Here is a 288,358-nt window from a genome sequence, read left to right as displayed (position 1 = left end):
GGAAGGGATTCCTCCCAGTGCTCAAGAAGCTGCCATGAGGGGGTGGGTGAGGGGGAAAAAGACGAGATGATCCCGCCGGACTTTTTCAGGGAGATTCAGAAGCGTCTCCCTCCATCGCCTCAACGAGGAGAAAGAGGAATGTGTCAGTGGCCCGGGGAGGAGAAACCGCCGCCGCCGCCGCGCCTCCTCCTCCTCCTGCCGCCGCCACCACCCGTCTCTTGTTAGGCTAATTGCACTGGCTCGTCATCTTCCTCTTCCTCTTCTCCCAAGCCCGAGACTCAGGGAGAAGGGAAGCGCCGGCCACCACCTCCTCCTCAGTCACACTCGTGTCACAGGAAAACCAGGCGAGGGGAAAGTTAGCCGGAGAGGAAAGGGAAGCAGGCAATTTAAAAACCGAAAACTCTCCGCTCCCTTTCGCCGAGATTTTCTGTTCAGACACCGGAAGAGAGGCAGGCTCTAGTCCAGGTTGGTCGAGGGGACCGGAATCTCACCGGATGATCCCTTAGGGCAGACTCAGGAATTTGCAAACTTTTTTTTTCCTGCCCGGTCCTACGACGCATGTGACGCGGAAGTCTGCGGGGAAGGCGGTTTTGCAGGCTTTTTTTTTTTTTTTTTTTTTTGGAGCGCAAAGAAGAAGCACCTCGAGCAGATCTGGGTTTGCTAAGTCGCTGAAAAGTCTTCCGTAGCAGCGTCCGGACGCAAATAAAAAGGGACAGGGAGCTAGCTAGCTGCCTTTCCGCGCACAAGCCGCCCTTTTTTATAACTCGCTTCTCACTCTTTTTTTTTTCCTCACACAGAGACGCTGTGTGTTTGACTTCTCAGAAGGGTTGTGTTTGCGTTGGGTTTCCACGGAGGACCAAGAGTGGCTGTGACAGAGGAGAACGCTTTGCTTCCAAAATCGAAATCCTTTCAAGAAAATTATATTTAAGATATAAGTGGCCTCTCCGCTTCCAGAACCTGCTCCTCCTATTCCTTACCTCAGCGAGGCACCCAGAGCACCTAACAACAACTACTCCTGCCCCTTTTTCCGCGCTGCACGAGGTGGCAGCCCATTGTGTGGACCCCCAGCCTATTTTTTTTTAAAGGGAGACAATTACAGAGTCCCACTGCCTTGGGCAATCGCAGTGCCGCCAGCTGCACCCATGTCTCTGGATCTGGCTGCCAGCTGGGGCTTTATATTCCCTAGATACCTTGGGGGAGAAGTGTGGAGAAAAAAAATATTAGGACGATTTGTATAAATCCGCTGGCGGCGCAACGCATAATTTTCACAAGCGGCGGCGTCCTTTCCTAAAATGGAAAGGGGAGGCGGGGGGGGGGGCTGGAAGGTACGAATCGCACACCCTTCCATTGTTTGCTTACGCACTACCCCCTCTCTCACACACACAACACCGCTTTGTCAGTCTGTTCCCAGGCAAGCAAGCCGGGAGCTACTCCTTATGCAAACTCCCTCGTATTAAACGAGCCGAGAGGACCCCACCCAATTTGACAACAAAGCAGAAAGGGGGGGGGGAACCGCGGCGAAGGACGACTGACGTTCACGGATCTTGCCCACTTGCCCTACCCCTCCTCAGAAGAATCCCCCCGTCTCAGTGCTAGAAAAAAAAACAAGAGAGATGGTCTCCTGGAACGTTCCCGCTCAAAATCTCGAGGGACAACAACTAGCAAAAAACATTGCCTCACATTCGCCTCCCAGTTAACCACCGAGCGACAAAAAAACAATATTCAGATCATCTTTAAAGTTACACTGAAAATATTAAAACTTTCTCGACCGGGGGGGGGGGGGGTAGCGCCAGATTTTAAATAATATTACCCCCACCATCCTTTCATTCTGGGTTCGTGAATCCAGAGTTTATACAAGCCAGCTTCAGTCGAACAAACCTATACAACACTTTTGTCTAGTCCACTTTCTCGGGGCTAGTTGACATAATCCCCATCTGAGAAATGTTGTAGGACAGCAAGCCTGTGAGGTATGTCAGCAGGCTTCAGCTGATACGAAGAGAGCAGTACAGTTTGGATTTCCATATGCTGGTTTGCTACTTTTTTCAAAAGTGGGGAAAGCTTTAAAAAGCATCAGTAGAAACAACAAAGCCTCCCAGCACCTGACAAATAACCATTTGGGGCATAAGGTGCTGTGCACTGGACTCCATTTCATTTGGGTCCAATATGTAGCCTGCATAATTAAATTGTAAACTGCCCAGAGAGCTTTAAGCACTGAGGCGATATATAAGCAGCACACTTTGTTTTCTCTCTCTCTCTCTCTCTCTCTCTCTCTCTCTCTTTTTTTTTTTTTTGCTTTGAATCTCCCCAGCAGAAGAAAAAACTTGATGAAAGTCAAGGTTAAACAACAATGCAAAGAAAAAGAATATACCGACAATTCAATTACAGATTAAATGTATGTGACCGTTCAGAACCTAACAACTCATACCAGCTGTAAATGGTGATGACACAAACTTAGTATCATGTCAGCCAAGCAAATTACCACCTGTTTTCTAACCAGAAACCATTGTCTCTATTTGGACAGACTTTATTCGGCTCAGTTCAGTGCTCTGAGAATACAATATACCTTTTTAATTCTTCTGTTGGAGAATGGCAACTTTCAGGTCAGCATATAAACACTCATGTGGTGTATTAATCTTGCCTGTTCTAATGTCAGGTTTGTGTTCATTTATGTTATTTCCGCAAACAGATCAACCTTTTGGCTTGTACAAAAAGCAAGAGGGCATTTCTAACAGATGGTGACATATATTATACCAGAAGATGAGCAGTTGAATAAGGCTTTAGTATTACAGCTGATACTTGATCTTGTGATAGTGTTACCAGGTAGATACAGGAATAGAATTTGCATCTGAACTGGGGGTGGGGGGCAGTCTGTGTGTATTTTTTTATGGGCACTGTTGCTGAGGCATAGCTGTTTTAAGTCATCAGAAAGAATATCAGCATTTAGAAACATGCAGGGAAACATTTCCATTTCCTTGGACATTCTTATGCTAATCTGAAAGTTGATATTCTCCAGGAGAAGACTTTCAGACAGAAACTCCAGGTTGTGATAAGTCATTAGAACTAGAGATGGGCATGAACCTTAGTGTGTATGAACCAGCATGAACTCCGAACCAAGGTTCGTTCCCATCTCTAATTAGAACTAATAACACAATTTGATTCTATATGTTTGGGAATGAACATACACAATGGTTTTCTGCCCTACTAAAAGCAGTTATTGTGAGCTAACTCTAAATCCAACATTTTGTACCTGTCTGACAGAAAATACCCCAGTCCAGTCCATTTTAGTTCCCCAACAGTAAGTACTGCCGTATTTATATGTTGCATTCCTTGCTTCGTGATTTCCAATTTTCCTGGATTCCTACACCTCACATTCCGTTGTTTGCATTTTGCTGCATCAGACCTTCCTTTCACTTCCGTGTATGTTAGCCACTATACATCCTTTCAGCTTTAATCCAGTTGAATCATTAGCAACAACATTATTCATACTTGTTCTTTTCCTTTCCCCAATAGCTGATTAACCTGGGAGTCTCATCTTCTAGCACAATCTCTTGTTGCATCTTGAACTGTCTCATCATAGTTTTTTCATGTTAGAAAAGTTCAGTAGTGGTTTGCCATTGCAACCTTATGCACATTACTAACAAAAGTCAGAATGAGTGTCAACACTGTTGTCTCCTCTGACAATGTCACCTCCACCTACTGCTAGTACCCAGTAGCTACCACCTCAATCACCTTTGGAACTATCCATTCTCTTCTGCTGATTCAGCATTACTCTTGAAGAGGGTGGATGCATTTTAGTCTCGAGTCTTAGCTGTGACCATTCCTCTTTGGTTGACCCTGCTAGGAGTCCAGGCTCATAATGTACGCTTAGGGTGCTAAATTAAATCTTCATATTGTATAGTACAGGGTGGTGAGAAAATAATAGTCTCCCGAAAGCTACTTTGTTTCCTACCATCACCAACAACAACTGGAGTAGGTGTGTAAAATAGCTGAATTAGGGAATTGTGTGTGTTGAGGCCAGTTATCAGATCAGCATAATCCCAACCTCACGCTCTCCAAACTTCTATGTTATGTGCTTTTAAGTCACATCTGAGTTACAGCAACCATAACAGGCTTTCCAAAGTTTGTGGGAATGGTTTCACTGGTATTGCAGCCTTGTTGAGTTTACATGATTAAGTGGTTATTTGAACCTCTTTCTCCTGAGTCTTTGTTTTCCACTATGGTCATCTTGCAGTGAATAATAGAAAGTATTTGGTTAAATAGGCTTAGAGGGAACCAGGTTGGGGAAAGCTGGCTTAGATCAAGAATCTACATTCAGCAGTGTAACTAACCTCACAGTCCTTTCGCCCAAAAATCATTTATATATTCCCTCCAATATTTCTTTATTTTATGGATGGAGCAGCACCTTTTGCAAATCATCAGTGGACTACAGCAGATGCTAATCTACTTTCTTCTCGTCCTTGGTAGAGCCTGCTGAATTTACATTAGTTAAAGGAAATTTCACCTCTTGCTGGAATTTCTAATCTGGCTCAAATCTGCCTATAGCAGAAATGAATTAAATCTCTAGTTCTACAAAACAGATTAAAGGAAGTCAGATTTTCCTTTCCACTCACTGCCTGATAATCAATTTGAAACTCTGCTGAAAATCAGAAACTCCTCAGGCCAGGGGGAGAAAGATTAACTCAAACATCCTCCTTCACCCCTCCTCTTTCTCTCACAGCAGCATCAAAAGCCAATTTACCTCACACAGCACAGCTGCCACGCTCCTCAGATGTTCTTTCTCTCTTCAGACCACAGTTGACTATGAGACATATCTGTCCTTCATATAACTCACCTTACAATGACCCAGAGCCCCCAGTTCTCAATTTTTTGCAACCTCAGTCCTCCCTAGCATTTCTGCTTGCTATCTCCCTAATACCGGGGAGGGCAGGATTTATTTCTGAATTAATAGTCATATCTTTGTGCTGTCTGAAGTATATCAGCAAGGATTTCTGACACCTTAAATATGAACAATGGGAACAACAAGACAACTCCTGTGCAGAATGTGTGAATTGATTGTACATATTCAAAAACAAAATCATGGTCTCAAAATCATTTAGAGGAACAAGTTCTGACCACAGAAAACAGGACCCAGTTGCTGAAAACAAAATATATCTCAGTAGTCTACTGTAAAGTATATGCACCAAAGTTTAGAAAAGTTACTGCTTTGGCCTACAGGTTCCAGAATCCCTCAGTCATGCTGCCAAGAATATTCTGTAACTTAAATGACAGTAAAATAAGTTCTGCCAAGCTCTGCACACTCCTACTCTGGATGATCAGGAGCAAGGAAGTATTCTCCCTAATATCCTATTGCTCCTGATGCTACTACAGTGGCTAGGATCCAGAAACCAAATTGTAAATATCACAAACCACAACAGGAATAGAGAAAACATCCAAGTTCAAGTTTTATGTATTAGCTAAAAGCTGTCACAATTGTTTAAAATACAAATCTGATCAAATAAAATCATGATAAAATCACTAACATATAAAATAATAAAAGACACTTCATATCTAGGAGTCCCCTGCACAATTGATCGCGATGTCTTTCAGGAAATTAGCTCAAATATTTCTGGCTGCTTTTGCAAACAGCGCTGTTCTGTATGAAACATAAGTGTCACAGTCCAAAAGTAACCTGACCACCTTTATCTGAGGGCTTTCCTCCTGTAGAGTAGCCAAAATGTTACCCAGGAACTTTTCTCTGGGGTTTTGATAGAGTTGACAGTATAGTAAATAGTGGACAACATCCTCTATCTCACCTGCTTCGCAGTAGAGGAAACGTGCTCCAGCTGTCTGGCACAATCACACTTCTGCTTGAGGTACATTAACCTTTTAAAGAAATTTATTGTGCTTCCCTTCTCTTAACATTTAATTGCATAGCACTATAGTGGACATTTTTAGGGATGGATATAGTGGGATTTTTTCTGGGCCTCATACATGCAGGGATCCACATTTGGATTTTTAAAAGTCTTGTCCTATAGTCTGAAATATTGGTGTAAGGAGACGTCTTCCATCTCAACCTACAATAAGCCCAGTTCAGTTTTCCCCATAGACTGTATCTTTCTAAAGGGATCAACTGCAAAGGAGGCTAACATACTGAAAAGTACATGTTGTCATACAAGAGTTTTTGAAAAGCTGCATCAATTAAAAACTCTCTTTCTGCACAAGAATCAAAGCACTCCATCTTTGGGAGGGGATCAAAGTTACCAGTGCACAGGCTTTGACTCCAAGTCTCAGGTGTGGGTATTCATTTTGTGGGTCTTGGGTTTTGATCCTGAAATCTCAGACAATGGGAGGCTGCTGGCTTGAAAGATCTTGATCTGGTTTGGGTGTTTATTGCACCATTCTGCAGATCACCCAAAGATCCACCAGTAGATCCAAATTTACTCTTGTTCTACCTTTGGTTTAGAAAAGAGTGTCCTTTGTCCTTTCAGCAATGCACTTGCTTCAAACTATGTATTGTAGCCTGCAGATCGCAGATCTATCCCAAGAGATTCAGGGAGGCAGACCTTTGGCAGCCTACTTTATTGGTCTTCCAATTCATCACTGTGTCTCCACTTTATGTATCCATCACACATGCTGTTTTGCAGTGGTGAAGGGTCCGTCTCCTAGGTCATCATGACAATGGCACACCCCTATGTCTCAGACTTGAGCCCTGAAATCTCAGGGAATGGCACATGGCTGATCTGACAAACCCCATGGGAGTGGGGATGTTCAATGAAAGTGCTCTCTGATGTGTCCCTTCCTCCATCTTTTTGTTATGGCAGCACAACTCAAGGCAGTAGTAGGCAGCAGGGTCTAACTGCTGCTCAACTTTTGCACTGTGATAACCTACCTCAATTTTCTGTCAGAAGCACTGTGGGGAACTGAAACTGAAATGGCTGTAGAATCAGTTACTCAGCAATACTCATAACAGAGCCAGATTAAGACATATCTACCGTAGGTCATAAGATGCATCATGACCTGGCATAACAACAGCAACAAAAATGTGAACCTAACAGTTATGTAAACCTTTTAAATTTAGTACCTTTCTAATATTTAGAGGGTCTTCATCATCTGAGTGCCTAAGTTTTAGTTTACTTAGCTTTTGTATGAATGCAGCCTTGCCCTGATCATCAAAGTAGCATTTGTTTTAAAGAGGGGTTCAGAACCGGTGGATCCTTCCACCATCCTGAGTCAGCTGCCTGTCCAGCATATAGCTTCTGATGCTGCCCTGAGAAGAACTGAAGACAATAACCAATTTATTCACTCCTTCCCTTTCTTCTTCTTCTTCTTCATCATCATAAAACATTGGATTGGGGTACCATCATTGTAGTAGCATCCATTTTAGGTTGTGGCATGGCTGATTTGTAGGGCCCAGTCCACCAGATGGAAATCAAAACTACAATTAGCACAGAACAACATCAACCATGTATTATGTATTTGCATACAACAATACAAATAAAAGCTTTATGTAAGAAGCCTTTGAGTCACATATTTATACAGGAATTGTCTCATATCTGGAAACTCAGCCTGGTCAAAATTTTAATTTCTGATTTCATAGAACTCTTGGGGATATTTCTAACTTCTCTGCTTTATTGTCCAAATTAAAACAAAAGAAAGAAAGAAAAATAAGTAAAGTTTAAGTCAAGCTCAAATATGCCATTTTTTTCTGTTCTTATGAGGCCCATTTTCCAGGAAAATGGAAAACGTACGTATCAAAAGCCTTGATCCTTTTATTTATCCATATCAAAACAAATAAATCTGACTGACCAAATCATTTATTTCTTTCCTTTTGGTATGGCTACCTAGGTAGACTGGAAAAAAGTATTGTGGTGTGCTTAAAGTGGAAACAGTAGCTAGTTTAGGTTATACAAGCAAAGGTAAAGTTATTTTTTGTAATATACTTTAGAATATGCCATCTAAGAATAAGGAGAAAATGTATTCCACTTGAGTGGCCTTATTGCTGCCTTTCGCTTGCTGCCAGTATTATTTGTACCTATTGCTTCTATGCACCTGACATAGGGAGGGTTTGATTGCATTTGAACTTTGATCCTGTAAAAAGTATACCGATTGCACACTGGACTCACCCACCCAAGTACTGTATATAAGAAATCTTTCCTAGATCAACCTGTTATGTCCATTCTACCAAAACATCTGCAGCTTTAACAGCCACCACAATAGGAAGAAATTCAGCACAGGCAGCTGTCTCTTCTTCACAGCACACCTGGAGTTCTTTTTGGCACAAGAAATGAAGACAAAATTGGAAGGAAGAAATAGGCAAAAAAAGGGGGGGTGCAAGAGAGGTTTACTGAAACAGCAGCTACCTAAGCAGCAATTTTAAATGAACAGAGCAAGTTTACATACTCTAGTCTCCCACTGCTACCTGTTATCATTTATGGGTTTTACCTTTATCTTTGTGAATAGTAGTATTCTCTCTTTTTTTGGAAGTCTTTCTTTGCTAGTAGATCGTCATATAAAAATAGAAATAAGTTTGGGGATGAGAGTGAGGCAGCAGCAAAATTATCCAGGAAGTCTGAGTGACCCAAGCGATTGAATGATTGTAGTATGAAATCTGTCTGCCGGAGAAGAAATGTTTGCATGGAGGCCCAGCTGGTTGGATTAGTGTATTTAATGAACAGAAATGGGCCTTCATGTCCAGCTTAGCTCCCCATATTCACAGTGGCATTGTCTGGCTATGCAGATTGTAATGTACAAAGATAAAATGTGCCTTTTAATCGACACAGATTAAAGCACTGGGCATAATGTGTGGCATTCATAAAAGGAATATATTAATGATTAATTACCACTCTGCACCAGCTCTATGTCAATATGCTACAGGCGTCGAATTAAAAAGCTACAAGCTGTGCACCGGAAATGCAATCAGCAGTCACATAAGGACAGAAGCTTTCAAAATGAAAAGAGTGGATGTGAGGCAAGTTAATAAAACGTTTTCATTGTAATTATTACCTACCTATTAAAACAAGACACATTCAGACGTTTTCAGATTGATAAATTATTGGCACACTATGCTGAGTATTTTCTAAAGGCTGTAATTCTTAACTCACCTACTCAGGTCAATAGCCAGAAATAATGATCTGGTGTGGCCTAGGCAGAATAAGGAAGGCTCTGAGAGTTAAATGAAAAGTACAGTACATGTACTGTAAATGTATTATTAAATGGCTGTAACAGCTTTAGTTTGGGGGAAAAAGATGTGTTTGTGCAAAGTGTAGTGAACACCACTCAGAATCTAAAGAACCTCAATTAGGATTTTCCCCACTGCACAACTAACAAACCTATATGGCCATGTATGCTAAGAAATAATAGTACAGATCCAAGATTGTAGTTAGAGTGAGAACTAGGACTAGGGTTAGGGAAAATATGTTATTCACTGGTGACTGTGAAGGGCTCCATATTATTACCAAGCCATTTTTGCATTGCTTGTAGCAGAGCTTGGCATAATTGCATTTTTGTACTACAACTCCTAAAATTTTTTAGCAATGGCAGGAGAAATTTGGAACTGTAGTCCAAAGAGGTATGTTTTCCAAGTTCTGGACTGAAGCAACTGGGATCAGAACTCTATCCATTAAGGTGTAAAAGAATGCCATCTTTTTTTTTTTTTTAGCTCTCAGAAACTCCAGCCAATAATGCCAGTTGAAATACTGTGTTCCATACCCTGTTGACCAGGAGAAAAACAGATTAGGAGGAATGTTATAATGTTTTCTCCTTGTTTTGCAAGTGGTTGCTTGCTTTCATGATCAGAATATCCACTTTGGCCCTATAGATATTTTGGCCTACAATTCCCATGATCTACAGCCATGCATAAAGAACTCTGGGAGTTGTAGTCCAAGACATGTGAAAGAACAAATGTTTTCCACTCCTATCTAACTCATACATTCAGGTGGGCAAGCAGGCATTTGTGTATATTATTATTATTATTATTATTATTATTATTATTATTATTATTATTATTATTATTATTATTATTATTATTATTATTATTATTATTATTATTATTATTATTATTATTATTATTATTATTATTTGGTAAATTGCCTGTGCCTTTCTGCCAATATACTCACATTTATATATTTTTGGATTGGTATTCATCAATTTCTGAGTTTTTTTAGTTTTTTAATTAATCAATTCTTCTTTGGTTTTCATCATTGATAGTAACATCAGAATACCAATAGAGACAATACCAAATATTGTGTCCATTTTGAAGACATGCTTTTGGACTTATTTACCTTCTGCTATTTCAGTGGATCTGTTTCATGTGCTTGCTGAAGCTGAAAATGTAGATTCACATGCATGCTAAAAGTTAACAGAACTGGTCCTGCTTTCCTGAAGTATACTTTTACAATGTTTCTCCATAGCCACATAAGAGATATATTGCTTTTATTAACCAAAGACAGTACACCTTGGTGTACCCATGGCGTGAGCAGGAAGGTGCTGTTCCATACCTATCCTGCTTGCCAGAAACCTAGAGGCATCTGACTTGCCACCATGTGAACAGAATGCAGTACAGTACAATACTAGATAGTCTATAGTCTGGTCCACCTGTATGATTTTTCTCATTCTTAGGTTTATGCAAGACTTTTATTTAAAAACGCATGTGTATTAAATAAGATGGTTTGTGGCTCCACAGATTTGTAAGGCTAGAATCCTAATGTGGAATGTAGCAAATCATGCCTATCCACTGAATTCTTTTTGAATTTGCTGAAGATGTCTTTGTTGTTACAGCTCCCCGTTTATTTCTCTTTCTTTTCTCTCTTGCCAGGACAGCAAGAAACTTGCTTTCACTTCAAAACAAAAGCATGGGATTTTTGCAGTGCTAACAGAGAAGTGCCTTCAGGACACTATGACCTCTGACTTACACACCTCTGTGTTCTTGTGTTGTTTATTAATGCAGACTGCTAACTTTGTACTGCACTCTGCCATCTGCAGGAACAGAAGGGATTCATTCTGATTTCCTTTGAATTCTTTGGCGGTCACCACTTCCTTTCTGCAGTCAGGAGATCAAAAATATGTAGGGCAAAATTCTTGATAAAAGCCAGGGAACAAATTCTTAAAGAGTGGTGTCGTTAGCCATCATTTGTTATACTTTTTCTATCAGCATGATGGTTTTACTTGATGGGAAATATCTATTTATTTGCTTGTTTAAAAGAAGTAAAAGTTTTGCCAATGCACATAATTACAAAACATGCTGAAAAGCAGTCCATGTTGATTTTCAGGGCTTGGTTCTGATAATTGGTTGAATGCAGTATATAATTATATATATAAAGTTAAGTGAATTCCTCCCCAGAAAAGCTTCAAAGGAGCAAAATACAGTATAAGATAGAGCAAACAGATCACAGAGCATCTTTGTCACTGAAATACATTTTAAAACCAGACAGAACCTTGTGGGGAGATCTTAAGAGACTAGTTAAGTTACATCAATAAGTGGATTTTATTGCTCCAGTGTAGCTTCTTGAGCTTTGCTGGCCCTTAACATTCTCAGCCATAATCTCTAATCTTCAAAGAATCTTTTGTTGTCTACTTATGCTACATTTGGAGGGCAACATGTGGCTTTCCAAATGTTGCTCAACCACAATTCACATGATCCCTCACTCTACGCTGTGAGTTACAGTCCAACTACATCTGAAGGACATTCAGATTCAGTGATTTAGAACTTTGGCTCTAATCTGTCCCAAGATAGCCCAGTGGAGGCGTTCCTACCACCCTTTCCTTTTGTGTAGGTCTCCCATCTTCTCAGTTCTATATTTGTTTCACTCATCCTTCCATGACATTTCTTCCTGCTCTTCCCACCTGTCAACCTGCTTGCCTGCCCTTGGAATAGTTCCTCCCACAAAATCAATTTGTTGCCTCTTTCCCTTTCCCTACTATAATGATAGTACAAGGCCCCTTCTGTCTCTAGAGACACCCCAAGATCTGTCATGGGTTTATGCACAATCTAAGTAAATCGCAATTTGGGACTTCACAGTATTAGTGACCTCTAAGCATATGAACAAACAAGCAAAACAAAGGGATAGAAAAATATATGAAAATAGTATATGTCTTGGGGAACAGTGCCTTGGGATACCTTAAACCTAATGTAGGTTAGAGCCCTATGTCTTAAACTGGCTCTGTCAAAAATATTTTCTTGTTTGAGGCAAAGGAGACCCCACACCAGAATTCTATACTTGTACATGTGTGTATGTGGAAGCAGTGGAGGTCAGCAGTACTATGATTTTGTGGTGCAGTGAATCACTTACAGATTTTAGTCTGAACTTTATGGGAGTTATTCAGTGTGCTAAACCCTATTTCTCCAGATAGGTTCAGTACCTTGGATAGTTCCTGTAGCATTCAGGCTAAATCCAGGTGCAGATTCACCAGCTCCACAAAATAGGAGTCATCAGGTCCTCTACTGCGCTGGTTCTTAACCTTTTTTACTCAGATGTTTTTGGACTGCAACTCCCAGAAGCCTTCACCATCAGGTCTGCTGGCTGGGGTTTCTGGGAGTTGCAGTTCAAAAACACCTGAGTAACAAAGGTTAAGAACCACTGCTCTACTGCAGTGGTCCACAAACTTGGGTCTCTAGATGTTCTTGAACTACAGCTCCCAGAAGCCTTCACCACCACTTCTGCTGGCCAGGATTTCTGGGAGCTGATGTCTAAGAATATCTGGAGGCCCAAGATTGGGGACCATTGCTCTATCACGACTCAGGACAACAGGCTAATTCATAGTGTTCAAAACAGACTGTGAGACATGTACAGTTCTGTCCCATATTAGAGGGTCATGGATAGGGGTAAAATTTCTGTAAAGCTGCCATTGCTGCTCACTATCATCTCCTACTTCCAGCAGTTGCCTGATTCTTGCTAGTGGCAGGGCTAGCTCTGCTGCCAATTCTGATTCTTTAGGCACTGAATCAAGATTTTCCTTTGGGTCTGTCCTTGGTTCTTTTTTCTTCCAGACTTCTGCCATAGAGTATGATCCTAACTTAACCAAGGCTAGCTGAAACGGTACTGAGTTCAAACTATTCCCAGCTTAGAAAAGCAGTAAATTCCTTAAGGCAATCCTTACCTCACCCTGTCTTTGTGGTGACATTGTAGCTGTGACCCTAAAATGAAGGAGGTTTGGATCTGGGATGACTGGACTCCTCCTTTGTTCTTTTTTTTCTGGTAGATCTTAGGCAACACTGCACTTCTGCTGGCAGATCCCTCTGCTTGTGGATTTCTGAGATTGAACAACACAAAGTGGTTCTGCCAGCAGAAGAGGGCTTCTACCTAGAATAAGTGAAGGGGGCCAATTGATTACAGAACTCTAAATGATTTTAATGGAACTAAGTTCACATAGCAGCGTTATCTAATTGTTTCTTATGTTTAGAAGGGGCAATCAACTGAAAATCATTATAAGTGCATCGGGAGTGTTCAGAAGGGCTCATCAGACAGCTGCTCTTCATACAGTATGTACCACAACAGGCAATTTAGCATTGGGATGAATGATGTAGTGTAGACAATAAATGTTCTTTCTGTCTGAAGTATTGAAGAAACATTTGTTTGCGCAGTCCTGGTAGCTGTAAGTAAGATTTTCCTTTTCTCCAGCCTCCATTGCAGTCAGGTACAAGCTGTTGCCATTTAAGCCAGTTGCAGGTTAAGCCAACTGATTTATGGGTGCTGCTTTTTTAGGGCTTTAGCTTAGAAAAAAGCACACACTGCTTGAAACTTCATGTTCTTGATACATCTCCACCCTTCCATTCATCTCAAAAGCAGAAATGTTCACTACATTCCCTAAGCAATTGGTTTGGTTATCAAATGGCATTTCCTCGATTTGCTTTCAGAAACTGGGCACCTAAAATTTCAGCAAATGATCTAAACTAAAGGGTTGTACATTGCTTCTTTTTTAAAAGGATTATATATAAAATGGATGGGGAGGTTGTTTCCAATTGTGTTTGACAGGTACAGAGGTGCCAGGGGGTGGCCATAGCTTAATGGCAGAGCATGTGCAGAAAGCTCCAGAGTAAATTGCTCCTCTGGGTAAGGCTGGGAAAGAATCCAAGCTGTGACTTTGGAAAGCCACTGCCTGTCCAAGTTGGCAATACTGGGCTACCTGGGCCAATAGCCTGACAGTATAAGGCAATCAGTGTCTAGTGTCAGTAATGGATTGAATGAGGGTGAATAAACTGAAGCTTAATCCAGACAAGACAGAAGTGCTCCTGGCCAGTCAAAAGGCAGAACAAGGAACAGAGATGCAGCCTGTGCTGGATGGGATTGCACTCCCTATGAAAACCCAGGTGTGCAGCTTGGGGATGCTCCTGGATTCGTCTCTGAACCTGGATGACCAAGTTTGGGTGGTTGCCAGGAGTGCATCTGTGTAATTAAAACTAGTGCACCAGTTGTACCCATTAAGTTACATCAGTCACATTTACTAAGTTAAAATCATCACCATAAATTGAACAATACTAACAAAAAGATGTTATGTTTTTAAAAAGAAGTGTCTCCACGTGTTTCTTAAAAGCAGAGAGAGTAGAAGCTGGTGGCAGCTCAAGATAGTTTTCACGTGCCTTTGGAATTTGCGATGCAGTGTGGTGTTAGAATTCCTGGATTCACAGCTGAATTGTGTCATCCCTTTTACATTGCTTTAAAGTCACATGTATAATTCCACACAACACAACATGTGATTGTCATTGCTGTTGCTGGAAAAACACACAAATGCACACTTTCATATCAGAAAAGGACCCCGGGGGAAATGACAGTAAATTGCAAAACAGATTATTTCCAAGGAGCAAAAAGCATGGGACAGAGGCTGCCTGCCACCAGACTACTGACTACGTGTGTGAAAACCAGAGGGAACAAACATTTCTAATCTGGTAGCAAGGCAACATAAAACTACTGTGTGAAAATTCCCAAGGGGCGTGCACATGTGTATGCATTCCACAGTCTGGGAGCCGCACAAGAAAAAAGAGCCAAAAATTCTAATGTTATATATTAAATGTGAACCTTATGGAAACAGCAGTGACCCAAGACATTCTTATGCCTGAGGCAGGACAACAAACGGTTCCTCCTCGACATCCAAGTCAAGAACAAAGAGCCAAAGCCAATCACGTTATCCTGGTCTCATGTTAGAAAAATTCACAAGTGCCTCTCCGTATCACTGGCAGTAAAAATACAAGAACAACAAATGCAGTAGCAAACATTTTGCAGCATGTTCGTAACAGACAAAATGTGCTACTTAAGGCACCCGCCTGACCCTGTCTAGTGATAGGACTGACCTCGAATGGGTAACAAGTTCTATTGAGTACAGAGCACAACTTCCTAGGCTTTTTATACCCAGGTCAGTTTTGTTCTGAATTATAGATAGAGGTGTTTTACAATCTTGCATTTTAAAAATATGTCCTTTTCAGACACCAGCACTTCGTACTCATATTAGATATGAAGCGTGACACTGCAGGATTCCATTCCCCCACCCCATCCCTGGCTGGCTGGGCCACGAACTGGATTTTGCACATTGCTGGGGTCCTTTTTTGGTGGTGGTGCACCAGTCCAAGCAAGAGTGCGCCCTGCCTTGCTTGCCCAGTCATCTGACCACTCCAGTGAGATTCAAGGACAATACTGTCCTTTGGGGGTAGCAATAATACTTTGGTCTATTCCAACTCCCATGCCTGTCAGCTTATCATTGTACTAAAGAGGGGGATCCTTCTTAATCCTTAACCCAGAGGTGGGCAATTAATTTCTATAGGGGGGCCACATGAAAAATCTGAACTGTGTTCGGGGGCCAAACCAACTTTATTTAAAAATAAAATGAAACAGTGATGTTACGATTGTTTTTATTTTAAACTTGTTCATCTTCACAAATACTAAAGAGGTTTCTTGCGGAATGTTAAAGAATAAACAACCAATCAACTTTGGTCAAAAAGCTATAAATGGTTTTGATGTTCAAAACTGTCCGCAGGCCGGACAGGAGCGGCTCGCGGGCCGTATGTGGCCCTCGGGCCGCATTTTGCCCAGGTCTGCCTTAACCTGTACTCCAGATGAGATTACTGCCTATGTATAGGCAGAGGAAGTTTAGTGGAGCCTTCCAAAACTGATGGAATTCACCACGTTAGCTTCCTAAATCTCCAATCCTTCTTTTTGTGGCACATAATTCAGGAATGATGAGCCTGGAAAAGATCGCTAGAAGATAAATCAAAGCTTTTAAGATGTGCATGACTATTTTAAGGGAGCTATCTTTCACTGTTCTGGCTGAGAATGCTATTGTTTCTGTTGCCAAAACAGCATCATCTTCACTAGGGGTGGGCAACTTGTGGCCCTCCAGATGCTGTTAGGCTGCAGTTCTCATCAGACATAGCCAGCTCATTCAGTGGTGATGGACGTAGGTGTTGTGATCCGGTCGCATCTGTGGGACTGCAGATTATTCATTCCTGCTCTGCTCACAGGAAGGAGGTCTCCACTGCAGTGGAGATAGCATGAGATATTCCCCATGAAAGGTAGAAAAATACCCACAGCCCAGAGGACTACACATGAGTAACCTTTTTAGACTCTGTATTTTTGGTGAAGGTAGGTTTCTACACATGGGACCTGCAACAACATGTTGTGTGGCGGTCTCCATGTTCAGAATCCCATCTGCTTCATTCCATTTTCTGTTTCTCCATTACCTCCCTCTGCTCAGGCAAGGCTCAGCAGCCACTGAACCTGCTCAGCCCTCCGGGCTCTGAATAGCATTCTACCATTCCCAGGAGTGGAGAATTCCCAATCTAAATTTATTCCGGAACTCTTGAGAACCTCCAGCAAAGTACTTAACTTGGGTAGAAAGTAGCATGTAGAATAGATGGTAGAAATGTTTGCAGATGGTGCCATGTTTCTTTCTCAAGCTGTGTTGTGTTGGTGGTGTTAGCTCTGTTGCTGACCACCGTTTCTAGTGCTGGCTGGCAGCATCAGATCCTGAGCCCCTGCAGTCTTCTGCTAACTCTCTGTTAACTGTGATGTGTCCATAGGAGAGAAAGGCCTTCATCCTCTCATCATGGAAAGATGGGTGTCTTCTTACCACTGTGTGTCTCAGATGCATTTTGTGCAGTCGTGTTTTTTTTGAATACAACTCCTGGTATCTCCAAGCCAGCATGGCCATGGGAATTGTAGTCCAAAAATAACTTTTTCAAGCTGTGGTGCCCTTCGGTTAAGTGAGCTGTGAATGAAACTGGAGGCCCAGCCTGGACTGAAATGCTCCTTCTTAGCACAACCAACACAACCACCTCTCTCCCTCCCAGGGATAAACTGTATGCTACATACAATCCATTACCGAAGACGGAGAGCCTTAGCTGCTGTCTGATTGTCACGGCAGGAACTTCCCTCACTCTTCTTGTAATTTACAAATTACAAGCATCTTTAGTTTACGACTCTGGTTTCTGAGATAGTCCACCATCCCTCCTGCAGCCACTCCTATGAAAGAGGCACTCCGTATCCTTTCCTCATAACTCCGTCTGGCCACACTGATGCTTTTGTGTATACAGTGATGATTGATATGCTAGGATTGTATCCCTCTTTAATGCCACTGGACTCAGGAGGCTGGAAAAGACAAAATGGGGATTTGTAAACTGAAGGCTCAAATTATGGTTCTGCTTCTACTGAAGCGTGAAACATAAAGTCCTATCACAGGAGGCAAATGGGTGGAAAAGTACATCGTCTTCTTGCATTGACTGAATATAATTCTGTACTCCAGAAAGTGAAAAGGCCTCCTACTCACTCTTGCCTGCCAAAATCTACAACTGCCTACTCTTTTCCTATTAAAGCCACTTGTTTCCTATGACAACGCCAGCAATTACATTTTGTGAATATAAAAACACATTACAATACTATATATTGATATTTTGGACGAGTGTTAAACCAAGTATTTGCATTTAATAGGTAAAAATACTACATACACACTGTACAACCTCATACCCTAACTTAGTTTGAGATTTTTCCTTTTCCTCTAACTAGTATGATTTCTTCTACCTGTGGGCAGCTATTCACTGCTCTATGTTATCGATTGTGCTTAATGCTGACATAAATATTCAGTTGGATTCTGGATAGCAACTGAAGGTGAGTGAATCCCTAATAACTCTTATGAATAATCTCCCACCAAGATTAGTTCTGTGTTTCGTTACTGTCTCACTGGTTGAGAACCATTGATCTAGAGAAATACACAAGAACTTTATTCAGCCAGAACACTCAGAGCAACACATTTTCCAGACATCTCTGCTTTGGAGTAACAGTGAAAGCTGTTTCTAAAAATGCCTCAGATGTCACTTGGAAACAGGTTGCAGTGGGAAACATTTGCAATCCTGACCAGTGCCATGAATTTTAGTAGATTGCTGATGAGATGCAGCTGCAGGGTGGAGGCCCTTTTAGAAGTTCCAGATTTGATTGCCAAATGTAATGAAAGGGAAGATGACTTCCATCTGATTGTTGATATTAATGTGACAAGAGATTTTGCAATGTGAATACTTCGGAGACCTTAAAAATGGGCTGTGGGGAAGAAGGAGAAAATGGACAACAGAGATAGTGAGGAGGAAACAACTTGAGAAGACAACCTGATGGATATCAGAGATATAACAAACTATAATCCACAAAATGCTGAGAGATGATGCAAAAGAATGGATATAATAAAAACATGAGAAAAAGAGGATTGGAGAACCTGAACCTCAAGGATACATTTCAGTAACCCTTGCAAAAAGCCATTATTTGGATAGCCTATGATGATCAAGAAATGGCTGATGATGATCATATTTTTTTTAAAAAAAGGTATTTATTTTTCAAAATTCAAGGCCCTATGTATTACAAGTAAGCACGTGCCATTTGCTTGATTGGTTTTTCTGGACACCAAATCTCAGAATTCTCCATTGTGGGAGTTCCATCTCCCAAACCCATACATAAATTATGTTCACCTGAAGAATGGCCTGAGACAGACTTGAGACAGGCTGGGGTCTGGCCTAGCTGCCCATTAGAAGAGGAGGTTGCTTCAATGCTTGCCAGAAAATCCAGGTGAGCCCCTCAGATATAGAGCTGCCCTTTAGCCAGCCCGGCCTCTACCCTTTTATGCATGAGGAGTAAATACAGATACTTTGGAACATTGGGGTTCCCTTGGGAGCTGCCTTTCTCAAAATGTGGTGTTCAAGGTAATACACAAATATAAATATAGTGAATAATTATTATCTATTGTCAAGTCAATTCTGACGTACAGTGCCCCTTTCCAGGGTTTTCTAGATACATTCAGAGGTGGTTTACCATTCCCTTCTTACTTGGTATAGTCTGGGACTTTGCAGTTTGCCCAAGGTTAAACAGGTTGGCTTTTCTCCTGGAAAGTACAATGGCGAATCAAACTGTATCCCAAGGAGCCATCCAGGTCATTGACTGCCAACTGTACTATAGAACAGTGGTTCCCAACCTTGAGGAACACAGGTGTTCTTGGGCTGCAACACCCAGAAACCCTAGCCAGCATAGCTGGTGGTGAAATCTTCTGAGAATTTCAATCCAAGTACACCAGGGTTATCCAAGGTTGGAACCCCTGCCATAGAAGAAGACAAAACACAAAGGACCACTTTTCTTCCTTTTTTGTTCCTCCTTGACCTCTGCAAGGATTCTGGCTTAGTCAATCAGGCTTGGAGCTGTTGGAACTTGTGTTCAGGTAACATCTTCCCTTTGTACACATTCAAGGCAGGGTAACAAAAATCAGAAACAAACACTCCCAACAACTCAGGAAGGGAATCTCAGCCTAAGAGTTATTATATGAATTAGCTCAAATTTCTCCTTTCAGTAGTAATAACACCTAACTGGTTTCTAAATGTGTTCTATGTACGTAACTGTACCTCAATCCTTGGTTTGTAAATGCTTTTCCATCCACAGTTTCAGATTTCTGTTTGCCAGTCAACTACAGATCAGGGTTTGCCTGTTTGGACATTGCAACGAATCATGTTTGGCCTCTGGCATTAAGTCTGAACAATGTCTGTTTCCAGTCCATTTTGGAAGTTTTTTTTAATTGTAGAGAGGCAGTTTTTAAAAGAAGATCCGAGATTGGCACATTTCTTCTCCGATCTCTGCAGCCAAATTTTATTCAGTAACCCAAAAGCGTTTCCTCCTCAAATGCACTTTAAAAAAAGAACTGAGCAAAGCTGGCTCTTAGCTATTTTACACTATTCAGGAGGAGCAATTTTCTGATTTTTTTTGCTTTTGGCATTTATGATTGCCATTTGGGAGGTGGCAGCATGTGTTTGGGGAAGTTTTCCTCCTTTTGCCTCCAATCCCAGGTGCACGGCATGCTGTGCCCCACAGCATGCTCTGAAAAGACGAGACAATCTCTCAATTCCTTTCACGGGTTCAGGTCATTTCCACGGAGCTGCTATCAATCAGCATGAAGCGGCTCTTATTCCAGAACACACAATACCCGGGCTCCATCAGTAAGCATCATATTAGCATTTCAACCTGTCCCTGGGGGGGGGGGGGAATGAGCCCTTTGCAGCTGCAGGTTTGGCAGCCGGTTTCTGAACTGGCCCTGAAGAAAGCATATAAATTCACGAGAACAAAAAAATAAGACAAAACAAACAAGGAACTGAAAGGAGCATTTACAGCATCTTGGAGCTCCTGGGCTTGTGTTCTGACCCAGATCTAGGCCTTCCAAAACTGCTCTCTCCATTCTCTCTTCTCTTGCACTTTTACTCTTCTCGTTGAATTGTGTCAAGCTATGGATTCCCTCCTACGTCCCCTTGGGAAATTAGTTCACAGTCTAGTAGTCCCTTCCTGTCAGGAATCTTCTTTCCAGATATTCAGCCTCCACTTCATTTTCCTTTGTTCATATTCACCTCATTATGCCTGCCGAATCCTCTTGGTACCATATCCCAAGCAATTCATCTCTCTTCCTCCCCCCCGCAACCACTTTATACCTTTGTTTGCTTGCTCTCAATGAAACCTGGTTGTTTTGGTGTTGATCAGTTACATTTTATGTGGGGAAGGGACATAAGGGACAAATAAACAGGTGCGGCAGATCCATCATTACGGGAGATTTGCCACTAGAAAGAACCATGGCAGGGAAAGATTTGTTTTCTATTGTTCAGCTGTGGGATCTGAGATTTTGCAGACATGAGCAAACATCCAGGTTACTTATTGTGGCTGGCCCAAGAGATGTTGCCGTCTGAGCTGAAGCCTTGCCATGTATCAATGTGATTGGACAGGTAGAGGAATCGGTCTTCAGCACTGGATAGCCAGTGCTTGCCTCTGCACTGGAAGGCAGCATGCTCCCCCCCCCCGGGTCAGGGATGGGCCAACGGTGGCTCAGGGGCTGCATCTAGTCCCCTAGGCTGGTTTTGCTGGCCCAAGGCCCCCCATAGTATTTCAGTGGGTCTAGTCTAGAGAGGACTAATGTTAGACTTAGCCCAGTTGAGAGCAACGTGCAACCCTCCATTTGTTTTTAGATTAAAACTCCCATCGGCATAGCCATCATAAGTTAACATGGGGGTTGTAGTCCAACATGACAAGAGGGCCATATTCTTAGCCAGTTGGAAGGAGAAGAGAAGTGGTGGCCTCTCTAACTTTCACCCACATCCAACTCTGAAGCATAAAGTGATGACTTGCATATGGGATTTTAATGTGTTGAACGTTCAAAACTAGAGACAGATTCTCTCAAAGCTCTAGGCTCCTGAACAGAGGTAATTCACCACCACTCCTGAACAGAGGTAATTCACATCAACAGTACAGCGACCAGACACAGATATACTTGCAAATCTTAACCATTGCAGGCTCTTTATTGGAAAGAGATAAAAGTTGAATCTGTCTGTGTATACAGACAGATGGGTGAGGTGGAGCAGTGGCGACGGGAGAGGGAAAGATGCTTAGCCAAGGATTCTGAAAGCACTACAGACCTTCCTTCTTCTACAGTTCCCCTGTCACGATGCCTCTGTGTGTCACATATATAAGACGCCTGGCGGGGCTTTGTTGCGGTGCTGCCAGCAACTCCAGAGAGGAGCTCTCTCTGGAAAAAACTGGAACCCTCCGGTCCGGGATCCCCCTTTTGAAATGGGGATCAAAGGAGAGTCTAGAAGAAGTCTCTCTGAAGCAGATGGTGAGCAGCAGAAGGAGAAGAAAGGGAGGCAGACCCGGACTTTTTTCTTCTGAAGAAATCACCGTGCACGGATTGGAGCGGGCGCCATTTTTTGGCACTGAGCCGCGAGGAACCCTTTACCGGGGGAGAGGAGAGCAATCAATATAAACTAAAAATATATAACAAGTAAGTAAGCCGAAGCCTCTGATCTATGAAACAGCCTCATTAAGCTGAAATAAGAATGAAAATATTTGGCGGAAAGAATAAATGCAGCGGCGGGTTTATCTTATCAGTCTGACTCAAAAGCGAAACTAAACTTCTCCAAGTGAAATATTAAAACGCCAGGCTGATTCTAAAGCCGAGAGTCTGAGATGGAAAAATAAATCTTATGTTTCTGGAGAAGAATCCCAGACAGCAACACCGTCTGACTGGATTTAAGAGACTTCGGTGGATGCAGTGTGGCTGGGATACGTTACTCTTTGCCTTCTCTGGACTTTGTGAACTATAAATAATAGAATCTGGTGGTTTTCGGGAGAAGGAGCTGACGTGGCCAACTGGACTAAGGAGCATTAAGGGGTTAATGAAGATCACAAGACGAGCTCCAAGGACAATCTACTGGACAGTTTGAGACTCTGTGACTGTTGTTTTGTGTGTGACCACGTGTGAGTTTAATAATAGAAGCTTGCTGAACTCAGGAGAAGAAGAAATAACTGCATCACGGTTCTAATTGATATTGTATTTGCTGGGTTAAAAGTTGATTTTTATACTACAATATTTGGACAAAGATTGGAGGGAGATCTAAGGGGAGGTTTATGATGAGGGGTTTGAATTGTTGATGATTATTGTGGTATTTATACACACCCCAAAGCCTGAGATGGACCCCAAAAACTCAAAAGAACAAATGGAGACTTGGTCTGTTCAATCCCAAAGTTCTGGAATAGTGGTGCAAGAAATAGAAAAGGAATGGCAGATTAATATACAAAGGCTAATATTAACAGGGTTTCAGCAAGTGAATGCAGGTCTTAGCAAAATAGAAAATTTGATGAAAGGGACGAAAGAGGGGACAGTAGATGCCAAACAAAACTTAAATGAAGTTGTACAGACTTTAGAATCGTCTGTATTAGACATGACACCAGGTAATATGAATGCAGTAGAGAGTTATCCAGTGACCCATGCAGCTTCCAAAATTAAAAAGCATTATGACAAAAATCTTAAGGAGGCAGAGACACTGAAACCAGACAATCTTATGGTGAAAATATGGGAAGTGAAAAAAATGGATATTCTGTCAGATGGGCTGAAAGACTGTTCAATTCAAAAAGAAACTGAACGATGGGATGTATTGTATAAATGGCAGCAGCTACCAGACAATGTTGGAATAACATAGAATAAAATTAAAATTAAATGATAAGATAAAAGCAGGAGGGTAATCAAACTGTGAAAAAGCAAAAAGTTGATATGTATTAGTAATATGAATTGATTGGATGATGTTATACTTTATGCTCTCCTATCCCCCAAAACCATTTTTCCTTTCCTATCCCCTCTTTCTTTCTGTACCCTCTATCCCTGTTCCTAAATAAAATTAAATTATTAAAAAAAAAATAAAAAAAAACATATATAAGACGCCTCTCTAAACTGGCCTCCGATGCCTTCATAATTTTCCAGCCACTCTCTCAGTTTAAAGACTCTTCTTGCACGATTGCCTAATTACTTAATGTCTTCCACCCACCCCTCCATTTTAGGGTTACGCATGCTTTCCCAATCAATTCACAGATTGCCTGTTAGAGACAGTTTTCATGTTTAAATCACTGATACATGCAGAAAGAAAACAGGGAAAATTAGGGTGTAACTACATGGTCAAATACCATTGGATTTTCTCTGCTTATAAAATGGGTGAATTTGAAGTGTTTTTTACTGACTGTAGGATGCAAAGGCTGATTCAGAACTGTCTAGCCCTTCCTTGCTCCCAAAGTGATTAATTTTCTCTGCTGCTGTTGTGGGGGCTTCTACTTTTTCAAGTCAGAAAAAATCTGAATGGCCTTTTTCCTGTTTTGTTAGTTGGAATACATTAATGTAAAGACGGGGGGGGGGGGGGAGATTTCTGTAGGTAGTGTTTTGATGATGTCAGCAGTTGGGGGGCATGATATTCAAGACTGGGGTACATTCTTTTCCCTGATCATCCTCTGAATTTAAAATATTACATATACGAGATTAGTGCTAGATCACTCTATTATCACCGGGTGCCTGTTATTATTAGTTTGTGTATTTATGCTTCCATAAGTTCCCTGTCAGATCGGTAGAGGTAAGACCAGAGGAAGGAAGGAAAGAAAGGAGGAGGGACTGTGGGCTGGAATGCAAACCGCATCACATCCAGTATGAACAGTGAATTCCGGAATCAATCTACAGCCTCTATAGAAGCACTGACTGCAATTTCAAGCCTAACACAGGCTGTGAATCAGTGTAGCACCTCTTGTACTGGCCCAGATGCTTAGCAGCCTGATACAAATGGTGCATGCATACGTACACTCACCATCACTTGCAGAAGCAACTCGTATTGGTAATTGAATTTTACACTGGCAGTAGTCAGGGTTCTTACTCACACCAGAAAGTGGTCTAATGGATTTAAATATGATTTTTAAACTCATAAGTCCATTGACCAGAGCTATATTTTTCACTTACAGTGCAATCCTACATATGTCTGCACAGAAACTCCACTGAGTTCAGTGCTGTAGATTGACTCCAGTGGAATGGGTGTAAGGTTAGCCAGTGAAGGAGTCTGGAAACAGTTGTCTGGGACCCTACCCAGCAGAATGAACAGGAGGGCCCCAATAGTGGGGCTGCCTTATCATAAACTTGAAATACGTGAAGCCATACATACTCATATTTAAAGGGAGGAGGGCAGTCTGTAAAACCATTAAGCCCAGAGCTTAAAGTTATCTAGCTGTATAAAATTGCACCACCACCCCCCGTGTTCCACCACTCCACCTCACCCCATCTGGAATGAGGTCAGCGAAATTCTCCAAAGTGTTGGGATGACTGATTATCTTGAGTTATTGCACAACCCCTCAGAAATTTCTTTATGCTTTACACTGGGTAGAAATTGGAAGTGTATTGTCTTTTGTCGCGAACTACAATGCCAAAAAATGCCCTAGTTAGCAAGGCCCCAGAAAGAGCAGCTCTTTCTGGCAACCTTCTTAGGGCCATTCTGAAGGCATTTTCCTCTGGCCCTATCACCCCTCACAACCTGTCTTTGACAGGTCACAGCAGGCACCATTTTCTAGACACAATTTGCCCAGCTCTTCCCATCTGTAACGTTCATTGCCAGCAACAGTGACTTCATCTTGCCTCAGGATGAGTCTGGACAGCTTCCATGTGAGCTTGGTCAGTGTGACAGATGGTATGAGCTGACATTTATACATTTCTCTGGAATGAGTTACCTGTAACTGTTCTGTAACAATACCATGAGGTGCTTTAGACTTCCATCAACTTTTTTTGTTCAGGAAACATGTTCTTAATGTTTCACTTCTTTCAGAGAAAATAGAGCCAAAGCAAAAAACAAACAAAAACAAACAAAAAAAATCCCTATGATTTTGAAAGCACTCTGGAACCAGAATTATTTTTTATCTATTGAGGCTGGATAGTATTCCAGGCCTAGAGATCCCAAGTAAACAGTGTCTCTAACATTCAGTCAGCCACCACCTCTTGTAATAAAGAAAATAAAGTGTGCTATTTATATACTGTCCCACTGCACTTCAAGCACTTTCTGGGTGGTTTACAATTTAATTATGCAGGCTATATATTGCTCCACACTGGGTTATCAATTTACCAACCTCAGAAGGATGGAAGGCTGAGTCATCCTTGAGCTGGCTACCTGAGACTGTCATGATCGAACTCAGGCAGTGAGCAGAATCTTGACTGCAGTACTGCAATTTACCCACTGTGCCACGAGGCTCCTTTAACCAGGGTGCTTCGTGCTGGTTTCAAGGGAGGTTCATCCGAGAAGCCATAACCAGACACATTTTTCCAGATAAAGCTCTATTTCAGAGTTCATCTCCCTGCTAGGTAATGGAGGCTGGTTCATGATGACAGGTGGGCCCCCTGTTCCAACAGAAGCTCAAGCTATCCCTGGCCAACCCAGTCCTGCCTGCTTCCTGACCAGGAAATAGAGGCTAGGGTCTGAGCCTGCACCCCCCCCCATCTTATAAAATTCCTAGCTTCATCCTATTTGGTTGAATAGAAGAAGGGGAAAAAATTAAAGAATCAATGTGAACAGATAAACCAACTATCCAGGTTTGAAAGGAGAGGGAGCAGCAGGAGGAGGACTATTTTCTAATTCAGTAACAAGTTATTTTTCCTGCTTCTCAGCTGAATTGTAGACAACATGGATGGGGTTGGGGCGAGGCAGCCTTAGTGATTTGCTTGCCCGCCTGCCTGCAGCTGTGTGGTTATGCATGTTTGTGTCATGTCTCAAGTGAAGACCCAGAGCCCCCTGTAGTTGCTGCCTTTGGCTTTAGCCACTTGGTTTCATCAATTGCACTTTATGTGAAGAAGTGGCATGCAGAGAAATAAACAGGCAAAGCTGGTCTTTGGAATCAGGCCAGCTTGCCTGCTTATTTTCCCCTCCCCTCTCTTTGTGAATATCAATTTTGGTCCCCAATTCTGCCCACCAGAACTGCTATGTGTTCTGCCCCTCCAACCACAATGGGAACCGTCTACGACTAGGCATGGGAGTTTCGTCTTTTTTGCACTGCAACCTCCCAAATTCAGTGGAAATCTCCCCAGCTGGAGAGCTACGGGCAGGAAAGCAAAGTCCTCAGAGGTATTGTCTATCACTCACTGGTGGAGGCATCGGAAAACCTCCTTAGCACCTTCCATTTTGGCTGCAAAGAAAAAGTAGTGGGGAAAGGTTAAGTTGCAGGAGCACCCCAAGAGGATATGGGACTAGTAGTCTCTCTACCTATTCAGCTCTCTGTAAAGGGTGCTTCTCAAAAAACTATCGATCTTGCAGTGCAAAAACCTCAGAAGTCCCCTGCCTATCTGCCACTAGGTACAGGTGAGACAACCATTTCAGACCCCAGGTGCGGCAAGACCTGTCTCTTAGCTGTTCCTCCTAAGCCCCTCACAGTCACCGTCAATGAAGGCTGGTAGTTGCCAATTTCATGGGAGCAGTGAATCCACTCCATGTTTTTATCTGAACTTTAAAGGAGATATCCAAGGGGTTGAACCTGTTTGAGGGATAGGGCTCCACACCTTGGATAGTTTCTGTCAAGTTCAAGCTAATCTGGGGCCATATTCACCACGCTGTGAAATTGGGTCACTGGTTTTTGTTGCCTTCATCAGGGTAAAGAACGTAGCCTGAGTTTCCTAACGCTGTCCCGCCACCCTTAGGTGAGATGAAAGATGTTGTTCTGCTGCCCACGTTCAATGGGCAGTCCAGTCAGCTTCTGCATGTGGAATACGGTTCAAAATGTCACAGAGTCTGTTGCCTCAGGTGGCAAAGTCCTGCTGTATTTCGTAGCAGATCTGTTGCCTCAGCTTTTGGGAACGAAACCTTTCAGCTTGTTGGTGGGTACAGGGAGTTCTTTCCTGTGCGTTGAGCAAGCCAGCAAACCTCTCTGCTCTGATCAGTCTGGAACCAAACCAGAACTCTCATTTATAAGAATTAGTAAAAACCCTGCATTTCCATCTCTTTTCTCTCCTTTCAGTCTGTTTCACTGGCAAGAGAATTGATGACTCTTTTAATTTAGGCTTGTGGAATGAGATGGGTGGAATGGACTGGCACTTCCTTCATCCCACTTTCCATTACTGGGAAGACACGTCCACACATTGCCAGTCTCAAGATCTTCCTCTGCTGGGTGGCCACTTTTCTCCTCCAAGGTATCAGACATGGTCGTGTTTCTCTTTGCCATTTATCTTCAAAATAGCCCTGGATTAGAGAAAGAGCAACAAACTCAAGGACATTGAAATGACTCCCTGCTAGAACACTTGAGGGCAAGGGTGAGCAGATGGCAGATAAAGCTTCTTTAGTAGATCTCTCAACGATTTACCATAAATCAGCAAAGACTTCTAATGTTTTAACCACAGTATCCATCCTATGGCTGCCACCAATGCATGGGAAAACTACAGTACCCAGAATCCTAGAGCTAGCATTACATGCTGTCCAGGGAAGAATAACAGATGAAACAGTAATGTTTTCAAAGTCGGGGAAGCACTATAAACTGCTTCCAGTTCTGGCATTTCAAACACATTCCTTCAGCCAGAATCCATTTATTCTATATGTATTTGGCTTTTGCATTTGGCTTTGATTGGTATTCTCAGGTTCTAGTGAAAACAAATTAGATCCCATTAGCCAGAATTTGCTCAGCCCTGGTCTACCAAGGCACTGATTGGTGGAGAGGTGGCTGCAAGCAGAAGCAAAAATAACTCAATAGATGTGGTGTTATATTGTGTAGCAACACACTTCCTTTTGATTACAGTCATTCCGCAATGTTTGCTTTAAGTTCATTCAGTAAGGATCACCTATAAAGTTAATTAAAAGCTTCCTGTCTGCAGATTCTAACTTTCCTGTCTGTAGTTTCTGCCTGGAGCAGGGAAGTTACTTGAGAAGTGGAATTAAGTAATGAATTCAAAGTGCTTTAACCACAGTACAAGAGTACAGAATTGCAGGCTTAATTCTCACCTCAGTTTCTCTTGTTTGAGAAGCTGAAATTACCAGTTTCTCTTCTTTAAAAGGAATCTAATGTGTATATAGAATATTTCTCAATATAACAAAGAAAAAAAGGAGAGAAATTGTAAGAAGAAATCTGGAACAATAGCCAGTGGATGCTCCCTCCCTTTTTTTGAAGGAATAGACAATAGCAGCAAATAGTATTTATTTTAGCAGGAGCAGCCTGTTCAGTGGTTGTCCTGCTGCCCGGCCCAACAGAAAGCAATAAAAGGGTAACTTTAAAGGAAGTAACTTTGAAACATACAGAGGAGAGCCATGGGAAGGCTCCATTCTTGTTTGGACAAGCTGGTGCACATTCTTATTCTTTGTGTTCAAAAAAAGTAGCTGCAAATAAAACACTAGAATTTTTCCATTGGATAATCTGGATTTCCCTTAAGCAGTATGCACTCATGGTGTTTATATAAATCAGTAACAGGGCGACCCCTATCATTAGGAAATTCACTATTTTTAGTTTTAATATTATGGTTTTAAGGCCTTATGTCCTTTCTTAGGAGAAAGGCAGGGTAAAAATGTTTTAAATAATATAAAGTTAAATTTAAACAATAGCCAGAGAGTTACTACAGTCTGAATTTCAGGCAGCAGACACAGAGGACAGTAAAATGAGAGCCGTGCATTTATTTATTTTTCTATGGTTATAGTTTTATTGTCCATTTTGAACCAAAATGCTTGTAGGATTTTCTACATCATAAGGTGATTGGATGCTCTGCACTGTACTGGGTAGGGGGAACACCATTTGCTGCTGTTCCTCAAGCAGCAAAGTATTTTGGGCCTGCCTTGATCAATAAGGGAGTAAACAAATTTGCCTATGGAGCCATACTGTGTACTCCAAAGTACACAGGCAAGTAAGAGCAGCTTGAACTCCAAGGGTGCCTCTTGGAACCCTCTCTATATGTGCCATATGCTCTGGTGTTCTGAAATCACAAACTGGAAATTGCTACAATTTCTTGAGTTGAAGCATCTGTGTGTGGGCCATCGATGACTGTTATTGCCATCATTTCCCCTTCTCTGCAGACGCCTCCACACCAGGATGTAACACAGGGAAGGAGGAGGCAGCGGGAGGGGACATAGCTGAAGGGGACTGCTTCCACTTGCCAAATTCATCATTCTTGTTTTCTCGTTTTGGTACCAGTCCATCCTCTGTCACTGCAGAGCAGGCTCCATCACGCCGCCTTCTTTAATGTACTGGATCCAAGTTTAGCCACAGTCAGAACAGGGTAGTGGAAATCGGTAGGTCTTGTGATTAACAAAGGTGCTGTTGATTTCAGTGGGTCTACTCTGAGTGCAGCTGAAACTGGAGCTTAAAACTAAAACCTTATTGGTTCTGCTGGCTGGGGATAATGGAATACATAATCTGCCACATCTGGAGGGCACCGGGTTAGGGAAGGCTGCTTTTATCCCTACAACTCTTTCAGCCTCAGGAAACAAGCAGCTACAGTATGTGCAAAGCTGCAGCATGTGGTGTCAAGTAATTAATCAAACCATCTCCCTTCTCCCCAAGAAGCAGATAAGATAGGCTATAAACCCCGTTATCTCCTGCCAGCACTTGTTGTGCTATGGGTGACGGGATTTATACTTTTCCCAGATTGGGGGAGACTGGATGAGATTTTTTGAATGGAAACTCCAGGGAACAGGACCCCCCCAGCCATGAAGGTGATCCTGCGCGAATCTCTATCTCTCAGCCAACCTCTGCACTCCTTAGAGGAAGAACTGAATGCAATAGAAATGATAATGTTAAAAATCACATTCTCTGGGTAGGTTGGCAGTAGAATGATGCAAGCTGGTTTTATGTCAGAATTACAAGAAAGCATCAAGTAGAAAGGGGTATTCAGAAGAATATAAACTTAAAGCAGGAAAGATGAGGAGTCCCCTTCAGTTCTGTAGTATGAGCATTCCAGTTAAATATACAGTTGTTAACCTGGTTTTATATATCTATCTATCTGTTTGGGATGGTAATTACTTTGTCATCATCAGGCAGTCAGTTCCAGATAGTTTTGGAATTGGGCCAATAATGAACGAGCTGAATTAATTGCAGAAAGCGACCACTTCAAGATGTTTATGTCACCTTGGTACACACACAACTATTCTACTTTTATCTTTTGGGGGCAGGGTGCGGAAGGATGCCAGCAACAGAGAGCAAAAGTGGAAGAACAGAGGAAAATGGATGCCTGCCAAGTAGAGAGAAACATGTTGTCCATAATGGTTTATAAAGAGGATCTTCTCGCCTTATATAATCTACCAGATGTTGCTGAATTGAATTTTTCTTTTTAAGCTTCCCCAGCAACTAGTTTGTTAGTCATGGGGTAGAACCACAACAGAAAAAGAGCTAGTGGCTGTAGTAATTGAAGTATTTGGTGGGTCACAGGATAAAAGTTACTCAAATATATGAAGAAGAGCAAAAGGTAGAAACAATCATGGTCTAAATGCCTTCTCTTTGAATTTAATTTTTTTTTTATTCCTTCAAGTTTCTACAATATTTTCCAAAACATATTTTAATGATGTGCCAACCAAAGATACTAAAACAAAAATGTAAGATACTTTTCTGTATCAGTAATGTCATAATTACTATATAAAAAAGCTATGTCAGGGACATGGTGGCGTTGCGGGCTAAACCGCAGAAGCCTGTGCTGCAGGGTCAGAAGACCAAGCAGTCGTAAGATCAAATCCACGCGACAGAGTGAGCGCCCGTCACTTGTCCCAGCTCCCGCCAACCTAGCGGTTCGAAAGCATGCAAACGCAAGTAGATAAATAGGGACCACCTCGGTGGGAAGGTAACAGCGTTCCGTGTCTAAGTCACACTGGCCATGTGACCACGGAAGATTGTCTTCGGACAAAACGCTGGCTCTGTGGCTTGGAAATGGGGATGAGCACCACCCCCTAGAGTTGAACACGACTGGACAAAAATTGTCAAGGGGAACCTTTACCTTTACCTATGTCAGCTAACTTGATGGTAAGGAGAAGACTGAATTAGGATTCAGTCAATTTAAGGGGAAAAATGAGAGGAATAAAAGGAAAAAAAAGTCACGAATTAACTCAGTGATTTAGGTCTCTGGCTCTAGAGCCAGAGGCTTGGAGTTCGATTCTCCGTTGTGCGTCCCTGACAGGGGCTGGACTCGGTGATCCATACGGTCCCTTCCAGCTCTGCAGTTCTAAGATTATAAAATTAAAGGGTAGTCTATATATGTAAATTTCCATTTATTGTTCTCAGAGACGGGAACCAAAAATTGCAAATGTTTTCCATTTTAAATGTACCACCTTATAATGTGTCATTGAAGATCTCATAGTGGGGAACCTGTAGCCCTCCAGATGTTGTTCGACTCTAGTCCCCATCCGTCTCAGCCAGTGTGAGAAATTAGTCTTTAATCTGTTTATTGAGGGATACAGAAGGCTGATGAGGGACCTGAAACAGAGGGAATGAAGTACCCTTTCACCAAGTATAAGATACATGATAATTTAGCAGCTTTACTACCTGCAGTGCTGCAAATTAAAACCAAACAAGGTTTATCATGTCCTAATCCTGCTGAAACCAGTGCTGGTTATGCCTACCAGTCCCTTTGATTTCAATGGGTTCAAAAGTATGACTGGCTTCTTCTTCTAGACCCAAGCCACTATCACCTGTGTCGTAAAAAAAGAAAGCCAGTTTTCCACAAGTGCTTCTAGCTCCATAATTGGTGCTACTAAACAGGGAACCACATTTCTTGGACCTCTCTTTCCTATCCCATTCTCTAGTCAACAGAGCTAAGTAGACCATAACCTTTGAAGGTTTATGTTATAATAGACATGATTGTCCTCAAAGCACTGCTCTTTCTTCTTCTTGAAATAAGGCTGTGATTCCTGGCAGCCCCTGTTGGGTTGGTTGAGTTCCTTTCATCCATTACCAGTTCCATAAGTGAGGACAAAAAGGTTTGCAACAAAACAAGATTTATTAAAACAGGAAAGGGTTCATATCAACATCAACAACACTGAACAGTCCTGAACTAGTTTCCAACACTGCTCGGGCTTAAAGTTTTGAGTCCTTCACTTCTGAGTCTTTTAGCCCCCATGGTTACAACCAACAAAAGGGTTCTCAGTCTCAACCTTTCCAGTAGGCTTGTCTCAATTGGCCTGCACAAGGGGATGTGCAACAGGGATGCCTTATAAGCACATGCTGCAAAAGTGTCTCTCTGATTCTTCTCTGGGTATCCAAAGCTGGAATTCTCCATATACATACAGTATATATCCGCAGTTCTCTGGTGGATCATGGCTGTCTTGGATCGCAATGTACAAATGGTAGGATTCTTCCTTGGGGTCTTCCACAGCATCACTCCAGATATCCTCTTCTCTTCACTCCTCTTCTCCTCCCCTTGCCCAAAGTTCCCAGTTTGCACAGATTGGTCTCTACCTTACCTTTATCCTCACTTCTTCCTTCTTCCTCCTATGTTGTCTCTAAACCCTCTTTTATAGTCTTCCTCCCCCAAGGGGTCTCCTCCTCTAGTGGTCACTCTCTTATTCCCAGATTTTCTCCTTTTCCCAAGCTTTTTCTTTTTCTTTCCACATCACTGCTGGATCCTTCTTTGCTATCCCATTCTCTAGTCAACAGAGTTAAGCCCTTGTTGAGCTTCTGGATGTAGTCCCTCTTTTTTATCACCAAGACCTTCTTGGCTTTCTGGTTCTCCTGGTGTGTGTGTGTGTGTCATACTTCAGCATAGTTTCTTCCAAGTCAACAAGAGCGCTCGTAGTGGAGAACTCAGTGCAACAAAGTTGAGACATCCCACTGACAGGGGCCTCTGTGTCACTGTTTCCATCCTTACACGGATTAACTCCAGTACATGATGAGAAATAAGCAGAAGATTGAAGAATTACGCTGCAGTATTTTTTCTCCCGCCTTTTAACTGTTCTGCCGTTTTGCAAGATTAAGAGCAACACCAACCTGTTCAAAGGGCTGCATCACCATCTACTGCTCTGGTCTGGTTATCCAACTCCTGTGAAAATGCTCCTCTCTTTAACACAAATTATAAAATGGAAGAATCTAAAGAGATCATAGTATGATACAGCTCTCTGTTTCCAGTTTATTTGCTGATTTAATTCCTTATTCAAGAAAGAATAACTGCAGAAAAATCTTTTGTGAATTTAAAATTTTTTTTAAATGCAACTATGTTTTAATGTTTTTGATTTTATTATTTATTTATATTTTATTATTTTTATTTTCCGTTCTTTTAAACTGTATCTTAATTATGTTGTTCATGTTTGTTGTAAACCACCCAGAGTAGTTTTTGACCAGATGGATAGTATAAAAATGAAATAAAATGAATAAATAAAATTTGTCCTATTCAGTAAAAATGCATTATATGGATAATTCATAACCGTACTAGTTCATTTTATTAATATAAAAGCAGGACACAAGCCATAGCACTGGCAACACAGGAAATGTTTAGATTATCCCACAGGAAATGTTTACATTGTGTTCTTCCCAAAAGCACTTGTTTACACTGCAAACGACCTCTACAGTGTGTTTAAATATATACTGAAATGGAAGGACGGTAAACCCTATGCAATCTTTAATATAGCAAAGTGTCCTTACTGTTTATTAGTGTAAAGGAAACTGCAGTATAACAACAATAGACCTCATGCTGTTCAGAACAAAGTTACTTGTTTTAGATTTTTAATTTTGTTTTTTTGCATCAGCTTCCTTCAGGAAGTCATTCAGAGCAGTTTGTATATAGCAGACAATGACCTTATTCAAATCAGTGCAACAGGTAAATGGAGAAAAATTATTTTGCAGATGGTGACAAGGAAAACAGGAAACTTCCCAAATCAGCAACATTTAAGCTACTCTCGACACTATTTTGCTATAAAATGTTTCCTATATTCAGAACAGCATACAGCTTATAGAAGAATTTCCAGCTAGAATGGCCACTGGCTATGTTGAAAGTCTGGAATTTGAAATAATAAAATAGTAGTTTTCACAACATCTGATTTTCTATATTGTCTTTCCTATGTTTATTAGACTTGTTGCTTATGAAAAACGAGATCATTAAGAAAAAATGCTTGAGAAAGAAACACCGTCTCAGCAAACCATTGCACATTATTCATTTTACTTATGGAAATGAGCATTTAATATAAGGTTTTGTTTTTGTCTGTATGTGTCAAATCTATGACTTTCCCATGTTGTACACAAATTAAAGGATGCCAAGGGAACAACAGTTTGCTATTATTCTTTTCTTCCAAATAAAATTCAGCATATTAAATACGGTTGAGTACATCCATGCATTCATGACACACCATCATTTCCCCTTGAAATCCAAAATGCCTTGAAAAAAATTATTAACATGCATAACAATTATAACGGCGTTCCATATGGTTTTGGATGAATGGATGACAATGGCTTGTCAAAAATACACCAACACAGGCATTCACTAGAAATCTCCCACCTCTGTATAATCAACATTCACACACTTTGTTTACCTTGTTGGTTTGGAAATTAATATGAGTTAAAACTTCATGTAATCCTTCAATTTCACACAATTTCTATGCAACCTTTAGGGTGAGCAGAACATAGAAAAGCCCCCTTTTTTGCTCTATAACTTCCAGAATATCCCAGCTAGCATGGCCAGTGGCTGAAAGATTCTCAGAATTACAGTTTATGTTAAAAGGTCAAGTTGCAAAGAAAATCACAATTGCAATATGTGAGGAACAATGCATGGCTTAAACCCACCTTCAGTCAAAAGGAAGTTCCATGTTCAACGGGATTTACTCCCTTTAATGTGCAGTAGAATTGGAGCTCTTGAATGAGGAACACAAGGAAAAAGACCACTCACAATGAATAAGCCCAAAGGAAAACAAGTGATTTACCAAGTGGCAGAATCCTGCAAATTTCAGGGTCCAAAAAGTTTTGTATTCGTATAAAAAAAAAATATCCTGGATCCAGGTAGCTGAAAAGCCCAGTTCCACCTCCCCAAACTGAACCATCCACTTATGGGTCACTGCGCAGCACGCACGGCTGGCATCCTGCTCATTGTGGATGTAGCCAGCTAGCACTTCTCCGCCTCCTTGTGCTGCTGGCCACTCCAGCCAGAGGGTGGGATGATGAATCTCCCCACTCAGATGATGATTGACAGAAGCACAGGGAAGCAGAGAAGTGCCAGCCAGGCTATGTCCAAGATTAGTGTGATGAGCAGGATGATGGCTATGAGTGCTGCACAGCAATCCAGGTGTGGATGGCTTGGTTTGGGGACTGGGCATCATGGCCACCTGGGTCCAGGATAATTGTATCCCATCTCTATTTGCAAAATATTTAAAAATACACTCTCTAGCTCAACAATAAACAACATGGTGCCTGCAAGTTGAGGTCTGTCATTTTAATACTCACTCCAGCTGCCACCACTGAAGTGATCCTAGTCCCAGAGCTGACACTCACAGTATGAAAATGAATGCATTTTGCTTTAAGATGGATTGGGGAACCTTAGGCTATAGGGCTGTGACCAAAGCTAAGCAATCAGGTTTGCACCTCAAGGGAGGCAAAGAGACAGCAAAAACATTTATCTGTGATGAACTCTTGCCATTCAAATGAAGATTTAAAATTTGGTAGTGAAAGTTGATGCATCTTCGCCAAATTGTTTTTTTTTTTTTTTTTTTTTTTTTTTTTTTTTTTTAGCTTTATGCTTATTTCCAGTTGCCTCCATGGACAGCATGTGGACATCAAGAGGATTTGGCTGTGTGAGCTAACAAAAAGATGCTCTACTAGACCAAACTGTGGCTACAGGCCACATTTAACCATTCCAGAGGCATTTCCTAGTTAGGAATTTCATCGTCACCTTATTTTCTCACAGACATAAGGACCGTGTCTCCTGTTTTCACAGAGAAGAGAACATCTAGTGTTTTTTTTAAAACTGCAACTTCCAAAATATCCCAGCCAGGCGGCCCATGTTGGTTGGGGGATTCTGGGAATCATAATCATAAAAAAGTAACTTTACAGCTTCCCATTCTGCAATAGGCTTGTTCAATACTGTATCCACTCTATACTTACTTAATGACTATTTAATAATACATTTAGCAGGGCTCACAGCTATACACTGTCAGGTAGGACTCTCTATCATGGTAATGCTATAGGAGAATCAAAGCACCTAAATAAAAAAGAAGAACAGAAGTGGCTTGGAGCAGTGGTTAGAGCAAGGGTAGGGAATCTTTTTCAGCCTAGGACTAGCTCCAGTTTCCTAGACATTCCCAGGGTGGCTTTGTTTTTGTAGAGGGCAGGACCAACCAGTATATTGTAGCTTACAGCTCATCCTATCAGTAATTAAGGACTTCACTAGATGAAATGCCAGTTCCATATCTGAAAAGCATTAAGGCTTAAGCTGTTTTGTAACTAGTTGTTTTGAAGATAGCATGGCTTCATTTGCACATCTGATAACTCAGACATGTAATACAGAAAGATTTGCATACCTGTAGACATAACTAATATTATAAGAAGAAATGCATGCCTGTCCTATATATGTGACCTGACCCTAAGCTTTATGAGGAGGAATTTCAATCTTTCAGAATGAAGAAAAAAAATAAAAATTGTGAAACTGCAATATGATAATGTTATGGGGGTAATGCAGAAGGGCAAGAATAGACCCTATAGCCTAAGGTTCCCCAATCAAGATTAAAGCGAACAACTCAAACTGGGAATACCTGGGTTCAAATCCACAGTCAACAATGAAATCTTCAAGAATTGAAGGAGCTGGGGAACAATGCACTGCTGATATAGTTGACTTCTATTTTTCTGCTGTTTGCACGTCGTTTGCTTTCATAATTCATCCTTTCCTTCAGTAATCCCGTGAAGACAGTCCAATTGAGAGGCGGGAAAATCCTCAGTGGAGGGAAAAACCGAAGCACCACTTAAAAAACAGAAAAGGCAACTACTTGCGCAAGGTTTTTGAGCTGATTCTTCTCCATTTGTAGAGGCAGGAGGAAAGAAATCGTTCCACTGATTCAAGGGATGTTCATGTGCTGAGAATCTGGAGGGGGGGGGCCTACTTCCTGAGACCACACAGGTCTTGCCCAAATGAAAATAAAAATAACGCCCCTCTACTTCTGGATTTGGAGGAAAGGCAAAAAAAGGTTTTAAAGGCTCAAAAAGGTCCAGAGTGGCCTGAAACTCGTTTAGGAAGTGGATCACCATTTCTGGAGACTTCCAGGAGTTACAATTCACTGTTTTTTATCCAACATGTGTACATGTAAGTGAGCGTGCCCATGTGTACGTGTACGTGTGTGTGTGTGTGTGTGTGTGTGTGTGTGTGTGTGTGTGTGTGTGTACACACAGTAAGTAGTGGGCCCACACAAAAACTACATTGCGCTCAGCAGTGACACTTTCTGGGTGTCTTGTGCTGGTCAGTCTCTCTCTCTCTCCCGCACTCCTTCTCTCCCTCTCTCTCTGCTTAAATCTACTTCACAGGATTGCTAAGAAGGGCTCAAATGAAGGTCCAAACATGTTATTTGAAAGAGACGGAGGCAATAACTGGTACCACCAGAATTCACCAAATCCTATGGCAGCCCTACAACACCACATATGGTTATGAGATGATTTTGTATATAATGTATTTGTACTCACTGGTTGTTCACATATGGGGATCATGGTATTAAAAAGAACTTCAGCTCACTTTGTATGTGAAACATTATTGTTAGAAGAAAGGTTTGGACTTCTCTGGCTTCATCATCTTCTGATTACCTTTAGAAAGGCTCAAGGGAATGAGGGAAGCAATCTATGACAAGAGTCCAAGGAGGTCCACATTGGAATGTTGTCACTTGTTAGTCCCGTCCGAAGGAGGTGGTTGTTATTTGAATCAGATGTCAGGGAATGTTTCCAGAGGAATGTCAGTCTTCCACTTCAGTTATAGGTTAGATTCTGTATTTGGCTTTCCCATGATTATTGATCACACATATGTGCTGAAGACAATAGAAATTCATTATAACCATTTGTAACAGGCAACCAATAGTGTTTATAAAAGCAAATGATGACATTTCACAACCACATTATGTGCTGAAATCACAACATGTCTATTGGCTGAACAATTCATAAAGGGCGTCAAATAGCACTGCCAGCCTGATGTCCAAGCCTGAGGAAGGAAGGACACCCCTCTTTGTACGGAACACAGAGCAACTCTGCAAAACAGTGGTGGAGCATTTACACATCTGCATTTTGCAAACGAGTTGCCAAAAGTGTGTTGGCTGAATGCTATTCAGTACTCTGTATTGGAAAAATACTATGGGTCCAAGGAGACTACAGACTATGGTCCCAGGAGAGGGAGAAGTTTATCCTGCCACTATAAGATGAGATGCCTCCTCTAGTTTGGAACAGGGGCAGCCCCTAAACATAATTCACAAAATATAAGAAACACAAAGTAGCTTTATACTGATTGGGATCCACTGATCCATCTAGCTCAGAACTGACTAACCAGTGGTTCTCAAACTGGGATCTCCAGGTGTTCTTGGATTATAATTCACAGAAGCCTTCACCACTTGCTGTGCTGGCAGGATTTCTGGGAGTTGCAGTCCAAGAACATCTGGAGACCCAAGTTTGAGAACCACTGGTGTAGACCAACTGGCAGTGGCTCTACAGTGGGGTGAGCAACATGCAACCTGCAGCCACATGTGGACCATAAAAGCCAAAGCATAGCCTTCCAGCAACGCCATACCTCTTCAAGTTGAGGGGGGGAAAGAGGGCTCAGAAAAGTCCTTGTGCACCCTTTAAGAGAAATGGGGCATTTTGCCACGTACAGTACTGACGCCCTCCCTGCATCTCTGAGACTTCCCACACAAAAAATTGGCCACTAAATGTTGAAAGAGGTCTTTTTTTCTAGATGAAAATGTTTCTAAAAGAAAAATCCTGGGTGTGGCCCTAGGGATGAACACAGAGTTTCTAGACTTGCAGGGGCGGTCCACTCCTCTTCTACTGGGTTTTACATTGGAATCTTTCCCAGCCCCACCTGGACATACCAGGGGTTTAACCCGAGAGCTTCTGGATGCAGTGTACATCCTCTGCCACTGAGCTATAACCCCAAAGATCACCTTTGAGAAAGTCACCAGTGACAGACTACAACAGCTCAGGTAGTTGTATAAAACAGAATTGATTGGGATGTCAGAATTCAAATTTCAAGCAACGATGGATTCTGTGTGTGTGTGTGTGTGTGTGTGTGTGTGTGTGTGTGTGTGTGTGTGTGTGTGTGTGTGTGTGTGTGTAAGAGAGAGAGAGAGAGAGAGAACAGGATTCAGAAAGACATAACAGTAATTACTGCCATTACAAACATAAAATGAAAACAAGATCCAAATTGGTTGGATTTCCAAGCCACATACTATGAGCACAAACTCATCAGGGCCCAAATTCTTTGGAGATACTTACATTCAGATCTCTGAAGTATTCATTGTAGTCTAAGGCATAGCCCACCACAAATAAATCTGGAATTTCAAATCCATAATCTAGAAAGGCAGAAACAAAAAGAAAGGCAATATTGTTAAAATCATACACTGTGGTATTTTCTTTTCGTAATGGTTCATTGACCTGGAAAACACATACAATAGTGAAAGCCCAGCCATTGCTGGTTTCAAGTTCTTAGATGGGAACATTTCATTAGGGCTGAAGCACAGTGTCTGATCTCTGAAATTGGAGCTGATTAGATGTACCTAATTAGGTCATATAATGGATCACCATTTGGGTACAAAGAAATTATGTTGGTCTTTTGACATACTGAAAGGGAGGAAATGTAGACCTTGCTAACTGTAGCCCAGAGCTCAGAAATAGTGGTGTTCTTGAAGTCACAGCTCAAGAAAGTAACTTATGTATGGCTTGCTTCATTCATAGACTTGTCCTCAGAGTTGTCTGCCCTCAAGAAGTTTTCAACAGCTTTAAGAAGGTACTATACTGTGCCGGAGATCTGCATTTAATATACAGCTAATTTCTGAAGCTGGTGCAGACTGTAATGACCCACAGCTGTTAAGCAAAATGCTAAGAACATTTTTGTAGCCAATGCTGAAAAAAACCATTTAAAATGTATTTACCATATAACTATGTCAATTTGAAGTTGGTTTAAGTGGTTTAACCCGACAGCCTTAGAAGCAGAACACAGCTGTGTTTTCAACACAAACAACTCAGAATCTAAGGTTTGGGATTATAAGGGACAAAACCATTTTGAAACTGTTACACAAACTTGTAGTGTGAAATTTCTCAAATAGTCCAAAATACTTCATTTAAACCTGCTGCTACTGCAATTGTGCCAGCAAGGGAGGGGCCATTTTTTTAGGCTGAGCATTCTTATCAGGGTGGCACTTTCATTGTTCAAATGCCATTCCAAGCATCATTTCTGAACAACACCCTAGTGGCTGGACCTGTTGTGTCTTGCCTGTTGAATAAAAACAGGACAATAAAACATTTGAGTTACTTCACAATAAAAAAACCGAAGAGAATCGGAAGGAGAGCACTTACAGTCAGGTCTGTACCCAACAGGTTGAGATGTTCTTTTCAGCAGCAAACTATCAGTAAACAAAGAACAAAGTGCTTTTAGGTATGCTTTTTCAAGCTAAAAAAAATAACAATCTTGTGCTTAACTAACACGTATGTATTTTCTCTTTCTTCCATTGTCTAGAAGTTTGTATAATCTGTGTCCTTACAAGTTTAACCCAGGTTTAGTGAAAGTTACTGTTTTTGGACTCCCAAAATGTCAATGGCTCCATTGGTTGGGGGACTTTAGAAACTGTAGCCCAAATAGTAACTTTTCTGCATTCTGGCTGAACCACACCCACCAGCCATTTATTGTTGTCCAATATATTCAGGAATACAGAAAATTGCCTTCAGATTGTTTCTCCTTCTCAGCTCAGTTGGCCTGGTTCTTCAGGGTCTAAGACTGAGAAAGATCTTTCTCACCGCCTACTATCGGAAATTGGAGATGCTGAAGTTCATAGCTGGAAATGTCTCCATGCAAATTCTGTACCTTGTGTCACTAAAGTATGGATGTTGCTTAAGAACCAGTCCTCCTTCCTTTAATATTCTCAGACAGATAATAAAAACAGGAGGTGTGCACAGAGCAGCAAACTATCAGTGTGTCACTATGCAAGATGGGTGCTGAGATACAGCCACCTGAAACCTCGTTGCCTGCCCACTTTCTTTTTAACTATCCCACCTCTTGCCCACTGTTTTCAGCAGAAGGTTTAATGGGGCTGCTATCCTTCCATCTGCCATTTGAGAGGTCTGAAGGGTCATCGGGGGGAAACCTCAGAAGGAGGTTTCTTTCTGCTTTCCCCCTTCTGTTCTTAGAGTCAACTGCCTCTGCAGCATGCCCATACAGAAAGCAGAAAACGTAGCACAGCTCAAAAGCAGTCTCTGCAGGGAAATACACATCAGCAATACATCCTAGTAAATATTCACAGGTTTGTACTAATGTCTCCCCTCCCATTCCAATCCCATTTACTCTTCTGGTTTCTCTCTGTTGACAGAGGGGATGTAATTTCAGTTATACTAAAGTAATTATTATTTATCACATTCTAATCCACTCGTTCAGCCAGTGAGCTCAAGATGGCATTAATGGATTCTTCCTCACTTCTTTATCCTCACAACCAAAACACATGCGAAGTAGGTGAGGCTGAAAAACAGTGAATGATCTAAGACCACCCAGAAAATGTTACGGCTGAGAAGGAAGTTGAACATGGATCTCCTAGTCCATAACATTTTAATCACTGCATCACACTGGCTAGAATGGTGAGGACTTATATTGAGTCAGAACAATGTTTCACCTAATCTGTCTTGAGTCTTACAATAGACCTCCAACATCTTTGGCAAAAAGCTGCCCCAGCAAAACCTCCTGAGCAGTTGTTGTTTAGTCGTTTAATCGTGTCCTACTCTTTGTGACCTCATGGACCAAAGCATGCCAGTCCCTCCTGTCTTCCACTGCTTCCCATTTGAGTTTGGTCAAATTCATGTTGGTAGCTTCAATGACACTGTCCATCCATCTCATCCTCTGTTGTCCCCTTCTCCTCTTGCCTTCACACTTTCCCAACATCAGGGTCTTTTCCAGGGAGCCTTCTCTTCTCATGAGAAGAGCAGAGTTTGGACCAATTGCCTTTCGGGACTACAGTTTCCCAGATTCTTCTAACCAGCCTGACTGCAGCTGGGAGATTTGGGGAGATATGGTCTCAAAAAGTTTAAAATCTGCTCCTGGAATCCTTACAGCTGAAAGGTCCAGGGACTGAACCTCTGATCCTTTGTACACAAGCCATAAACTTGAACCCTGACTTGTCATAGCTTCCCAGGTGGTACACTGACCTTGCCACCTTAACCATTCTGGGCTTGCATTTTTCAATGTAGTCAAGGAGAGCTCTCATTGTCCGACCAGTTCCAATGATATCCTTTGCAAAGTGTGAGAAGTAAAAGAAAAAGTTAACAAACAATTGGAAAAACCATGTAAGATTAGCACCATTCCATTGTTCTAATGTCTTGGAGAAAGGATTATGTTTTGTTCCTTTTGCACTGCCAGCATAAACAAAACAACAACAACAATAAAAACAATACAAATAAAAACAGCAGTATGTCTATGTATGCAGAAGTATTCTCTGAAAAACTACAACAAACATTTCTCTCACTTGAAATTAATTCAAGTACAGCTAAAAAAGCATCAATATTTGAGTGTCAAACTGAAGCAACTTTAAAAACACATTTTGGGGGTTTCTGCTGACTTCACAAGATTCTTTGCATACCTGCACCTACATATATAACATAATACAAGATATCTGTATGAACTAGCCCTCTCTTTTATAGGATATGCAAAAATATGAACTTACCTCCACAATTAATACATTCTGAAATAAAATGTAAAAAGGGAGAAAGACAGTAAATTAAATAGAAAGTAAAGAATCAGTAATAAAGCAACAGTGAACTGCAAACTTTTGCGTACTCTCCACCTTTCTGACAGATCAGGGGAAGGGCAGGGACATGGACATCAGGTCAAGAGATAGCTTATAATGGTTACATTTTTGAACTACAGCTCCCAAAATACCCCAGCCAGCATGGAATTCTCAGCATTGAAACACAAAACATCTTGGAGGATAAAAGATTAAAACTACAGTACTAAGTAACCCTGCCCCCCCCCCCAAATTGCTACTGTGAAGTTGATTTAGATCCTGTCTTGTTTTGAAGATGGTAACCATTTCTCGCTAATTCCCAAACTGAGAAGCTTAGGATAAATGAAGCTGCCCACTTGAAAAAACTGCTTTTTGGACAAAACCTCACAGAATCCCCCATCAGTATGAAGGCTGTTGCAAAACTAATTTCTTGGGCTATAATTCCCAGCATCTTGGCCAGCATGGGCAGTCTATTTCATATTTTATAGAAATATATTTTTTAAAAAATCTTTTCCACAGTATGCTGGGGTGATGATGATGAAAAATTACCCGGCACAGTCAATCAAGAATATAAAAACACTGACTAGTGTTATACAACAGTTACCAGTTTTAATCAAAACCAAAGTACAGGTATCTGTTATATATTGACGTAGTATTCTTTTCTTAATATTGCCATTTTTCCAGCTCTGGTGATGTTATTTCTGAAATCTGCAACTGATGATGATTTCCAAGCTTTGGCAACTCTTACAATCAGTTCATTACAGGAACAAAGATGGCTTGACTCAGGTGTAACAATAAATAGTGGTTTATCATTACCAGAGCAAGCAAGCTTAAGGGAAGAAAACTGAAAGCCTGTCATAATTGACTAGCATTTGTACTATTAGCATTTTCAGTTATCTCCTAAACAAAGGGTGATTTCAAACCAGTACCAAACTTTTATTCTGGTTCAGATTCAGATACAATGGGAAGTTGTGATTAATGGAGTTTTTTTAAAACATATTTATCCTGCTCTGCCATTTAATAAAAGTGCAAGACAGCCAACAACAAATAACGCAATCCACAACAGAAAATTGTAAAGAATAAGCAGTCAACTCCATAAAATCCTTTGAAAAACCAGATAAGAACAGATAAAAAGTTTTAAACAGCAGCCAGAGAATAACATAATTATTATTTTAAAAATCCAGAATAAAAAGGAACAGCGGCAGAGAACAACAAATCAACTACGTAGGCTAAATGCTTGTTAAAACAAAAATAAATTTGCCTGCTAACAAATCTCAAATAAAGCTTGGGCACAGCTACTAAAAAGGACATTTCTTCAAGTTCTATGTTTCTGCCAAATACTTGTGAGATGTTGGTGGAGGAGAAGAGGTCTTTTGACCTCGACAGAGGATTTTAGCCATCAGGGAGCCCAGTCTCCTTTAGGTAATCTTGATGCCAAGCTGCGCGGTTCTTTACAGGGCATAACCAATACTCTGAATTATGCCTTGACAAGGAATGGTAGCCAGGGTAGCTGTTAACCAGGGAGTAAAGTGCTCCCTTTAAGTGGCCCCAGTCAATAGCCTGACTACAGCATTCTGAACAGTGGACTTCCTGCATTGGCAAGAGGTTGAGCTACAGCTACGCTTGGGAAATTTTCCTACTCTTCCATTCTATAATTCTACTGTAATTATTTTTAGAAATGCTTTTAAGTGTTTATGTTAGAAGGATTGTTCTTTTTTAATTGCAGTATTAAAATGCCATGTCACCTCCTCTTTGCCAGCTCATGTTAGCACTGTGGTTCTAAGGGGAAGCTAAAATGAGTCAGCAAATGAATATTATAATTCTATTCCATTACAATACTAATTCAAGACATTGACATTTGGTAGCTTCTCCTACACAGCCAAACACATAAAGCTATACTGGACATGGCTAGTTATAGAAGTCAAGAGATTTCATTAGATCATATCATGATAAACTTTTCTGAAAATTTTAAATTTAGGTTCATTATTTGGGAGGGATTCATCACTGAAGATACAGCAGAGTCCTGTAGCATCTTAAAGGTTCCCCTTGACAATTTTTGTCCAGTCGTGTTCGACTCTAGGGGGCGGTGCTCATCCCCGTTTCCAAGCCACAGAGCCAGCGTTTTGTCCAAAGACAATCTTCCATGGTCACATGGCCAGTGCGACTTAGACACAGAACGCTGTTACCTTCCCACTGAGGTGGTCCCTATTTATCTACTTGCATTTGCATGCTTTCGAACCGCTAGGTTAGCAGGAGACCTGTAGCATCTTAAAGAGCAACAAATTCATTATAGCATAAAGTTTCAAGAATTATGTCCCTCTTCATTGGGGGATGAAGCATAGTAGGACTGTATAGTAGGACAGGGGATTGGTTCCAAGCCCCTCTCCATGAATGCTGAAAAACATGGAAGTATCAAATGCTACATGTTGCATGGTCTCAGGCTTTCCCTAGTGGCCAGTTCTGGTATACCCACCCTATTTAAATGGGTATTTCTGGGTTTTTTAAATTTAGTATTTCAGCTAGCATGTAAGTGAATCAGCAGATACTGATCTCACGGATGGGGTGGGGGGTCCTACTGTAATGAAGTGTTACTTCAAGTATTTGCAAAAGCAGATGATATTTTTATTAGAACCCTAAATCAAACAGCTTTCAACGTTTATCTGTCTTCCTCTGGCTGTACATTAAGATTTTGTGGATAGTGCAGAAAAAAGATATATAAGCATCTCCGAGTCCCAAAAAAATCCATGACAGATGAATGTGCCAGACGTGCTTCTCAAGGTGAGGTCAAACACAAGCTGCAAATGCCATTGAGGGTTGCACTTTCAAACTCCATCCCAGATAGCATTTGGCTTCATTTCTTCTTCCAACTCTTCAAACCAAAAATCTACTAAATGATATGCATTTAACCCCTGTCCCCCTTGCCTTCTTATGAAACTCAAGGTTCCTATTTGGCCATGGAAAAGGTAGAATGTGGTTACACCATGAAAACAAATCAGTAACTGGATCGGAGTCTTTGAAATTGGGTGCATAGCTTCTTAAAATATTCTGGCCCTCTTTAACTCTGAAGAGCACCAACTCCGGATAGGCTGTGGATGTTTGCAAAGAGTCAAGGAATCAACCTTGCAAGATTTGATCTGCCTCAAACCACTGTCAAATTATAGGTCCCATTTGTATCCACACACTCGACTCCATAGGAATCATGCATGCATGGCTTTGCAATGGTGCAAAAACACTGATACAAGGTATGGATCCTTATGGTTCCATATGATTTTTATGTTGGGCCATCCATCCCCAAGCCACTGTCCAATTTGTGGGCATAGATAGTGCCTAGGACTGGAGACTGGATAGGGGGATGGGATGATCCTACATAAAATCATCTGGACCATGAGGATCCATGCCTGAGATCCATGTTTTTATCCCACTGCAAAGACAGCTCTTCGCTCCTTACTTAGGCTACACATCTCACCCATCTTTGCCTCCAAACCTGCACCTTAGGCGTTCTCACTTGCCTCCCTCACATACTTTGCTAATTTACGAGGCATTCTCACATATCCCAAAATGACTGACTTCACAAACAAGTTAAATTAAATGACCCTCTTGCCTCCCAGTAAAATACCTCACTTTCCAACAAACAAACAAACAAACAAACAAAAAAAAACCACGCTTCCAGGGTGGGGGATGGGTAATCCAACCTTCCACATGCATCATGCAGTCACCCTTAAAAATTATTTAAAACATGCTAAACCTAATTCCAGGGACATGGTGGTGCTGCGGGTTAAACCGCAGAAGCCTCTGTGCTGCAAGGTCAGAAAACCTGCAGTCATAGGATCGAATCCACGCGACTGAGTGAGCCCCCATCGCTTGTCCCAGCTCCCGCCAACCTAGCGGTTCGAAAGCATGCAAAATATAAAAATGCGAGTAGGTACCACCTCGGTGAGAAGGTAAACGGTGTTCCATGTCTAGTCACACTGGCCACGTGACCACGGAGGATTGTCTGCAGACAAACGCTAGCTCTATGGGTTGGAAACGGAGATGAGCACCGCTGCCTAGAGTCGGACACGACTGGACAAATTGTCAAGGGGAACCTTTACCTTTACTAAACCTAATTCCAACATGTTTTTCTTACTGAAAGGTAAAGGTAAAGGTTCCCCTTGACAATTTTTGTCCAGTTGTGTTCGACTCTGGGGGGTGGTGCTCATCCCCGTTTCCAAGCCATAGAGCCAGCCTTTTGTCCGAAGACAGTTTCCGTGGTCACATGGCCAGTGCGACTTAGACACGGAACGCTGTTACCTTCCCACCAAGGTGGTCCCTATTTATCTACTTGCATTTGCATGCTTTCAAACTGCTAGGTTGACGGGAGCTGGGACAAGCGGCAGGCGCTCACTCCGTCACGTGGATTCGATCTTACAGCTGAAGATCTACAGACCTTAAAGCACAGAGGCTTCTGCGGTTTAACCTGCAGCACCACCACATCCCTTTTTCTTACTGTAACCATGCTCATAATAGAGAACAGTGACAAGCCTCCATCAGAGAACTGGGACTACTCACTAGGAGAAGCCATCTGAAGCCAAATCAATAGTACTGCCTAGTGGATGTAAGCAAATATTTTCTTCAGTTTGCAGACCTGTCTGGCTAATGTTAAAATTAATTTCTTCTACCTAGGTTCTTTTCTTCCATGGTTTTAAGTGGGGCAAGCCAATAGCTTGCAACCAGGCCAAGAGCTGGAAGGAAGAAGGAACTAGGAGAGTTCCAGATGGAACCCAAGCCATTAACTAGCTTCTAGAATGTGATTATATAAAAGAGATGGCTGCACATATAGCCAACTTGGACTTCCTACCTGTTATCACCTTGGCTATGAAGATTACAACTGATGGAACAGTAAGTGTAACAATATTTAAAACACCATAGTTTGCCCACGCCTCTTTTTTTCCTTAGGAAGATTAATTGGAACCTAAATTAGATCCTGGATGGAATAAAAGCTAATAGTGGTAAGAAAAATAATAATAATAATAATAATAATTTATTGTCATTGTAAGTATATACACATACAACGAAATTCACAACGAAAAGAACCAATGTGGGCATAGTTTGCAGCACAGCAGATTTATACAGCCCCCATCCTGACCACCAGAATTTTCCATCTTTCCCTCTCCTCCCCCACCCCCAGTCAAGCCATCCGTGAGGGGTGTAAAAAGTTAGGGCAGCTTTAAATTAGGCTATAGGCTGTATGAGATTAGATCCAGGATAACACATCCTTTACTGAATTGAAGGTCCTCATCCCATTGATTTCTCATTTCTACATGGCTAATTAGGCAAAGTTGGGGGGGGGGGAGGACTTGAGTAAGACTAATATCCATGTCAAACTACCTTGCATTAAAAGCATGTTTCAACTACTGCACTTACAAAGGGCATGTCCTTTCTCCACCACAAGAGGTCATGGGGGGAAATACCAAGGAAACAGCAGTTATGGGGCAAACAATCAGTGGTGAAAGATTATTGGAGCTGTAGTTGAACTAAAAAGCTGAAGGCTCATAACTTCCGCATCCCTGCTCTGCAGAACGCTAACGGTTGAGCTAATAAAAGCTAAGATTCTGATTAATTTGAAGACCAGCAGGTTTTTCCACATGAAGTTAAACTCCCAAATTAGCTTTTCAAGAACAAAAAAAGATAATATGTTTGGTTAATATTTAGCTGCATACAGCTTTCAGTTTCCTAATATATCTCAAAATGTGGCTTTAAGCCTCTTTTAGATTGAATGTGAAAAGGCTCTTCCCCACTAAAAAATATCTAGATTTACCTAATCCTGTCAACTGGGATTATACAAGTCATCTTTAAGCAAAGATGAAAATAAACACATACGGTTTATAAATGCAGTTCTGTTTGAGACAATTTTTTAAAAAGGTTGCTATGTTTAACACCGCGGGTATTTATAATAAAATTGGTAAATTTACATAACCTTTGTGAGGACACCCATAATGCCGTTAGTTACAAAGAAGGCACATAATCAGAGCTTGGAAAAAAAATTACAGGCTGTCTTTCAGCTTGCATAATATGTTCATTTTTGTCCCTGCGCCCATCATGATAACACAGAGTTGCTCTTTTCTCTCCTTCACTATTTCAAAAAGGTAAATAAATCTTGTATGCAATATTGTGTGCTTACTTGGGAGTAAACTCGAATGAGCACAGATTGTACTTGCAGTTCTGTGCATTTACTTAGTGGTAAGCCCTATGGAATTAAGAGGAAGGTACTGTACATCCAAACAGACATGCCTAGAGATGCACTTTAAGCCTGTAGTTGTAACCTCTATGAACTATTTGGTTCAGCCCAATGACTAGGGAAATCTTAGGCAGATGCTGTGATACAAGATTTGAGCTGAGAATGTGAAGGAGCTGCCGGTTCCCTGGAGAAGGATAAGGCCCTTGCCACCTTGGTGGAGGTAGTAGAATTTCAATATGTTGTGCAGGAGGGGCACAGGAAGGGTGAATCCAGGTAGTGATCTCATATATTTACATTTGCAATTTATTTTAGGGTTTCTGGATAGCTCCTTTGGTTGAGAGATCTGGCTGCAGAGCCAGTGGTTGGAGTTTGATTTCCCATTGTGTCTCCTGAGAAAAGAGCCAGATGCCGGTGTGGCCCTGGGCAAACTGCACAATCCTAGGATGCCCCCAGAAGAAGGGAATGGTAAACTACTTATCTACCCAGAAAACTCCAGAAAGAGTCACAATAACTTGAAATTGATTTGACGGCATGCCCTTATGATGATTAATGACTACTGTATTTGGAGCTGATTTGTTTATACTGTGGACATCCTACCTCTGTCAATAAATACATTTAGCACTTTGTTCTTATACAGTGGACCCTTGACTTACAGACGGCTTGACTTACAGACTTTTTGAGTTACAGACTTCTCTGGCCGCAAAATTTAGGTTTGACTTGCAGCCTGAGATTTGACTTACAGACCAGAAAAAAACCAAAATGGAACAAAAACGGCCTGTTACGGGATTAATCGGTTTTCAATGCACTGTAGGTCAATGGAGACTTGACCTACAGACTTTTTGACTTGAGAACCGCCTTCCAATACGGATTAAGTTCTCAAGTCAAGACCCCACTGTATGGCTTCAAAGAGATATCTGTAGCCTTCCTTGTTTCTACAAGCAAGTCCTGCTCTGGTGCTGGTGCCGTAGTTCCCAACCTTGGGATCCCAGGTGTTCTTGGACTACAACTCTCAGAAATCCTGGCCACCACAACTAGTGGTGAAGGCATCGGTGAGTTTTAGTCCAAGAACATATGGTGACCAAGGGTTGGGAACCACTGTGCTGGTGAAAATAACTTGCGAATGTAGAAACTGTAGCATTCCGTTTGGGTATGAGTTGATATCACTGTTGTTATTATTTGTTTTATATATATATATAAAGAAAAACATTTTTGTAAATGTGTTTGCAGTACCCATTTAAAAATATGCACAGCCATGTATACACTTCTATCCAGAAGAACGGTCAATGTATCTATGTGCCTTATTTCCAGTTAAAAGTTGCACAGATTTGTGCTTTATGCCAGAATTCCTCCACGTTATAATCCAGAATCAATCTGTCAAAGAACCTGGGTCCCAATACAACAGAATGAATAAACAATTTTTTTTTAGTTTTTATGGGAAGGACACTTACTTGTTTAAAACCATTTTGTTGTTATAGTTATTTGCTTTAATGGCTAAGGACATAAATATTGCAGTAGTACTGTATTGTTAGAAAGAAACACTAATGAATAAAAGCAGTAATTCCCATTGAAAGTTAGAACTGTGAAATATAAATGTTGTTTCCATGGTAATTATAAGATATGAAATTAAGTTTAATAGAGTGGAGTTGCGTTATTGGGAATATTATTGCTATAACTATCTCTGTTGATCCAAAAATAGTAATGTTATTTTTGCATGGTATGGAAACCCTATATTCCACTAGACTACTATTGCCAGTGGTACAGGTATCACTAGTTGAAAACTATTGGTTTCACTAATAAAAACTTTAATTTTAATCAGTAATAACACATTTACTTAGCTATTTTAGGGACCAGTTTGTTGAAAGAAATATGTAAAACATGAACAAAAAATAAACCCCTAAGGGGATTTTTAATTTGTTCTTGCTGTGGTGGCTTTCTAGAGAATGGGCAAAAAATTGCTGATTTCCCTTCTGAAAGAGTAGCCCAAATTTCTCTTACTTAGCTATGCTGGCATGGCACAAACAGCATGATATTTGAAGGCAAATTGCCCCAAGTTAAGAAACCACCAGAGACATTATGAGTTGCATAATGGTTGTATGGTGCAGCGTGTAACTGATAATGTCTATGGTTATTTCTTCATTTGGGGCAATTTGTTAAACATCTGCAGATTTGAGTTTTTGGACTGCAACTCCCAGAATTCTGCCTGAGGAGTTCTTGGGGATTCTGGGAGCTGTGGTCCAATTAAGGGAGGTGCTATCTGGAGAATTCAGGCACTGCAGTGCAAAAACATAAGTCTATATACATTTGCAACCTGTCTCCAAAAGTTACACTATTTGAGTCTCTAAGCAAGAGGCAGCTTCTTAAAAAATAAAACTTTATTTTCATTTTCAGTCTGAAGAAGTGGATTTATACAAGGAAGTTCACATTAAAATATAGCAGCTAATATTTAAGATACCACATGTTTTTTTACTTTTTTCCCTTTCTTTTGGTTTTGCCTAACATTACAAAAAATTGTGATATTACCTTTCCTTCTCCCAGTAATTTGTTGAGATTTTGGTAATTTTATTTAAAAGGAAGTTAATAATTAAGGAAAGAGAACATGATTAATTAACTAAAAAAACCTTTAATGAGTTAACAGCTCTATTTCTAATGTAAAATAATTACACAAGAAGTGAAAATAGATCTTAATGCTGTCTTCCCCAAATGCATCCCAAGGCTTGCTATTGTGAATATTTTGTCCCCACACACCATCTGCCCTCTTTACTCTTCAAGTAATGCTTTGCATGGTAATGTTTGGATTAAAAGAATCTCGTCCCTGAACAAAAAAAATCTCTATTTGTTGCAAAATGAGTAGTATATTCAAGCAGAACTTAGGGAATTGGGGGGGGAGAGAGATACTCATCAGCTTTTCAGCTTTATAAATACTTGAAATAAAATATTTATTGTTAAGTATTCAAACATCTTTTATAAATTCATCATTGTCAATATTGGTGTAATAATAAACAGTTAGGTCTAAAAGAGATCAAGGCTGCATTCAGCCACCACAAAAAAAAAACATCGTTTATAATGACAGGAACAAGATTGTATGAGCCCTGAGTTCCCAAGTTCCCATTTCTCTTTATCTGCCAGGGCTACAAAGAAGAGTTTGGAAAAATTCATTTCCAATTGTTATTAAGTGCGTCTTGTTTAGCTTGAAACCAACAAACTGTGGTTAACCTTAACTATGATTTGTCTGAAAACAGAACTTGGACTGGCCTTTCAAAAATTGAACTTGTCACACTGCTCATTCCTTTGCTGAAATCATTTTGGTTGTTCCATGTGCTAAACTAATCTGCTGTGTGGTGTGCTTTTAGCATGTTGTGTTACCATTAGAGATGGGGGTATTCATATACAAATACGAATATCCCCCCACAGGTGCAGATAATGAAGATCCAGCCCCCTGGGGTCAGACTGACCACTGCTGCTGCAAGCCCCGCGGTGCCTTCCTATTTCTCCATTGCTCGTGATGGATTAGCCACTCTTCAACCTGGCAAAGAGGCTCGTTCGTCATCCCACCTTCTGCCAGGAGTGGTTAATCTATCGCGAGGAATACCCCCATCTCTAGTTACCATTACCAGCAGCCTGATGAGTAGGCTTTTTTGAGAGAGATCCACTGCAACAGATACTGCATGGCAACCTTGGATTTCTGATGTCCCTTTAACAGCACTTTATTTTAACAATTTACAAACCTTTCCAGCCAGCTTTGAAAAATCATCTCCACCTATGATCTGGGTGTCTTGTGTGGATTGGTCATTCTGAAAAAGAAAAACATGCAACATTTTATTTACTTTTTCATTATGGAAAAGGGGGAAATGGGTTTTGGTCTTTCACAGAAGTATATGTTATCCTTTTCTGGGATTGACAACTTATTTTTTGGAGGAAACAGGACAATTTTGGTCTTTTTTATGTCTCTGAAACAAACTCTCTTCCAACAACATATATAGCTTTCAGTTTTATAAATTTACCATATTTTTTCCACAAAGAAACATCTGTCAGCATGTCCTGGAAAATGCCACTGTTACATGATGACAACCATTTTCTGTGACTACTGTGGCACTGCTACTTTTTTCTCTAATACCATAGTATTTGAATGCATACGGCACTGTGACACCGTAGTATCTAATTATAATTCACAGTGAAAAAAAAACTTCATGGTAAAGTCCATATAAAAGTGTGATATGTAGGCAAACTTTCAGAACTGATAATACAACAAAAAGAAAAAAGGAAGAAAAGACGAAAAGAAAGATCTCCTTAAGATGGGAAAAGTAACAGAACACTAGGGGATAACTGGCTGAGAAAACCATGTAGGTTTTTCTTATCCTTCCAAAATGGGGGGAAAAATAAAGTTTTCTTGATAAAAAGAGAAATATAAAACTCTCCTTTTGAGACAAGAGTCTTCCTGACCTAGAGGGTTAAAAGAAGAATAATTAACACAGGGAAATTTGTGAAAAGATCTTTGTTCATCTCTTCAAGATGAAGAGATGAACAAAGCCAGATCCCATTCAAAGACTTTGAAGTACATTTGCTTTGCATTTCAACATTGTTGGCTACAGCAACAACTCTGCTGCTGGCAAAGAAATGGGAAAGTGATTCCAAGAGTCTTTTAAAGGACAGGATTATACTAGCCATTAAGAGATACTAAGGACTGTATTGTTGTGCACTGCCTGCTACTGGGGAAACGGCTATGCAATTCCCTGTATAGATATTTGCAAACTGGAGCCAAAGAAGAATATTTCCTTGCAATGGAATGAGCAGATGTGCAAATGAAAATAAAGTACCCTCATGTACACGGTATTAACTATCTTCACATAAAGCTTTATGCCATGAAATATGTATCTAGAATACTGTATATTGATGTTTATTACATTTTACGTACCTCAGATTTTTTCGTGTTTTGCTCCCCTACCCCTATGTCAAAATATTAAATACTTAGTAATGTAGAAATCATATATTTAACCCAAACTTGGAAAAATTCCTCCTTGGGAGATGAAAATCCCAATATGATGCAGCCAGCACGGCTGCTGCCCAACATATAGCTTTTCCAAGCTCTGTTTTCCAACTTCTCCATAAATGCCAGCTTAGAAAGACAAATCTTCTTAAGCCGGACCGGCGATCCACGTAACTTTCTCGAGCATTACAGAAGCTAAATAAGCAGCTCCTTTTGTTGACTTCCTATCTCAGCTAAACGCTCTATGTTGCTGTTTCTCATTATACATTGTTTATTGTCTTCTGGCCAGGTTTCAAGCCATTTAGCAGGGTTTTGATCCAAGACTCGTCACAATTCTATGATGCAAATGGAAGAAATTGCTGTCAAGAAACATCTCATGTTTCGAGTATTCTCAGAACTCCAGAAAGCAGGCAGCTAATAACTGCAGAAATACAAAAGTCTGACCCACTAGGTCAGTTGGGACCTTGACCTCTGGGCTTCAGTTCTACCTTAGATATTGTCAGCTAACCCTATGGGTCAATCAGGAACCCCCTAAGCCTATATTAAAATCTGATATTTAAAGAACTGTCTCAAACCAGCTGGGAGAAGCTACTGAGTATACCTGTCCCAATATTTCTGCCATGTGACAAACTATCTGGCCACATAGTCTATTGTCTACCTTCTGCATCTGAACCTCATACTCTGTCAGAAATATCTCTCCCCATTTCATGCAGTATGTGCTTCTGAGCTTAGCTGAGATTTTACAGATATTCTGCTGCAACCCAACGATGGGTAGCCAGGGTTGATATTCCATTTCCTCAGCGTTTATAATGACAGAACCTCTGTACAAATAATTATCTGCTTGTGGGGCTCCTGTGCCTTTAATACTAGATGACAAATCCAAACCCAATAGGTAAAGTGGCCCTTTCCCCGAATCTCCATGGTGTTGGAAAGTTGCAGAGGCTACAGGTCTATATAGTTGAGAAGCATTTAGCACGACCCTGACTGCTACCAAAAAGGCAATACTAATTCTGGTAGAAGCTGGTGCATATAGGGCAGGATATACAGAACAGCCTAGCAAGATCTGCCCTACTAATTCCACTACATAGTATATTTTGTCAAACCTACAGTTCAATGCATTCCAATGGGGCGGGGGAAAATTCACCAAAAATTAACAAAGACTCAGAACAAAGCCAAATTAAGTTTGCAAAGGTTTTACAAGGTGCACTAACGATTCCAAGCATTTTAAACAGTTTTTGAACATTTTAAGACACACTTAAAATAGCGAAAATGGACATCGCTAAGCGAAACAGGGGGGACCTAAACTGTCATCGCTAAGCAAAGCAAGGTCCCGAACATCGCTATGCGAAATTTCCCCATAGGAAACATCGCTAAACAGAGCGTAAGATTGCTCCAAAAACCTCATCGCTAAGTGAATACATCGTTAAATGAGGCAATCACTAAGCGAGGCACCACTGTACCTGGAAGGACTTCCTACACCCATGCAAAGCTACTTATCCATTGCACGTGTCATTTGAGGGCTTCTACCACAGTATTCGAAGAGGAACGTGGTGGTGCTGCGGTCTAAACCGCAGAAGCCCTTGCTGCAGGGTCAGAAGACCAGCAGTCGCAAGATCAAATCCACGTGACGGAGTGAGCGTTCGTCGCTTGTCCCAGCTCCTCCCAACCTAGCGGTTCGAAAGCATGCAAATGCGAGTAGATAAATAGGGACCACCTCAGTGGCCACGTGACCACGGAAGATTGTCTTTAGACAAATGCTGGCTCTATGGCTTGGAAACGGGGATGAGCACCGCCTTCTAGAGTCAAACACGACTGGACAAAAATTGTCAAGGGGAACCTTTACCTTTACCTTACCACATTCTTCTGCCTTCAAACATACTGTTGGCTGGCTGGCTGGGATGGATATAGGATATAGGGCTACCGACCTTTTCAGCTATGGCAAATGGGCTACACAACTCTGCCCCTTAAGAAGTTCAGGGGCTCCCATCTCATGTCTTTCGAAATAGCTTTTTAAAAAATACTAGGTTCCTGCTTGCATTGTGGTCTTTCTCTCTCTCACTCACTCTCAATCTCTCTCTCTTTTTTTTTTTTACAATTCTATTTTGAAAAATACCTGCTTTCTGTTGCCTTCATTTTTTTTAATGGTTGTAGGCCAAAGGTAAAATGGGGGAATGATACAGAAATGATTTGATAAAATAAACAGGAAGAAACCTAAAGACTCTTCCCTTTGCCCCCTTTCCCTCTTGGATCCGCCATTACTTCAAAAGGACCAGCTTCAGATATGACAAAACTTATTGCCTTCCACTATTTCTTACAATAATAGTGCTTCTCAAATGCAACCATTGGAAGAACAGTCCTTACTGAAGAGTTCCTCTCTCAGTCTTCTCCAGAAAAAGTGCCTACTTATTTCTGTATTCCAGCTTTCTGCTCGGCCTAATGAAATTTTCCTGATCAGCAGCATACAAAACAGTCTCCAATCATGTAATTAGACACTGTAGGCAAATCAAGTTAGTCACATCAAAAAAATTAAGCAGGAGCTGCGGAAAGTAGCTTTTTGGGTGAGCTACAGTACATCAACAATCATTTCTAACTCTATTTAATAATAACAACATAGTACCCTAAACGATATCACTGAAATAAAGTAAGCTCGGGATAACCAGGGGTGTATTTTTACATGCAAAGCACTGGTATTCAAAACATATTCCTAGGTTAAAATGCTTTAATTCTAGGCTTATATTTGATGTGTCAAATTTGGCTTGGCAGAAATTGACGGTCGGGCCAAAAACAAAGAAGACCCAATAAGCCCGAATTCTGTGTTTTCCTGTAATAGATACTACAGATAAATCTGCAGAGGAGGATTAGAAAACATGCATAAGTGAAAACAGGTTAAAAACTCAGAACCAGAAAACAGGGATACTACTATAATTATTGCAAAAAAAAAATATATTCCTCACCTCATTGTGATTGCTCAAGGTCACAAATGTGCTACAAGTCTATTTTGGTGGGCTCTTCAAGTTTGTATTGTTTACAGTGCATTTGCCATGGATAATCTGTACTTTCCCCTTCCAACATATTTCATTGTGTTCCTTCCTCCAATATCTGCATTTCACAGAAATTTGACAAAGGGGAGAGAGTTTGTTTGCATGTCCGTTACTTCTTAAAAGAGTAGCTCTTCCCATCTAAGCCCCTCTTCAGAATTTTAGATCACCCAATAATGAGCAAGGAATTGTGAACTATCAAGCAGGCTGCCTGTTATATGCCGTCAATTCAGAACTCATTTATTGCAACTCTAATAGGGTTTTCAAGGAAAACGAGCTATTTAAGGAGTGGTTTTATTCCCCCCCCCCGGAGAGTTTTCATGACAGAACTAGGGAATCCAACCCAGTTCTCCTGAGTCCTAGTCCATTGCTCTACCCACTAAACCCACCATTCTCAATAGGGGCCATATGGCCCTCTGGGGTGCCACACACTAAAAACAATTCTTCTCATGCTACCTTATAAGGTTCATTATACAATCCAGATTCAGCCTATCTTTCATACTGTGTTTATGGCCATGGCCAAAAAAAGTGCACTACATCACACTGGTTCCTCCAGCAGAATGCTACTACTAAAAGAGAAGATTCATCAGAGGATGATGAACACTTCTTGGATCAAGAGCAATAATCAGGGAAGAAGTACTAAGTCAAATAAATAATGCTCAATGAAAAGTATAGATTGATACAGCCAAGTGTTCCATATAAAATAAATGGTAAAAGAATTACAGGAAGGAAAATACTTTTTTGGCTTGGTGGGGGGGAACAACCTCTAAAGCCTCATTTGGATGTAACTAGAGATGGGCATGAAATGAACCAAAAACCCAGCAAACCAGGCTGGTTCATAGTTCACAGTTCATGATCCAGGTCAGGGATCCTGTTTTGCTGAAGCAAAATGAAATGGCAAATGTTTTTTCCTTTGGAGTTTTGTATGCTTCAGCAAAAAGGGAGTGCTTGTTCATCCCCTTCCCACTGCTCCTGTCGCCTCCACCTACCTGCTTCCACCGCAGCAGATGTCATCCTCAGAGGCAGTGAGCCAGCTTCCCTGCTGGGAGCTGGCCTGCCTCTGAGCATGCATCTGTGGGGGAAGCAGTGGCAGAAGCAGAAACCCACCCATCCCAGACATGAACCAGAGAAATGAACTGTGAACCATTTCGTTTTTCCAGGGAGTTGTGGTTAGCCATGGCTTATCTGGTACCTGCCCATCTCTAGATGCAACACATGGTTATTAAGACTTGCTGCATCCAAAGACAGAGAAATCCCAATAGCCAACCTCTAACAGGAGAGAAACCACAATAAAAATGAAGCTGTGCTCCAGTTCCAACTGTGGATACTAGATGGCCCTCAACTAGTGGTGTTCCTGTGGTGGCCTCTGCTTTCTAAATATCATCCCACTCAAATATCATCTCCCCTCTCCTTTCTAGAGGGGAAATAAAAGCTTAACCTCTTTGCTGAACACGTGATTTTTTTTTTTTAAATGTCATTTCTCTTATTCTGCTGCTTTATATAGACTGTCAATTGGTTACTCTTATAAGATTTCTGTAAGTTTTAACCGTAACTTGTTTTAATGAGCATTTATTCGGAAAGCATGATGCTGAGAATAATTATGCTGAAAGGCAAGACACACAAGAAAAAAAATATTATCTGACAAACCAAAATAATGGTAACCCACTGTAAACTGATTTCATTTCCTTTGCAAATGGTCAAAGCTGAATACCAAGCATGTGCCAGAATCATTTTAACACTCTGAACCTACACATATTTACTCTTATGTCCTGTTGAACTGGGTGAAACATAGCTCTAAAAAGCATTGTAGCCTAATGCTTTCTGATTAAAGCAAAGTAAAAATTACAGATGGCTGTTTGATGGTTCTATAATGTTGTCACTTACTTGTCCTCATTTAGTGTGCAATCCTCTGGCCACATATTCATGTTTTAGCTCTCATATGTGAATGAGGCTTGGGTTGACATCACTCGCAATGTGTTGTAGCCTTAAGATGCTACAGTTTTGCTGGCGGGTTTGAATGGATCGTATCTATTGTTCCAGATATATAGGACCTCCACTTCCAACGTCATAAACATATTTTTATAAACTTAGAAGTGCAGAGCTGGAAGGGACCCTACGGATCATTGAGTCCAGCCCCATGAAGGAGGCACAGCGGGGAATTGAACTCTCAACCTCTGTCTCTGCAACCAGATACCTAAACCACTGAACTATCCTACAGTTTTTTTTAGCTTAAACCAGGGATGGGAAATGACCCCCCCAGATGTCTATGATTTCTGACATCGATCACTACTGGATATGCAAGATAGGGCTGGCAAGAATTCCAGTTCAACATCTGCAAGGCCACATATTTCTCAGTTTTGACTTGCATTAACCTCTTGTGACATATACTTTTAAGTGTTACAGAGAACAACCCTATGTAGTATTCCAAAATCCACAGTTGGGCAATAACTTTATTAGGACCAATCAAAATATTATCAATATTCTCCAAGATCTAGATTTTGGATTTTTCCCCCCTTAAATAATATTCTTTTACTTTTTATCTATGTAACATGTTTCTAGAGCCACCTTGCCAAACCTTCCATAACAGCAGAACCTTTTAGGTTGCCAATTCTTTTAGTATTAGATCATATCTTTAGAAATGGTTGGGGCAGCCCATTAGTATATTCTTCCTCCTTCCCTTCCTTTTGGAGCAGAGAGGCTTGAATTCATCTTAAGCTACATGTGCAATGAACTGGGTGGTCTCAAGAAAGAAAGAAGCCCCATAAACAGGAGCATGGCTGATGTGAAAGTTGCACAGAGCAGTGCACATCTGTCAGTCTGTGGTAGCTAAGCACAAAATGGAATCTTTTAACATTGTTCTTGCAGAACAAAGGTTATCTTGATCATGGCAGAAACACAAGTGCAATAAATTTCCAAATCTACCTTGTTAAAGTGTTAACCAAGGCCTTGCCTGCATACCTTTGTCTACCATCCAAACTTTTATAGTCATTTTCTGAACGGGACTGCTAAATCGGTGTGCACAGAAAGAGCAGAGAGGGAAGCAAAGAATGGATAGCAGGTTTCTGGGTACTTGGCAACATGACTTATATTTTACAGTCTCGGATCATTCAGCCTTGCTGCGATCCTGTAAACACTAACTTCAGGATGGAGCTACCTGAGAGACAAGCCGTGGTTTCTATGATTCCTTCTGAGTATGCATAAAAACCCAATAGGATTCTGCCCATTAGTTGCCGGAACAACAATAGTAATAATAGTACTGAACATTTGTTCTTCTTACTGATAACCTCACGGAAGTGCAAAAGTATGAAGTGAACACAGAAACACAGGGCATTATATTAGGTCAGACCTCTTGTCCATCTCGTCTGGTAATGCTTCCCTTGGCTGGTAGCAGTTCTCTAGGGCAGTGGTCCCCAACCATGAGCCTCCAGATGTTCTTTGGCTACAACTCCCAGAAGCCTTCACCACCATCTCTGCTGGCCAGGATTTCTGGGAGTTGAAGTCCGAAAACATCTGGAGACCCAAGGTTGGGGACCACTACTCTAGGATGTCTAAGATTACATCTTTTCCATCACTCGATGCATCCTCCTTGTACCTAGAGATGTTCGGCACGGAATACAGGACTCCTTGAGTTATCCCCACTACAGTCTTTATTACGTATATTCTAATCTTATTTTTAAAAAGATTGTAAGAGTACATATTCTCCATGTGAATATGTGTGACTCACATTTTATCTTCTAATCAGTGACGGAAGAATGACAGCCACGTCCTCAGCCTCATGTTTGCTCTTTGTGGAAAAGCAGCAAAACTATTCAATATAGTCATCTTAGAAGTGTTGACTTAAGTGCATACACACCTTTATTTTTAGTCTGTTGGGAAGCATTTACCGTAAATTCCAGATGTATTCTTTAGAAACATGGAATTTGTATACTCATCATGCTTAAAACAGGAAGCCTCTTTTCCTTGTATTAGCTTCTAAGAAAAGAAAAGATCTGACGTAATGGACAATGAGCTGTAATTAATAGGTGTTTCCAAAGGATGTAGCCTTCTTTATTTGGAATGTTTTGCTGGCAGATTTGAGAGTGTAACAATGAAAGTGCAATTTTCAGGATACCCAAAATTTTAATAGAACCATCTGTTCCCTGGACACTTTGAATTATCAAGTCATTGAACAGCAGGGTGCATTCCAGTCTTGTTTGTTCTGCTGATTTTATGATTGCACTAAGATTTAGATTAAAAAGGTAAAGGTTCCCCTTGACAATTTTTTTTTTTGTCCAGTCGTTTCCGACTCTAGGGGGCGGCGCTCATCCCGCTCTTCAAGCCATAGAGCCAGCGTTTTGTCCGAAGACAATCTTTCCGTGGTCACATGGCCAGTGTGATTTAGACACGGAATGCTGTTACCTTCCCACCGAGGTGGTCCCTATTTATCTACTTGCATTTGCATGCTTTTGAACCGCTAGGTTGGCGAGAGCTGGGACAAGTGACGGGCGCTCACTCCGTCGCGTGTATTCGATCTTACGACTGCTGGTCTTCTGACCCTGCAGCACAGGCTTCTGCGGTTTAGCCTGCAGCACCACCACGTCCCCGGCTAAGATTTAGATTACATATGATTAAATTAGTTTTTAACATGGTTTCTCTTGCTCTTTCCAGACACTTACCTTGAACCACTTATCAAAGAACTGTAAAGCAATAGCCAGTGAGGATACAGAAATCAATAACTCATGAAATGGCCAAAAGATGGGTGAGTAGTAAAACAACTTTAGGCTTCTCTGGACTTCTCTTTGTTTATACTCATTATCATTACCATCATCATATGCCGTCATATGAGGCCCTTTTCATGGTTTTCTAGGTAGAAAGTACCCAGAAGTGGTTTACCATTTCTTCTGGAGGTGCTCACACACTGCGCAACTTGCCCAAGGCCACATAGGCTGGTTCTTCTGGAATGCACAGTGGGGGAATTGAGCTCCTAACCTCTGGCTCTGTAGCCAGATACTATCCAACTCTCTCTCTCTCTCACACACACACACACACACATATACACACACAGAGAGACACACACAGACACAGACACACACAAAATATCAAATACTGTTAAAAAGGAATCATCTTACTAGCATTAAAAGTGCTGGTGTCAGCTTACAGGTTATCAATAACATTGCCATCCAGCAGCTGTTCCAACAGGCTGAGGGATCTCATGACATGAGCAACCTGAATTTGAGTTTTCTTGGTTTCCCTCTCCATCCTCTTTTCCTTTTGTGTGGTGTAATTTTGCCTAAGAAGAGGAACTGTCCTATCTTTATCATTTTCGGTGTGTGTGTGTGTGTGTGTGTTTGTGTGTGTGTGTTTGTTTAAAATATTTTCACTCTGCCTTTCTTAAACAGGACACAATGTGGCTTGCATCATTAAAACACAATTTTAAAGCTAACAATAGTGAGTATACAAATACTAAAAAGGATCAAACAAATACCATACAAAAAAAACATAAGCGACACCAAAACACAATCAAAGCAGTTAGATAGAACAATCCATTAAAAAGCCGGACTCAGGCAGCCAATCATTCCAAGGAAACTTGCCTGAAGAGAAAGGTCTTTGCCTGCTTGCAGAAGGACAGTAAAGACGGGGACAATCTAGCCTCCTGTGTGAGGGAGTTCCAAAGTCTGGGAACAGGAGCAGAGAAGTCCCTCTCCTTTCTACTCACCTGTGAAGGTGGCAGGACTAAAAGAAAGGCCTCTCCTGGTGATCTTAACGCTCGAGCAGGCTCATAAAGGATGATGTACTCCTTGAGATACCTGGTGCCCAAGCACTTAGGACTTTATACGTCAAAAACAGCACTCTGAATTGTGTCCAGAAATGGATTGGAAGCCAGTGGAGATAATGGTGTGTGTGTGTTACTGTGACCCTTGTAACCAGCCCCAATTAGCAATCTGACTGTTGCGTTTTCAATCTGTTGAAGTTTATCATCATCTTAGAACTACAGAGCTGGAAGGGATCATTTGAGTCCAGTTCCTATCAAGAAGGCACAGTGGGGAATCGAACTTCCAACCTCTGGCTCTGCAACCAGATACGTAAACCACTGAGCTATCCAGCAGTCCGGACACTCTCCACAGGCAGCCTTATATAGAGTGCATTGCAGTAATACAGCCAGGACGTTACTAAGGCATGAGTCATCATGATCGTATCAGACCTCTTCAGGAAAGGGTGCAACTGGCACATTAGTTTTAATTGTGCAAATACACTGCTGGCCACAGTTGGAACCTGTGCATCCGCCCAGAGACCTTTGGGTAGTGTGGGTGGCATATAAATTAAATAAATAAATAAATAAATCCAGGAGCACCCACAAGCTAAGCACGTGTGTTTTCAGAGTAATTGCCACCCCATCCTGTACAAGCTGCGTTCCTATTCCCCGATCTGCCTTTCAACCAACCAGGAGCACCTCTGTCTTGTCTAGTTTAAGTTTCGGTTTATTAACTCTCATCCAGTCCATTACTGACATCAGACACTAATCTAGAGCTGAAACAGTCTTCTCAGATTTAGATGGCAAGGAGAGATAAGAGTTAGGCATCATCCTCATACTTGTGACACTGAACCTCAAAACTCTGGACAACTTCTCCCAGTGGTTTAGTGCAGACGTTAAAAAAATGGCATGTAAATTACTCTAAGAGCCTTTCTACCTGTAGAGTGAAGTAAACATTCTTCAAATCCATGCATGCATACCTTTAAAAACACACACACAAAAAAACACTCTTCTGAAAATGCTTCCTCTCGTGGTGTTGGCGTCTATGGCCAAGATAGAAATACACAGAGAGCAAGTAATAGCTCATTTGGAATGTGAAGGGACCGACTGGGCTGTGGCTTTTCAATTATAAGCAGAAGCTATTTCCATATCTGATTCTGGGTGAGTACAGTTCAATGGCCCTTACAGATGGTCCCTGCGTTATGCTGTACAAGGCTTTGGGCAACGCAACTGGAACAGTGAGATGTTTTCTAATGATGAGTCCTTTCAGAATGCAGAAACAATGCGTTATATTGTGTTTCTCCACTCTGCTGTAGATTAACCTTCCACCCGTGGCGTCACTGTTTGAGCAGTTTGAGCCGGGAGGAGGGCAGAAGAAAGGCCTCTCTGAATGCTGTTCGACCACTAGCAGGGAAGATTTACCCTCCAAATTTAATTACATGAATGAAAAAGGAGGATGAGCAGGATTATCTGCTGGCTAGAGCAGCTCAGTAACCCTGTGCTGTGAACCATAGATATCTAATAAATCTAAACTCCCCGCAAAATAAGAGCTTTCTCAAATTTCTACCAATAAAAACATCTGTCTAGACGAGAGAAAATATTTAAGACAGTCTGACTTCTTAATCTGTGTTTCTGAACATATTTTTTTCACTCGATAATAATTCTACACACAGCATAATGTGCTTCTGTTTATACCAGTCAATGTTTTGCTTACGTATTTCTGTTGTATCAGAGATCTTGGTGCAAAACAACTTTTGATCCAGCATAACTGCGGGGATGGGGGCAGATGGCACGAGTCCTATTTAGTTCAATGTCCCTTGCTATTGGTTTATGGGACTAGGTGGCAGATATTCAAATCCAGAGTGTTTGCCTTCCAGGGCAAAACATAAGCAGGTTTCTGCTAGGATCAACAGTTCTTGTTTAGCAACAGGGATGTGAAGAACGCTCAAAACTGTTCATGCTCAACAAGACAGGCTGTCTTAACATGTAGAAATAACCTTTTGAGAAACAGCTGATAGCCACAATATTTCTCTGCTCCAGCACAAGAGTAAGACACAGACTGATCCTCCCCACTAGGTTTCTGCATTTTGCTCAGATGGTCACTGTGCAAATTTAGTGTCTTTTGCCCTTGTGCTGCAGGCAAATGAAGGAAAGGACCTGATTGACTGAAAAGATACAAATAAGCCATCCAAGGCTTCACATTTGTAAAAACCCAGGCAACAAGCCAGTTTCATAGTTCTTGTACAATTGGAAAATAGTGTTATCGCAAACATTAGAATTATTTTCAGTAGTGACAGAAAATATTTCATTGTCACACAAAGTGAAGATGAAATAAATATTATGGAAAAGCAAGTATTTGCATCCCTAATAACTAAATATGTAAATCTAGATGACTGCAGAAAGCAACAATGATACCTTTGTTACAACCAGAGCTGGAAAACTGTCTTTTTGGACTACAACCCTCTGAATCTGCCAGTCCAAAAACAAAACAAAACAAAATATGTTTATGTGTGTGAGTGTGTGTGTGTGTGAGAGAGATTGAGAGAGAGAGAAGGGAGAGCAATGCTTCCAAGCTCAGGTTATAGAAGTCAATAAAAGATTTCTATCATTAATAACCATATACATAAGAAATAATATGTGGATTCTGTACTTACAGTGATCAGCCTTTCTATCCAGCCATCTATATAAGATGATACTTGGTGCACTTATGTTAGTATTGTTTAAGATAAAATTTGTCAGAGGGACTTTAAAATGAAATTGTGTCTTGGGATGTATCCACTTTCCAGGAATGTTTATCTAGCAGACAACAAGCCCAATGTTATTTTAACCCCACAAATATGTTTTGGAAGTAATAAAAAGATTGGAAAAACAAAGCAAGCACACAACTACACTCTTGAGCATACACACATATCTCCAATGATGTGATGACCCATGAAGAGGGTCAACACTTAGGAGTTTGAACTTGGATTCCCTCTGTACAGATCCAATTCTTATATACAGAGCTTGAAACGGTTATTTTATTGAATTACAAAATATTCTCATATTGACTGGGAATTTCTGGGACTCGTAGTCCAAAATGTTTTCCAAGTTCTGCATATATTACTAAAATGAAATAAGCCTTTTAGAATTCTGTGAGTCTCACCCTCAAGTAAGTCTGCACAGGGTTGCAACCTTCATGTTATATATAGCACAGAATGTGCAGCATAAGGAATGCTTGTGCATAATGTACACAAACCATCAAAAAAAGCTTGTGGGTTTTCCACCAACATCCTATTGGCTAATGTAAGGACAGAATGTTGAACTAGAAAATCAATTGGTCCAGAAGAGTTATTTTGTTCTTATGAATGAGTCCTGCTGTACCAAACATCATCCCTGAATAATCAAGCAGTAGAGAATTGTTGATCCTCCAGAGGTTTTGGACTTCATCTCAGTTAGCATTTGTCATCCTGGCTGGGGTTTCTGGGAGCTAAAGTCTAATATATCTGGCAAGCCAAAAGTTCTCTGTCCCTAATACAAAGGAAAGACATTTCTCCAGTGGCATTCAGTGGTACACTGCTTCTGTGTTATAGACTAATGAACACACAGCACTTGGGACTTATTTGTACTTATATTTTTTCAATCATTTTGAACTACAACAAAGAGTTGTATTTAACCTTTTAAGCTACAACTCCAGGATTCCCTAGCCAGCATGGGAGATTCTAGGTATTTTAGCCCAAAAGGTTCAGTGAATATGCATGCATATGCATATTCACATATTTAGTCATTAGGGATAGAAAATACATAATTTCCCAAAGACTCACAGGGCTAGCTCATATTTAGTCATTAGGGATAGAAAATACATATGTTCCCAAAGTCTCACAGGGCTAGCCCATGAGCTAGCCCTGTGAGTCTTTGGGAACATATGTATTTTCTATCTGAACAATTCACAAATCTGCATTATGGAGGAATGAATTGGGTTGAGATGTGGAGTTTAATGCTATGATAATCTGCCTCCTGGGGATTGCAACAGCAGCATCCAGAAATGCCACAGTTGAGCAGAAAGAGCTTTCAGTTCATCAAAGGTCAATTGCCCAAGAGAACTATGCTGAGAAAGAGCTCAGGAGATGCCCACTAAATTCATACATGTGATCACAAGTATCTAATAATAAGAAAAAGCCAAAACTAGTACAGAAATTGTGCAGATTCCCAGACATTAACATCATTTTGAACAGTCTGAACAAGTAGCAACACTGAGTTTAAAAGTATAAGCAACGCTTGAGGTTATGGCAGTAAGATGTGAGCCATTCACTGGAAGGGACCATAAACATCAAGGGAATCCCAAACTGTCCAACATAGAAACAAACACTGTCAAGATAGGCAGTATGGTGCAGTGGCTAGAATGTAGGGCTGGGACTTGTGAGACCCAAGTTCTAGTCTCATGGATCCTTGTGGGTGACACTCCCACTAAGCCTGACCTGTATATCAAGATTATTAAGATGAATTGTGAAGGGGAGGCTTGTACGTCGTCCTGAGCTCCTTAGAGCAGTGATGGCAAACCTTTTTGAGCCCGTGTGCCGAAACTGAAACACAAAACCAACTTATTTATTTCAAAGTGCCAATCATCCAATTGAAACTGAATACTCAGGTTTTAGTTGAGGGGGGGAAAAAACTGCACTGCAAGGGTTAAATGCTTCTCCCTCCAGGGGCGGTATTAACAAGAAATACTTACCGGTCCTCCAATCCCCCATTAGGCTAGACTGGTAATGGCCACCATTGCACTCCTCCACTGGACCACTGCACCAATGGCAACTTATGGCACATGTGACCACAGAGAGGGCTCTGCATGCCAGCTGCACCACATGTGCCATAGGTTCGCCATTGCTGCCTTAGAGGAATAAAAGAAATAGAAAATGAAAAGAAATAAAAGGTTATGAATAAAAACAGAAATAACTGTGCAGGCACACAACAAATTTTGGAATCCATACTTATCAATTTATTAAGCCAGTGAACCATACTTTAGTTTTTGTACCTTGTTTGGCTGGCCTAATTATTTTATGGTCTGAATATGGATTCAGGACATGAAACTCTGGCTTCTGACCTGTGGCCCTGCTAGGCGGAGAGACTGGGAGCTATGGCCCAAAGAAGTCACCGCTTTCTGATCAATCCTCAAGGTCCTTCGCGAACTATGAAATGTTGGCAAACTCCACCATCCCCACCCAAAGAAGCCCTATGCTCGGTTGCAAGAGCAGCTTGAGGACGTGGCACCTGAAAGGACAAGGAATTAGGATGTGTCGTGCTAAGAGATTCCACTTCAGTGTTGCCACCACATTCCTGAACAACAGTCGTCTCTTTCTTGCTGATGCCTTGCAAGGCGGGGGCACCCACTCTGGTCTATTTTAAGTAACAAGGCTTAAAAGATGCCAGAGAAGGATATCATCAGATTCCTTGGATAAACTACAAAGTTCCTGGGTTTGCTCCAATTAATGATATCTCTTTTCCAGAACTAAATGAAAGGAAATGCTCTCAAGGCACTGTTGTTAGTGTAGGAACAAGAAAATAATATTTATGGCAGCATATTGATACAATTGGAACCGTCTGCTGGCTTCTGTATTAACAATGGGATGCCAGCTACAGTATTCACCCAGCAGAATGGATAAAAGGTATAGGTAGCAGTGGGTGTACTTAAAAAGGAAATACAATAAAAACTGTACATGATGGGAATTTATACTGCAAAGAAAGTTGGGTTTTGTGCCCTGTATGAAGGCAATATTTATTCTGTTTCTGCTAAGCATGGAAAAGGAACCTTAACCCTCTCCCCAGTGAAATTCTCAGGGACTTCATAAGCTATGTCTGGGCTTACCTCTAAACATTCAAGTACTGTATGTTCTTTCAGCCATTATAAACTTAGCAACTTCTTCTGCATCCTCAAATAAAAAGTTAAGATCAGGCGCAAATCCTGCCATTATGCTAAAGGAGATGGAAGTATAAAGTCACACTCCCTCTCATTTTGCATAAAGAACCCACACTAGAGCAGTGGTGGGCAATCTTTGGTCCTCCAGATGTTTTGGACACCATTCCCAGCAGATCCAGCTGGCATGGCCAATGGTATAGGAAGATGGGAGTGGTAGACCAATGAGCTAGTACCCCGTGTGGTGTAGTGGATACAGTGACAGAGTGGGACTTAAGATACCTGGATTCAATTCCCCACTCAGCCAAATAAATTTACTGAGCATTTCTGTAACCGGTAAAACCACTCCCTTACCTTGAAACCCTATTTAGCGCCCTATAAGTCAGTTTCGAATTGATGGTACATAACAACAAGCGCCAATGAACTAAAGTCCAAGAGGATCTTGTATTTGCAGGAAAGCATCTGATTCTTGTGAGAGTTTGTGCAAAAGATAGTGAAAAAAAGTCACATTGAGGATTTGCACAATCCTCCAATCCGCATGGTCAAGGATTGGGGACAGTCTGGGAGATGTAGTTCCTCAAAATAATGCTTCCTAGCTCTGGTACACGTACATAAACACACACATCTTTGCACATCTGACAACTCTGTGGCACCAGATTTCCCTTTGGCCATCTAAAAACAAACGAACCCCTGCTCTATACATACATGTACTGTACTCGTTTCTTCATCTTGTTTCAGACACAGAAAGAAAAATTATAAGCTGCAAGTCCATACAGTAAGGTAACACACTCTGTAAATTAAATACACGATTTTTTGAGATTTGGAATTAAAATTCAAAAAGGACTATTTCAAAATTCCCCAGCTGATTTTGAAATGGCACTATTTAGCTTTTCTTCTGATGTTCAGTCAGTTCCTAACAAAAAAAGAAAGGAGGAAGATTTATTTGCCATGGACAGCCTGCCAAAATATCTAGTACAAGGCCAAATTCTGAGCAACTGGCTTCCATACCAGGTCCTCCCACCCATTTTAAAAACTCATCTTAAATTAGTGCAAACATTGACTTCGAGGGTTACAGGAATTCATTCCACCAGGCAGGCGCCAATCTGTAATTAATCCATGACCACATGCTGTGAAAGAAGACAACACAAATCACCACTTCAACCGCAGATATGTAAGGACACAGAACAAAATGCTCAACCTAAGTTTCTTCCAAAGAAATGGCTTTACCATTTGAACTAATGGAGACCTCCTTTCAACCTGGGGAGCAGAAGAAATGCATGTGTGCATGCACGTTACAAGCAAGTGGAGTGGGGGTGTCTTAAATCTTCATTTCAACATCGAACAGGTAACAATAATTGGCAAAAGGAAATAAGCATGCCATCTGGATGCAGAATACTGCTGTCAGGCTAGGATCATCTTTGAGACAATTTCAAATGCTATTCAAAGTTGTTCTGGCTCCTGCTATATTTTTAACGGATCAACAGAACTATGCATACAATTGTGCAAGGAGAAATTGTACCGGGAAATTACAAAATCTCTCAATTAGCACAGCCAGGAATTGTGGGTAGTCTGGGAGATGTAGGCTCCTGAATAGCTTTTCCTAGCTTTTGTACATACACACTAACTCACACAGACCCCTGCACATCTGGCATCTTTGTGCCACAAAGGTCACAGACAAAAGGGTAGGAACATATCAGCTGGATGCTGTAAGAGCAGCAAGAGGAACAAGCACTTATTTTTCTCCACCACAGCAAATTAAGGGAAGTGAGCTTTCATGGACTGTGTTCACATAGGACTCCTATGTGTCGGATTTTAGTACAGCCATTTAGCCTCGAAAATCTTCTCGGGGCCCAGGAGCATTCACGTGCCCCGTTATACATGCACAATGAAAATTTCATAAATTATCCATTGAATATTCAATAGTAATCAAGTGTCCCCTTGGAGCACTTCCATACCTGGCAAGCACAACAGATGGTCCTGCTATAGGAAGCCATTAGTTCATTCATTTCCAACTATGGCCTCCATTTCCACATAAGTAAATGAGATGAAAACAAATCCTTAGCAGACTAGGTCTATCCATCACTCTCCCCCAATGCAGTGTGTAAGACTACAATTCCCATCATTCCCAGTCTGGGAGCAACAGAGCTTTGGGGAAGACAGCTACAAATGTCTACTTTGAAATTAACTGGGTGAGGCAAGGATCAAGAGACAGAGCACTTGAAAGAAGGGACAGTGTTATGAACTATGGTGCTAAGCTGAAATGCTGACAATGGAAAATATGTTTTTTTGGGGGGGGGGAACCTCCCAGAGCTGACTAGCTAGCATAGCCATTGTCCATGCCAGGGTGATTCTGGATGTTAAAGTCTAAAAAAGGGAGGAGAGAGAGAGAAAGAGAAGCAATCATAGTTTGTGACTACACTGCTATTTACTGCACACTCCTGCGCAGCTAAATTCTATTTTCAATCAACTACATGATATACAGCAAACTGCAAGTAAGACTGGTCTTTTTCATAGGCATTTGTTGCTTCCTGTTCAACCAGCAATGTTTACTTTTTTGGGGGTTTTTTGGGTTTTTTGGAAGAGATTCCACTTGCATCAAGTTTTTTTTAGTTTCCGGCACATGTGACTGCCTATATTGGTCCAAAGGGGCAGTGAAAGGTATGTCCTAGGAGAAGTGACATAGCATTGAATTGATACAAGAACTTATCAAACTGCAGTGCTTATCTGACGTAATTAGCTATTCTGGAAAAGCACAATTTTAAAAAGTGTTTTAAGGAGATACAAGTGAAATCACTTCAGGGAGATGTTGCCACTGAACTGGCATCTTGTGCCCTCTGAAGGGTAATCAAGAAGTAGAAATCTGCAGATTTCTTGAACATGGCACATTTATTAGCACTTGAGATTACACTAGTCACAACTAACAGATAGCTTGCGATTGGTTTCTTTCTCCAATAAGCATAACAAGAATAACTACAGTCCACTTTGTCTAGATCTTAACGAGGAAAAACTTTGCTCCTTTGCAGCAACATTCTGAGCTGCTTGAACTATCACGTGATTCATGTGCTAGATTAGGCTGTACCTCATTCTTCTCTATTTGGATGTTTAAAGTAACTGTGTCAAAACTGTATTGCTTGGTATGCCATACACAAAACTGAGGGGACATTTTGGGAGCATGTGCAAAAAGCTATTCCATACCTTCTTGCAGAAGTATAAGCCTCGTCAGTGTCCAGCTTGCAGAATAGGAAGCCAAAATCGGTGGGCGCTCTGCATGCAAAATCTTACAGTCTGCCTGCACTGAACAAGATATTTGTCTAACTAACTAACTAAAAAAAAAATTACTCCACTTAGGTTTGAGAAACAAGGAAGAACAAATAGTTGCTTTTCAAAACAGCACTTAAAACAGTATCTAACAACTTTGGTGAGGATTTAGAAATACAACCATATACTGTAATTTCTTTTTTTAAGTAATGTATAATGCTCTGGTAAGAACTATAAAACTACAGCATATCTTACAAAAACTGACAATATGTGGATTGACCAGAGCCTGAACTATTTGCTGAATGGCACCAAATTGCTTCAAAGGGTCAGCTTCACAACAAACACAAGGCCTGCATTGTTGTATATTTGTAATGTTCTGAGGCACTACATCTTCTGTTTGTGACAACACCACTGAGACCCAAGGACTGGAAAATAAATTTTAAATAAGGGGATGCAGAAAAAAACAAACATGTAATGTCAATGTATTTGCTTGTGGATACATATCAATGCAACTATTGTGTGACTCAGTTATTTGGAATGGGGGGAGTGGGGTCACATTTTTAAAATTAGTTATGTTCTAGATACCATAAATAATTTTGATGAATTTCAAAGGATTATGAAATCTCTAACTCAAACCGCATAATCTTCGACACTTTGCATCACATGATATAGACCTTACCAAAACAAGTTTCCTTTGATAATTTCTCGTAACAGAAGAATAAAGAGTTGTTTTCTGGATAACAGAAGCTGAAAATGTCATTTTAAAGCCTGAGATTTAGATATTCATCAGCCATTGCTAAGAGATATTCTAGAAGCCTATGAAAAGGAGGCTATACACAATACTTCAAATAAAACAGCTTCTCTTAAAGAAAAATACATTGAACAGCTTTCTCAACTATCAGACACACTTAGAAACTTTTAAACAAAAGGTTCTCTCTGATCTTGAAGATTTGGTAGCAGTCTCGTGCCTTAATACCCTGCCTTGAAGTGATGGCAGACAATGGCTATCTTTGCACAATCATACCTTGACTTAATAAGTCAAGATCTGAACTTGGTAAAGTTCTTTTTGGATTACAGATCCATTGATCTCTAGCTATACCCATGCTGGGTGGGGGATTCTGGGAGTTGTAGTTCAAAAGGGTAACATCCCCAAGCTTTGGGTGAGCTGTGTATAAGACTTTGGCTTGCGTGTACAACTTATTTTTTTAATGAAACAGAGAAATCTTCAATTAAACACAGTTTTCTGTTTCAATAAGCCAGATTTTTAAACTTAATTCCAAACATATCATTTAGGTTTTCTTCATAAAAGTTAAGTCGAAGTTCTTCAGGTTAGATGTAAAACAGAACTTCAGATTAATGTAAGTCAAGAATGAAGACTTATAATGACAAGATGGGTAGTGGGACAAAGGAAAACTCAACATTTGTTCCCAGTTTCATACACTAGGTTTATGGAGCAAAGAAATATGGTACAAACTAGACCTTTGAGCAGCTTCTCTTAAAGAGAATTCCATCCCATAAAATAATTTGGTATGCAAAGGTTTGCATTTCTTATTGGAGACCTCAAATTTTTATCAAAATTGGCAGAGTCAAATAAAACACAATGGTTGAAATCCTGTTGCTTAGTATAAGAAAAATCTTAACTTCCAGTCCATTCCTAACTAGGAAATAAAAAGTTCCCACTGTGATTCTTGCGGGTGGTGCACTGCCTTGGTGTACATACATGTACAGTACAGTACTCCTGAGAATTACGGCAGAAACTTTTTATTTGTCAATCAAGAATGAACTGAAAGTTATGATTTTCTTATGCTAAGCAACAGGATTTCAGCTCTTATTCCAACTTTAGAATGCCCTCCCTATAGAGATCCGCCTGGCTCCAACACTCTTGGTTTTTCGGTGCCAGGCAAAGACCTTTCTGTTTAGCCAGCATTTTAATTAAACAGTATTCCCTAGATGGCCACATGAGCAACAGGACTTATTAATTTTAATATTTTAAGAATTATTTTAATATATGACATTTTATATTGTCTTTTAAAATGTTTTTAATGTTTTTAAGTTTTAATGTTGTACGCCGCCCAGAAGCCACTGGTAATGGTGCGGCTAAAAATATTGTAAATAAATAAATAAATAAATAAATTTACATTGTACATGTCAGTGACAAACTCAGGAACAAACATGGGCCTGGGCCATATTTAAGTTTGATCAAATAGGCCAGGATCATAAATTAACAACAAATCCTGGTTTAAGGTTAGCTTGTGATCTGGTTTGCTTTGGCATATATTTAACCATAATAATGGCTTCCAATGCAGCAATAAGTGGGTTGTTAAGCTGTAACAGGAGGACCAGAGAAGCTACATGTCAACATACAATGTATTATCGACATAATAATTTAAGAAGCATCGTTTTGGTCAAAACTGATTAGCTCATCTAATCCAGCATTTTGTTAACACCATATCCGATGAGCTCCCTACAGTAAGTATACAAGCAGAACAGCACTATCTCACTGAAATGTATGCTCCCTAGCATCTAACAGACTGAAGTGCATTGCTTCCAATAGTGGAGAGAACATATGTTGGTTATGACTAACAGCCATTAATTTGTCCATTGTCCACTATTTAGTTATGCACTGTGTGAAGAAGCATTTCTGTTAACCTGTTCTGAATCTCTATCATAGCTTATTAAGCCAGACATGTAAACAACCTTCCTGTCATGATACCCTGTATTGTGAACACATCAAGCTTTTGAGCCACCAAAAATAAGTCTTCTTCAGACAGGTGTAAGAACTGTACATATACAGATGTGTCCAAAGTAAGTTTGGTGCAAATATTCTAAGCAATTAAATCTAGATCCTTTCTTCTTCCTTCCATTTACATTGTCGACAGTAAACTAACCTTTTAGCCATGAATGCTGAACATGGAGCAAGAAAAGGCATCAGAATCCCACCAGTGTTAACAAGAGTTGGACATGGTTCTTGGAGACAAACAGTTGGAGAGAGAAAATAGCACAGCTGTGTAAAGTGAACAGAAAGCAGCAGGACTCCCTTAAGGAAGAGAGAAACAGGAAACAGTTAGTAAAGAGAAGCTGAAAGGGTGAAAAATAAAAGTGCATGGGAAAAATCACTCTCTGAGGGGGGAAAGCAGGTTAGAGAGAAAGAACAGAGAAGGCAAGATTAAATCTGTACAGAAAAACATAGTAAAGAAAGCAAGAAGGTTCACAGCATATAAAATGTGTATGCCTGAACACAACTAAAAGATTTTTTTTAAGAAAAAACAGACTACTACTAGAATCAGATCAGGTTCACATAAATGTGAGTGTAACAACAGTGGCACAAAAGCTGCAAACAAATGATTGTGATCAAATCCCTGCATGACAATGTATCATTCTATAACAGACATAAATCATGCATGTCGATGATGTGAAATGGGATACAAATGTAAGGAAAAAAGGTTATCTAAAGGCAGAACCAAGGGAGGGGCTATCAAAGCAGCTCTTTGGGTCAGTCCTTCAAGAAGAGAAATCACCAGGGCTATATTTGACCATAGATCCTTTACCTTCCTATCCCAGCTACTATATGTACTCATAACATCTAATGAGGAATAGTCCACTGTAAACCATGGCAAAGATTCAAAAAAGCTGTTTAAGTTCACTCGAGGGGCTTGTGTGAGCATAATGGAATTTTTCACATTTTTTCTTTGAACAGCTGTGAAACCAAATCCCGTGTTGCAAACTACTTTTGGAAGTCCCCTCCATTTCCATGGTCATATGCTATGAAAAGGGTGGAGCAGAGATGCTATTTGAGAAAAACAAGTCTTGGATCTTAACAGCAGCTTACAAAGCTACTTTCACAGATCTTGGGACGATGGTTATTTAGCCTCGCTTCCACTCTGGGGCTCGTCTGCACCACCAGCTTCAGTAGATTTTTAAAGGGTCAAACTCCAAGCAACTTTAGGAATCTATTTTTCCTGGCACTCACAAAAGCATTAATAAGAAGTCTGTGATGACTGCTTTTGTTAAGCTATCTAATGGTGTAAAAAAGAAGTCCAAATTATGTGATAAACATGCAACAAGAGAAAGACGTTAGGTACGTTCCTAATCAAATCAATTCCCAAAATCATATTGTACTCATGAAACTCAATCTGTTAGACTATAAGTTTATTCACTGATTTTTATAATGGCAAAGGCTTAAAAGACATACCTACATTTTTAAAAAATCTGGTTAGCTCTGAATTTTACATACTTAAAAGATGCTTCATTTAAACCAACAGACCTACTACCCATCACTAATATATATTCTACTGACTTCATTGTGTCCACTCTAGGAGGACAGTTGCATGTCAGGATAAACAATGACTTCTATTAAAATCAGTTTGCTATATCAACAATGAATTCCACAACAAACAAACAGTGCCATTTTGTATCTGTTTTTCTTCTGCCCTTTTTGCCAGCTCCTGTTTCAGGACACGTGCTTTCAGAAATAAAACCAGGGATGATTCATGATTTGGAGTCTGGATATAATAACAAACCATGGCTTAGATAAGCTAGAGTTCATAAGACAACAACAAATCTACAGTTAGATCATGGTCTATGGCTGATTAACAAATTATGTCTTATTTAGCAAAGATAGGTTTACATAGCTGAATCAAACCATTTCAATAAACTCCAACATAGGTTGTTATGACCTGTAAATGTGGTCTAAAGCATGGCTAAGTTTGATTTATTTCCATCTGTATAATCTTTACGTATTAAAGCACGCTTTAATACAGTACGAGGCAAATTCAGTTTTTTTTTTTAAAAAAATAAGGAAATTCATTACTTACACAATAACTTTTCAGTCTGACAAAATCAACTTTCATGGAGATGAACTTTTCTGAATTTCTACTGAGGTTCTTAATATGTTCCACAAGATCAGCACAGAATTTGTAGCCACCTTTAAGTACACAGAGAACCACAATGTCATTGTATCCAATGTCTTGCATGATATCTTTGGCCAAACGTTCTATCCTAAAGTGAAAATTAAGCATAAATACATGATAAGACGTATTTTTCACTGCAAGCATATTTTTGCAGTGCAACAACAACAATAATATTACATGTAATAATATAAGGTTTATATAAGGTAATAAAAGGTTTGATTTTAAAAGAATACTAATCTCTAGCACACCCAAATGATATTTATACATGACTAAAATGTGATTGGATGTTCACAGCTCAATCCATATACCATCTAGATTTTGGTGTAACTGGTCACACATAAATCTCATTTTACATACAAATACCTAAGCTACATAGTTCAGCATACATTAGAAAAGTTCAGTTTCACACACTGGTGACAAGATTGCCACAAACTAGCCATGTATGACACAAAGATCTTAAACAGTAATCTAACCCCTTTTACTCATATTCCAGCTTTAGAAAGGTGGGGTGTGCAGCAATATTTTGGCAACTCTCTTAGATATTTTCAACTGAGTTTGGAAATACTGTATTTCAATTAACAATATTTTTTTTCATGTAAGAAGAATACAATGCCATTATTTTTACAAAGTAATGTAACAATCTGTAAGCTTCTTATAATTTGCAGGGCAAATGCAGTACAGTGGTGCCCAGCAAGACAGGCACTCCGTTTAACGACAAAGCCGCTTGACATCAATGTTTTTGCAATCGCAAAAGCGATCGCAAAATGATGTTCCCTATGGGGGAATTTCGCTTTGCGATGATCGGTTCCCTGCTTGGGGAACTGATTCTCGCAAAGCGATGATTTTTTAACAGCTGATTGGCAGTTTCAAAATGGCCACCGGGTAAACAAAATGGCCACCCGCTGTTTTCTGGGATGGATTCTTTGCTGCACAGGCAGCGAAAATGGCCGCGCTATGGAGGATCTTCACTGGACGGTGAGTTTCCAGCCCACAGGAATGCATTAACCGGGTTTTAATGTGTTTCTATGGGCTTTTTAAAATTGCTTTACGATGTTTTCATTCTACAGAGATTTCGCTGGAACGAATTAACGTCATAATGTGAGGCACCACTGTACCATGTTGTGATTGATGTCATTTGTTTTAGGGGAGTTCTGAACTTTTTTTAATTTTTAAGTATACTTTCATTAAAATTGTGCCTAGAGATGGGCACACACCGCTGCCTTGATGGTTCATGCCGGTTTGTTTATCAGCCAAACTGGTGTTCAGCACTTCAAAGCCCCTCATCCTCCAACAGAGGCTCACTTGGAGGCAGCAGCCTGGCTTCCCTGCCCCGCCTCCTCTGGACACTGCCTCTGAGGGGTACCTGCCAGAGGAGGCAGACCTCTGAAGTGCCCAACACCTGTTTGACCAATAAACAAACCAGCAACCGGCATGAAACGCCAAACCAGCAGTTTGTGTCCATCTCTAATTGTGGATATTATTGTAGTTAATCCCAAAGGGGGTTGTTAGTGGACGCTTAAAACCAAATTTTATCTGGCATACTTTTCCAAGCATTGTAGTCCATTATAGGTCTGTAGACTAGAATGTACAATGCCAGACAAAACATATTCATCTTTAAGCTGCCATGAGAGTCTTTCTTAACAGCAGTAACACTGAAAAGCAAAAACAAGCTACTTTTTAAAAAATAGCAGCAAACACCAACACATTCCTTTATAAAAATAATTTAGAAGTTATTTTTCCAGGGAAGAATGGTCATTAGGCAACATAATTTAAAATTTCTCTTTCAACATGAAGCTCACTGTTTTAGCCTGAAATTTCAAATATTCAAAATATGTTGATTATCCAGCAAGGAGGAGCAGCAGCCCAGGTAATCTCTGCTTTCATGTGAAGGAGGTATTGAGTGGTCTTTAAGATCTCTTCTCTCTGTGTGCCTCATTTTTAGCCAGTTCACTATTGTGAGCACTGCAAAGAGCATTCTGGGGCATTTTGTGTGACATTTCTACATTCACGTTCAGAGACCAAATATTTAAACTTTATTCGATGTGACAGCTCATACATTCTCTGCACTCAGCAATAATAAAGGTACACTTTGTTACAACCTCACTTGTTACCTTCCTTTAGTAATATTTAAATAAAATAAAATAAAATATGAAATAGATACATTGTCCTTTAGCCTGCATTTTATTTAAAGACAGTGAATGTAGTGCAGGGGCTGCAGCAGGGATGTGACCGTACAGCTCCCTAGACATTGTTGGACTGCAATTTCTATCAGCCCCAGCCTGGACAATCATGATGGCATAGATGAGAGCTGCCATCTAACAGCATCCAAAGGGCCAATTCCCTCCCATATTTTGGGTGAGCTGTTAGGATTCCACATGTTGGAAATGGTGTTTTAGGAATCTCATAACCTTTCTAAGTAGCTCATGAAATAGAGCTGTTGTAAGGACAGAAGAGCTGCATTATTTTATATCAATGAAGAATGAGACTGAAATTAAACAACAGTCACAAAAAGGCATTTATCTGTTGTTTTATTCCTTTGTATTTGGCCTTTCCTAAAAGGAACTCAAAGGTACGTACATGGTCCAACCCTCCACTCCCATATCTTATCCTTACGATAACTCTGAGATGGGTTAGGCTGGTTATATAGGCTAAGGAATTAATACAACAGAATTAATTCAGGAGGTGATATAGGTTGCAAAGATACTATTCAGCAAGTAGGCCTTTATTTCAGTGATGAATAGATTAATCCTTGCTGTTAATTCAATGAGTAATTCATGTACTAGAGCAGTGATCCTCAACCTTGGGCCTCCAGATGTTCTTGGACTACAGCTCCCAGAAGCCTTCACCACCACCTCTGCTGGTCAGGATTTCTGGGAGTTGAAGTCCAAGAACATCTGGAGGCCCTAGGTTGGTGACCACTGTACTAGAGAACTGAACATTTGGCTGTCATACATGTCACACTCACATAGTCTCACCTGTCAACAATGATGCCATGTGGTATGAGCACATAGTCGAGATCCCCACAGTAATGCTGTGGATAAGAAAACAAATCCAAACTATAGCCTGGCCAATCATCTGAAATCTGTAAAATAAATACAGCTTCATTAAAATAATTATCACATGCATCCAAGTCGATATACTAATGGCAACCCTTTCCAGGATTTTCTAGATGTCGAGTACACTGAAGTGGTTTGCCATTCCGTCTTTCTGGAGGTGCTCTGGAACTCTGCAGCTTACCCAAGGCCATATAGGTTGGCTCTTCTCCCAGAAGGCACAGTGGAGAAATAACCACTGTGGGAAATTCCCAACCTCCGGCTCTACAGTCAGGCAACCAACTCATGGAGCTATCTGGCCAGCCAAAGGTTCATTAGAACTGGTCACTAATAAATACTGAGTGCTAGCAAAATTACATGTTCTAAAGCTTCATTGGAACATATAATTTTGTGAGCACTCAATATTTCTTAATGATCTGTAATTTCAAAAAGGCAGCCATATTATTGTGTTGTAACAAAGGGGGAAAAAGCTCTATGGCACTTTAAGTACTAACATAAACTTGTGCCGAATTGTAGGGAACTAGCCCCCTAGTCTACGAGGGCAGAAATAATTGGCAATTGGGGGCACCTTAAAAGCTAACATATTTGATTTGTAAAATAAATTCATGGACTGTAGTTTGCATCTAAAGAAATGCCTGGAATGATTTCCCTTTGTTCCTATTTGATCAATAACTGATTAATAAACTGAGAGTCAAATGATTAGCAATCCAGTTCTTTGTACATTTGCACACAAGCATGTGCAGATGAACAGAGCAGTTTTCGCTTCTCCATAAAGATGTCAAGAACTGTAGATACATTTAGGGAACAGACAAACCTGTGCATTTTCAGTATAATTTAATTGGAAGTTCCTTGAATAAAAACTAGCATATTATAAGATTATTTAACTATATCTTAACATGCTTCTAAACACTCCGTGGTCAACTCCCTAATCTAAGTGACTGCAAACTGAAAAAAAAGCTTCTACATACCTGATGGTGGGCAGAGAGAGATAAACATATTCTATACTGTCAGTGGGTGATACCTTTATTAGAACACTAAAAAGTCAAGCAAACAGCTAGCTTTCAATGATAATTCATCTTCCTCAGGCTGTGCATCAAGATCTTGTGGATAGTTAAGAAAAATAATATATTAGAATCCCAAAGTTTCATGGCAGTTTTCTATGCCAGGCAAGGTTCTTAAAGTGAGTTCAGAGGCGGTCTGCAAATGGCCTGTGGGTGTTGGTTTCAAATTGTTTGCTTGGTTTCTTAAGTGGTCTAATAAATATGCCACCTGCTCTTGCATTTGTATTGTTTTTGGGGAACCAAACAACCTTTTCTGGTTTTTGCATGAAAAAGAAGACAAGAGTCCTGCACAGTGTTTAGAAGGAACGATACATTCATAAATAACATAGCTGCTTATAACCAGAAACATTTCCGGGCAACTACATTACATTAAGCAAGGTAGCAAATAGTTACAAAGTTACTTTTGTGGTGTAACTGGTATGGAATTGGTTCAAGTTTCATGCCATTCCTTTGTTACGCTAAAAAGCAAAGAAAATATGGTTGGATTCTAGAAAGAACCACAGAGTATCTCCCAATGTAACACAGCTATAGCTTTTCCAGATAAGACAAGGATAACCTGCCTGTCTAAAGTAATGAGCAACACAACAGTGTCTTTTAAAAAAATAATGTTCCAAGCTCTCTTCCTATATCTTTAATGGCTTTATATAGGAGAAAATGTGTGCACTTGTAGCTTCTATGAGAAACACCTATTGAATCTCCGTCTTCACATAGTTTAAAAACGGCACAGGATTCCATCCTTTTTTACACTAGGCCATCCTAGGGTGCTTTTCAGTGTTTGACATAGTACGGATAGTACCTAGTAAGGGAAATGAGACTTCAGCTACAAAACTGTAGCAGGCACAACTTACTCATTCTACAAGCAGAATTTGCTTGTAGACATGCTGTATTTCTATCTATTTGAGACACTCTATAAAAGCAACAACTCTCCAATGAGATGAAAATTATAGGAGAGTGCCCAGAGAAAAGCACTATGCAGTTATGCATGAGAAAACAGTCCCTAAGAGTGAATTTCTAGGGATTACAATCCCTCACGCAGGTGAGCGCACTCTGAAAAAAAAAGTCTCGTCAGTCTTTATGATGCCACAATACTTCGGTTTTCATTTTTGTTCTTCCTGCTGAAACAGACTAACATGGCCACATCTTTGAAAACAATAGGGCTATTTGAAAATAGAAAAAGAACCTCTCCTTCACCAGCTCCAGAGTTCTGAGAGCCCTTCGGTGAGAGATGTCCTCAGTAATTCCCCGTCCCTTAGAAAATGCAGTTTCTCAGGGTGGTCATCACACCCTGCTGTTGCTCTTCCTCCTCTTTACCGCTTGGTTGCTTCACAGTAAGAGACATCAGGCAGTGACTTCTAATCCTCCTTTCTCACCATCACCACCATGTGGACCAGAGCAATAGATGTATGAACAGGTTGCAATGGTGAAGAGGAGAAGGAGAAGGGGAGGGCCATCAGGAGACAGGGATCTAGTTGTCTGTGTGCTCCCAGAAGCATCTGGTGAGGCCACGGTGAGAGACAGGGAGCCGGACTAGATGGGCCCTTGGCCTGATCCAGCGGGGCTCTTCTTACATTGTTATGAAATACACAGAGCTGTTGCCAGAGGTTCTTGGTGAGGTGTGGGCCCTTGGGAGGTGCCTGATGGGGACTACCTTTATTGTTGGTCCCCCTTCCTCCTTGCAATATTATATATGCACCTGAAACATGTGGCTGTTTAATCTCCTATACAGATACATTCCAGGTCCAAACAACACTTAACAGGGTCCAAATCCTTTTGAAAAGCAAGAACAGGGATAAGCCAGTGTGGTCCTCAAGATCACAGAAATGTAAAAGTGGGTGATATCTTTTATTGGACCACTATAACATCATACAAATTGTTGCATAGCCGAGGATTGCACTGTAGATGGGACTATACAATCATGTAGCCCAGTTCTTGCCCATGCTTAATCCGAAGTAAGTCCCACAGAGTTTACTTCCAGGTAACGAGAATAATACCATTGCATAACACTGGTTCCAAGGGATGACGGCTCAGTCCTAGACATATCTAAGCAGAGGGGCAGCCCTAATGCCTGCAAAGAAAGTTCCTCCCAAGTTTTGACAAGGGATCGCAGCCCGCCTAACAACTCAATGAACTCAAATGTCCTTTTTGCTTCAAGAACGGGGTGAGGGAGCCAAGGGGGGGGGGGGTTTAACTGAACACAACGTGGCCGGGCAAGATGCCTCAGCTCCGGAAGGGGTGAGAAAGGGAGCCAGGCTTTTCGGCTCGTCCGGGTAACACCACCATCAGGGGCTGATGCTGAGTACGGCGGGGAACGCGGGTGGGTAGGTGGGTGAGGAGGGAGGAGGAGGATTTTTATTTAATTGATTTATTTATTTTTGCATTTACCACGACCCCTCGGCCGCTGCGTCCCGGCGTCTCGGCTGCGCTAGTCTTGCTGTTGAGCCCGGCCATCTTCTGCTGGGAGCGGGCCAGACACCCTTGAGGAGAGCAAAAGAAAGGAACGGCGGGTGGGTGGGGGACAAATTAAAAAAAACAAGCGAGGAAATTTGGAAGGAACGCGTGAAGAGCCAGCCTCGGCCTTCTTCGTCTTCTTCGTCTCCGTGGCGGGCAGGCTAAGGCGCAAAACGCGAGGCTCCGAGTGAAGGGGAGGAGGAAGGAACGGAGGGCGGTCCCTGGCCCGGGCCTTGAAGGGCGAAGGAGGGGCTCCGAGGGGGTGGAAGACGGCGCTCCGAGCGTCGAGGCGCTCCGAGGGCTGAGGCGCGCCGCCGCCGCGCGTCTGGGCTCCCGCGCTTGCTCTCCTCCTCCCGGACTCCCGCGGTCCCCTTGGAGTCGCTTAGGCTTGGCTTCTGCCTTCTTTCCCTTCGTCCAGCTCCCAGCGAGAGGCTTCCTTCCCCTCCGAGAAATCCCGGGAGCGGGAAATATTTGGCACGGCTTGAGCGACAGCAGCGAAAAAGCTCTCATTGGCGTCATTTGGGAAATTAGCCCCTTTAATTAGGAAAAAAAAAAAAAAACAACCTTGAAAGCATTTATTTATTTATTTATTTGATCTGATCTGATCTGATTTGATCTGATTTGTATCCCGTCCAAGCATTGATTGACTGATTGACTGATTGATTGATTGATTGATTTGTATCCCGTCCATCTGGTCTATGCGACCACTCTGAGCAGCGCTTTCCATGTACAGTATTTGTCCTTTCCTTTCAAGATCCCTAGGACGCCGTTTGGGTCGATAGATAAGAGAGATTGGACCGAAGGCCTCCTAGTAAGATGGGTTGCTGACGGAGAGAATTTGGACCAACCTAGGTCTTCTCAGGCCTAAGGGGATGTAACCTTAGGTGATGTAACCGCTACACCACACTGCCCTTCTTAGTTACTCAGGCTTCTGGATCTATTCAGAGGACCAGTTGGGCTCTAAGACTGCACAACCGTGGATGAAGCTGGTGTTGAAATCCGTGGGTTTCATAAATTACAAATGGGGGTGAACATTGGACTCTCTTGGTTCTGGAGATCACACCAGGGCTGTAATGTGTCATGGAGCAAACACAGAGATATTGTGGTATATAACCTTACCTTCGGCTAGAGAGCATTTCATCAGCTGTTTTGCTAGCCACTGAGGATGACTCTTGATGCAGGGATCTCACGTTCTCAAAAGCTGCTTTCTGTGATCCCACTTACTTGGGAATTAATCCTATGAAATCCCACAGAAGGACTAACGTCCGGTTTAATATGCTGTCAGGTAGGGTATGAAGGAGTCTTTTTTGCTTAATCCAGAGCTCAAACCTTCCTGGTCTGTACTATTCAAGCTGCAGGCTGGGGGGGGGGGGGTAATATATGCATGTAGACATAAACCTCCTGTATTGGGGGGGGGGGACCTGCTTTGACTTTAGCATGTGGTGAGAGTCATTGCCATCAATGAGAGAGCAAAACACCATCATTGCAGTCTTGATTAGCCTCTTGCCTTTTTTTCCCTTTTGTAAAACCAAAACCAAGGATATATCTTGTGGCACCTCTCTAAGTATTTCTAGAGGGCCACTGCCAGTCAAATAATAGATTTTTTCAATGGAGGTGCATTTTTGGCTGCCTGTAATAATAATCCTCATTAAAAGCTACATCATTTTATCTGATATGTACTGATTTATACCATATTCTACTGTGATGCAGCACAGGGACAAAGCTGTTCTTATTGTTGGTGGGTGGGCACCGCAGTCTGACCCAGCAGCAACTTTCTGTTTGGTGTTTAGATGTTTTTTGTAGTTCAGGGTTTGATCCAAAGTGATACCCAAATACTTTGGGATAGGACAGTGTTCCAAAATCTTGCTTTCCTAGCTGAGTTTCCTTTTTGATTCTCTGTACTTTAAATTAGTGGTTCCCAACCTTGGGCCTCCAGATGTTCTTGGACTTCAACTCCCAGAAATCCTGGCCATTAGAGGTAGTGGTGAAGGCTTCTGGGAGTTGCAGTCCAAGAACATCTGGAGGCCCAAGGTTGGGGACCACTGCTTTAAATGGAAGGTACAGACCTGTGTTTTTCAAGGGTTTCAATTTCAGCTGTTTGTTTTTTATAATATAAAGAAAGATCTAATGCAGAGGTTAGGTTGTGCTGCATGGCCTCAAAGGTTTTCCTCTGGACTGTCAAGACAAGATCACTAGCATAGATGAAATTTCTGGAGTATGGGAATGTTGGTTGATAATTTTTATAAATGTATTTGCGAAGGCCAAGAAGACCGAAAAACCCACAACAACCAATTTTTATAAATGTTTAAAAAAGGTCAATAGGATGGGTATGAGTCAACATATGTCACACAGCAATGCATATCAAATTGTCCTATAAAAATGACTTGGTGCTTGGCTTGGTTTTTTCTTCCTGCAGTAAAAGTGAAAATTCTAATAAAGTCTCAATTGCGTTTATTCACCTTTCTTCCTTTTCCTATTCTGGTTCTACAAGTCAGTTCAAAAATACTGCAGCCCCAAGAGCTGGCAATTCTTTTACATGCAAATATAGATACAGCAACATTCTTAGGATTCCTTAAGTGTATTTTGTCAAACTTCCTGGAGAGAACAAATTGAATAAGAATGTTTTCATTGTGTCTGCAGCTCAAATGGTTCTCATTATACTATTTTTCCCTTCTATAATCAGCACCATTGATGATCTTCATGAAAAAGTACACATCTGTTTCAAATGGAAAGAGATAGGTCTGCTCCATGTGTTGGTTTGATAGACGCTTCCATATGCATCAAGTAAAGAGCATTCTCCTCCACTGTGTACCTTGATGACTGGCTTCCCATATCCATATAACAAAAACAGGTCTAGTTGAACAGCCAGCTAAGAGTTGAAGGCACTTTCAACTTCAGAAAATTACTAGTCTACCTTTCATCTGAAAGTGATGCCCCCCACTTATGTTGGACTATAACTCCCATCATCCCCAAGCAGCAGGATCATTGGGAGATAGAAGCATGATTGATTTTAGATCAAATTCACAATGCAGGTAAAGAATACAGCACAGTTTACGTGTGCATTACTGTCTTATTGATAATGCCTGTTTGCCAGGAGTATAATCCCGGAGTATAAAATAGCTTTTCTTAGGGCACTCCCTACCCAACAAAATACTTCTAATTCATAGAGGTACTTTGGTGACCAAAAGGACCATCTTACAATATTGGAAGTTCTATATTGTCCCCATGATGAAACTTGAGCTTAGAGCAAGATTGGTATGGTGGTCTAATTGCCTAAAATCCAACTACTGTACAAACATCTTCACATGTACTGTATATAGCAATATTCTCTTTATCTCTTTTGAATAGTAATTCCACGGGCTTCAAGTGTCCTCCTGCAATACTTCCCATTTAACCCATCTGTGTCTCATTAAAAAAAACACCCTCCTATATCCCACTTTGTGGTTTCTTGTTCTCATCACTTTCATTGGGGTGGGCTAAGGACTTCCTAGGCAGGATCATATAATAAGGCAAAAAAAAATATATTATGTTCTGGATATATTTTATCTCATTAGCATAGGTCATGAAACAGGACATCTAGAAACGAGGATAAAGTAAGCACTCTATTGTTGGCAAAGTCAGACAGCCACTGCAGGCAGCAAATTGTAAGTTATTCTTTTTATTAATATTGCATTTCAAGTGATACTGTGATTTTTTTTAAACGTTATGTAAATTGACAGTGTTTGGGTGCAATGTGCCTACATGGGGGAGGGAAAGTTTGCTGTTTTGCCACATGTGGCCAAATGCCAGCCTTGGCTATACATCACAATTCTATGCATGTTACTCAAACATAACTTCCACTTAGTTTACAACCTTAGACTGCAGTCCTATACACAATTATCTGGTACCGGGTCCAACCAAACTTCATGAACAAACGTCCATTCAATGTGAGACAGTCTAAAACAGACTCAAAAAGTCTTATGCTTTCTTAGATTTATCCAGAAATTGTATGTCAATCCACATCTAAAAGAAACAGAGTGGAAATTATGAGAAATGCCACAAATTTTTAAAAATAATTTTAAATTAAAATTTAAAAACTACAAGATATACCAAGATATAAGTTTTACTTTGGATAACACCACATTTTTGTGGTTGTATATTCTTGATTTTATGTGAAATATGAGTAATTGTGCAAAATACGAACGATAGAGCTCAGAAAAGTTACTTGGACTACAACTTCCAGAATCTCTCACTGGTTGTGCTTTCTGTGAATCCTGGAATTGCACTCAAAAAGACCAACTTTTCCAAGTTCTGAGTGTACATCATTCCTGTGTTAATTTTATTATGTATTTACTGCCTTCCATTTTTAATTATTTGCAGGAAGCTATATCTCTTTCCTAGCTACCATGTACATTTTGTACAGAGAAACTAAGAGAAATAATATAAAAAATAAATAATAACATGCTATCAAGTCAATTCTAACTTATGGTGACACTCTCCAGGGTTTTCTAGATACAGAGTACTCAGAAGTGATTTATCATTTCCCTCTTCTGGGGTTTCCTTGGGACTGTGTAGCTTGCCCAAAGCTAAACAGGCTGGCTCTTCTTCCAGGAGTTAAAATGGGTAATCAACCCAGCCTTTGGTTCTTCAGCCAGATACCTAACTCACTGAGCTATGTACAAAAACAAAACCCAACCTATAAACAGAGAAAACTTTGAGCTTTTAGGTATGTTCTAACACTGTTTAAGTATCTGCTACTCTGTAGCCACACTCTCCTTATTTACAAAATTATTTGAATTATTACCATATATGACATTAAATGTTTGAAAGACAACTGAAACCTTTAGATGTCTTTATAATATACAGCTAATTGAACAATCAGGAGAAAAATAATTTTTATTTATTACAAAATATAGGCAAGACTATCTATAAAACTTTTAAAATGTAAAATAAAGTAAGGTCCTAAGATACTTGCTAAAATAGAAATACTTTCCCTAAATTTTTATATATAGATGTTTCCTGTTTCTCTACTGAAAACAAACTTTGTTCCCATCCATTTTTCCCCTAATGAGGTCGTCATTTGTTTGCAATATAAATCACTTTGTGTTTCTCAATTGTCTGAATGTCATGTTCAAAATGTTTCATCTGTGTCTCCAGCCTTTCTTTGTGAAGCTTCTTTGGTATCGTATCAATTTCTACTGAAAGGCTTTGGAAGGCCTGATGCAACTCTTCCCAGTTCTTCTTCAGGTCCTATTTTAAGTACAGGAAAACAAGAATTAGTAGGCAGCCTCATTATACCCAAAACCCATGACATCTACAATCCTTCACCTGGACCCTAAACCAAAGTGTATAATCCTTAACTGAAAGTATGCTCCACTGAACTCAATTAATTTTAAGTTAACATGTAAATAACCTTTGAACTGCAAAACTGGAAGGGACCCTATGGATCATCAAGTCCAGCCTGTCAAGGAGGCAGTGTGGGGAATTGAACTCCCAACCTCTGGCTCCACAGCCAGATATGTAAACCACTAAGCTATCCAACAGGCCTGCATTTGAATAGCACAATCTCTCATACATTTTTCTTAGAGTAAAAGCCATTAAACAAATTGTCATATATTTCAGAGTACACATGCATAGGATTTCAGTGTCTATGCAATGGGCAGCATTTCCCAGGCTCTAACATAAGATAAACTTAGATACAGAAGGCTGCATCTAGAGTGGACCAAAAATGTCTGAAATGCACCCACTTTTTATTATGTTCTGTAGCATGCTGTTTCTGCAAGGAATGCAATGGAGGATGAAATTACGAGGAATGTAACTTTCAAAATGGCCTTTAACACTCTTCACTGTTCCAGACTTCTGTCACATCCAATGACTTGCTTAGTCCTACATATAAACTATTCTAGAGCTCCATCTAGTGAAAAACTACTTATCTGAATTATAAAGCTTTTAATAAATCCTTTCTACTTTGCCTGCAGAGATGTCCAATTTATCTTTTATTCCTGGGACAATAGCTATTGAAGCCAACACAATACCTCAAGAAGATTTTCCCTCTCTTCATCAGACAGCCTTTTCATGGCTTTTTGTCTGAGAGTCTCCTTGACGTAAGCATCATATTCTTCTTGAGCTCTCCTTGCTTCTTCGTTTCGCTTTGTTACATATTTAGGAGTGAGACCATAATCCTACAAGAGGAATGTGCCTTACAAATATCAATCAAACAAAGAAAAGATCTATGTGCGATATAAATGTTTAATGAAATCTTTAATGAAAAAACAACTTTGATCTGTCTCTAATTACTTCTAAATTTAAAAACAGAATTCATTATCTGAGTGTAGATCATTATGTAGTGCCTTTTACATAAAAAGGGGGAGGTAAGCTGACATCAGGGAAGGATCTAAAGGGGCAAACCGCCATGCCTGGGGAACATCCTTCCCCCTGTGAATATTCTCAGTTGCCATAGAATGTTGATTAAATATGGGGAAAGAGATGGGGGACAGAAAGAAGACCCAGGAACATTCCAGACTGGAACAATTTGTTGCAAATTCCACTACTATGAACACTGTTCCCACCATACCACAATATTTAAGGAATGGCCGATGTTCCCCGATGTGCTGGGGAACATGTGGCCCACAGGGGCCTATATGTGGCACCTCAGAATCCCTAAGGGCTCTGAGCCTTCTCAGCACCTTCATACCCCCTCCAAATTTAAAATAATAAGAAAGTTCAGAAAGAACCCTTGTGAACTTCTAGGAGGTATAAGGGTCAATTTTGTCATCTTTTGAACTCCCTGCAGCTCTCATGCACTCCCACCAATTTTTTTTTAAATTACACTATAGGCTGCAACTTGGCTTTTTCCATTAAAAATATTTTTTGTGTGTGAAAAAACAAATCCCAACATATTTTGAGGTGGGGGCATGGGGCCAGGCACAACCCTCCAAACCCGTGAAACTCTCTAGACATTTTGAGGCCCATCCATTGCCTAAATGAATATTGCATGAAAATACTGTGATTTACTTTATGATTATTTTATTTATGTAATCTTTAGGCATACGGGAAGCCTAATTAAAATCTGTGCAAGGCTGACAGAAGACTGAGGGTCAAATGAAACATTATACTATTAGTATATATAGATGCTGTCCACTCTCATGTGGTGGGGACAACAAAATATGGGCCTTTCGTCCCCCTTGGAATCTTGTATTTATCATGCTTTGTTGTGCAACTGGTTACTGAAAGGTAAACACAAGCTTAACACAAAAATAGTCTTACCAATTAGTGCATTTTTGCTAAAAAGCATTCTGGAAGGATTCATAGTAAAGATGTTTAGAAACAGGAACTAGTAATTTAAAAGTTTCCTGAGTTGGATTTCATATATTCAAGTCAGCTATGCTTTAAGTCCAATTAATTTAGATGGAAAGTCCTATTGATTTCAATATAGGTGCAAGTAACACACAGCACAATCCTATGCAAGCTCACCTGGAGGAAAAATTCCATTGATTTCAATGAGACTTACCACCTATTGAATGCTTCTGAGTACACATGTACATGATTTCACTATTGCTGGGTATATAAATATACCAGTATATTCATCAGCTCATATTCAGAGCACATTACCATAGTCTCTCGAGACTGAAGGATGCCTACAAGAGTCATTAGTGCCATCCTTGTTAAGCCATTCATGAACATACCTTTTTCTTGAGATATCTTGGAACAAGTCCTGAAGTTTCTAGGAGAAATTTATCCCCTTGTCGCCGGTCAACACAAGCTTGCTGAGGTTTCTTAGCTACTCCCATGATCACGTTAGCTGCATTTGTGCTTATGAAATTCCTGGTACACTGAACTCCCATAACTGGATGATCTGTTACTTTAGGAACTGTTGTTTCTACCATTTTTTTCCTTTCTTTATCTTTTTTCCCTGTTTTTTAAAGTAAAACAGTACAGAAAGTATTACAGGTTTTCCAATGTTTGAAATTCAGACAAATCAAAATAAAACTGCTCTTCAACCGATGACGCAAGCTCTAACACAAGGACTTTGTGTATCTCCTAGCTTCACTTTTGGCCCTTTACTCCTCCCTGCTTGTTCATCTTCCAGCCTTAGATACTTTGTCTCCTTATGACACTGTGCATCATAAAGAGGACTGTTATTCTCAGTGGTAGATGTAATGCATGACACACAAGATAGATCAGTGGTCCCCAACCTTGGGCCTCCAGATGTTCTTGGACTGCAACTCCCAGAAGCTTTCACCACCACCTCTGCTGGCCAGGATTTCTGGGAGTTGAAGTCTAAGAACATCTGGAGGCCCAAGGTTGGGGACCACTGAGATAGACGACATGTCTGGGCTTTCTGATTAAAGCTGATCCTACTACAGTCTGCCCTGTAAATAAATCAGATATGGCTGCTGTGGATAGTTCAATGAATCAGAATTTGGGAGTTCGATTCCCCAAGGTGCTCCCATGGCAAGAATCAGCCCTGTGTAGCCTTGGGCAAACTGCACAGTCCCAGACCATGCCCCAGAAGAAGAGTTTGGTAAACCACTTCTAAGTATGCTATACTTAGAAAATGCTGGAAAGGGTCACCATGCGCCAGAACTTATTTGATGGCATGTAATAATTATTAGCTGTGGCACTGCCCAAGATATGAACAACAAAAATTTCAGGATGTCATAGTTTGGAAGATAATCTAAGCAGTGTAAAGGCCACCTGCCTCAAAGGCTAAAATAAACAAAATTTTAAAAATGAAATATTTATGATGCAGCGAGCTGTTTCATAATTTTGAAGAAATGACTCAATATCATAAGCACCTGGAGTAAGCAGTACGGTGGTGCCTTGACTTACGAACTTAATCTGTATTGGAACGGTGGTCGTAAGTCAAAACATTCATAAGTCAAAGAAGCATTTCCCATAGGAATGCACTGAAAACCAATTAATCCATTCTGGCTGGTTTTTGTCCTTTTGTCAAGGCATGGTTCATAAGTCAAAGCATTAGTTCTCATAGGAACTAATGCAAAGCCGGTTAATCCATACTCTACCACTAGGGGCAGAATTGTTTCTTTTTTCTTCTTTTGACTAAGATGAACTTAGGTCAAAAAAAGTGCAGGAAAGGTTTTTTTCATTCATAAGTCAAAGCACCGTAACTCAAAGCAATATTTAGCATCCAGAGCTTTTCATAACTTAAAACATTCGTAGGTCAGGGCATTTGTAAGTTAAGGCACCACTGTACTGAGAACATTTATGCTGGATAAATAGGCATGGACTTGTCATACTTCTCAAATCCACAGGGGGCACTCTTGTGACAATGAAATTCCACTATTGGTATAACCAATCTTTTCATCATTATATACATTTGGAAGTGCCTCCAAATATTGTTAGCAGAAAACATACTTTTTGGTAACTTTGGTTCCTTTGAATGCTTCAGAAGGAAATCTTTTGGAGAAGGCACCTCAACCTTTGCTGGTCCAATGGTTTTCCACTGCGCTTTACTTTGCTGTAATGCACGTTTCACATATGGTCTAAACGATGACACATATCTTTAGGAAAGAGAAAAAAAGACAAAGAATAATTAGTGTAAGAGGAGGTGACTTTTTCCCACAGGTTACTGTATTCCAAATATCTATATTATATCAAATTAAAATAATAACTTTCAGTTATGAGTATCAATTCAAACTTGTATTCGAAAACAACATCACTGTGTCTTTTTACTCTGCACACCTATCTAGAGCCTAATCAGCAGAGGAATAAAAGTAGCCAGAAAGAATATACGTATTGCTGTTCAACAATTTGTTATCTGTGATTAAGCAGTTTCTTTTTTTCCCCACCAATTTATACTGAATTTATTTTACATAAGAAGAGCCTTGCTGGATCAGGCTAAGGGCCCATCTAGTCTAGCTTCTGTATCTCGCAGTGGCCCCACCAGATGCCTCTGGGAGCACATGAGACAACTAGATACCTGTCTCCTGATATCCCTCCCCTGCATCTGCCATTTGTGGTGAATTTCTTCTTCAGCTCACAATAACTTTATGCAATCCTACTTAGAGGGCTAAGAAAGGTGTAGCATTTATGAGACAGTTAAATTAAATTTCAGTATTGATTTGCCATTCATTGAAAATGAAGTTTCTGCTTCTCTTATGTGATTGTGCTATTAGTGGTTCAGCAAAAAATGTCCCAGCCGTATCAACATCCCTGCAAGTGTTGCATCTAAGTGCACTTCGTAACTTATAGCTCAGTGACTCCCTGATTGTATACCAGCCACATTACTGTATCTGTGAGAAAATATGAAACGTACCTTGAAAAATTAAGATGACATCAACTTGAAATCATACATTAAGAAACCCAAACCCATAAACTGTATTGAAACATACAAGATAGTAAAATGTCCTTATTTTTTTTTTTTTAAACATGTATTTTGACATTACCTTTTGGTAAGACTCTCTTTGGTGGTATCTATGATAAAAACTTTGTTCTTTTGCTAACCAGCTTAGTGGTTGAACATATGCTTTGGCCACAGACTATTGATGGACAACAGATCCGCCTCAATATAAGGTAGCTTCTTATGTTTTATTGGCAACAGATGATTAAACACCATTCAGCAGCACCTAGTTTTCTCTTGAACACTGGCTACTCCCAGCTGCCCTCTCTACCTATTTAACTATCTATTTACAGTGGTGCCTCAACTTACGAACTTAATTAGTTCCAAAACTCCAGTCATAACTCGAAATGGTTGTAAGTCGAAGCACCATTTCCCATTAAAATGCATTGAAATGCAATTAATTCATTCCGGCCAAAGGGAAAAAAATCACACACAAAGAATATCACTGCAAGACCCATCGGAAACATGATTAATCCCTTCTGGCTGAAGGGGGTGGGAGAAAAGCAATCAAGAGTGCAAAAAAGACCCACTGCAAATGCAAAGAAAACAAAGCAAAAAGCTATCAAGAGTACAAGAAAGACCCATTGCAAATGCAAAGAAAACAAAGCAAAAAGCAATCAAGCGTGCAAGAAAGACCCATTGCAAATGCAAAGAAAACAAAGCAAAAAGCAAACAACCCCCCAATACTCATCAGAAATGGGAAAAAAACAAAAAAGCAAACAAACCCCCCCAAGACCCACTGGAAATGGGGAAAAAAACCAAAAAGCACCAGAGACTGGTGAAACGTTAGGAAAAACCACCTTCAGAACATGGCCAAGAAGCCCGAAAAACCCACAACAATCAACCCCCCCCAAGACCCATTGGAAATGGGGGGAAAAACTCCAAATGGGTGAAACCCCCCAAAAGCAACCAACACCCCCAAGACCCACTGGAAATGGGGAAAAAAACCAAAAAGCAACCAAACCCCCAAGACCCACTGGAAATGGGGGAAAAACCCAAAAAACAAACAAACCACCGAAGACTCATCACAGCATAGAAACATAACCCCCCAGCCCAAAACCACGCTGCAAAACCCACCCAGAACCATTTTTAAAAAGCAGAAAGCAGCACCTTACCTTACCAGGCAGTCTGAAGCCTCCTTCGATCACGCTCACTCTAACCATTGGGGTGAATGAGCTACAAAGAAGCAGCCTCTTCACCACCAACAGTTAGCAATTTGAATTTCCCGCCTTTCCCCCCCTGCCTTTTTCTGTTCATAACTGGAAGCTCCGACCGCAAGTCAAAGCAAAATTTTGCGGCCGGGGCTGGTCGTAACTCGAAATGGTCATAAGCCGGGACGTTCGTAAGTCGAGGCACCACTGTATTTATCTCTTGGGCAACTGGTCTGCAGTGGTGGAAGAAACAGCTGTTGTCACCTATAAGGGGACAAGTCAGTAGAGATGCTTCAGTTCCTTCTGTTGGTGGCAACTGATCATCTGGCCACCGGAATGACCCATTAAGCAGTGACAGCAGCTAGAAGACATCACCTCCCCTCTGGGAGGGCAAAGAAGATGGGTAGGGAAAGCAAAAGATTTTGCAAGTACTTTCACTAACAGCAAAAGCTTGTATGAAGTTCAGAGCTTTCCCAAGCCTGGATATTGCCCTTCCAAGCACAATGAGGGTCAGGTCACATACGTTACGGTGAAAGGTTATTTCCTTCTCTTACACAATTGGTCCTCCTGCCAACACAGATCTTTCAGCAGTACTGTGCCTGAGACATCAGACACACATACACAAAAACTCTTATCTCCCAAATGACCAAATACAACACAAAAGCAAATTAATTTCCCAAATGCAGACTGAAGAAAGTTTATGTTAGAATAAACAGAGAATCTTCTCATCTTAATGATGCACTCCTTTTACATCTGGAATGAACAACTCACCTATTGAGGTTCTGACAGAACGATCTAGGAGGAGGAGAACACTTTAAATATCATTGAATTTAAAATTAAAATATGGTTTCACAGAGCAACAATATATAGTTTTCAAAGTTGTTTTTGAGCTTGAGTTTCCATTTAGCGCCACTTATATGAAGAAAGTGTGCACAGATTACAGTCTTTTTCTTTATTTTGTTCCATTGATGAACACAAAACACTAATTGCCAAAGAGCACTAAAATACTGTACATTTAAATGTTACTGTAAAACAAAAACAAATCCGTGACTGAAGTGTTTGGCAAATTAACTACAGTATTTGGTATGTTCTGTGAGGCAAAGACTTGGAAATGCTGAGTTAATTAAAATCACTGGCAACCCACTTGCATCAAAAGCTACTACGTAAGATGATAAACTCATTTCCTTTTAATTAAGAAATTATTGCTAATACGTTTGGAAGAAAATGACTAACACATATAAAGCTTGACCAGCAAGTGGACAGCTTTGTCAGAAAGGTTCCCAAGAGACAAGTTCTTACCCCCTTACCTAGGTGGTTTCATAGGCTTGTCCACAATTCGTGGTAGAAGATTGTAAATGCTCTCCTCCATGCACAGTGCTGTCATCTTCACACTGATACGGTCTGCAGATAATTTAGTTTAGATTGTTCAGGCTACGAGGTGGAATCTAGTCCCATTTTCTCCCTCATACAGGCAACATTCCATTTCCATTCTCCATGTGTGTGAATGCAGGTCCTGTCTGCTTTCCCTTCATTTAACTTCTCCCACACTTTTTCTTTTCCCCTTCTCATGCACCTTGTCCCACTCTCTGCCCTAAAGTCACTTATTGTTGCTCCCAGCTTCTTCTGTGGATCCATACAGTTGAACTTTACCAAGTAATAACTTATCAAGTAATCACCACAATTTTTTACTCTATGAACCTGTAAGTGCTTATAACCACCAGATAAGATGATAATCTGTATTGGCCTGTTAAGCAATGCAGAAAATAGAGCTGCTGGATACGCTCAATGGTTTAGGCATCAGAGGTTGGGAGTTTGATTCCCCACTGTGCCTCTTTTGACAGGGGTGGACTCGATGATCCATAGGGTCCCTTCTAGCTCTGCAGTTCTAAGGTATTATTTGCAAACACTTGCATCCGGCTGGGGTTGTCTATGTAAAACACCCATGCACACTAAAGGGGCTCCACATTGGCTTGGTTGTCTTTTGCATCTTGGTAAATGGCCAGGGACCCATTGGCACACATCAGGCACAAATATGCACATAAGGTGTGGATATTATCCAAAACTGTGGGGATCATAACTCTTGTGACAAAATCACACACTTTCTGTGCAGGTCCAAAGTGCTATCTCAAAGTAAAAAAAAGACTCCCTTTGCATCCGGGCAAAGGGAAGAATCCCTCTTTGATCGGATACATTTGCAGAACCGCTCTCTGCCAAAACGGGACACCACCAGGCAACCAACCTCACAGGGCTGTCGGGAAGATAAAATGGTTGACAAAGAGAATAAAGAAAAAAAAGGGTCTTGAGCTTTCCACGGAAGGTGGGGAATCAACACCACAATAAATCCACAGGAGCAGTGTGTTCATTCTCCCTACTGCTGGGCACAAGGCAATTCAGACCACCTGCTTGCTTCGCAACTACACGGTAGGAAACTACCCTTCCCCAAGAGGGCTGCTTCCTTCTCAATTCCGTTCCCTTTTTCTCTCCCTTCCCCTTCGCCGCCTCACCTTCCCCGTCCCTCGCCTCGTTCCTCCTGGCAGCCCCTTTCCGCGCTCATTCGAACCCAGACTAAGGCTTACAATAAGCGAAACTATCTGCCCACTGTTTGGTTGCCTTTGGATACAATTGCTTAGTAACGTGTGGGTGGGTGGAACGCAGGAAGACCTTTGCCGTTCCATTTCCGGAACGCTACCAAACAATGAACAGAGGAAGGTGGGGGGGGGGAAGAAGAGGAAGAAATGGCGCGCAGGCGCAGTGGCAGGTGACGCCACGCTTGCATAGGACGAGAGGAGGGGTTTTTGGAGGGCGGCGGGGCGACGTCGGCGTGGGATGTTGCGCATGCGCTGAGCTCGTATGTACGTGTGCGGGTTTGGCTGCATAATGGCGGGAGGTGTTTTACTGGGACAGAGAAGTTTATCCTTTCTGCGGCTGGCTTTGTCGTTCATCATGGGTCCTTAGAGGCCTGCTCTGGGAAATCTCCTGGATTGCTCGTGAGGAAAAAAGCTTTCCTGTCTCTGAAAAGCACCTTTTGGTGAAAGATGGGAAGCCCCTGATGGATGGTCAGAGCCAGCTCTGAAATACAACACAAGGGGAGAGGCAGCCCTGTCGCGGACCTTAATTGAAGAACTCTGGAGGGATAATCTTGTTAGTATGCTTGTCGTTTCCTAATCTGGTGCCCTCCCGATGTTCTAGGCTAAGAATCCATCAACCTAATGAAGCTAACATGATCCACTGTAAGGGATTGTGGGAGTTGTAGTCCTAAATATCAGGAGGGACCCTGATTGAGGAAGGATGAGCTACTGCAACAAAGCTTTATTGGGGGGGAAAAGGCAAAAAAAATTGTGCCACCTTAAAAGCTAATAGAGATTTTGTGCCTTAAGTTCCATTTTCACAGACACAAGACGATTCTCAAAGGCTCACAAAAACAAAGCTCTTAGTGTTTAAAGTGCTATACCTATTTTGTGCTCCCCTTGTCCTTTTTTATTACTATTTTTTTGACTCTGGAAAAATTTGCAGATTAATGTGGCTACTTTTTTTGGAAATAACTTTATGACACTTCAAAGCCTAAAGCAGGTAGGAGCCAGTGCTGATCCAGGTGCTGATGGATTCCACACCCATGAGTACAGCCAACATTGTCTGTGGTCAGGGATGATTGGAATTGTTGTCCAGTAGCCCATGGAGTGCCACAGTTCCACATCCTTGACCTAAAAGGTCTGTTGTGGCATTAACCTTTGTGAACTATGAACCTGTGAAGAATATATACCAAGATACACTGATAGTGTCACCTAGTGTTTCCGTTTTTTTCCTTTTGTTTGTTTTCTTAACCAGAGGAAATCTGTTGAGGAAAAATCATGGAATAGCTGCACCATATATTTAATACTGATCAATAGGAACCCTGAGTATGTATGTTTCTGTATCTGATAGTTTGGTCTTCAGCTTAAGGCAGCATCCTTGTTCTGTGTTCCATCCCATGTGATTTTTTCTTCAGAGTCAATGATTTTTTTAGAGAATCATTCTACAGAAAAAAAGATAGCTTCAAGAAAATGACTTTTGAATATTGATAAGACAGTCTAACAGAAAGCTTCCATAGTTTGCTAGCTTCTCTTCCCTTTATACAGCTGTTATATCTCTAAACATATGGAGATAATTAATATCAAAGCTATGGCAAATGGGAATAGCCAAACAAACAATCAAAACCAAAAAGGATGTAACAAGGTATATAAGAAAATATAAAACTAAAAATTTAATTTTTATATAGTATGGAATGATTTTATTTTATATGCAGTTGAGGGGTATGCAATATAATAATCTTTCCTCAGATTATGAGGAAGATGTTAAACATAAAGGCGGTAACCAGCCATGTAAAGCATCTCCCAAGTGCCAACAATTTCATTTGCACTTGTATTTAAAAAGCAAGGGAAATCAGTACAGTGTATAAAATAATCAGTTTTAATCATGATGCAACTGTTTTGTAACATGTATTATGCTTTTATCATGAGTTTAAATGTGCACCCAGGAACACAAACAGCAACTTGTTCATCAGTGGCAACTTGCCACCAAGTCTTAATCCAGTTTCAGTTGTTGTGTGCCATCAAGCCACCTTTCTCACACATTCGTAAATTGACAAAAAGGTTTTGCCCATTAAGATGTAAAAACAGTTCAACAAAATCAGTATCCTCTGAATTGATCTTTAATGAGAATAGCTTGGAGCCACACTAATTTGTACTGTACTTGGATCTCACTGAAGATGCTGTAGTTAAACTTAAACCCCATGGCCTTGTAGTGGGAATTATGCAACTTATATTGTTTTTGCAATATTCACTGTGGGCACAGTGATTGTTCATAGATCTGATCTATTCCAGGGATGCCGAATATGTGGGATGATTGGACAACAATCGTCCCTCATTATTGGCTATTCTTGCTTACTCTGAATGGGAATTGCAGTTCAATAAAGTCTGTAGGGTTACACTGCTAATATAGACAATAGTGCATAGCTAATCATTTGTGTATAGTTGATAGCTTCCAATTAGACAATTGTAATATACTCATTCCTGCTTTTATAAGAAAAAAAATGCTGAGATAGATGATCCAGATTTAATTAAAGTGGGCCTTCTGAAATCAATGAGAATTAAGTTAGCCACAACCTTAAATCCTATTGATGTCAGGAGTCCTACTATGACTGTCTGGGTCAACCCATTGTTTCTTTTTCATCTCTGTTAACTAAAGCAGCAAACCTGTCCTCTATGCAATGTTACATTGTTTCTGAGCTAAATTGTTTTACTTTTTAAAAGGAAAAGAAAATACGCAAAGTTTTTCTAGTCCTCTGACTCTTGCTTAATATTGTGGGCTATTTGTTTTGCAATTCATGTTGATGCTGCCCTTGATTTCCCAGAGCAAACAAAGTGGATCTACAACCTTAGCAACACATGTGCCTTGATCAGTGCAGGAGAGAGCTCTTTGCCCTGTGATAGTTCACCCATTTTCTCTGGAGAGCAGTTGCTTGTGTAGCGGTTACCTCATTCTGATCTTTCTTTCTTTTATTCTGTTCAGTCTAAATTAAGTTTCAAATAGCCAAACGTGGTTCTTGAGCAAGAGCACCTCACATCTGGAATTTTTTTAAAACTGTCCACTTTGAAGGTACTAGACAGGCATATCCTTGTAACAGTAAGTTGTGAGTTAACATATTAAGTTGAACATTATTATTGGGAGGTTTATGTTTAAAGGTCCCAAATGTATCGGGATTCAAGTAAGGACTCTGTGTAAGAGCATTCCTCTATCTAGTGTCTTCCAGATGCATGAAACTACAAATACTATCAACTCCAGCCATCATGGCCACACAATCAGTTTACATTTCTATTCTAGGAAAGGTATGAAAACAGCTCTATTCAAACTGGCCTTTTAAACAATTTTGCCAATTATTGTGATGCTTTCCATTGCTTTGATTACTATTATTTTCATGGTTTTAGGATTTTCATGTCTAATTTGTTTTTAATTGTGTTTGTTAGCCAACTTGATAACTGTTTTATAGTGGACAGCCTGAACAAAAATGACATAAATAGTCTGGAGGGCACCAAGATGGGAGAGCTTGTTTGTACAAATATATTACTCTGCACTCTGGCATAATTAAAATTGTTGGGAAGTTTACCATTTGACAAACAAGTGAAAGGGGAATTGTATTTGTAGGTATCTGTTTTTATAGTAAAGGTTGTGATAGAATCATGACTCCATTGTAAGCAGTGACCACATTCTACATGTATGTTATTGTGCAGTGGTTAGTTTTAATGTGTCCTTTATCTATTTTTATATAAAAATGTTTATATTATCATTATATATTATCATATATTATCATTTCTAGCCATTCTTTTGGGGAACTTGTTTATAGGCCATTGAGAATTTTTTAAAATTGATTTTGAGAATGTTATCAGTAGAGTCAGTGATATTGAGTATTCATCATAGCCTTTCAATTTTAGAACTTGTTATGTTCTAATCTGTTTGCAGTTGGCCACAGTAATGCCACGTATGGTTAAAAAATACTGTTAAAGCTTTATGTAATACACAGTGAACAGATGCACATTTTAAAGGTAAAACAATGAAGAGCTGTGTGATACCCTAAAAACTAGTGAATTAATCAATCTTCTAAAGATCCACATGAGCCTTACTTTGCTGAAGAATAACAACATTGCTATACTTTTGGATACTGTTTGGTTCACTTTGAAGGTGAACCAGTTTCTGAGAAAATGCCATAGAAGGTGAAATACGAACTTCATTTATTGCGGAAAGTGATGTGTTGTGATCAGGTCTCAGAAGGGTGAAACATCTTATTAAAAACATGCCTCTCTCAAGATAGGAGAGTCAAAAATGTCTTGTAATGTGTTGTAATAATTGTTTTAAACGTTGAGTTTAAAAGTATTTTCCTTAGCTAATTCTCCCCTTCTTCTTTATAGTATTTCCATTCCTTGTGAAATTGATGTGAGGAAAGAAAAGATGTTTCATGCAACTTGGAACTGGCATTTGAAGCTACTGACTCACAATGTGGTTTCTAATATGAATTTCAAGTTTTTCCGCCCAAGACCTGTCATAATTGCTTGGAAGCCAGGGATGTTGCTGCATTCTCTTGCTGGGGACAAGAATATTGTCTTGATGGGACCTCCTGGTGCTGGGAAGACGACAGTTGGAAAAATAATAGGGCAGAAATTGGACTGTCGTTTCATAGATGTGGATGACGATGTTCTTGAAACAACCTGGAACATGAGTGTGGCAGAAAAACTGAAGGAAGTTGGTAACAAGCAATTTTTAGAAGAGGAAGGAAAAGCCCTGTTAAATCTTTCAGTCTCTGGAAGTGTAATTTCCCTTTCTGGATCTAACCCAATGAATGCTGCTGGCATGGAGCACATGAAGAAAAATGGGATTGTTGTATATCTGGATGTTCCTTCTCAACACATAATAGAGCGGCTGAAATTAATGAAAGTGGATCGTATTGTTGGCCAGGCTCCTGGAACTTCTATGAGAAACATACTTGAGTTTAGGAAGCAGTTTTACAGAAAGTGGCACCACGTCCGTGTCCTTTGTGAGAATGGGATTTCAGCAGAGGCTGTCGCTGACAAAGTGCTTCATGCAGTTAAGTGGTATCAAGACTCTGAGTCAGAAGGCTTCATTTCAACCAGGAGTCTCAAGGGCAGTAGGAAAGATGGGCGGAAGGGCTCTGTCAAATATTTCAGCGATGCTGTTGTTGAGGGCCTAGCAACGGATGGCGGACTGTTTGTTCCTGAGAAAGGGCTTCCGAAATTCACTCCTGGAGAATGGCAAACTTTATTAGAGGCAACCTATGCCGAAAGAGCTCAGATTATATTGGAAAGGTGTATACATCCTGCTGATGTACCTGCTTCCGAATTGTGGGAAATGGTTAAGACTGCATATGGACAGAATTTTACGTGCCCTAAAGTTGCCCCAGTTAGGCATTTGATGGGCAATCAGTTTCTTCTGGAACTATTTCATGGACCAACAGCCTCCTTCAAGGATTTGGCATTACAGTTCATGCCTCATCTGTTTGCCTACTGCATTCCTAAAACATGCAATTATTTGATTTTGGTAGCTACATCTGGTGACACTGGAAGTGCAGTCCTAGATGGTTTTAGTCATCTTAAGGAGACTGATAAGCAAAGGATTGCAGTGATCACTTTTTTCCCTCAAGATGGGGTTAGCCAGATACAGAAACTGCAGATGATTGGCTACCAGGAAGCAAATACAAAAGTGCTAGGTGTAAAATCAGATTTTGATTTCTGCCAATCTGCCATCAAGCAAATATTTACCAATCCCGATTACACTGGCTTTCTGGCAGTGGAGTATGGAACAACCTTAAGTGCAGCAAACTCTATAAACTGGGCGCGATTACTTCCCCAAGTGGTTTATCATGCCTCTGCATACCTGAACCTTGTTGAGCAAGGTACAATTTCATTTGGAACTCCTGTGGACATCTGTGTTCCCACAGGAAACTTTGGAAACATATTAGCCGCAATGTATGCAAAAACAATGGGAATTCCCATACGAAAATTTATCTGTGCTTCCAATCAAAATAATGTCTTGACTGAGTTTATAAGAACAGGCCTGTATAATTTGAAGGGAAGGCAATTAATGCAAAGTTTATCCCCAGCCATAGACATTCTGAAGTCTTCCAACCTTGAACGGCATTTGCACTGGCTTGCTAATGGAGACGGACAGCTGGTGACACAACTATTTAGCAGTCTGGAAAATCAGGGCTGCTTCCAGTTGCAGAAAAGTCTCCTTGAAGAACTTCAGGAGGACTTGATGGCCGATTGGTGTTCTGAGGAGGACTGTTTGGCTGCTATTCACTCTGTGTTCAGTACCACTGGGTACCTAATGGACACCCACACAGCCATTGCAAAAGTAGTTGCAGATAGACTGCAGGATAAAACATGCCCAGTGATCATTTCCTCCACGGCTCACTATTCTAAGTTTGCACCTGCTATCCTGCAGGCACTTAGGGTTGATAAACTAAAAGAGACTCCATTAAGTCAACTTCACTTGTTGAATTCTTATAACCCTCTGCCACCAGTCCATAAAAGTCTCTTGGAGGCCTTGAAAAAGAATGAAAAGCAGACCAATGAGGCCTGCAGTGCAGATATGACTGTCCTTATGGAACATGTGGAAGCCTTAATACAAAGCCACTTCATGAAGGTTTTCTAACTGGGGGCCTACTTGATATTTGCTGTCTGTGTTGCTGTGATTATTTTTCTCCCACCTAGAAGTGGGATAACTTGATAATGTTTACTAAACATTTGTTAAAATACATCTAGAAGTGTATTTTAACAAATGTTTAGTAAACATTATCAAGTTTTGTAAATAGTGTTCTATCAAATACAGTGGACCCTTGACTTACAGACGGCTCGACTTACAGACTTTTCGAGTTACAGACTTCACTGGCTGCAAAATTTAGATTCGACTTGCAGCCAGAGAATCGACTTACAGACCAGAAAAAAAACCAAAATGGAATAAAAATAGAATAAAAACCACTGGTTATGGGATTAATCGGTTTTCAGTGCATTGTAGGTCAATGGAGATTCAACTTACAGACTTTTCGACTTGCAGCCACCATTCCAATACAGATTAATTCCTTAAGTAGAGGGTCCACTGTAGTTAGATTTTTAAAAGTAACTTAAATCCAAGTAGTTTGTGGTAGGGTTGCGTTTTCACACACACCCGTGTATCATCCCTGTCCAGCACCAAAAACAAACTGGGTGTCTTCAAGCCCTCTGAAACTGGTTTGTAGGGCCTGTAGGGTGCAAGGACAGTGTTGGATATACTGGGGCAAGTACCAGGTTCAAGGTTCATTCTAGTTAGGGCCAGGTTAAGCCTTCAGCAGTGCCATGACCCTGGTCCAAGGCATGTACAGCCTCATGGCTGCTGTTCAGTGATGTAAAATGAGAGCTCTAATCTGTAGATTTCTGCTACCATGCCTAATTGCAACTGGAGTACACATTGAACAAATAGCACGAGGCAAGGAAAAGAGGTGGTGCAATTTAGGCGTGAAAAGCTGGCTGAATTTTTGCCATTTTGAAAACTAAGACAAGGAAATCTATGAAAAATCTAAAGCGTCATATATAGAGGTATTCTGGCTTTGCTTTGGCTACCTACAAAGATTGAAATACATGGGAGTGTTGTAAAGCTAGTACTGTAAATTATCTGAAGGGCAAAATAAGGTGAACAAATATAAAGGTATTTCACACTGCTGGCACAATGACTGCAGTAGGAGTTGATGGGTTGGGCTCAAAGTTGGTTATCATTAACTGAAGTCTCATTGATTTTACTGAGTCCACTCTAAATCACTTTAGCTGTTGAAATGGGGAAGATATGTCTGTTTTTCCTGCTAACATAACATCTTTATTATAAAGCAAACATAATATGTGTTACAAGTGTGCAAAAACCTTTACCAGGTCAGACTACATCTCTATCTCACCAACTTTGGGTGCTACTCTAGTTAACAGCACCTCTCCAGAGTTTCAAGTAGATATTTTCGCTTGCTACTTGATCTGTTTTCTTTAAAATGTAAAATCTTTGAATCAGGCTGGAATGCTTCAGTGACATTAATAAAATCAGTTACATATATTTTACTTAATATCTCAGGTGGCGAGATATTATGGCATGTTCTTGTATCTCTTTCTGCCTTTAAAAATAATGGCATTACATTTCAGAAAGGCAATTGTGTTTTAGTAATAATAAAAAAGTTACCTGTGACACCCTTAAAGGCTACCAAATGTATTGTGGAATGGGTTTTTGCAGGCCACTGTCTACCCCATGAAATGTATCTGGCTCACCAATAAAGGAATAGCAAGATGTTTTATTTAAGAAATAACTTTCTGTCTATAGATCAAAACAAGTTTTAATAGAAACATTGTTACATTCAGCTTCTAACCACAAGATGGCATTCCAAACAGTTTGATAAAAATAGTTTTCTTCTCAAAATCAGGAACTGCATTAAGGGATTCCTCCAAGCTATTTATATTTTTAATGTATAATAAGCTAGTGGAGGGAATTAATCCCAATTTATGTTAGTAAATAGGTTTTGTAGAAAGGCAGAGAAACACTTCATGGTCCAAATATGTTGAGAGAGTTCTGTTATCTTCATCATTGGCTAGTGAAGGTTTCTCATGGCCGAGATCTTCTGCCAAGCTTAGGAAAGGTCAATCTGGGTGACCTCCTACAGCAATCCAGCTTTGCACTGAGTGGGAGTAGTTGTGGTTACAGAGGCAAATCAGGAGGTTCATATGTCTTTGTATTTCCTCCCTAACTTATGTGAGCAAAACTATGGTTGCCTTTGAGTTGTGTATGTCTATTATGCTTTATGAAATCCTGGCCAGCACAGCTAGTGGGGAAGGCTTCTTGGAGTTTTAGTCCAAAAACATCTGGGGACCCAAGAATGAGAGCCACTGCAAGGTTGCTATGCTTCTGGTTTAATCCCATCGACGGGCAGCATGTGTGCAGAGACTTTTTGTTTTAATCAGATCTGCTCCATATGAATCTGTTTGGGTGTCCAGTATGGTTAAGTCCTTTAAAACGGCTCTCACCTATCATTCCAGAGCAAATACAAAAGCAAGACTGATTGAATACCAGTGGGCCCCACCATTCCCTGACAAGCAGTGCCTTCCCTACTATTAGGCATAATGAGGCTGTACTCACAGATAGGATGTTATTCATTTATATTGTATCTCTAAACAAAAAGTATTTTGTCTGAAGATGCCTTTGGCAGAGCAGTTTTGGCCACCCTCTCCGATCCTGTTGCAGTTTACACACCCACCCCATGCTGCCACCAAATTTTAGCAGAGTGATGGGAATCATAAGTATCCTTTTTCTTCCACAGTTGTGTATTGTCCAGCCCTAGCGTAGAACTTAAAGGACACAGTATGTTTAGGGAAGATTGAAATGGAAGACAAAGGGATGTCATCATTAGAAGGGGTGACACCATTGCTGGTGTCACTGCACAGAGCATCTGGTACTAGTCCTTCCTGCACAGCTGATGTGAGTAGGAGGGGTGTACCATGGAGCAGTTTCTTGGAGCCAAGGAAATCTTTTCCAAACGCTTGCATTATTGTCATGGTCCTAAAAGGCTTTTCCAAGTATTAAGACAGCACTTTAAAGATAAACTTTTAAGAATCACGGTTGTGTGCTTTTTTTCCCAGTCAAATAACTAGGTAGCAGATATGCCACTGTCCTGTTCTTCCTGCTCCACTTGTGTCTGTGCTTAAGAGTCCAGGGAGTAATGAAACTGATGGGGTTTCTGTTCGTCTTGCTTCAGAGAACAGGAGTCCTGTCAGCTCCAGTTCCTCCCCGGCTTCTGAGAGCGAAGGTGACAGCAGGATTAGAAGGATGTGTTGACATGCATATGCCACTGCAGAGCTGTGATCTTGGAACAGCCAAGCTCAGGCTTGATTTTTAAACTTTGGCAATCACTTTTTGTTAGTACGAGTGGGATTAAAAAAAAAGTGAAAGGGAGGTTTTTAGATAACTACTTTAAATTGAAGTTTGATGGATGAATGGTAAAAAGGGGCAACCCAGTTATTGAGTATCATATTTTGGGCAGTCTGCTTTTTTTGGTGATGTTTTCCAGATGCAGTAAAGCAAAGGTGATCAACATGTTCACAGATTGCATGTAACTGCAAGGGCCAGTTTTACTGCCCATCTCCCTACCTTCAAATTTTAAAAATCAAATAGTCCCATTACACCATCTAGTGGTGGGTGGCAATAATGCCATGTTTGAGGACTCCCATGTGCCCTATAATACTTTGTTTTTTTAATTAACCACTAGAGGTGAGGAGCTTTTTGGTTTTGTTGTTTTTAAACTCCTTTAAGTGCACTTCAAAAAACTGTTTTAGCAACCTTTGCAGTACACAACCACTGCATTCATTTACTGTATTTAAAAAGCATGTATGTACATTTGTCTCTAGCCACGTATTGGGGAGTGGGGCATTTGGGTTCCTGGGCAGCTGCATGCAATCCGTGGGCTGTGTCTTTTTCATCCCAGTGTAAAATGACGTGGTGGAAAACTGCAGTTGTGACTTGAGTGTTATACTATCCAAATGAGCTAGTGCCATAAGACGGCTGATGCTGTGTACATTAATTCTCAATAATGGTTTAATGTTATTAACGCAGGCAAATAGCTTGAAACATTTATTACACATACTCCTAACTACTGGTAGTTATTCCCTTTGATTTTCACTTCTATGAAAATTCCTGTATTCTGATACCCCTTTGTAGCTTCAGGATTTTTTAAATTGCTCCTCTTTTTTCCTTAAAATATTTTATATCACTTCAAATTTCCTTTCTATTCAAAGTACCTTGGACAAGATCTAAAGTTTAGAGATTTTTATAATTGTATATATGCACTTCACTAAGTGGAGAGATAAGTATTATAAAGAAATTACTCATGTGACTGTTAAATGCTTAGATTGTCATTGAAACCACCTTGATAATTTTTGTTTGCAAAGCAGCTGTATGGAAATCTTTCACTGTCACTTATTACCATAAAGTCATTTTAGCAGAACCGTTTTTAATTTTCTTAGTCTGTTCTTCCTACAGAAGTTATAAAACCATTCTTTGTAGAGCAAATTTAGTGCTACATGAAAGAGCTAGAATCATTAACTTGTTAAAAATGGAAGTTAATAAGAGCTTTGGGGTTAATAAATCCAGATCCTATCAGGCTTATTTTGTGGACTAGAATTCAGAAATATTACTGGCTTAAGATGGCAAAACATTAACTATCCATATTTTATTGGGGAGATGAAAATTTAACACTGATGGGTTTGTGAATTTTGCCATTTAAAACAGTCCCATATATTTTAGCGGGTTGGAATGTCTGGCTGCAGAATCAGGGGCTTGGGGTTCAAATCCCCATTGCCCCTTCCCAGAGCAGGGCCAGCTGAGATCACCTAGCAGGTGTGGGGTTGATATGGTAACATGTCCTGCCCCTGTGTAGCTTTGGGCAAACTGCAAAATCTCAGAATGCAACCAGAGGTTGGTGTTTATTTATCTAATTATTGATTTATTTGATTGATATACAGTACCGCCCATCTGGCAGCCAGGCCCACTCTGTGATTCAAGATATTCTATGCTTATTCCCGCTTCCCCTTTCCCTGTGTTTTAAGAAAAAAAATTATTTAAGGAGACAACATGGAGAAAAACACCAGCCATGCAGTATCCTTCTGCTTGAGCTCCATTAAAGCAAACCTGCTCCCAATGGTTGAGTACTTGGCACTCAAACCTCTTGAGAATCATTTGGTGTTTCCACTAATTGTGTAAGAAATGTGGCTGAATATTGCACAAGCACACATGGAGGCTGTACAGTAAAAACTGCAGCTGAAGAAGGGGTGCTGCCTGAATATGCCTTCCCATTGATCTTTATTTCCCACTGTTCTTGCTAACAGAGGGCCCAAACAATTCTTGCTTGCAATGCTAGTGTGCGAACTACAATTCCCATTGTTCATGAAGACTGGCTAGGGCTGATGGGCATTGGAATCCAACATCTGGGGAGACAAACATCCACTATCCCTGCATTAAAGCATCATTATTTCACTAGATTTTTCTCTTCATCTTCTTATAAGAAAGACTTAATCCTTAGAAAACCAACTTCACCGATTTTTCTTGGGGCTGCGTTGTGTCAGAATTCCTTTGCTACCTGCTCACACAGCCTTTACTGCGTGGCCTCTGTGTGCCCTTGTGGAATATTCTGCTTCTTTTTCTATGTAATTGGAGGAAACAGCAGACAAAAGTTTACAGTGTACTGTCATCCTGGGAATAATATCCCTTGTCCGATTGTTGAGTCTCAGCAAGGGAGCTCAGTGGCAAAGCTGCTTTTGACCCTAGAGATTGCAACGCAGCAGCTTGTCAATTGAATTGGAGAGATCTGTCGAGAGAGAGCGCTAACAGCCAGTCACTATATTTGCTCCATTAACTCGCTGAATTGCTTGTGAAAAGTAGATATTCTGTTCCATGAGAAGTATATGTTATTTCTACTTTCTATCACACAGATGGGTGTTCCAGTTTGATTCAGGCAGTACAACATGGCCATCATTCAAGTCTATGTTCCAACTACTGAGGTTGAAGAAGATGAAATTGAAAGCTCTTATGAAAGCATCTAGTAGGAAATAGATCACATACCAAAACAGTACCACTGGATAGTTCAGTGGCTTAGGTACCGCGTTAGGACCCCGAAAATTAGACAGGGTCTTATATTAATTTTTGCTCCAAAAAACACATTAGGGCTTATTTTCAGGGGATGTTTATATTTTTTCATGTACAACAATTACTTTTATTCAAACACTGTACAGTCATGTCATCTTCTTCTGGTTGCTGCACAATGGTGGAGGGCAGGGTTTCACTTAAATGGGGCTTACTGTATTTTTGGGGTAGGGCTTATATTACAAGTATCCAGAGACCTTTGGGTAGTGTGGGCGGCATATAAATTAAATAAATAAATAAAATAAATAAATAAAATAAAAATCAGACTAGGGCTTATTTTCAGGTTAGGCCTTATTTTCAGGGAAACGGTATCTGGCTGCAATTAAGAAATCATCAGAAGACTGAAATGTGGCAGGGCCATAATGAAGAAATTAGAAAAGATAGTGAAGTGAAAGGATGTGTCACTGCAGTCCAAGACCATCTACAATATTGTCTTCCTGATCCTACAGATGTGATAGCTGGACAGTAAAGAATCTGGCAGGAAAAAAATTGATTCATTTGAAATGTGATGCTGGAGGAGACCTTTGTGGATACCCTGGACTGCCAGAAAGATGAGAAAGGGGGTCCTAAAGCAAATCAAGCCTGAATTATCTCTGGAGGCAAAAATCTTGAAACTGAGGCTGTCCTACTTTGGACACATCGTGAGAACGAAAGAGTCTCTGGAACAGACAATAATGCTGGGAAAGGCTAAAGGCAACAGGAAAAGAGGAAGACCAAATGTAAGATGGCTTGACTCTCTAAAGCAGGGGTCTCCAAACTACGGCTTGCAGGCCACATCCGTCCTGCCTTGCTGTTTTATCTAGCTCGTTCCCTCAACCCCAAGCATGCACAGGGGCATGGAGTACATGTATACAAGGGTGTGTTTGTGCTTGTGTGGGGAGTGGGCAGGTGGGCGTCTGCATATGTGTGTGTGTGTGTGTGTGTGTGTGTGTGTGTGTGTGTGTGTGTGTGTGTGCAGGCAATCGGGTGCAGGTGCAGGGGGTGCCTGTGGGCATGCTTGCGTATGTGCGTACGGACATGCACATATTCCTGTTCCTTTGGCCCTCTTAAGATCTTGAAACTATCCGGTGTGGCCCTCAGGATCCAAAGTTTGGAGACCTCTGCCTTAAAGGAATCCACAGGCTTGAGTTTAGAAGAGCTGAGCAGGGCATTTGAGGACAGGACATTTTGGAGATCCCTCCATAAGCTGGAGATGACTGGAGGCATGTAATAACAAAAACAGTGGATTGGACAAAATGGATCCAAAAAAGGAGGAAAAATAAAGGGAAGGGAAGTGAAATACTGTACTGAAAAGAACCTTTGCAAAAGGTCTTGTTGAGATAAACTAGAGCTATTTTCAAAGCTCTAGTCTAAACTTCCTCAGCTGCTAGAGAGACCTAAACAGCTAAAAACCAAGAGTTAGCAAGTTTTCTCTTTGACTGAAAAACCCAAAAACACATTTTGGAAATATGCTATCTATGTTTACACACACATACGGATAAACATAGCTAGCATATTTCAAAAATATGTTTTGTGGGTTTTCAGTGTGTATATATATATTCAAAATGTTCAGTTCATTGGGTATTTCTCTTGTCTTAACATAGCCAATGCCCTCTTCCAACAATATGCTACAGTAATAATCTCTGTGCATTGGCCTGAACAATATTAAAAAGCAGACCTATGAATAACAAAGAGGCTTTACATTCTCTGAGAAAAGAGAGCTATTATGTGCTTTAGCAGGTATTTCATTATCTCCAAATGTGCACCATATGGTGCATGCAGGCCTCCGCCTTATAATAAATTTGTTGGGCATTCTTAGAATATACAGAGATGTGTTTTTTAAAAGCTGGTTTGGATATAATGGAAATGACCAACTTGCTAAGTAAAAGCTTGATTGGACAGGTATTTATCCCATAGTATGGTGCGCTGTTGGGGTGGACTGGTTCACTTTTTTCCCCCCTGGCAATCACGCAACATAATCACTAAAGGAGACGAATCTACCCCTAGAAAGTCCCAGTAATGATCATTGTGTGCTGTCAAATAAATTCTGATTTATGGCAACCCTTTCCAGCATTTTCTAGGTAAAGAATACACAGAAATGGTTTACCATCCGCTTCTTCTGGGGGTGCCATAGGACTGCACAGCTTACCCAAAGCCACGCAGGCTGGCTCTACTCACTGGAGGCACAGTGGAGAATCAAACTCCCAATTTTTGGCTCCATAACCAGATACCTAAACCATTGAGCTATCCAGTCAGTCAGAACTGACTTGCTCAGTCAGCCACCTTTTTGAGCCCCTGTCAGTGGCTTCTACTTTTGGGGGGTGAGTTGCGTGGTCTAATTTGGTCTGTTCCCAGCATGTTTAATTGCTGGGATTGGACCAAAATTGAGCCTTGCAGCTGACAAAACTGCCAAGGCTCCTTTTGAAGTAAATGTCTGTTATTGTGAAGTGACACCAGTAAATGAGCTAGTTCAGGATATCAGGAAATTAAACACTTCCCTTGTCCTCTGCAGAGAGGCAGGGGAACTGAATATTTTTGTTTGTGCTAGATCATTGCTGATGTGCTGAAATTACTTAGATTATATTAAAAATATTTCTCTTTGCATTTGTGTGAAGTTCCAGTTGAAACAGCAGCTACAGGCAGTTTCTTGATCAGCATTATGCACAAAACTAAGAAAAATATTTTTGAAAATGTAATCTAAGTGACTGACACAGCACTGGTGGTCTAGCAGAGAGAAAAAAATCACTTCCCATGCTCCTGTGCATTTACTTAATTTGTTATTAGTGTGCTTTCACTTTCTGGGGGAGGGGGGATTGCTTCTGGTGTTTTTGACAAACTAAGTTCCTTGACTTTGGGTATGGGAGACTGCTAGAGAAAAAAATGCCAGGATGATGCACTTCAGTTGGCCTAATCAGAAGCAGGAAAACAACCCAAGACCTCAGCTAGGAACCAGAAGTGCAAGATCCTGGCCCTTCCAGTGAGGACCTCACATCAACATGACCGAGGCTGTATCCTGACCTCACTTCTGGCTACTGAATTGTCAATCTGCTAAGGCATTGATTTGCGGCAGTACCTCGGTTTACAAACACCTTGGTTCACGTAATTTTCGGTTTATGAACCAAAATCCAAAGAAAATAATGCCCCGGTTTACATTTCCCCCCCCTTTCCCCCATGCTATACGAAAGGGTTTCCCCAGGACGCATTGGGCCTGGAGGTTTCTAGCGCCACCCCCATTACTAGTGCAATCCGCGTTTCAGTTTACAGAATTTCTGCATTATGTAATGTCCCAGAAGACGCATTAATTTTGTAAACTGAAATACGCCTGTATTCTCTGACCTGGGCATGGGCTCTTTTTTCACTTGCTGTCAGAATTCCTCTTAATGTCTCCTCTGTATGTCAACTTTGCTTGGCTTTGATCTCACTTTTTACTTCTGCAGAAATTGCCCCTTTGCTAAGCATGTCTTCTAGATTGCTGGACACTGGTGGCCTGAAAGCAGGACACCACAATCAGCCAAACATCTGTATAGGTCAGTGTTTCCCAGTCTTTTTCAAGTTGCAGCCTCCTTTTATAACAGCTAAGTAACCTGTGACCTCCACCACCACATTTGCCTCTAAAAAGATATTTTAATGGGCTAGTCATCCCTGATCAGTGTGTCTTCTTGTGGGTGTATTGTTGTGATAAGGAGGAGAGATTATCTGTCACTGTGATTGATGGTGTCATTAGCTGGTCTTTTGTGTGTAGTGATCCCCGGTCCTTGTGGCTGGGTAGAGGTTGTTGACCTTTTGCACGGTGTATTTTTCAGAGCTGGGAGCCAAATTTTGTTGAGTTTCAAACGTTCCCCTTTTTTGTTGAAGTTCTGCTGGTGCTTGTGGATTTCAATAGCTTCCCTGTGCAGTCCGATGTAATGATTGCTGGTGTTGTCCAGTATTTCAGTATTTTGAAATAGAATTTCATGTCCAGCTTGTTTTAGGGCAGTGGTCCCCAACCTTGGGCCTCCAGATGTTCTTGGACTACAACTCCCAGAAGCCTTCACCACCACCTCTGCTGGCCAGGATTTCTGGGAGTTGAAGTCCAAGAACATCTGGAGGCCCAAGGTTGGAGACCACTGTTTTAGGGCATGTTCAGCTACTGCAGATTTTTCTAGCTGTTTTAGTCTGCAGTGTCTCTCGTGTTCTTTGATTCTGGTGTGGATGCTTCATTTTGTGGTTCCAATATATACCTGGCCACAACTGCAATCCATTGAAATCCACAAGCACCAGCAGAACTCCAGCAAAAAAGAGGAAAGTTTGAAACTCAACAAAACTTGGCTCCCAGCTCCGAAAAATACAGCGTGCAAAAGGTCAACGAACTCTACCCAGCCACAAGGACGGGGGATCACTACACACAAAAGACCAGCGAATAACACCCATCAATTACAGCGACAGATAATCTCTCCTCTTTATCACAACAATACACCCACAACAAAAACACACTGATCACCATAATCACCCATCTCCTGAAAAGGATAAAAGGTGATCCCACAGCTATAAATACTCAACTCCCAAGCAAACTACACCAGAACACAGAGTGCTGTCCTCTGAAGATGCCGGCCACAGGGACTGGCAAAACGTTAGGAAGAACAACTTTCTGAACACGGCCAAAGAACCCGAAAAACCTACAACAACCATTAGGTCCCGGCCATGAAAGCTTTTGCGAATACAGGAAAAAAGAGGAATTTTTTCAAGCTCCGAAAGTTGTCATATGTGTTTGGCCCATCTCAGTACAATTTCAAAAGAAGGAAGCAGCACTCTTCTTTTTGAACTGGTCTCTCGCTGTCTGAAGCCTGGCCATGTTGTTCTCTTCACTGCCATGTGACGGAGTCACTTTTTGTTCCTTTGCAAAGGCAGGGAAGCATAGACACTCCTATTTCTAATAAACGGATGGCTCCATAAGCTCCTGTAGGCCTGGTGCAACTTCAGACAAAACCGTTAACATTCTTCTGTTCAAATAACAGCTGCTTCATTCTCCAGTGTGTCTGTTTTATCCTGCGTTCTTCCAAGCAATATGTCACCCCCCCTGTAGCCATCTGTCATCCCCCTGTGGCTCTTCTGTTGAAAGTATAATAGATCCCAAGAGGAAGCGTCTGAGCCTTTTGGACTGAATTGATATTATATTACACACACAGGCATGCTCACACACATACCCCAAAAAGCGACTGAGCAATCTGATGCCCCATCATATGTAAGGGTTGTTTTGTTCACCGTATCTTCATTTTGCTCTCTGGTCCTGCTGACAGGATCGTCCTATGGGAGGAGAGCACCACGTCCCTTTGGATCTTATATTGCTTTGTCTCTTGTTTCCAAGCTAATGGACAGGGATAATATTGTCTTTCATGGGACAGATCATATTCTTTCTTCAGGATAATGTCCATTTAAAATAGACGCCGGCACAGGCGGTCTTTCTGTCATTTCAGTGTTTTTCATCCGTGATTGCAGCGATTAGGAGGAGGTCAGGAGAATGATCAATAATTTACCCAACCAGTGCAGCTATGATAGTGAATTATCGGAGGCATATGAATGGGTGAAAAGAAATCCGAAATGACTATTCCAGATTTCAGAAACATTTTATTTTAGTTGCCGGGAGATGATTCTTTGACTGGTCACAGAGGTGAGTGTATAGGCCAAATCTGCCGTCATGGGGAAACAACTCCCCCCCCCCCGCCTACTTGCAATGAGTCCTTGAATTTTCAGCTTCCTTTATGGCAAATGCTTAAATATAGGGCTAGACTAGGGCAGATGTGGGGAAGGAGTGACCCAGCAGGTGTTGCATTGTAACTCTTATCATCCCTTCTGCTTGCTAGAGCTGATGGAAGTTGCAATCCAAGAATGTGTGGTAGGCCACGGACCCCCGCCGTGTCAGCTTCTTGCTGGTAATTTGCAGAGTTTTGATGAAGGAAAAAACACACACACACTCTTCTTCAAGACACATGTATTTACAAAAATATACAAATGTACAAAACAGCAGTCCTTCGGCGTGGCAGCACTATAGAGGCAAAGTGGTGCATAGAGGATAGAACAGAGTATAGAGGAAGAAGATACATCACATACACATTGTTCACTTATATACATTTAAGCAGATGCCTCTGTCCAATCAAGACAGGTGTTGCATCATCTTCATACATGGGTGTTGCATCATACACAGATGTTGCATCATCATCACAGTCACTGTGACTCAGCACTTCAGAGTCTTTCACAGGTGATCATTATGGCAGCTTATTAACACTATTGTCTTGATCTGTTCAGGCCTGTAAAATTCTCAATATTCTAACACACCTCAGTTATTCCAAAGAACTAGGGTCCATTTGTAATGGCAAGATCTTTGCTCCAAAAGGTACTTCAGGACACGGAATTGAATTGAATACTTTATTACGGTCAAAGGCCAGTAAAACCAAATTCAATATAAAATAGATACATATAATTATAGTTTCATAAAGTCAGTCAGGGTAATAAAATTCCATTAAAATGTGATAAAACAACCCCTTCTTTCCAGTTAATAACATCATATATCCTTAATATAAGTAAAACCTCAGCCAGTGTTATATTAAAAACATCATACTTCAGGACACTGACACTGTAATATTAGGCTAAGCTAATGTACATGGTACTGAGCTCCATGAAGTGACATCTTTTTATTCTAGTAACAGCTTGCCTCGCTGCACATTTTGCATACAGTATTAGCTTCCATTTGTTTTCTGATTGGTCAGGAGGTAAACATGGATTTCATTTGCAAGACTGAAGAAATTCTGTACCTGGAGGAGAAGCATTCTAATAGCAGGAAATAGACATTTCCCAGTGTGTGATCTGATCTTTAAAGACTGAGGGTGGGGGTGGGGGTGGAGATCAGTTTCATACCAATGGTGGCATATGTTGCCCCGGTTTTCTTGTTCCTAGCTTTAAGCCTCTTGATCTCATATTTATAGATAGGATACAGGTAAGCAGATTTCATTTTCTTTAACTCATGGATCTTTGTTACAATTGAGACAATTCAGACTAATGGTTTCTTGGGAAATGCTGTTTTCCAAGCTGAGTCTTTGAAATGTCTAGTTTAGAAAGTGAGAAGAATCAGACAATCAGAAGACATTAATACAGGTATAGGGCAGAGATCCTACTCAGAAGTGGTTCGCATTCCCATCTTCTGGGGGAACCCTGGGAATGTGCAGCTTGCCCAAGGCCACATAGGCTGGCTTTACTTGCAGGAAGCGCCGGGGGGGGGGGGAATTGAACTCCCTACTTCTGGCTCCACAGCCACACCCTTTAAAAAAGTCACCGTAAGTCAGAATTGACTTTACAATACATGATTTTGGAAATTACAGTTTTTTTAAAAAAAACCAAAGGTTTCCTCCCTCAACTTGTGCTTATTGTGATTAGAGCTTATCTTTAGTTGTGAGACTTATTTATTTATTTTCTTTAACTTATATGCCGCCCATTCTACCCAAAGGTCTCTGGATGGCTTACAACAATTAAAATGCAATTAAAATACAATTAAGATAAAACAATTAAAATACAATTAAAATAGATACTCTAAAAATTGCCATCAGGACCCACAGTTGATATTATTTCAATTAAAAGCCTTCTGGAACAGGAAAGTTTTGACCTGGTGCCGAAATGTCATCAGCTTCGGCGCCAGATGAATCTCAGTCGGGAGGGCATTCCATAGTCTGGGGGCAGCTGCCGAAAAGGCCCTTTCTCTACAAGCCGTCCCTCTTACCTCCTTGAGGAATGGGTCTTTCAAAAGGGCCCCCTGGCTAGATCTTAACTGCCAGGTAAGTTCATATAGAAGGAGGTGGTCCTTCAGGTATCCAGGGCCGTTTAAGGCTTTATATGTCAAAACAAGCACTTTGAATTGGGCCCGGGCAGCAACTGGTAGCCAATGTAATTTAAACAGAATTGGCTTGATATGTTCCCTAGCGGCCCCACCACTCACCAGCCGTGCAGCTCGATTCTGGACCAGTTGCAGTCGCCAGACCGTCTTCAAAGGCAGCCCCACGTAGAGTGCATTGCAATAATCTATACAAGATGTTACCGTTGCATGTGTAACTGTCATGAGACTCCGCTTGTCCAGGTAGGGGCGTAGGTGGTACAATTTCTGCAGCTGAATGAAGGCGCCCCTGGCCACTGAGTCCACCTGGGCTTCCAGTGTTAGACTGGGGTCCAGGAGCACCCCCAGGCTGTGGACCCTGTCCCTTAGGGGGAGTGTAACCCCATTCAGGGCAGGGAAATGGCCCTCCAACCTGTCCGGCGAAGCACCCACTAACAGCACTTCCGACTTGAGTGATTTGGGTTTATCAGAAGTAAGTAAAGTTCCCCTTTAGTTCCAAACAGTGACTACCGTTTAAAAATAAAAAGCAAAGGATTTAGTATTTTATTTATAGTAAGAGCAAATGTTTGCCAGATGAAAGTGCCTGATGGCCTTCAACCATGTTACTGCAATTGCTGCTGGAACTATTCTCAAGAAACTTGTTTCGTGACTTTCAGTGTAAACTGATCCCATTAATGTATATGCTGGTTTATTATGCATTGTAGTTAATCCTGAAACATTCCTGTGGGGAAACAGTTCACTATATTTCACTATCAGTTATGGAGAAAAAAAAAGAAAAGAAAGTGCAATTATAGCTTAGTTAATGTTGAGACCTGCAATACAATATTCCAGTAAATAATGTCCTTCTCAAGATATTCCATTCTATTAATTTAACTAGTTAAATTAGTTATGGCTATGGCTATTCTCTCCCCCCCCCTTGATATGGGTCTATCTTAACTAAGTCTTGATCTCACTTTGGTAATTAGCCTGCATAAATGTATCTCTCAGTTTAGAGCACCCCTTGTATGCTGTCCTGTGGTTACTGGCAGGAAGAAGAGTACTTAACATACTCCTTCATTTAAGGCCCCTTTTATGCCTAATGAGACACATTTTTCTAGGACAAAGCCACTTGAAATCTCTCTCTCTCTCTCTCTCTCTCTCTCTCTCTCTCTCTCTCTCTCTCTCTCTCTCTCTGTCCCAGAGGGATGAAGCTCTACAGCAAAACCCAACACTCCCTCTAGTGGACATTTAGCTGAGACAACATAACATTAGTAGTGCTTTACTGTGCAAATCTCCAACCTTTAGGTCAGTGGTTCTTAACCTTTGTTACTCGGATGTTTTTGAACTGCAACTCCCAGAAACCCCAGCCAGCACAGTTGTGGTGAAGGCTTCTGGGAGTTGCAGTCCAAGGTTAAGAACCCAAGGTTAAGAACCAGTACTTTAGGTCAATACAGGAGGGGTAACGTATGAAATTACATATTTAGCAAAATATAATATGCATTAAAATGCAAAATGTCCACATTTTGGGAAATGTAGCCAAACCCAAGTTGTCAGAGCTCATCAAAGGTGGCTTTGAGTACTTAGAAGCCTGATTTTGAATCTCTGAGTATTAATCTATACCTATGAACCATGGTTACCACTTCTCTCTCTTTGTCTCTCTCTCGTTGCCTTTCAGACTTACAGTGTTAATAATCTCCCTACTTTGGAGTGTTTGGCCAGTGCAAATGGAGACATTTGTTATGATTCATTCATAATCATAATTTATTAAAATCCTCATTTTCCCAATGAGATAAAAAGCATTTGAGATTTTGAAAATTAAGATGGGCAGGGAATGGAAAGTTATGGACTTAAGATTCAGAATAGTTTAAAAGACTTATTTCTTCTCCCAGCACATAACCAAACTAGTGAATTTTGCTAAGTAATGCTGATATCTATCCACTCACATGACTTTCAAGAGAGATATGGCAGATTTCTGGAGGTAGCAATAATGTTGTCAGTGGTTATTCCTTGCAGATCCTTGTGACTATATTCCACTTCTAGGACCATAGGCAAATTGTGCATGTCTTTCAGGGGAACAGCAATGGTAAAGGCCCTCCACCCTCATGTCCTGATGATAGGTTTTTACGGGCCACAAAACAGGTGTCTGGTTGGACACAGTAGGAATAGATGGTTGGAGTGGAGAGTCCGACATGTAGACCAGGGAAAAAAGAGAACCAGATTGTGTGCGATCCTTCACGATTAATAGATCTCTTCATTGGGCAAGATGCTGGAAAAGGTGGCGATCGGGAGAGTTTAGGGGAAAATGAGAGATAAAAATGGAAAACTGGGTCTGATCATAAAATCATTATGTCCCCATCTTATGTGAGTTGTAATAGCTGGTGGCATGAAGCACAATGGCTCTCTCAGGAGATGTTCTATTGAGGCTTATGTGCAGGCTGCAGATCAAGAGGCAAACAAAGGTTTGATCCAGCTGTGAATTCCAGCTGTCTCTATTCTGTTTGAAACTCCTGGGTCCTTGATGGGTGGAGATCATGCACTCACTAGGCAGACTCTACATTAAGAAATCTGGATATCATGTAACGCTTATTGAATCAGATAGCTATTTGAGTGGACACAGCAAGGTCCGTCTTATGGGTGTCTGCACTGTCTAAAGTGAGGTGGGTGCAGATTGCAGGGTGTTGGTACCAAGAGAAGACTTTTCTGTTTCCCTGGACAAGTTAATAAACAGCAAGGCTTCTTTTTGACCTCCTATGAGAGTGATTTTAGAAAAGGTAGCCATGCTAGTCTGTGCTAATATATCAGGGGAAAACAAAAGAAAATAGAAAATAAAGAAGACAAAAACATTGTAGCACCTCAAAGACTAACAACTAAATTTTAATTTGAGCTTTTGTGGACAAGCCCACTTCCTCAGAAGTCTGAGGAAGTGGGCTTGTCCACGAAAGCTCACATTCGGAAGTGAACGAGAGCGATGACTGCTTCTAACAGTAGCAATTCTAGGCCTCTGCACCGTGAAAGCAGAGGGATCAAATAGGCCCCATCAGGAGGTTGTTCGATTACCATTGACACGTCTTCCCTCCTCCCCTCTCCCCTGGAATCACTTTTTAAGGCACCATTTACTTCTTCATACTCTTCCCTAGTGCTACGTCAGGCCACGAGAGAGTCATTTCCTTCAGCAGGTGAAGATCAATGATTCAGTTTAGACTGCTGTCTGCTGCCAACTCATTCCCTGGATCAATAAAGGGCAGCTTCTCCAGAGGGGGAGAAACATTCAGGGCAAGCTCTATTGTTGTTATTTGTGGATATGTTCTCTTCGGAGTCCTTTTGTGGCCGGCTTCTCATTGTCTGGTAATCTTTTTGCCTGCAGCCAGAATGAAACCTCTCATCTCACGTTGCTTTCCTTTTAAAAAGCCATCACAGCAAATGCATGCCTCTGCAGCCTCTTCTTTGCCACCGAGTCCAGCTCCCACACACCCCACACATACCTTGTTTGAAAATAAAGGCAGAACTGGTTAAGGGGAGGGGAAAATAAGGGTCCATAGCGCTGCTGGGTGTTTTCACATGTTGAAAGAGCATTTGTTCAGCAGTGCCTCTTTAAAAACTCACCATTGTGTCACTCCCTGGGCTCTAAAGCCTGGAGTAATCCTATCTCTATCCATGTTTTGCCCTGCAAGAGTGACCAAGCTTTAAAAAAAAAAACGGAAAGATGCCACGCAGAAAGTAGATGGTGCAAAAACTAAGAATCCCCCCCCCGCCTCTAAATCTCCTTCTCTTTTTTATTTGTTCTGTTTTGCTTGCTTTTTGACCAAGGTCACCACCTCGTGTGACATTTTATCTAAGTTCTTTTTCAGTTAGTTAGGCATCCTTCAGTCTCGAAAGACTATGGTGTCGTGCTCTGTATGGAGGACTTGGAACAGCGTCTAGTGTGGCTGAAGAGGCCAATTCGAGAGTGGCAATCTCTTCCACACTGAAGACAAATCCAATCTGCCCCCTGTCCAGCTCCCTGGTTTTGCTGCTTTTGTGACTTCCTCTTTGCCTCCTGCTGGACAAGGGTCTCTTCAAATTGGGAGAGGCCGTGAAGCACTGCCTGCCTCCAGGCTGAACGGTCAGATGTCAGGGTTTCAGCCATTCTCACGACGTGCCCAAGCCAACGTAGACGTCAATGACAGCTGTCTTGCGCACATCGCCTATTTCTTGCAGGTCATCAGGAAAGCCGTAGTCAGGAAAGCCAGGGGTCATTGTCCGTACATTCCAGGTGCCCAGATGGGCTTTGTGTCCTCCTGCATGGCTTTGAAAGCGAGCTTGCAAAAGAATCGGGGATGCCTCAAATTAGTTTTCTCTATTAATTAGCATCGTGACCCTAAAACATACAAAGGGCCTAACTATTGAAATGCAATTTCCTGTCATTCCGTTCGCCTTTTAATTTGCTCTTTGCTTTCATCACTTATCAGATTGTCTATAACAGAGGTCCCAAAGTTGAGTCCCTAGGTGTCTTTGGACTAAAACTCCCAGAAGCCTTCACCATTAGCTCTGCTGGCCAGAATTTCTGGGAGTTGTAGTTGTAGTTCAAGAACATCTGGGGGTCCAAGGTTGGGAACCACTAGTCTACAGGCTATGATGCCCTATCTGCAGTTTCTTAAAGTTCCTTCTTTGGAGTGTCCAGCTTCCAGAATCTCCTGGCTACCACAGCCATTGTGGAGGCTGGGGTTTGTACTCCAAAAGAGTAACTTTTCCAAGATCTTCCCTAGACAGCCACAAGTTCCATGCTTCATCATATTAGAAGCAGGCAGGAGGGTTTTTTAAAATGCCACATGCAATTCAGATTATCCTTCAGCTTTCTCCCCTCCTTTCTCCCAGTTAGTAGACAGAGATACCTTTCAGTTCAAGTGGCAGGAATATGCCTGCCAAAGGTGCCTGGATTTCTGCCAATATGTCCATCTTGCTGTGTTTTGCATATCTGTCATCACCTGAGAAGATACAACAGAGGTAGCTACACCATTTGGGGAATGACACCCATTCATTGCTTTGACAGCTCTCTGGCAGAATCTCTCTACCTTTTGCTGCCCACCCCTCCACTATGTTCATCCGTCACAGATTTTTCTTCATTAGGGGACAGAAAACAGAGCCCATTGGGCTTGCATTGCTGTGATTGTCACCAGCACAGTGATCCAGAGTGCCTTGGAAAGCAACCATAGGCTCATCAACCACATCGTTTGTGCAGCTGTCAATTACCAAGAGTCCCAGAGCTTCATGATTGATGAAATCTCCAGCTACCAGGAGGGACATAGCTTCCTCGAGATTACTCAAATGAATAGCCGGATATTCTCTGCTTCTTCCCTGTCTCTGTTGCTTCCTGTCATATATTACCTTGAATGCTGGTGGTGTTTTTAATGTTTTAGTTGCCAGAAATAAGAAATGTACATTGAATTGTATGTTGCCAGGGATGGGAGATAGTACATTTCCAAAGACTACGTCTCACAGAGTATCCTGGCCAGCATGGTCACTAGGTATTCTTAGAAATGTACTTTGTTATGAACTTTTATGTTTGAACTGCTTGACAATGCTGGTTTCCTCCAGAGAAGGGAAACACTGTTGCTTTTGGACTACATTTCCCAGAATATTCTTGCGGAGTGGTTCCCAACCTTTAGTCCCCAGCTGTTCTTGGACCAAGACTCCCAGAAGCCTTTGCCTCTAGCTTTGCTGGCCAGGATTTCTAGGAGTTGTAGTCCAAGAACATCTGGTGACCCACAGTTGGGAACCATGACCCTAGCTGATGACCGCAGTCAGTGAGCATTATCATAGATTAAATAATTTATACATTCCATCTCTTTACATTGCCATGCATTTATCAGGATGAAATGTGGATTTTAAGGTTTTCGGAAACAGATTATCCCACTTCTGCAAACCATGATAAATTCCTGTGATTCCGGGGATAATCAGGTTTTGATTTACTTTTATGATTTTATGATTAACTTTAATCATAGAATCTTAGAATAATGAAGTTGGAAGGAGCCTGTAAGGCCATTGAGTCCAATCTCCTGCTCAGTGCAAAAATCCATATCAAAGCAGGTCTGACAGGTGGTTGTCCATTTTTTTCCTTGAATGCCTCCAGTGTTGGAGTGCTCACCATCTCCTGAGGTAATTGGTACCATTGTCTAAAAGTTAAGAAGTTTTTCCTGATGTTAAGCTTAAATTTGGCATCCTGTAGCTTGGGCCCATTGTTGTTTGTTCTGCACTCTGATCGAGAACAGAAACTGCTCTTCCTGTGTATGAATACCTTTCAACTATTTGAAAAGTGCTGTTGTATTTCCCCTAAGTTTTCCTTTCTCAAGCCTAAACATGCCAAGTTCTTTTAGTCTTTTCTTATAGGGCTTGGGTTCAAGTCCTCTGATCATCCTTGTTGCCCTCTTCTGAACTTGCTCCAGTTTGTTGGCATCTTTCCTAACAGGTGTCCAGAAATGGACACGGTACTCTACATGATGGAATAATGGAGACTGATGGCTGCTTTGTAGGGTCTGCAGAGCATCTATTAATGACACATTAAAAGCAGATTCCTATTGGAAATCACAGTGCACAAATCCTCCACAGACATAGTGCTCTGTGCAGTCTCAAACCTGCAGTTGCATGAGCAAGAGATCACCCTCTTTGGAGCAACAGCATTTTGACTTGTGCAAATGACAAGTGAATATTTCTTTGTGCAAACAGTGGAAAAAATTATATTTTTATTTATTTAAAATATTTTTACCTTGACTTTTTCCTTAAAAAGGACCCAAGGCGTCTTACATAATTGAAAGACAGTATTTAAAGCTGAAAGCAATGAGTATACAATAGTGGTTTACATCATTAAAGGACAATATTTAAAGCTAAGAACAATGAGTATAAAGAGGCAGCTCTTCTACTTTATACTCATTACAACTGCATGTAATGGACTATTCCATGAGAGGTAAAAATGAACAGGATTTGGGCTTAGATTATGTGCATTATAAAATATCACATATGGAAGAAAGAGGGGGATTACGAGTATTAAGCCTCTAACAGCTATCCCCAGATTTATTTCTCCCATATTGCATATTCAGAGAAACAAGCCAGCATCTCAAAATGCTGTGACAAAGCAAAGACTTAGGCCATCATTTACATCTTGCTTGCAGGCTTCTTAGAGACATCTAGTTGGAAACTGGAGGAGCAGAATGCTGGGCTTCAGTACGATTCAACTGAGTTCTTTTAATATTCTCAAGACTGTCCACTTCCCACACACTCCATGCCTCCTTTCTTTGAGAATTAGAAGACTCAGCTGAAGTTTTGCTATAGACGTTGGCTGAAATCCTGTCATGCTGTAAGGCAAATGGCATAACAGTTTGGAAGCAAATTTCTTTAAGTTAACAAATGCAGACTTTGTTGTATATGGAACCACATGACTTGGTATGTAACAGATAATGTCTTCGGAGATTTCTTCGCTTGTGGCAATTTGTGTCTAAAACTTACACCATTTGTGTAACTGCACAACAGGATTTCAATCAATGTCTTGTTCATTTCTTTTTGCTTGCTGGAAGCCCAATGGATGTGGGAGTCAGCCAGTGTTCCCCAGGGAGGAACTACCATAATTGAAATGTTACTACAGTCTTGTATGTTCATCTACCTAACCGCTCAGGATAGTGAAACAAAACAGGACCACTGCTAAGGATTTTAGATTCCAGATGAGCACACACACAAGCAGACAGTCTTACAGATATAATAATAACCTTAGAACTGACAAGCTGGAAAGAACCCTAAGGATCATTGAGTCCAGCCATTATCAAGGAGGCCAGTGGGAAATCAAACTCTCAGCCTCTGGCCCTGCAGCCAGAAAGCTGGCCTTTTTGGGTACTGTAAGTCAAAACTAGCACCTTTTGAATTTTATTTCATATATACACAGTGTAACTTAACTGGATTCAACATAGCAGCATTTGCCCACATCAGCACCACCAGTAGTAAAGAATAGATTCATGTTTCTCTATAGTCATTATCAGTAAGACATCAATCCACCACCAACAATCTAGGCAGAGAAAACTCCCTTGGCAAAGAGAAAATATTCCATCCCACCCTCCCACTGTCATATATTTGACAAACATTATTGTATGAGGCAAATGGCTCATCTGCCTGTGAAACTTCTCCCTTTGTCATCTGAGTAGGAAATTTCCCTTGCAGGGTAATTGCATGCAAGAGAAAATACTTTGCAGGTAAATCTCAGGGTTATAAATAGTTTTGGAAATCTGACTTTGTCTTGGTTGCATGAAGTTAAAATGTAGGGCAGCCAATTATGCACCATCCCCTAAAAGAAGAAATATATTACTCCTGGGGATAAAAGGCTACAGGGCAGCAAAGATTTGCGTGAAATGTTTATTTCTATAGAAGTAGAAGACAAGACTACTGTTTATAATGTTTGTTTCACGCATGAGAAAGAAACATGGCTTACAATAGTAGAGAAGATTGTTACCATGCATGAGCCGCAAAAGCAGCCCCTCATAGCCCCCTCCATCACAGCATGCTGGTTTCCTCAAATACAACAGGTTTAATTAACACAACTGAATACGAACAGTCCTAGCCAGGTGCATAAAGTCTAAGCCACGGATCTTCTCATCAACGATGGCACTTGGTACTCCATTCACCAGCCTTTCTTGTCCCATATAAATTTAGCTACCACACTTTCTTAAGACGCTGATGTTAGGAAAGTGTGAAGGCAGGAGGAGAAGGGGACTACAGAGGATGAGATGGTTGGACAGTGTCATTGAAGCAACCAACATGAATTTGACCCAACTCTGGGAGGCAGTGGAAGGCAGGAGGGCCTGGCGTGCTCTGGTCCATGGGGTCACGAAGAGTCAGACATGACTAAACGATTAAAGAACAAAAATGCATGGCAGCAGGTGGAACACCAGATGTTCCTAGGCAACATGCCTTTTCTTTTAGCTAGCCTTGTCATCCTTGGAAAGACTTGGGAGTAGATTGGTCTAGTTTGGGCAAGTAAGGTCCATTAGCATTAGAAAAGACCTGATCTCAGTTGATAGGAAATCTTCTAAAGATGAATCATTGATATGGCTCAGCCTGCTTGGCTGGTTGCTTGCATTTTGATGAAGACTTGAGCTTGCAACATCCCAAACATTATTCCCAGTGATTTTTTGGGGGGCACAATACCTGTGGTTTCTTTCTGACCTTCATAGAGAATTTTTTTAAAAAGCTTTTTAATGCACAGTCTTTCATTTCTGGAAAGCCCAGCGAGATGCTGCTAATGAAGATAAATGGAGGAAAGGGAATCTGAGCCCAGAATATGAAATTGAGCTAATTTACTTCTCCTTCCAATTGGGTGGTTGATATTACTTTGATTATGGCTGTGTAATTAATGACAGAAAGTAATGAAAGAGTGTATGAATGATGTGGAGTGCTCTGTAGTAAATCCAGCCTTTTCTATATCACTCAGTATCCTTACTAATGTAAGCAGTATTAGATAAAGATTACCAGATTTTCACAGAACCATCAAACACGGAAGAAACTGGAACCCCACATCCAGTTTTTAAAAACAATACAATTAGATCAGTTTCCCAAAGGTTCAGCTTCTGAACGTGAACTTCCAGGAGTGCCATTTACCTTTGTAGGCAGGGGGAGAAGGGGGGGGGGGAGAGAAGAAATCAATGGATGGATGGATGTGGTCCCATGTGGATCTCTCATTCAATGGGTTGCATGATTCCGACCCATGACTTATGGAGGGGCCAGCCTGGATCCCCCAGATCATGTTTGCAACTCCTGTAGTTTTATGTTCCTCTTTATTACATAACCAGGGACATGATGGCGCTGTGGGCTAAACCGCAGAAGCCTGTGCTGCAGGGTCAGAAGACCAAGCAGTCGTAAGATCGAATCCATGCGACGGAGTGAGCTCCCGTCGCCTGTCCCAGCTCCCACCAACCTAGCGGTTCGAAAGCATGCAAATGCGAGTAGATAAATAGGTACCATCTTGGTGGGAAGGTAAACAGCGTTCCGTGTCTAAATCACACTGGCCATGTGACCACGGAAAGATTGTCTTCGGACAAACGCTGGCTCTATGGCTTGAAGAGCAGGATGAGCACCGCCCCCTAGAGTCGGACACAACTGGACAAAAATTGTCAAGGGGAACCTTTACCTTTACCTTTACCTTATTACATAAAATGGATGCTCTTGAGGGATTGGTATTCTACTAGTTCTAACATTGGCAGGGAGGCAGATGAGTGAAAGGCTACATATGGCAATGTTTCTTCCTGTTACTGGTTCGCCCTGTGAAGTTTGGAGTGCATTAGTTGCAGTGGAGATGTTTGTGTTAATGTGACTCTGTAGCGCTTAGAGAAGGATAATGGGAAATCCTGAAGCCTTCTCTGCCGAGGCATTTCTGGAGGGAATAGATAAGAAGCTTCCACATACTAAGTCAGACTACTTGGGCATCTAGCACAGTGTTACTTTCTCTGACTGGCAGCTGCTTTCCTGCTTTGGCTCAGCAAGGCAGCATTTGCTGTCACTTGGTAGACCCAATTTAAGCAAAGGGATTGGATCTTGGGCAGGGGAGGGCTGCCTACAAAGCATATGCTAACCCTCTTTCTTGGTTCTGTGGGAGATTTATTTAAATCTGTTCCAGTCTCAGCTTCACGGAGAATATTTCTGATGGGCTGGCCCTAACATTAGGCAGACAGAGACAACTGCCTTTGCCAGCATATTCTGAGGGGCTCCGAATAGACACAATGGTCTGGACCAAAGGATTTGTCCTTTGCTCCAATGGGTGGACTGTTTTTTCAGGTGCAGCAGAAAATTCTGTCCCATGAGCCATATTGACATAAGGTTCAAATGTCAATCTGGCCACCTTTTGTCCACAGAATCATGGGAGGATTCATCTTGTCCTGTTCTTCAGGCCCAAAATGTCTTTAACTAGAGCTTTGAACAGGTTATAAAACATGTGATCCCTATTTATCTTTTGCTGTTCTTGATTGGGGCTATGCCTTAAAATATGCAATAAAGAAGATACAATGGCTTCCACCCCAGAAGCTTCTCATGAAGAGCTAATAATTCCTTTAGTAGCTCATAAAATAATGGTGATTATGAATGTTAAACTGAGCAGACTCTTTTATAAGATGATAATTTTCATCAGAAGTAGGAAATTATTCCAGTGAAAAACATTGCCCTGGCTGAACAGCAGCTGAGATCCTGATTGTTTGTCCTAAGGTAGTGATGGCGAACCTATGGTATGCGTGCCACAGCTGGCACACAGAGCCCTCTCTGTGGGCACATGACCCATAAGTCACCATCGAGAAATACCAGTCCTCAAATCCCAGATTTTGGCACTCCCCTCTGCTGGTGCAGTGGTCCAGCAGAGGGGTGCAATGGTGACCATTACTAGTGTAGCCCAATGGGGGATTGGAGGACCGGTAAGTATTTCTTTGTTAATACCACCCATTGGAAAAACACACACAAGCATTTCACCTTTGCAGTGCAGGAGCAGTTGTTTTTTCTAAACTAAAACCTCAGTATTCGGGTTTTAATTGCAGTATTGGTACTTTGAAATAAGTAAGTTGATTTTGTGTTGCAGTTTGGGCACTCGGGCTCAGAAAGGTTCACCATCACTGTCCTAAGGAAACACCAAAAGCTGGAAGTTAAATTCTGGCCCACTGACTGCTTAGCAAAGCACAATCATATTGCAATGGACAATTTTCTCCACCTCCATTTTTTTTTCAGTCTTACCCACTGCTTTTTTTCCCCTACTGGCTGATTGTGCTTTGATGTCACAGTGGAAGCTTTATAAAGAGAATTTCTATTAGAGGTGTGCTTTAGATATGGCACTGAGATGGAAAACAAAATGAAGGGAGGTATTTGTTTCTGAACTGATCTGAAGTGAGGCTCCAATGAAATTGGGGCTCTCCAAAGTACTGAATTTTGTTTTGGCACTTTGGAGGTTTAAAATTTGGAAAATGGGGGGGGGGGACGGACCTGCAACCACCAAATATTGGCACCATCATGTCTCACTCAGAAGACAAAGGTACTACTTTAACAGAACCACAAAGTCCAAAGCAGAAGGAGACAGACAACTCATGAGGCAATTAGAAGCTCAAGCTCTCCTGGAAACCCCAATCAAAGAGTACCTGGAAGGATCCAGATCAGGAAAATCCCCCTGTCCCTGTCATCATAGTCATTGATTGATTGATTGATTGATTGATTGATTGATTGATTGATTGATTGATTGATTGATTATTTGATTTGATTTGATTTGATTTGATTTGATTTTTACCCCGCCCCTCTAGATAGCGTCTACTCGGGGCGGCTTACATAGGTTAAAACACATCACAATAACATATATAAAAATACAATTCTTACAATTAATTTCACACTGTGGTGTGACATGGTGTGTTGTGGCATGGCAAGGCATGCTATTTCTAAATCTAAGGGTGAATGTGAAGAATATGTTCTTCTTTTCTGGAAGGAAGGAGCAGTCTAATGGAGTTCCTGTGTGTGAAATTTGTGTCATGGATGTCATGCGTCTGTCGTGAGGAATCTGAGTAGGATAGGTCACAGTAACATAAGGAATAGAACCTAATCTATCTTCTCCCGCCCTTGTTTTACTTTTACTATGTAAAATAACAAATGTGTTAATAAATAACAATTTATACATAGTTGCTTACTGCCATATATTAGCTGAGCCCAGAAATCTTTTTTATTTATTATTTTCTTTTTTTAAAACAGTACAAACCAAACAGACAAATGACACAAAACAAACAACAACAACAAAATGAAAAACTACCAAGCTAAAACATCCCTCCCCCCTTTTAGGACAGAGATTCCATCGTCGTTTGGATCTCGGGTATCTCCAAGAGGATTCCGATGAGCACTGCGTTCATAAAATATACTAAGTTTCACCCTAAGCTCCTGTCTTTTTCTGGGCCCAATCATATATCTGCTTCCAGCTTTGCTTTACATAGTCTTTTGGTTGTTCCTGTAATGCTTCTGAGAATGTATCCAGTTCTGCAATATCCAGCAGCTTCTAAAGGCCCCAAAATGGAAAAAGGCCCCAAAATGGAAAAAGGCCCAAAAATGGAAAAATGAAGAAACCCCAACAATGGAGGAACAGAAAGGTCCCTCCATTGTTGGGGTTTCTTCATTTTTCCATTTTTGGGCCCAGAGTAGCCTAGCTGCTGTAAATATATACATTAGACAATATTTTATTTTCTTATCAATAATTTCCGGCATGATATTCAGTAATGCCATTTCAGGTTTAAAATTTAATTTTTGTTGAGTAGTTTCTTTTGCCATTTCCCACACCTATATCCAATAGTTTTTGACTTTTTCACATGTCCACCACATATGATAATAGGTCCCTGGATTTTTTAAACACTTCCAACAAACATTGCTATTACCCTCTCATATTTTTGCCAATCTTAGAGGGGTATAATGCCATCTATAAAACATTTTGAGGATATTTTCCCTAAGGTTCACTGGCTTAATCATTTATGACACTCTTTCCACATCTTTGTCCATTCATCAATATCAATATTAATCCAAAATTACTTGCCCATTTTACCATCACCTTCACCCTCTCATCCTCCAAGTCATACTCCAATAAGTATGTATACATTTTTAAATCATTTTCTCATTAGTACATATCCACAATTCATCCACCTGAACTTTACCCTCAAAGACACCCAGAATTGTATCTTTTTTGTATCTTGATTCCAGTTTCAACATTGACCACCAATCAGTGGCGACTTCTAATTCCTCTAGCTCTTGTTTTATCTTTTATACAGTATTCTGTTCTTTAGCTGAGCCCAGAAATTTGGCTTATGCTAAGCAAAGGAATTTTGGACTCTGGCATACATTACAATTAATTTAAAATGTTTAACACATTAAAAAAAATAATAACCCTGAACTAGATATGCTTAGGATACCTTTGCATGTATGCCAGGCTTTAGATGCCTTGGGTTCATGCACTTAAGAGTTATAACTAATGAAAAGACCAATTTGAAATTTAATTATTATTACAGATTTGTTCCTCTTTTAGACCATCCAAATCTCCAGAGTTTGTGATAACAGAAAAGATGAATATATCTTTCACCTTCCTCTCTCTCTCTCTCTCTCTCTCTCTCTCTCTCTCTCTCTCTCTCTCACTCACACACACACACACACACACACACACACACACACACACACACACACACACACACAGAGGAAAGTCAAATCTGTCACTTGACAGCAATAGTTCTCCTAGGGAGCATGAGATAGCCACACTAACTTTTTTTGATTTTATAATGGTAGAGTTGTAGCCTCGTGCTTCCTGATGTGAAAAGAACATTCCATCTGAGACATAACCTGCCAAAAGAATTGTTTTCATCAGCAGGATGAAGAGGAAATCAGACAAAAAGAAAAAAAGAGAAGAATTCACCCATGGAGATTAAAAGACTTACTATGAGGATTATAAAAAGCACCAGGGAAAGCCCAACTCAAGACAAAAAGGATGCAAATACAGTTCAGGTGCAAAAATAAAGAGCAGGGCCAGGAAAGATGGCAGACGTCATGCAGAGATGAAGCATTTCAGGGAAGATGATGGGTGATCCTGGCACAGAGTGTAGAGCTTATTAGACTACAGAAAAGATGATGAAAACAGCCCATGGTAGGGTCTACAAATGAGGAGCAGGTTAGATGGAAATCTGCTTAATGTCTGTTCAAGATCTAACTTCAGCCATATACTTAGGGGTTCAGCCACCCTCAGTCAGTGCCCCCAATACCTGCACTATGAGGATAATCATGCTAATTATTGATGATGACATTTTAAGGATAACAGTATAAATGAAGCAATTTGAAGGCTCAAAGTGTGCTGTATAAATATTGCTGCTATAGGACATGGAGTCCAGATGGGTGTCTCTGTGGAAGGGGTGGGATGGTCATTATGAGAAGAGCGATGATGATTGGGATATGGAAAGAGGAGCAGGAGAAGAATAAAGCAGAGAGGAAATAAATCTCTCCCTGCTCCCCTTGCCTGTCAGGAAGCATACTGGAGAGCGAAATTGGCACATGAAAGCAGTGGCTGGAATTCTGTTGCTGCTTGAGGCAGGAAGCTGAGCACCACTCCGAGGCATTGTAGAGAGAGGCAGTATTGGTGGTGCGGGTCCCCACATCATATCCCTCATTCCTTGTCTCTCTCGAAGTTGTCTCCCTGCCATGCCACAGCAAGGAGTGGCAGAGACACGGTGGCTCCTCGGCTCCTTTCCCCATGGTTAGAGGAAGAGGAGGAGATCCACTGGTTGCCAGAATGAAAAATGGACGGGGGCAGCCATCCACGGGCCTCAAATAAAACAAACAAATAAATAAATAAACAAGAGTCTTTGATATTTTTGTCACGATACTGCCAGGGCGACCTTTTTAGAAATGATGCAGGTGATGTGTTTCCATGGGAACTACTGGTTAGAAGATCTTCCTTAAACCTCCTGAATCACAAGGAAATACCCAAGTGAGAATCAGTGTTTATTTCCCCACCTTGACCCCTAACACTCCTGATTGAGAACATTGCAATCTAGTTGTTAGTGTCTAACAAACAATAGGCTTCATTTTGAGTCCAGGATTTTGTATATGTTGGTTCGTTTATCAGTCCAAATGGAGATTGCAACCAAGAAGATCCAGAAGGGCAGTTGTGAAGGAACTGATTTGAATGTGGGGAAAAACTGAAGTATCTTATTTGCTCATCCTTACCTTCTGGAGATCTATGTCCTTCAAATCTAACCCAGTTCTTTGCTGTGTGGTCAGTGTTATATTTGAGATCTAGGTTTATTTTTTTGTCAGTTTAATTTTCAATATATTAAACAGCAGGTTGTTTAAACCTGATGGGTTCCCCCCCTCCCTTTCCATATGGATATGCTCACCCACTTCCAAGCCCTGCAGAGACTTCCAGCTTTCATAGTTACTGAATAAATCAAGAAACATAAGAAGAACAAGGGGGGGGGGGAATCAAACTATCATCTTGAACTGAAGATCAAAATTTGCTGAGACATGTTTTATTGTAACAGCGTCTTCAAAAGGAACTAGGCCTCTCTTTAGAAAAGATCCAACACACTTGAAATGCAAAATCCAAATGAGCACAATATGCATTGCAACATGGCAAAATGTTGTCCGTTTCCCAGCCATATGTCCTCTTCAAAATTGTAGGCAATTAACGTACAATTAAAATAATTCACATGTAAAACAGCAATAAATACTTCTATATCTGGCCTCTTAAGATGCAATACTTCAAAGCAATTTGACATATGTATGATTTCTGCTTAGGGCCATATAGAATATGCAAACATGGTGGAAGCATTTATGTACAGTACAGTGGTGCCTCGCTTAACGAGTGCACCGTATAGCGATGTTTCTGTATAGCGATCCCTTTTTCGGGATCGCTATACGGAAACATCCCCGATCTTCACAATGGGGAAAACCCGCATTGCGAAGATCGGGTATTGCGGCGGCCATTTTGGAGCCGCCGAACAGCTGTTCGGCGGCTCCAAAATGGCCGCCGGAAGCCCGGAAATGGCTGCCGGCAGCCATTTTCACGCCGTGCCCTCGCTTAGCGAGGGCGCGAAAATGGCTGCTGGCACTTGGAATCCTCGCTGAACGGGTAAGTTTAGCGACGATTCCGCATAGCGAGAGTTAATCCGGAACGGATTAACCTCGCTATGCGGGGCACCACTGTATATTGTTACGCAATCATCATCATCGTCATGTGGCATCAAGTCATTTCCTATTTATGCAACCCTTTTCAGGGCTGTCCAGGTAGAAAGTGCTCAAAATTGGTTCACCATTCCCTTCTTCTGGGGGCATCCTGGGACTGTGCAGCTTGTCCCCACATAGGCCGGCTGGGGAACTTGTAGCTATTATCCCCTGTGGGTCTCTGCACGTCTATTGTGTAGCAAAAGGAATTTTACCAGAAATTAAAAATTCTGCAACATTTTCTTCACTTCTAAGCTGAATTGCACCCACTCACATTGAACAGTTGGGGAAACATTGTGAAGCCCAGCAGCCCTTGCTTCTTACTCTGTGGCTCTAGCACCTTTGATGAACTGCAGGGAGAAAAGTTTCCCATATAGCTTCCTTTTCAGCTGTTTCTTTGCTTTTCAAAGCCCCTTTTCATTAATTAGCAGGGCATACTTCTAGCTGTTGTTTGAAAAGGGAAAGCTTCAAGCAGGAAGCTGGCAGAAATAGGCAAAGAAGCCCAAACACACAGAGTTTAATTCTGTGCATCTGACAGAAAGCCTTGCTTCCATCTGGAAGGTGTATCATCATTGGCTTTCGCTATTTACCAGGTAGTGAAAAATGTGCTGCATATTGGGAGGCAGATGCTGAATCTGTTTGGGTGTATTGTTGATTTTGCCTCTTTTTTGGCTGGGTAGAAAAGAAAACAGCCTTTTAAACCATAAGCTATTTTGAACCAATCATTTGGCTCTCAATAAACTTGAATTACCTTCCAAAAAATACCTTCAGTAATAACTCTGTGCTCTCTTATCCTTTCAACATTCCTTTTCACATGTGCAGCTTTTTTTAAAAAAAAAAACCAAAAAACAAATGAGAGCAGGATGCAGCTTTTGGAAGCATTTTTAACGAGGGATGTCAAAATTGGCAACCTTACCCTTTGTATTTAATCTAGCCCTCTCTTGTGTACCGTTAGCCAATCCATCTGCTGGATTTTGTGCTGCCCTGGCGCGTAGTGCTTCAGCATCTAAGTGCAGTTTGCTGAACGCTGAAGATTTTCCAGTTTGAACAAATGATGGCAGATTGGGTTATAGCAGGGGCAGCTGCAGGAAAATTAATACAGGGGATTTCTATAGGAGGAAGAGTTCATTACAACCCTTGCTGTACAAGAGCACTAGTGAATGCATGGCACTCTAGATATTCTTGAACTACATTTCCCATGATCATTCACTATTGACTCACTGGCCAGAGCCTATGGGGGTTACAGTCCAGCAGGGCCCACCTTTGTAGTAATAATATGTCACACGGGGCTTAATGGGGGCTAACAGCTGGATTTGGGCCACGAATCTCGACAGACCATCTTCATTTTATCAAATTTGTCTTTTGTTTTTCTTCTTTCCAGGAAGCAGGGCGTGTGCTCTCCAATTTGGTTTGGAGCTGCAGTTCCAAGAGAAGAGGTTGATATTTTCCTTGTGTCATTTCTTCAATGGGAAACTGCTTCACCAAGCTTTGATTTGCCCCACTAACAAGTGTTTTCTGTAAAAACAAAAAAAATTGAGATTTTTGAGAAAAATATTTTGGTGAAATTTTTGGTAAATTAAAAATGTCGTGAAAAAATGCCAATCACTCTCCTATCCTGTCTGATGGGGAAAAAACTTGTGGAATCTTTTGCTCTCACCTGCAAGAACAAAATAAGCAAAGATTTACATCTGTAGTCTACCCAACTATAGGGTACAATATTGTCAGTGGGTATGGTGACCCACCTCTCTCTACCACTAACACAGTTATCCTTTCCTTTCCTTTTCTATTGCTGTGGTTAAGCAAAACTTGTGAGGCCTATATTCCATTGCTAGTCCCAAATATAGAAGGCCTGGTGAATCAATTGTTGAATGCTAAATCAGTATTTAAATCCAATTGATTTAGTGGGCATTTCAGTTTGATTCAGGCTTTAGTATTACTTCTTTTGAAAGTAGTGCATTAGTTGGTGCTTATTACGTGCTAGATTATACGTTAGTATCATGCCACTAATGTTAGTGCCTGAAAACCTCTTAGTTACTCTTGCAGAAGAATGATAATGTCACTGCAGAGGGAGAGTTTTAATCATTAAAGACTTCCCCTTTTCTCCTGTGGCTTATCCAACTCACAAGTAATGCCTTTTATTTAATGGGATCTGTGGGATAGGAGGAGGAAGTTTTTATTAAAGAACTTTAAGCCTGAAGAACACAAAAAATGAAAGATCTTGTTCTGTCTCCTCAATTTTGACACTTCTTATGAGCCTAGAAAAGGGAAGTGGATAGTCAGAAACAGCAAGAAGGAGGCCTTTTGGCTTAGAAGCTCTAGCAAATCTGAAGAGGACTCCCTGCAGAGCCATGAGCCTTGGCATGTGCTCAGTGATGCTGAAGACCCCTCTTGGTGCCTTGCTTATCCATCCAGTCATCTAGAATAATAGTATCACAGAACTGCAGAAGGTACCCAAAGGGTCATTGAGTCCAATCTCCTGGTGAGCAGGAAGTCCACAGCTAAAGCATCCATGACAGATGGCCACCCAGCCTCTTTTTAAAAGATGTCCAGTAAAGAAGACTCCACTGTCTTCTGAGGGAGTCAATACTGTTGTAAAACAGCTCTTATTGTTAGAAATATCTTCTTAACATTTAGTCAAAATCTCCTTCCTTGTAATTTGAATCTGTTATTTCAAGTCCTTTCTTCTGGAGCTTCAGAAAGCAAGCTGGCCCCATCTTCCATGTGAAAGCCTTCAACTATTGGAAGATGCAGTTGAGCATCACAGTCTGACATCTAACCCAGCATGTTGCTACCAGAGCTTTGAAATTTTTTTGTTGCGTGGGGTGGGGAGACAGAATTGCACAACAAGCATGGAGAAATCCGAACACCATAGTACTGCCCCCAAGTGACTTTTTCAAGCATAGCATCTTCCACACATACGTTTATCCCTTTTACCAAAGGGGGGAGGGTTTAGTTTAATAGAAGGGTTTTTAAAAAAATCTTTTCCCCTTCTTTCTTCTTTCCTTGTCTTTGTTTTTGTATGTTGATGCTTTAGTTGAATAATATTTTTTTTAAAAAAGCCACTGAAAGAGAAGTCTCCTCCTAAGGATGCCCTACCGTTATTCACCAGAGAAAATTAATAGGTATACAGTTTTCAACCACTATGACCTTTGTGTCTCTTGAAGCATAAAAAGTTTGGATACATATAATATTTTTCAGGATAGAAGCCTAACTTTCTGTTTTATCTGAAACATTGTAGCCTCATCTTATGCAAAAGAAAGTGTGTTAAACGCTAAGGGTAAGGAGGGTTGCTCTGATATTGCACATTTATTTTCATTAGATAATATTCTTCTGTCCTAATTATACTTCACATTTTTCATTTCCCCACCTTTTATTGCATTAAACAAGCAGCAGTGATTTTCTTTCCACTCGCTTGCATTGTCTGCCTTTGGAGCTGAGACATTTATCTCTCACAGAAGTTCTCATGACTGGCAGATACATAATAGAAGAGCTTCATCTTCTGAACTTTGTTCTTGGTTGGTGTGCCATGATGGAGAGGTGAGACATCTTCCTTTAAGTTGACTGTTCCCTTTCCTCCCTGGATCCTTCCCCCCCCCAGGAAAATAGCTTAATACAAATGAGACTGTGCCAATTGCTATCAATGTTTTCCTTTTAAGTCATCTTATGTCTTAAATGAAAAACAAGTATTTTAGAATGATAAAAAAAAATTAAGGCCAGAATCCTAGTGCTAATCTCAATTCAAGTACAGTAGACCATTGAACCAATGGGATTTGGACATATGCTTACTCACCATTCAGCAGTTGATTCAGTGGGCTTACTCAAGGTAGGACTAGCAATAGACTATAGGCTTAAATGTTAACGAGTTTTTTGACTTCATCTAATTCAGTGGAAGAATTAGAGGCACCTCACAGCTACATAATTACTTTTGTCTTCATTCTTTCTCTATCTGCATTCTCTTTGTGACAAGGGAAAACATTCTGTATAAACAATGTTCATCTAATAGAATCCTTATCTGTTGCTTTTCCCTGATGTAAAACTTATGCATATTTTGATTTTGATGTTCTGTTTTTCAGATGCCAGTATCAACTTGTAATGAACCATGCTTGAGGTTCATGTTTCTATGAAGCACTAAGGCAAGCAAGAGGGTGGAGTGGAGAGAGCATGGGGCAACTGATGAAGTGGAAAGGAGAAAGTGGCTGATCTAAGGCAGAGATGGAAACATTGCATTTTTGGGGTGGTGGTGGTTTTGCAGCTTCCAAGATCCTATAGCCAGGATGGCTCCTGGCTATCTATCCATGGGATTCTTTGCATTGTAATAAAAAAAAAAAGTAACATTTCCTTCTCTGGTTAAAAGCAAAGGGAAATAGAAGAGAGTGGAGAGTACAGAGGACCAGCTAGGTGGGCATGATTTATATGTTTCTGGCCTCTAATTGCATTGATTCCATAATGTAGTTCAGTATGAACTCATCTTCAGTATGAATTCATCTTCAATCTTTTTCAGTGAAATACTCTTGGTCAGATTCAGATTGGTCATACCAAGAGCAGGTCCATCAAAATCAAAGGGGATGAGTCATGATTTAGTTGTCTCACTGCTTTCCATGGGCTTGCTCTAAGCATAGCTATGTCTGGATCTAACACTATTGGTAATCTGGAATAACTGCCAGTGAAATTCCTCAAAGTGCTACTGTTTGCTGAAACATACCTATACTATTGTGATTTTGGAAGATAGCCAGGGTTAATACATGTCTGGGAGACCACCAAGTAATATTAGTATTTCTAGGTACAGCTAGGAACGAATCTGGTCTGAAACCATGGCCAGTCAGATTTGACACTACTAGCCTAAATGGAGCAATGGATGACTCAGTATAAGTCAGTTCCCTCTGTTTCTATGAATACCTTCACCAATATCTATATGCCTGGGTACATATAAATATTGTATATTCTACATGGTAAATTGTTAGAGCCTGTAAGCCAGTGGGAAGTGGAGCTGAAGACAATGATAGGTGGCTTGGCCCAACGTTGCTAAGTAGGCAAAAGCAAAACACCAGGCAGGGCCACACCTTTCTTGTGTCTTGGCCAATGGTGAAATATAATGGGAATAGTAGCACATGAACATCTGGAATGGCCCAGAGACTTATTGTATACACCTCCCCATCCTCTGTAATTTCTAGTACACAAACAGTATGAAACAAGGCTGCAACTAAACTGTTTCCCTGAAAATAATACAGGGTCTTATATTAATTTTTGCTCCCAAAACGCATTAGGGCTGATTTTCAGGGGATGTTTTATTTTTTTTTCATGTACAACAATCTACATTTATTCAAATACAGTCCTGTCATCTTCTTCTGGTTGCTGCACAATAGTGGAGGGCAAGGTTTCACTTAAATGGGGCTTATTTTGGGGGTAGAACTTATATTACGAGCATCCTGAAAAATCATACTAGGGCTTATTTTCAGGTTAGGTCTTATTTTAGGGGAAACAGGGTAAATGCACAGTAAATGATGATGATGATGATGATGTGCTGTCAAGTCAGTTCTGATTAATGGCAACCCTTTTCAGGGTTTTCCAGGTAGAGAGTACTTAGAAGTGGTTTACCACTTCCTTCTTCTGGGGATATCCTGGGACCGTGTGTCTTGCTGAAGGCCACACTCTCCCTGGAGTCAGAGTGGGGAATCAAACTCACAACCTCAGGGTCTGCAGCCAGATACATAAACAGTGGTTATAAGAGCTAGCTGAATGCACAGTATTCAGCTGGCTGGATTCTCATTATCAGTATTCTCATTATCAGAGACTTCGGCTTACATAATTATGCCTTGGTCTGGGACTGAACTGCATTCGGATTCTGATACAAATGCATTGTCTTGACAACATACTGTATATAAAATACAATAGAAGCTTAGGTGACTCCAAAATATAAAACAGAATTAAAACTTTTAAAACTACTACAAGAGTACTAGGTGATGGACTTAACAAAAGACTACAGACTGCCTCTGACATAGATGGATATCTAGCGGTGTGGCTTATTCTCCACAGTAAAATGAATCTGCCACACTCACAAGGATAAAACTGATTTCCACTAATGGATAATGTGGAAATGTCAAGAGTATATCTGTATACTTCAAAATGGAAGTAAGTAAGAAGTAAATAGTTCCCTCTGAACAGAACTTCTGATTTAGTGTTTACTGTTTTCCCTCACTCAACCTCACAGCTGAGTTTTATTTTCTTCAAAGAAGTATTATAAGTTCAGCCGGTAGGTGTCCCTCTTTCCTCGGTCTCTGATTAAATGCGCCAAGTTTCTTCATTAATTCCTTCATTAATACCATCATTAAAAAATAAATAAGCACACCCCATTACTTTCTACGATAGTGATAACGGAGATCTCAACTTGGTACTCTGCCTTCAGTTCATCATCATCACCATCACCATCACCATCATCATCATCATCATGATGTGCTGTCAAGTCAATTAAGACCCATGGCAACCCTTCTTAAGGTTTTCCAGGTAGAGAACACTTAGAAGTGGATTACCGTTCCCTTCTTGGTGTGTGTGTGTGTGGGTCACCCTGGGATGTTGCAGCTTGCCCAAGGGCCCACAGGCTGGCTATTCTCCGAGAAGCCACAGCCTGTAATGAATACACAGCAGATCCAGTAGGGCAGTGAGGAGTAGGATTCCAAACAGGGGCAGATCCTAAGCCGAGTCGCTGCAAAGGCGTAGAATAGATCTCAGTCTTCCCCTCCCCTTCTTCCCTTCTTCCTCCCCCCCTGCCCCCCCCCCCCCGCAGCAATGTCTGCAGGTGAGGGCGAGCCACCCGCCCCCGTGCGCGCCTCTCCCGCCCCGCACTCTCCTCCTCCGCCACCTCCTCGCCCGCCTTCTCCTGGTTCAGCACCGTGGACAGCTCCTTCCTCCGGCTCCCTAAATGGCTGTTCCTTGATTGACAGCCGAGGCGGCCACAGAGAACTCCCGGCGCCTGGAGCACACCTATGAGGACGGGGTGCCAGGAAAGGGACGGGGCGGCAATAAGGGGGGGGGGGTTTGGCAGAGCGGGCAAAGCAGTTTTAGTTCCCCGTCTCCTGGCGGGCAAGGTGGGGAGGGCGGCCGCCGCCGCTGCTGCTGCACGGGCGCGACCCGAGCGCTCCGGCCAGGGAGGCACCCGCTCCAGGGGACCCCTCCCCGCCTCCGAAACCCTGGCCCGCCTCTGCCCCGCTGCTTCTCCCTCGCCTGGGACAGGAGCCGCCGCTTTCTGCCTCCCCGCTGCCTCCCCTTCCTCCACCTCCGCCTCCGCCGCCGCCAGCGTGGGAGACGATGCCTGAAGACCTGGCAAGTCGATCCGGGCGTTGCGGGTGCGTTTGCCCGGCGGCGGGAGAAGGCGCCGGTTTGGCCGAATGATGGAGCAGCGGCGGCGGCGGCGGCGGCGGCGGCAGGAGCAGCAGCAGCAGCAGCAGCAGCCGAGGGAGGACCTCCAGGCAGCTCTTTAAAATACCTTTTTTCCGAAAGCGCTGTCAGCGGCGAATGGGGGAGAAACAACAACAACACCCAACCACCACCACCACCACCACGTAAGCAGGCTAACTATAGCAGCTCCCTGCCGCCAGAAGGGATGTAACCTCCACACTTAGACAAGGCGCAGTCTGCGTGATTCCCGGAGACACAGACCTGGCAGAAGCATCGCTCGCTACAGGTGATCCGGATTCACCCAACCGCCTGCATTCTGCTTCCTGCTCCGAGAGGGGGTGGGTTGGGGTGCTTGGTTTTGGAGGTTGTTTTTTTTTTTTGTGGGGGTGGAGAGTGCTGGGGATGCATCAGTAATCTCACTCTCTCTTCTTTTGCAAGTGGGCTTGGTCAGGTTGGGCTGGGCAGACTGACACAGGCTTGGGTTCCCCCTGCCCAAGTGAAGGACATGGGTTTGCCACTCCCCATCCTGGGCTTGCTGCTCCCCATCCTGTTCTTCATGCCTCATCTGGAGTGTGTGGTTGATGCCAACCAAGAGCGGGCAATGCCTAGCAAAGGGAAAGCTATGAAAGCCAAACTGTCTATTTACAGTCATGCCAAGAGTGGACCTGTCCCTTCCTCTCCTCGGAGCAGATCTCTCCTCGAGGAGAAGGAGGAGGAGGAGGGTACTGTCTTGGCACAGAGGTTGACCCAGGAGGTCCCCCCCAGTGTCATTTCTTTTCTCTACACTGGTGATTCTCGGGAGCTGAAGCGTGCCAACTGTTCTGGAAGATATGAGCTGGCCAGCTGGGCTGGGAAGTCTCGCCTGCTGGCTTCCCACCCATCCCTGCATGGTGCTCTGGACACTTTACTGCATGCCACCAACTTTCTCAACATGATTCTGCAGAGCAATAAATCCCGGGAACAGAAGTTGCAGGAGGACATTGAGTGGTACCAAGTGCTGATCCGAAGCCTGTTGGAAGGGGATCCCAATATCTCCAGGGCTGCCATCACTTTCAATCCGGAGCCCTTGTCCTCTGCTCCTCAGGTCTTCCTCCAAGCCAGCCGTCAGGACAGCCAGATCCTGCTGCAGGACTTGTCTTCGGTGGCACACCACCTGGCCAATGCTTCCTCTGGGGACATGGAATGGTTCCACAGTTTGAAACGCAAGTGGAGGCTGCACCAGCACCGGAAGGCCTCTGGTCCTGGTTCAAAGGCTTTGGAGAGCAACTTGAAAAAGAAGGATGCCCACCCTGTGGAGAAGAGCCACATTAAATGGTCCTCTCCATACCTGGAGTGTGAGAATGGAAATTACAAACCTACCTGGTTGGTCACCCTTTCTGCAGCTTTTTATGGTTTGCAACCAAACCTCCTTCCTGAATTCAGGTAGGACACCTGAGTATTTATTAACCTGTTCTTGTTTCTTTGCACATCTGAATAAGACATAACCTTGTTAAACATTTTTTTCATTTAAAAAACCAAGGTACAGCAAGTGGAAACAAAACCTAGGTTTGCATAGCATGCCTGTGTAGACTGGAGCCGGTCTTCCACAATAGGTGCTTGTGGCACAGACTATGGTAATTTAGGGTAATTATATGGTAGCAGAATAATGTTAGTTCAGTTGTGTGCAGCATGGCTCTTTACATCTCTTTTTAGATTTGCATCTATTTAGATGAATGTGGTTATCGATGTACTCTATTCCACAGAATAGGACTGCAGCCTGATTCTATCCTGAAATTAGTCTGCATCCTGTGTTTAACTGCATGCCACCAACCAATCACTCTGGTGATTTTGTTGCACATGAAATGACAATAAAGTGTTATTCTATTCTATTCTAACAAGGTCTGATGTCTGTGTAAAAATCTATCAAATGAGAGCACTGTTTTCCAGTGTTCTGGAAATAGGCAAACAATAAGAATGAAAGAATACATCATTTTGAAGCCCAGTGTTCTGTGTGTTTACTCAAAATTAAGTTTCACCATATTAAATAGAGTTTATTTGCAAGTAAGTGGCCACGATATTTTTGTCTTAAATGCAAAGGAGAGAATTTTTTTTCCTTCTAAAAAGGCATCGGGATGGAGCTTAGTAGCATGCCCATTGAGAAAACTAAGTTCAGTGAAATGATTTTTCTTAGCTTAGAGAACTGGGAATAAACACATTAGGAAATAAGCCTTATGATCTGAATGGAAAGGGTAAATAAAACTGATAATTTCCAAAATGGATAACTTCTAGCATTGGTTATGTTAGGCTGGTACTGCTGCTTTGGACAGTCACAAAATGCCATGGCTTTGTTCCAGCTAAAGTTAGTGCAGGCTAAATCCCATTGAAAGTGATGGTCCTTAAGTTGGTTCTGACTAGTCTGAGCCACAGGTTTCAATGGGATATGCAATGCAATTCTGTGCAGTAAATCTCAGTGGGTGTAGTGGGATTTACTCTCCTACAAGTGTATGTTTTAGTGTGCAATCTTAGACATGACTAACTATTACTGAAGCAGAAGTTGTGATCCTAGACACTTTAGCCCACTCTCAGACTTTCGAAAGTTGCCACTTTTATATAATGCACTGTATATGTATGGTAGGTAGTAAAATGTTTCTCTTATATTCATAGCATTTACAGCCGTAGAAAACTGTAGATGGAACCAGAGCAGCAGATGATCAGCTATAATAGTTGCCATACAGATTATGAATAGTTATTGCAAAGCAATGTGAATAGTGGAATTCTTCCAGTCTGACCATTCTAAAGCTTCTGACTAGCAAGGTGCTTCAGTTATACGAAGACAGTCACTCTTCTGATTTTCCCATTGGAATTTTAGAACTTGGAGGAACTGATTTCCCTTAGTGCAGGTTTGAGCTGGGTTTTGAATCTGAGCCTCTTGGCAAGCCCATTCCTTTCTTCCTTTAGTGGCTTTAGAATCTGATCTCTGTCCACTTAATTTCTCTCGGAGATGGGGAAAGCTGCTTTTTTAGATTACAAGTTTTAGAATTCCAGAGTGAGAATAGCTGGCATTCTGGGAACTGTAGTCCAAAACCCAAATTCCTCCATCTGACTATTTTGAATTGGCTCAATAGTTGTTTCAGCAGCTAATCCACTGTGCAGCAGTTGGTTGGCTTAAGTCACAAATGCTTTGAGAATATTTGTGGGATTTTAAAAGTTGCTAACATCATTGTCTGCTTTGCCTTTCTATAGAAAGGGGACTAATGTGTTTTCATGCCATTTGTGCTTTGGAAAGGAACTGCTATACCACATACACAATGGAGAAGCATTTAGTTAAATATATTATCAACTACAACTCTTTACACACAGATAGAGAGACAGACAGAACTTGGAAAAGTTATGTTTTTGAATGACGATTCCCAGAATTATCTGGCAAGTGTGGTCACCAGCTATGATGGCTTAGGGAATTCTAGAAGATGTAATTTTAAATAATTCCACCCAAGTGCTTCATATGTATATGTCAAGGCTAATGCAAACTTTGGATTCACGTACTCTTACTTTTAGATATGTTGAAATGAGTACTGGGCTTAAATACTAAGGACACCATTTCAAAATCTTTGTGCAAGGGAGGGATGGATTTTTACTAATGGAAGACTTGGTTCATTTTCTTGCATTATCTCTGGGTGAATGCACATTACAAAATCCTCTGGATAACTTTCAGCCACTTCATAATGGATGTGTAAGAAACAGGAAGAACCCATTTTCAGGCATGTTTCCAATGGTTAGCAAGCAGGCAAGCACCTTTCTCAGTAACTACTTCTAGTATTGCAGGATTACTTTTCTGAAGTGACGTTTTTGCCCAGCAATTGTAACCTTGAAAACCCCCATGGAGAACTGGATTTCACCATTAATGCAGCACTTGTGCCCCACACTCTAGTTCTCTGTTTCTCCCATCAGTGCTCCTTTATCCATAGAGACAACTGCTTGCCCATCTGTCTGCCTGCTGTTTTCATTAGCCCAGTTTTTCTATTTCCTTTTAACTAAGTGACCTCTCTTCTTATAGTCCAGCTAAACTGGGGTTTGGCTTGGTACCTTCTCTTGGTGCTGCTTTCTAATCAGAGTTCCTATTTGAACTACAATTCCCAGAATTCCCCATTCATGCCTGCCTGCCTGCCTTTCTTTCCTGCCCAGGTTTTGCCTGCTTTCCCTGGTAACTCTGCATCCTTTCCATTTATTGCTTCGAATATAAACTGGGCTTTCCCTTGGTTTCTTCTCTTGATGCTGCTGTCCAATTAGAGCTTAGAAAAATTCCTTTGTTTTGGACGACAGTTCCATGACTCCCCCAGCCAACATACCCAGTAGCAACTGGTTTTCCCAGGCAACTGATTATAAAAGAGCTAGTCCAAGAAAAGCACAAATTTTCCAAACAGCTAATTGCATTATGAACTGATGAACACTAGGGCACATACTTGATCAGTTTCAGTCTTTGTATTGAATTGAAAGAATGAAAAATTCCTCTGAAAAAAATAAGATATGTTGAGTCTTTTGGAAAGCCAAAAGTCAGTTGGGTTCACCTTGCCAGTAATAGAGTTACCAAGAATTTGGCTTCATGAGAAATAACTGTTTTTGCCAACAAGTCTGACTTTTGGTCATTATTTACTACATGAGAATTCCCTGCTTGAAGTCTCTGACTGTACACCATTGCAGTTCAAGTTAGCATTAGAGTCAGGCTTCTGTATATAAAGCAATGTTTATTTATTTTTAGGGCAAGGTGGAAGCAATCTAATAAAAGGAGCATGCCTGATTACTAGGACAATGCGGTGGCAAACTGACTTGTACTTAGCTCAGGCAGAACAGAACCCGGCTCGCTGCTGGAAGCAGGACTTGCCATAAACTCTCTCCAGTAGAGGTCATCATGGTAGCAGCTACAAAACACTTTCCCACCTACTAAATTTAACCCTTGTCATGACACATTTATAGGACATACATCTTCTGCAAACCTTCTATTTTCGTACATGATTCTAAAAGACAGGATTTCCTAGAGCACAAGCTTTCTCCTTCCTCTATTTTATACTTTCTTCAGGTTGAACACAATGGTAAGATAGTCATGATTTTGATCTGACTTTTTGCCAGGTGGGTAGGCTAACATTTCAACAGAACTTTTTGTATTAAAACATGGAATTTGCTAACATTGCGTGTAGCAAAAGCAACCGCCTTAATCATATTAATAATAATTACTGTGTGCTGTCAAGTAGATTCAAACTTATGGTGACCCTTTTTCTAGGCAGACAGTACTCAGAAGTGGTTTACCATTCCCTTCTTCTGAGAGTGCCCTGGGACTGTGCAGCTTTCCCATGGCTACCAAAAGTGGGTTTCTCCCAGGAGGCACAGTAGGGAATCTAACTCCCAACCAACATTCCCTCTAAGGTGTGAGCACATGGACCCACAAGAGCTTCATTGGCGCCACGTAGTAGCAGCTTGGATCAATGTCTGTTTACTTCAAGGTTTTGGATCCCCTCCCCCGCATGTGCAGAAAGGCAACGCTCTTGCACAGTGGGGATGACAATTAGAGGGAATGTTGCTCCCAACCTCAGGCTCTGCAGCCAGGTACCAACTAATCAAGTTATCCAGGCAACTGGCTACCAATTTAGATTCCTTTAAAGAGGTATTAGTCAAATTTGTGGAGGATAAGCCTGATTTGCCACAGTGGCTACATGGAATCAAGGCATGGGAACATTATTTCTTAGACCTCAACTCCCAGAAGACTATGGGAATTGGTTATGTTAGCTGGGGATTTCTGGGAATTCTAGTCCAAAAGAACGGCCTTCAAGCTCTGATGGAGCTTTCAGTATCAGGTAGTGTGTTGAGGACTGCCAGATGCTTCTGATTTCAGGGACAGCCTATTTTACCTGAAGCAGAACAGAAAATGGTATGCCTAAGACATCAAGATGCATACTAACCAAAGCCAGACAAGTCATTACAGTACACAGGACAGAAAATCCAGTAAGATTTCTCCCGTGCTTGAAAGCAACAACGAAACAATAACAAATACTGTAAATAGCCAAAATTGGCTCTCCCCTTCATAATGCCCCAAATGTGCTTCTTGAGGTGGCTGCCTCATTCTGTCTAACAGTAGAGCCACCCCTAATCACTCTCAGGTATGGATCTCTGCAGAAAAGGGAGAAGAGAGAGCACTGCACAACTGCAAGTACAGTTTGCACAAATCATGCAGACATCATCATGGAGTGAAATCCAGAGAACATGGAATCTAGCAAGCACCAAGGCAGAATGCAAGACTAATTGGAAACACTAGCAAACATTTTATTGGGGGCAAGAGACAGTTTGAAATGCACAAACAAGGAAAGAGAGGAGGGAAACAGATGCATAAACACAGTAGTTCAACCTTAAGAACATCTCCCTCAGTCTCATTTTTTTTGCAGTCTGTGCCTTAACTTTACAAGCAGTAGCTCAGGCCTCCGACAAGTGTGATCTTTCTCCTCTTGCAGCCTACTTTTAAGTGAGAGAGGAAGGGAGAAAGAGAGAAATGTGTCAGAAAGCAGATGGAAAAAAAGTGGTACATTGCTGGAATGTAGGCCCTGACAGATTATCTCTAAAGAGATGGGCCCCTTGCCAGGGTTTACAAAATCACTTTTAAAGGTAATTAGTTACAGGTAATTAGTTACAGTTATAGTAACTAAAATCATTTCTTCTAGTTTCTAAAAAAGACACATCAAATCACTACAAGCTTCTGACTGTGGCACAAAACATACTCTCTGTTCTTTTACCCTGTTGTTGCCTCAACACCCACAACAAAGCACAAGGTGGCAGCATGAGCCAGCACTTAGACCATGTGATATTCCTCCTCCTCCATTTAATGAGATCACACTTCCATAACTAGAAGAGTAATGAGAAGTTACAGTTGGACTGTGAAAGGGGTGAGGTTATCCTTCCTTAAGTTACAGTAGTAAAGTAATGAAGTTACTGTAATACCGTTGTTACCGGAGAAATGAATTAATGGCAAGCAGTTTGCTATTTAGGATGAGCTACGTCAAAGCTCTGAGCTCAACAGCTTGCTTATCCCCAATCTACAGAGTGCTTGCTGGCTTTATAATAAAAGTGAACCATCCATGCTTGGTACTAAGGTATAATGTTGCCAAGTACCAGGATATTAATTAAAATCTTTGGGAACTGGTATGCTTCTTTGCATCTCCAGAGGGAAGCCTGAGGAGGAGAATGACTGACTGTTGTTTTTCTCCCCCATTTTCAGCTGGCACCGGAGCTCACTGGCTCAGTATGAAGGCATTTGAATGTGTATTATGTTTGCTTTCCTTCCAATTTCTGCCTGTCCTTCCTTGGTGTCATCACAAAGGCCCACCTCCTGGTCTCAGGTTTTTGCTTGGATGTCTTAGGCTAAATACGTACAACAAGTGTAGCAAGTGGAATAATGGAGCATCCTGCAAAAAGGAAAAAAAAAGGAAATTGGCCAACATCATAAACTTAAAATTTATATTCCGAATGTGTGTTTGCACATCATTAATAATAATAATATACTGTCAAGTCAATTCTGACTTATGGAACCCTTTCCAGGGTTTTCTTGGTAGAAAATACACAGAACTGCTTTACCATTCTGTCATTTTGGGGGTATCCTAGGACTGTGCAGCTTGCCCAAGGCTACACAGGCTGGCTGTTTCCCCAGGAGGCACAGTGGGGAATTGAACTCCCAACCTCTGGCTCCTCAGCCAGATTCCTAAGCCACTGAGCCATTGTAAAACATTACAGTAGAAAAACTGCAATATGAATTTCAATTAAAAAGAGGAAAATACATTCCCAATCCAAAATTATAAAAACATAGTGGAAGAAATAATTATACTTGTGTCGTATATCATTAGGATTAATCACCACACCTGCTTCTCAAAATAGGTTTTTAATCTTCCCTTCTCTGTGTCATCTAGTGATAATGATGCTTTTACATATCCCCCCCCAAACTCCTCTGTTAAGTCCCATAACAGTCAAAGATATGAAATATTCATCTTTCTCTTGTATTTTCCCCCCTTTTAAAAATGGGAGGCTTGCACAGAGTCTTCCCACAGTGAAATGCCTTCATGAGCCATCTGCTAAAGACTTATTAATGTTCCAGTTTATATGCTCCTTCACATTTCACTGCTTGGGAGGAGAGAAATAACCTTTTCTATCACCAAACCAGCCTCCAGCCTTTGATAACCTTCCTACCTTATGTGGTAACTGCAACACTCAAATTAAAATGTGCCTGCCCTTAAAAACATGGCACTTTGGGGGTGGCAGAGTCTACTGGGGGCTGAAGGCCCTGATTACATGGGAGTAATGAATCAGGGATGGGATTTAGTTGCAATGTGAGCTATCCAAGGTGCTGGAACCCTATCGCCCAAATAGATTCAACAGCTTGGAGAGCTCCAGTAAAGTCTGGACTAAAACCCAGAGTGGATTCACTTGCCTGCTCCATGAAATTGGAATTAGCAAGTTCCACGGGTGGCATCTTAGTGTATCAGTCTCCCCATTTAGGATTAAGAAATGGATTGCATAGACCAAGATGAGACAAAGAAGCTGTATTTGGATCTCTGGGAGTTTTCGCAGTAGCTCAGCAAAGACTTCTGACTCTTAAAAGTTAAAAAACCAGCATCAATAAAATGAGTCCATTTCTTGGCAAGAAAATCAAAGCTGGGAATTGTTTATGGCCAGTCCCATGCAATCTTAGCAATTCTGCAGTTCATAGTTTCTAAAAGTAACTTTTCCCATTTCTGAAAAGAAATGTACTTCTGGAATGAAACAAGCTTGTGGGGAGGTGGTAGAGTTGGATTGTAAGTGGATTCTTGTGTGGACTATGAACTCCATTCTGTTCTGAGCATCAAAATACATGTCTGAATTCAGGCTTCTTCTCTAGGTGAGTGTCTTTCCCACCAGCTCCCATTCATGGACTTCTGGGTGTTAATGGTGGGGGCAAACCCCAAAACAAAAATAGAGTTTCAGGTGGGCACTTTGAATCTTGGAAAGAAAGGAAATATATATTTCAAAAGAAAAGACAGAGAGATAGACAGATGCAAATTTAGACTATTACTATGTTATTATTAGTGTTAGTTCCACTGGGTTAAATCCAACCATCAGTCCTGACTACAGTAGAGCCATTGACTGAGTGGGACATGCTGAGTGAATGCTAATTTAAGTCCCATTGATTCAATAAGTCTACTCTTATTGGGTTTAGCATAAGGATTTAACTTACTAATACTATTATCTGTAATTTGAACAGAAATAAAATGCATTTCATCATAGCAAACAAGACCATTGCCAAATGCGGTTACAAATGAATACTAAAGTTCATAAAGTTCTGCGGGGACCAATAAAGTAAACTGGTTATAACTAAGTGAATTCCTGCTATGCTGACAAGATTTTGGCCATGACTAACTTCAGCTATCCTGGGGAATAAGCATGCAGCGAGCAATAAGAACTTACAGATTTTGCCTTCGGAAACTTAGAATGATTTCCTGAGCACACATCCTCCTTTACGAAGGAATCACAACCACAATGCTTTCAAAAGAAACAAAAAAGCATGTGCTTGTTAGAAATATACAAGTACACTGATAGGAAAGGGATACAGAAGCCCTAGGTAAAGGTAAAGGTACCCCTTGACAATTTGTCCAGTCATGTGTGACTCTAGGGGGTGGTGCTGATCCCCGTTTCCAACCCATAGAGCTAGTGTTTGTCCAAAGACATTCTTCTGTGGTCACGTGGCCAGCGTGACTAGACACGGAACATCGTTTACCTTCTCACCACGGTGGTACCTATTTATCTACTCGCATTTTGCATGCTTTTGAACCGCTAGGTTGGCGGGAGTTGGGACAAGTGACGGGCGCTCACTCCGTTGCGTGGATTCGATCTTACGATTGCAGGTCTTCTGACTTTGCAGCACAGAGGCTTCTGCGGTTTAACCCGCAGCTCCACCACGTCCCTTTTTACAGAAGCCCTAGTTCTAGACAAATGAATTGGAGATGGCAAGAGCCATGGCTGCCACTTCCATCTCTAGAGAACAAAAGCAAGCTGGCTCTCCTCCTAGGAGGGAGAAGGGGCAGGTGTGAGAACGAAGAAATTGACATCAACAATCCTAACAATCAATCTAAGATTGAAGGGAGGTCAGAACAGGTAAAAGCAAAGCAAAAGCAAAGTGTGCTGCTTATATACCGCCCCATAATGCTTCAAGCACTCTCTGGGCGGTTTACAAGTTAATTATGCAGGCCACACATTGTAGGAGGGGTCCTCTCTCAGCTCTTCTTGAGACAAAGGCACGCATTGGCTGAAGCAGAAGCTGAGTTGCACAACACTAAGCTGCACAAGGATATATTGCTGATGCTAGCAATGCTTGATTTTAAAAAATAGGGTCAGAGTATTTATTCCTTTGGGATTCTTCTAAACAGTGATTCAGTGAAAGATATCATGAAACAATAAATGAAACAAAATGGTTACACAGCCATAAAATGCAATATAAATAGTAATATTGTGTGCCGTCAAGTTGTTTTTGATTTATGGACGTCCTTTCCAGTGTTTTCTAGGTCGACGGTACTCAGAAGTGGTTTACTATTCTCTTTTTCAGGGGGCACCCTTGGCTTGTGCAGCTTGCTACGTAGTCTGGCTCTTCTCTCAGGCGGCATAGGGAGGAATTGAACTCCCAGTCTTTGGGTCCGCAGCTAGATACCTAAACCATGGAGTTATCCAAAGTTTGTATAAGATGCTCTGAATGGTTCAGACCATTCATGATTGTGGTGGCAAAATTATCCTTAGGGTATACCAAGGGTATACTGTTCCTGCATAAAGCTTTCCGCTCTTTGAGGTCATCTGCTGATTGCACTCATCACTCAGTGTGGTGAGGCAGTTCTGGAATGCCCTCCTCAAGGCTAAGTGTCTCCCACCCACTCTTATGTACCACAGATGCTTTCTCCAATAGATTTTAAAAAACACAATCTGTTGTACACTTGTTCTGTCTCTTCCTCCTTGAAAGCTTCTCTACAAAAGACAAGTAAATTTGGGACAGTTGCATAGGGAGTTTGCAAAAGGTGGAGTTTGGGCTACAACCTCCCAGAATTCCCAAGCCAAGATGGTCAGTGGCTCTACTGGCTAGGGTAGTGGTTCCCAACCTTGGGTAACCCAGTTGTTCTTGGATTACAACTTCCAGACTCCTCAGCCAACACAGATAGTGATGAAGGTTTCTGGGAGTTGCAGTCCAAGAACACCTGGGTTACCCAAGGTTGGGAACTACTGGGCTACTGTTTTTTTTTAAAAAAAGAATAATTTTTCCAGGCTCCCCAGAAGACAACAGCATCTAGGTTTCCTGTAAATATTTAATAAATGTTTGCAATAATATCTTCATTTGGAAGCACCCAGTGAAAGAGATTTCAGGTCAAGATATTGAAACAATAATTCAGGATTTTTTAAAAAAAAACTTGAGTGTAGTAGCGGTTCCACACACAAATGAAATAAGTGGCAGTTTTGGGCTTCAGTTGATGAGGACTTGGAAGAATAACATACCAATTTTCCAGAAACCTCCCGTATATCAGAGTTTTGTTTGGTAATAGTATGAGGGTGTCTTAAATTTGATGGAACTTAGACCCACAATCTGTTACAATCAGCCCTGCCTGTTGAGTGAAAAAATATATAAAATTTTAACTTGCCATTTTCCTTTTCTTCTAAAAATATATGATATTTTTGCAGGCAAAGAAGTCATTCTGTGCCATGTTTTTTCTGCCAGCGCAATCTGGCCAAGCAGGAACCGATGTGAGAAAAGAGTATTTAATGAGCTGTTTGGATTAAATTCATGGGGAAATCCCCAGATATACTGTGATCCATGCCACATATCTGAAGGCGCCTTTGAAATGACCATAATCTCATTGACAAGATATTTTTCAGATCTGACTTACTTGAAATGAGTCCAAATGATCCATGGGGACTGTCTCTGCTGGTGAATCCTAATTTGTATGCTCAGTTTGCTGTACCCTCTTTTCCAGTTACATGTATCTTTAGGGAAGTTTGTCATTTTCAAAACATGGTAGAGCATTTACTTTATTCCATGTGTGGGGAAGGAAGGAACCTTGTATTTCTGAACAGTGAACAGGAGGGAAAGGGCAGTCATTTGCATTTGATTCTCCACTGCCTTAATGCATCAATTGTCCAGATTATAACACTCTGCACAATAGGTTACTGACATAGAAAAGAGTACAGCCAGTGTTGGCACCTAAGTGGGTTGCTGCTCCAACCCAAGCCTCAGGCTATCTCCTTAGCCACTCCACTCTTGCCAGTGATTGCTGAGCTTTACTGATTGCTGAGTTCAGCATCTTAATAAGTACTGATATTTATGGGAGACTTGGATATGCTGAAAGTTTTACCTAACTGCAGGCATAAACATGATACTTGCTATGTGTGAAATGATTCTCAGTTACTGATCTGGCAGAACCTCTTCCTAAAATATGGAAATCCTTACTGATCTGGCCGGGGCAGAGGAGTTGTGCAAATGAACAGGATAGAAGATCGAACATATGGTAACACTCCATTTGAGATGGAGTTCCAGATCATGACCTGTTCTTGATGCTAAACCTTTGTTCTGCATGCCATCCTAAAGGGAAACACTTATTTCAACAGGTGTGTTGTGTTTTCTTCCTTGCCTAAGAATTGCCTGACTAGTCTTAAGTCTCAGGGTTTAGTTTCATCATGTGGGGTGGCAAAGGCATCCATCTTCTGTCCACTTCCATCAGCAGCTAGAATGTATTGGCTTAAACGAAGGCATTAACTTCTGTGTTCCATGCATAATACTTGTTTAGGAGGTAGACTAGGAATTGATGCATCTCACTCTTCATGAACACACATGCACACATAGTATTTGTCTTGTTTTTATCCAAATCCCTACCCCCTGTGGCTTTGTAAGTGCCAGTCTCTGGCTTTGGCCACCAAAATCTCACAGAATTGGAATCTGCTGACCTGCCAACTGTAGCACTCTTTCAGATCTTTTAGGAAGCCTACAAACAGGCATAATTTTCTTCTAAGGTTTTCCCCATGGTAATCAGTATTAAGACGTATACTGTTTCTAAATATGGAGCCATTATCTGACTATTGTGGTTAATCTGACCACAATGGATCTATCTACTCTTTGTAGATTCTACTCTCAATCTACTCTCCTTCGAAAGCCATCACAAGCAGCCTGGTGCTTCCAGTTGTGTTGGATCACAGCATGGCTATCAATGCCTTCTGCCTGGAGATGATGGACGTGTAACATATCTGGAGGGCATTGGATGGGGGAAGGCTCATCTATGCTGTGTGTTTGACCCCTGAGAGGCCACAAATATTGGACAATCATGACTGTAAAATAGAGATTGGCATGAACCAGTTCGTCCCAGTTCGTAAAGGCTGCAGGACAGATGCTGCTGTTCCCCTACCCTGCCTCCTCAGCTGATCAGCAACTCACCAGATCCAGATTGCTTGCTTGTTCTACCTCCTCAGCTAATGTCCCAGTTATAAGCAAGATCACAGACTTCTCTACCTCACCCTTTTGTCTGAGTGAGAGATCAGTCAAGAGGGCAGGGCAGAGAAGCCTGAGCTTTGCTGGGACTGGAAGTTTGGTTGAGAAGGTGCAGAAAGCTAACACGCTGGGTCTGGTGAGGCAGAAGAGTCAGGGGAGGGGGAGTAGCATATTTACAAACTGGGATGAACTAGGATGAATTAGGATGAACCGGTTCATGCCCATCTCTACTGTAAAACAATCTTGGCACCATGGAGTTCCAGCAGCTTTCTTGGAGAAAATCTGCTTCTCTTTGGCAAGTGCCCAAAGCTACCCCAAGGGACTTGCTTCTGATTCAGCTTTTTGCCAGTTGTGATGCACATCCTTATTCTAGAAAGGTTTGACTGCTATAGAAATACAGCTACACAACAAGAAATCATGTTGATGCTTTAAAGGCAAGTTGATGATTATGGCAGAAGCAGTTGTGGAGCAGACTGGCCTTCTTTGGCTGAAGTGTTACCATTTACTGGTGTGCACACATGTATAGCCCCTTCATGGATTGCTGCTTTCTCGTGGCGAAGGGGCTTGAGTAATTCAGAGAAGCTATGGGCTATGCCATGCAGGATACCCAAGACGGACCAGTCGTAGTGGAGAGTTCTGACTAAATGTAATCTACCTAGAGCAGGAACTGGCAAACCACTCCAGTATCTTTGCCAAGAAAACTCCATGGACAGAAACAAAAGGCTAAAAGATATGACACTGGAAGATGAACCCGTCAGGTCAGAAGGTGTCCAACATGTTACTGAGGAAGAGTGGAGAACAAGTAAAGTAGCTCCAGAGCTAATGAAGTGGCTGGGCCAGAGCCGAAAGGATGCCCAGCTGCGGACGTGCCTGGAAGTGAAAGGAAAGTCCGATGCTGCAAAGAAAATTACTGCATAGGAACCTGGAATATAAGATCTATGAACCTTGGTAAGCTGGATGTGGTCAAACAGGAGATGGCAAGAATAAACATTGACATCCTGGTTGTCAGTGAACTAAAATGGATGGGAATGGGTGAATTCAATTCAGGCGATTTTCATATCTACTATTGTGGGCAAGAATCCCGTAGAAGGAATGGAGTAGCCCTCATAGTCAACAAAAGAGTGGGAAAAGCTGTACTGGGATACAATCTCAAAAAGGATTGAATGATTTCAATACGAATCCAGGGCAGACCTTTCAACATCACAGTAATCCAACTTTATGCACCATCCACCGATACTGAAGAGGCTGAAATTGACCAATTTTATGAAAACTTACATCACCTTCTAGAACTGACACCAAAGAAAGATGGTCTTGCCATTCTAGGGGACTGGAATGCTAAAGTAGGGAGTCAAGAGATAAAAGGAACAACAGGTAAGTTTGGCCTTGGAGTTCAAAATGAAGCAGGGCAAAGGCTAATAGAGTTTTGTCAAGAGAACAAGCTGCTCATCACAAACACTCTTTTCCAACAGCACAAGAGGTGACTCTACACGTGGAAATCACCAGATGGGCAATACCGCAATCAGATTGATTATGTTCTCTACAGCCAAAGATGGAGAAGCTCTATACATTCAGCAAAAACAAGACCTGGAGCTGACTGTGGCTCTGATCTTCAGCTTCTTATAGCAAAACTCAGGCTTAAACTGAAAAAAGTAGGAAAAACCACTGGGCTAGTCAGGTATAATCTAAACCAAATCCCTTATGACTACACAGTGGAAGTGAAGAACAGATTTAAGGAACTAGATTTGGTGGACAGAGTGCCTGAAGAACTTTTGATAGAGGCTCGTAACATTGTACAGGAGGCAGCAACAAAAACCATCCCAAAGAAAAGGAAAAGCAAGAAAGCAAAGTGGCTGTCCAACGAGGCCTCAGAAATAGCAAAGAAGAGAAGGGAAACAAAATGCAAGGGAGATAGAGAAAGTTACAGAAAATTGAATGCAGACTTCCAAAAATAGCAAGGAGAGACAGTAGGGGCTTCTTAAATGAACAGTGCAAAGAAATAGAGGAAAAGAATAGAAAGGGAAAAACCAGAGATCTGTTCAAGAAAATTGGAGATATTAAAGGAACTTTTTATGCATAGATGAACATGATAAAGGACAGAAGCAGAAGACATCAAGAAGAGGTGGCAAGAATACACAGAGGAATTAATCCAGAAAGATCTGGATGTCACAGACAACCTGGATAGTGTGGTTGCTGACCTTGAGCCAGACGTCCTGGAGAGTGAAGACAAATGGGCCTTAGAAAGCCTGGCTAACAACAGGGCCAGTGGAGGTGATGGCATTCCAGTTGAACTATTTAAAATCTTAAAAGATGACACTGTTAAGGTGCTACACTCAATATGCCAGCAAGTTTGGAAAACTCAGCAGTGGCCAGAGGATTGAAAAAGATCAGTCTACATTCCAATCCCAAAGAAGGGCAGTGCCAAAAAATGCTCCAACTATCATACAATTGCAACTCATTTCACACACTAGCAAGGTTATGCTCGAAATCCTCCAAGGTAGGCTTCAGCAGTATGTGAACAGAGAACTCCCAGAATTACAAGTTGGATTTCGAAGGGGCAGAGGAACTAGAGACCAAATTGCTAACATGCGCTGGATTGAGAAAGCCAGAGAGTTCCAGAAAAACATCTACTTCTGCTTCATTGGCTACACAAAAGCCTTTGACTGTGTGGACCGCAGCAAACTATGGCAAGTTCTTAAAGAAATAGGAATGTCTCACCACCTTATCTATCTCCTGAAGACTCTATACATGGGACAAGAAGCAACCGTTAGAACTGGATATGGAACAACTGATTGGTTCAAAATTGGAAAAGGAGTACGACAAGGCTGTATATTGTCTCCCTGCTTATTTAACTTATATGCAGAATACATCATGTGGAAGGCTGGACTGAATGAATCCCAAGCTGGAATTAAGATTGCCAGAAGAAATATCAATAACCTCCGATATGCAGAGGATAATAAAACAAGGAGAAAAAAATGCACTTCCCCATTCACACGGCAAGTGAGGATTTACACCTACTAGCTTAATTCACAATTTCCATTCATCTACCTGTTCTGACAACAACTCTGTAAAGTAGGGTGAGCTAAGATGTAGTGATTGTCCAAAGGATATTCAGTGGATGATATTGGAGGGGGAAAGTAGGATGTATCATTTGATGGCCTCTTTCAGACATCGTAATGTTTTGGACTGACCTTGGGGTATGAAACAATGCGAGGGAATGAAATAGAAAAGTTACAGCCATTGTTTGAATTCAGCTGTAAACAAATTCATTTCAAATCAAGCTGTATCTTGAAATAACATTACTGTATTTGTGTACTGGCAGGAGGCAGGGATCATGAAACATGTCTCAGCACACTTATGAAATTTGTGTCTGAATGGAATACAAAAAATAAAGTGAACATAATGTTTACTAAAATATAAGGAGGATCGCTGATAGCAGTGTCGTCCTGATGCTCAACAAAGACATAAGTAAAATTTCGTTTATCAGCCTCATCAGAGGAACCTAACATTCATCCATCCTGACAGTACTGCTTAGCCAAATTCAAGATTCCACTGTATATTAATGAAATAAACAAACTGTTAGGGGTAATTATAGACCACCTGACAACTGGATCACAAACATTTTGTATGCCACTGAAAGCCAACTCCCTTATATGTCTGTAAACAGGCCATCCCCCAACATTGTTTTACCCTAATAACACAAAGAGCCACAAACATAACATCTTGAATTACCACAGATAAGAAGTCACATGTCAGAGCTGGAAATATTGGTAACTTGCTACATATTCAAGTGTTTAAAGCAATTAATGCCCATTTATCAGAGGAGTTCAGTACCACAAGCCTGCAAAGTATGCTTGTTATTTTGAGGAGACCCAGCCCTACCATTGCCCTCTTGTGCTGCTGACCAGCTTTTGAGAGGTGTCTGATTGACAACTATGAGGAAAAGGATTTATTTTACACATGCATTAGTTACGTGGACCTCTCACCTTTCTTCCAGTTTGCACAGGGCATCGCACAGGGCTCTCCCCCGACCCCTACTTTATCTAGTGCCAAGAAGGTCAGACTGCGAGTGCCTGGCTCAAGGTCACCAAGAGAGTTTCATACATCAGTGGAGAATTGAATCTGGATCTCTAAAATCACAATTTTCCAATCCAACCATGAAAGCACACTGGATCACCAAACAAATTATTATTTGTTCTGCAAATGGGCAAGAACAAAATGGCAATGTGAATTATTTTTAAGCCACCTTGAAGCAAAATTGTGCAAATTGTGCCAGTAACGAACACAAAAAAATGCAAAACGGCCACAAATCCTGCTTTGGCTTTTCGGAATCAGAAAAGACAATTATCTGGTTTCCTCTCTCTCTCTCTCTCTCTCTCTCTCTCTCTCTGTGTGTGTGTGTGTGTGTGTGTGTGTGTGTGTGTGTTTGTGTGTGTGTCTTTCTGTGTGATTTGCTTCTCAAAGGAAAAGAAACTAGTTTTCTGCAGAGGCAGTTTCCACAAATTATGCAGACTTGGAGAAAAACCAGGGCTCCTTGTATTGCTACTGCCTAAAGCAGAAGGAATCCTGTGGGGCTTGAAAATCCCTTGCTGAGCTGACTTGTTGAGTCATGACAGCTTAAATGAATGAGAAAGAAAGATATAATTACTATTTGTACATCTCTAAGGTAGGCAAATGAGGAAAATAAGCCATGGGTGGGTGGGCATCCCCTGGCCAACTTGCCTTCTGAAGATCAGCCATCGGGCTCATGCTTGCTGAGCTCCTTTTTGAAACTGTTGCCCGATTCCAGTGGGCTCGCCTTGCGTCAAGGTGGAACTGGTGGAGCATCCTGTGCTCTTCTCAGCATCCCACCTTCTTCTCCAACCACAGCAGTTCTTTGATTCTGACTTGGCTCATATCTAATTCTACACAACCACTTCCTTCCCTTGCCCCACTCCTAGCATTTTCCTGACTCTTCCTTTGGGTACCAGGTCAGGGCCAGTCCTATTGTTAGGCTGAGTGAAGCAGCTCTCTTAAGAGGCAGAGGCTGGCAGGAGGGAAAACCAGAACTAGCCACTGTTCTAAGGTGTGGCAGAACAGACTCTTGCACTGCCCCTGCTGATCCTCCGGCAAACCTCTGTAATCTAGAGCCCCATCAGCAAATTAAGACCTTTTCATTTATCCAGCCACTTTAAAAAATTTCTCTGTCTTCTGGGGGATTTATTGTTTCTAAAAACCAGACCTGATGATTGTTCATTCTATCTAGTTTCTTTCAGCTGAAAAGCGGTTTTGATGCAGCCTTTGTAGAGTTCTCTGTTTGAATTCATGGCACTATCTTTTAAACTTTCTTTTTGCTTATGACCTGTAAGCCACCCAGATGAAATTGGTGAATGGTACTTGGGTAACCCTATGCCTTTCAACCCTCGGTCACATCAAATCAATAGAAACCGTAGCCTGAATAAAAGTTTGCAGATGTGGGGGAATATTTCCATTTTATGAAAAACCTCAATTGCTTCAAACAGTGAAGCTGCTAAAGAAGGAAAAATAGGTTGGTGAGATCTTCCGCCCACGTCACTTAACAATCCAATCTGTGGTTCTGTTATTCCTCCAAACACTGTGTTCGTAGACTACAGGGAACAAAATTTCATTTTTGTTTATCAGTGTATTATGACAAGAAGGCAGGATATCCTAGTATATTTCTGTTTTTTTTGCAGTAGAAGACAATTTCTTAATCAGACACTGGAAATCTTATGCACTGGAGGACAGTTCCCAGAATGCTTGACCAGTTTGGCTTCGGCCACAATGAGTGAGATGATTCTAAGAATTGTGCTCCCCAAAAAGTAATGTCTTCAAGTGGCACTCTTAACCAATAATATGACTCCCCAACCCAGTTATGACCTTCCACCCAGTCTTCTTGGGTGGAAGGTCAGCCAGTTGCGTTCCATTCTGTTACTGGAAATAATTTATTCCCTGCAAAGTCTCTCACTCTGAATATATGTGTTTTTTTTTGCACCTGACTTTGGTTAGCAGATCTTGGAGTTCTAGTAAAAAAAACCAAATCACATCCCACAAGTCTACCCGTATCTGATCTAGAGCATCCCAAAGGGCTTGAGTTAAATAGTGGGATCAGAGATCAATAAAATAGAGCAATCTTCGTCCTCTAACCAAGGTCAAGAAGGAGTTACAAGCCTGGATCTAATTTCAAGTCTTATTCCTACCTAGAGTGGACCCATGGAAAAGGTTAGGGTTTGTTTGTCACAATTAACTGAAGTCCCATTTATTTCAGTTAGGATTGCCCGGTCAATAGCATCCTGTTACCTGATATTTCAGGATTAACACCTGATGTCAATCATGTGATGTCACAGAGACAAGGCAGGCAGGGCTTGAGACAGAAATTCCCCTGCTTTCTCAGGTTCAGCACAACTGTTGCCAGAACTTGTACAGCTAAGAGGCTCTTGAATTGCCATGCTGGTGCTTCACTGTCTGCTCTCCATCAAGTGCCTTGATGTGTCCAACAGTGATGTCCCAAAAAGCCAAGAGGGAAAGCTGGTGGGTGGCTGTACCTGGACCCGTGGTATTTTTTGGAGCAACATAAGCGAACATCGAAATGCTGAGTGGCTCAGCCCTGGAACAAGATGGGAATAAGTAGAGATAAATGTCCTGCCATTAAAGCTACCTCCTAAAGAAAAATCAGACCTTCCGCTTCTCCCTCATTGCTCACCCTGAGATTTCTCTGTCTACCTCAAGATGGACAATTCCTTGCAAATCCAGCCATGTCCTGAGACCTGTCAACCTTCCTCTCAGTGAGTTTTCTCTAGGACCATGACTTCAATTTGCCATCTGGACTTCAGTGAGTCTTCAGGAAGAAAATTTCTGTGGGATGGGGCAGCCATAGTGACTACAAGTGATCAAGAAATTCAACAAACGAATGCATCCATTTTCAAATACACATTCCTTTCTAAGTATTTGGTGCATACTGTGCCAGTTTGAAAATTTCCAGACCTCTAGGCGTGACACTCCTGGGAATGTGCAAGATGAGCAGCATTTGGCAATCTGCGTTGACCAGCTGTTACTGTTGGTATGTGTCCTTTGAGTGAGGGAGAGGGAAGACAGACAGAGGCCATGGAAATTGGACAGGGGTCATGCTGAGGCTTGGTTCAAATGAGTGCAATAGAGGGGAGAGTCCACATACAATAGAATTTATTCAATTTTTTTGTTTAAAATATTTCTATCCTGCCTTTCTCTCCAAAAGGACTCAAGGCAGCTTACATTAAACAGTGCAGTATTTAAAAGCTAAAAACAGTAAGTATACAAATATTTTAAAAAGAATTAAACAAGTGTTATATTAAAATGGTTACTAAGATCAATATTAAAACACATTTAAAACAATAGAGCATAACAACCCATTTAAAACCCCACTCAGAGCATCAATTATTAAGGAAAAGCCTGACTGAAGACCTTTGTCTTTGCCTGCCTGTAGAAGAACAGCAAAGATGGGGACAGCTTAGCTTCCCATGGGAGGGAGTTCCAGGGCCTGGGAGCAGCGAGAGAGAAGGCCATGTCCCCACCAAGCACACGTGTGAGGCTGATGACACACAACAATGGACTCAAGTTAAAGGAAGCCAGATTTCAGTTGAATTTGAGGAAAAACTTCCTAACTGTTAGAGCAGTACAACAGTGGAATTAGTTACCTTGGTGAGAAAAAATTCGATAATCACCTGGCACATATGCTTTGACTGTATTCCTGCACTGAGCAGGGGGTTGGACTTGATGGCCTTATAGGCCCCTTCCAACTTCACTTTTCTATGATTCTATGATTCTATGATCTTAATACCTGGGTAGGCTCCTAGAGGAGATGCGGTCTTTTAGATAGCTTATGGGTTAAAACGAACACTTTGAATGACGTCCAGAAACTGATTGGCAGCCAGTGGAGCTGCTACAACAGGGGAAAGATATGTTCCCTGTTACAAACCCCATTTAACAATCTGGCTGAGGCATTTGGACCTTTGGAGTTTCTGAATATTTTCCAATGGCAGCCCACAAAGGGCATGTGTCACCATGGCCAGATCAGACCTCTCAAGAAATGGGCACAGCTAACACACTAGTTATAACTGAGCAAAGGCACTCCTGCCACCACTGAAACCTGGGCATCCAAGCTCAGAGATAAATCTAGGAGCACCCCCAAATTGCACATCTGTTTTCAGAGGGAGTATAATTCCATCCAGCATAGGCTGCAACCCTATTCCTTGATCTGGTTTTCGGCTGACCAGGAGCACCTTTGTGTTGTCTGAATTACATTTCAGTTTATTTGCCCTGGTCCAGTCCATTGCTGACACCAGACACTGATTTAGAACCAAGACTTGGATTTAGATGGAAAGGAGAGATAGTAGAGTTGGGTGTCATCACCATACTGGTGACACCAAAACCCCAAACTTGGCACAACCTCTCCCAATGGTTTCATGTAGGTGTTAAATAGCACAGGGGACAAAACAGAACCCTGGGGGACATCACAGGCCAATGGCTAGCAAAGTGACTTTTCTCTCAAGGAAGAAAAACATACTATTGCCCCATAAAATTCAGTAGGTTATAACTTTTAAGCCTAGCATCAATGCACTTGAGGCTCAGGTAGAAGTCAAGTTTTCACGTATTTCAACTGTTTCTACACTGGCTCTCTAAGGCTTGAAAGAGGTGACCAAAGCAGCTTCAACTGACCAGAATACAGTAAATGTAAATTAGATGTGGGGTAAAATGGTGATTCAGCAAACAGAGTAGTAGGTTTATTTACCTAATCAGGCAAAAACAAAGAAGACAAAAAGTTGTGACACCCTAAAGATTAACTGCTATCTTTTAATGTGAGTTTTCATGGACAAGTCCACTTCTTCAGAGATCTGTTAGTGGTTAGTCTTTAAGTTGCCACAAGGTCTTTGTCTTCTTTATTTTTATTTTGCCTCTGCCGGATGTGCTAGCACAGACTAGCACAGCTACCCTATTTTATTTATCAGCTCCACTTGTATATTGACTTTCCTCTAGTAAGCTTTAAAGCTCTCCTCCTCCCCATGTTATCCTCACCACAACTCTGTCAAGGAGGTCTGGTTGAGACAGAATATTTGAGAGATAAGGACAATGACCATGACTGGCTCAGGTCACAGGGTCTTGACCTCCCTTCCATGGGTACGTTGACTGAGTTTGATACCACTTAGACATGGCTCCATAAGAATTCTTAATTCATAATTCTTAGTTCATAAGTTCAAGCTCGAGATCCCTGTCAACACTGACTGGAAGCAACTCTACAAGGCTTCAAGCAGGATTGTTTCTCTGCCTCCAGGTCTGAATACTAAACCAGCTTAGCTTCCAACATCAGACAAGGTGGTAGGAGAGGTTGGTGTCTTGTACCCAAGCAAGTAGTCAATTAAACAATGCCACCCTCTCCACTTTGAAGATGGACATGAGGCAAAGTGCGAGAGAGATCCACTTCACAAATGATGCTCAGTGTCTCCCTGAATCATACTGAATAATAACATCTCTCTTGGATATATTTTTCTGAAAATTACCAAAGCTACCTGGTGCAGTCTGTTCTGTGACACGGATGGGTCCCACTGATATCAAAACAAAATGAATGGCTCTTCTGAAAAACAACACATGATCTCAGGATGAATCAGAACATTCTAAGAGTCAATTGGAAGCTTATTGTGTTGCAGAAAATGGGTGGAATGAATAGGATGAATAGTACCTTTTAGGCTGAGCCAACAGCTTTTGGATGGGTAGATGTTCGCAAGCTCTTGAGGTTAAAAAAATACACAAACCTTAAAAATATCAGTTGCAACCACTCACAGATGTATAGCAGCCAGATGAAAGGTGTTTTTCCCATTCTTGGCGCTCCTCATCAGAACAAGTTTGGCACTTATAATCAGAGCAATTTAATGATATGGTTTATTTCTCTAATCATACTTCCTCATTTATACAGTTGAGATTAAATGTTGTTTTTTTGTCTCTTGCCTCAGAGAAATAGTATGCTGGCCCAATGCAAATTAATGGTGATATTTTCCTTCTTTCAGGGGTGTTGTGAAAGTGGATATAAACCTGCAGAAAGTGGACATTGACCAATGTTCCAATGAAGGCTGGTTTTCCGGAACGCACACTTGCCATTTAAATAGCACTGAGGTAAGAAAAAAACAAGGATGACACTGAAGGTGCATTTTGCAATGTGTTTTGCTATGGGGGTGTTTTGTACCATACACAGTAGTTTTAAGTTTCCTGCCTCTAAATGGGAAGATGCTTTCGATTCACATCATGAATTTCACAAGACTCCAGTGATACTGAATATTGGAGCAAATAACACTGTGGTTGGGAATGACTGGTACTTAACATACTCATAGAAAGTTGCTGTCATAAATGGATTGCTCTTTCCATTGTGGGGCTAGTTATTGCAATCTTTTGTAAATGTCTGTAGTACACACATGCAGAGAAATGGGAGAAAGGGTTTACATGAAATGTTAAAAATATGTTAAGGCTGAATCAGAAGTTGTTTTCCAAAGTGGAAACTGGGAGTTGAAGTGAGGGAGATGTTTTCATGAAACTGACTCTCACAGACCTTCTCCATCACTATTGAAGCCAGTTACTGGAGTGCAGCTTGTAGACAATATTCTAAAAGGCACTGCAGAAATTAATGTATATGTTAGAGAAGCAATTTGTCCTGCATTATGGACAAGTATTGAATTGCTTATTATAAACATGCAGCCAAATGTGTTCCTTCTTGACTCTTTAAAAAATGATTTTGAGATGGCAAACAATATCCCTGAAATCACCTCCTGAAACATTTTGATATGATGAGTAAGTGTTACTTGCTGCACCAAATAATATTAGTTGTTATTAGTTCCAAAGTAATATCATTGCCTCATTATCTCAGAAACTAATGCGTCAGAAAAAAAATACTCATATGCAACTTATTATGCAATTTTACACCTGGAAGCTTGTCTGATGGGTATTATATGGGTGTACCACACTCTTGGTGCTAAGGGACTAGTTTTTAAAATGAGTATGGAAAACACAATTACCTCTGCGAGGATTTAAAACCAGGTAACCAAAAAATCAACAATAAGACTGAATGCTACATTTGTCCTCAGAATTGCACACACCAACTAGCTGGCAAACGTAAAGGGGAGAAAGAAAGGTGGTGGAGGATGCAGACAAATTGGAACAAGTTCAGAGAAGAGCAACAAGGATGATCAGGGGGCTGGAAACCAAACTCTATGAGGAAAGACTGGAAGAACTGGGTATGCTTAGCCCCAAGAAAAGAAGACTAAGGCAGATATGATAGCACTTTTCAAATATTTGAAAGGCTGTCATAGAGAGGAAGGGCAGGATCTGTTCTCAACCATCCCCAAGCGCACACACAACAGCAGGCTCAAGTGACAGGAAGCCAGATTTTCGTTGAATATCAGGAAAAATTTCCTAACTGTTTGAGCAGTACAGCAAAGGAATCAATTACCTTGAGATGTGGTGAGCACTCCAACACTGGAGGCATTCAAGAGAAATTTAGACAACCGCCTGGCAGATATTCGTTGATCTGTATTCCTGCAAAAACACGAGGTTGGACTCAATGGCCTTATAGGCCCCTTCCAACTTCATTATTCTGATTGTATTATTCTGCGAGTCTGAAGGGAACAAGTACCTGTTCACATGAGATTCTCCTCATGAGAAAGAAGGCTGGAAGATCACCATTCTTCCTTGTGTGGAAGGCCTCCATGCAAATAGAACCTTCTCCTCTTCAACCTATTCACTTTCCATGTGAGAAGAGTGATGATGCAGGAGAGTGAGGCTAGATGTTCATGTACGGAATAAAATCCAGGAACACCAGAATTGAGTTTCTCTGTCAAACTATCCATTCCTACTCTCACACATGCATGATTTTAAAGTCCCTGTTCAGACATTCAAAACAGGGTTAAAATAAACCTGCAAGGAGGTGAGTATAATCTCCACACACAGACAGCAAAAATCCCCATAGTTGGGAGCCATGATTTTTCATGGTTACAGATCACATGAAGAGCCTCCATGAATACCTGAGGCTTTTATCTTCAGGCTGTCACTCTCTACATTAGGAGAGCAATGCTGGAGGAGGAAAAGATGTCCTTTCTCCTCTGTTAAGAAAAATCCAAACCTAGCAGCTTCTTTCAAGTATCAACATCTTTCAGAGACTTCCGAGATCTGACTTGTTTTTGTTTAAAAACCAAAACAACCCAAGCAAAAGCCTGTGTTACTTGTGAAAAGTTTGAATGCTATGAATAGCTTTAATTGCCTTCCACATACAGTCTTGAGTGATGGCAAGCATTAGCAACACAATTAATTATAGCACAAACGAGTCAACCCTTACAGATTTTCTAAAAAAATGTTGGCTGACAAGACTGTCTGCCTAAGACGACCAGTTGAGACATGGTCTATGCTGATCACCAGTATTTATACTGTATTTGTGAATAAAGATATTACTAAATGGCATATGCAGTGGTGGCTAGTCTCTGTGCGTGTGGAATGCCATGTCTAAATTCTAAGCTATCCCCAGCCAGCTCATTCTGCTTATCTCCCAACTAAAACCAGAAGGTGGGGGTCTGTCTGTGTCCCCTTGCTGCCTGTTTGAAACTAAAGATCCACTTTTGCCCCAGCCCTTCCTAGCATCTCTGGCTCTGCACACCTGTGCTGGTCCTTTTGCTGCACCAACCACAATTGGTCTTGTGTCTCACCTCCAATCATCATCTTCCGTCAAGTCAATTCTGACTTACGATGACCCTTTCCAGGGTTTTCTACGTAGAGAATACACAGAAGTGATTTGCCATTCCCTTCATTGGGGGGGGGGGGCATATTGGAACTGTGCAGCTTGCCCAAGGCCACACAGGCTGGCTTTACTTTCAGGAAGCACAGTAGGGAATTGAACTGCCAATTGCTGTCTCTCTAGCCAGAGACCTAAACCACAGCTCACCTCCAAAAGATACTATAAAATATACAGTATATATTATTACCCAGTATACAGAATATAGGGGGGTGCCAGTCTTCTTTTACTTGAAGCCTTCAGGTTACCCCCTTAGCTAAGATTTTTAGGTTACAGAGGGCTTGCATTGATTAAAAGCCCTTCATCCTTTGAGCCTCTGAAAATTTTCACTGTTTGAAAAAGAGGACTGTGTCGCGGTATATTAGATTTCATGTTTAGAATATTTGCCTGCAGGTTTGCAATCAACAAGACGCAGCACAAAGGGAAATAGGGACAGGGAAGGAAGAGGAAGAAAAGCAAACACACGAGTCAATTTGTACAATTACAGCTCTAATATTAATGACCAGCTAAGACAGAAACACTTGAGGTAGCTCAGTGGAACTGGTGGATTCACTGGGGAACGACTAAAAGGCAGCTGGAGTCTCAGAAACATCAATGGAATAGCTAGAGCTAGGGAAAGTTCCCTTTTTTGACTACAGCTGTGAGAATCCATCTGGTAGCATGGCCACAAATTCTTATACTGTCTGAGCTTGGCTTCCTTTTACTTCCTCTGTTCTGCAACGTGATGCAGTATGTGAAACAAGGGAAGTGTAAGCTGTGTAGGTACATTTATTTATTGCCACAATGTACCCAGTGTTGTTTACAGGGTACATTGTGCTTACATTGGCTCTCCTCTGCCATTTTGTTTGGAAAGCTTTGTTTCATAGCACTTGTGGCCATTTAGGTCTAAGCATGCACAGGTTGCCATAAATAAAAGATGTCTTTGTTAGAGAATCAAAGCTCCTTTTGAAAGATTTCATTACCTTGAGGAATCTAATATGAAATGAGAATTTATGCTGTAGTGAGAATAACAGTCTGCCCCATTCTTGTCAGGCTTGGCAGCTTGACTGCCTCCCCACTCACCTCCTGAAATGCATCTTCTCCCGTAGCAAGGGTTTAAATCATTGTTTTAATTTTATTTACTTATATATTTTTAAATAGCACACTTGAATCCTTGCATTTTAACATATATACACAGTCCACTTTGCTGTGTATACATGGATCCATGGGAGAAAATTCTTGCAAAACCAGAATAAAGCAAGCTCTCTGAAAATGACAGCTGAGAAAGTAACTTTTCCAAGTTCTGAAGGTAATTCCTATGGCTGCTAAAAACCTATCCTTTTCTTGTGATAATTGGCCTAGATATTCATGTGTGGTAAGAGACATTTATTTCCTGAGGGGTGAGGGAAAGGAATTTATTTTTATATTGATAGAGACAGGACAACCCATTTGAGGTTGGTGAAGCAGCAACTTGTAGACTTAATCATTCAAGGGTGAGGTGGGGTGTAGAGCCCTATACCTGTTTCAATCATGGACCGCATATTAGACCGGAGTAGGTGATGCACCTTTATCATATGAGAGGAGGTAGTTGTGTATGGAAAAAACAATAGATTTTCCATTGATTGGCACTTAGTTTGAATCTGGTTGCCAGCATTGAAACACAATGATGGACTGCATAAATCTTTGAAAGGTAGATGGACGGGCATCTATTTGTGATCTTCTTTGATGTTCTCTGGATCTTCTGTGTTATAGGAGAACATCTTTTCTTTCTCTCCTTTTATCTTCTGCTCATATATTTCTAAAGAAGCACATGTTTCAAAGAGAGCCAGCAGGGTAACAGAAAGGAGATCAAAATCAATTGATAGTGTAACACTTTAAAGTGCTATAGGGCGATTTGCTTATTTAGATATCTATTGATGAACCTTGCAAACACAATTTCACACAATGAGTCTTTACTTATTCTGTTATATAAAAGACACTAGCAATTATAACAACAACAAAAAGCTATCATTTGTGCACCCAAGCCCTAGGCAACAGCACCAGTGCAGAAGTTGCTTGTAGAGTCACAAAGTTCCAAGTGTCCCTTTGAATTCAAATTTAGATAAAAATCCAAGACATATTTCTCATTTGGGTTTTGTTTGATATCTAGAAGAATCAGTTCCATAGGTGGAATCTTCAGAACCCTAAACTAAGTTGGCAAGGGCTTCAGCAGGCTCAGGATCTTTGTCAGGGGGTGGGGAATGGCCAAATTCCTTTCCTTTACCAGAAGTACAGACTGTGATAAAATTTCTGTTCCCTAAGTTGGCATTTGGGTCTGGTTTCAGCATTCCGTCCTTGAATTCCTGGGATATGACTCTGCCATGGTCTTGTTTTGCGTGCAGAAATAAACTCCAGTGCACCTCTCTCTTGCTTGGGTTGTTTTTAGATCTCAAGAGCATGGCCAAAAAAGCATGACAGGATGTTAAAAATCAGGAGATCATGAATGATGCATAAGAACGTCTGCCGCTCCTGAGCTTTTCACCCTGAAAACTAGGGCTGACTTTTATTTTATTTTCTGGGCTGAGCTGTGTAGCAGTTGCTTTATTTCATAATAATAAAACGATGCTTTTATACAGTGTAAAACAGGTTAAAATACCTTTAATAAAACACGATCCATTCAGAATAGAGCAAGGCTAGGACCTCATCATGTTTTACTGCTGGAAGAAGGAATGAAAGGATCAGTTTAGCTTCTTTTAGGGCCAAACGATAAATGATACTGCTCATATAGCTAGCAGTTGTATGAACACCTTTTTAAATGATGGGGGAAAGGCAAAGAGCAGGTATTGTTTACCCTTTTACTTCCCCCTTAGGAAAACAGCCTAAAAAAGATGACTATGTAGCATTGCTTTGCTAGGATTGCCTTTTTCCTCTGGACGTAGCCCTCTAGAAGTAACCCTTAAGCAATTAAGAGCTAAGTGTACACCTTGAAAAAATAGGAAAAATAGAAAATGAGTGTCATAGCTTTCGAAGCCTCCAGGTTTATGTGCATGATTGTCCTCTAAAACAAGTCATATCCCTGTCACCTTATTCTAGTCCACAAATATATTTCTTAGAAACCAAAAGGCTCCTTCCTGTTTTCCTGGCAGGTCTGGCAGGGGAATGGCCCCATCCTGTCTCAACTCATCCATCCCCCAGCTATGATGGTTTAATAGACACTTAATATTGTATGGGTTTAGCATGTAACCAGCTTGTATAAGGAAATATAAGGACAAAGACTTGAGCAAATAGGAATACTGGCAGGAAGAGAAATATAAAACAGGAAGAATTTGACATTTAATATAGTTAATGAATGGTGGAGCAGCTGGTGTGTTCTTGACGCTTGGGACAGCCTTCTGAAAGCCTGATCAAGGGTACCAAGAGGCTAGGCTTCTATTTACATTCTTTTTGGAAAGAGCAAAGCAGGAATAAGTAGGTCATGATGACTGGAAGATTTCTGTGTGTTGCAGTTCAGGAGAAAGTGCTGTGTGTTGATCAGAGAAGGTCAATTCAGACCGGAAGGATAGATTTGCATTTAATGTAGAAGGAAAGCCACACATAACTGGGTTATAAAAATACAAAAAGAAGGATTGTTTTACGCAGATAGCATGATAAAGATTAACCAAATGAAAGATTGTGTAGAGAGATTAAACAGAGATACCCCCCCCCCCGTTGAGTATCTGAAGTTGGGTTCACACCCAGAAATTGAGGTTTATGATGCTGTGGGGAAAACTATGTCTTCAAACTGTGCATAATTCTTAGAGCCCAACTATACATCACTCTAAGATGGGGATTCCTTAAATTCTAAATGTGAGTGATTGTCACAGCAGGCTATTTCAAAAATCAGTTCCTCTGTTTGTGATTAATCTTCATGCCTTACGTTCTTCTACAGTAAATCTCATGTGAATGATGTAATGTCAGGTTTACTCCAAAGATGTGGGAGTAGGCATTTGGTCCTCCAGTTATTGTTTTACCACAGATCTTGTGAACCCTAGTCATCATAGCCGAGAGCAAGTGCTCATGGGAGTTGCGGTCCAACAATGTCTGATGGGCTTTGCCATTGCCATCCTGGTGCTAAAAGAATGTCATGGGGAAGAAACATTGGGTTCAGACTAGGGTAATTTCAGTTCAAGTCCTTCCTCCACGGCTACCCAAATATGTAAGCAGTTCCTTACATCCTGCTCCTGCATTGTTGAATATCCATTCATATGACTGTTTTGATGGACATGATCTAGCTGGATGTGGGAAAAATGCCACAAGGGTTTGGTTGCTCTGCCACACAACAAAGATCAAGCAATAAGTTGCCATTTAATGAACCCTCCCTAAAAGGTAAGGAGGTTTCCACTGCATATTTGTACCATTGTTTGTGCCTATTTCTTCCCATAATTACTAAACTCATTAAGCTAACTAAGTTTAGCTTCCTCTGCCAAGGAGCAGTAGATTTTTATTGCATTAACAACAATCAGACTTTCCAAGAAGGCACTTTTGTGGACACTGCACTAACATGCCCCTTTATTACATTTGGTCGATTAATTTTTTTAAAAAAATTCAGGTTCATAATCTTGTATATTTCTTCAACTGGTGGGCACAGCACCAAAGCAAGAACATAAAAAAGAGCCATAAAGGATCGGATCAAAGGCTTAGGTCATTCAACATTCTGTTCACCCAGGTGGCCAACCAGTTTCACCTGGGAGGTCCTCCAGCAGGACATGAGAGCAGCTGCACCCTCTGACTCATGCTCCCTAGCAACTGATTTTCAGAGGCATATTACCTGTGATACAGCAGAACCCCCGTATCTGCTGATTCACTTATCCACGGTCTGAAACTATTAAAAACATTAAAAGATAAATCCTACAGGAACTGGCTACAATAGGGGCTGAAGACCATGCTATGTATAGCATTCACTATTATAATAGTGTTCACTATAATTGCATTTTTCAGCACCCGGGACTTGGAACTGATCCCCTGCTGATATAAGGATCTTACTGTACCACCCCAACCCCATCCAGACTGATTGTTGCCTATTGATGCCTCCAACCTCCACGAATTTGCCCAACTCCTTTTAAAGCTGGCTAAAGGTGCAATCCTAACTGAGATGGAGGAGGAGTGGCTGAACTGACACTAAGAATGCAGAGATTGTGCTGAACCCAAACTCTTCCCAGCCCAAAAAGGCCAGAAATTACTTAGTACTATCCTAACCTTGGCCTAACTTTGTGCTAGCATTATGGCTGTCAATGTGGAATGGGGGGGGTTGGATCTGGAGTAACGCAACATTCCTCCCTCCCTCCCTTTTTTGGCTCCCCAGCCAGCTCATAGCGGTTGCGCTGACAGATACTGCTGTGCCAATAAATACGAGATAAGCCAGTGTTAGGGGTTTTTGCTGGCACAAGAGACTTCTGCCCATCCCAAACCCCACCACCACCACTGGCATATATTTGAGTTTGGATTACATTGCTGTCTTGGCAGCCATTGCTTCCTTTGTGGCAGTGAATTCCACAGTTTCATTAAGTCCTGTCTGAAACACTATTTCCTGCACAATATAAAATAACCATATGCTTTTGAATTCTGGTGCTGGAGGAGACTCTTGAGAGTCCCCTGGACTGCAAGGAGAACAAACCTATACATTCTAAAGGAAATCAAGCCTGAGTGCTCCCTGGAAGGACAGATCCTGAAGCTGAGGCTCCAGTACTTTGGCCATCTCATGAGAAGAGAAGACTCCCTGGAAAAGACTCTGATGTTAGGAAAGTGTGACGGCAAGAGGAGAAGGGGACGACAGAGGATGAGATGGCTGGACAGTGTCTGCAAAGCAACCAGCATGAAATTGACAGAACTCCGGGAGGCAGTGGAAGATAGGAGGGCCTGGCGTGCTCTGATCCATGGGGTCACGAAGAGTCGGACACGACTGAACGACTAAACAACAACATAAAATAACCATACTGGAACCTCTCCATATTCAGAACCCTCTACTGAAATGCATTTAGGATATTCACGTTTGATTACAGCAGGTGGTGAGTGCACCAACACCGGAGACATTCAAGAAGAAGTTAGACAACCACCTAGCAGATATCCTTTGGTTCAGATTCCTGCACTGAGCAGGGGGTTGAACTCGATGGCTTATAGGCCCCTTCCAACTTAATGATTCTATGAAAAGTTCACAACTTGTTATGCAGCATATCTTAATCTCATTGTATCAGGTTGAAAAGTAAAGTGATTGCACATGGATGACTGGAAATGTATTTATTTTATTTTATTAAAAATATTTTTACCTTGCCTTTCTCCTTAAGGACCCAAGGTGGCTTACATCATGCGAAGATGATATTTAAAGCTAAAAACAATAGGTATACCAATATATTAAGGTGGATCAAACAAATACCACACTAAAAGATAGTAAGCATATGCACCGTTAAAACACATTCAAAGAAGTAAGGCACAACAATCCATTTAAGAACCCCACTCAGCCAGCCAGCCATTGAGGGAAAGCTTGCTTGAAGAGAAAAGTCTTAATTTGCTTGCAGAAGGACAGCAAAAACAGGGTGATCCTGGCCTCCTGCAGGAGGAGGACGTTTCAAAGTCTTGGCACAGCAACAGAGGAGGCTCTCTCCAGTGTCCCCCACCAACTGCACCTGTGAAGATGGTGGGATCATGTGAAAGGCCTTTCCTGATGATCTTAACACTGGAGCAGGCTCATAAAGGGATATGCAGTCCTTGAGATAGCTTAAAAGTCCAAGGCATTTAGGGTTTTATAGGTTAGAATCAGCACTTTGAGCTGTGCCAGAAAAACAGATCAGTGTGTTTCTATATAGCAAACCCCACCTCCATCTGTTGGCCTGTGGGTACTTTTGTCTTTCACAGTGGATTAAGCTTGTCATTTTAAAGACTTAATTGTCCCATTGTACCTTTTGGAACCCTATATGAGGTTTTTCCACACAAGTTACTACTGAAGAATGCTAGATAATTTATACTTAGCCTGCATAACATTGCAGTAGTGTGTGTGACTCATTAAAGTCTGAGCATCATTTAAGAAGAATATAGATGAAAAACAGGTGTTGAAAAAAATAGAGGAAGGAGAGCTGCAAACCACGATCTCTTCCGTCCTAAATTCTGGGTGAAATTGTATAATAAATTTAAATGCAGTAGAGTCATGCATCCTTCTACAGCATTTAGGTTAAGATTTTCTAGGAGAGATTAATTTTCAGTTTAAAGAAAATGTATTATGTAGCATGCAATGCACACTCAAAGGGGTTGCAGAACTCAAGCCTCTGATGCCTACGTAATTATGAGTAATGAGATAACAAGAAAAATGAGTTCTCTTAGGAAACCCGACAGCTGAAATTAGGTCTCAGGAGCACAATATCCATCTTGAAATGCCAGCTGCCCTTTTAGAACGGAAGTAATAGAAAGGCTAGCCAAATGTGAATATTTTGTGGCAGTTGGTGTTCTTTGTCAGTGAAATTCTTTTCCTTTCTGTTCTGGGTGCAAATGCTCAAGCCCTACTTACTTTCCTCAGGATACAAATAATTAAGAGAAAGAACATGTAAGAGGTGTTTCTTGCAGGACTTGTGTAATCAAAATGCAGGAAAGAAAGATCTTAACATGAGTACGATGGAGGAAGCCCAAGTGGAGAGCAGGGCCTAGCAAAAGGAACCCTGTAGAACTCATAGGATCCTTTAGCGACCTCAGACAAGAGGATTCTGGTTACAGTAGGGTCTCGACTTACGAACTTAATCCATATTGGAAGGCAGTACTCAGGTCGAAAAGTTCTTAAGTCGAATCTGCATTTCCCATAGGAATACATTGAAAACCATTTAATCCGTATCTGCTCTTTTCGTCCATAGAAACTAATGGGAAGCTGCTATTCCGCCTTCTGCCACTAGAGGGGGATATTTTTTTCTTTTTTCCTTTTAACCTAAGATGACTTAGCTTTAAAAACAAGGAAAAAAAGAGTTCATAACTCGAATCTAAGTTCGTAAGTCGAGTCCATATATTCCTATGAGAGCGTTTCGTAAGTCGAAACGTTTGTATGTCGAGCCATTCGTAAGTCGAGACCCCACTGTATTCCAAAGATGTAAGCTTTATTTCTGGTGTTTGGCCAGTGTATCTCAACTTCCTGGCGTAAGTGCAGGATCACACCTTACTTGGACTGTGAAGGATGAGAGGTGTATTGTCAGTTGCTGTCTTTCAGGGGTGGATTTTCCTTTGGTTTTCATTAAGAATAAAAACGGGGTTTTGAAAACATCCTTTGCTAAATGCTAAAATTGAACACAAGGATTATTTAAAAGTCACATTCGTACTGCTTTGCATCATTTTTTAAAATAGGAAATACCCATAGAGGATGTTAATAACTTGGCACTAGTTTGGCTGTCTTCCAGAAACCATTATAATTTATATAAAGAAAAGCAGAAGCTTGGCAGAACTTTTCATGCTTGTCAGTAAGGCTTTCAAAGCATTTTTCCCTCCTCAGCAGAATGAAAAAAAATTGGGTTGCTTAGCTACAACTCTTGGGTTCTACCCCACTCATTTGTGGTGACAAGAATGCAATATGCTCTGTAGCCCTGGAAGGAGTAGAAATTGAATAAAATTACTTTTTTTATACTACAACTCCCAGAATTCCCCAGCCAGCCATCATCATTCTGAGGAATTCTGGGAGTTGCAGTCGAAAAGAAAAAGAAGAGCTAATCGTTCTAAGCTCTTGGCAGGAGAATATGCTATAAGCCAGCATGTTCACATGAGGTTGATGCATATGGTTGCCGCAACTGACACAATCACAACAAAGCAATCATGAGCCTCTGAGATTATCTCCCATGCATCCGAGGAAGTGGATGGTTATCTCTGATGTTCTTGGTGTAATAGACCTGCTGATCTTAAAAGGTTGTATCCAGTGCAAACACCCACCCAAAACTCCTTCAGCCTCTCCCCAAAACCTGCTTCACAGGTTTGCGAAGCTCTCTAGGGCTGACTTTCAAGAGGGATGTGAAAGGAAGGGAGGAGAGCTAAGATGCCACCTGCTGTATTAACTTGGTTTCAGGCTATTGGTATCACAGAACTCTTGGCTGAACTGGTTCACTGATGAAGCCAGCAGAGTCCCTGGAAGCTTGTGCTAGGATAAAGAAGTTAGCCTTAAAGGTGCCACACATTGTTTTGCTTCAACTGATTCTTGTTTTAGACCGCTGCTTCCAGCTAGAAAATTCTGGGAGTCTTAGGCTGAAGCAGTCACACTTCCAAAGCTCTGCAACAAACTACAGTGGTACCTCGACTTACGAACTTAATCCGTATTGGAACGGCGTTTGTACATCGAAAAGTTCATAAGTCGAGGCAAAATTTCCTATAGGAATGCATTGAAAACCATTTAATCCGTTCCGGATGTTTTTCGTTCTTATGTCGAGGCTCTGTTCATGTGTCGAGGCATTAGTTCCCATAGGAACTAATGCAAAGCCGGTTAATCCATACTCTACCACTAGAGGGATTATTTTTTTTCTTCTTTTGACCTAAAATGAACTTAGGTCAAAAAAAGGGCAGGAAAGGGGTTTTTTGTTCGTAAGTCAAAGCTCTGTTCGCAAGTCAAAGCAACATTTTGTGAACGCAGCTGTTCGTAACTCGAAATGTTCGTAAGTGGAGACGTTGGTAAATCGAGGTACCACTGTACTTGGTAGATACAGTGGTGCCCCACATAGCGAGGTTAATCCATTCCAGATTAACCTTCGCTATGGGGAAACATCGCTATACGGATCAAAAAAACCCATTGGAACGCATTAATGCGTTCCAAATGGGCCCCAAACTCACCGTTCTGCGATGTTTCCCCATGTTCCGGTGGCCATTTTGGGTGTTCCGGCAGCCATTTTGGGTGTTCCGGCGGCCATTTTGGGTGTTCCGGCGGCCATTTTGGGTGGTTCTGGTGGCCATTTTGGGTGTTCCGGCATCAGTATGCAGATTCATCGTTAAACGGTGCGCTCGTTATGCGAGGCACCACTGTAATCCTCTTTTTGGACCAATATATCAATCCGCCAACTTTCACTACTGCACTGCAATGTAAGCATGTTTGGTATGACCTCCCCCCCCCCCCAATTTTCAAAGCAATAACCACATTACAGTATTAGGAGAAAACTCCATGGGTTTCTAGTTTTACACTTAGGGCTGCATGGATTGTGAGCCCTGTCTGGAACGGTAGGAGCTGCTGTAGCTGTAGGACGCATTTTATCACTTTTCCGGCTGTTGGAAAATTGTTCCCCACCAGCTCTCGGTTGCCATATTATCTGATTATATTACCTTGTATTATCCTACCACATTACCTGGTTATCTGTAGTTTTCCAGCTTGTAATGGGGTCTTCCTCTCAAAATTTAGGGTGAAATGCCCCTGTCCTGGTTGACAAGCCACTCCCACATTGCATCATTCACAACGCACTGCAAGGCAGTGGTGTGAGACAATGCTTCTGTGTTCTTTTCTGCCAGTTCCATGCCACTGCTAGCATGGGACACTTGCACCACTCTGATGTGCTTCTCATTCCCAAAGTAACACAGCTTGATATCTATCATGCAGTTCTTCTAGGGCACAGACACCTACATAGTAATTTTTTAAAAGTCTCCAAATTCTAGCCATTTCCTGTTTATATTTTTCTTTCTGCTAAAAAAATATCCATACCTGAAATGAAAGAGATGCCCGTAAATGTGTTGATTCATTGGAGTACTCTTTTTTGAGGACTGGAGGGAAGGGGCTTTGGTATCCAAAAACTGCTCCAGACATTAAAGACTTCCCTACATCAAAGGGTTTTTTTGGGGGATCCTCAGAACCTGAAGGTGGCTTTGGATTTAATTGGTCACTTAAAACATTAACGTTGCGAGCTGACAACATTATTACCTTCTATACCTGTTATGTCTAGTTATGAAGCTGATTTCATCTGCTGCCGTTCAGAACTCTCTACTCTGGAATACGTAGACAATAAAGCTAGAATAAAAAAAATATCCCAAAGATAGGGAAGAGAAAGTCTGTCAATTCTGCTGTCTTCTCGTTTACGCTTTCAAAAGTTCAGGTTCCTTCTGCCATGAATATGTGATGTGGGAAATTTGACAAATTCAAAAATTCAACTGAAATGAAAATTTACACTTGCCAAATTCAAAGGGTACAACTGTTCCCAGCATGGAGAGAACAGCATCGTGCCTGCCTGTCCTATAATTGATAAAGAGGAGGCATCTTTTAGTGGGGGTAAAAAGCAGTAGTCCTGTTTTGGGGCAAACAGGGCTGAATGTACAGGGAATCAAATCTGCACGATTTCAGGGTTAAGCATGCAAAAGTGGGGGCCTGGCAGGGCAAATCTCTCAATTCCATTTTTTGCTACATTTGAATTTGTCTTATTCATAAATTCTTTTCATTCTAAATCTGACGAAATTAGCAAATTCTGATTAACACAAATGAAAACTAAATTCTTCTCTGTTGCTGCCTACAATATCAGTCATTTAAAGTTTCATTTTTTAAAAAAAATGTCATCAAAGGATAAGTTAAGACATTTCTCTGCTCCTTGTTTAGCTTTGTGGAGGAGATGCAGGATTTTGTGTCAAAATGCGTGGAGTTGCCAGCTGTCGTATTACACAGAACCTTAAACCCCTTCTGCTGCCCCTCTCTAAATGCTGTAATTTAAATTTTAGATGAAGAGATAAATGAGGCACACTCATCTTTTTTCAACAGTGGCTAATAGGCTTCCCATTCATCTGATCAATCTTCCTTTATCACTTTCATTGATTCTGTCCTGTGAGCTCTTTGTTCAATTTATTTGTACTATGCAAGCTGCACATTTTCATAAAGTGGCATTATGGATGTGGTCCAGAGTATTGAGGTCAGATGAGCATGTATAGATTCTAGTGTTTTTAAAAAAGCATCTTTGCAGGGTAGAAAAGTCCTATGTATTTTTTTATCTCATTACCTAAGAGATAAATGGAAAAAAAATGTAGTCCCAAAATAGGACTTGCCACTTATCAGAATTCCCAGTGGTATGAGTGCTTCAGAATTTGTGCTGCCTCTATGCTGCTAATAATTTCCTTGATTTCATATCAAAAGTATTTTGGAAATGTGTTTTTTGTTTGGTTTTGTGAGAAATGTGGCACCTACTGCATATTCTCTCTTGCCTGTGCTTCTTGGTTTGGTTTTCCCCCTTTTCCTCTCTAATTCAGTTCTGTTCTTGCTTTTATATATGTTATAATTTTTTCGTTATATATACCTTATCCTAATGTTTTTGTAGCATTTTCTCCCCTTAATATTGCTTGGTATTTATGTCTATATTTTTTTAAAAGAATACAGAATTACAATAATATGAAATGCTTTAAAAGTAATATATCTTGCAAGCTCTGATTTCCTATATCTTTCATGCCCTGTCCCTTCTCTTGTATTTTATTAGTATTTAGATTTGCATGGGGTTAGCTATGTTAGTTTCTGTTGCCCCCCAAAACAAGCAAATATCTTGAGGCATGTTAAAGGCTGAGGGGATTTACAATGGCAGAAGCTTTCATGGATTATAACCCACTCTGTCTTGCATCTGATGAAGTGAATGACAGGTCACAAGGGGTCATTGTGCAAATGGCCAGTCTTTTCAGCCTGCAAGCAGTAATGCAAAATGAGTTGGGGATTGCACCCATTCACATAATTCCATTGGCATACAGGAATGTACCCATGTATGTGCAAGGGTGTACATGAGCTTGCACAAGGATATGCAAACTTGCACATTACTGCAAATGAGTACACATGCCCTAGAATGGGCAGATGCGCAAGGCCAGAAAGGAAAACACAAAGTGGTAATTTGCCTAATTTGGTGTACAGTAGGACTGCAGTAGGGGGACGTGGTGGCGCTGTGGGCTAAACCACAAAAGCCTCCGTGCTGCAGGGTCAGAAGACCAGCAGTTGTAAGATCGAATCCACGCGACGGAGTGAGCTCCCGTCACTTGTCCCAGCTCCCGCCAACCTAGCGGTTCGAAAGCATGCAAATGCAAGTAGATAAATAGGGACCACCTTGGTGGGAAGGTAACAGCGTTCTGTGTCTAAGTCGCACTGGCCATGTGACCACAGAAGATTGTCTTCGGACAAAACGCTGGCTCTATGGCTTGGAAACGGGGATGAGCACCGCCCTCTAGAGTCGAACACGACTGGACAAAAATTTTCAAGGGGAACCTTTACCTTTACCTAGGACTGCAGTACAGTATCTGTAGGGATATAGCATTGTCAGCTGTTCCCTCTAGTGCCCAGTTCTGGTAATTACATTGTATTTATATGCATTTCTAGGTTTTTAAATTCAATACTTTTAATATCCATGACCTGAATTTTTTAAATATTTACAGGGCATGGATAAGTGAAACAATGGATAGTGATCCTACAAATATGGGAGCTCTACTGTATGTTTATTTATTAAGTACAGATGTCAAATAAGAAATTATATTTATAATTTAAGTATGATTATTGGTATTTGCAGTGGCAGATTGAGGGTGGTGTTATGTATTGTATTGGGATTCAGAAGACGTGAATTCAAATCCTTTCTTGAACATGGAAGCTCACTGAAGTGGTTCTCATGTACCTTGAACACCATATTATGGTTAGCATACGTTGGAAATGACATGATGACACATAATACATTTTCAGTGGAGGAACAGCAGTGTTTCTTATGATGGCTTGGGCTGGAACATGGTTATGGGCTCAAAGATCCTCCTCACCAGAATCAGAACTCTGGAGCCGCCTTGCTGACTCATAGGGTTGTAAATCCTCATTTGACTCATCCTTGCAGGCAATAAGGGGGAATTGCAATATTCTTTTCTTACCAATGCAGATAGTGAGAATCTTCCTGGGTCCTTTGATAAAGTTTTCCTTTGGAGAAAATAATTTGTGCAAAAATCTGCCAATTTTTGCACAACTTTGAGTTTTGTGCACTGTTGCATAATTTTTGAATTGCACAAATTGCTGGAAATTAGGTTGATGGCTGCTTTCTTTAAGACTATGAATAGTGAGATGGGTTATTGTGATCTATCTTGATAAGCGCCCAGGCCTTTTTGTGCATGCTGTATTTGTGTGTTTTGTTTCTCAAAGGGAACAAACATTTCTTGGCCATAACCAACAACAACAATGAATTTAGTGATCCTTCCCTTCCCTGCTGGTTCATCGGGGAAACCGTTGTCAGCAAGCACGCAATTAAATCAGCAGTGTCTTGCTACTCTTGGATTCAGCGGTGTAGGAAGACAGTTTGAAGGAATTCAGAGTCACTGTGGTACTTAGAGATTTCTGGGATCTTCCAGTAAAATCAGTTATCCTTTCCAATAAATAGAAAGCAAAGCAAAACAAAAATGATTGATCATAACATGTCAAGTCATTCTTGGCACACTTTATATTTGGCTCATGATAATATCATGATCAGGAAGGAAGATTTGTCTTAGCCACATCTGAACAGTGATAATTCTGCTCATGTTCTACATATAGATTATTGAAAGAGCATTTTAGCTTTTAAACATTTAGACTCTATGGCTGAGAACAATTAAGTAATTTCATCTAATCAGTTAGAATAAGGAACTGTGGTCGGTGGTGGTCTTGCTTTTGCACACCCACATGCTTCCTTTATTTTTAAGTCTTATTTATTCTGTTCTTTATGGAAATATGGAAGTTAGTAGTGTGGCCTCTGCAGCAGCACCTGGCAAAGTCTTGTGCTCATCTCTGCATTATTGTGCTGGGGTTTACTTTTATTCACTTAGATCAGTAGCTGACAACCTTGGGTCCCCAAACGTTCTTGGATGAAAACAACCAAAAGCCTTCACCACTAGTTGTGCTGGCTAGGATTTCTGGGAGTTGTAGTCCAAGAACGTCTGGTGACCCTAGGTTGCGAACCATTGACTTTGATAGATTGATGTTTTGAGCAGTGGCCAGGCAGGCTGAGGAATGCCCATTGCAAGGGAGCTATATTTCCAAAAAAGAACTTTTCCGAAATCCAGCTCTGACCGTCTTCCTCTTCGTTCACATTTAAAACACAAAAAGCCCATAGAATGCAGTGGCACCGTCACAGCCCTAGTACAACATGACAAAGGCCAGTGTTGCACTCATGCAGCAATCCTTCCCATTTTCATTGTATGCAGCAAACCATCGTTCCCTGTATCCATGGCAACATATCACCCTTAATGAGCAATAGCTATGAACAACGAAAAACTCATTCCTACCAAAAGAATGTGGCCTGTTTCCCATGAAATTGATTCAATTATATACCAGGAATCTGATAATTACTATTTTTAGCTTGTTTTTGTCTAAACACTCTAATTTTTGTTCTATTTCTTCTCTCTGTCTGAACAGTTTTGTTTTTGTTGTTTTCTCTGCTGGGAAATGATTTCCAGCTTGAATTGCAGTTGCTGTTCCAATTAAGTTTAGTATATGGAAGCATGCAGGAGAAGTTCATATAGGATCAATGAAAAGCTACTTAGTCCAGTAATAATCTATTTTTGGGAAGTTCAGGACTCACTGATATTGCTGTGTTTTGATTCAGGTCGGTGAGCTTATAGTAGTGCCAATGATCAAAAGATTGCTTATCTTATTATCTCTTGATGGAGGTCACCAGAAAGACTTTGTTTATGGTGGGAGTTCACAAAAGATGATAGAATGAGTGTGGAATTTTGTTTCTTTAAAATCTTAATTTTGAGTGTTTTAAAATAAAATAGCAAGATTCTAGTCCCTCATGTTGCTTGGACCAAGCCTACTGAAACCCAAGCAACATAATTAGCTGCCTGAATACCAGGTTAAGGCTATAAAGTCCCGAATTATTTACTTTTATTGATGGGGTTTTTTCCTCAACTGGTACAGGAGGAATGAATCTAGGCATGCCAAAGGAATGCTCCGTCCTTTTCTTCTGTTCAGTTCACTTACTTCCCAGTAGCAATGTTGTACAAATGAAACAGAGGAGAGCTTCGGTATAATCCAGGGTAATGGGTCAGCAGAAGAACCACTCCTTTGACTCATTGGTCTCCATGCCCTGCACGTTGAGTTTTTCCCCTGTAAGTGAACTGGCCGACCTAACAGATACTGAGAAACTGCCTTCAACCACCTGAAATGGCTTGTCCTTCAAGCTCAACATTGCCTGCTCAGAAGGGAAGCAAGTCTCCAGAGTCTTTGACTGGAGTCTTGTGTGAACCTTGAGGACTAATACGTTTTAGCTGGCAGTGTCAGATAATGAATCTTGGGTCCTGGGCATGCCAATTTACTATATGGGACTGTTGCCTCCCTCTGCCTAATGGTAGGGCTGGCCTTTCTCCATCCCATTCTTCTCTATCTTAGTCCAGGAATCTGGAAAGTTAATGCTGTCTGAAATCTTCCTTTCTAATGTAAATCAGAGAGTGTAGGGTGGTTACATGGAATTCTTTCCCCTCTAGGCACCCAAGGTCTGGAAAAGCTACATTTTTGGACAGCAAAGCCTGGAATCCCCTCCCATAATAATTGGAGGATTTGAGGAGTTATGGCCTCCAAAATTAATGATCCCAGGTTCTAGTCTTACCAAAACTCAGGGCTAGACTGAACTGATGACCCATCTAGTTGCCAACCTGGAGCACAGGTGAGGAAATGAAGAGCGTTTTCCCCCACAAAGTGAGTCTGGATTGAAAGAAATACAAAAACTTCTGCTGTGTTACTTGCACGTTGAATGGGATACCGCCCATTATGTCATTCCACACCAGACACAGCTGGCTATTATGACACTTTTATTATTGCCTGTGACTTAACTCTGCAATGTTATAGTATAAAAACAGTACAGTAAGGGAGAGAAAGCAGATTTCCCCCTACGTAATGACTCATGGGCTTTAAAAAGCATTTAGCATTGCTGGTTTGGTCTGCCGTTCAACTGGAGTCTCCCTGCCTAGGGCCTTTATTGGGTGACTGAATAGCAAACATGATAGTGCAGCTTCTTCTCCTATAGGGTCCATCAGGAATGATGTGGATAAAGCCCAGAAATCCTAGTCCAAAAATAATATGGACTTGATGGGTTATGTTGAGAAGCAGCATAGCTGATCTAACTGTAACTAACTTCCCTCTTCTATGCCTTTACCAAAATTTTGCAGTGCACCTGTTATCACTGGGATTGGATAATATGGGAGGATATATGGCCCTTTCATTATTGTTGAACTGCAGTTTCCATCATCCTTGTACTACGCTGGATATTGCTGATGGGAGATAGAGTCCAAGGACATCTACAAGGGCACTTAGTCTTTATCACGTCTCATCAGTATACCAGTTTTTGTCTAGAATGGCACAGCTAAGAAGATGATAGGCCTGAGACCTACCTTGTTCCATAGGAAGAAGAACAAGTGTGTTGTAGCAGCTGGACAGTGGTTTAGGGAATCCAGGTTTGAATCTCTACTAAGCAATGAAACACACACTGTGACCCTGGATCAGTCACTGTCCCTCAGATAGACCTTCCTCCCTGGGTTGGAGCAACAATAACATGGGGAGGATGATATCCCAAGCAGCTCATGAGCCGAGCAGCCCCCAAATGGTGGAGGAGCTGCCTTGGGCACAACTCTCTATGAGGAAAGCCATGTATCCTACACTGAGTTCATTAAAGTAAATAAAGTATTTTTTTAAAAAAATGTAACCATAGCTGAAGAACAGGGATTGGAAAGCAACAAAGATCACCAGCACCCCCATCGGTCTAGTGGTGCATCAAGCAGAGGTCTTAGGCATGTGATTCTAGCTCTAGAAGAAGTCTTGCATGTCTCTCTGATGTTCCCTGTGGCTTGGGACAGCCGTAAAAATCCTCCTCTTCCTGATGGGAATACATCCTCCTCCTCCTCACCACCACCACTATCTCACCACTATCAATTATGACAATAAATTTTTGAAGCTAACTGTAGGAAGCAAGGAGAGCCACCAGTATGGGTCTCGATCCCCTTGGGTTCTCCTCTGAGTCACATTTGCGTTTGATTGATCTAGAATGGGGGTGATCAATGTGTGGTATTCCCATCATCGGAAGCAACAGCCCAACAACATGGGGATGGTCACATGTTATCCACCACTGGTTGACAAGGACCAATTTCAATCAGTTTCATTTTCAGGTGGAGCCACTGTCACAGTCTAGTACCTCACCCTTTCTTGGACTGATCATGCTAGCAAGGAGTCAGAGAACCCATCTCCATTTTTTAAAAAAAAATCTTTGCAAAAAACACCAAGTGAACCATGGTGCAGTCTGAAACCAAAACCAACAGAATTCGAAATTTCCACACAGACTGCATCACAGCGTTTAGTTTTGGCAAGCTTCCAGTAAGAGAAGAGCTTTTAATATGTGGGGCAGCTACTGGTAATGCTTATCAGAATCTGGCATATAGGCTTGATGATCTCAACATAAGGTTCATCATGTCCATTTTCCCTGTTGTGCTTGGTTAGAAAACTGTGGGCAGCTTTTCTCTTGGCTATAGCATGGGAGGTTTTATCTCCCACTTGGTCATCAACCAGAAGGGGCCAGAAGGGGCTTAGCATGATCCTCTTATCAAGTCAGCTATAAATAACGGTATAATTAGAAGTGAGATAATGCTGTATATTGTCTCATTTCAAAATAAATTTCACTTTCAGACAAAGCAGGACCACAAGTAATTTGCATGTGAAGTTAGTGAAAGGGGTTACTAAAAACTGCTGTAAAACTCATCTCAGAGAAACCAAGCTGCAAGCGTAGGTGAGATACCTAATGTGGATATATGGATACCTCTAGTGGAGCCAGATGGCAGTGGATCTTATGAGCAGTCCACTCTCAGTGCCAGCTCATTAGATCTTATATGTTACAGCTTAGCAATTTAATTGGATAGTTTGCTTCTAGATGCACGCTTGGGGAAAAAAAATACTCAGCAGGTTTTGAATTGCTTTCTGTTTAGCAGCAAGCTATTCAAGACCATGGAGACTGGACAAATATTCTCCACAAACACCTGTATACCCTTTAATTAGAGATATATGAAGAATTGTGATTTTGGACTGCAACTCCCAGAATCATCCAAAGCAGCAATGCTACCTAGGGAATTCTAGGAGCTGTAGTCCAAAACAAAAGCAAAAGCCAAAGATATGCACAACTCTACTTTTAATACCGTTTGCCATGGGGAAACATTGGAAGAAATGGCAGGGATGTGATTCTTTACAGCCTTCCAGAAAGACCTGACTGCCTATAAATCCTACCAGGTCAGCAGCATCCATTTTGCTGAAATTTTTGTGCCCAAACTTGAGGTCATTATATAATATCATTATATATTATATAATATTATATAATATCTGCGGAAAGGGAGCACAAGAATAGAAAGAGGCCAAAACCTGCTTCTGGACCAATGGATTGTGGAAATAGGTGTGAGGTATATGGGTATCCTAAGTATATGGGCCCAGAATCTGAGGGAAATCGGATTAGTTTGGTAATATGGGCTCAGCAACCCAGAATCTAGATGGGAAAACACATTTTGACAGCCAGACAGGTAACAAAATATATCCCATGACACCTCATGTCCCACATGGCTGCACATACAACACATGTGCCAGGTGAGAAGTTTTTCCTGGTGCCACGCTGCTGATGGGGTTTGTGGGAATGTTTTGTGAACACTGCTGTTAGAACTTGTGCACGAAGAAGTCTCATGAGTTGCAATGGTGATGTTCTACTCCCTGCCTTGTTCCTAATGTCATACAAGTGGTTTTCTGGATCTCTCCTCATTCCCTTTCCTTTAATATTTGATTGTCTTTTAGTGTAATAGTTCAGTGCCAGGCCCCTGATATCACTTTTGAGAAACCCTCACATCTCTGTTGCCATCATCCAACTCCCTTTTAATACTAAATTTAATTCCTAATTTTAAATTAAAAATAAGTATGAGAAATTAATGAAGATTATTAAAAAGGGGTGCAAATAGTTTTTCTCATAACAAAATTTAATAAGATGTAATTTGTGTTAAGCAATATTGGAAACAAAATAAATAAATAAATGTGAAGGATGATGCCAAGTTTTGTGTGCCCCTCTCCCCTCACATTGGGAATTTTATCATATACTTCAAGGGAATCATCCCCCATTCCCATTTGGGAGTTAGATGTCTCTAGTGGAACCTTCAAGACTATCAGATTTTATTAGGCACAAGCTTCAGTGAGGTACAAGCCATTTCATCAGGCGCATTAGATGGTATGGGCTGCAGTTCACAGAAACATGCGCCTCATAAAATTCGTTGTCTTTAAGGTGCTGTAGGAGTCCTGCTTAGGAAGATTTCTACATGTACCCACCGACCCCTAGTGGAACTCTGACCTGTTCTTCTGCTCTTATTTTGTATCCAAGAATCTGAGAAACAGCATCCTCCAATCTATCTTCTACTGTTGTAATCAGGTCCTCTTTTCAGATTTCCCTTCCAGAATTTTCATGCACTCAAGTGTTCCATTTGGGTAACATGCAGGCAGATTTTGCAGCCAAATATAGTGACCTGGAATTGCCTTTCCCCCCCGTCTTTCAGTTCCTGAGGACTCCAGATAATGAACTGCTATGGGATGTTTATTTATGCTGGTACAGTGATGCTTCTCGAATAAAACCAACACACTATGATTTCATTTAGGAGAGGACAAAGGCAGGGTGAACTGCATTGAATCTAGCCAAGGGGACGCTGAGGGATAATTTTCAGTGAGTTACTGCTGAATCTATTCCATTGAAATCCATTCATGTCTTCTGATTCCCCCCCATCCCCATAGCATTGCCTTTTTTAAAAAGCAGAAAACCCCTCTTTGAATGAGTAGCCTTGACTCAATAGGGCATTTAAAAGTCTTTCTGTTGCCAGTTAGATACTTTCTTAGTATGGCTTCTGAGTCACCCTCATGCCTGTTATTCACACAGCTCCACTTTTCCTAAAGATGAGTCACTTCAGGTTTTTGGGTGAGAAGATTGCTCTCCTCTCTGTGTCACTACTTGATCTGTAGTAGATGTGCCTCATAGCTATAGGAAGGTAGCTGAGATATCTAATGGGGGGTGAGGGAAGGAGATGATGATCTATGAGTGACACGAGGCAGTTGGTTTTGAGACTCTTAGGCAGCTGATTGTGTGTCTTATTATACGCTCATCTACTTAAAGTAGTAGAACCAGCAAAGCAGAGATAGGAAAAGTTACTATTTTTGCCTGTAGCTCCTGTGGCCGTGGATAAAGATAAAGATATAAATCCCTATTTTTCTTGGTCACACACACAGGTTATGAGAAACCATATTATTTTTCACTTTTGTCTGTGACACGGTGAGATTTTTTCTGTGACAAGTTTGTTTTTTCAGAAGGGATTTTTTGTGTGTGTGGAAATTGTAAACTGCATAAACTCTGTAAAATCAGGAAGTTGTGTCACTAACTATGATAGCTGCCACATGGACTTTTAAAACGTTTATGTGGCCGATGGATTGTTTACATCATTTTGTTTAGCTCATCCATTCTTCTTCATTTGCAAGCTGTACTTCGCAAAGGAAAAGGACACTGGTTTTATGTGAAATGATTTTGAACAAATTGCCGGAACCTCATCAAGTAAAAAGTGCCTTTTGCCCTATCCTTACCCTGCAGGCCAAGAAATTTTGCATCGGCTAATGAACCTTAGGCAAGCTGACACAATGTGTTGAGATTAGGGATAAAAATCTCCTTTTTGGCTCATTTATTCATTTTTCTTGCAGGTGGGAATAAAGAGCCTCAAAATTTTTGTCCATACTGGGTGAGATTACAAGAGTTTTTGTGCCTTTCAACTGTTTTTTTAAAAATTCACAAAAGTGGTTGTTGTTTATTTTCTGCAAAACAAAAACAAGAACAGAAAACAAAACCCCCATCGTTGTATTTTGCAGGAAAACCTTGTATTTTGTGTGCAAAATACAAGGTTTTGGAATGGCAAAATGCAAGTTTCCCAGGCAAAAATCTATGATTTTTTAAAATTTATGTTGCTGCTGACAAGAAAAGGGTGCTGAACTTTTTGCTCCTCTGCATGACTAATGCAGGCTGAGGTGTTGACTTGTAGTTGAAAAACAGTAAACTTTCCCATCTCAACAGCAAAGCAACCATTTCCCCAGTTTCTCAGAGGCTCTGTGGCCCTTGCCCCTCCCACACCACCATTCTTGGGAAGTCAGTCTTCTGCTATCAAGGGTAATGTTCAAAGCACAGAGTGCTGTCCTCTGAAGATGCTGGCCACAGAGACTGGCAAAACCCAAAATAACCACCAGTTTTGATTGTTGGACAAACATTTGTACTAATTGCACAAATTAGTACAAACATTTGTGCATTTAGTACAAACATTTGTGCAATTAGTACAAACATTTGTTCTAATTGCACAAATGTTTGTACAGCAGTGTGATTCAACACTTCTATGCTCACAGTTCTTCCTCTACTCCACTAGCAGTGGATTTAGACCTTGGTGTGTTATATGCCTCTCCAGCAATCTCTGTCTTGATCTAGCACTCCAGAAAGGCCGAGGCAAAGTGCTTGTGTGTGATGAGCTTGTGAGGTGAGCTCAGCTGGTCACATCCCCGAGAATGCTGTTCAGTGTAGTCTCCTGAGGGAAATATTTCAGAATAGCTTTTGGAAAATGTCTTCTTCCACAATCCAGAGCCAGGGAAGCTTGCCTTTTACATGAAGCTGCAGTTGCCGGCTCTCAAAGCATTGTGCAATTGCTTTGCTTCCCTGGATCTTGAGGAGAGGAGGAAAGTCTCATGGTGGGCCATGCTGGAATAAAAGGAACATGTCTAATTTGTGTGTGTGATGGCTTTAATGCCTAGGCACCTATTATCACCTTCCCACTTCCAACCAGTAGCAAAGCTCACTGGTTCAGCATGAAACTGTCTCCATGTATGTTGTGCACATAATGTGCATCACACATAAAGGCAGTAGTACGAGAAATCCGCATTGCCCCCCTCTATCATGCATGAACACACACTTAACACATATTATTTGCCAATTTCTACCCAAATGTCCATCCCTTTTGACTTCACAAGGGCCCATCCCCTGTTCTTAGATTTTAGCCCTCAGATCTCAAACAATTAGAAGCTACTGGCTGGCATGTGCAGTTTTATAGATGAAGGGGATGATGCTAGAAAAGCTCCTATATCTCATCGCATCAGTTCCAAAATTCATGTCGGCAGAAAGCCAATCAAAAGTGCACATAAATCTTGCAAGATTTACACATGATTTATTTCCTGTGTGATTTGTTTCTGATTTATATGTTAAAATTTTCACATGAATTAATGAACAATTTACTGCACAGATATGATTTGTTGCACTAACTCTGTGTAAACTAGCAAGATCTCCAAATATTTTCATGAAATGAGATGCTGCAAAAAGCACCAGGGAGAGAGATGTTTAAGTGATGTTTGTCGCTTCGTGTTTTAGGGTGGAATAACGGAAGAAGGATGTGCGAACATTCAAATGAGGTTCTGGGATTGCGGTGAACCACTGTTGGAGCACTCAATCTAACCAGCATAGCCAGTAATATGGGATTATGGGAACTGGAGTCCAAAAAATCTGGAATATCATGGTTACCCACTTTAGGTTACATCTAAAGTAACCTGCTTTAAATATCCTCAAGAAGAAGAAAGGCAGAAAAGTTTGATCCTCCATCAACCTGAGCTGCTCACCCAGAACTCTTTCTATCTATTTTCATCAAACTGAGACTATGCAGCTCTTTCTTCACTTTGGGACACAAATCCATCTCATTATGGCTCTTGAGGATTGCCATAGACCTGTCTAAAACATTCAAGCTGGGGCTAGAAAAGAGGTTACAGAAGGGGGAAGTCTATATTGTTTCGTGTAAACAAATATCAGGGATGGAAAACAACAATCCATAAAAGCAACACTGTTCTTGATTTATGTCTACCAGAGCTACTTGTCTATGATACTACCAACATGCTCCTGAATTCCTCAGAGGCCTTTTAACTATTTTTTCTTGGTGGAGAGTAAGTGCCACTAAAATCAGTGAGACTTACAACTCAATGAATGTAAATCATATATCAGTCAGGACATGTTCCCATACCATGTAAAGCCCATGTATTCAGAAGAAAGGCCAGCTTAACACAATGGAAGAAAGTGTTTAATAGGAAATGACAGAACAGGGTTGAAAGGCCTTTGACATTCCAGATGTTGAGAACTATGGCCCAACTATGCTGGAAAAAAACTGATGGGGAATATGGGTCAAAACTACTGGAGAGCCAGAAGTTCCCTACCTTTGCAAAAAAAGAAAGGATGAAAGGATGTGTTAAATAGGAAGTCAGAGGAAGATCTAGCTGCGAATTCTGGAACACATATTTGGGGGCTGCCCCTTTGGTGGAAAATGGATTTGCTGCTTCCCAGAAGCATTATCTTATTTATCACTACTTAGGCTCAACTTGCATATTAGTAGATCAATGCAACAATTGCATCGATGCCTGAAGTCCCAAGAGATCTTTTCTCTCAACTTGAATGAGTGTTGCTTTTACAATGTATTAGTCCCTTGAGGAAAATGGGGTGCATTTGTAACAATGATTTTCTTTTAATTGATTGTTTTTTAAAATATTTGTAAGTAGGACCTGAAACAAATGTATTATGGGTCTGTGGAGTTCTGGGGCTCAGGTTTCCAGCCACGATGCCTTCATTTTCCAAACCAATAGGCAACAAACTTCCTATCACTGCCGAGCACAATTAGTCCTCACTGAATTTCCAGCCACTCCAATTTTGTGGGGATGGTGAATGTGCTCTAGGTATTAGTCTAAACTTCAACAGAGTTACTGATGGTGCTAAAAACCTATTTTGGTGATATAGGTTTCTTAGATAGATCCTGTAAAGTTCTGATTAAACCACATAATGTATTCACCAGCCTATAAAACAGGGATCTCCAGACTTCACTGTGTTATTCTGTTCCATCATTTTCACTTTAGACCCTCTCCCATAGTCAACCTGTATGCCATACAGTGTCAATATTCAGTCTGAACTGCTTTTAGGGGGTTTTCCACCACCTATGATTCTCCTTTCCTATCTTGTTTTATTTTGCTTTGAGTAGAGAATAGGGTGGATGTCATCAGTTCATTCCCAATAAATAAAATCTTGGCTTTCTGCATTAATTCTGACTGACACTTTTTAGAGTCCCTGGGGAATTTAAAAATAGTTTTTTTTTTTTTTATGTGAACTGGAAATGATCTATCCAAACAATCAGATGGGGTAGCTGATACTTTGGAAGATGAAATGAACATTTAAGATAACCTTAAAAGATTGGTGAGAAAGGGCTGAAGAAAATAAAAGGCATTTCAGCAGGTATACATTGAAAAAGGAAAAATCAGGTGCCAAACTATAGGATAGATGACAGTAATATCTGTGAAAATGGGTTTTAGTAGAACACAGACTAAATGAGAGTCAACAGTGTGATGCTGCTGCAGTATCCACAAATGCAATTCTAGGTGGTATCAACAGAAGTACAGTATCCCTATTAAGGGACGTAATAGCACCAATCTGTTCTGTTTCAATCAGATAGTTTGGGCACCACAGTTTAAGACGATTTCAACAAGCTGGGTCATGTACAGAGGGGCTATAGAGGTGTCAACAAGTCTGGAAACCAAGCCATGTGAGGAGTGATATGTTGGAGGGGACAACACAGAAGGAGCCTCCTCATATGGGGAGCCTCTATTGACTGATCTTTCAGGTCCAGAAGGATCATCTCCAGGTGATACAAACACTATTGGAGGAGTGAATGAAGGAGTTGAGTATGTTTAGCCTGACAAAGAGAAGATCAAAAGATGATATGCCATTTTAAAATATTTCAAGGGCTGTCAAAAACAGGAGATTTCTACGAAACATCAAGGAGGGCTCCCTGACAATAACAGCAGTTCAATAGTGGAATGAACTACTTCAGAAGCAGGTGCTTCTCCTTGACTGGAGACCTTTTAAATATAGCAATTGCAATATGCTCTATGTTTGCTGAGAACTTAAAGAAGATTCAGGTGAATTAATGAAACCACTGGGCAGCACAGTGGTTTAAATTTTTCTTTGGAATTAACTTTTTTCAAATGTTGTTCTCCCTCCCTCCCTCCCTCCCTCCCTCTCCCTCCCTCTCTCTCTCTCTCTCTCTCTGTGTGTGTGTGTGTCCCCTTGGCAGAAAATCATGATTCACTAATGGCATCCCCTCAGTCAAATGTTGTACAACTATGCTGCTGTAATTAATATTTGATCAAGCCCTAATAGCACTTTGCACTGAATTCAGAAATGCTGGTGAGACTTTCCAAGGAGCTAAACTTTCCAACTCCAGCCTCTTTCATTGCCCCTCTGGAGAACAATGTTTGTGTTTGTGTTAAATAATGCATCATTCCACAGCCTTTCTTCTGTGGATGCAGTATGATTGAATCTGAGAGTTGAGTAGAGATGAGTTGGGAACATTCCTATATATGAAAGGTGGAGAAAGAGACATTAAACTGTTTTCTGCTAAATAACAAGCCAACGGACCCAATTTTGTCTATAGAGAAGAGTTTGTGGCTTTCATAGGCCCTTGTCAAGATTCAGTGGATGGTGATATCAGAGGATGGAGTCACCAGAAGCAGAGCAGTCTTGTGAATTGCCAAGGGAACAAGTAGGATAAACTGAGGAACATGGAATTTAACATCATGAGTGGGGGGGAAAGGCGGGAAAAGAATCTATAGAGCTTTCTTGGACACACATTCTTCTGTTCCAGCAACATCCTCTGCTACACTTTCAGGCATGTCCTCACATGTGTGTGCCACCAGACGATCATTCAGAAATTAAGATGCTCAAGATACTTAAATGAAAGAAAAGAGGGGAAGTGGGGAAGAAATATGGGATGGTACCAAGCAACAAGAGACTTGACCCATCCCCTCTAAATAGGTAGTTGGAGGAGAAGGTAGGTTGTTTTCATCACAGAGCACAAGAAAGTGGGTGTGGTCTTTTGCCACTTCTGCAAGGCATTGATGGTTTAAAAGGAGATTTTGTCTGATAACTGAGTTAACGATATCCCCATAGTTTAGTACTGAGTTAGCGAAAGAATAGATCAAAAGGCCTGTTGGATCCTACACGTAGCAGATACTCCTCACCTTTTGGATTTGGGGCAATCATCCAAACTAAAGTTGTTTCCGCATAGTCCTGACATAATGGGTACTTCTGTTAAGCATATTATTTCTTTAAATAATTGTATAGCTTCTTTTGTAAAAATGGATAGCTAAAATAACAGCCCGACTTTTTCTTGGCTCTCTTTATGCTACTGGCTTTTGTGCTGTGTTCCTAGAATGCTTCTTTCCTCAAATCATTACTGGGGTGAGAAAAGCAGCATTGGGCTGGGGGGGGCAGGGAGACAATCTTTACTGTTAAACAGCTTGACCTGCACTACTGATTATCCTCGGTGATGTGTCACTACAGTAGCAACATGAAGAAATTTCACAGTTTTTCCCCATATTCTCATTGAGACAGCCTGTGAAGAGTTTATCAGTGTTCATGAGATCGCTCTCCTTCAGTCATGCAAAGAATGCATTTTCTCTCCCTCCCTCCCTCCCTCCCTCTCTCTCGGGGGTAGGTGTTTCTGCAATTTCTGCAAAGCATGTTTCTGCAAAGTGAAGTCCCTTTGTGAAATAGATTACTGATGCTCACACACAAACACACACACAGAGAAAGAGAGATTGAGAGAGAAAGAAAGACAGAGAGAGAGAGGGAGAGAGACAAAACAAACCATTTGCATCTTTTCGCCTGGTTGGTCAAAAAGATACAAATCAACTATCTAATGCCGCTAATTTTTAAAAGTCCATGTGACATAACGACAGCTTTCATCGTTTTGCGCAATTTGCGGAAACATTATTTTGCAAATGTGAAAACTCTGATACAAGGAGGAATATCTTGCTGTCTTGTAAATGAGGAAAATTGTGCAGTTCCTTATATCTACTGTACCTGTGAAAATGCAACAAGGAATAATTTATGAAGATCTTGGCTGAAATTGTGCCCTACAATTTGGAGATGACAGACTTAATACCCAAGAAATCTGGATGGCACTAGATTGCTAGAACTGGAAGTCCAGTCCTTAGTACTCTCCAGAGTTATCTCCTGTGCTTCTTCAACAGACAAAGTGAAAGAAAAAGAAAAAAATAAAGAAGACAAAACTGTTGTGGCACCTTAAAGACTGTCACAATGTTCTTGTCTTCTTTAATTTTTTATTTTTCTCTTGTTTTGGCCTGATGTGCTAGCACAGACTAACATGACTACCTCATCTAAAACGTCAGCATACAAAATAATCCATGTGGAACGGTTCCTAAATGGATGGAAGTCTGTGGTAACTTTCGATCTAGGACAATTGATTCACCTCATTATTTAGGTACAACAAACCTATTGATTTGTTGTTCTCTAAATTTCTCCCAGCCAGATAGGTGGAATAATACGAAACCCCAGACTGTCTCCCTCTTTAATTTTAAAGCATCCTAGAAGTCCGGTTAGTTTGATTTATCTAAGCTTGTGTATTATGTGCCATCAAGTCCTAATACAGTAGTGTTTTGAAGGCAAGTGAGATATTTAAGGAGTAGTTTTACCAGTGCTGTCCCCTTAGTGAGTTTCCATGGCTGAGCAGAGAAGAAATGGAAGAAATGGAAAGACATCAAGGTTGTCCAGTCAGAGATTAGTTTCCTAAGCAGGAATAATGCTCTTGTACTTCTAATATTTATATAGCAGAGGAATTGTCACCCCCTGCAGCTTTTTCATCACCTCTGTATGACAAGCCCTTTCCAAATTAATCTCTGTTCACCAGAATTTAAAACAAACAAACTGGCACTAAGTGAGTTGCGGAATATTTTCTGACCCGATAAGAATCACGGTGCATTGAGGGTTAGTAAAAGGGTTAGATGTAAGATTAAGGTTAGTGCTTCTTGTTTTATTATCTGCTGTCAAGTGGCATCCAACGTATAGTGCCCTAATAGAGTTTTCAAGGTATGTGAGATTTAAGGAGTGTTTTTTTTTTTACCATTGGCAGCCTCTCAATGAGTATGCATGGTCAAATGAGGATTTGAACCCAGGTCCCCTCACTCCCAGTCTATCACTTCATCCACTTCACCATGTTGGTCCTCAGCATTTGATGTACATATCTTATATTTCCTGAATCCCCTGAGGATTCTAATGTATTCCCTGAATGAAACCAATCTTCTGTCAACCAGAGTATATTACTCTGCATCTTGGCATCATGAAAAATGGCATAGGACATAGCTGGATCACAATAGCTGGGTCAAAAAAGTAAAGCAAAAAGTGTGCTGCTTATATACTGCCCCATAGTGCTTCAAGGACTCTGTGGGTGGTTTACAAGTTAATTATGCAGGCTACATATTGCCCCCCCCCAGCGAGCTGGGTACTCATTTTACCGACCTCGGAAGGATAGAAGGCTGAGTCAACCTTGAGCCGGCTACCTGGGATTGGACCCTGGGTCATGAACACAGTTTTGGCTGCAGTACAGCTGTTTTAACCACTGCGCCATGAAAGGTACCCAAAGGGAAAATGCAGCAGTTTTGTTGTGATTTTTTTGGGGGGTGGGTTCCTGTCATTTTGTCTGTAATCAGACAAAACAGAACATGGCACCTGATTGGTGACTGGAAAGGAGGGATATTGCTTACAATCCTTCTGGTGACATTATCATTGATTGCCTCTCTCTCCTAATTCTGTGTGGATTCTGCAGCAAAATATGATTATAGGCATAGATCATAACGGGAGCAGAGGCCTCCACCCAAATGTTGGCATGAGGCATTTCTGCCACTCATCCACAAGCTACCTCAGCTCTAAGAGCATCTGACCTCTTGATGTGGGATGGTTGACAGTAGGGGAGACCACCTCCACTGGGTGGGGCAAATTCATCCCTTGACTTGCACGTGGACGGATGTTTTGTAGATATACCAACATGCGTGCAGACTGATATGGATGCCAGTGATGTATGTGTACACACGGCTTCTCCACATGAGGGGGAGGGGGACCACTCTTTACCTGGAGGAACTCTACAAATGTATTTCAGTCTAGGTGGTCAGCTTCTTAAATTGGTGACCCAATGTATGTGTGTGTGTGTATGCGTGTGACTGTTATGTGTACCATGGCAGGAGGAGGTATGAGTCTGATAGACGTGGTGTCCGCACATGTCACGGTAAGGACATCTGGTAATGCCTCAGAACCTCAGAAAACCCAGGGCTGAGGCCTATCCTGTGGCTTTAAGGGAAAAAAGGATTACAGTGGTACAGTCAACTCCACACACAAGTGTGGGGAAAGACAACAGTTAGCCTTGTGACTAAGAAGTTTTATTTGGGAAAAAGTTTTGTGCGCTGCTATCTATCTTTGCCATTTTTAACAATACATGATATAGCCTCAGACTGGAGGATTCTAAGAAACCGACACAGCAGCTCCAAAAAAAACTTGGCGGTTGGTGCTGACGGTTGTTTGCTGCAACTGGTGAGTCCTGCGTTTGTGGGATTTCTTTTAGGAGGTGACCCAATTCATGATGTTGTGCAAATGGGACCCTCACAACTGGAAATTGTATAAGTTATTTTTATTTATTCGTTTTTAACTAGAACTCCTAGAATAATCTAATAGTGACCATTTTGGTTAGGGATACTTGGACCTGTAGTCCAAAAACATAACTTTTTGCATACTCTGGATGGACAGCCCACCTCTCTCTGCAGCCTTGCATGGCTCCACCCAACTGCAGATTGCTGTTTAGGTAAAGGTAAAGGTAAAGGTTCCCCTTGACAATTTTTGCCCGGTCGTGTTCGACTCTAGGGGGCGGTGTTCATCCCCGTTTCCAAGCCATAGAGCCAGCGTTTTGCCTGAAGACAATCTTCCGTGGTCACATGGCCAGTGTGACTTAGACACGGAACGCTGTTACCTTCCCACCAAGGTGGTCCCTATTAATCTACTCGCATTTGCATGCTTTCGAACCGCTAGGTTGGTGGGAGCTGGGACAAGCGACGGGCGCTCACTCCGTCGCATGGATTCGATCTTACAACTGCTTGGTCTTCTGACCTTGCAGCACAGGCTTCTGCGGTTTAGCCCGCAGCGCCACCATGTCCCACCAGCGCCACAACGTCCCACCATTGCTGTTTAGACAGGAACACAATTTGATTTGGTTGAGAGATGGTAGATTCTGATTCTATCCTTTTCCTTGTTAAATTATTAATCCACATTCTCATCATAAGGACCATGGAGGGAGGGGACTGTCAGTTTTCTCCTCTGTAAATAATTTCTTGAAGGAGCAGCTCACTTAGATAAGCTGGCCCACACCCCACCTCCTCTTGACTGCCTTTTATTCTGGTGACACTGAGAACACACATGCATTTTTAAATGTCTGAGCTCCAAGGCAGGGCTAAACCTATTCAGCATTTATAAGAGGGGAAATTAGGTTTCTAGGTTATGCTGGGGAAGGAGGCACACAGTATCCGTGGAATTGAGCAAAACTTGGAACTAATTACTTGCAAGTAATGCAGCTAACTGTAACTAGTTGTTATTTTAATAGATGGGAAAAACTGTGGGGCTGGAGGGCTGTAATTTAAAATAGTAATTCTTCTTATTACTGTCTTCTTCCTCGTAACAAAGGTGACACAAAGTCACACTGCAAAAACAAAAATTAAAAAGGTGGAGCAATGTTGCTTTTCTAGTACGCAGTAATTAATATATTTTTCTTTAAAAATTGCCCTTAAAGTAACCATTTTGGGGACAACTTTTACTGAAATTCCTAAAAACATTTTAAAAATAAAAACTAATTTAAAAAGAAGAGGTAACCTAAAGAAATACTGCAATATTTCTTATGTGCTTGTGATATTGATGGAAACAAACTGCTTTGGAAGAAATGGCATGAATGACTTATTTAAATCTCCAAACTAGAGAAGAGAACAGTCCATTTTCTTTTCATAACCCTACCTGCCTTCATACTTCTTTACTGCATCTTTTTCCATACTTTGGTCACCAGCTGTTTCTGAAATACAGTGGGGTCTTGACTTGAGAACTTAATCCGTATTGAAAGGTGGTTCTCAAGTCAAAAAGTTCTCAGGTCAAATCTGCATTTCCCATAGGAATGCATTGAAAACCATTTGATCCGTATCTGCTCTTTTCCGTCCATAGAAACTAATGGGAAGCTGCTATTCCGCCTTTGACCACTAGAGGGGGGATATTTTGTTTCTTTTTTTCTTAGGTCAAGAAAGGTTCAGGGAAGGCAGGGAAAATACAGTCCAGGCAGTACAGTACCAGGCAGTCCGAAGACTGTCTCCCAATCCACTCTCTAAACGCTGGGAGGAGTGAGGAAGCAGACAAGCACCCTTTTCACTGGCCAACAGTTAACTGAAAGTTCAAATTTTGCACTTTCCCTGCCTCCCACATGTTTTTTTTTCAGTTCTTAACTCAAATCTAAGTATGTAAGTCAAGTCAATATTTTCCTATGAGAGCGGTTCTTAAGTCAAAATGTTCTTAACTCAAGCCGTTCTTAAATCAAGACCCCACTGTATTGTTGCCCCTAGTCAGCATAGTCAGCTGGAATGGGGAGACTTATAGGCTCATGGCTAGGGAAAACAGCCAAATATTTCCCAGATTGATGTTTAAAGCTATTTTTATATTATTTCTAACATAATTGTGTCATTTTCTGTCAAGGTCACAGTAGGTGCTAATTTTTTTCCTTTGGAAAAAATATATATATTCAGATAACTATCACAAACAGGTCTATAAACCACCCTATTTCTATAAATGCATTGTGGAACCAATGTTCTGGGAATGCTCAGAGGGGAGCAGCTAGCCGTAACTCTTCAGCCATCATTGTCTTCACACTTTCAGAATCAAGGCTAATATTCTACAGGTGACACAATATCTGTAAAGCATCATCCCTAAACACATTAACCGTGGTCACTTTTAGGCCCGGGCACTGGCCAAATGGTAATGATAATCTTACAGAGCTGGAAGGGACCCAATGGATCATCGAGTCCAGCCCCTCTCAAGGAGACACGGTGGGGAATTGAACTCACAAACCTCTGGCTCCACAGATGCCTAAACCACTGAGCTATCCAGCAATTCGTGCTAATTTGCTTGCTGTGTCTTGTTAATGGGATGTCATGACATTGCTCAGAATGTGCAGATGCTCTTCCGGCTTCAATTTCCTGGCCTGCTTTGCATTCTTTTCTTGTTCCATTGTTTTAATCTCCTATAAGCTGCCTAAGAAGCCATTCTGTAGCAGTTAAGATCAGGTCATGTCAGGTAAAAGGGCCATAGCTCAGTGCAGAGCTAGCCTAAGCACTTCCACTTCCTGAAGCAGGAGGTGAAATAGTAGCTCCCACATCTCAGTGGAAGCAATATTTTGCTTAGTCTACTGGTTCAAGGAGTTACATATTGAATGCTGACCAGACATGCACACTTAAGAAGAAGAGATGAATGACCCCCTCCTGACAATCTTATAGGAGAATAAATGGGCACATACTGTAAATGACATTAATTTTTTTAAAAAAAATCAAAAACTGCTGGTGCTGATTCGAAACTCAGTATTTGTTGTTGCTATATGCTATTAAGTTACCTCTGTTTTATGGTGACCCTTTGAATTGGCAATCTCCAAAAAATAGTCATGTGCTCAGCCCTGTTCAGTTCTTACAAACTCAAGCCTGCAGTTTCCTTTAGGGAGTTAATCCACCTTGCATTGGGTCTTCCTGCTGCCTTACAACTTTCCCAGCGCTACTGTCTTTTCGAGAGAATCTTGCTTTCTCATGATGTGCCCAAAGTAGGACAGTCTCAGCTTCAGCATTTTTGCTTCCAGAGATACTTCAGGCTTGATTTTATCTAGGATCCACTTGTTCATCTTTCTGGCAGTCCAGGGTATCTGCAAAGATCTCCTCCAACACTAGTATGCCTAGAAAGATAGCTAACACAGTGACTGTTGTTATGACAAGTTATTCTTTTTCTAATTTATACAGTACATTCAGGCTTTGTCCAACCCAGTGTTATTTCATGGTGCCACTTCTCCCGAAGGGGATCGGGAAGTCCTGGAATGTGAAGTCTGGGATGATAACAAAATCCTGGGGTGCAGGTATATAGTAAGTGTCCAGAGCTCCAACAGAGCACAACATGCAGCACCATGGACAGAGGACTGGATTCATGATCCTAGCTGCAAATAATGACTCCTATCTTTCCTGCTCAGATGGTGTTTTCAGGCTCTGTCTTCCATGGCTGAGGAATGAACTTCCTTAAAAGGATAGCCTCTGGGTTGTACAGCTTAGAATGGTCAGTCTCTGGAATCCTCAATATGGGGGTCCTGTATTCCAGACTACCAGTATCAGGTTCAAGATGAGGAGCTAAGACTTGCTGAAATCAACGTGGAGTGCTCACTGGAAGGACAGATCCTGAAGCTGAGGCTCCAATACTTCGTCCATCTGATGAGAAGAGAAGACTTCCTGGAAAAGCCCCTGATGTTGGGAAAGTGTGAAGGCAAGAAGAGAAGGGGGACGACAGAGGACGAGATGGTTGGATGGTGTCATCGAAGCTACCAACATAAATTTGACCCAACTCCGGGAGGTAGTGGAAGACAGGAGGGCCTGTCATGCTCTGGTCCATGGGGTCATGAAGAGCTGGACATGACTTAATGACTAAACAACAAGAAAGGCTCATTTAACATTTAGAACAACTTCTCCTCCTCCTCCTCCTCCTCCTCTTTTTCAAGGAACTCGGTGTGTTACTCATTGCTTCTCCACAGCCAGGCTGACCTTATAATTATTGATGTTGTGATCCCACAAGTGATTCATTGCACTGCACATTATCAACATGTTGTGTTGTCCTTACCAGCAGGCTAGGGAATGCAGGGAAATACTTAACTGTTTCTTTCTAATGGCCAGTCCTGCTTTTGTACCTTGCAGGTCTTTGCAAAGACACAAAAGACAAAGCCTTTTGCTACTTGGTAAAATGATGGCATAAATCCTATTTTTGATAAGTAACTTTGGAACTCACTAGAAAAAGTTGATCATACATATAAATGTAACTTTGTAACTATTTTTTTTACTGTAACTTCAAATTACTTATAACATTACTCACTAGTGTGTAGTAACCAGCAACAGGAGCTAGCTACTTCCAAGCTCTGGGCTCAATTGACCAATCCTCAGCCTCAATACAGTTCTTAATTATTAGTACAATGGCTTAGTTTACATTGTGGTCCTTCCTCCTCCTCCTCTGTCTTCTAAGGTGTCACAACATTTTGTCCTTGCTGCATTAAACTAACATGGCTGCCCTTCTGAAGCAGAATTTGGAAAAGTGACTTTCCCAAGCTATTTTATGAAGCAGGCTAAAGATAGGTTGATGGCTGGATTGCTCATTTATTTATTTATCTATTTATTGCATTTACATGCCGCCCATCTAGACATAGTCTACTCTGGGCGGCTCACAACATACAAGATAAAAACTATTTAAAATATAGACAGTTTTACATAGATAAAGACAATATGATATAAAACATAGTATCATAATTTTACAAGTTTAACAATTAATTTAAAGCAAGCAGTTTAAAGCAAGCAATCTCAAGATGGCAAGAATCAAAAGAAGAGAAATAAAAAATAAGAATGACTTAATTGACTGGAGGGAAGGCCTGCTTGAAAAGCCAAGCTTTCATCTGGCTTTTGAAAATGCCCAGCGAGGGTGCCAGCCGAATTTCGGTAGGGAGGGTGTTCCACAGCCGAGGGGCCACTGCCGAGAAGGCCCGATTTCTTATTTTTTCCTTTTGGGCCTCCCTCGGCGTCAGACCCCTCAGCCATCCCTGCTGGCTATGTCGGGTGATTCGGGTAGATCTGGGTGGGAGAAGACAGTCTGCCAGGTATTGAGGTCCCAAACCGTTTAGGGCTTTATATGTAACCATTAACACTTTGAAGTCAACGCAGAAACGGCCGGGCAACCAGTGCAAAGCAGCCAGAGTGGGGGAGATATGTTGGTGTTCTCTCATCCCACTAAGAAGCCTGGCTGCCGCATTCTGGACCATCTGAAATTTCTGCGTCAGCCTCAAAGGTAGCCCCACGTAGAGTGTGTTACAATGGTGTAATCTTGAGATTACGAGCGCGTGGACTAGAGTAATGAGGGCCCCCCCATCAAGATATGGTCGCAGCTGGGCAATCTGCCATAGATGGAAATAGGCGGAGCAGACCACGGACGCCACCTGGGTTTCCATGGTAAGCGCTGGGTCCAGATATAACCCCAAGCTGCGGACCTCACTCTTTGCGGCAAGGGTTGTCCCCGCCTAAAGAAAGGGAGTTGCCTATACCGCTGGTGGAAGGACCACCCACCCTCAAGACTTCCGTCTTGTCCGAGTTCAGCCTGAACCCATTCGACTGCATTAATTCAAATACAGTCTCCAGGCAGTGCTGAAGGGACAGTACGGCATCCACTGAGGTAGATGAAAAGGAGATGTAGAGCTGAGTGTCATCAGCATACTGGTGACACGATGCCCCACACCCCCTGATGACCCCACCTAGCGGCCTCATATAGATGTTAAACAGCATTAGAGAGATGATCGACCCCTGTGGGACCCCACAATTGAGGCTCCATGGGGCCGAGACACTCTCCCCAAGCTGAACTCTCTGGGGACGGTCCTCCAAGAAGGAACGGAGCCAGGCAAGCGCCAGGCCACCAATTCCCAACTCAGAGAGCCTCTCCAGGAGGATACCGTGGTCAACAGTATCAAAGGCCGCCGAGATGTCCTCAGTGGTTTAAGTTTCTGGTTGCAGAGCCAGAGGTTGGCAGTTTGATTCCCCAGTTGTGTCCCTAGGGGAAAAGCCAGCCTGTATGGCCTTGGACAAGCTGCACAGTCCCAGGATGCCCCCAGAAGAAGCCGATAGTAAACAACTTCTCTGCTTGGAAGACCCTGGAAAGGGTCTCCATAAGTCAGAATAAACTTGACAGTAAATGGTTATTATTACTATTAAAGATAGGTTGCTTCAGTGCACCAGTGAAAGATATTATGTTATCCAGGGATAGTGAATCTGCCATTTGTGAAACTGGAATGTTTCTTTGATACCTGATGGTCATAGAAGCTGTTCATTCCCATCTTTTAGACAGTACTTTAAATTAAAAATATCAGCAGGAGAATCTTCTTTCTGAAATTAATAGGTCATGACATTTTTTTTGAAATATGGGATATGTAAATGGCATTGTTGGGCTTCTTACTCAGACGAATTTGTCTGCTAATCATATTGGTCCGTGAGTGGAGACTTTGTTTTCTTCAAGCCCATGTATGTAATTGGAATATGTAATCTAAAAGATGATTTATTTAATTTTAGCAACGAAAAAAGAAGCCTGCTAGAGTGCCTGTCACTTCATTATGCATTTTCTTCTCCCTCTTTCTCTGGCTTTTATTAAAGTTAACCAAGTGGAACTACCCAAAATCTATCTGTATGCTTGTTTGCATCTGTGTCCTTTCATAAGGAGGCAGCCCTGGGAGAGGGGAGGGCGATCTTCTGCTGTGAGAGTGGGGCACATTCTGATAAATCTGGAAAGTGCTTTTGCATAGTTGCACTTTGTGTAGACTCAGGATTGTATATTGATAACAACTGTGTGCTGTCAAGTCAATTCTGAATTACAGTGACCCTTTCTAGGATTTTCCAGATAGAGAGTACTCAGAAGTGGTTTGCCATTCCTTTCTTCTGGGGGGCATCCTGGGATGGTGCAGCTTGCCCAAGGTCACACAGGCTGGCTCATCTCACAGGAGGCACAGTGGGGAATCAAACTCACGATCTCTGGCTCTAGTCTGAACTATCCAGACAGAATAAAGTCTGTGTACATATACCTGAATCCTCTCTAGTCCACCTAGAGTAGACCCAAGGAGTCATCTGCTGAATGAGTAGTCAACAATCCTACTAATAGGATTTGTGCCGATAAGGTTTATGGTGACTGTGTGCTTGTTATTTATTTTAGCCACATGGAGGCTCAAAATCTCACCTACAACTTAAGAGTGTTTGTACCCTTAGGAAACAGAGTAACAGGAAAGATGGTTGATAATGATTCCAAGAAACAGAAAAAGAAGGAGGTGAAGCAAGGAACGGTGATGGTAGGAACAAGAAGAAATGGATCAAAAATGACTGGGCTTGATCAAGTAGCAGAAATCAGATAGGTGGTTACTTAGCAACTGAGGCCTGCTCTACTTTGCTGCTCTGAGTCTCTAGCTCAATTCAGGCATTACTGAACATGTTTCCTGGGGAGCATCTGGCTCCACCTCCTCCATCATCATCTTCATGAAATGAGATTTGTGAGATTTCTTTACAGCTATACTTATGACTATGCATGCAAATCCCACCTTAACATCTCAGTCCACCCAACTCACTCTCACAACAGTTCTCTTCAACAGATATAAATGTTGTTACCTGTGAACTTGGGAAATTGTAAACAAGCCAGATGTTCATCAAAGTGGTGAGCAAATTGTCAAAACATGTATTACAACTGCAGAATATCGTGGTTAATGATCCATATTCCCTTCAAATTCCAGAAATGGAAATAGAGACACACCAGTCTCCATACACCTGTATTATTCCTGTTCTCACCATATCAAGGATCATTGCCTTGATATCAAGGTTCTTCTTTGCTTTTGATATGGATCTCTTCTCCAGTGATGTATTCTATGCTGATTTGAAAGCAAAAAGGTTGTTAAATAAAAGATACATAGTAGGAAATGTAATCATGTAATATAATGTGTTACACTGATGAAGTGTCAGCCACCCTCTGTGTGTGTGCGTGCGTGTGCGTGCATGCATGTGCACGTGTGTGCATGCATATGCACATACACACAGAGACACACAAATGATCTTTGACTGGCCCTTTATCAATTAACTGCAGCAGCATCAGACATTCCCCTTGTGCCTGACAGGATTTTGACTGCTCTTTCACCTACCATACGTTGGCCAATGAGAAGGATTTTTTTTCAAACTGACCTACTTATGAGTCGGTTCTAGCGCTCAGTCAAAGTAAAAAGGAACAGAAATTATTATAAGAAGCAGGCTTTAAAAAATGAAGAGTATGCTGTTCTTTGCTATGAAATAAAAGAGGCATTATAGAATACAAGTATGAAGATTCCCAGCACTCTAAGATATAAGAAACAAAAATATAACTTATGAAGATTTTAGCCAGTTATTTGCACAGACATAAGACGTATCTTATCCTGTTTTTTTACTTCAGGTATGTGGCAAGTTTTCAAATCTGAAAACTATCATTTGTGTTTTCAGCAGCCCCTTTTTATATCTCACTAAGTGGCCCCATCTGATAGCCCTCCTGACAGCAAAAGGTCCACTCTCGCCATAATATGCACATTAGATGACTTACAATGTTGGTCACAGCCTTGTGTGTGTGATATGTTTAATGAATGGTCAATATTAACAGCATATTTTGTGGTACCAAGTTTCTTGGGTGACGAGGTCAAACGGAGAATATTTATTGCTTACTACCTGGGCCTTTGCTGATCAGTCTCCAAGTCAGAGTTGGCCTGTAGATCCATGAATTCTTCTGAAACTTTGCACAATTAGCATTCAATCAACTTTCAACCACTTATGCTGTGTGGAGGCTACTAACTCAACATTGTTTCTTTAGTTATGGATATTAACTCAAAATACTTTCTTAGAGGTCATCCACATGAGGCTTGTGGGTTGGAACTGTGATTCTTTCCCAGCCAAATAGCCATGGTTCTGGAATGGCTCACTTCGAGCTGCCGTACCTATTTTAACTTTTCCTTAACTGTAATCCAAATTGATGTTCCACACTCTATTACAGCCCTTCCATTCCGCCTTCAACTATCCTCTTCTTTCCCTCTAATGCTGTCCCCATTCTTCACCCTGTCTGCATCATTAGAAGGGATGTGTATAAGCCTGCCCTTTTATAGACAATGGGCGAAGGAGGAATCCCTTCTAGAACTATAAGGAAAAAAATGGAAAGAAAGGTGCAGGGACCATACAAAATCTTAGGACTCTTTTTTTCCTTGCATGCATAACAATGTGTTATATTGATCTTCCCAGTCGTGAAGCAGAGGGCAAGAGGTAGCTGTGCTGGGGAGAACACTCTCACTCCTCCCCACAGACCTGGAAGGACCTGGTCTAGGAAAAAAACAGTTATGAAGTGAGGGAAAAGAATCTGGAAGCAGAAGGGAAGACAAAGGGACTGATCTGAGTCTCAACTAATGCCATTTAGATCTGTTTGACTATTCTGAATCAATGGGCAACTAAGCCACCCCATAAAACAGGAGCAAATAGGATAGGATTGTAGGTATTACAGTCTTGTGTTCTGTTGGACAGTACAGAGCAAGAAGAGAGAAAGAGAACAAAATCAGAGAAAGAAAAGGGAGGATTATGGTGATTAGGAGATGAGCAGTGTCTGGCTTTGAAAGGAAGGAAATCTGGAAGGAGCAAGTTTCAAGCATATGGCATTGAGGGGGCTTCAGTCAGCCCTTCTGTAATTTGGGTGGGCAGCTGTTTCAGGCTGAATCTATCCTTCTCATTGGCCTGCCCTGGAAAGGTCTGCTTGTCTGTCTGCCTCTTCTCTCTATCGCCTCAGCAGACATACAAACAAGACATTGCAAATGCCATACCTAATGAGTAATATCATGAGTAACGTCGTATATGACTAGACTTCTTTTTAAAATAACATTAATGACAGTAATATAATGAATTCTTTTCAAAACGTAACTTTCCAAGCTCTTCACACTTGTCTCTCCGTAACAGAAAATGCAATTGCCATTGACTACAGAAGTAGGTGTGTAAAATACATTGTTCCTGTTAAATATTTATAACCACTATGGTAATGTAAAGTCTACTGTCATATGTACCACAGTAATGTGGGTCAATCTGCTAATACAGATAATCCAAATAAAACAATGGTTTTATCTTGATTTTTTTTTCAACCCTAAATGTTTTTGTGTCTTGCACTTCGAACAGTTTTTGCATTGCTTTTTTTTAACTGCAGAGCCAATGTGGAACTCTTCACGTGTTCGAGTGTAAGTATTCAGGCACTGAGCAGGCTCTGCCTCTCAAAGTGTCACAGCATGGCCCAGATACATCCAAAGCTAAGGGGGTTGCATTGTCTGTGGTAATCCTGTGCTTTTAATTTGTTGACTCATAGTCTTTTTTTCTAATCTTAGCAACAAAGCAAAAGAAGTTTCTGTTGAGCAAACCCCCAGATGTACTGTTAGCCCTTATAATGTGGATAGCTCAGTGGTTTAGGTATTTGGCTGCAGACGTTAGGAGTTCACAATTTCTCACAGTGACTCCTGTGAGTACAGCCAGCCTGTGTGGCCTTGGGCAAACTGCCCTGAAAACCCTGAAAATGATCACCATAAGTTAGAATTGACTTGATGGCACATGAATTTTATTATTTAATTAAAAAGTGGGCATCTCATTTATCCTGTTTCCTTGTCTTTCCTTCTTTTGCAGTGTCTCCCAATTAAAGGCCTTGGATTTGTCCTCGGAGCCTATACATGCATTTGTAAGGCCGGATTCTATAATCCCAAAATATTTGCAATGAACCGCTTTTACAGTAAGTGCCTTTGCTTGAGTTTGAAAAACATAATGCATTAATAATGTAGGATTCCTTTTTATCCTTGTCAGGGTTATACATTATATTCCCTATGGCCTGCAACTCTGGGATTACATAATCACTTAAAGAATTTCAGGCTCATGGTTTATCATCGGCGATACTCCAGGGAGCCTGGTAAAACATACCTACTTTTTAAGTATGTTTGGCTTTGTAAATAAATATTAATTTATTGTTATTATTTTTAAAAAAGAATGTCTTGCTTTGCAGCTGGGCAGTAACAAGTTTTGGCACTGATATTTAGAACAGAAGCCTGTGCTATTCCCTGTTTATGTCTGTGTTAGTTTTGCTAATTTTTCTTTGACATTTCGCTTTTATATAGCTCAACAATGATAAAGTAGCTGATGGTTTTCTCAGGATACAAACCTTCAGAAATCAAAAATTAGAGGCTCTTGGGTTAACTGAATTTTGTTAGCTCTGCTGTGAAGAGTGTAAATCATTCCAATTTTGCATCATTTCCTGGAAGATAGAGTTTGTTTATGCTAGAGTACTTTAATTTGATCATCCAGTCACCTTCTAAGCACAGGAGAATTTCTGTTTCTAAGATTATGTATGAAAAAGGTTGTTAAATACACCTCACTTCTTCACCCCCAAGGGTTTTATCTTAGAGAGGCTTCCTCTATAATTACATTACCTTAGTAAATGCTTTACTGAGAGGGAAAGTAGTTTTGCGAACCAGTCACTTTTAAAAGTACTGTAATTAGTTCCTTCTAGTTCTAGCTACATGGTTCTTTCTAAGAATTTAGTTGCAGTTCTAGTTAGTAATTTAAAAAAAAGCTTCTTTTGACTTGAAGTTAGTTGATTCAAAATGATGGTACCGGTGCTGTTCCAGAAAAGGCAGCAGCCAACTGGGCTGCCTAATTAATTAATTAGACTCATGTGCTCCCTGCCACCCACCCACCCACTCACCTAAGACTCAAGTCACTGCAAACCAAAATTGAACACAGGTGGAAGCACAGATTAAAAACAGATTTGCATGCCCTTGGCTAATCTCAGCAGGCAGACTTCTTTCCTGAAATGTAAGGTGCTCCACTCTGTAAGGTGTTCAAAGAAGAGCAGAGAAGACAATAGGGATAAATGAGAGATGACTGAAAGCCTCTGATCCAGAAATATCCAGCTTCTCAAGGGTGGCTATTTTAATTGCACCAACTCTTCCATGCAATAGAACAGGGGTTGGCAAGATGCATCCTGCGTGCCACTCACAGCCCTCTGTCAGTTTTTATGCCTCCTGCCAGATACCTCTGCACCCCTACCGGCAAAGACAAAACCGGCTGGGCTGAAAAAAGAGAACAGTGTTTTTTGAGAGCTTCCAGGAGTAGGTAATATTTTCTTTAAATCAGGATGCAGCCCTTGTGACTGTTTTGCCTAACTCTACCCAAGACCAGAGGGCCTTGGGCCCCTTCTGGTTGTGTTTCAGGGGCTGATGCAGCTCACAGTTAATCCCAGGGGTAGAAAAGTAACCTTTCCAGCTTCCACAGCCCTGCAATAGAAGCTTCAGTGTCCAGCAAGCCAGAGGATCACCATGTAAATGTTCAGCTGGCTCCAAACACAATTTTTGCTGGACCCAATGCAAGCTTTCATTGCTGCTATGCAACATAAATACCACAATCCGTGCCTCTCCAAGCTCCTGTATCGTCTCAAGAAATGTTGGGTTGACCAATTCATAAAGAGGGTATACCTTCTTCTGCTCAAATCTTGCTCATATGGGATCCTGCAAATCTCGATAAGATGCACAGAATAAATACACAGAAACAATAACATTTGTCCAGCATAGTCTACATTTACGAGCCTCAAATTAATTGATCGTGTGGCATTTATATCTCACCTATCCTCCAGTGAGCTCGGTTCAACCCTATGCACACGTTGTCAGAGCACAGCTTATAAGACAGTGTCCTGTTCATTTCTTTCTGACAATTTACAAAGTTTTTCAAAACCACACATTAAAAATAAATGGCCTGCATGCCAAAGAAGAGAGAAAAGACTGATAACAGTGATGACACGGCATGTGCTGTTGCCACTTTCCCACTTTGGTGAGGAGGTGATTACCTTATCCACTGAGTTTTACACTAGTGGCTTACACACCCCTGAGGTGGGTCAAAATTGTCACACAGAGCAGACTCCTCCCATCACATCCCAACCACCAATCAGATTCAATTATTCAACTGCTAATCACACTACCTCTCTATTAGTAATAGGCACAAATCACTTCATGCGGGGTTGTCTAAAGTAGTTGACACAGCACCACAGATGCCGCACATACACTGCCCCCACTCCCTGGCCAGCTCTCCCACTTAACCACCCAGTGCATACTGCTCTTTCCATCCTCTTTGTGCAATCTTCCAGTCCTGGCAGGAGCATGGACTTCCTTCCTCTGCCTCCTCTGGCAGTTGTCCACTCAAGAGCTGCGCTGCAGCAATCCCTGCCCTGCCTCCTTGTTTGAGTGGGTGGCTGCCAGAGGAGTCAGAGGAGGGAAGTCCATGCTCCTGCTTGGACTGGAAGATTGCACAAGGAGTAGAGGAAGAGCAGTGTGCACTGGGTGGTAAGTGGGGGAGCCTCTCTGGGGGTGAAGACAGGCCATGCATGGCACTTGTTGTGCTGCACTGATGACTTTATCCTAATCTCTCCTCTTTCCCCATGTACACACAATTTAGGCATTCAAAACTGTTCACATACAAACCTGGTATAGTTTGTTTGTTTGTTTATTTATTTGATTTATACCCCGCCCATCTGGCCTAAAAGGCCACTCTAGTTAACTCATTAACTCATAGTTAATGATAGATACATATGTACAAGGAGGTTTACGGTGGAATCGCCACACTTGCATATAAGGATAAATTGAAAGATTTTTTTTAAAAAAAATGTTTTTGTACAGCAATGCAACATATTGTGACAGACATTGAAATCCTCCTTCCAGGAAGTGAAGCTGTTTGATCAGACTCTTAGTCTGCCAAACAGAATATATGTATTTTATCAAAACCAAAGGATGAGACAGCTTATGTCAAAACAGGACAGGAGACTGTCAAGGGATGAAAGAAAAGCCACTGGTTCAGAACAGAAAACTGTAGCTGTCACCTCCACTGCCAACATAAAAGAAAAAATAAAATCCAAAGACGTTTATCATTGAAATGAATGCAAAATGAGAAAAGGAGTCGGGATTATTCCTGTAAAAAAAATAGCATGACCCAGAGGTCTATTGTTTGTATAGCTCTTTGGCTAAAGTCTGACAAGCAGAAAAATGGGTCCGGATAGTAGTATACAAGAGTAAAATGTCCACAGACCTGGAAAACTCAGCTCTGAAAAGAGGGAGAGAAAGGGGGGGAGGGACCGTGGACCCCTCCAGAAGGAGGGAGAGTGAGATGAATGATGCGCACAATTACTCAGAAACAAGGATGTGGCAAAATGCTCACAAAATAATTAATTCTTAGTGGCACAGGCTGCCTTAACATTTTGAGACAGACTGTCAAAAAATTGCTGCCCTCCCCCCGGGAGATTTCTCACTTCCAGTGCAAGAATGAGCCTGGGAGAAGGTTTTTCTTTTTAAATTGAGGTTTCTGCCATTTGTGCAAAATGTCTCAGGGCATTTGTGAAGTAAAATACATATACATGGCAAAACCATGTAGCACAGAAGGACTGGCTAATGTATCAAAAAGACTCAAACAACCTATCAATTGCTTCTGATTTTCAAAATCCCATACAACAGAAGTCCATGCTTTTGCTATTTTGCACAATTGCACAATTGAATCATTCTTACTATGGTGAGAATGTTTTCAATAATGAAATAAAATGTCACACCATCCTGTGGGTAAGGAGGAAAATGTGGAGTTTTTATTTGTTTGTTTGTTTGTTCTTATGCATGAGAAAATGAAGACTTACATGCCAACTTTGAAGTCAATGCCATTATTTTCAGGTGGGTCTAAGTATATATGCAACATGTCTAGGACTGCAGATTTAATGCGTCATGTTTTATTGTGACTATTTGCTAACTAGGATAACTTTCTTTAATTAGAATTATATCTTCTCCAGGAGATTCAGGGGCTAAATGATGCCAGAACTGGTATTGTCAAAAACCTTGCATTTTACGGCTCTACTTTAAGAAAGCAATTTCTGCAGACTGGAATAGTGGAGATTTATTATTTTCTTTTTCTGCCTCTGATGCACTGTGAAATTTCTTCAGCACTTTAGGTTTTCACTTCTTCTTTTTTTAAAAAAAGATTGTTTATCTAACTGGCAGCTCTGCAAACCCAGCAAGGAATCTGAAAGTCAAGCTGTGTTCTTGCTTGCTCACCATCATTAATAATCAAGATTTTGCCGGCCAGATGCTTTTACCACTTAAGACTTTGCCATCCTTCTGCTTCCTGTGAGGCTGCACAGTTGTAGGTTCAGGCAGAACTGAGAAGCAGAGTAAATTGCTGAGAGAGCAAGGCAGATGGGATTGTGTGTGTCGTTTTCTTCTTCGTGCAAAATGCCAGAAAAGAGCCCTGTTTACTTTTCTGAAGCACCACAGAAAGCTCAGTCAGAGAACAGAATCCAGCGAGGAAAGTGAAAAATGGCTTTGCTCACGGCAAAGACCTACAGAGAATGTCAATACTTTGATGGTTCAGAAGGCGTGATGGGGTGCAGCCTAGATAGCTCTTAACATAAAAGTAGCAGGATCAGGCATGCCCTACAAGGCTGAAGCATCAGGAATGATAGACAACCAATCAGGGCAATCATCGGGAAACCAGGTTTGTAAGGTCAGTAGACAGGCTGTTCTATTTATGATTGGATACTGTAGGCTGGCCCACACAAGGTGGGCTGGCAAGCCTGCAACATCTTCCTTAGGTAAAGGTTCCCCTTGACAATTTGTCCAATCATGTCTGACTCTAGGGGGCGGTGCTCATCTCCGTTTCCAACCCATAGAGCTAGCTTTTGTCCGAAGACAATCTTCTGTGGTCACGTGGCCAGCGCTACTAGACATGTTACCTTCCCACCGTGGTGGTACCTATTTATCTACTCGCATTTTTGCAGTTTGCATGCTTTTGAACTGCTAGGTTGGCGGGAGCTGCGACAAGCGACAGGGGCTCACTCCGTCGTGTGGATTCAATCTTATGACTTCAGGTCTTCTGACGTTGTAGCATAGAGGCTTCTACAGTTTAACCCGCAGCACCACCATGTCCCTTAGAGACTAGCAAAAAAGTTGTGTTGGTGGATTATAGTTTCCAGAATTCCTCAGTTGGCATGGCCATCACTGCGCTGGCTGAGGAACTCTGGAAGCTGTAGTCTAAAATGGATGTCTGTAATAATAAGCATGTATCTGTTGTTCATCCATGGGGAAGGGCTCAGGTACAGACTGTCTATAGAGGCAATACCAGCAGAGGTAGCTCCAGAGTGTGGGAAAAATTTGCAGTGCACGTCTGACAAGCTTGTGGTTTCCAGTTGCCCATTTCCTGTGAATCTGTGGGTCAATGAGGCAGGCTGTGCGTAGGGCTTGCGGGATGATGTTGGGAGAGGGATCAAAGCAGGGCTAGGAATGGACCAGCTTCAAGATAGGGGTTAGGTTAGGGAGACAAAACCCAAGCCATGTTTGTTCAGCCCTAATCCTAACTATGTTAAAAAACTTTTTTTAATGTGGCTGATTATATGCTCTTCCCATTCTCAGAATGATGGCTTTTCATCCATGTACACTCTGTTCTTGACTGCCATTACCGATGGACAAGAAGGAATCTATTTCTAGCCTGAATCAGTTTCACGTGTATTCAGTTATAAAGCTGTTACATCTGTTTCCCCACCTTATCTGCATTTTGAAAGACCTGCATGGAAATTCTTCTTTAAATATTAACATGCTTTTCCACAAAATACATGTCTTTGTACACATATGTTCGTAACATTTACATTTCCTTATGCATTTTCTTCTGAAAAACAAAAGTGCTTTGCATTTTGAAAGAGAACTGTATTGCAAAATTCAGGAAAGTTCTACAACTGTATGATCACTGTGCTTCAATCTGTTTATTAATCTTCAAAGTATGAATTGCAGTGTTTCACTCTAAACTGTGGATAAAACAAATTACTCAGGCATTTCTAACTGTAGCGCTAGGTGGGACCATCAGGAATCCAACATTACATACAAAATATTTTCTCAAACCTACTGCTGTTTGATATAGTCTGTTCACATATTTAAGTGCCATTCATCAAAGCTACAGTAATGCTCACATACAGAGAAATCAACTGATAACACATGCACAGATGAATAGTTCTGAAGGAAAATCCTTGATAAGTGCCTGAAAATAAAATAAAATCACATCTAGCACTGTGAATAAACTGTGGCTAGCTAGCAAGTTTTTAAAAATAGTGTGTCAAGATAACTGTCAATCAAACAGCCCATGTCAATTTGAAAGAAAACATCGAGGGTAGGGAGCATTGCTCTTTTGTTCTTACAAAATAGAATGAATCCTTTCAAATGCTTTCTCCCCGCTGGGTGAAGTTACAAGGATTTTTGTGCCCTTTTCGTGATTTAGAACTTCTTTGTGAAAAATTCGTAGAAGTGGTTTTTGCCCAAAACTTTGTACGGGCAAAAAAAAAAAAGTTCTGTTTTTGCAAAATATTAGGCAAAACACGAACTTTTTTTGTGCAAAATACTGTGGGCTAAACCGCAGAAGCCTGTGCTGCAGGGTCAGAAGACCAAGCAGTCATAAGATCGAATCCACGTGATGGAGTGAGCGCCCGTCACTTGTCCCAGCTCCTGCCAACCTAGCGGTTTGAAAGCATGCAAATGCGAGTAGATCAATAGGGACCACCTCGGTGGGAAGGTAACAACGTTTCATTTCTAAGTCACACTGGCCATGTGACCACGGAAGATTGTCTTCGGACAAAACCCTGGCTCTATGGCTTGGAAACGGGGATGAGCACCGCCCCCTAAAGTTGAACACGACTGAACAAAAAATTGTCAAGGGGAACCTTTTTACATGACAGAGAAAGCTCTGAAATCTTCATCCTCCTTTATAGGTGACATGTATTCCTTCACTGACTTAAAATCTGTTGTGTTTTTATGCCCTCCAACTCATTTTGCTGAGCGATGCCCTGGACCTTTTTCTCCACATTCTACCTGATGGCACTGCAGGGCCTCAAGCAATACATTGCATTTCCCAAATGACAACTATACTTCATAGCTATATATGGCTCAGTCAGTGGGAGTGTGGAGTATGGTCAACAGAAAAGTAAAGAGAATACTGTAGTTTTTTTTGTTCTTCCAAAGCTTGTATGTCATAGTATCTTTCCCCCCTCTGTCTCTGATACTTTCAGGAAATGATGCAGAGAGTCAATTTTCTGGAAGTAAGATGACTGAGGAGGTCTACGCCTGCTTGCCCTGCAGGGAAGGATGTTCGTACTGTACAGATGACACTCCCTGCTATGCACAGGAGGACAAGTATTTACGGCTTGCTATCATCTCATTCCAAACTCTCTGTATGCTGTTGGTCTTCATAAGCATGCTCGTGGTCTACCGCTTTCGCAAAGCAAAGGTAAATGGAGAAACAGATTCCCCCTTTTAAAGTCCTTCTGCCTTTATTTATTTGTCACAAGACACCTTTGTTTATCAGGGAGTGACCTAAATGTGCTACTGAGGGGAAGATTACAGTCAATTACCACAGCCGTAATGTAGCGGCTTGAATTGGTGCCCAGATTTTCAAGAGGGCTGACTTGCCAAGCTTGTTGCAGACCTGATTTGAATGACTGTTGACTGTCTCTAAACTCTGTAGCTTGAAAAGGGGATAATGGGGGGAAGGAATATCAGGTCACAAGCCTTATCTAGACTCAAGAGTAATTAATTTCTGGGGCCTGGGCCATACTACCTATGAGAAGCACAAGAAGTCTGCCATTCATGAATGGATTGGTGGTCCATATCTAGTTTCAGAATATCAGGCAGAAGGATCTGGACTTTAGATGAGAATTGCAGCTCCTGAACACTTCCAGTAGAAATCCTCATTCATATCCATACAAAAAGACCTTTCTGGAAGAAGGTATTGGGGTGGGGAATCAGGGAGGATGGACTGGATGATCCTGTAGTAGTCTACATAGACCTCTTCAGGAGCTCCTAAATCGGATGCTGTGGATATGCAATGCATGCCGGCCAACCCTTCTCCATTATTCTCATCATCATCCTCTTGTAGACTTTCTGAAAGTAAGAATCTCCTATACAGTATTTCACAAAGTCTTCTGTGTGATTTTTAGTGCTGGAACTCATAACTGTATGGAGACTTGGGATATAAATGCATAGTTCCCCATCGTTGGCATAGATACAAAAATATTTTAGCTTGCACTGATTTTTTTCTGGTTCATAAGGCAGAGAACCACCAAGGTTAAGACTAACCTGGGCAATGTATTCTGCATGGATTCCTGCACAGAGAGAAGCTTTAGTATGTGAAATAGATACCTGATTTATACCGGTCTTGTGGTACAATGCCAAGCTATACCTGCCTTATTGTTAGCTGCTTTGGAAGAAAATACTCTGTATTTGTATGTAGATTTTGGCATGCTGTATACCTGTCTGATAAATGCAGGTGAAAATGAAATCCTTAAAACATACTGTCTTTACTGGGAAAGATTACTAGAGTTTTTGCAATTTTTTTTTTAATATTTTAGGACTTTTAAAAAATGCTCACAGAAGTGGTAGGCGCAAGGGGGGAAATTTGTTATTTCCCAAGCATTTTATGCAAAATATAAGGGCTTTTTGCCCTGTGCAAAATTTAAAAAGTTCGTTTTTAAAAGCCTTCCTGCTGCTGAAAAAAGAAGGCTTTGACCTTTTTGCTTTCATATAATAATAATTGTGTGCCGTCAAATCAATTCCGACTTATGGTAGGGTTTTCTAGGTGGAGAGTACTCAGAAGTGGTTTACCTCCTTCTGGGCGCATCCCGGAACTGTGCAGCTTTCCCAACACCACACAGGTTGGCTGTTCTGGCGAGCTAAACTCCGAACCGCAGATACCTAAATCATTGAGCTATCCAGCAAAGCAGGAGCAAAAAGTCTTGCAATGGGTTTTTCAACAGAAGTGTATCAATGAGTTAAGATAACCTTTTTCAGAAATTTATTTATTTATTTATTTATTTATTTTATTTCTATCCCGCCTATCTGATCATATTAGACCACTCTAGGCGGCTGTGAGTAATGCTGTATTTACACATCCTTATTAGAGAGCCACCAATGATACTGAAGGTCCTTCATTTATGAAATTCACTCTTCAGGGAGGGAGGAACTACATAGTAGAAATAACTTTGAAATTCTTCTGGATTCCAGAACAGGATAGTGGGTCAGTTTAGAAATATGCATTCTCTTCCAGGGAGAATAACACCTGGGACATATGGCCATATATGCTATAACTGGGCATTTATGACAATATCAGTATGCCAAAATGCTTGCGAAAGCAAAACAATCTTTGGTGCGGTGGAGACGGAGTCCCAGTATCATCTCAGTAGCAGGGACTGAAATAATCATTGACCACCATCCTTAATCCTCCATATACTACGTGTACTTACATTATTTTATTTTGTTTATTATTAAAAATATTTTTATCACACTTTTCTCCTTAAAAGAACCCAAGGTGGCTTACTTACATTTTTTTTAAAAAAAAACACAATATTTAAAAGCCAAAAACAAGAAGCATTTGAAATCGGCACGGATCAGAAAGATGGTGATTCATTTTGATTCATGATTTGTCAAAGTCAACAAATCACAAATCATGAATTTATGATTTTTTCTCTGATGAATCGATGAATTGATTCATCAGTTTGTTTTTGACTTAATCAAATCAAATTTAAGACAAAATCAAAATCAGAGTGCTAAACTGATGCTGTCCATATGCCCTTTTGACCTGACTATATAATTTGGACTTTGACTTTGCCCTCCTATGTCCATTTCCCCATTCATAAGGATGCTTTGGGTTTCCCTCTGCTTTTCATAGAGAATTAGAAATGCATAAATATAATCACAGGCCTGGATCAGGATCAGGTCAACATGGCCTCAAAAGGGCACAGGAAATGTCAGGACACACCCTGAAGCCTGTAATTGGAAATAGATGGGATTGGGAGATCCTTTGCACATTTCTTGTAAAACCTTTTTAAACGTGCAAGTGCTAAAGAGTGTTTTGCAAGGAGCAAAGTATTTTATTTATTTTCCCCCAGAGTGAGGTGTCTGGCATTTGAGCAATTGGAAAAATCCTTTAAAACCATAGTTAGTCTTTACATTCATTCATTCATTCATTCATTCATTCATTCATTCATTCATTCATTCATACATGCATACATGCATGCATGCATGCATGCATACATACATACATACATACATACATACATACATACATACATACATACATACATACATACATACATACATACATACATACATACATACCATGATAGCATTAGAGTGAATCAGCTTTAAAAATAACCTTCCAGTTTGCTCAGTATAGCCAGGGCAACAAAATGCCTGTAAAATACTTGATTCCCACCGCTTGAATTAATAGCTATAATCACCTCTTCCTATAAATAGGCATGTTTCTATTTCGCTTTCCTCAGCCATCATTGCCCAATCAACAGAATCTAGCTACAGATTCTGTATTGGATCGCTTCCTGTCAGTTCCCTCTATTAAAGGCCTGTCAGGAAACCTCAGAACGAGTTGCTGTGATTTTTCTTCCACCGTCTCCTTCATCTGCTCTTCCTCCTCCTCCTTTTCTGCGGCAAATCCTTTGTATTTGTCAAGATTAGGATACACGTGTTTGCTGCAATTATGATTTACATTAAAGAGCCGGTTCCTTCCTTATCTGTCCCATAATCCCACTACAGAGAAAAGGCATCTGTTTAATAGTCTGGTGGTAACCTATCTGAAGAGCTCATTCCGAACACACTCTGGAGTTTTACTTCATTATGGTAATATTATAGGCCTTTAATGGCTGACTTAAATAACTGATACCATTAGGGAAACATGCACCAGGCTTTGAAATTAGCTTCCAAAGTGGTGAATCAAAAACTGTGGCGGACAGCCCACACGTCACTCCTGTCAGTCATTTTAGAGCTCTAGTGGAGGAGCCAATGACAAGACAGGAGGGGCGGAGTCAAGAGAACTGAGAGAGACAGGGAGTCAGTTAGAGAGAAGATTGGGAAATATTTAGACAAGAGATTGGAGAGTTGGTGTGTTAGAGAATATAAAAGAGACAAAAGGAATAAGAAATACATAGACAGTCAGAATATACTGAGACCTTGATTAAAGTGAATGAATACAAGCAAGCTTACATGTAGTCAAATCCACATTTATTGACTGAATAATAAAAGAACATCCATGATTCTACTTCTGTGGTTTACCTACCAAACCATAAATAGACCTTGTTACATTTCGCAGCAATAGTCTGAGATTCATAATTGGTACAGTGAGGATAATATCCTCTGGTGGCAGCGAAAAAGGGTGAAAATAACAAGTGGTGTCCAAAGGTGAACCGGTGTGAGTGGCAAAACATACTGGGGACACTGGGGATGCACGACAAAAAAAATCAAGTGGGAAATGCTTTTAACTCAGTGAACACAACATTGGGTTTAGCTTTCCATCAATGAACATGGATCTTTGCAAATGCACACAATATTACCTGTATTATCGTACAGTGGTGTGGAAGCCAGAGGTTGGCAGTTCCAAACTGTGTCTCCCAACCTGGGCTGGACTCAATGATCCACAGAGTCCCTTCAAGCTTTGCATTTCTAAGATGATGATGATGATGATGATGATACACAAAACCACACATGTATACGTGGCAGATGAAGATGTTTATTTTCATCATTTTCATAATGATGATGTTAATAATAACAACATGGGGTTCTGATTTCTGAGGCATCAATGTTACTCATATAATTGAACATACAATTATAACTATTAAATTAAAATAAGATTTGTTTCTGATTTCTGCCTTCTCATCTTTCTTATATTTTGAAGCAGCACAAAAATGCAGAAGTAAATCATGCTTTAGACCAGTATCAACAGTTCAGTTAGGTAGTTAGAGAAACACTTAATCTGCATTAGTATTTCTGGCAAAGAAATTTATGATATATTTTAAAATGTGACTTTGAAATCATGAAATATCCTTCCTCATATCAGATGAAAAATTGATTTGCACAGATTTAGATATCTGCAGGTAATTAGTAAAGAACTCCTGGCATATATCTTACATCGCATTATTCAAAACCATCTAACAAACCATCCAGTTCTTTGAACAGTATATTACCCTGTTTCCCCGAAAATAAGACCTAACCTGAAAATAAGCCCTACTATGATTTTTCAGGATACTCGTAATATAAGCCCTACCCCAAAAATAAGTCCTAGTTAAGTGAAACCCTGCCCTCCACCATTGTGCAGCAACCAGAAGAAGATGACATGGCTGTATTTGAATAAATGTGGATAGTTGTACATGAAAAAATAAAACATCCCCTGAAAGTAAGCCCTAATGCATTTTTGGAGCAAAAATTAAGATAGGACCCTGTCTTATTTTCAGGAAAACATGGTACATTTAAAAAGAACACTTGATTTGGTGAGGATACAAGTGAGGGCCTTCTCAGTGGCTGCTCCCAGGCTTTGGAATGTGCTGTTCCCTCTTCTCCTTCCATTATCAGGCAAAGATCTTCCTCTTCAGGCAAGCTCTTGCCTGAATGCTGTTTTTTTAACTTACAGATGGGAAGTTCTTCCCTTTTTGATGACAAATACCTGAATCCCAAAACCAGCATGACTACTGAAAACTGTTTTACTGTTTCCTGTCTGTGTAGATGATAGCCAGGGTGGTGTACTGGATAAGACTGTCAGAAAAGGACTCAGGAGACCTGGGTTCAAATCCCTGCTCAGCCATGGGAACTCACTGACAGCAGGGGTGGCAATGGTACAACAACCCTCAAACCACTCACATGCTCCAAAAATTCTATTAGGGTCACCAAAAGTCAGGAAAGACTTGATAGCACATAACAACATCTCTGCATAGGATCCAGCTAATATGGCTGGCTGCTAAATCCTCACACTGCAGTATTTTCTCTGTGTTTGCTTCTTTTTTTGTACAAACTTGGTTTATGTTAACCTTTCTGACACTAAACAGAGCAGCAGGTCCAGTCTGTCCTATTATACCAAAGCACCTCGTAGGAACAATGACATGTTAGTCTTAGTGATGTTCCCTCACTGTTTCTCCATTACCTACGTTATGTTCCTAATTCTTTTACCATTTTTTTGCCCTGCTACATCAGCTTCCCCCCAAGTGGGTGCCCTCCAGATGCTTTGGACTGCAATTCCCATCAGTCCCAACTAACTTAATCAAACCTGAGGGCTCATGGGAGTTGAAGTCCTGAAACGCTGTTCTACATAACCGCCTCCCCTGTGCTTGGATTAAAAGAAATTCAATTTGTTTCGCATTTAAGTGTGAGTAAACAATGCAACAAAAATGACACTAACGGACAATTTTGCTAATTAAAAACAAAACTTAGAACAGGTAAGGAAAGAACGGCCAATTTAAATAATGGTTGAAGCAGGTACTAATAAGTACGTTGAAGGGGGTGAATCAAAAGAGAGAGCAAATTTCAATAAAGATCTCTCCGGCTTGTACACGTTCAATTGTTCCTTTCCTCTCCCTGCTGTCAGACTTTGATCACTAAGTCTGAAGCAAGCTGGGAGGCAAGCAGTTCAAGGAAGTATTAGTTAAATGATAGCTCGTAGATAGCTATTATTAGCTGTCTTGTATGGCTCAATGGTTTAGGTATCTGTCTGTGGAGCCAGGGGTTGGGAGCCTGGTTTCCCACTGTGACTCCTGTGAACAGAGCCAGTCTGTCCGGCCTTGGGCAAGCTGCACAATTCCAGGATGCCTCCAGAAGAAGGGAATGGTTTAAAAAAAAAACTTCTGAGGGTTCTCTACCTAGAAAACCCTGGAAAGAGTCTCCATAAGTCTGAATTAACTTGATGGCACACTTTTACTACTGCTACTACTACTCCTCAAAAATATCAGGGACAGTCAATCAAAATTATAAAAACATTGACTGGTATTACATAGCAGATACAAGTTTTGACCGATGATGATGATGATGATGATGATGATGATGATGGTGGTGGTGGTGGTGGTGGTGATGGTGGTGGTGGTGGTGGTGGTGATGGTGATGGTGATGGTGATGGTGATCATTATCGGTCAAAACCTGTACAGTATTGATTATCATCATCACCATCACCACCACCATCATCTTAGAACTGCAGAGCTGGAAGGGACCCGATGGATCATCGAGTCTAGCCCTTGTCAAGGAGGCACAGTGGGGAACTGAACTCCCAACCTCTGGCTCTGCAGCCAGATACCTAAACCACTGAGCTATCTTTATGGAAAGTCAGTGCAGTATAGAGTGGATAGAGTGTTGAACTAGGAATCAGGAGATCTGGATTCATATCCCTGCTGTGGCATGGAAACTCACTCAAGAGCATCAATGGGAAACAAGTCCTTGCATCATCTGGCATGGCTCAAAAAACACTATTAGGGCCGCCATTAAGTTGGAAGCAAAGCAATAGCCCAGAACAGCAAATGTGTTTATATGCCGAATGTGTCATCTTACAAGGGTTTAGTTATGGATAGAGATGGGTACGAACCACTGGTTTGGCCGTTCGTTTCCTGGTCGAAGAGGTAATCCATGGTTCAGTGCCCTTCCCCCTTCAGTGGGTGCCCAGTTGTCTCCAGCATCCACTCCGAGGCAATGGTCTGGCTTCCCTGCCCCATCTCCTCTGGGTTCTGCCTTTGAGTGGGTGCCCGCTGGAGGAGACGGGGTGCCAAACTATAAATTAGCTGTTCAGCTGTGAAACAAGCCCATCTCTAGTTATAAGTGACTTCAGCACTGTATTATAATATTGATGAAAGATAACTCTCCAAGCTCTAGACAAGCAGGAATCAGTTTAAACAGACCAAACGGGGAATCCTGTGCTGATCAGAGGCTGCAACTCTAAACACACATGACAAGCAGTGATCCAAATGGAAATTATTTCTGCATTCCCATGCTTTTGGTGGTTTTTAGGACTACCAGATGTAATTTGTTAGAGACCTGAGTACAGAACTATATTGAACATTATATTGAATCAGTTTTAATTCTGCTTCCGAAAGATCACAGGAAAGCCTTTTGTCAACAGTACTAAATAGCTGAAGTGTGACGATCACACACTGAATAATTGTTATTGCTCTCTTTTTTTCCCATTGGTTTTTTTTTTAATTCTCATCATTCCACACCTTCCAAAACTCAAGTCCTTGGGTACTGACACGGGGAAATTCAATATTAATTAATCTTGCAGCATCCAAGCAGCCGGAGGCTTTGAAGATTTGAAACACAATGGCTTTCAAACATGTGTAATTTTTCTTTGAGCTTTGGTGGTGTTTTATCTGATGCAGTGCAGCCATCTAAAAAATTTAATGATTTCCCTGAGGCAAAATTAAAGTTTACTTATAGCTAGTACCCAAGAGAGACCGGGGCCCAATTCAGATCTGAGCGCTTCAGCACAGCCCATTCATTTCAGCGAGGTTTGCTGAGGAGCTAATATTCCCTGTGGATTGTGCCTGCTGTCTTCTTGCTTGAAATCATTTAGTGCAGATCATGAAATGGAGGGAAATACTGCTCCTTGCTAGGAGGAAGGCTGGTGCTACATGGTTATTTAACAGCCCTACTGCTGCTAGAGATTGTGAGTGAACTGAAATATATATTAGTCTTCTGCTATCTGACGTTTCTGGGTCACAATGCTTTCTGAAATTAGGCATGGGGTGAATGGATTGAGGGCCTTTACAATATTTACAATATGATCTGTGTGGGGCTTACCTGGATCCAAATCATGGAAAGACCTTTTCTATGCCTTTTTTCTGTGCTCAGGTTTCTTGCATGTCAGTTATTCCTTTTTTTTTTAGCCTGATTACTTTTTGCTCCCTGCCAATGTTCCCTCTAAGCTGTGTGGGTGTCCAGCACTGTATTGGTGTCATGCACCCACAGTTAGTGTTGTCACTCCTTTGGTTCTGGTTACAGCCAGGACCTTGCACACATGCGGTGGAGTTTCCACTTAGTGCTGGAGGAAGGTTAGAGGGAATGTTGCTCCCTGGTGGTTTAATTGTTTTATTTTTACTTCTCTATTGTTTTTTCCACCTGTTCCGCTTTATTTTTATTATTTTATTATTTTATTTATTTTATTTATATCCCGCCTATCTAGTCACTTAAGACCACTCTAGGCGGCTTACAACAAGCGTGATACAATATAATTAAAACAATTTTTAAAAGGGGACAAACTTTGGACAAGATGGAGTAGACACTAGGAGAGAGGAAAAAAGAGGGAAAATCAGGAATTGGTTGAGGGGAAGGCCTGCCGAAACATCAGTGTTTTTAATTGTTTTTTAAAAATACCCAGCGAGGGAGCCACGCGAATGTCAGGGTGAAGGTTATTCCAGAGGCAAGGAGCCACCGCCGAGAAGGCCCGATTTCTTGCTTTTTCTTTCCAGGCCTCCTTCAGCGTTAGGCTCCTCAGCCTCACCTCCTGACTTGTGTGAGTGACACGGGTAGAACTTGGTGGAAGTAGGCGTTCCGCCAAGTATCGAGACCCTAAGCCATTTAAGGCTTTATACGCGAGCATCAACACTTTGAAGTCAATGCGGCCAAAATCTTGCTACTTAGTAAATTGCACTAGAGTAGGTCAATTGAACCCATGGGGATTTAATGAGTCAACTCCTCTAAAAGTTGCATTGTTTCAAATGGTCTTACTCTACCTGCAACTTTCTATGCTAAAGTAAGATACAGTTGGAATAGGCCCATCTTAATCAATGGAAATGACTCACCAAATTGCCCACTAATTGAATGGGCAATTTACTACACTAGTGCAGTTTACTACACTAAGCAACAGGATTTTGGCCAGTGTTGGCTATTTATATTTTATCTTTTGTTTCATTGGATAAGTTGCTTTGAGAATCTACTAGCTCAAAGCAGGCAATGTTATAAAATTTTTGTTTATAAAAATAGACTAAATGGGCTTACAAACATGTTTACAAAAATGCATACCCCAATCAAATGGCATGAACCTAAATGTTCATTACAAATATCAGATGAGCGAACAGGACTGTATTGCATGTTTAGTGTAGCTTCTTTGTCTCTGATTTTGATTTTGGTGTTTGTTTTGCAACTGTTAGTATACATTTAGTGTTTCATCTGAAATAGGGATGTAAATCTTTGTTTGAGAAACTGCAGATTTACCCCCACCTGTCTTGTGAGAGATTTCTTAACAGCATCAACCAGATTTCTCTCTTCTGTGAAAAAGATTTTTGCAGAATTTATGCAAATCGTAAAATTGTGCAAAACTACAACCGTTCCTGCTTGGTTGCAAGGCTCTTGAAAATTTCAAAGCATTGCATGTGTTAAATCTGTGAAGATTCTCAGTCATCCAGGTGTGGTTATCTGGAAGTTGACTCATGGCAACTGGACTTCTTTCTTGTTAGGTTGAAATGTTTCACTACTCATCCCGACTGAAATAGCTGCTTGGAGGAGTAGTGAAACATTTCAACCTAACAAGAAGTCCAGTTGCCATGACTCAACTTCTAGACATTGCACGTGTTGTTGGCTTTTTTTAAAAAAAAAATCAAACAGCTAGTCCTTTTGTGCTTTCTCTCTGTATATGCCTTGTTTCACAAAAAGATCCTAGTTGTGCATATCTGAAAAGAAGAAAAACTGCTTGTCTTGTTTGCAAACTGTATCCTCAAACAATTTGCTTTACAGTCAGGATAATTCCAAAACACTGTATTTTGTTGGAGAAATTCATTCTCCAGTCCCATCGTCCAACTACTGTGAGGACTGTAACTAAACTCAGAGAAAAGAAGGAAGCCCAAAGAATGGAATAGATGAAGCCAACATTTCTTCTAATCAAAAAGATACCCCTGATTGCCATGCGCATAAGCCGTAGTACTAAATTTTGATACCTGTTGGCTCAATGAAAACAGTTAAGCATTTATAGTATAGGTAGGCAAAATATGTTTCTGAAGATATTATAGTGGAACTTCAACTCCCAGCATTTATCACCATGGGTTATGTTGGCTAGGGTGAAGGGAGTTGTAGTCCAAGAGCCTCTGGAGAGCCACACATCCCTCATCCTTGCTTTATAGGAATGTATGACAGCGTTTTCGTCTTCCATATACTGTATGTGTGTTGCATTAATGGTAGTTTTCTAGCAAAAGGATAGCCATTAGAGAGGGTAAGATAAAAATATTTTGACATTTGTGACAAGCCTCATTACACCACTCACTTGCTCAGCCTGTGGGAAACGGCAATGCCCAAAGACAGCTGCACCATCTTGGCAAAGAGACATTTAATGATTCTCCGGGGGGTTGGTGAAATGCAGATCTCCCGTCCCTCTGTCCTCATCTTGTTTTTAGCAACAGAGAAGATTTAGGAACAAGACATAACCACACTCAACTGTTGGGCGAATGTCAAGATCTGAAAGTTTGAATGTGGATGGTGTTAAATTAATTAAGAGGTATATGGGAAAAGTAGCTCCAAAAAAGAAATTGGTTTTAAAAATGAAGTTTAAACAGTAGTTTACTAAAAGTCACTGCAAAACAATTAGCAAGCTCTCCAGATGAATAGGGTCACTGTAGATAAACACTGTCTAGCAAAAGGAATTACATTAATATCTGGCAGTCGAGCTGTGGGAGAGAATTCAAAGAATATTGAAATAAGAAGAATGTATTATTTTGCAGTGTGTTAATATGAATGGAGATGGCATTTACAACTCCTATAACTTGCACCGTCTGTAACTACAGTACTGCACTTTTACAATACCATGATGTATCAGATCATTTATTATGATTTTGTAGGCCGCCCTGAGTAGACGCTGTCTAGGGGGGTATAAATCGAATGAATAAAATAAATAAATAAAATATTATACCTCCTTTTTTTCCTCCAGGCTTTGCAAAATGTTAGTCATGATAAGAATGTTTATTGTCCTAATGGCAGTTGGACAGATTCTGCGTTCCAAGTTCTTTTTGTTACAGAAGGTGAAGTGACAATAGAAAATTTTATTGCTGTTTAAAGTTTGTTGCTGTACTAGGCCTCTGGACCCCCAGGCCCAGCGGAAAGAGTTGTTGATAGCTGATAAAAGGGAGGTAAGGGTATAAATAATGACCAGAAAAGTCAGCCAGAGCAAGGGACAAATTATGCCAGGACAGCACCATTAGAAGGGGGGGGGAACCCTGCTGTGGGATAAGATTTTTTTACCATATGTTGATGCAATTTTATAATTGCTTATGCAGTAGTTTTTTTAACTACATAGACTATTAAGACACTTACATAGATGTGACTTAATTGAGAATTAATTATGGAAGAAACATATGTTGTTGCTATCATTTTCCATCATGGATATCATGACTGTCTATGTTTCATTGATCCACAAAACATTTCAGCTTCTTTTTACTATTGTGATAGCAGTGAGGCTAACACTGCAACCCTAAGCATATTAACTAGGAACCAGTGGTAGAGGACAGATTAACCAGCTTTGCATTAGTTCCTATGGGAACTAATGCTTTGACTTACAAATCGTGCCTCTACATACGAACAAAAAACAGCTGGAATGGATTAATAGGTTTTCAATGTATTCCTATGAGAAATGCTGATCTGACTTGCAAACTTTTCGACTTAAGAACATTTTATGGGATGGATTAAGTTTGTAAGTCAAGGCACCACTGTAGTTATTTGTACCATCAAGTCAGAACTGTCTTATAGGGACACTAATAGGGTTTTCAAGTTAAGTGACGTATTTAAGGAGTGCTTTTACCAGTTCCATCTCCCAGTGAGTTTCCATGGCAGAGATGGGGAATCAAACCCACGTCTCATGCTGCATCCACTGCATCACACTGGGTACCTGCAGATAACTGACAAGCAGGCAAAGCCATTAACTGGGAACTGACTATGGTTTAGATCCCAATATTCAGTGTCTAGATTAATTGATTTGCCAATCAATTTGCTAGTTGTTTGTCTGCCTTCTGCTGAAAACAGGGTAAAATATATTGAGCTTGTTCACAATCTACAACCCAGTCAGTCCAAATGGGTTCACATTACAAAACTGTGAGCATTTTAATTGTAAATATTCTAGAGAGTAAATTAAAAAGCCATCATGGCTGTGTCAGTCTAATTTCTTTTCCCTGTCTGTTTCTGTTCTAGAGCATCAGGGCATCGGGTCTCATTCTCCTGGAGACTATCCTGTTTGGGTCACTGCTTCTTTATTTCCCGGTGAGTTACCACTTTTGTGTTCTTAAAGGGCAAAAGGCGGGATATTGAGTTATGTGTCTGATCCAGGGACTTCGCTTTAGTGGCTGAAAAAAGATGGGAGAAATTGGGCTTACTGCTGTTATGAGAAACATACCATTTTTTCCCCAAACCAGCCAAGAGAATACAGTATTGAGAAAGAGAAAGTATAGACTAAAATACTGTGGTCTGCCTGCTGCATTTATTGTAACACAGGGAAATTTGCTCTTGTCCCGCTGTCACCACCCCATCATACACCATACATTGTCACCTTATGTTCAGCAAAGACACTTCTATTTTTGCTTTATGTGGGCACACTGGAGAACAGCATAAGAAGAGAAAGAGTCCTGAGTTGTTTTGGTTTGAAGAACACCTACCTTAAAGAACAGATTGTTTTTCTGGAACATGTAAAGGAAAGATGTTGCTGGCCACATCTAGTTTTCTTCTAGCACTGTATTGTTCTGCAACCAGAAAGTGACTCTGGAAAGGCAGGAGGTACAATGAGAGCTTCCAGGAACCTATGGGGCTTAACATGCTGAAATATAGGCACAAGAAGCAGACTCAATGTATGTCTGCTTCTCGTGCCTATATTTCAGCATGTAGGAGAGTTCCTAATGAGTAACTGCATGTCACAGATAAAAGTTCTTTCTATATATCAGGTTCCTAAAAACATGTTAGCACCCACAACACTTTTTCCTCACTGTTAAGTCATCCGCCAAGGTCCTTCTGTCTATGCTCTCTTTGCAGTAACTAGAAATATGCAGCCATGGCATCACAATTCACAGCTTAGAAACATTACTTTTTTGGACAGTACTTCCCAGTGGTAGGGCCAGCTCCTCTAGTATTAAACAGAAGGATACAAATGCTGCAGCTTTGTGCTTGACATAGCCAACTGGGGTGGCTTACTTAATACCAGTTCCTGTATTGTTCTGTGCAGAGTGTGTGTATGTACATATTCAAAAGTACCTACCTGCCTGCCTGCCTGCCTGCCTGCCTACCTACCTACCTACCTACCTACCTGCCTACCTACCTGCCTACATGCCTACCTGCCTACCTGCCTACATGCCTACATGCCTACATGCCTACATGCCTACCTACCTACCTACCTACCTACCTACCTACCTACGTACGTACGTACGTACGTACGTACGTACATACATACATACATACATACATACATACATACATACATACATACATACATACATACATACATACGTCTGTGTGTGTGTGTCCTTTTTCAGGGTTTTATAGGTAAAGAACTCAGAAATAGTTTAATTTTTCCTTCTGGGGGACACTCTGGAAATGTTTAGCTTGTACAAATCTGAGCGTTCAGCCTGGAGGCAGGCATTGCATCACGGCCTCTCCCAATTTGAAGAGACCCTTATCCAGCAGGCTGAGGTGAAGAGGAAGTCACAAAAGCAGCAAAAGCAGGGAATTGGACAGGGGTCAGATTGGATCTGTCTTCAGTGTGGAAGAGATTGTCACTCTCGAATTGGCCTCCTCAGCCACACTAGACGCTGTTCCAAGTCCTCCATACAGAGCACGTTACCATAGTCTTTCGAGACTGAAGGATACCTAACTAACTAACAAATCTACATAGGCTCAGTGGATTAGGATCTCGCCAGGGAGCCAGAGGCTAGAAGTACAATTCCCCATTGTACCTCCTTGACAGTGGCTGAACTCAATGAACCCTTTGGTCCTTTCCAACTCTGCCATCCCAAGATTATCCTACGGGGAACTGAACTCTCAAAATCTATAGCTCCACAGCCAGGTGCTCTGACTCACTGAGCTATCCAGCTTGCCATGAATACACTCAATTTTATCTGACCGAGGAAGTTGTTGGGCAGTGTTGGGCCCTATGTAGGAGACCATTAGGAAATACCAGGGGGCACCAAATAGGACGAGGGATGAATCCTGCCTGAAATACTGAGGACCTGATGTCAGTCAGAGTTACAGTAATGGACAAACAGTGGTTTGTATGTGGCTTCCTTTGTTCATACGTTTCAGGACCTTGTATTGTTCCTGGTAAGCAACTAGTTCTGACAAGGTTGCCGCCCTGCTTCTGTTGATGTTTTTTTATACTTCTGTCCAGAAACTGCCTCTCAGGAACCCCCTTCATTCTATAAAGTGGACAGCCTTAAAAAGACAGGACTCTGTGGTCTGGAACTCTTCTGTTTCTCTGGAGGTTCATGCCACACACAGTGACAGCACTAGCACACTCGCCCCGTGGATTGTGGAACTTTTGAAGACAGATATGTTAGCTCAGTGCAAGTTAAGAGCCGGGAGGGTTGTACCAGGCTCAACAATTTTGGGCATTTTTAACTTTTGTTTCTTTTAGCTCTGTAGCGGTTCTGATACCAGCTTTGCTGGCCTTATTCATCAGCCTCTGTATTCATGCCCAGAGCTAAGAAGCAACATGTTATAAGCAATATTGTTATTTATAACAAGTTACAATTAATATCATCAGGGACATGGTGGCGCTGCAGGCTAAACCGCAGAAGCCTGTGCTGCAGGGTCAGAAGACCAAGCAGTTGTAAGATTGAATCCACGCGACAGAGTGAGCGCCTGTCGCTTGTCCCAGCTCCCGCCAACCTAGCGGTTGGAAAGCATGCAAATGCAAGTAGATAAATAGGGACCACCTCGGTGGGAAGGTAACAGCGTTCCGTGTCTAAGTCGCACTGGCCATGTGACCACGGAAAGATTGTCTTCAGACAAAAAAATGCTGGCTCTATGGCTTGGAAATGGGGATGAGCACCGCCTCCTAGAGTCGAACATGACTGGACAAAAATTGTCAAGAGGAACCTTTACATTTACCTTTACAATTAATATCAATAAGTGAGCAAGGACCCGCTGCGTAATGATTATGTTATTACTTCATTTTAATAGGATTTTTTCCAACTTCTTGTGCCATTCTTTTATCAGGTTTTGCTGAGCTAAGGTTTCTTTTTCAAAAAAAAAAAGAACAAAAAATAGTGAAAAGTAATAAGAAAAACAACAAGCAATGATGAGTTGCTTTTAGGCACTGCTGGGAGCAATGGCAATATATAAAATTTAGAATGGAGGGGGGTTTAAAGTAACTTTTCAAGTTCTGCCATGTGAATGCAGAACTCTGGAATGTTAACCTGGTGGCTAGAATCCTATTGCGCAGCTCTGCATACACAATGATGAGAGTGTCATTGTCAGTGGCAAATTGCTGCTAAGCAAAGGCAAATTGCTGCTAATTAAAGGTGATTTGGAGATGCATATGACTTATATACAAAGTCAGGTGCACCCTGAAATTGTCAAAGGAAGAATTTGCCACTGCATGATTTCAGCCAACGTTTAAATGATCACAATTATGTTCAAGTTCGCTTTTACCTGTTTATTGTCAATTTCCTATTGTATGGTATATTTGCCCACCATTAAGAAAAGTGGGGGAGGAAGAAGGACCAGAGTGGTCCTCTCAGACCAGATAGGCGGGGTATAAATCAAATAAATAAATAAATAAATAAATAATAAATTACACTGATCAGGTTTTGTCATGGGTAAACAGGGTAACACTACCGTTTTCTATTAGATAACTCAGTTTTTAATCTCTCAGATTGAAATAAACATTTGATCTTCCCACCCAAGATGTTTGTGCCAGCTTGCAGTGCTTTGCCTATCATGCTTATAACAAGGCCTAGATGAAAGGCATGCTGTGTTTAATTTCTGCCACTATTTATTATCTTCTGCTGCTGATTCTGTCCCACTGTCTATCATCAGTTGTTCCACTTAGCACAATCATAATTGCTTTTAAGCCACAATCTCTTCTTGTCAAGTCTGCTCTGTCTGCCTCAAGACTCAGTAGTGGCTTCTTGCACAGTCCTAATGCCGTAAGACAGTGCTGATCGGCAGAAATAGGATGCATGTACATTGGATTGAGATTTAGGTGGGTGCGGCTAGGCTGGCATAACTAGAAGGTCTTGCCCTCTTCTCCCCTTTCAGCATTTTTCTCTTGCATCCGCAGCCATGCCACACATGAAGAGGGTTCCTTCATTCTCTGTGTAGTCTGGCAATTTGAAGCTCTGCTCTGGGGAGGCAGTGACAGAGAAGTTCTCTTCTGCCAGCCCAACTGCATACATTTTAGTATGAATCTAACCTTATAGGTATGATAGGAGAGAGGGCCCTATCTGGCCTCCTGCCCCATCTGGCCTCCTGCCCCACTCTCATCTATAATTTGCACCCCATACACAAAGCCTACATGTGGACCAGTGACATATATGATCTGGCAATGTTCCTTGGGTACAAGGTCAGCTAAATCTTAGCTAGATTTGTTGGAAGTGCTCAGCACCCCCAATTCAAGCTAACTTTTTTCAGTGCAACACTCCCTTTTAAATATCAGGTCTCTAGTGGCTATTGTACACACTCACTAGGGCTGCCTCTTTTACTTCCTTAGAACAAGGTAGTGTGCACGCACAATTGGGTTCACGCCCAAATGGTCCAGCTTTTGAATTGATACACAATCCCTACCGCACACAGATGTCATGCACACAACCGCAGTAAATGTGCTTTTTTGATTGGATCAAGGCAAACACCATGAGCATTTATGGGGGGGGGTTGGCGGCAAGGAGAGACTTTTCATAGAATCTTATATTTATTATTTTAATATGCACAGATGGATCAACGGATAGACAGACCGTTAGGTTGCACGGCTGCCCCAGATGTATGCCAGTTATGCTAACAAACCACTGTGGGGCCTTGGAAAAGCTCCAGTGGCCGAGTTGCCAACCACCTTAAAGGCTGTCATCCTGTTACAGAGCTCTGTGTATTCAATGGAAATAATGTTAGCAGTAGAAAACTACTATGGATGGAGAGCAGTTTTGGGGTGTACTCAACTCATACACAATATAACACAATGAAGTTTGGTGCACCCCCAAATCCCCAAAAGATTCCTTTAATCAACAGTAACTTGCCACTGACTATAACACCATCACTGTGGTGCACATGAAGCTGTATCAGCCGGAAGGACATTCCTCCAAAATCAGTAACACTTCCTTCACAAGATTTTGGAAGTTACTGTTTACAGATAACCAGCTATTCATGATTAGTTCTTTTTCCTCAACAAAGGCGATGTAATTGCATTACGTTATGACCGGAACATTAGGAGCAATAGCTTTACTCTTTTTTTCAATGTAACTTTCGGTGGCTTTTATAGGTACAGTTATAGGTACAGAGATGTGGGCTCACATGATAGTGGAGAAGGAATATTACATGGTTCAAGAGGAGCTGGGGGAGGGCCAGAAGTTTATGCTGTGCCTCAAGCTGCTACACTGGGATGCTGTTGTTAAATAATTTTCTTAGGCTACATAGATATATTTTCTATTCCTGGCCAGTGGTTCAGAGCAATCAGATTTTTTTAAGGTAACTAAAAGCTAGTTATAATTATTTTTTGGAAATTGGAAATAATATTCTTTTTTTTTTAAATTTTTGGGCGCTACAATGAAAACTAACAAGCTTTTCGTAACGATAACAGAAATTAATTCTTCTTTAACGTAACTGTATTCCTTCCCTAACTGTATTATTTGCTTGGGATCTGGTTGCCAGAAATATAAACATGTTGCCCCAATTAAAACAAATGCCACTTGGAAAGTATGCTCCAAAACCACCAGGATGCTTTTGAAACTCTCATTCATTGGCTTTATTTAGAATTTAAAAGAACTGACCTTATGCAACTTTCCTGAGAAACCCATTAATTATTATGATACTTATTAGCTGAGAGATGACATTTAGGGACACCATTTTCCCTTTAAAACGCTCTCCACAGTACAGCAAGAAAAGTAATTAGAGTTTCATACTTTGATTTTTTTTTCCTGTATCTCTCACAGTTTACTCTCCTGTAATTAACTTTTTACATCTGAAGTTGGCAGAAGCTTTAATATTGTTTCAATAACTAAAAATGCTTTAAGTTAACCAACAAACTTATTCTGGGGAGAGGAAACAGGTGAAAATGCTCGCTGTTATTTTCAGTGCATTCTAGCTGTGATAATATTGCATGTTATCTTCTTAAGGTTTGTATACGTGGATATAATCACATGCCATCAAGTCAATTTTTGATTTATGGTGGAACTTTCCCAAGGTTTTCCAGGTAGAGAGTACTACGTATTCCCTTTTTCTGAGGGTACCCTTGGACGGTGCATCTTGCCCAAGGCCACACAGGCTGGCTCTACTTACAGGAGGCAAGGTGGGGAATCAAACTCCCAACCTCTGGCTCCACAGCCAAATACCTAAACCCCTAAACAGTCCAGCCAGTTATATGGACATAAAACAATGTAAAACAAACATATATATATATTTGTTTGTTTTACATTGTTTTATGTCCATATATATATATATATATATATGGACATAAAACAAGAACACACACACACAAAAATAAGAACACACACAAAAATCAAGGAATAACTTAGAGGTGGCTAAGGGATTTATGGTTTGTTTTCCCTCAAACAACAGTTTCTCCTGCTGCACAGACAACAGTGATTCAAATCATTTTGCAGTACAGCTCAAATAATTTTAAAATGCATGTGTGCCTTTTTAAGCATCTTAAGTGTTGCTTTTCTATCCTAGTTGATGTCTTTGTGCACACAAAGTGTAGCATATTTGGTACAGGGATGGGAAACATGCCTTAACATAAAATCAACAGCCATAATACCATGGCCATTTGAAGGGCTTCTTGCAGATGGTATTTGAAGGACCATTCAGTTCATGCCTTGTTTCTAGATGGAGAAAAATGCGAAAGAAGACCAGGGGGGGCCATTTGTGGTTAGCACCTGGGCCAGCAGGTTGAGCAGGCACGCCAACTGACTGGTTGCAGATTTCTCCTGTAATGAGATGTACTTTGACGTAGTGAAGGGCGAGGAGGAGCATAAGCCTACGTAGGTGACAGAGTTGTCAGTTTTCTTCCCTTTCCTTCTCTTCTGCACAGAGAACGAGGTGGAGTGAAGTGCTGTCAGGTGGCCCTGGAAAGAGCCTTCAGAGAGCACGGCTATCTTTAGACCTCCTTCTTTCCCACATGGCAAAGGACCACAAGGAACAAAGTCAGGAAGGAAATCCCCCACCACCCCAGTCAGTGACTAGAAATTGTGAGGATCCTTATCTTCCAAGCTTGGAGAGGGGAAAGGGGTGTTCCTGTGCAGGTCAGATGGGCAACCTCTGGCCAATGGATTAGGCCTAGAGGCTGGAGGTCTACTCCCTCCTCCTTTTGTCCCATCTCCAAGGAAAATTACACAGATGGTTTGGTAATATTTTCTTACCAAATGGTAATTATGAGAAATAGCCAAATTCTCCTGTAAAGAGATGATCATGTGGTAGGGCTGGGAAAGAATCATGCTATGGGTCTTGATTGCCACCACCAATCAGAATAATTGATTTACTTTGATTTATTTCCAATGTTTTTCTAACTTCAACCCATGTTAGAAAAAGAAGACAACTTCATTTGGTTTCCCCCCCCCCCTGAATATTTTCCACTGTTCCCTCTCCACTAGGTCTAGGACATTGTAGAAGATACAAAATGGTGGCCACTGCCAAAGCTATTGGGGAACTCTTGGGACTATAAGATTTAATGTTCTTGTGGAGAAATTTGGTAAATTTCTACCCTTCCTCATCACTCTCCCAGAAAGATGTGGAGACTTTCAAAAGGCTATTTTCCACACTTCTGCTTTAAGCCATAGCAAATCTAGATCCTTGCTAAAACTTGCTGTAGTATAAATGCTCCCCGTTTATTGTTCGGTTCTGAGGCAAATGCACAAGCAGACAACAAAACAAAAAGGATCATCTGGAGGAAGAAGAAAGATGCATTTTCCTGTAAGCCTAAATTTAACAAAAGCTATGATTATAAATTATCTAGAAGGGGAGATGCTATGCTTTATCTTTCAAGACAGTTTGTTAAGCATTCATTCTTAGTTAAGCAGGCACATCGCCATGTAATTGAGCCATACAGGTAGCAAATTTGTTTATTGTTATTACCTTCATGTCAGCATGGGTGCTTATTTTATATTATAAGTAACGGACTTTATTTCTTTGTGAAATATTGTTGTGTAGTTGAAGGGGATAGACTGCTGTTTTACATTCCTTCAGTTTAGATGTTGAAAGCTGTTTTTTAAAAAAAAGCAATCATGAACTCAGAAATGGAGGTTGCTGAAAGGTGTCACCCCAAATGTCCAGATCTTCATGTGGGACTTCATGTGGGTTAGAAGGCTATAGTAATGCAACAAGCAAACATGCCATTGACTTTGCCCCTCAACACTAAGATGATCAATGGAAGTAGAGTTCTGCATTCTCCTGCCAGTTGTAATGAAATGGGACACAAGAGGAAAGGGCCTTCTTGGTGGCTGTCCCCAGATTTTGGAATGCTGTCTCCAAAATCCACCCTTAGCATGTGGCGCCATTTGCTAGAGCCCATGCAAACTGGCAAAGCCCACCAGGATGTGATCTTGCCCAAAACGTGGAAACGTTACTTTAAGAATACAACTTCCAAAGTCCCTCCACTACCTTGGCTAATGGCCATGCTAGTTGAGGGTCTGAGAGTAAAAGTCATTAAAAAGTACTTTTCCCACTGTGATTTCACAATAAATTCTGAATTTGTGATTTTTTTGTCTACATGCAGTTTCATATGCGGATGTTAGTCATGAGGGGCTCAAACAAGGAGAGCACACATATAGAACACCTCTATTCTGCCTATGAACCAGCAAGCACTTTCTGTTATTCAGCCACATACGCAATGTCCTTTTGTTTTATAGGTTGTCATCTTGTACTTTGAACCAAGTGTATATCGCTGTATTCTCCTACGATGGGTTCGTCTTTTGGGATTCACTACTCTTTATGGAACTGTTACACTCAAGCTACACAGGTATTACATATGCTATTATTTGTTTCCGGGTAAATCAAGTGTGTGTTTGTATGGGCATAGGAAATTGCAGGGATTAACTGTGAAAAGTCTCCCATGAAAAATAGACTTTTTTCGTAGTTTGCTTAGCCAGCATAAAAGCTACGTATGAAGTCCAGTATCCAATATTGTTTCCTGCAGAATTATTATTATTATTTAAAAAAACAGGCACAGTAAAATCAGAATTATAAAAACTTTGACTGGTATTGTATAACAGATACAAGTTTTAACCAAAAACCTAAGTATGCTGTTCATTATTATTATTGTTGTTATTGTTATTGTTATTGTTATTGTTATTGTTTTGTTATTGTTATTATTATTAATTTATGTATTTATTTAATTATTTATTTAATTATTTAATTATTTAATTTATTACATTTCTATCCCACCCATCTAGTCATTTCGATGATGATGATGATGATGATGATGATGATGATGATGATGATGATGATGATGATGATTTATTCCCTTTCATCATCCTCAAATCAGAGTACCGTATTGGTATATCCATCTGTAGTCCAATAAATCTGATACTATTCATCTTCCCATAGGTTATTACTCCATGAGGATAATTGATGTTTCAATTGTTAAGTAGAAATTAATCTGGTTCAATGAGATTGAATTTATATCTTGATACATTGCTGAATGGTTACAACACATTTGAAGATTTGGGGAAAAGATTCTGTATATTTTATTAAAATTGAAAAATATCATCAGTATACATTTTGAATGTTGCCTGCCCCATCTGTACTCCAGTGGACTTCTAATGGCTATGGGCATAATTGTGTCTCTAATAACCATGGCTGAAATCTTAGTGCTTAGTGTAGTACATTGCACAAGCAGCTCCATTGAATCAGTGGGGATTTTGTGTGTCACCCCTCCAAAAATTCCATTAATTCATCTGTGACTACGCTAGTTGTAACTTTAACTTACTATGCTGAAGTACTCTAGTGCAACTTACTACACAAAGACAAGGGGTATCAGCCAATGAGTATGTTACTATAAAATGCATATAGATGTTATATTTTGGGGTAGTGTTCATAGGGTAAAATGTGTACAAAATATATAATTTAGTATACAGTGTGAACAAAATGCAAATTTTAGACCCTAAAAATATTGCTTACTGTGTGTTGCCTATAAAATGCCTATTTTAAAATCATGCCACAGAAGAGTGCATAGTTCGGTATTTTTGTGTGGGTTCAAAAAAATCCCAAGAATGATGTTGAAGCAGGACAGAGGTGATTCATAAATAAACATACACAGATCTCAAACAGAGTGGAACTCTACACATCTGGCCATCTCTAGTCTGAATCCGGTTCTAATCTGCATGCTGCAACTATCATTATTTCACTATGCATGGTTTCTGCACAAGTTGAAGTAGTATGATTACAACCTTCTTACTTCTGTATAAAACAAACTACAGAAATGATGTTTGCTTTGGCAATATAAACAGAAGCCCGTGTTATGATCTTTGTGGCTAATCGTTTGTAGCATTCTAAGCAGAGCGGGAGGGAGGGAGGGAGGGAGGGAGGAGAGACAGCGCAAGAGCTCCTAGGCTTACATTAAGCTTCAAAGCAAGACTAAACGATTTACAGAACTGCTAATGGATTGTATCATTGCACAGCTTGAGGTCATTGGTGATGCCGCAGCTAAGTATGGCTGGGATTTTTTGCTTTCTGACTTTTCACAGCATCCTGGAAGTGACAACTGTGATCTACTTTGGGCAAACCTACACCGAATCAGGGTCAAAACGCAATATTTTTTTTTGGACCACAGCTCCCAGAATCCCATGGGCCTGCTGGTCAGAAGGTTTTGGAGGCTCGTAGTCTTGGGAAAGCAACTATTTAAGCTCCGGTTAATACAGCAAAAGGTTTATCCAACTGTAAAAAACTTGAGTAGAAGGTTTATTCTCTTTAGGCACTACTGTCAGAGAATGGTTCTGAATCAATTTTAAATCTTTTCCTTATATACGGATGACCTTTTAAAAAAGTTACACATGAAATACACTCATCTTCACGAGAATTTGAACTGAATTGATCTAATTAAGTGATAATAATCAATAGCATGCATAATGTATGGTGAGGTGAAGTTTGGACCGACACAGGTTTACTGCACAGCTACAGACCTTTTATGCTAGCAGAGACTCTAGCCAAACTGAGGCTAATCAAAGCAAATATATATATATTATTTAGATATATAGATATAGATATAGATCTCCTTCTGCCACAGCTTTTCTGTTATTCACACTGCATGTTTTCCACCTGTTAATTCTACCATTCTGTTTGGAAAAAGCTAAGTCATTTTCCACTTCCACCCTGGTTGCAGTGCAGGCCACAAGCCTATATGAACTTTATAGTAATCATCGTATGCCATCAAGTCAATTCTGACTTCTTATGGTCCCATACTTAGTTATTTAGTTATTTAGTTATTTAGTTAGTTATTTAGTTATTTAGTTATTTAGTTATTTAGTTATTTATTTAGTTAGTTAGTTAGTTACAGTAGTTAGTTAGTTAGTTAGTTAGTTAGTTAGTTAGTTAGTTAGTTAGTTAGTTAGTTCGTTCGTTCGTTCGTTCGTTCGTTCGTTCGTTCGTTCGTTCGTTCGTTCCCCATGGCTGGGAAAGCCATTTCTGGCTTTCCCAGATAGAGAGTATTCAGAAGAGTGGTTTATCATTCCCTTCTTTTGGGGGGGGGGCATCCTGGACCTGTGCAATTTGCCCAAGGCCATACAGGCTGGCTCTGCTCACTGGAAGCACCATAGGGCATTGGATTCCCAATCCAGGGCTCTGCAGCGAGATACCTAACTCACTGAATAAACAGAACTTAGACAGAACTTAAACAGAAATTCCTATTCCAAGGAAAAGCAGCATGTTGGTTGTGGAGGATCAACTGACTTGTTGGGGGGGGGGGAAGCAACTTTTCCAAGCTTTGGGAAGAAACTCCACTGAACATAGCCTGCAGGTGTCCTAATCCCAGAGCCTACCACATTCTTCCATGAATCTTCCAAACACTGGATTAGAACTATGTGTTCTCTCACTTCAGCTGTGCTGTACAGTAGCTGCTTCTGTTCCTCATCTTTATTTGCACTAAGATGTTTGATCATTCACCATCAGGTACAAATATCTAGATTTAGCAGATATTTGTTCTGAAAGTGAACAGTGGTCAGGCCCTTCTTTTTCTGACTACTTAACCTAAAATGTAGTTGCAGCTGTGCTCTGAGGTTTATTTGGCATGCATGCTTCTGTCTTGATGCATCTTAAGTGATATTGCACATTTAACTCACTGGGTGGAATCCTATTGCCAATTATTGGTTGCATAAGAGAAATCATGTATGTTTTGGTAGCAAATCGACACTCATTGCTAAGGTGCCAGTTGCATTGTGGAGCATGCACTTGTTCATACACTTGGGAGCGCACCCAGGAGCACAACCAGCACCATGTTAATGAGAGTTGATTTGCTGCCAAGACTTGCATGATTGCGCCTATTGGCAGTAGGAGTCCAGCCAAAGTAGCCTGTTTCCACAATTGGTAATCCTCAAGAAAATCATATTTTCCAGCCTGCAGTCCTATAAAGTCTTAGCTGGGGATGAATTCCCACTCAGTTCAGGGGGTGCACTTCCAGAGCAAAATGCACAGTCATTGGTCAGAAATGAGTTACAAAGCTCTCGTGATGACAAATGCTTGGAGGCCAGTTATTCTTTATGTCACATTAGGAATGGAGTTTTCATCAAATTCAGAGTGTCCATTGATCTTTTTGTGGTAAAACGCTTGGCAGTTATAATAAGTAGCTGTTAACTAATTTATTCTCTTTGGAAACCTACAAGAAGAAATGCATTATGTCATGCTAATGGCACTATAAGTATCCTTCCAGCACTGTTTCTCAAGGCACTTAATAAATTAGATGAGACCAGGTGAAAGGCAAACCTTCATGAAGAAACGGCTTTCATTTACTGGAAGTGAAGAGGGGAAAAAAACCTTCCATTTGACAGCAAGAAACTTGATAGCCATTAATAATATGAGAGTACCCTTGGCAGGCAGATGGGTGGTATACAAATTCTATCTCATCAAGTAAAGTATAACTCATGTAATTGTGACAAGCCTAATGATTATTTGGAGCTACCCTGAGCTCATTTAGAGAGATGGTCGGATATGAAAGAAATGAGATGGATGGATGGATGGATGGATGGATGGATGGATGGATGGATGGATGGATGGATGGATGGATGGATGGATGGATGGATGGATGGCAGAGGGAAACCTGGCTAAAAGATAAACTGAGAACTAATACTGGAGATTAAAGTAAGAAAGAAAAAATAATATTTGTAACAATACTGTACAATTGATCATTGTCACATGTAAGGGAAGGGTGCCTTGTCTTGAAATTTGGGATACTCCCATCCTCCCTGTTCACACCAGGAACTCCATTACTTACTAAACATTCTGTTGTGAATTATTACATCATGTTTGAAGGGCAGAAAACACATTTCTGGAATAACTAATAAATACAGATTTACAGAGAGAAGTCTGAAATATTTTTTTTTATTTTTGTTTTTATTTTTTCCAAATACGTTTTTAAAAGGAGGGATATAAAAATACCACTGCTACATGTGTAGACCTTTGTTTTGGAAGTGTTGTATTTTTAAAATATATATATAGCAAAAAAACTAAACACAAAGTTGTCCAGGGAGCAAAAGTTACTTGTCTATTTGTTTTGTTACATGAAAACTAGTCAGAATTGGCAGGCTAATTTCTGCAGTTTTTTCTCATGAGAAATATGAGTTCTGTTGAAGCGAGAAGCCTCTGTTTGTTCCTGGGGTTTTTAAGAAATGAAGAAATATTTGGATCTCATTCCCTGCAGTGGCTATGCTTCAGGAACTGATTTCTAGATAGCCTGACTCAGATCTATTTTCACATGTACACTTCCTGATAAATATTGACCTTGAAATCTTTTGTTCTGTTTGTTTGTGTTTGTTTTTTTTTTAAAAAAAAACTCTGATAAGGAGGAGGGAAAATGGCTGGTGGTGAGACAAAGATCTTGATCAATATTTATTATTTATTTATTTGTGGAAGCAGATAATTAGCCTACTCCAACACACTCTGAATAGTTTATAATCATCTTGCAAAAATTGACAATGACTAAAAGGTTGGGCAGTGAAAGACAGGAGGGCCTGGCGTGCTCTGGTCCATGGAGTCACGAAGAGTCGGACACGACTTAACGACTAAACAACAACAAAATGTTGGGCCATCTGACTAAAATGTATGGTACATTGTATGATGGATTGTGTGTACAATGTGAGGTTATCCAGTCCTATAAAACACAGGGGAAGAACCCTGATTCCTTCAGAGGTTTTAGACAACAACTCCCACAGTCCTTTTCTGGCATGGAAAGAGATCGTCAAAAGGGAGGACCAAAGAGGACATCGATCTGCATGTGCTAGTTCAGACAGACAGACAGACGGACGGATGGACGGACGGACGGACGGACAGAAAGACAAACAGACAGATGGATGAAAAATTAGAAATACTGTAGTGGTTATATTCCCATGACATGTTTACAGTGACATAACTCCATGGCATAAATTTCAGCTGAGAATTGCAGCCACAAGTTAAGAAATCACTGTTGGCATCTGTTGTCATATGTCAAACCATGTACTGGGGTTCAATAAGGAGTGCCTACAGCAACTTTGTACCTTGCAGCAATTTCCCGCTGAAATTTATGCTGGTTGAGTTACACCCACAGGCGTAACCAACGGGATTCTCACTAATGCTTATACCATAATTTAAATAGAATTTTATTACATGTCACCTGAGATGGGAAGGCTACGGTATATCCATGAGTTTGAGGTTCTCAAGCCACTTGGAAAGACAACTTCAGCTGCTGGTCTCCTTTGTTATTTGGTTCTTTATTTTTAAATCAGACCTCCACACTTGGATTGGACGGTGGATTGGCTTTTCCAAATGCAGTAGCAAAAAGGAGGGCCATGTATGATAGTTCAGTTAGGTACAGATGTAAATTTAGGAATTGTTACTGTCATTTCAGAAACAATACATCTTACTGCAGCAGGGATGATATTAATCAGGCAATCTGTTTTCTTGCCTGCTCAAGCTTGGGCAGCTGGTGGCCAAGAGGGTCATCCGAATATTGTCTGGCTGGGAATCATCTGTCAATATGACAACACGGACCCAGGCTTTGGGACTGGCCTGATGGAAATTAGAGCAGGAGTAAGCAGGTCCCCCAGTTACCTGCACTACAGTAGGCCTCACTGCAAGAGGTGTGAGGTAAACATCTAATGAAATTACGGCCCCAGTTAAACCCATCACCTGTGTTTTGACTGGGTTGGGTGGGCAAAGTATGGACATAGACCATGGCAAAGGGCTGGTGAAAGAATTTCTTGAAGCAAGAATACCAGCAACTATGGCTTTGCATAGCTCTGACAGGAGCTACAGGTCAGTAGGAAGCAAGAAGCTACAGAAGGCATAAGGGAGGGGCAGGCTGGGAAGAAAGGAGAGGTGCTAGGAAGATATATATATAGTACAGAGGCATTTGCTGGAATGATAGTCCAGGAAGAATGCATGGCTGGCACAAGATATTCTGCTACTTGAGCTGAAGAATAAGATATTTGCCCCACTCTGTTCCATGTATGGAAAGTAACCATGCTGACAGCTGAAGTGTAACATCAGCATTAGCAATAGCACGAGGATTTCAGCACACCTGAGGCAGCGGATCAGTCAAGAGGCTCCAGCACTGGTTCCATACTGCACTGTGGAACGTATGCTCCAAGAACAGCTGGAAGGAACAGCTGAGGGGCCGAAAGTGCTGCCCCCCAACATCTGCTGCCAACGTAGAAATTGCGGAGAATGCATATTCCCTGTGACTTAAGCCATTTAGCAACACAATTTGCTCAGAGAGGCAGGTATTTTTTAAACAAACAAATGAGAAAAGGTTTTCCAACTGTACAAATGCCTTGTCAGCATCTCCCTCTGCACACTATGATCCTTCCCTGTATACCCATCACAGAAATCCATAGCCCTGATGTTGAAAAGTTCATAAGTGCAAGTGTTGCACCCCAAAGGCTGCAATAAACAAATGTTTTAACCTGTTTTTCCTATGTTTCTATAAATGCATATCCCTTAATTTCCAGCTGTGCTATTTTTATTTACAACTATGCATTTTGTGTTCAATTACGGGGGAGGGGAGCCCCCAAATCCCTGCAGAGAGAAATGTCTTGAGAATCAGATTTACAGTGTTTGCCTTCCAGTGACCAATCACTAAACCGCCTAGAGTGGTCTTAAGTGACTAGATAAATAAATAAATAAATAAATAAATAAATAAATAAATAAATAAATAAATAAATAAATAAATAAATAAATAAATAAATAAATAAATAATAAACAAAAACTTGCTGGAATGTAAACCCTGGAGGTGAGGGAAAGCAGGTACCATGACTGACAAACACCACAAGCTAAGGAAGAATGCTTCTAACTCTATTCCTAGTGTGATTCTAGGATAGTCATCTCACTCTGTCTTAAAGTATCACCTGTGTGAAAATATCCACCACATACATCCGGAATTGGGCACAAATTGGTTTTCTTACCAGCAGCTAACACGAGTGTTCATTTAATTATAACGTGATGTAGTAGCAGCTCCATAACCACGAGAACAGCATTTATTACATGCCACTTTGTTGTAACAGCGTTCCGTGTCTAGTCGCGCTGGCCACATGACCACCGAAGATTGTCTTTGGACAAATGCTAGCTCTATGGGTTGGAAACGGAGATGAGTGCTGCCCCCTAGAGTCGGACATGACTGGACAAATTGTCAAGGGGAACCTTTACCTTTACCTTTGTTGTTTCTAGCCAAGAAACAGCTGATGTCTTGATAAACTCTGGACCCATAAGTCATACAACTACTGCTTCCAGCCCAGTGCATTTCTAGAAAGGAGGACCTGGAGGGATGTTACCCAGGTGGGCACAGGACAGTAACACTGGCATTGGGATCATGTCAGCCCTATCTGCTGTATTCTAGATCAGTGGTTCCCAACCTTGGCTAAGCCAGGTGTTCTTGTACTGCAATTCCTAGAAGCCGTCACCAATTTCTGTGCTGGTGGGGGTTTCTGGGAGGTGCAGTCCAGGAACACCTGGGTTACTCAAAGTTGGGAACCCAGTTCTTTATGGAGGAGAAACGAGGGCAGGCTCAGCTAAAAGAAAAAGAAAGAAAGAAAAGAAAAAAGTTTTGGAGCTTTGGAAATTACAGCATGTTGGGGTTCCAGACGCCATGATTCCCTGCCCAGCAGAGCTAGTAGCTGGGAACCTACAGTAGGTTTTATAGCTTTAAAAAGCAGCTGATTCATGCTCTGAGAAATAGTAATAGTTTGGGAAGAGAACAGATTGGTTTCGGCAGTGGCTTTCCCCTCTTTTCTGCTCCTCACCTGGGCTTCAGACTGGCAGAGGCGTCCTTCCCTCTGACTGCAGACTGAGGCTGCAAAGCAGAGTGGCATTAGCATAAATACAGGTGAGCCAAGTGGCCATAGAAGAAAAGGAAAACATAAGAAGACACAGCCCAAATCAATCTGTTCCCTATTTCCCCAGCCATCTCTCTCCCCTGCTTTCCCCAGATACTCAAGCACAGCATGCAAATTGGCATAAGCACACAAGCCCTGCTGGGAGAAGAGGCATGTGATGACCCAGGAGAAAAGTGAGAAGAGCAGGGAAATACAGCTAGAGCTACTTTTCAGATTAAAGCCAGAGAATGCTGCTGGTCAGAGGATTAGGATTCATTTAAAGTCTTCCCAGTATAAATCCCAGGGCCAAACCTCTTCCTTTCATCTTTCATCCTTTCACAGCTTGTGCCTCCATTTATGTATTTTGTAGCTTCTTGCTTCCTACTAGGTTACCACCTCCCTGAAACATTAGGGCTGGACTACTGGTATTACCTTGATCCTTATAGTCTGCCTGTGTTTTCAAGAACTGGCTGTGACATGGAATATGTTTAGTGAGCCAGCTCCAAACTTTTCTCAATTGGTCTGATTTGGCAACCTGAACCACATTTTGGCTCTGTTATGCCTTAGATTGTTGCAGCGTGCTGTGTGAGAGGCCATGCTTGAAGAGCATCCAAAACTCTCAATAGACATTGTGTGGCTGTTATCAACATGTCCCAGTATTGTAAGATCTGCTCTAGCTGGCTGCCAGTGGTTTTCTAGGCAGAACAAGGCTTTGGTTTAAATCGTTAACTTAAATGAAGGATAGGAAACTAGTTCCAGGTGATAGCCTGGTGCTAGGAGCAGAGACAGTTATGTTCAGACTTACACACGAAGTTCACTGCATTATTTTAGGTCATTATTTCCCTAGATGACTTACTTCACATGTTTGTTGCAAGGATAAAATGGAGATGGGTGGAAAAGAATCATGTATCATCCTGAAGCTCTTTGGAGAAGACATCTGCAAAATAAAACAGATATTCAAATATCTCAAGCTTATAGCATCTTAAAATAAGTGGTAACTTGATTCCAAATTCTGAAATATAGTACTACAGTCGTTATTTTGCAGAAAAACCAGTGCTTTTTCCAGGATGCCCATTTTCTGCTTCTGGTGAATAGATGGAATATATGTATTGCATAAAGAAGAAGTAATGTTTGTTTTGTAATCTAATGCCAACAGTGAGATAGAATGGGTTTTAGATGTGCATTGGGCTTCCATTCTCTTAGTCCTATGGAAAAATTTTGGTACCTGCAGATTAAAATAGCCAGGAATTCATTTTCCCTGTGTATCTGGAATAGACTGTGGGGCCAAAGACAGGGAGGTAAAATCCCCACAATGTCTCATAGGAAAATGGCCAGCCAAGATCACCCAGAGTGTGTGTGTGGCTGAAAGGCATCAGTGCCCATTCATCTATGTACCTGTGTAGCCTTGGGCAAGCTGCATAGACCCAGAACACCAGCAGAAGGAGGAACAGGAAAATCACTGCTGAGCGCTTTATACATAAAAAACCCTGGGATGGTCACCATGAGTTGGAATCGACTTGACAACACATGATTACTAATCATAATTAATTAATCACACAATTAGCATAATTATGTATTCACCATAATAATCTAGAATCAAATGGGGTATCTTTGCATAGGCATAACTGGATCATAGCAATAGAGTCCTTCTTCCAAGCTGTGGAACTAATTCATACCCTCCGTAACTACTGAAGTGTGGATGTTTTCAGTTGAATGTTAAGGGCATTATCTTCCTTTAGGACTGTATCCAAGAAAATATAGATTTATCAGATTTCCTTGAAATGAATTAGGGGCTATAATTTACACTTGTGCTTTTCACCCTTACAGATTTGGAGACAATAACTTTTCTTCCTTTTCTTCTTTTTCCCCATAACACTCTGAAGTACATCAGTACATGTTTCAAAGAGGGGAGTTATGAATACAAGATGGGCCTGGGTAACATTGGAATTGCCAAGGAAATCTGTCTGGAAAAGGAACTAAAGTCAACATTTTCTCTTTTGCAGAAATGGATTCTGAAATAGTACTTTAATATTCTTAGGCAAGTGGTTCCAAGTCTTGGGTAAACCAGATGTTCTTGGACTTCAACTCCCAGAAACCCCAGGGGGGGTTTCTGGGAGTTGCAGTCCAAGAACGCCCGGGTTACCCAAGGTTGGGAACCATCGTTTTAAGGGGATATTTATCATACAGGAGCCATTCTATGTTATCATGACGTACAGATTTTGGAAAAATTGCTCTCTTCTTTTTTGGCCATGCTGGCTAGGGGTGTCCAGCAGTTGTAGTGTGACTTTTCCTTCTTCTGACCAAAAGATCTGCAAAACTGCTTTTGTGCAGTAATGAGTGATCATGTGTGGGAGCTACTGTTGATACAGTTCAAAGACAACAATGCTCAAAACTGGCTGTAAGCAATACTGCTCTCCCTCCCACAAAAGCACACATATAATAAATAAAACGTATGTGTTGTCAAGTCAGTTCCAATATTTAGAATGTGAAATTGATATTTCATCCAACTTTTCATTTTGTTTCCATATCTTTGAAGTGGACTTGTCCATGAAAACTTATATTAAAATATAATAGTTAGTCTTTAAGGTGCCACATGTTTTTGTCTTTTTTAAAAATTTCGTTTGTTTTGTTTCTTTGGATTTTGCCTGATAAACTTATGGCAACTTTTTCCTGGGTTTTGTAGGGACAGAATATTCAGACATTGTTTACCATTTCCTTCTTTTGGATGCATCTGGGCATCAGAGAGCTTGCCCAAGGACACACATAGGCTGGCTTTCCTCCTTGAATGCACCATGGGGAGTTGATCTTTTGACCTCTGGCCCCACAGCCAGGTGCTCCTTCTCACTGAGCTGTCCAGCTAACTAACACAGACAAATACACATACATATATGCAAGCAGAAACATCCAGGGCTCAGGCAAGAAGCTGCTGTCGGCCAGAAAATATGCAGAATTTCTCTTCTTAGAGAACAGCTTTTGTTCTGGGCTAGAGAAAAGCTTTTACAATTCCTCAGTTGCCCATTTATAAAATGATGTGCCTTGCAGTTTTGTTAATTGGATAAATGGGGAAAAGGCTGTTATGCAATACAGACGACGATGCTAAGAACTAGAAGAAAAAGGACAAAATGCAGAATGTCTTGAAAAATCTATGGGAGAGAATGATGGATTTTGCTGTAAATAAAAGGTGTGATGTTTTCTCCTGCCCGGTACAAGGGGGTTTGCTAGATTTTTTTTAATCTTATTTCTCCAAGCTGTTTTGCTGATGACATACTAAGAAACAGGACATCTGGATGTTTTAAAAATAGTTGGTGCTAAAGATATTTAATTAACCCTTCCTTACATGCTACACACTGTATGAGTACAGAAATGCCCAAAAATGGCCTTCGATATTTAATTATATGTTTTCTGTGCTATATATAGTCTGACTACATATATTAGCTGGGGAAAATAGGGATGTTGTCAATCATAGAGGGAGCATCATACCATCTGTAAATATGAAGGGAGAGGGAGAGGAAGAGACCCTGGTGAAAGCAGTTGGTAGTATAAGCATGGATATGAGAAGAATGGCTTCAAAGGCATGTCATTATGATTTCTTGGATGCGCAGTGTTTCCTATGACGTTTCTAAATAGAAGAATTCTAGAGACGTTGTAGGGTTATAGAATGGAATAAAAAAAATGGAAGGAGAAGAAATCTCCATGTCAGTCAGGAAGTGACAGAGGGGTTTGGAGGCCTGATTTGGGACTGTGTTAGGGGAACAACAGCTTTTGATTCAAGAGCACACCTCAGCCAAACTCCAGAACACCTCCCATTGGTCCTTTTCATCAGCAGAAATACAATCAGCAGTGGTCCTATGCCCATGGAGACTGTGCCAGGGGAGGACCAGGGGTTTCCAAGGTGGACTTGCAGCCAGAGGTGGGAAAAATACTTCTTTTGGACTGCCACTTCCCAAATGTCCCAGCTGCTGGCTGTTTTGGCTGGGGTCTTCTGGGAGCTGTAGTATACTGCCTCCAAAAACAAACAAACAAACAAACAAAAAACCTCGGTCTGTTCATCTGTTTCCTCCTCCGCTGATGAAACACTCATCGCCAGTGAAGGAGCTTCTTTGTACTGGATCAAACCCCTCTTCCATTATTGGGCATTTCTTTTGGTTGTTCCCTTAGCTTGAAATCCAACGCATACTTCCTTTGGAGTTAGCTCTGTTGACCTGACGGGACTTCTCTGAGTCCATAAGTGTAGGATTGCACTATAAATTACCTATAGCAAAAAAGCACAAACTCTGAGGCTCCAGATTAGGTCCCTGGAAGTTTCTGGTGGTAAGTCTGGGAAATGCTTGCATTTTAAACTGCAGCTCCTGTGACCACTGCTGATTCAAATGAACAATTGAAACCAGGGGAAATCAGTCTTACTTCTTCTCTGTTTTTTTTTTTTTTTTTGTATAATAAGTCAAGTTTTCAAGTTGCTCATTCAAATTACTTTTAAACTGCATTTGAGGATGTCTTGAGAGAAACCTTTTAGCAGAGTTTTTCAAGGTGCGTGCCGTTCTCTTAGCAACCCTTAAGGTTTGTGAGTTTTATAACAAAACAAAAGTTAACAAGCAATGTACTGAATGATGGAACAATTTAGCAACAGAGACTAGCCCGAGATCCTCCTGCGGCTGGGATTCTGCCAAGGTGTGTAACCCTTTTAAAGCCCTTGTGGAAGAAGGTATGGGCAAGCATCAACTGCATTTCTGGAACAAGGATCTGTGCTTGCATACTGGTACCATCTGCATGAGCAGGAGATCCCACATCTCTGGTAACAAACAGGATCCTAGCTTGGGAGATTTATAATGGATTGTTTTTTAAAAATAATGTTCTAATCTCTGCATCAGTTAGCACCACAGGACAGTTTCTGGGGGCCCTACAGGTGCCATCAATGATTTCCTAGACCACATGATCAGTAACAGGCAGCCTGTTAAGAATTCAGGTTTTTTTAATGCCACCGATTAATCTTGTGCTGTGGCCATTGTGGGAAAATTGGCTGTCCGCTATGGAACAAAGTATTGTTGTATCAGCAGAGCCCACCAGCCCACCCACCCCCACCCCAATGAGGTAGCGGGAATGTTTTATTTAAGTCCTTCTTGAAGTCAGGACCTTCCTGAGTTTCTTCCTACTTTTTGTATATTATCCTGGAATTTTAGATCAATCATCTGCTGAAGAACAGTTTTCCTGAAGATGGTGTGGAGGGGGAAAAATCATATGGGAAACATCTCCTAAGGTTCTCTTAAACATCCCAATACTTGTGAGGGAACCGGCGGTGTATGTTTTACTCCTTACTGTGATAATTTAATTTGATAAATCTTTATACAAAACATATACGACAATAGCAACATTTTATGTATCCTTTCTTTAAATGAAGCAACCAGAATTGCACTTTTGGAAGGATCAGGCAAGGAACTATTAATTAAACAATGAGTGATCTGCAGTTCTTGGACTACAATGCCCATCAGTCAGCATGACCACTGGTAAGGGATGATAGGATTTACAGTCTGACAACATTACAGGGGCACATGTTGCCCAGCCCTATATTAAATCCATTAGGAAATGAAACTAGATCTATTCGGAGGAGTGCAAACCATGTTGTAACTCTATGCCTCTTTGATTGTGCAGGGTTTTGAAGGTGTTCCTTTCCCGAACTGTTCAACGAATTCCATACATGACGGGTGGACGAGTTATGAAGATGCTGGCTGTGATTTTTCTGGTAGTGATTTGGTTCCTTATAGGCTGGACCTCTGCAGTCTGCCAAAACCTGGAGAGAAATATTTCACTCGTCGGCCAAGGGCAAACATCAGATCATCTGATCTTCAACATGTGCCTGGTAGACCGGTGGGATTATATGATGGCTGTTGGTAAGTTTTGTTGCTTGACTTGTTGATTATGAGGACATCATAGATTGAGAAAATCTGCGTATTTAGCTTTTCTTAATGCATGACACATATATTGCAATGAAAAGTATAAAGTATAAATTGTCAGTGAACAATACATGAATTCACATATTATGTCAGGTTTAAATTACAAATTCATTATAATCCCTTCAGTGGATCTTTCCAGCCATGCACATATGTGGAGAGATCATCATCAACTCAGTTCGTGTTCATAAATTCATGACAGATCCTATAGAACTGAAGGATGTTGCTAACTCCTACAAGGCTCACAGTTGTATGATTACTTTCTCCATGCATCCTAAATACCAGATCTTGGTGTACCTGTGGGTGATATGTGGAATTTTCTTTTTCCAATGCACAGAAATTACCAGTTTGGCTGCTGAATGTAGTTTTCTTGATGCCTTAATTGAATTCTGAAAATGATCTTTAGCTCTAGAGTTCTTACTCTTCTTTTTTTTAAAATGGTCACATAAGAAAGCATTGGAAAAGTACTAATTTATAGTTTGGCATGGAGAAGAAATGATTCAGAAGTGGTGTGAGACCCATCTCCAAGCATTTTAGGGCCATCAGGCAGAAGATGGAGTAAGTTCATTTTTGTAAGTGCGTCAGAGGGTAGGATATGAACAAATGGATTTAAACTGCAAGAGAGGAGGTTTCTACTTTACATTAGGAAGAACAACCTGGACTGTGAGAACTGGATGTATTTATTGGCTTTCACTCAGCATGGCATTGCTGCCAGTTTAGTGTAGAGGAAAGGAAACAACCTTAAAGGAAGTGTGGCTAAAGAAGAATTTCAATGGAGCCCGTAGACAGCTTATCCTGTTAAAATGTTGGAGTGAAGTGTATCCAGTCCACATACTACTTTGGGGGACACAAACGTGATTTCATCTCATTAATTTTTTGCGTTTTGTGTAAACAGCTCATTGGTTTCCAGCCGTGTCAATTCATGTTTATTGTTAAAATAGTCTGAGCTTTTGATAGTAATATCCTGCACCATCTTTATCAGGGCAGGCAAGGTATCAACTTGCCTGCCCTGAATAAAGCTTTTAAATACCTCCCAGCTAGTTTTGATTGTATCTGGAGGTATTTAAGGTGAGCGTTGTTTGAGCTGATATCTTGCCTTCCCTGGCGAAGATGGCATAGGATATTGCCATTGAAAGTTTGGACTATTTTAACAATAAACATGAACTGACAGGACTGGAAATCCATGAACCGTTTACAGAAAGTGTTCATTGTGAAAGACTGAGATCTCTACATTTTTGCGTGTTTGCCAAAATAATTGGCCACAATGCGTCTAGTAATATGACAGATTTGATCCAGATTTCAGTAAGTCTGAGTCCAAATTCAGTCTAGCATCCTGTAGTAAAGAATACAGTAGCTGAAATCCTGTTGCTTAGCGTAGTCAGTTGCACTAAAATGCTTTAGCATAATAAGTCACAACTAAAGTAGGCCCATTTGAATTAATAGAATTTACAGAAGGGTTGACTCCGCAGATCTCACTGATTCAATGGGCTTACTCTAGTGTCACTTATGCTAAGTAATAGATTTCACCTAATGTAATTCTGAGAAAGGACAGGAAGAAAACTGCAGCATAGCGTGTTGCTAACACAGAGGAACACTATTAGCATTTTAAAAACACATTGTTTTTCCTGAATCCTCTTTTTCCAAATGGTGGTGTGTGTGTTGTGACTTGTGTGTGTTTTTGAGCTCACATGTTCTAACATTTTTTTTAAAAAATCATGCCATGATAATTTTAAAGGTAGCAACTGTTCTTTATTAGCTTTGAGAACTCATCCTGAGCAGTGACATGAAATGAACACTCCATTTTCTGGATCTGCGGCTCAACTAGCAGCTGCAAATGAAGTGAAGTCAGAATTAACCAAAAGCAACAACAAAAGGTCCTGACAAATATGAATTCAAGTTTGAGGCAAGCTTTCTGGTCAAATCACCACATTGTATATTCAATTAGCATTGCAGGGGCCAGGTAGGTGAACTCGAGAATGGGTAATCCAAGTCTAACTCTATGGTTGAAGCTCCCCCTCCCCCAGTATATGTCACAAACATTACATATGTTATGTAATTGCTGTGCAAATTTATGGTGTGCTCCAGTTGTTTGGTAGTGGAGCTGAAAGCATTAATCAATTAATTGATGCAATTATCCAATTACTGGCTTAAGAGTCAACTGAAAATGCTTATCTGATTAATTAGGGATATCCAGCTGAGTGCTGTCATTCCTGTCTTTGGGTCACATCTTGTGCTTGTTGCCCAGTTCATTCTTCCCACTGTTGAATGAATCCATTGGAGGGTGGAGATTTATCACGACTGATCCTATAGGACAGGAGAGAAAACCATCCGTTTGATGAAAGTGTGGTAGGAGACGGAACTGCTGAATAGCTCAGTGGTTTTAGCTGTGAAGCTGTAGGTTGCGAGTTTGATCCCCCACTGTGCCTCCTTGACAGTGAGCCTCAGAACCTGGAGGGGTTTATGTGAAATAGGAAATTCTATAGCCACATATTTTATTTATTTATCCATCATCTGGATTTACATGGGTGCAGTTGCTGAACAGGATTACAGTCACTGGCTATAGCAGATTTCTTGCTATTGCATGTGTGCTTTTCTCGCCAATACTGATATTCTTGCACTCCCCACCACAAGGTGTAGTGGGGATAATGGGAGTTTTAGTCCTGTATTGTACAGGGTAGTGTAAGGCTCTTGTTCGCAGAAAAGTATACAGAAAAGTACATCTGAAAATCCTATTGAGTTTTTATATCCGTGTACTGCACTTGGTGTAAATCTCGCCAGCGAATCACCTCAAGTTCAGTTAGCGTACACATTTGCTCTTGTGTGCAGAGTCAACGCACAACAGCGAAATGCCAGCTTCTTAACTTGCAGTGATTTGCCACCAGGATTTATGCCAGCTGCATTACACCAGCAGGCAGAAATAGCAGGATTTGCCCATTGGAAAGTTAGAACGATCATAGTGCTACACAGTGTAAGAAGCTGGAGCAATTTTTATTGGTTTACTGATCAGTTCTGGCAACCTGCCTACCTATTCTCCTTTGCTTTCACATACACGGTTCTCTATAAGGTCATCTTTTTTGCGAGAGAAAAGGAAATCCTCATTTCCTTCCTGCCGTTTTTCTTATTCAAAGGTTGCACAGATGATTCATTGCCTCAGAAGCAAAGTTTATCATGGTTATGAAAGCTTCTTCTCCTTATTGTGACATTTGTGTGATATGTTTCCAGCGGCAGTTAATACAAAATGACCTTTCACTTTTTCAGAATTTGTTCAAATACAAAAGAAAATGCAAAGAATTGGTGGGGCGGGAGTCACTATTGCTGTAGAGACTCATTCCTTTCTGTTTATGCTGGCAATATAGCGATTGCCAAAGCAGAGGAAATGGATCAGCCCCCATGGAAAAGAAGAAAAAGAGGATTAAGATTTGTATAAGCTCATTTGTATGTATGCTCATCCAGAAATCATTACTATGGTTTATATAACAAAACAGTACATGTTGATCAGGTGCACTGTGTATCATCTTCATCTGCTGCCAGGGTGTTTGATAGACAAATTCCACTGCCCTTTCTTTCAATATTTCTTTACCTTTAAAGCAAAGAGGGACTGGCCCATCCTTTAAACAAAGGATAGAGCTAGGAAAGGTTACTTTTCTATCATTCTTTGTCTCTTAGAATCCCACAGCTAGTAAATAACATTTCCAAGCCTGGATGCTAGATGTTTTCAAAAAGAAAACTGTTCTCTCCAAAGCAGGACACAGACACCCTGCACCTATCTAGCTGTGTGTCGCATTTCAGAGAGTGTGAGTGTCATTGGATAAGGTTATGGGAATAATGACTTCGCTTTGAAAAGTAACAGAATAGACAACTGGCCGTAGACTCCAAAGCCAAGATTTACAGAGCAATGAAACTTGTTCCAAGAGCCTTAAAGGATTTTCTTGAAAAGCAGCACCAGTTTTACAAACTGAATCAGGAGGTAAACCTCACCCCAGAATTTCAGGAATGGTGCCTCCTTCTCCAATCGCAAGCTGTACTGAAAAATAGTTCTCGCAGAATCACATGTTATATAGAGAACGGCTTTGGAACTGGTATTTCCAGAGTAGTACGTTGATGGCAGGTTTTGGGACAGAATCCAAGACCCTCTTTAAGAGAATGAACAGGCTGTGATGGAAATAAGAAAATGCAGCACTTATTACAGTTAATTACCTAGAAATGCACTTACTACAGTTTAAAATAAGAGAAGAAATATACACCAACACCTTATAACCCCTTGCAAAACACAAAAGTTTGGAGTCTACCTATTTTCACCATTACGTGGGGACCAGTTATTCAAGGGAAAAACAGGAAACCTTCTGAAGGGTTTACACTAACTTTTTAATTTCAGCTAATAAATATTTGGACGGAATGCTAAATACCGTAAATAAAGCATGTTTTAGAGCATTAACAAAGAAGATTTTTCTTGATTGCTCTAAAAACACACTGCTTTTTTGTTTCTTTCAGATAACAATTATCTTTAAATGGCCTTTGTCCTTAATTGTATCATCCGAATTACAGTGGACAGTTCAACACTCACTTAAAATTGCAGTATGTTTTGGTAACATCTGCATATTTTTCTGTGCAAATTGTGGTTTTAGTCTGGAGTTAATTATATGAACCTGATTTCCCACCCTCCAGCACAATTCTGCAGGATTCATTTAAGCTGTGTAATTGGTGCTTTGAATAATAAATTGTTTTTTCAAGCTGAATGAATGTGTTTGTTATTGCAAATTAAATCATTTTAATGCTAGACTTAGCTGGAAGATGGATACTTTTCATCTTTCTTTCACGGAAACAAAAAACCTATTCCAGTTCTGTAGGATTCCAGATATAACACGAATTGCTTTTTCTGCAGCTGAAATGTATCTCCAGGAGGACTTTCTGAAGAAAAGAGCCTCTTGAAAATGCTGATTTTCCATTGCTCTAGAGTCCATGGAGGAGGCTCTCCTTTTTAGAAAGGCACTCTCCATGTGAGGAGAGCATCTGAAACTAGGGATCTGGAGTACAAGTAATTCTCCATCCTGGGAGTTCTGCCTACCTTACAGACACTTTAGAAACACCTAGATGTTGTGCACCTGGGATAAAATGCCTAAACTGGAAAGCCTGGAGGTTTTGCTAGGCCTAGTTCTGCTGAAGCTTCCTATTTCTGCCCTGGTGTAGGTGAAGGTTTTCTTCCTGAGCCTAGTAAGCCTCAGAGCCTTCCAGTTTAGACCTTTATCCCAGATGCATAACATTTAGGCTTGTGTAAGTTGTCTGTAACATAGGTAGAACACCCAGGGTGTAGAATTAAAGTATTTGTAGTCCAGAAAACCCAAAAATGCCATCCCTATCAAAATCAATGACAGAGGGGGAAGCAGACTTAACACGCTTCCTTCATCATGTATTTATTATTTCCACATTGCTAACACATGTAATAGCTGAATGGATAGCTCAGTGAGTTAGGTATTTGGCTCTGGATCCAGAGGTTGGGAGTTCAGTTCCTCAATGTGCACCCCAGAAGAGCCAGCCTGTTTGGCCTTGGGCAAGCTTCCCAGTCACCGGGTGCTCCTAGAAGAAGGGAATGGGAAACCACTTCTAGGTACCCTCTATCTAGAAAACCCTGAAAAAGGTCACCATAAGTCAGAATTGACTTGACAACATACAATTAGTATTATCTTAACACATGTAATACTGCCATAGTCACATCTTTGAGTGTGATGTGCCTCTGATGTGGTCACCGGTTGCTAACTGACACACCAATTGAGCTTTTACAGCATAGTAAACTACTGCAGCTAAACTGCAGTATTGTTATGTGTCATCAAGTTACTTCCAATGTCTGGTGACCCTATGAATTCATGACACCACCCCTACCCCCCAAAAAAGTCTATCAATAAACTTGCTCAGCTCTTGCAAACTTAAGGGCATGGCTTTCTTTACTGAGTCAAGTCATCTCATGTTTAGTCTTCCTCTTTTCCTACTGCCTTCCACTTTTTCTAGCTTTATTGTCTTTTTCCAGAGAGTCTAGCCTTCTCATGATAAGCTGCCATTATTTCACCTATTAAACATTTATTAGGACATTATAATTAGATACATTTTCTTTGGCAGTCCTTAGCACAAGACTGCTGTGTTGTCACTGTTCTCAGAGTACGATGTAGGCATCACAAAGATGATAGTGGGCATCTCCCATGGGAGACATGAACAAAGGCACAGAAAGGGGGAAAGGAAAAAATGAGACTGGAGAACCAACAACAGCCATCAGAGTAATTGGTGCCCACATTGCCTTGTGGAACTTCACAGTTTTAGTGCCACAGAATTTTCTTCTGAATCATGATAGCCAAATGTGTTTCTCACCCCCCCACCTCATATCTTTTCTGATTCTTTCTTTGCATACTGATAAAAGGGAAATACTGAGCTCAGCCTCTTAATTGTAGGCATTTGGTGAAATTATTTCAGCATCTTCTTTGCAAAAAGATGCTGTGTGTGCCAGTTGAAATGTATTATGCAGGAAATCAGGAGGCAGACCTCTTCCATCCAATAACAAAGCAATGGAATTTTCCCTATCGCTGTCACCCACTCAGCCTACACATAATTTCTCTGAGTGAATGTGTGCCACAGGCTCCCTCACTATCCTGCCCACTCCCACATGAAAAGCATGTGCTTTGAAACACTGGAGGAGGGATTGGCCTCTTTTCATTTCTTTAGGCACCTCTGATTATGCTTCTTATATTTCTCACTGCCTAATCTGTATTTATAACTAGGCTTGGCAGCTACACATATAGGTACACTAATTATACATAAGTAGGAAATATGCTTTAGATTAGTTCTTCAAGAATTTATTGGCGGGCAGTGGAATGAAAAGCAAATGCCCTCAAAGAGTGGAAGGCGGGTGGAATGCATTACATTCTCTGAATTTTTCAGGTGGGAGTTGACTTTCCTTAGTTGACTTCACAAGCTTAACGAAGTTAAAACTTGAGAAAGTTAGCTAGGCCATGTCAGCTAAGGATCGTGGGAGATGAAACTCAATCAAACTGGAGAGCACAGGGCAGGGAAAGCTTGAATAGAAGATGCTGTGAAAAGTGGCAGAGCTAAAAGAGATTTTAAGTTGCAAGGGTTCTGATTTGTTGAAAGCATTCCACAAATTAGAAAAAGTTGTGGCTTTTCCTCCTCACAGAGACAAGGACCAATAGACAGCGTGGGAAGTTATCCATTGGCTGTGTCCTTTTACATTTGTCCTGAGCTGATAGAACTACAGTGATGTTAGCAAATGTGACTGTATATCAGTTGTGATCACTTGATAACACAGAAAAGTTCCAGCAGCTGAACAAAATTCCACTTGTGGAGCTGGTTACATCAATAAAGATTCAGAAGGTGGTACCATAATTCCCAGAAGAGCTACGCTGCTCTGCTTTAATGCCATGTAAGAATTTTGGGCTGGCTAGATAGTTCAGTGGTTTAGGTATTTGGCTGCAGAGCCAGAACTTGGGGGTTGAATTCCTCATGATGCCTTGAGGGAGAAGAGCCAACCTGTGTTGCTATGGACAAGCTGCAGAGTCCCATGATGCCCCCAGAAAAGGAGAATGGTATACAGTGGTGCCTCGCATAGCGATCGCTCCGTATAGCAATGAAATCACTTTGCGATAGACTTTTTGCCATCGCAAAAGCGATAGCGATGGTCCCTATGGGGAAAATTAGCTTTGCGATGATCGCAGGGAAGCGATCATCGCAAAGCCCCCATTTTCGGCCAGCTGATCGGCGGTTCCAAAATGGCCGCCCGCTGTTTTACCTCGCTTTAGAGGCACCGAAAATGGCCGCCGGAATGGAGGATTTTCACATAAGGTTAGTTTTTAAGCCCATAGGAACACATTAAACGTTTTAATGCGTTTCTATGGGCTTTTTAAAATCGCTTAGCGATGAAATCGCTTAGCAGTGATTTTTGCTGCACCGATTAACATCGCTAAGCAAGGCACCACTGTACTATTTCTGTGTATTCCCTACTTATAAAACTCTGGAAAGGGTCACCATAAGTCAGATTTGACTTAACGGCATGCAATTATTTATTAATGATTTTGGACACCTGAACATAATGTTGGGATTAATAGGTGTTGTCAGCATTGGTTGGGGTCCAACAAAAATGCCAAGGAGCTACCCCCAATCAGTTCCGGCACGGCCATGTTCTGTGCTCTCCGCATGCCGTGATAGCATTGCTGGCAAGGCATCTTTGTGCTACACATCCGTTTGCTGGACCAGTAATTCCAAGGATCAGACTATAAGGACATTTGGCATCACAGCTTAAAGGATTTCCAGCCTGAAGCTTTCAGACTTAAAGGAGCGCTTACTGCCAACAGCCCTGCTCCTTCTGAAATAACTGCCTATTTAGGTCACCCGCTTGATCACCTACAAGGACTGTGACATGGCCAATGCGGAAGAAGTGTGCTTTCATGCTAATAAATGTGTAGGGGAAAAAACAGCTGCCTAATAAAAGGGGAGTCCAACATGCCACAATTTCCCCCCCCCCAGGTAAATGGCAGTTCTGACCAATGAAATTGATGAGATAGAATTGGCTATTGCCCGTGGGAGGTCATATCACAATAAATCTATTAGGACGATGCCCTGGGCATGATTAGTACTTAAATTTACTTCTGGGTAGGCATGTTTCAACCCTGAGTGCTCACTGGAAGGACAGATCCTGAAGCTGAGGCTCCAATACTTTGGCCATCTCATGAGAAGAGAAGACTCCCTGGAAAAGACCCTGATGGGAAAGTGTGAGGGAAAGTGTGAGGGCAAGAGGAGAAAGGGACGTCAGAGGACAAGATGGCTGGACAGTGTTATTGAAGCTACCAACATGAATTTGACCCAACTCCGGGAGGCAGTGGAAGACAGTGGCATGCTCTGGTCCATGGGGTCACGAAGAGTCGGACATGACTTAACTACTAAACAACAACAACAAGGCATTTTTCAGATCCTGTCAAATGCCTCTCTGCTAACTTTCCATCTTCAGAGTTCACTTTATTTGGCATTCTCAAAGTGAAAGCATCTACAGTTCTTACAAATAAACAAATCCCAACAACTGTGTGAGGCTGATTTGTTTTTATTGTTCATGTTCTTCACACTTGATGTTTTTCTGAAAGTAGCAATGCATTCCTTATCTGTTCTGCAGAATGCATTCTAGGTCAGAGCTGCCTCAGCATATTGATAGGACTGGAATGAGACTATGATGTCCTGTACTTTTGTGGGGAAAGGCAGTGGCAACAACCTACTCTGACTTTATGCATCTTCCATGTGGCTTCTTGCATGTGCCTCTCTAACTAAATTGTTCAGACAACTATTTAAATACAAAAGAAGCCTCGTGTTGCAGTGGTTAAACCGCTGTACTGCATCCAAAACTGTGCTCACGACCTGGGGTTCAATCCCAGGTAGCTGGCTCAAGGTTGACTCAGCCTTCTATTCTTCCGAGGTCAGTAAAATGAGTACCCAGCTCGCGGGGAGGGGGGCAATGTGTAGCCTGCATAATTAACTTGTAAACCGCCCAGAGAGTGCTTGAAGGGCTATGGGGCAGTATATAAGCAGCACGCTTTGCTTTTGCTTTGTGTAGTTAAAGCCTCAAACTCTTATTTCAAATTATGTATTCTAGATCTTAACAAGTCTCAGGGATATCCATACATATTTGGTAAATAGGTCCATTAAAGCGATTTTATATGTCTTTTTAAAATCCTCACATGCTAGATTGGGACATTTTTGATGCTCCTGATCATGTTTTGTTGCAGAATTCACATAGAGAGAAACTAATAAGGTAGTCATTTTATGGCATTGCCACCTGCACAATTGTAAACAATGTGTCTGCATTTCAGATCCTTGTCATATATGGTTTGTGTTCTTGTTCTGCAGACCAAAAATGACTGAAACAAAAATTACAGAAACACATCTATTATTTTTTTGCCATTCGATATTTGTTTGTCCTAACCAATGTAACATATAGGGACATGTCTTTTTGGTGACCCATGATCCAGACAAAGTTACACATTCTGGCTGGTACCATTCAGAGACGGTGCACTGAAATTCTCAGTGGGTCCAGAGGATTAAAGATATCTACAAAAACCCGAACCCTGTCTATCGCCATAACCACACAACTAAACCTACTGCTGACCTCTAGATCACTGGAATTCTGGTGGGGACAGAAAATAGGTCAAGAAGCAAAGTGTGCTGCTTTGAACTTGCTCAGTCCAAGTTTTTCTTTTCATCCATTTCAATGCATAAGGCTCATGGTGAACTGGCTTTGTGCTCAGACTGAAAAGAGTGGTCCACCTGAAGATCAGGTGCAGAAGGGGTGTAGAATCTGCTCTCCGTCTCTCCTTCATTGATCCCAGTACAGACATCTCTTTCTTGATACTAGTAATCTGTTCGGAATCAATGAGAAATCACCAATGTGGATGAGACTTGAGGGTATCAGGGCACCAATGAAGGTCTGCACTAAAGGACTTACGGGGTAAAGATTATGTTCCTCTGCTTTAGCAGGTCACCATCATTTGCAACAAGTCCATATTCTCTAGAATCCTACCTTCTCATTTTATGTGAAGCCAGGGAGACCTATGAACCAGGACTAGGGAGCAACTCAGCCTCTGATTTTTTTTGGGGGGGGAAGCACTCCCTACCCCTGTCACAAACCAACCTCAATATAAATGCATCCATTCTCTGAAAGGCCTTGGTATACATCTCTGTGCAATGCATCTTACATCTCAACATCCTACACTTGAAAATAGGTATTTAGCCTATGTGGGGTGGCAAAGAAGTAAGGAACAGAGGCCAAAATCCTGTTGCTTAGCATAGTAAATTGCACTAGGGTAGGTTCATTGAATCAAAGGGAATTTGGTAAATCAATGTTCCATATGTTCCATTGATTCAAATGGATCTACTCTAACTGCAAGTTACCTTAGCATTGTAAGTTGCAGTTAGAGTAGGCCTTTTATATCAATGGAATATATGAAGGAGTTGATTCAATAAACCCCCATTGGTTTAATGAGCCTACTCTAGTGAGGTTTATTGCTAAGCAACAGGATTTTATTCAAATTTCAAGTGAAGCATCTGTTCCTTTCAAGAGGCTATCCAAACAGATGAAGCATTATAAATATATGTGGTTATTACAATAGAGTATAGGTGAAAGACCAATTAAGTGTCTATTAGCCTGTTAGCAGACTTTAAAACAGCAACAGCAACAACCTCACATGCTGATGATTTTTGTGGGTTTATAGATAGGTCTGAAGTAAATTAGATGTTTGCATTCCATTGTACAGATAAAGCTTTCTCCGCCAATTAAATACATGGGGAAGCTATCACCAGTATGACCAACAAAGACTGGATTTGCACTGAACCACACATTAGATTGTTTGTGACTGTACAAGAAGAAAAACAGGATTATGTGGTGGGTCTGCAGTTCTAGTGTATGGAAGTATATTGGCAGGTGCATCAATGAATGTGTTTGTTAAATATTTTAAGAGAGAGAGATAGAAAAGGAGGGCGGGGTAATCATTCCAGATATCCCTTCTTTCATTTTTAATCTGAAAATACTCATGGCAAATGTTCTTTCTTTTCTTTTCCCCTTTCAGCTGAATTTTTATTCCTCTTGTGGGGTGTTTATCTCTGCTATGCAGTGCGGACAGTACCCTCGGCATTCCACGAGCCACGTTATATGGCTGTTGCAGTTCACATTGAGCTCGTTATATCTGCTATATTCCATACAATTAGGCAAGTTGACCTGCCATGGTATCTAGTTCTTAATTGTCTGCTTTGGAGTTCTTTCCTGGGGCGCAAATTAATTGGGGGAAATGTACGTCAAGAAGCTATAAGTGAAAGCTTCTACAAATTTATTAAAAATGATCTCCAAAAGATGAAAAATATGAGCTCTCTACACATTAATTAGAGAGTTTTCATATGGTTTATTGGCATATTACCCACATTAAGAGGAAGTATAAATCTGAGTTAAAGCTGCAGTCATTTAGTCCCTGGCAAAATGCTCCCGGGGGTAATAAGACTGGATTTCCCCCTCTTTTAACAAAAAAACCTTTACTGTAAAGGTGGCAATATCAAGAGAAAGGACTCCCCCTGAAGATCTCAAATCCTGGAGAGGATCTTATAAGGGGCGATGGATCTTTTCAATATTGTGATCCCCAGTCAATTTAGGGTCAACCGTACTGAAGGCTGCTTTCCACATCTTGCTCCAAATAGTAATTATCCACCCAAATGACCAGAGCTGTTAGGATACTATATCGGAAAGGATTCAAATGATCAGCTTCATCCGTGAAAGGTTGTAGTTGACTTGCCACCACCTACTCTAATACCTTACTCAAACAAGAACAACAAAAACCCAAAACTGGAGACCAGCTAATATTTATCTAGGACAGTGGAATCAAGTGAGCATTTTTGAGCAATGGGATTCCCTCTGTTTCCTTTAATAGAACAGGAACAGAACTGCCTCTAATCTCAGTCATCCACATAATTGGTCCCTTCTGATAACTTTATATCAGCTGAGAGGGACACAAATCTAAAGATCAAGTGATTGGCCTTAATCCTACAAGCAACTTTTCCACATCCTCTGGCTGAACAAGCTGAAATTTATCCGTTAAAGTAGGACACTAGCAGATACCTCAGTCCTGGTCGTACATTTTGCTTTTGATGCAGAATTATAAAGGATGAATGTAACTTTACTGACAAAGTGTTTTGCAAACAGACCACAGCAAACCATTCCTCACTGTTTATGGAATTAGTACATATCCATACATACATTTCTCACTCCATAATCATGGGATCAGAGTTTGGAAAAGTTACTTTTTTTGAACTACAACTCTCAGAATATCTCAGCCAGCATAGCCAGAGGGCAAGCTGACCCTTTAGAACTGAAATGCAAAAAGGAAATTTTTCCCAACGTTGGTTCCATGATGGTGAAAATGGCTAAGAAATCATATTTCTCTACCACCATTGTGTTGGTATAGTGTTGTCCTTCAGAGACCAAGGAATAGGTCTTAAAATAGGCTCAGTCACAGGTTTGGTCAAATGCACATCTGTCTATGTTATTGATCTATTCATGTGCTCAACCTTTTCCAAAACTGTGACTTCTTCCAAGGCATTAAGGCCTTCTAATCAAGGAAATATCCAGCCCTGGTGTCAGCGTCCAGAACCTGTACTTATCTCTGTGATGAAATGCCAGTGCTGATGCCTGCACCCAGGCCACCATCCCCAGTATGGTAAAGAATCCCAGCTCACAGGCTGGCAGCACTGAGTAAACCTGGAAAGCTGCCGTTTCATATTCCCCAAAGTGCACATGAGTTCCACATTGTGACTAAGTATCATGGTGAGCAACACATATTTGCTTGCTTGCCTATTTTTTACATAAATAAAATTACAATTCTCCTGCTGGTCCCTGTTAGTAGCAAGCCAACTGACATCTGAGGGAGGTTGGCAGCTTATCAAGGTGAAGGACAATTCAGTCCTGGATCTAAGATTACGATTTTCTACTCTGTTGGGAACTGAGTGCTGAAGGTGGCTTTGCACACACACAGTAGGACATACACTCATGGGCCTAAATCCAGTTGTTAGTCCCAAATAGATTAAACCCATTTAATCAGTGGGATAGAAATCAGTATTGATTTAACGCACAGCAGTTAATTCAATAGGTCTATGGTAACTGGGACTAGCAATTGAATTAAGCCATTAATTCTATGTGCTTATTAGATCTTTCTCATATCCATGAGGATCATGTAAATATATCTTTGTGCTAAGAGAGAGAAAAGCAATAATAGGTTTGGAAAGTTACTTTTTTTGACTACAGCTTCCAGGGGCTGGGTGATTTTGGAAGCTGTAGGCTAAGAAAATTATCTTTACAAACTCTGTGGGCAATATTGTAGTATTCACTAGAGTATTACAAGACCAACATCTTTATATTTAGTTTTTTTTTCCTTCTATAAGTGTTGGAAGGAATATTAAGGATCTCTCATTCAGGGCTGGGGAGGAAGGGTGGAGAAAGGTCCATTTACCAACCTTATGTGAATTCTGTTTTCAGGTTTAGTCTTGCCTCAAGACTTCAGTCTGATTGGATGCTAATGCTGTTCTTTGCACACACACACTCGACTGTGACAGTCACCATTGGGTTACTTCTGATCCCGAAGGTATTTTTCCCCCCTCTATGCTCTTCTCATGTTACATCTCAGGAGAATTGTGCATTATGCAGGAGAACAATATATGGATAAAAAAACATTACATTAAACTTTTAAAAGTCACTGGATTTTTCCTTTTTCTGTTAAAACAGCTAAGGGCAAGCAAAGCCCATTTTTAAAAACAGCATACAGCAAAGCTAAAAGGAAGAGGAAGCCCTGTTTACAGCTTATTAGGCAGCTCCCTTTTAACTGCACCACCTGCTGGGCTATAAATAGAGCTGCAAACAAGCTGCTAACAAGGCTTTCTCTCTTTACCTGTGTGTTCACTTAATGCCGAAAGACCCAAGGAAACTTCACAGTGAATCAATACAAGTGAATTCACATTGCCTTCACTGTGTAGTCACATACTATAAATGTTATTGTCTATAAGATACATGTTCATGCATAAACCCATAAGATCATCTGACCATTTAATATCAAAAGCATGCAGGATCCAGCCACATGGAAAATCAGTGATCAGTGAAAATCAGTGAAATCATAGGAGTATAATTTAGAAGTATATAAGCTTTTTCAAAGGTCAGAGATTTTTCTAATAGAATGTTAATATAGCCAATATACAGGCCATCCTCTGGTTACGGGCTTGTATGGCACCCAGCATGTATGAGTCAGCTTTTTTTGCCCAATAGTGTAAAATAGAATTTAAGAGAAGAGTAGGTACATACCCCTTGATGTTCTTTATCTGCCTAGCCAAGTTGTTCACTTTGAAATCTCACCTCCTTTTTCCAGTTTTCCCACTCAAGCAATAACCCCAGAGATGACATAGCTACTGAGGCCTATGAAGATGAGCTTGACATGGGGAGATCTGGATCCTACCTGAACAGCAGTATCAATTCAGCTTGGAGTGAGCATAGCTTGGACCCAGAAGATATTAGGGTAGGTGCCAGCGTTGCAAGTAGCATGTTTTAAATCACATATGTGGAACATCTTCAGCATTCATAAATGATGGCCAGCTCAGTCTAACACACGCGTGTCAATCATTTAGGCTGCCAAGAGTGAAGATTTCCATACAAGGAAATTAAATTCATAATAGAGGAGTGTTTTTGGATGGCAAATTCACAACATTGCCCAGGCTGTTATGAAAAATGAAGATTTATGAGAACTGTTGTCCAAAAACACAAAACTGGAAGCCTATAGTTCAAACTATAATGCAGTTAGCACAATATTAGAAGAGGGAAATCCTTATGTGCTGAAAGATGACTGATTGTCATAGCAGAAGCTTTCTCATCTCTAGTATTTTGAAAATCAGCTGGCTTGTTTCATGAAGAGTCCATTGGGGAGAAGCATGGGTTTTGATTTCTTAGTTTGATTCCTCAGGCAAAAATCTCTGTGGAGTCTCACTTTTAATGGTGTGCTATCTGGGTCAGCAAACTTGACTGATAGTATCTTAGATAGATTTCCGATCTGTTTTGGGTAGGGCTTTTTGGTTAACATTATATGGTCTACAGTCGTTGCCACTTCATTATGCTAAACCTGTGAAGGTCTCCTTTGGAAATGACACTATTGTTATTTTTTTTTTTAATTTTTGAACCCTGGAATTCCATGTGCAAGCCCAGCAGGGGGCTGCATTTATGTTTTCTTGGACCATATTTAATTCTGCTTATCATTTCTTTTCAAGCTGTATATGAATGAGAACATTCATTAAAAATACCATAAATCAATGCAGAAGTGGGACAGAATAGATTTATGAGCAAACATGTGAAGGAGACATGGACCAGAAATAATCTGATCTGTCAACGCTTGCACAGAATATTGAATGGTGAAATATTCAGGAAGAAGAGAGTTAGATATGTGATAACCCCCTTTCTCTTTCAACCATCCAGCCATTCAAAACTTTCCAGCTGCTTTTCTCCCAGCAGGAAACCTTTATCTTTTTCCTAGTTGGAAGAAAAGAAACTTAAGGGGAAAAAAAACTTTTCCTAGTGGAAAGAAAAGGAACCATCCTGAATGAACAAATATTAAGCAGAAGGAAAAATTAAGCACTTCCTTACCTCCATTAGGCTTGGCGGTGCCGTTAGGTCAGGACTTTGAGCCACAGGTCTGGACAAAATGAGCATAAGATCCCTGACATGTTAAAAGTTCATTAGTATACACTAATACATATCTAAAAAGCCTTAACTGGTGGAGTTGTACAGTCTTGTTTCAGATCGTCAAGTCCTGATCCGAAAGTACTTCAGTTTCATGGGGGCAGTGATTCCACTCCAGATTTTAGTATGAATCTTATGGGAGCTATCCATGGTGTGACACACTATCCCTAGAATGGGTTTGGCATCTTCAATAGGTCTTGCAACATCCAGACAAAAAACTGGAGTGGGATTCACCATTCCCACCCACTCAACCAGTTCATGGTTACCAGCATCAGCTCCAGCACTGCTTAGGCCCTTTCCTCTTACTCCCATTCTATTGCCATTTCATTTCACTGAAATGAAGAGTAAAGCCCCACCTGCATCATTTTGATTCCCTCAAGGCCACTCTTTGACCTGCACAACTGAGGATACATTTGACTTGCTGCCCCCCTGCCACCGTGTCCTTGCCACTGTGCTACACTGCTTTTGACTGAATATAAACAGTATTCACCAATGTTGTCCTTTGCTCTACAGGATGAACTGAAGAAGCTATATGCTCAGCTGGAGATATATAAACGGAAAAAGATGATTGCCAACAACCCACACCTCCAGAAAAAGAGGTGCTCAAAAAAAGGCCTGGGCCGGTCCATCATGCGCAGAATTACTGAAATCCCTGAGACGGTCACCCGGCAGTGCTCGCGGGAGGAAAAGGACCTTCTGGAACATGGGGGTTCAAAGAATCCCATTGGGGCAAAGAAAAACCCACCAGATTCCACTGGACACATCAAGCCAAAGGAGGAATCATTGAGAAACCGAGTCTTCTCAATCAAGAAGTCTCACAGCACTTATGATCATGTTCGAGACCCAACAGAAGAGGTGAATAGCTTAACAACAGAAAGCATGGGAGTGATAACAACGGCAGATAACTCTTTACTAGACTCTGTTCCAGGGAAAAAAACTGAGAAACCTGATGCTGTGTCCACTGAAAATGTCCCTTTAGTGTGCAAATCTGTGAGTGCTCACAATTTAAGTGCAGACAAGAAACCTCTCCACCCAAGAACGTCTGTGTTACAAAAGTCACTCAGCGTTATTGCTAGCGCCAAGGAGAAGACACTGGGGCTGGCAGGGAAAATGCAAACTGAAGAAAGCAGCAAATCCCATAAGTCTCAACAAAAGGGCAAAGAGGTGAGCAAAAAGCATTCGGGCTCTGAAAAGAGTGAGCAGAAAGACTCACACCGAAAAAACTCTGCCCACACAGAAGAGTCAAAGAAGCCCCACAAATCTGGGATCATGAAGCAGCAAAAGTCCAACCAGACCGCTGGGAATCCCAATGTAGGGGCAGATAAATCACAGCAAAAGAGCAAGGTGGATATAGGAGAAGTTTGCCCTTGGGAAATATATGACCAGAGCCCAGGAGGTGGGAACACAGACTCGAAAGTTCAAAAGCACGTGTCCATTGCTTCTTCTGAATCTGAGAAACCTCCTCCTTCCCAAGCAAAGGGCCAGACACATCCCAAGACTGCTGTAGGGCATCAGTTGCCCAATCAAAAGAGCACAGACAGATGTGAAGTTTGCCCTTGGGAGAGCGAAGAAGCACATCTGGGAGAAGAGGAGAAAAAATATTTGAGCCCCAAGGCACAAGATGTTCCTGGGGCAAAACCTGATAATGTTAATAAACATTATGTCAGTACGGATGATCCTAAGGAACTGCTCCCAAAGGCAACTACACAAACCACAGAGAAAAGGTTTGTGAATAAACTGGGACATCAGACAAAAAGTACATCCTCTTCTTCAGCGGGGAATGCACTTCCCTCTGATTCTCCTAGGTCAATGACTAGTAACTCACAGAAACCTTTAGCGTCCCGCGTGGATGTCTGTCCCTGGGAGTACGAGACCCCAGAATTACCGAAAACGGAAAGAAGTATAGCTTTATCTAACGCAACCGGTTTGAGCTCAAATAAAACATCAAAATCCCAGAAGTAAGAGGACTCGGACTAAAAAAGAGAAGGATCAATAGAAGGGAAAAGGGCAGGAAAGCCGGGGAACGGTCAGAAGGACCTGCCGGTTCCAAAGAAGCATCACTTAATCAGGCAATGATGAGCACATTGAATATATAGGAACTAGGCAATGTCAATAGTGTCTTGTTTGTCTGTTTATTGTTGAGTGCCAACAGTGTTATCAGTGTGATCCAGGCCACGAGGAACTCTGATCCCCGCCCCCACTTCCCAGGGCCCTAAAGAGTTTACATTCCAAAATGAATGAAACCATGCCTTTAGAAATTATTTATTTTTTGTGCAATGTTGGGATTGGTGGGTAGGATATATTAAAGTACCATGAAGTCAGGTGGAAAGGTTCTGTGTTGGCTTAAGGTAGGCATTAATTCATCAAATAGGATAAAATCAACTTTAAGCAAATGGATGCCTCCAAATGTGTTAGGATATAGTGTGTACAAACAAGCACCTTCCAGAAACAGAAATGATGATTCTTCACTATCCTGCATCATTATTCTTGATAGCACTGCTAACTTACTGCATCCCCCCCTCAATTATATTTTTATATGATTGCTCTCATTTTTCTTAGAAAAGTATGTACCTTGTTGTGTCTCATATAAAAGCATTCCAGTTTCTATAATGTTTGCAAATAACTTTGATATGATTATGTGACACAACACATTTATGCAATCTGCAGATAATTTAATGTTGCAATCTTTCTAAAAAAAGTTCTATATCTCTGTTTATTTCTAGGGTGTACTGCAAGCTTTCAGTGGCTTGGGAAACCATAAGAAAAATACTTCAGGTTCTTTTTCTGGTGGTTTCTGTTGATTTACTCTGCTAATTCCAATTTTGATTTAATGCAGTACAATTCAGGGGTTTTATACGAGGTATGTTTTTTGTCTTGAACTTGTCTGTTTATGATCTTACTAGCAGAAGCTGTCAATCCGGGGAGCTGCATGCACTAATAAATGCCCTGTTGGTATTTATTATTTCTATAGAAACCAAGCACTGTTCAAAAACAAATCTGAGGACAATGTATCTTTTGTTTCTTAGAAAACTGGAGAACATTATTTAGCATTCCAGAGGTATTGCTTTAATCATTCCTCGATGTGATCTTACTCAGTGTTTTTACACTGAGCCTGTTAGAAGAACAGAAAAATGTGGAAGGGTAGAAAATATATTCTGGTGAGTGCACATAGATTCTCTGCAGTGCTGTCAAAATTCATTTGAGGAAGCAGAATTAGACTTGAAAGGTCTTCTTTATCACATTGTTAAACTTCAAGATCAGAGAATGAGGACACCTCCCTGATCTTATCTGCACTATTGATAGAATGATAGGAAAATGAAAGCAGCAAATTCCCATTGTTTATTAGTCACTTGTTCAGAATTAGTTCTACGAGATCCTAGGCACGTTTACTCAGATGTAGGAATGTGCACTGTCTTTGAACAAATGTGTATATTTGGATTGAATGAGACATTTGTGTGTTTCCAGGACAACGATGGGGTGGCACAAAGAACCTAAAAGCACTCACGGAGTGGAAGGGCTCTCCTGTGGACTCTTTGTGCTAAATCCAGCAGTGGTGGGAATTACAATGTAAAAATTTGAAAGATGCAATGTGATTACAAGCAGGGAAAGGGAAGGAGAAACTAAGAAAGATGATGATTTGGCACCAATGGCGAAAAGAGCATGTTCTTTACCTGATAAATGAACCTTCATTGCCTTTCCTGCTGAGAAATCATGATTAAATCATTAAATTCTGAGTTGTTTCTGAGGTGGCCCAATACCTTGTTCACGATCAGTCCCAAAGATGGAGCAGGAAAGTGGAGCCATAGCACCTGTAATTTCAAATCGAGGGAAGAGGAAAGAAGGGGAAGGTGAAAGGGTGGAAAATGTAGAGTTAACGTGTTTTTCTTCTTCAACAAACTCTTTGTTTTGTTTCTTTTTCTTATACAAACCTGCTCACTTTCAAGATGGTTGGCAACAGTAGTGGACTGAGAAAGGGAGAGGATAAAGTGAAGTTCCAGGCAGTGTGAAGGATGAACAGAGCCCTCACATTACCCTTTCAAGAAGGAGTTGAAGGGGATTGGGCCCACTGCCCTTTTAAAAACTCTCACTCCCTTCACTGTGGCTGACTTAGGAGACCACTCTGTTTTCCAAGGAGATCAGGGCTTTCTCCTGGGATGATCTGAAAACACACAAATACTGACAAGGATACATAAAAGGATTGTTTCCAAAAGGGCACAAAGTGGGGTGGGCACCAATCTCTGTACACTTATTCTTGCGTGGACCACATTGAGGGGGCAGTGCACATTCCTACCCAGAAATAAGCCCTACCAATTTCCATGAGATTTACTTCTAATAAATTTGCAGACTAAAGATTGCAGCTTTAATTTAGCAGATTTTTTAACCATAAAACTAACCACTTTATAGCACTTTTAATGCTGAGAAATACTTTACAGTATACCTTAGCTCCCTAAACCATCCCCATTCTAACCAAGGTTGCCAGGTTCTGACCAAGATTTTGTTGCTGTTGCTTTAACAACTCTGGGTATGTCACATAGCACTTGGGGAGCGTATTTCCCAAATCCTATGCTCCAGCTTCCCAAACGCTGGTCCTGCTTCTTCTGTTACAACCAGGACTTCAGTTTTGCCTTAGAGTATATGCTGGGAGGTGGCTGAATGGAAATGTTGTAGTACTGAGGGGTAGGATCCCTGTCTGTCAGTTTCCATAATATAGTGCAAATAAATAGGCCTAATTCACTGACTAGTGGATATTTTTGGAGAGTCGAGGTTTAGTTCATTTTGGATGAGAGAGCATTAGGAGTCAGAATGAGTGGCACCCTCCAATTTTGGAGGTGCTTTTTTTCCCCAGGGCAGATTTTAGTCTGCAGTAGAGATGGGAGCTTCGTATTCATACCCACAGGTGCCGCAGAGGACCATTCCTTCTCCCCAGAACCATCCCGGTCCACTCACCAGGCTGACGAACAGCTGAGCAGGGAGACTTGTCATCCCATCTCCTCATTGGAGTGATCAGCTGGGCAGAGAGCTGGGGGCAGAGCTGACTGGGCTACTTCTGCAATTGGCGTGATGTCTCTGCCAATGGATACACACTGTGCGCAGCCTGGTGAGTGGACCGGGCTGGTTCTGGGGAGAGGGAATCGACCACAGTGACACCAGTGGTGCTGTGCTTCGTATTAGTATCCCCAAGGAAATGAATACGAAGCTCCCATCTCTAGGTGGCAGTTTATAGGGGTTATCCAAAGTGCTGAACCTCTTCTGAATAACTCCTGTAAACTGCGGACTAAAGCTGAGAAGACCCTTGAAATTGGAGTCACCACCAGCTGCACAACTTAATGAATAGGAAATACATAGAGGAAAAGAGCATCTCAGAAACTGACACTAACTTCAGCCAGAAACTGTCTCTGCATTTTCAAAAGTGGCTGATTCTCATATATGGTCTTAAATCTCCAGAACCATTCTAGCTGGAAGAACTGGACCTACTCCAAGTCCAGACAGGTACTTTAAGCCCATGGACCAGGTCCCTACTTTTCTGGAATCCATGTCCTACCCGAGATGGTAAAATTTACAACTCCCAATGCACCATAGGCAACATGACTACAACTCCTCAACTCTGGGAGTTGCAGCCCAAAAATTAACGTTTCACTTCTGCAGTCATCAGCTGTTAACAGCTGTAATCATCAGCTGTTAACTTCCAGAGTGTTGACGTGTCTTTCCAGCCAACCAAACGCATGGTGAGATGACAGTCCCAAATTCCACAGAGCTGCCCTCACACTGTATCTTTGTGCCTCTTCTTCTTTTTAATTTGAATCAGCACCATATATGGCATGGCATCATTATGCTGTGTATTACTTGGTTCCTATGGCTAATGTATATGAGGCAGAAGCAGAGAGAGAATTCATTGTACAATGGTGTTAGGTTTCATCCTGGCCTAAATCAGTGGCATTTGCATAAGTGTTGATGTAACAAGCCCCATTGATTCAATGGGTCTTCTGTAGTTGGAGCCAACAACTAGATATAGTGCTTGTGTAGACATAATTTGCTAGAGCAGGGAGTACACACAGATAATATACCATCTTTCATCATGCATAGGCAATGGGCCCTACTATTAGGCAGAGTGAGGCAGCTGCCTCAGGTAGCAGATGCTAGGGCCTGCAAACTTCTATTCTGTACATGCTACATTAACCACCTGCTTTCCGATGCAACAAAGGACAGAGGTGTCTCATCACCAGTGCCGAGCCTATGTTCAGCTACCCACATGGTCACCTCCTGCAGTCCTTTGGCCTTTGATTTAGACATCCCTGACTTGAGCCCTAATATTGACTTGTTAAAGCAACAGCCATGATATGTGGGCCAGGAGATGGCTGTCTTACGTACCAAAAATTAAAATCTATGCACTGAGCAACACTGGCATTTGTGTTGCATCTCAGTTCATCCACACAATGCTAGATAGATTAGGTGGCTCTGGGGAAAGTTAAAGAATGATCTGAAAGCATATGATGCAGTTCTACTGCTGATGCTAAGCAGGTCTACCTCTGGAGGTACCTGAATGGAAGATAGCCAGGGAACTATTGAGAAGCTGCTCTGACCTTTGAAGATGATGAGCAGTGCATCATCTTGAAAACACATTTAATCTCCTTTCCACCTAGTAAAAGGTGAGGCTGGGACTTACACTTTCCCCAAAAACTGTTGCTAAGTACCCAATGTGGACCCTTTTTTGAGAGATCCCAAGAATGAACGCACTTATGAGTAATGTGTTCAAGTTAACATGCTGATATTAACCTTGCCACTTTTGCATTAACAAGTGGGATTCACCTGATCTTTTGAAAGTAATTCTTTGGAAATCCCATGAAAATGTTCAAAATGGTGCTTTTGCGCTATTGCATTCTTCAGCTGCATTATCAGTTGGCATGTTCTCCTGTTAACACAAAAGTAATTACTTGAGCGTTAATGCAGCAATTCTAACACATTAATTCCAAACTCTGCACCAGTCTGGCAAAAGAAACCCTCCAGATGTTGTTGAACTACATCCACCACCACCCCGAAGAGGAGGTATGCTGGGTGGATTTGATGGGAGATAAAATCCATCTGGAGATTCAGTTTCCCCACTTCTACCATACAGATGTCTGAGTGTATGCATAAAGAACTGTCTCAGTTCCTGTTTGCTGAAATTAAAGGAGGGAAGCCATTCTGACCTGGGGGAGCTCCATACCTGCCCTGGAGCTTCAACGCTCAGAGCAGATTAACTGCATACATGACTGCTATAGCCATTGCGCATAATGCTCACAACAGCCTTGGCCACAGAGTGGTGGCAGGCAATTTCATGTGGTGGTTTTATATAATGAGGTCATAAACTCTGTAAGAGATATGTAGGAGAAATCATGCACTTTAATCACTGTTTTTCCCATTAATTTCTGATGGAACCTTTGCAAGTGCTGGGAGGAGAACTCAGAGGATTCTTATAATATATGTTAAAAGACAGGAATGATCTAACCTGAAATGGCTGGCCTTTTTCTGCAGTTCCTCCCCCAACATACCATTTTTGCAGCAAGTAGCCTGTATTGGGAAAGTATTCAAAAGTGCTACATTGAACAGTTTCTAAAGCTTTGGAGGTTATGTTTTCCTTGTGAATTACCCTTGTCAACAGAAAACAGCATGCTACGAGGTATTGTTCATGATGAAGAATAAATGGGGGAATCATCATGTACTGTAGGACAGTGGTCCCCAACCTTGGGCCTCCAGATGTTCTTGGACTACAACTCCCAGAAGCCTTCACCACCACCTCTGCTGGCCATGATTTCTGGGAGTTGAAGTCCAAGAACCTCTGGAGGCCCAAGGTTGGGGACCATTGCTGTAGGAAAAGGCCAAGAGCAGTCCTCCAGATGTGCTGGACTGTAATTCCCATAAGCCATAACCAGCGTAGCTAAGGATACTGGGAGTTGCAGTCTTATAACACCTGGAAGACCACACATTGCTTGATGTAGTCTTATAGAAGTCCCAAGTAGCATATGAGGATACACATTCCGACCTACATCAGGAATTAATGCAACTGTGTATCTTACTCTTCATCAGCCTCACCTAAGCTGGCACCTCCCAGATGTATTGATTAAGAATATAACTTAGAAATATTCCTTTCTCTCTTTTTTTGCACCACAACCCCCTAGCCATAATGGCTAGCTGGGGGATTCTGGCAGTTGTAATTCAAAAAGCAACATTTAGCTCAGTGCTTTAGGTATCTAGCCATGGGGCCAGAGGTGGTGAGTTCAATTCCCCACTGGGTCTCTTTGGCAGGAGCTGGACTTGATGATCCAAAGGGTCCCTTCCAGCTCTGCAATTCTCTTTATTATTATTATTATTATTATTATTATTATTATTATTATTATTATTATTATTATTATTATTATTATTATTATTATTATTATTATTATTATTATTATTATTATTATTATTATTATTATTATTATTTCTTCCAAGCCCTAGTTCAGAACATTCTTCATCCCCAATTAGCAAAGCAACTCTGCACTGTGGGTTCCATTTAGACTTTACCAACTCAGAGTATTCCGAGTGAAATCAGTTGGGATTGACTTAAGCCTCATTTGTTCCAATGAGTCTATTCCAAGTGTAACTAAGTCTGGATCCAACCTTGTGTGAGTATGATGGGGATAGCATTGGATTGGACGACCAACAGGCCAATGCGCACCCAGTTCTGTACTGAGATGCATAGGGAGGGCCGGCTGGTTTATCAACAAATTGGTTTATCTGTACTTAGTAGTGTGTACTGTCAGTTCATGGTTTATGCCCAACCCACTCTGTTCATTGGGATACTTTGTGGGTTTCCTAGGGGGAGCAGCAGCAGCACTCAAAGCTCCAGTTGTGTGCCTAAGTTTACTGCTGGACCAAAGTACATATCAGCAGGGAGGAAATGTTATAGGGTGGGAGGAAAAACCTCACAATGGGAGTGCAGTCGAATTTGCCTTGAAAAATGTGCATATTATCTTATCAGAAGCAATTTTTTTAAAAAGACAAAACTATTTTTCTTAAATTAGAATATAGATATATAGATAGAATTATGACAAATGATAACAAATATTTAATCATTCAGAAGAATATAAGAGATAGAAAATACAGGATTTAAATTTGCCCAAGAAATTTTCAGAGAAAAAAACTTTTAAAATGTCTTATGGGTATTGAAAAGACATAGATAAGAGGAAGAAAAAAAACCCCTGTAGGGCAGTGTTCTTCCAATCCTCCTGCGTACATTATAAACATATCTGTGATTAATTTTCACAGTATAGCATTTCTCAGTTGAGAGTCAAATGAGGAGAATCTGAGGAAGCTAAAAGGAGATAGTTGTTTCCTCACCCTTTCCAAATGAAAATTTATATATTTTATTTATTTTATTTATACCCCGCCTATCTGGTCATTGCGACCACTCTAGGCGGCTTCCAAACAAATAAAACTAACATATAAATATACCAAGGTAGAGAAAAAATATACCAAGATAGAGAAAAGTCTGGGTAGCTACCCAGGTATGTAGTGTAACATTGTGCCTATTCTTTAAAACACACACACACACACACACACACACACACACACACACAGAGAGAGAGAGAGAGAGAGAGAGAGAGAGAGAGAGAGATTAAATATGTTTGTCCTTTGGACTAAATGTCACTTTTGTGGCCTACAAATCCTATATGTTCCTAGGAATTCTGGGGGTTGTAGTCCAAAGAAAGGAACTTTTCCATGTTGTCACCAGGTAAGTTAATGAACTCCTCCTATATTACTTTTTGCTTTCATGAGCCTTAGAATCCATATGCAAACAGTGTGTTTTAGCACTGGGACAGATTAATATTGATGACGGTATGTTGAGAGGTATCAGACACAGGTCTTTCTTCACAGAATGAGTGGAATTCCCTCCATTTTATTCCTCTGTTATTTCTTTGCTCGTTGTATGCTGAGTTCCACTTGTCCTGAATTCTTGCTGAATTAGGACAATTCCAGAAATCAGTTCTAGAAATGAAGCATGCACAGTCTGCCTCATTTGCATTTTCCTGGCATTCTTCTACCTTACTCTTGTGCATCTATGCATTCTTAAAACACTGCAAAGCAAATAAACTGTCCTCATGTGATCTGATGTAGGAGTGCATCAGGCTTCTCTTTTGTGGAATGTTTTGTTGATGAGTGCACATGTTCCTCCATTCTGTGCACATGTACCTTGAGAGAAAACACTGGAAAAATGTAATCTTGATTGACTTTACATGGAAAAGATGATTTTATAAGTGATGTTTTGCTGATATGCACATGTACACTGATAAAACACTGCAAGAAACATAACGTGATTTCATCAAGATATTCTTTTGCACATTGTGTTACTGACATACATCTTTTCTATGATACACATGCCCATTGAAAAGACACTGCAAACAAGCATACAATTAAAAAATAGGCATATAATTGCATCAAAGTTCTCTTTTGTGCAGTGTTTTGCTGTTGGGTTCTTCCCCACTGCTAAGATGCCACACAAAACTAATCTTGATGTATCTGAATGTACAAACAATCTAATCGATTGGTGTTTTTTTGTGGTGTTCTGTGATCAATCCAAACATATGCATGTGCATCAGAAACTGTTTGCAAAAAGAAAAAAGAACATATTGGTGCAATTGTGTAGGACCATATCAAAACTGCTTTGGTGGTAGGGCACACTGCTAATGTGGCAGGAGAGGAGATGTAAAGTAGCTGGTGAAACTGCTGCAAAATGCATATGCACAATGATCTGTGCAAAATTTGGATTTAAAAAAATCTAACAACAAAAAGCTCGTAACGATTTGGTTTCACTACAGAAGCAAGACAAGAAAATCTAGAACTCCAAAATCTAGTGGGAAAACTGGGCTATTCTCAGCCTCCTCTGCACCTTGTTCTTGAGAAAGCCTATACACTAACCTCAGTCATATCTCCTGGGCTGGTTGATAAAGGATGGATATTTTGAAAATATACACTTCGACCCTGAGTCAATACAATTTAGGAAAGCCTTCCTGAATCTGAGAGGACCTGGTGTTTTGGTCTGCAATACCAATTACCATTTCCAGCCAACACTGGCATTGACATGGATGTGAGTTCAGTTCAACACATCAGGAAGGCGAGAGACTATGGGAGGCTAAGGGACAGAAAAGGATGCTGTTAGTGGTTGGAAAGTAATGCCCAGCAACATTGGTACAATTCCTGCACTCAGCGCTGAAAATGCTAAACCCACTTTGAAACTGCAAGCTGTATCGTACAATGGGACATCTTAATTTGTGATCCTCCCAGGAAGTCTGGCATAAATCCCTTGAAAGGAGGTGTCATTTTGGAGTGAAGAAAGAGGGTGAGCTTTTCAGCTATGCCAACTTGATTGGGTTTATTCTCAAATCAGAGTAGACGCAACTATTCAATAAAACTGAAGACCAGGCCTTGATACATCTACTTGTTTTCTGACACCTTGAATGTTTTTTTTTCATCACATGAGATGTCTGTTAACGTTCCATAGGCTCACTTATGTACTGCTATACGCCTGTTAGAACCAGAGGCCTCTCTGTAAAATGAAGTACTTATTTCTCATGCTCATGCAGCTACTGACATTTGTGGTGCAGCTGTTAGTACTTAACATTTCTTCAGCACCTTAGGAAACAAAGGACAGGCAAACCTCACTAGGCTTACTAATACTGTACATCATTACAAACCTGGTAGAAGCATTGCTGTATTCTGACAAACCCAAGCTATTCTATTTGATGTCCCATGTTCCATAGATTCTTCTCCACCAGCATCTATTAGCTAGATGGCTTAGTAGTCCTCTTTCTGGAGTTCAGTTGATGTTTTTCTGCCAAGAGAAATGTAACCCTAGACTCACAGTGTTTCCTGGCAGATCCATGTAGAAGAAAGATAATAATTTGCTACTCTCACAAACATTTGCTAGGTTGTATTTTTAAGATGCATGTGCAGGCTGCATCTCTCCTTTGTTTTGAAGACATGGTTTATAAAGACAATAGATTTATACCAATCTTATTAGACCTGTACATTTTATGCAACGAAGTACATGCTTTAAAATATAAAAGTGATTTACCCATTGTTGGCTTTGGTGGCATCATGGATCCAAGTGGAAAAAAGTAAGAGACACTGGTTTTGTATTCTCTGCTCTCCTTTGGTTTTGCATGCATATGATGACAGGTAGGCCTAAGAAAACACTGCCTTTTGACTATGAACATTTTAGCTACTAAGAGTTGTAGAATTAATGAAACTGTACATCTGTTCACTTTAGTCTGTGGTTCTTTGAAAAAAAATATATTATCTGGCAACCAACAGCATTCACCATGAACTATTTGATAGATTTATGTTGTAATGTATCGCAGCATGTAAATATTATAACTACTCTGCAATAAAACACATTTATATGAAAAAAGATGTTTGTGATCGCTTTTCTGAATTCCCAGTATGTATGCTGTATCTAATTAGCCCCTTCCGCCAATGTACAGTGAGTTGGCTTCCATCAGCAAGACAGAGAAGGGGACCACTTCCCATATTTGTTTACTCCTTATTTGTTATATTTATAATCTGGTTGAGAAAAAAGGATATATATGAAACAATACACACATGAACATGGTGTATCTTACTTTCCCCCCACTTTCCCCTTACAACAATACCATGACATAGGTCAGGCAAGTTGACTGGCTTAAGAGTAACCATGTGCTTCATAGTACAGTGGAGACTACAATCAGGACCTCCGGATTTGTTATTGCAACAGAAACACTAGAAGAGGTATGATGGTAGGATATTTGCTACAAGCAGAGACAATGAACATTGGGATTTCCTCTGTCTACATTTTGTGGCTCACTGATTACATAATGCCCTTGCATGGCACACACAGGCAGTCAGCCAAATTCCTTCTCATTCTTTCAAATATCATGCAAATATATCATCAGAATATCTTTGATATTGGACTCTGTACTGTTTGTCAAGGGAAGTGACTCTTAAGTTTTGTCTCTTTGTCTTACTGCTGGATATGAAGAAGAATCAAATGCAGAGAACCCATCAGGAGATCCTTCTTCCCTTAGGGAGTTGGTCAGGTAGCCCAGGGAGCTTGGTACCTGGCCGGGCAAGCAGATGACAGGAGTCTGATTCCGTGCTATTCCTTCTGGGAGAAGAGCCATCCTCTCTAGCCTTGGTTGAGCTGCACAGTCCCACAGTACCCCCTGAAAAAAGGAATGGCATTCATTACCTAGAAAATACTGGAAGCAATTGTTGTTGTTTAGTCGTTAAGTTGTGTCTCACTCTTCATGACCCCATGGACCAGAGCACGCCAGGCCCTCCTGTCTTCCACTGCCTCCCGGAGTTGGGTCAAAGTCATGTTGGTCGCTTCGATGACACTGTCCAACCATCTCATCTTCTGTCGTCTCCTTCTCCTCTTCCTTTTACACTTTCCCAACATCAGGGGCTTTTCCAAGGAGTCTTCTCTTCTCATGAGATGGCCAAAGTATTGGAGCCTCAGCTTCAGGATCTGTCCTTCCACTGAGCACTCAGGGTTGATTTCCTTCAAAATGGATAGATTTGTTCTCCTTTCAGTCCAGGGGACTCTCAAGAGCCTCCTCCAGCACCACAATCCAAAAGCATCAATTTGTGAGGGTTCGTTATTAGGGGCTTCTGTCACACCCAATAAGGTACGAGACGGTTTAACTTCAACAACATGGTCTTCCTTTATTAACGTTCCAACACTAACTGTAACTTCTTTATGAACAGAGTCCAATGTCTCTTGCTGTCGAAAACATGACTGCAAGGGTGTTCAAACATCATTAACAAATGGGTTTAATTCGTCAAACTCCCACGGTCCAGATAAAACTTTCTCTGACATCGTGGGGTCGCCTCCTTCCCCCTCACCCATTAGTAGCGGTAAGGTCTCTTCATCTCCGCGCCAACCCCAGAGTGGTGAACTCCCCCTCGGACTGACCAGCCACGGTCCGGGAGGACTCCCATTTTCTGGAGCCCTGCAAGATGCCATGTCTTCTTGGCCTCGATCTCTCTCACCACCACCTCACATTCCTCGCGAAGACGGCATCTCCACTCTTTTGCCTCTGTCTCTCCCCAATAGGACAGACACGGTTGTTGTCCCCGGCGTCTTTGCCGCTCTGCCTCCTCATGAGGAACCTTGACTTGTTCCCATTTCCCTGTCCAGGGATCCTGGACCCAAATCTTTTCCCAACCACCTGGGATGTCCTCCCACTTCTCCCTTATATCTCCTGCCCCCACCTCTATTGACCTTTCCCCTTTTCCCGCCAAATCTTCACCGGTTTGTACCGCCACGTTTAACCCTTTTATTCCCAAGACCATGTCCTGGGTATCCACCCCTTGGTGCTTCTGTCCCTCTCTGACTCTCAGCTCCTCCAGCTCTTTAGTATCCACCTTCTTACTTTCCTTCCTAGGCAGAGAAAGTGGAGGGGAGGTATGAGTGTCCTTTGAATGAGCTGGGAGCGACGGCACTCCCACAAATACTTCCTGGCCCTGTCCTGGGGCTTCACACAATTCTTCGGTGGTCAGCTTTCTTTATGGTCCAGCTCTCACTTCCGTACATCACTACAGGAAAAACCATAGCTTTGACTATTTGAACTTTTGTTGGCAAGGTGATGTCTCTGCTTTTTAAGATGCTGTCACGGTTTGTCATTGCTTTCCTCCCAAGAAGCAGACCATTTTTTGCACTCTCCTTACTTATGCCTATTGCTTCATTACTGGAAGCAATAGGCATAAGTAAAAAATGACTTGATAGTATGTTATTATTGTCATTTTTACTCTTTTTTTGGAGGAAAAGAGGGGCAAATACAATCAGAATAGACAGACAGACAAATCATATTAGCTGGACCAACAACAATTATATAAGAAATAACTTTTTTAGCAGTCACAAGGCTAATGAAAGTCACATTCTTACTTGACGTCAGGGACAATATTTGTCCTGTTCTATGAACAAAAGCTGATTGAGGTGGCAGCTGAATCTTTGAACAACGGCGGTGACAGGAGAATGATCTCTACCACACATGCAGATAGCTGAGAAAGCTGCATGACACACCTTCCTCCTCCACCACCTTCTTCACCACCTTCAAACATGTGCCACCAGGAATTGTCATCTTACTTTGCCTAATTATAGAAGACAGAGCACTCTTTCCATTTATGGTGTCCAGTCAATGGGTGGACAAAATTCTAAGGATTTTACTCAGAGTCTCACCTTCGAAAATTACCTCTTTGGAGACCAAAAGTAATGCATTAAAAGTATCAGTGGCCTTTAGCTTAGCTCTGCTGACAAGACAGGATTGACGCCAGAAACAGCCTGCCTCCAATGTAACATTTCCTGCTTCAATTTCAGATTGCATGTGAGGTCTTATTGAGTGCAAGTCATGCACAACCCAAAATCAAAAGAAGAACTCTTTAATTAGCAACAGTCTGACACTCCCGGTGATGTCACTCTCACTGCATCAGCCGAGCTAATGTCTCCCCTATTTTTAAAAAGTAGTTACAGTCAACATCATTACTTTTAACACTTTAATGAAGACAAGACAAACATTGTTTTTGTTGCAATACACTATTCTGAGTGTGCTTTCCGTAATGAGTGAGATGTACTCATTATGGTAGGAATATTAGTTTGGGAGGTTGGAAAAGATTGCTATTTTTAGTGGGTTTGAGGTTTTTCAAAAATCCGAACAGTGTATGATGGTGGACAAAAGAAGTTGTTCCAGTAGGCACTGAAGACAACATTGAAAGAATTTAATATTGACATTGTCAATTGAAAAGCGGTTACTCAATACTAAAGTGCTGGGTGAAACACTGTCAAACAATGGGCTAAAGAATGTGAAATAAAAAGGATCAAGGATACATAAAGGAACAAGAGCTGTGAAGAAAGAAGGATGTAACTTCTCAACAGCCCAACAAGTCCAGGATCAGTTAACCTGCCCCATTGTTTCCATATCTTCTGGGCTCATATTGGGTTCGTTAGTCACCAGTGTGTCCATTAAAATACTACTCCTCAACTTCAACCACTCACGTCTTCTCTTTTTCTACTAAATGATGGATTTGATGGAGATGGTTGTCTTCAAAAAGAAAAAGGCAGTATTTTGTCAGTACATGTCAGTATCATGTTACCTAACTCACACACACACACAGAAAATACTGACTCAAGAGTAATGTGTTGCTTTCTAAAGTAATGATTCCAAGAACTGATATTTTTAATCAGCTACTTTGGAGGTTCATGGCACAGTGGTTAAACCGCAGTATTGCAGCGAAGACTCTGCTCATGAGCTGAGTTTGATACCAGGCTCAGGTAGGCAGCTCGAAGCTGACTCAACCTTCCATCCTTCCAAGATTGGTAAATTGAGTGCCCAGCTCACTGGAGTGGGGGGGCAACGTGTAGCCCACATAATTAAGTTGCAAACCGCCCTTCAAGCACTATGGGGTGGTATATAAGCAGTACACTTTGCTTTTTTGCTTTTAAATATTATATTTTGAAAAAAATACAAACATTTTGGCAGATTTTTGTACTTTCTAAATTCCCATTCTCTCTCTCTCTCTTTCTGTATGTGTGTTTTGTACATCTAATACAGACTCTTCATGCTAGATTGCAGATCTCTGTTGCCAAGGGAGTTAATGAGAGAGGAAGAGAATCCAGTGTAAGTTCCTCAGAACATGAAAAGACTTTGATCATTAATTATGCAGAAAGATTACAGCCAAATTCATTTTCCTCATGCTAAAAATAAATCAAAAGTGTAAAAACGGTTTGCGCTGCTTGCCAAGGCATGAGGCTTTTGGGGAGGTCAGAGCGAAAGATTCCGTTTCACTTTGTTCAGAGCGCACATATTATTCGATACATGATTTATAAGTCATGCAATCTGCCCCCAAACTGTTGATATTAGATTAATCCATAGTGGATTTCCCTCTCCTTCTTTGTGTAATAACGTGTGTACTGGATCTGAAAGCGCGTCTCATTAGGTGGGTGTTTGTTGATAAATCTAAAAATATTGCAGTAGCCACTTTGAAAAGAACATGAGGAGCCAGGTAAAAGATTATTTATGAGCATTTGCCCTGTAGTAACACCCAGCCGCAATCAGCCACTGTGCAGTTGGTGGTGATGGGAGAGAGAGAGAGAGAGAGAGAGAGAGAAAGGGTGAGTCCCAAAATATAGTCTCCCCAGGCTTTAACTAGCAGCTGGCTGGATAACTTAGTAGTTTAGGTATCTGGCTACAGAGCCAGAAGTTGGGAGTTTGATTCCCCACTGTGCCTCCTATGAATACAGCCAGCCTGTGGGGTCCTGGGCAAGTGGCATAGTCCCAGGGCACCCTCCAGAAGAAGGGAATGGTAAATCATTTCTGAGTATTCTCTGCCTGAAAAACCCTGAAAAAGGTTGCCATGAGTCAAAATTGACTTGATGGCACATGAGGATGATGATTAACCCATGACTGGACTTCTGGATGACCAGTCAGTGGTGTAGTGGTAACCTTTATTAATTTATAATTCTCTATTACATTTTATCCTGTCTTTTTACTAAGAAGCAGCACCCATTAAAATCAAGTTTAAAATAAATTCAACAATATAAAAATGTGATAATAATCAACCCATTAACCACAGGATACACACTGCAACCATCAAACAGTTTAAAAGTCCTGTTGGAAGAGATGCACCTTCCACCCCTTTCTAAAAATAGAAAAAATAAAAACAGCGTGAGCAAACACTGATCACAACTCAGAGCAGAAGGATCGCCTGGTGTTGAGGGGCCAGCTGAAGTCTCAGGGGA

General features: G+C 41.1%; 4 protein-coding genes across 7 annotated transcripts; 2 read left to right on the top strand and 2 right to left on the bottom strand.

Annotated features, from left to right (window-relative positions):
* Window positions 1-32,684: 32,684 nt before the first annotated feature.
* Window positions 32,685-84,611, bottom strand: PRTFDC1 (phosphoribosyl transferase domain containing 1). The gene is made up of 9 exons (XM_020801542.3): window positions 84,149-84,611; window positions 80,628-80,734; window positions 77,557-77,740; window positions 53,570-53,635; window positions 43,568-43,585; window positions 43,053-43,135; window positions 41,220-41,266; window positions 40,140-40,216; window positions 32,685-38,686 (listed from the first exon to the last, which is right to left on the bottom strand). The coding sequence occupies exons 1-9, from the start codon at window positions 84,212-84,214 to the stop codon at window positions 38,639-38,641; spliced, it is 696 nt and encodes a 231-aa protein (XP_020657201.1). The 5' UTR covers window positions 84,215-84,611; the 3' UTR covers window positions 32,685-38,638.
* Window positions 84,612-87,856: 3,245 nt separating this feature from the next.
* ENKUR (enkurin, TRPC channel interacting protein) lies at window positions 87,857-98,407 on the bottom strand. 2 transcript variants are annotated; one of them, XM_020801524.3, is made up of 6 exons: window positions 98,212-98,391; window positions 97,015-97,108; window positions 93,572-93,717; window positions 91,879-92,105; window positions 90,229-90,375; window positions 87,857-89,443 (listed from the first exon to the last, which is right to left on the bottom strand). In XM_020801524.3, exons 2-6 carry the CDS (start codon window positions 97,089-97,091, stop codon window positions 89,270-89,272), a joined length of 771 nt encoding a protein of 256 aa, XP_020657183.3. In that variant the 5' UTR covers window positions 97,092-97,108; window positions 98,212-98,391; the 3' UTR covers window positions 87,857-89,269. The 2 variants fall into 2 exon arrangements, with proteins under 2 accessions (XP_020657183.3, XP_020657190.3); XM_020801531.3 differs by lacking the exon at window positions 97,015-97,108 and having other exon boundaries at window positions 98,212-98,407.
* A 61-nt stretch (window positions 98,408-98,468) lies between these two features.
* Window positions 98,469-106,574, top strand: THNSL1 (threonine synthase like 1). 3 transcript variants are annotated; one of them, XM_020801483.3, is made up of 2 exons: window positions 98,469-98,559; window positions 102,649-106,574. In XM_020801483.3, exon 2 carries the CDS (start codon window positions 102,689-102,691, stop codon window positions 104,906-104,908), a length of 2,220 nt encoding a protein of 739 aa, XP_020657142.3. In that variant the 5' UTR covers window positions 98,469-98,559; window positions 102,649-102,688; the 3' UTR covers window positions 104,909-106,574. The 3 variants fall into 3 exon arrangements, with proteins under 3 accessions (XP_020657142.3, XP_078234760.1, XP_020657151.3); XM_078378634.1 differs by lacking the exon at window positions 98,469-98,559 and adding an exon at window positions 98,566-101,341; XM_020801492.3 differs by lacking the exon at window positions 98,469-98,559 and adding an exon at window positions 98,566-101,571.
* Window positions 106,575-142,939: 36,365 nt separating this feature from the next.
* Window positions 142,940-275,025, top strand: GPR158 (G protein-coupled receptor 158). The gene is made up of 11 exons (XM_020801472.3): window positions 142,940-144,299; window positions 166,410-166,515; window positions 210,498-210,600; window positions 217,936-218,153; window positions 230,846-230,914; window positions 239,689-239,798; window positions 253,978-254,216; window positions 265,883-266,021; window positions 268,333-268,438; window positions 269,213-269,359; window positions 271,084-275,025. The coding sequence occupies exons 1-11, from the start codon at window positions 143,383-143,385 to the stop codon at window positions 272,530-272,532; spliced, it is 3,603 nt and encodes a 1,200-aa protein (XP_020657131.3). The 5' UTR covers window positions 142,940-143,382; the 3' UTR covers window positions 272,533-275,025.
* Window positions 275,026-288,358: the final 13,333 nt, after the last annotated feature.

Source organism: Pogona vitticeps, chromosome 6 (genome assembly GCF_051106095.1).
Source record: "Pogona vitticeps strain Pit_001003342236 chromosome 6, PviZW2.1, whole genome shotgun sequence".
NCBI classification, from domain to species: domain Eukaryota; kingdom Metazoa; phylum Chordata; class Lepidosauria; order Squamata; family Agamidae; genus Pogona; species Pogona vitticeps.
This window is presented reverse-complemented; position numbering and strand designations above follow the sequence as displayed.

What these genes read in the sequence shown, in the direction of transcription:
- PRTFDC1 (XM_020801542.3), bottom strand. Translation starts at nt 84,214, where the DNA reads ATGGCCGGGCTCAACAGCAAGACTAGCGCAGCCGAGACGCCGGGACGC. An exon ending in CATGGCATCATTGTTGACAG is followed by an intron (nt 77,741 to 80,627) that starts GTGAGACTATGT and finishes TTTTCACTTTAG; the next exon opens with GATAGAACGTTTGGCCAAAG. An exon ending in AGAATGGTTAAGGTGGCAAG is followed by an intron (nt 41,267 to 43,052) that starts GTCAGTGTACCA and finishes GTTTACTGATAG; the next exon opens with TTTGCTGCTGAAAAGAACAT.
- ENKUR (XM_020801524.3), bottom strand. Translation starts at nt 97,091, where the DNA reads ATGACAGCACTGTGCATGGAGGAGAGCATTTACAATCTTCTACCACGA. An exon ending in GGAACCAAAGTTACCAAAAA is followed by an intron (nt 92,106 to 93,571) that starts GTATGTTTTCTG and finishes TTTAAAAAACAG; the next exon opens with GGAAAAAAGATAAAGAAAGG. An exon ending in AGAGGGAAAATCTTCTTGAG is followed by an intron (nt 89,444 to 90,228) that starts GTATTGTGTTGG and finishes TACTTAAAATAG; the next exon opens with GACCTGAAGAAGAACTGGGA.
- THNSL1 (XM_020801483.3), top strand. Translation starts at nt 102,689, where the DNA reads ATGTTTCATGCAACTTGGAACTGGCATTTGAAGCTACTGACTCACAAT.
- GPR158 (XM_020801472.3), top strand. Translation starts at nt 143,383, where the DNA reads ATGGGTTTGCCACTCCCCATCCTGGGCTTGCTGCTCCCCATCCTGTTC. An exon ending in GTTACACTCAAGCTACACAG is followed by an intron (nt 239,799 to 253,977) that starts GTATTACATATG and finishes TTGATTGTGCAG; the next exon opens with GGTTTTGAAGGTGTTCCTTT. An exon ending in GGATTATATGATGGCTGTTG is followed by an intron (nt 254,217 to 265,882) that starts GTAAGTTTTGTT and finishes TTCCCCTTTCAG; the next exon opens with CTGAATTTTTATTCCTCTTG.